Below are 211,002 nucleotides of genomic sequence, written 5' to 3'. Positions count from 1 at the left end.
ATGGTCAGAAAACCAAACAAACGCCCAGCCCTGGCTCTGTCCTGATTTCCTGAGAATTCAGTTCTGTTGGGAATGGCTGCTGCTTATACAGGTGTGTCCCCAGAAAGCCCTGGTCATAGACAGAATCCTGTTTACTCTCTCTGGTTTCCATTGACATCAGAGACGCTTATCTTCTTGTCTGGGTCCCTTCCAGAAAGACTAAATGAGGGATCTCAAGCCTGCGCCCCGGCCCCCACCATAACTCCTGTGGCGGTGTGGGGAGAAGAGAGAGGCAGCCTCACCTTCATCAATTCCAGCTGCATCATTCTGGCACAGCATTAGCTCTCTCTGAACCTCAGTTTTCTCAGCTGTGAAAGGGGGCTAATTCCAACCACTCGGCATTCTGGGAAGGCTGCATCTGGTGAAGAGCATGGCAGATAAGAGATGCTCACCAGCTGTCGGCTTTCTCTTCACCCTTCCCTTGGGAGACGACACTCGCTGCTGACGCACGTGATGGAGATCCGTGAGTTATTTCGTGGCGAGTTCTGAACTGGACGGGGAAGGTCCCCACCCACCCTGGAAACCTATGATATGCTCTGTCGAGAGCATTCACAGCTGTAACCTTACTGGTTCCTTCTGTCACCAACCAAGCAGGCAGAGTACAATGTTCCCACTTTGCAGGGGAGGAAATTTAAGCTCAGATGTGACTTGCCTGGGTGATCTCTGGCTGGTGGCAGAGCTGGGCTCAGTACCCAGGTGTCCTAACTTTTTTTGAGACTTCCATGGCTCCCACCCCTGCCTCTCCCTTCTCATTCCTACAGAGAAGAGCTGGAAACAGAGGTGAAACCTGGCTCCCCGGAGCTCTTCCTGTGGCTTCTTGGATGGGGACTGCCCAAATTGAGAAGGAAGGGGAGGGAAAGAGAGAGGTGGCCGAGAATCTTAGGGGTTGCAGTGGGAATGAGCCGGCCTGGGGGCTCCCTAAAGACAATCTGGGATCTTGGTGGGAGAAAAATTCAGCCCTCCAAGAATCAAAGGCCAAGGGAAGGACAGGAGAGCCCGGAAGCCTAACACAGTGAGTGGGTTTCTCATTTCCGGGAATGCTTAAGGGGATTAGTCCTTAAATAGGCACAGAGTGACTTCTGTGCCAGAGGTGGCTGCATCACTAAGTGATTATGTAATGACACGGGGTATTAAAGTACAGACATGGAACCATCATTCTGTAATTCATTCACTCGAGGAGCACGAGAGTGCAGTCTTCATCTTACAGATGGGGACGCTGAGGCTTCAGGAAGTCGAGTGACTGGGAATAAGGGCCTGGATATCCTGACCTCTGACCCTGTGCCCTTTTGATGGCCAGGATCTACCTGTGTGTTCACTGGGAGTGGGGAGAGAGTGGGGTTGACCCCTTCTTCCTGGCCTCTTGACTTTCTGTGCATCTGGCTTTCTGGAGATTCAGCCCCTGGTTCTTGGCTCTGTGGCTGCTGGCCCTGGGGAGGGTCTGCAAGAAGTGGGAGTGGAAGGCCCAGCCTCCAAAGCATCCAGTCAGCGAATGCCAGGGTACCCCCAGGAGAAACACTGGCATATTTGGGGCTAACCTTTGGCAGGTGACAGAATCGAGCGCCACTCTGAAGTCTGAATTCACCCAGCTGCCATGGGGTAGGGCCCCCTGGAGGGGGCAGAACTGGTGTTATCCAGACAGGTGTCTAGTTTCTAGAAAGAATCTGGGCAGGGGAGATAGGTAGATGGATTCAAAAGCAGTGCCTGAGACTTCCCTGGTGGTCCAGTGGTTAGGAATCCGCCTGCCAAGGAAGGGGACGTGGGTTCCATCCCTTGTCTGGGAGGATTCTGCTAAGCCCATGTGCCACAACTACTGAGCCTGCACTCCGTAACAACAGAAGCCATGACATGAGGAGACCACGCACCGCAAGGAAGAGTAGTCTCCACTCGCCGCAACTAGAGAAAGCCCACATGTGGCAACAAAGACCCAGCACAGCAAAAAATAAACAAAAGAGTCCCCCTGATTGTGTCTAATTTGGGGCAAGTTAGGGGGAACCACCTTGTGAGAAATGAAGGTGGGGCTGCAGATAAAGCGCTTAGCATGTAAGAGGCACTCAGAACATTGTCATTCTCTTCCCCCTGCCTTCCTGGTGCAAACCATAGTTGGATGTGCCTGCCTCAGTCTCTCTACCAGTGAAATGCAGTTAGCTGCCCTCTTTTCCAGTCTGCTGCCAGGACGAGATGAGGACGCTGGAAAAGTGCATTGAAAAGTGCAGGTACTTGGCAAGGTTGGGGCGCCGGCTGGCGTGTGTGGGGATCTTTAAACAGCTGGACGTGTCCAGACCCCATCAATCAGGTTGCCTTCCACTCCCCACGCAGGCAGGCAACTGGACTTGTCCTTGGCAAAATGAAGTGGGCAGAGTCACAGCCCTCAGGAATCCTGTACTCTTTTTTTTTTCCCCACACTGTGTGGATTGCTAAATCTTAGTTCCCTGACCAGGGATCACACCTGGGCCCCCTGCAGTGGAAGTGCGGAGCCTTAAACACTGGACCACCAGGGGAAGTCCATGGAATCGTGTACTCCTGATTCTCCACCACCTGCTTCTCCCAACAGGCTTCTGAGCTGCCCCCTCCCCTCTCTAATAGACTACAAAGGCCCCGGTCCAACTAGGTAGAAGTGGGTTCCTCAAAGGATGGATGCAGGGTACCTGCATCCCTGGGATGCTTGTTAATAATACAGATTCCTGGCCCTTGCCTCATACCCATGGACTCAGATTTATGTGCAAAGACTCAGGGTGCGTTTGAATAAGCACCCCTGGGTTATTTTTATGCACAATTATTTGTATGAGAATCGCTGGGTTAGAAGGTGCAAATGGTTTAATATTCTCACCTGTTTGCTGTCCCTGCACTGTTCAATGTGCCTCTCTTGGCAGGGAGGGTTGGAATTTCGCGAGCACTCTGGCAACGCCCCAATGTTGTTGCTATTTAGTCACTAAGTCGTGTCCGAATCTTTTGCAACTCCATGGACTGTAGCCCACCAGGCTCCTCTGTCCGTGGGATTTCCCAGGTAAGCATCCTGGAGTGGGTTGCCATTTCCTTCTCTAAAAGTCCCAATAGGGAGCCTGAAAATCCCACATCAGGCACTATGACTTCTTTCCTGGCTGAGAATGAACAATTAAAGCCTTTCCTTCCAGTAGGTGAGAGGCATTTGGAGGCAATGACCTCTACCCTGCACTTGGCTGGATGTCCTAGGTTGGCGTCTCTGCCTGGCATCGCTGTGCCCTGGGAGGAAGGGCCCTTCCTGCCCCTGGCCTCACTGTACCCCAGTCTCCCCATTCCCTGATCACTAAAGGAGCTCTGGGCATGCTGTGCTGATAGAAACTTGTCTGAATTGATAGGAAATTTTAACACAAAGGAGAAGCTGATGGAGCACTTCCAAGCACTTCCTGTTTAATGGAGAGGGGCCTTCCAGGGGCCCTTGTCCATTCATTTCTTTAGGAATCTGCACTTTAACAAATATTTATTGCACACCTACCCTATGACAAGCCCCAGGCTGCTTTCTGCAGTGGCCCGGCTGGTGAACAAGGCTCCACTTTTCTTGAGATTCCAGAGGACAGAGACTGAATCAGGAAGGGACATGGGAGCCGTCGGCTGTCCCTGGCCTCCTCCTCAGCCCCCGTTGGGGCCTCGGCCTGGGAATCGTGTGGAGAGCCAGCACAGTAAGTTGATGGAAGCCACTGCCATATAGCTGGTGGCTGCTGTGAGGCCAACTGGATGTATTAGGCAATATTAAAAATGCAGCTCTTTCTGATAATTTATTATTCACATTTCATAAACACATTATAGTCGTCACAGTACATTTACTAGCCCTGGGCCTGCCAGTGGGAAAAAGTTAACACTTACCTAATGATGTTATTTTGCAGATGTCAAATGCTCTTGGAGCTGTCATGATGGGCTAAATGGCTCAAAGAGATACTTGTCTCCTCTCCCTCCTGGGACACCTGTTCAGTGGTTTGCAGACCACAGGTCTGTGAGCACCATCCCCTGCCACTCCACCCACTTCCTGAGCCTAGAGATGGAGGACCTGGCTCAAGGTCACCCCAGGCCAACCCAGGACTCACCCCCAGGGGCTGAGCGGAGGGACTACGGGGCTCTCTGCTCGGTTCCATGCAGGCTGTGGTCTGGGCTGCCGGACTCAGAAGAGGCCAAGGTGAGACAGGCTCGCCTGGTAGGAGGGGCTTAGCCCAGGAACAGCCTGCCTCTGCCCGGAGATCAGAAGTCAGGGAGGGATAATGCTGAATCCGTAGCGGAAGATCCAGAAATAACCTGCAGGAGGACGGGGGTGGGGTGGAGTGTAACCTGTGACTCAGGTGACAGCAAAGATGAGGCAGTGCCACCGGCCCCCACCCTGTGAGGCCTGGGGACCTCTGGAGCCCAGGGGCTTGTTTGAGTGTATTCTGGAGTGGGCGGAACATTTCAGTGATATGAATGGGCAGGAGCTGTAACTGAGAGCCAACAGCCACAAATGTTCCCTCAAATAGCTCTGAATTATGATGCAGTTTAGAAGATACTAATGATGCAAATGGTGGCTTCCAATTTTAACTCATTCTACTCTTTTAGATTTATAAAATATTTCAGTCATACAGAAAAGGCCTAGAGTATTACATAAAGACCCACCAGCCTATAAACAAAAACCTTGCAGGTTTCTTGAAAAGCTAAACAGAGAACTACCATATGACCTAGCAATTCCACTCCTAGGCATGGGCCCAAAAGGACTGAAAGCAGAGTCTCCAGTAGATGCTCGCACACTAATGCTCATTGCAACATCATTCACAGCATCCAAAAGGGAGACAACCCCCTTGTCCATCCACAGATGAACAGAGATGGATGTGTGGCATATCCATACAATGGGATCTTAGTGAGTCGCTCAGTCTAAGTTTCCAACTCTTTGCGACCCCACGGACTGCCATGGAATTCTTCCCAACCCAGTGATCGAACCCAGGTCTCCCGCATTGCAGGCAGATTCTTTACCAACTGAACTATCAGGGAAGCCCTCAATGGGATCTTATTCAGCCCTAAAAATGAATGAGTTCTGATCTATGCTACAACCTGGATGAACTTTGAAAACATGTTAAGTGAAGTAAGAGAGACACAAGAGAGACACAAATATTGTAGGACTTTCCTTATAGGAAATGTGCAGAATAGGCAGATTTATAGACAGAAAGTAGGTTAGAGGTCACCAGGGTCTGGGGTGAGGGAAAAAGGGAGCTTAAGGGGCAAGAGTTTCTGCTTTGGGTGATGAAGATGAAACTTAAGAAATAGAGACTGGTGATGATTGCACAATATTGTAATTAATGCCACTGAATGGTATAACTAAAAGTGATTAAAACAGCAAAATTTTGTGTTATGTCTATCTCACCACCATTTTAAAAATTACAGATGCATTTGAAATCCCCTGATATTTCCTCATTCATCCCATTGTTCTTCCCAGGGGCAGTCACTGTCTTGAATTTGATAATTAACAATCTATGCATTCACCTTTACGTTACTATGTATGCATCCATAAATAAGTGATATTGTCTTATACATCTTAAAGCTTCATATAAATGGCATCATACTGTACACATCCTCAAACAATTGCTTTTTTTTCACTTACCATTGTTCGTGAGATTTATTCCTGCTGATGCATGTAACTAGAATTTGTTTTCATTGTGGTATAATACACCACCACAATTTATTTCTCCTTTTTCCTATCACTGGACATTTAGGATGATTCCCACACTTTATTATTCTGTATCTGTTGCCATGGATAGACCTGTCTCCTGGCCCACATGGGAGAGTTTCTTTGCAACCTCCTGGAGACAGAATCACTGGGCTGAAGGACATATGTATCTCTAGCTTGACCAGATAATGCCAAACAGTGGTTACGACCTCACAGTGGTTAGGACCACTTCCATTCCTATCAGCTGTGTCTGAGAGTTCCAGTTCTTCCACATCCGCGTCAACACTTGATGTCACCTGACTTGAGTTTTTGCTGTTCTAATTGGTGTGAAAGGGCATTTCATGATGTTTAATTTGTTCTTCCTGATAGGTGCTGTTGCATTTTTTTTTTCACTAAAAGTGGGCATAAGTGGACAATAGATAAATGTAACAAATTGAAAATTGAAGCATTTCTATTAAGGGGTAGGCTAAATGCAGTATGATTCACCTTTACAATGGAATATTATTATGTAACCATTAAGGAGAAGGGGGCAACAGAAGATGAGATGGTTGGATGGCATCATCGACTCAATGCAATATGAGTTTGAGCAAATTCTGGAAGATGGTGAAGGACAGGGAAGCCTGGCCTGCTGCAGTTCATGGGGTCGAAAAGAGTGGACATGACTGAACAACTGCACAGCAACTGCAACAAAAAAGACAAAGTGCTTCCCAGGTGGTGTGGTGGGAAAGAATCCGCCTGCCAGTGCAGGGGACTTGAGGGTTCGATCCCTGGGTCGGGAAGATCCCCTGGAGGAGGAGATGGCAACCCACTCCAGTACTCTTGCCTGGGAAATTCCATGGACAGAGGAGCCTGGAGTGCTTCCGTCCATGGGTTTGCAGAGTCAGACACGACAGAGCACACACATGTGCACACACACACATGTGTGCACACACACACAAAGGACAAGGCCGCTCTGTGTGCACCAATATGGAAGATATATTGATATCCTGATGCACTAAAAATCATTTCATTGCAGATATATTGTTTAATAAAAAAGAGGCATAAAACAGTATGTTCCCTTTGTATATAAATAAAAAGATATATATACATGCGAGTATTTATATAAGCATAAGATTCCTCTGAAAGAATAAACAGGAAATAGATAAAAATAAGTCATCTGTGAAGGGAACTAGGGGTCAGGGAAATTTTTCTGCTCTATGCATTTATACTGCATACATGAAAAACAGAAATTCATAGAGACAGAAGGTAGACTAGAAATTACCAGGGGCTTGGGGATGGAGCGTGGGGGCTATTATTTAAGGAGTAAAATTTCTCTTTGGGATGGTGAGAAAGGTCTGAGAATGCATAGTGGTGATGGTTGTACAACATTGTGAATGCACTTAACCCACTGAAATATATGCTTAAAAATGGTTAAAGTGGCAAGTTTTATACGTTATCTATATTTTACTACTATAAAAGAGTAGGAAAAGAATAAGCTTATGATGAAAACAAATTTAATTTTATCCTTTAAAAATAATAATTATTTAAAACTTTGCTGCTTTCTGAATTTCTGGCCCCTGAAAGATAAATCTTAATTCTGGCTCTACAGTGGGGATGGTGGGAGCTGGGAGCCTGGGTCCAGCGGGCAGGGGTCTTCATCAGAGGGGAACTGTGAGTCCCAAAGTCCCCTGAGAGGCAGAGATGCCAGCTCCTGAGGCCTCACCTTGACCGACTGAGGCCATCTCACTCCCCACCAAGACTCAGGTCCCGTCGACCTGGTGACCTGGGTGTCCCCTGAAGCTCTGAGGTTCCCCAGTCCCACGCATCCTTCTATTGCTTCTCTCAGCCCTCTCCCTGGGGCTCACAGATCCCTGCCTCTCTGTAAACATGACCTCTGATGACCTGGGACTCTCGCACCATGTTGCCCAGCTTGGCCCTCCGCTGTCCCTTGCCAGTGGAGTCCCTCCAAATCCCTGTGATGCTCTACCAACAGGCTGTGCTCCAGCCCTCACCGACACACCCACCATCCGCTCCGTGTCATTCTCACGGCTCCTGATGCCTTTGCCCACCAACACGACAGCCCTGGGCCGTATCGCTTCCCCAGCAACGACCTTCCCGGAGGCTTCAGGTCAGCCACCACTGCCCATGGCCACACTCGGCCCTGTGGCCATGCTACATCCGCGGTCACACTGCAGCCCAGGCTGGGTGGGGGGATCAGACACCAGAGAAGGAAGACTTACGGCAGCACCCTTCGGGCTCCCCTACTGCTGACACTCATCTGCTAGTCCCTGCATCTCCACCTGCCCTGGACCCTCTGAGGGTCCCAAGCCCCCAGCAAAAGCCCAAAACACAGCCAGAGAGGTGTCACCCCCTTACCTGGCATTCTCCAACCTCCATCACTTAGGAACCAGCTTCTCAACTGGGACCTGTGTTATTATTTACTTTAAATCAACTTGCAGGGACTTCTCTGGTGGTCCAGTGGTTGGGAACCTGCCTGCTAAAGCAAGGGACACAGGGTTGATCGTGGTCAGGGAAGACTCCACATGCCCGTGGAGCCCATTTGCCACAATTACCGAGTCCACGAGCCGCAACTACTGGAACCCACGCTGTAGAGCCAGTGCTCCACAACAAGAGAAGCCACCACAATGAGAAGCCCGTGTATCCTAACAGACTAGCCCCCTCTCGCCCCAGCTAGGGAAAGCCCTCGTGCGCCAATGAAGATCCAGTGCAACCAAAAATAAATTACATAAATAAATCAACTTGCATTAAAAATGCTTTAAAGACTCAGATTAGCTTTGTCCTAACCGTAATCACTGTGATGGGAACTGATGTGCTGGTTATATTTCTCTGTTGCATATTGAAATAATTATTACAATAAAATCGTTTTCATTAAGTAAATGAGGTTAAGTTAATTGTTCAGGGTCTCATAACCAGAAAGAGGCTCAGTAACACTTGAGCCCAGGCTGTTTGGCTCCATGTTTTCAGCCCTGTCACCCCTCAGGCTGTGAATTTACTGTCCCCCAACCCCCACAAAGAGGCCAAGTTTGCTGCACACGTTGACGCTGAAGATGGCAGAACTCGGCCCTGTGCAGGTGTGTTGGGGGCTGGAGCCTAGCTGAGGTTTGCCTGGCATTGCCAGCTCTGGGCTAGTTCACACCTCACAAGGCACCGACCTGACCAGGGGGCCACACTCCCCCAAGGGACACCTCCTGCCTCCTCAGAAAGCCCAGCATCTGAGTCAGGTTAGCAGCGAGGCAGACCCGTCTCCGCTGCTCCACGGCTGGGTCGTGAGCCCCCAGCTGTGGGTCCTTAGCGACCAACCAGCACAGGATGCAAGGCCTGGACCTCAGTCCTGAAACATGAAGAAGGCTGAGAGTTAGGTCAGAGCGGTGGAGGAAGGAGGAGGGGGTCCCGGCAGAATGGCTGGTGGCTGAGCCGGCTGGAACTTGGGTGCGAAGCCTCCTCCAGGGGCCGGGGAGGAGGCCCCCACAGCCTGGGGGCTCCTCACCTGCAGACACCCCTGCCTCCTGGGTGAGTATGTGAGCACCTGCGTTTAGAGTCAGACTCCCAGGCAGCGAAGGGTGCTCACAGCTCATCCAGCCTCCCGTCCCGCTGCCAGCCTGGTGCCCAAACACACCATCTGCTGCCGGGCAGCTCTCTCTCCGCCTGTCGCCCTCACCTCCCCGCCTCCAGGCACGGCACACACCTGTGCTGCCCACACGCTCAGGCGTGGTTCCTCCGAGCCCAGGTGTTCTTTCTGCGATGCCCCCTCGTGGCCGCGTCTGTGCCCATTCGAGTGCTCAGCTCACTCCCGTGTCTTTTGTTCCAGTTTCTTGAGGACCCGGAGGGATGGCTCTGTCTTTGTGGCCCTCAGCTGTGGGGTCACAGTTGATGAGCCCCCAGAGTCCCGCGGAGGTTCCTAGGACTCATCCCCCTGTGAGCCCAGGCTGCAGGCCCAGGGTGGGGCCTGGAATCACCCGCAGTTCTGGAGTTCTGAAGCGGGGGTAGGCGGCCTTCCACAACACAGCCAGTCTTTGTTAACGTGGAAACCTGTGCCCAGAGAGGTGAGCCCACCTGTCCAAGGTCACTCAGTAACGCTGAGGCAGAGCCTGAGGCTCTGTGCCTGCCTCTGTCTCGGGGACAAGGAGGGTGGTTCTACCCTCTCTGGCTATCTGGGGTCCTTTGGGTGCAACCTCTAGGTCAGGGCTTGAAGCGCATCCCAAATACGCCAGTGGGGATTTCCTGGGGCTGCTCCCCAGGTGGGTTCTGGTGGCCCTGATGACTGTACCCTTTCCCAGGCTGTGGCAGAGGGTACTTAGTCCTGAAGAGGAATCCATTTCCTCTCCTTCATCCTGCCCTCCCCTGCCCAGGCCCACTGATGCAAGCCTGGGTCTGCCTCAGGGCCTTTGCACTAGCCAGCAACGCCTCCAAAATACACTTGTACCACATCATCTCATGGTGGGGGCTCATGCTCACCTTTTAGATCTCAGCTCCAGGCCATCTCCTCAAGAGGACTGACAACCCGAACAAGACAGTTCAGGTTCTGCTTCTTGTTCATCGTCTGTGAGCTCCCTGGAGGCAGGGACCCAGCACAGTGCATGGCCCACGGCGGGTGGGCACTCATTTCTCAGTGACTGAAGGGAAAAATGAAGTGCATTGGCAGCCAGGCCAACCAGAAGCCCCCCGAGGCTGGGCTGTTGGGGAGAACCTTGGGGTTACAGGTGGAGCAGCTGTGGTAGGAGGGAGCTGAGGCCTTGCCAGCTGGCCCGGCCCCTCCCTGCCCGCACAAGCTCCCACCCTGGGCGGGCGGGGGCCTTGGAGACAGCCATGTCCAGAGGGAGGCAGGAGGGAGCCTGGAGGGTCATCCATCAGCCAGAGACGTGGAGAGCCTGGTAAATGAGGGACGCTGTCTGAGGCTCCTCCACCAACTGTCTGCCTGTGCTCTGGCCATCTGGGAGCCCAGGGAGCAGGTGAAGGGAGCTGCTTCAAGCCCAGCTGCTCCTATGGGGACTGGGGGCCGCCAAGGCAACGCCAGGGCCACCCTGATTGAGGAGGAAGGACAATGCCCCTCCACCTCCCTGTCCCCCAGGCACTTCAGTGTATGATCAAAATTATCTTATATAGCTTTCACCCCATCCTGCAAGGCAGGTCATTATTTCTTTGACTTATTTTGAATTTCAGTACACAAGGGTGTAGAGGTTGACACAGCCAACCCCAAAACACACCCATCAAAATGAACATTTTCATCCTTTTTCTAGAGAGGTCTTTTTTTTAGCTTCAAAAATCTGAACTGTAACATAGAAAACTGCACAAAATATAGATGCACAGCGTAATGAATAGCCATAAAGCAAACACCAGCATAATCGCCACCATTTCATCACAGAAGTCATGAAGCAGGAAGTTATGACCTGCCCCCCACCAATCCATGATGTGTGTCTCTCATTCCCAGCTTCCCCTGCCCCCTACATACTCTGAGTTTTATGACACCAGTGCCTAGGTTTCCCGGTCATTTAAATATATAAATACAATAAAACATTACAGATAAAAATTTCCCTTCCTGATTTGCATCCACCCAGCGAGCAAGCATAATTATGATACATCATTCCAGGCTCTGTTTGATATTTTTACTATGCATACTTATATTAGAAAAATACTGTTTTATATAGCTTAGAACTTTTCACAAGTGGTATCAATACTGCCTGTATTATTCTGCAACTTGCTTTTCCACTCAACTCTAAATACTTTACCCCAAAATAGCTTTATTGAGGTATAATTTATACACTATAAAATTCCACTGTTTCTAGCATACGATTTAATGGTTTTGAGTAAATTTACAGAGTTGTGCAACCATCCACACAATCCAATTGTGGAACATATTTCCATTCCTCCAAGAAAGTCTGAAATGTTTTCTTGTTTTTTCTCTTTTTCTCTAAATGCTTTTTGATGCATGTTTTAATATAAAGCTCCTACTACTTGCCACGCCACGTTGTGTTACCTATGTTACTCTTTGAACCCTCACAGAACCTCTGTAGGGCGAGTTCAGAGAGGGTGAGAAGCCACCCAAGGTCCCTCTGCTAGAAACTGATGGAAGAGGCTGGGAATCTAGCCGCTTGACCCAAGAGCTTGCAAGCAGCCCCGCTCCCCAGATGCCCTGAATCCCACTGGGATGCCCTGAATCTTTCCTGCTATCAGCTCTGTCGGGCGAACGCTTCCATCTCACAGATGAGACACTGCAGCTCAGAGGGCCTGAGTGACTTACTCCGCATCCTTGGCGTGGAGACCTGCACAGCTTGGGGTTCAGATCCAGGTCTCTGTGACTCCCAGCCCGCTCCCCTGTTCTGTTCCCCTCTGCTGCTTTTCTCTTTTCATTACGGAAAAGGGCAACAGGGAGGAAAGGGACGGGGAGGCTGGGTAGAAAAGGAGATATGTCAGAACTGTCTCCTAAATTCTTCCAGGCTCATGCCTGTACCTACAAACACACTGACACAGCCGCACACACCCATGGGTGCACATCTCCCTGGGTGTACATCCACCCAGGGGCACACCAGGGTCAGTGTTCAAAAGTTCCCTGTGCTCACTGTGCTAAGAATGAAGAGAATGTCAGTGTGTGTGTTGGGAGTGGGGGGATTCGGCCTTGCCGGGTCTCTCGGTGGCCCTTCTGCCAGGGTCCCGACCCAGGAAATGCTCCATCGGGGCAGGGCCCCTCCCTAGTGGGAGCGGGGCCTCCGTCCTGCTGAGGGCCTTTGCTAAATAAAGTCTCAGCTCCAGGGAAACCGAGCTGTGCGTGATCTCTGGGGACTTCACGGGGCTGTTGGAGCCACAGGGCCAGCCCTGCTCCTGTGTTGCCAGGAGCCCAATGTACCGTGTCTCTGCTCACTGGCCTGGACGCTTCCTGTCCCCAAGGACCATTCCCGTCCCTGGACTCACGTGAACCTACACAGACTGGCGAGGGGCGAGGACGTCCCATTCAAAACACAATGAATGAGCCTGTGCTGTGTGTCAGACCCATGGTCTCCATGCTCCACCAGGGGTGCACGGTGACCACTACCGCTTCACAGATGGGGAAACTGAGGCTCGGGGGCCTTCTGCAGGATCTGATCGCTAACAAATCCGGGCTGTGAGTCTGCTGCCCTTGGCACGGGGAAATACCCAGCCCCTGTCCAGAGTTCTAGCATCCAGCCCCTAAGCCCTGGGCCTACCTGGGGATTTGCAAAAGCTGGTAAGTGATGGGGATTTTTACCCAGATGCAGCCAAATGGGAAAAACAGAGGACAATCTAGTTACTTTTTCATAAAGTTAAATTCCCTTAATTCAAAAAAGGTGGGCTTTTTCTTGATCCTTTTTCCTTTCTTTTCTGAAATGAGAATGCTCTCATAGGATGGTTATGATTTTATACTCTTATTTGGCAAGACATAAATGTGAGCAGTTTAATGCCAGCCCCCACATCTGGGGGAGGTTTGGTTTCTGGACCCCCTAAAATTTGGGCCACTTGGGGTACCCACCACTTGGCCCACCTCAGCCCGAAGTTGGGACTTTTCCTCCTGTATGGGTCCCTTACAGCTTCATATTTGTATTTGCCAAAACAATCCAGTTGAGGAAGTCTTATCCAGGATGTTTGAAATCTTTATGATACCAGCTCAAACTCTGGATTGCGTTAACAAAATAGAGGAAAACCTTTTTTCTTCTTTAGTAGTCAAACTTCAAGGCAACTTCAACCTGGGACCTCAGCCAGTTTCTGGGAAGTGGAGGAATCAAAGGCCTCTGAACAGTAAAAAAAAAAAAAAAAGTCTTTAGAACAGAGCTTGGTTCGGAGTCCAAGCTTTGGCCTTAACGGAAATGAAGAACAACAGTTTGATAAAGTTTGTTTATCTACCTTCCACCGGCTAACACATTGCCCCCAGGGGAAGCAGGCAGGAGGTTGGAAGGGAGGCCAGGAGGGCTTCTGGGGGCAGGTCTGTTGACAATAACATTTAGGGCAGGGTATGCCAGAGCCTTTGACTGTGTGGATCACAATAAATTGTGGAAAATTCTGAAAGAGATGGGAATACCAGACCACCTGACCTGCCTCTTGAGAAACATGTATGCAGGTCAGGAAGCAACAGTTAGAACTGGACATGGAACAAGAGACTGGTTCCAAATAGGAAAAGGAGTACATCAAGGCTGTATATTGTCACCCTGCTTATTTAACGTCTATGCAGCGTACATCATGAGAAACGCTGGGCTGGAAGAAGCACAAGCTGGAATCAAGATTGCTGGGAGAAATATCAATAACCTTGGATATGCAGATGACACCACCCTTATGGTTGAAAGTGAAGAAGAACTAAAGAGCCTCTTGATGAAAGTGAAAGAGGAGAGTGAAAAAGTTGGCTTAAAGCTCAACATTCAGAACACTAAGATCATGGCATCTAGTCCCATCACTTCATGGCAAATAGATGGGGAAACAGTGGCTGACTTTATTTTTCTGGGCTCCAAAGTCACTGCAGATGGTGATTGCAGCCATGAAATTAAAAGATACTTACTCCTTGGAAGGAAAGTTATGACCAACCTAGACAGCATATTAAAAAGCAGAGACATTACTTTGTGAACAAAGGTCCATCTAGTCAAGGCTATGGTTTTTCCAGTAGTCATGTATGGATGTGAGAGTTGTACTATAAGAAAGCTGAGCCCCGAAGAATTGATGCTTTTGAACTGTGGTGTTGGAGAAGACTCTTGAGAGTCCCTTGGACTGCAAGGAGATCCAACCAGTCCATCCTAAAGGAGATCAGTCCTGGGTGTTCATTGGAAGGACTGATGTTGAAGCTGGAACTCCAATACTTTGGCCACCTGATATGAAAAACTGACTCATTTGAAAAGACCCTGATGCTGGGAAAGATTGAAAGCAGGAGAAGGGTATGACAGAGGATGAGATGGTTGGATGGCATCACCAACTCAATGGACATGAGTTTGAGTAAACTCTGGGAGTTGGTGATGGACAGGGAGGCCTGGCGTGCTGCAGTTCATGGGGCTGCAAAGAGTTGGACATGACTGAGCAACTGAACTGTACTGAACTCAGCTCAATATACACGGGGGCCATTTAGTGCTGGGGGTCCAGGGATCACCTCACATCCACAGCACCCTGAGTAGTCAAGCGAAGTTTACAAGATGCTTGCTGACATGTTGATCTGGAAACAAACGGATGCCCCTAATACACCTCAGAAAGATTCCTATAAAAATGGCTAAAGAGCAAGGCATACAACCAAAACAGAAAAACAGACAAAGGAGAGGATGAACATCAGTTGTCTGGAGGCTTCAGGGAGAGTGGAGGACACTGTAAGGTGAGTGCCTGGGCTGGGTGGGAGGTAAGGGTCAGAGGGCATCCCCCAACCCCCAGCCCCGGAATTAGCAGTGCTGGGCAGGGACTGGGGCTCCCCTTGGGCAGCTGCCTCCTGGAGGCATGGGCCTGGTACCCCAGATGGTCCCCGGGTGGTGTGTTCAACTGAAGTTCCTGGCCTCCCCTGCCGGAGCTTACACCTGAAGCCTGGGAGCTATTCTGCTTACCCACTGATCACATGGAGTGGGCACATCCAGAGAGAGGAGGGCAAGTCAGGGCATTTACCATCATTATCATGAGCAAGGCATCAATCAAGAGCAAGTGCCAGGCCTTACTTGTAATCCTTACTCATGTTATCTCCGGGAGACTGAGTCTCAGAGAGGTTAAGTTACTTGTCTAAGATCACACAGCAGATGCCAGAGCTGGAAAAAGAACCCAGCTCTGTCTGACTCCAGGGCCTGGGCTTCATGCCTTTGACTCTTCAGCCAGCTGGTGGCAAGTCCTGGAGCTTCCAGGGAGGACACGCCTGCTCTGGGCCAGCTGTGCTCCTGGCCTGGGATTAACCTCATACTCTTTCTCACCCCCGGGGGGCTGCGTGGACAGCAGCAAGCAGAATGCTTTCATTTTTCTTTCCCCAGACACCAGCTCTGACACCTCCAATTTCTACTGCGATCACACTGTTTTCTGAGTCAAGCAGGGTATAAGGAAAAATCGCTCTTTCCCTGGAATAATTTATCATCTTGTTATTTCCATTAGCTGACTCTGTTTGAGCCTATTCCACGCTGCGCTGTTTGAATTCCCAGCGTGGAAATCCCTGGGCTGGGTGGAAAATACTGCTTTCAGTCCTAGGAGTGGATGAGGGAGGTGCAGGGTATGGAACACAGTGCCGGGGGGTGGGGTTGATAAAATCCAGGGCAGGAAGGAGAGGACATTTTTGTTTCCTCTGATTTCAGAGGAGGCTGTGCGGTGAAGTCCCACGGGGCTCTGCTGGGCTGATGGGGAGTGTGGCAAAGGCCTGCTGGGACCCACAGCCAGGGGGCCCACGGAAAGCAAAGCCATTGGCAGGAAGTGGGCGGAGAGGGAGGGAGTGGTTCCAGAAACCAAGGGGACTTGACACCAGGGCACCGCCTAAGGCTACTTGAGGGTGCTGATTGCAGTTTTCAACAAGTTGAGCATCCTTAGGGGACCAGGTAGACAAGCACAGACTTAAGAACGAGGATTGGGCTTTAAGTCCTCATTCTGCCACTTGCTAGCTCTGTTATCTCATGTAGGTGGCTTAACCTCTCCCAGCCTCAGTTTCCTCATCTTCAAAGTGGAAGGAATGTGTCTGCCTCCCAGTGCTGTGAGAACTAACCGGGGGTGGGGGGGGGTGGGGGGAGTATGTGAGGGGCTGAGTCTAGCAGCATCCAGCATGGCCCAAGGGACCCAGATGTTTAAGGGGGAGCAACCCTTCCCAGTTTTCCCAGCACCTCTCCCAGCTTTAGTGCTGAAAGTCCTACATCCTCGACCTCCCTGGTGGTTCAATGTATAAGAATCCGCCTGCCAGTGAAGGGGACACGGGTTCGATCCCTGGTCCGAGAAGATTCCACATGCTGCAGAGCAACTAAGCCTGTGAGTCACAACTACTGATGAGCCTGCGCTCTAGAGCCTGAGAGCTGCAACTACTGAAGTCCCCACGGCCTAGGGCCTGTGCTCTGCAACAAGAGAAGCCATGGCAATGAGAAGCCTGTGAACCACAGTGAAGAGTAACCCTCACTCACCACAAATAGACAAAGCCTGCGGGCAACAATGAAGATCCAGCACAACCAAATCCAAATAAGTAGTTTTTTAAAAGTCCTGCACCCTGGGAAACTCCAGAGTTGTGGAGACATTGGGATGGGTGGTCACCTTGGTTGTAGTCTCCATGCTCCACAGAGCCAGAAGGGGAGACTTCAAAGTCCACTTAGGTGCCCTGGGAAAGGCTGAAGCCTTTGCCCAGGTTTCTGCAAAGCCTGGAGTGTTTGCATCACCTCTGGCTTGAGGATCTTACTTTGGCCGAGTAGAATTCACGCTGTGGGATAGTTATCATGTCCATACTAAGATTCTGAACCACAGAGATTCAGATGTGAAATTCAACCCTTTCTTCCTGCAAATCCATCTCCACAAGGTGTGTGGGTGTGCTGGGTGGGGTGGGAGTGGCTTATATCACCCCACAGCAAACAGCATTGCAGGAAACAAGACAGGCCAGTCCTTCTGCCCCCATGGAGGGGCATGTGGCCATGGAGAGGGGCAGTGGTGGCCTCACTCAGAGATCCCCAGCCTCACCCCATCTCTCTGGCATCACTCTCTGACCTCTCTCCCTTCTTCTAAATTCCTGTTCATTCCTATCTTTTTTGTGGCCGTGGGTCCTGGTTAGACTATGTTTTCAGGAACAGCCACCATCAGCCTTAAAAAGTATTTTCCTAAGCAAAGACAGTTCCTTCTCCCAAGAGGAACGGTGGGGCCAACCATTCAGATCACAGCAGGAGGTTGCATGTGGAACTGGGCTAATCGATCAGCGATCATCTTAGACTGGGAAGGGCTTCAGAGCGGGGAAAGGCCACGGTGGGGATCTCTCTTGGTTGTGCAGGGAGCCCCCCCCGGCTCTTTCAGAGACGGTGCTCCCACCTGCGCTCCAGCCCCTGCTGCAGAGCTGCTCCTGTTGAGGGCGGCCTCCCTCCCAGGTGACACCACTGAGAGGCTAGCTGGTTCAACCTTCAACAGGAAAACAGGCTCCCGCGGACAAGGCGACCCCGTCTCTACCCACACGCTCTGGAGGCAGCGGGGTCAGGACAGTGAGGACTTGCTACTCCTACCCCACCGCCAAGCCCCCTAGAGAGTAGCTACACTGGGACCTGGAGGCCGGGTGCCCAGGCAGGGTACTCATGGAGGCCCGGAAGACTGGGTCCTTAGCAGCCTGGGTTTGTCTCAACATCAGCTCTTCTCCTGGAGCCTAACAGCTGCTTTGAATTGGGTGAGCCCCTAGCAGGGACCCCACAGCTTGCAGAAAGTGTAGTTTCCTGATCTGCCGGCCTTTCCCTAAGGATAGGGAACAGATGGGCCCTGGACTTGGGAACATTTCCATCCATCCATCCATCCATCCATCCATCCATCCATCCTCCTTCAGTGGACAGCAGTCCATCCTTCTATCTTCAGTGTCTTTCAATACCCTGGTCCACACATAATAACCATTCACTTATCTTTCCATCCATCTGCCCAACACTCCTCCTGTCCACCCCCCTCCCTCCAGTCCTCCCTTCCTCTCTCTCTTCCTCCATCCATCCTTCCCTTTTTCCAGCCATCCTTCCCTTTCTCCCCTGCTCCCTCCACCCTGTCCGCCCACTTATCCACCTCCCCGTTTACCCATCTCTCCACCCAGCAATATTTCTTGACAGCTCACCAGGGACTCAAAGATGAATAAGACATGACCCTGCCTTTAAGGAGCTGGGGCGGGGGAGAGGGGAATGGACTCTAGGGAGCCCAGCTTGGCTGGGCTCTGATCAGAGCAGGCCCTGCCTGGAGTGGGTGGCGGGGGGGGTGCGGTGGCGGGCAGGGATGCCAAGCTCCAGCTTTTGGTCCCCTTTTTCCCCATTAAAGAGCTTGGGCAGAGAGGTGGAGGAGCCGGCAGTGGGGAGGGAGAGGCTTCACTTGTCAGCTGCTCAGCAGGTACAGTCAGATTTAAAATGTCCCCAAAGAGCGTCTGCTGAGAGGCAGGGGGTGAGCACGCTGAATTATTTCCCCGGTAATTGGCACTGAAGCGGCTGCAGACATCCTGCAGTCTGCATCAAAGAGCTCAGAGCCCCGCCTGTCTTCGTGAGGCCGAGGGGGCAGCTTGTCTGGGTCTCCCAGGGTTCTTCCAGCCCCCACCCGCCTCTCCCCTACCCCTGCCCGACCCGCCTCCCCCACTCTCTCCCTGGGTTCCAGCACAAGGCGGCCTGGGGGGTGGGGCTGGGCACTTGGGTCAGAGTCCTGGCCGGCTGCTGGGGAAGGGACAGAGACGAGGACACTAGAGCCTCGAGGCCCTTCTCTGCAGGCCACAGTCTTGCCGGGGGCCCTCCCAATGTCTGCCTGGCAGGGTCCTTCTCCCCAAATGGCCTGGGCAAGGCCAGTGTCAGGTTTTCCTTTAATCTCATCCCTCCCGTGTGCAGAAGAGCCTCGGCTGGCCCTTGAGATGAACAATTGAACCGACTGGTCACATGTGTTTTGTAAGCAGTTGGATCTTTCTGTGTTTGCATGGGTGTGTGTGTGTGTGTGTGTGTGTGTGTGGTGTCTATCTCCCTGGCAAGGGCCCCTCCTAGGGCTTTTCGAGCTGGTGCCTGGGATACCTCTCCCACCACGGGGCCTTCTACCTGGTCTCCTTATGCAGGAGGCTTCTTCTCCCTCCCTGGGGGCAGAGCGCAGGGCCGGGGTGGCCTGGGGTGGAGGGTCCAGACAGGTTGGTTGGTTTCCAGTGGCTTCCTTCCTGCCGCAGAACTAAATGGAGAGAACGGGTCCGAGGGAACCCCTAGGTTGGCAGTAGGGGTGGGGATGGGATGGGGCCCACTCCTGTCTCCTGGGACTTCCCATCTCTCCACCCCCACCCCAGGGACCTCTGGGGAACACAATTAGAAGACTTGTTGAGTCCAGGTCTCCCATCTCATACGTGGGCTGGCACCAAGGCCAGGAGGGTTGGTGTCCCCAGGCCGCCCCTCAGCAAAATGTGAGGATCCTCCCCATCAGGCCTTGACTGTGTATCTGGCCATATGTATGGGGTCTGCACCCAGAAACAGCAGCCAGGCCAGCCAGGACCCGCTATAGAATTCGTAGGGCCCAGTGCAAAATGAAAACGTACGGCTCCCTGTTCAACAATAATGAGAATTTTGAGACAGTGACAGCAGATCATGAAACTGAGCTTGGGGCCCTGGGTGACTGCACAGGTTTTGCATGTGCCCCCGAGACCAGCACCCAGGCCAGTGCGGTTCCAACCATTGAGGAAGCAGCTGAGGTCCCGGAGTGACTCCCACTCCCCGTGCCATGAGCCGCAGGGGACAGAGAGGTGAGGAGGACAGCAGAGCCTCATGCGCTGCTGGTGGGAGGGGAAGATGGTGCAGCCACTGTGGAAAAGTCATGAGTCAATAAAAATGACATGTAGATTGACTACACAATCCAGCAACCCCGCTTCTGGGTATACTCCCAAAAGAATGAAAAGCAGGGTCTTGAACAGATCCTTGTGTATCTATGTTCATGGCAGCCTTCCTCACAATAGTCAAAAGGTGGAAATAACGTAACTGTCCATCAACAGGTGAATCAGGTGAATGGATAAACCACGAGATCTATCTGCCCAGTGGAATATTATTCAATCACGAAATGAGACTAAATTCTCACACAGGCTACCCGACGGATGGATCCAGAAAACGCGAAGGGAAACAAACCAGACACAGAAGAACAGACACTGTATGATTGATTCCACTTACGTGAGGTACCTAGAGTTCAAGTTCATAGAGACAGAAGTAGAAAGAGGGTGCCAGCGGAGGAATGGGGAGTTAGCCTGTAACTGGCACAGAATTCTCCTCTGGGATGATGAAAAAGTTTTGGAGATGATGGTGGTGATGACTGTACAACCATGTGAATATACTTAAATGTCACTGAACTGCACACCTCAAAACGGTTAACATTCACGTGACGTGTATTTTACCACAATAACAAAAAATAAAGAGAAAAAAGGAGAGAGGTGGGTGGTGTGGAAAGACAAGACAGTTGTGGGGGGTTGACAGCTGAAATGGGCTGGGGGCTGTGGAACTGCAGCTCCTGGTCCTGGAGTTCAGGGGTCATGTTCAAGGTCTGGCTCCCACAGCCCCGGGGAGGAGTTGTAGGTCAGTCCAGATAGACAGGCTCTGACTCCAAAAGTGCTGAGAGGCTACTTGGTTGATGGAAGCTCCTGGAAACCCTCTCAGCTAAATGCACGGCCTGAAAAGACCGCTGCTTCACTGAACCTACTCAGGGTGTCCCGATGAGGGAAGACTGAGGACAGCATGGGGTATTCTCAACCTCGTTGGGCTGGGGGCACAAGATAGTGTCCAACATGGAGGCAAAAATCTCTGAGCAGCGACTGAGCTTCATTCTCATTTGTTAATTAGCAGGAAAATACCCCAGAGGGACAAGGGGCTGACTTTACCCTATTCATCTAGAAGTTTAAATCTGTGCCTTCCTTTCTCTGCCCTCATCTGGCTCCCTTCCCATCAGAATCCTGACTTGTTCTCACCAACACGCACCCTCCCCATCGCCATCCACCCCCCAACCCCCCAACCCCCCAGCATGGTCTTTGGCACCTGCCTGCCCTGCATTCAAATACAGGCATCTTAATGACCCTGGGCCTCAGTTTCCTCTTCTGAAAGATGGGAATATTAGAAGCATCTGCCGTATAGGTGGGTGAGGATCCCTAAAGCTTGCAGCAGGTGCCTGACTCAACAGATGGTGGCCATGATGGTTATTACACAGCAAAATTCATCTCTCCCGGGCCCTGGCTCAGTGGAATTGAGGGCTCTGTTTGTTGTCAGCAAACAAAGTGGTGTGAGAAGGCAGGGGCGGTGAGGGAAGAAAGGGAGGGCACTGCCTGCGGTACCTCCAGCCGGGCAACTTTCCTCTTTGCTGCCTGCTGCTCCCCAGCACTCAGCACTCCGAACATGCCAGAGACATTTCGCTGGAGAGGCAGAAAAAGAGACTGCAGGCTTCTGGCAGCACCAGAAAGTGGGCGTTTTCTCACTTGGGAAAGACGCCAGCCCTCACCTCTGTGGGTGGAAGTGACTCTCACCTGCTGAGCCGGTGGATGCTCTTTGCTCCAGGGCTGAGGAACAGCTAGGGGCGGAGCCTCTGCCTGGGGGTGGGACAAGGCAGCAGGACTCAGTTCCAGGCTTGTCTCCTCCCCCAACGGGGCTCTGAGTGTTGTCTGCCAAGCAGTCATCATCATCCACTCCCTGCTCCCTTGCCTGGGTCGGTCTAGGGGTATCAGTCCAAGGAGACACAGGTAAACGGGTTCCGCTAGATTCACGGGTCTCAAAGTTGGTCTCCCAGCAGGGAGCGTCAGCATCATCTGGGAACTTAAAAACACATGTTCTCAGCCCTTCCCTGGACCTCTGAGTGAAGCTCTGGGGTGCAATCCAGGGACCTATGTTCTAACAAGCCCACTGGGTGATTCTGATGCTGCAGGAGGGTGGGGCCATGTCTGTTTTGTCCACCACTGAACCTCAGCCTCTAACATTGCACTTCACAGCCCAGTAGCTGCCAGTCAATATTAGGTGGATGAACTCTTGTTCCCCAAGGGGAAGAACATGACCATCTGCTGGGCCTCAGGGTTGATGCAAGCACCGAACTTACCTTCTTACATCATCTAAACAACTCCCGAGGCAAGCACCACGTCTGAATCCTATGGGAGTCATGACTAACAGTAGTGATAGGAGTTTTACACGTGCTTTCAGGTTTTTAAGTTCTGCAACAATCCCATGAAGGAAGTATTATCCCCATTTTACAGATCAGGAAGTAGAGACAGAGCAGTACCCATAATTTCAGGAACTAAGTAGTAGGGCTGGGATTTGAAACCAGTGTTCAAAGTTCACAAACTTCCCACCTGTGGCCTCTTTAGGGTCTACTTGGGCTATCTGATATTTGGGACAAATCAAGTCATTTCTGCACTCTGTAATTTTTACAGATAGCATAGAGCCCCCTCCATCCCTAGCCACAAAAGTCTCATGTCCAAAGGTTAACTTGTGAGTTGGCTGCTTGAAGACTCAGAAAACAATCCTTTTTTTTTTTTTTATAAAGAAAGGATTTCTAGGTTCCCAAACAGCCCACAAAGAACCCTTGACTCCTGGCAGCTCCCAGACCCTGGTAGGGGGTTCGGCATCCATGTCTGCCCTAAAGCTGAGGGCTTCCGGGTTAATATGTGATGAAACTTCTTCAGGACCCTATCAGTCCTCTAGGAAACACATTTGGGATTCAGCCTGGAGGCTGCAGGGGTTGGGTCCCTCTCCTGGACTGGGTCTGGTCTGGGCACAGGGTTCTAGTGGGAGCTGAGTGTGGTGGCTTGTGCTAAATCAGCTCTGAGGGGTCTCAGGGGATTCCTGAGAGCTGAGGGGCAGAGGCACCAGCTCCTTGCAGACTGGATATTTGTACACAGGGACCTTTTGGGGCTGTATTTTCTCTGCCAAGCCGTCCTCATCACCTCCTTATTTACTTACCTGCTATGGACTGAGTGCTCTCACAGTGGGTTTATCCTATTTGATATGTATTTTTCCATTAAAAATTCCATTGTTAGAAATGTAACATCTAAGGGGACCAACATCCCCTTAGACCCCTCAGACCTGATGTAGCATAAGCTACCACACTCAGCTCCCACCAGAACCCCATGCCCAGACCAGGCCCAGTCCAGGAGAGGGACCCAACCCCTGCAGCCTCCATAATACACAATTTAAAAATTATCCTTGGGGACTTCCCTGGTGGTCCAGTGGCTAAGATTCTGTATTCCCAATGGGGAGGGAGGCCAGGTTCGATCCTTAGTCAGGGAACCAGATCCCACATGCTGCAACTAAGACCTAGCATAGCCAAATAAATATAAATTTAAAAAAAATTATCCTGCAAACTTTATAACATAGGGCAACAATCCCCTACCCCTACTCCCAAGTCCCTCTCTTGGTAACTCTTAGAGCTCTTAGCCATCTCCACTGGTGTTTACCTTTGTACTGAAATCTCCTGCTGATTATATTTCTTGATCTTTCAGCTTTGTATATTATATGTCATGATACAAACTATCATGATATTATTTTCAATCTAACACAGGGATGCTTCCTATCCTGTTTGTACATCCTTGTGTACCTTATCTGTCCTCACGCTCCAGTCTGGGCTGGCTTGGCACTAGCCCCTGACCCCAGCTGTTGCCAGTATCCTGGGGACTCTCTTTGCCCCTCTGCTGTGTCAGCTCGTTTCCCGCGTCTCCATATCCTCTTTCCTGGATTTTCTCCCTTGTTTGGTTGGAGCACATCCTGTAGTAGCTGCCTGAGAAAGAATGTATGGGAGGTAAATTAAAAAAAAAAAAAAGAATCCTCACAAGTCTGAAAATATTTTCATTCTATCGTCATTGAGATTTGGGTGGATATAAATCCAGATTAGAAATCAATTCCTGCCAGAATTCAGAAGATACTTCTTCACTGTGTTCTGGCTTCAAAATTTGATTTGAAAATTTCAAAGCCATTGTAATCCCTGGTTCTTGGTATATGACCTGTTAATTTTTTTTTTCCTCTTTGGAAGGTTTTAGGATTTTTTTCCTTTAGGATTTTTTTCCCTGGTGTCCTGAAATTTCATGATAAGGCTTGCTCTAGGGGGGCTTGCCCAGCAGTCCAGTGGTTAAGACTCTGTGTTCCAATGCAGGGTGCACAGGTTCAATTCCTGGTCAGGGAACTAAGAACCCACACACACTGCATGGTGAGCCAAAAAAAGAAAAAAGGCTTGCTAGAGTTCCCTAAAGTTTTTTTTTTTTCTTTTGCCACTCCTCACCACATGCAGGATCTTAGTTCCTCAATCAGAGAATGAATCTGCACCTCCTATAGTGATAGCATAGTATCCAAACCGCTGGACTTCTAGGGAATTCCCATGTTTCCTACATTTTTTATACAGAAAGACTTCAGACATATATAAATAACACAAATATAACATAAAATGAAATATTATAAATATTACAAACCCATCAATCTACCACTAAGATGAAGGAAACATTACCAGTAAAGTTGAAACCACTCCTTATGCCTCTTCCTCTCAAGATGTATCTTGAAATCTGTTGTTTATCCTTCCTATGCGTTTATTCTTCCACTGCATAAAATGTATGTTAATACATAACATTTTTGCATGTTTTAAAATCTCCACAGAGATGGTGTCATAACGTATTTATTTTTTTCTGCCATCTGTTTCTTTCCTCAGCATTGTTTGTGAGACTCCTCTCTACTGAGCGGGGCATGTTTGACTCTATCACAATTTATGGATCTTTTCTTCTGTGGATGGTATTGAGGTTGTTCCCAGTTTTTAGCTAGTAAAAAGGTACTGCTCTAAACATCCCATGGACATCTTTTGGAATTCACAGAGAAGAGTTTTGCTATAGGGCAATGATTCTCAGTTCTGCCGGCACACAGAGTCATCAGGGAAGCTTTACAAAATCCTGATATCAAGGCTGGGCCCCAAATTGATTAGACCAGAATCTCTGGGGGTATGTTCAGCGTGAGCGTGTGTCAAACTTATCAGGTGACTGCAATGAGCTGCCAGTGGTGACCACCACTGCCCTGGACCACATAGTGGTCCTCCAGCCAGCAGCATCGGCATCATAACAGAACTTGATGGACAAGCATGCTCAGCCCCTGACCCAGACCTGGTGGGTGAGAATCTGTTTTAGCAAGACTTCTGGTCACTGCACTGCAGGCCAGGAGCATCTTCATCTGCAGGTATTGCCACACGGTGGCTCATGAGGCTGGTGGCTGGCCACACGGCTGTGGTTTTAAGTCACTGTGCCCAGCACTTGGCAGGTTCTTGCTCTATGGAAGTTCTTTTTCTTCGGTTCTGGGAAATATTATGTATCATTTCTTCCACAATTTTCTCTCCTCTCTTTTCTATTTCTTGGCTTGCAATTCTTTTCAGTTGGAAATTAGACCTTCTGCATGGATCTGATCTTTTGATTGTCCAACTGTCTTGGATTTTTCTCCCTATTTTAACATCTCTTTGTTTCAGTGTTTTACTGTCTAGAAGGTTTTCTCCCATATTTCCATCCCTTATAATGCATTTAAAAATTTATGCTATATTTTTTTAATATTCAAGAGCTTTAACACTTCCTTTTAAAAAATGGCACTTTCTTCCTGTCTCATGGGCAAATACCTTCAGAGGAATGTCCTCTGACTCCTTTCTTCTGGGTATTGGAGTCTCTGTATCTTTGGCTGTTGGTTTTAGTCAATTGCTGGTGCCCCCGGCTGTTGTCACTACAACTGCAACACAGGAAAGCTAACAGGAAGCCCTGTGCATGTGGGCAGGGCTTGGGAAAGCGGGCCCCACAGTAGCACCTGGGTAGAGACCGGGGAATTGTCAATTTCAGGATCTGTCGATCTTTTCTCTTTACTTGGTTTCCCAGAGAGAAATTCAATAATGTCCTCTCTTGGGGGTGGCTGGATGGGGAACAGGCCCAGCTGTTGGCCAAGGAAGGGGGCTGATGGTCTCCCCATTAACTATTGCCTCGCCCCAGCCTTTGTCTGGGCTTAGGGTTCCCGAGCCAGAATCCTTCTAGCTCAGCCTTGGCCAGCTATAAACCGCCTTCTACCAGGGTCAGAGAAGGGTGGTCACATGCCATCTGGGCTTGGGTCCATCCACTTTTTCCAAACGACACTATTTTCATATCCATCCTGAAGTTCTGCTTTAGGAATACCTGGTCCCTCCATGTTCGAAGCATTTGGAGGATTCTGCAGAGCCAACTGGCTTGTGACTAGTTGGCTTTCTCCCTTGTAGACATTTCAGAGGGTGGGAGAAGCTGACACTAAACAAGTTTTACTCTTCTATCTTCCAAAGTTTTAGACCTCTCTTACGTACTGCTGCTGCCTTTGCTGTTGTTCAGTTGCTAAGTCATGTCCAACTCTTTGCGACCCCACATACTGTAGCATGCCAGGCTTCCCTGTCCTTCACCATATCCTGTTGCTTGATCTAACTCATGTCCATTGAGTCAGTGATGCCATCCAACCATCTCATTCTCTGCCGCTCCCTTCTCCTCCTGCCCTCAATCTTTCCCAGCATCAGGTGGCCAAAGGATTGGAGCTTCAGCATCAGCATCAGCCCTTCCAATGAATATTCAGGGTTGATTTCCTTTAGGATTGACTGGTTTGATCTCTTTGCTGTCCAAGGGACTTTCAAGAGTCTTCTCCAGCACCACAGTTCGAAAACATCAATTCTTCAGTGCTCAGTCTTCTTTATGATACAACTCTCACATCTGTACATGACTACTGGAAAAACCACAGCTTTGACTAAATGGCCTTTTGTCGGCAAAGTGACGTCTCTGCTTTTTAGTATGCTGTCTAGCTTTGTTAGAGCTTTCCTTCCAAGGAGTAAGTGTCTTTTAATTTTGTGGCTGCAGTCACTGTCCATAGTGATTTTGGAGCCCAAGAAAATAAAATCTGTCACTGTCTCTACCCTTTCCCCTTCTATGTGCCATGAAGTGGTAGGACTAGATGCCATGATCTTAGTTTATTGAATGTTGAGTTGTAAGCCAGTCTTTTCACTGTCCTCTTTCACCTTCTTCAAGAGGGTCTTTAATTCCTCTTCACTTTCTGCCATTAGAGTGATATAATCTGCATATCTGAGGTTGTTGACATTTCTCCCAGCAATCTTGATTCCAGCTTGTGATTCATCCAGCCCGTATTTCGCATAATGTACTGCATATAAGTTAAACAAACAGGATGACAATATACAGCCTGGACACACTCCTTTCCTGATTTTGAACCAGTCTGTTGTTCCATGTCTGATTCTAACCATTGCTTCTTGACCTGCATACAGGTTTCTCAGCAGACAGGTTTTTGTAGTTCATGCCATTTTCATTCCTTTAGGTCATTTTGGTGGGGTTCAAGAGGCAGAGAACATACAAATGTGTTCAGTCCACTGTGTTTAACTAGAAGTCCTTGTCCATTTTACAATTTTTATACATGTATGTATGTTAATATAACTCATTTTGATTATTTATACATATACTTAACTTTTTATTTTAATATCAATGACCTTGTTTTTCAACATTAGGTTTATGAGCCCTTCTAACCCACGCAGATCTAGCTTATTCCTTTTACTGCAGCTTAGCAAGTGTTCCAGCAACCGCTGTACCACATTTTTTCCCCATCCATTTCTCTACTTATGCATCTTAGACACACAAGTGATTGTGGCCTTTTGATCAACACAGTGGCTCAATGCAAATTCTAATATTTATTGTTTTTATTCTGAAGCATAACTTGTCACAGGGAAACAGGACTTTTATTTTTTTTAAACTGTCTGCCAGTGACAAGGGCAAAAGAGCTAATAGTGGGGGTCTGAGAGACTGGAGAGGAAGGCCCTTCAAGGACCAGGCACGGGGCAGGCAGGAAGGATGGGAGGGTGTGGGCAGCACACACACACACACGGGCACGTTCTCTCTCCTACAGGAAGAGTTTTCCAGAAGCATTGGCCTGCACTCTGAATTAAGTGTTTTTCTGCCAAATCGAGCCTACTGAAGAGGAGTGAATTAATGGCTTAGGGAGCTTCGCACCCCAGCAGGGAACTCAACTGAAGGCTGCTCCTCAGTGAATGAATTCAGTGTTCCCCAGAACACTTTCCAGCTCCACCAACCCCCGGGGAGGGCTTTCCAAGAGACCCAACAGAGAACCAAGTTCAAGAGCAGCTTCTGGGCCAGGAGGGAGGTGACTGTATCCACGTCTGGGGACTGCAACAAGAGGGGGAGGGGGGTGGACCTCTCCTCCCATCTCCGCTGGCCTCCTCTCTAGGGGCCACACTTCTCAGTGAAGGGTCACCCTCAGGCCTGGCTGTCTTCTTCCATGAATACAAATATGGAGAAAGCCCCACCTCTGAAATAGCAGTGCACGTGGGAAGGCCCTACGGGTGGGTCTGAAGACCCTTCCAGTCCAACCAAGACGATAGCAAACTTAAAATGAACACAGGAGTAGGCTGGGAAGTGGGGAGGGCAATAAATAAAGGTCAGGGTGGAGTGGAGTGGCTGGGGTTGGGGTGGGGGGTCTCCCAGGAAAGAAGGGGTGCAGAAAGGCACTGGGCGCAGGGGAGCAGACTCAGCCCCCCAAACACTGGTTTGTTGAGTTAGAGGTCACGTCCGACAGGGCTGGCGGCCAAGGGCTCCAGGACTTGTCAGGAAGGAACCAGGAGGGGTCTGACTCCAGCTGTCTCTCCCCCTCTCTCTCAAGCTCTTCCACTGGAAAGTCTGCCCCATGCACCAAGCGCACCCCTGTCCAGGGAAGGTGGAGGGGACCGTCGGAGGCCACATCAGCAGTGGGGGCTGGCCCAGGTGAGCCTTTTACCTTTGAGAGAGAGAGAAGAAAGGCCACAAAGAATGAGCAGAAGCAAAGTCCCACCCCAGGGACAGTGTGAACTTTGGGAATGAAATGCAGGGAAGGTGGACTCCTTGCTGGAGTGGCCTGAACCTGAAGCAGCCACCCCATCTGAAACTAAGTGGGGGACTGCTGGGGAGGGCTGGGGGCTGAGCCCTGGGCCCAGCCCTGCTCGACTGCGCTGAGACATTGCAGGCAAGTCGCCCACTCCCTGTGCTCCAGTGTGGCCATCTACACCGGGCTAATCAACACAGGTGATCCTGGGATGCCAGCAGGAGCAAATGGACACGAGAGGGACCTCCCTGGTTGTCCAGTGGTTAAGATTTTGCCTTCCAAAGCAGTAGGTGCAGGTTCGATCCTTGGTTGGGGAGCTAAGATCTCACCTGCCTTATGGCCAAAAACAAAAACCAAAACATAAACAACAGAAGCAATATTGTAACAAGTTCAATAAAGACTTTAAAAATGGCCCAGATTAAAAAAAAAAAAAAAACTTAATAAATATTAAAAAAAATGGATGTCAGAATGGAAAACCTTCCAGGCCAGTCCTGTCCAAGTAAACCTTAAGCCCTGGAACCCTGTCTATGTGCTGGGCCACCCGGCACATAGATCATCGGGTGGCCACTGGACATGTCCTGAAGAGCTATGCAGGTCTACCTATGCAGGTAGGTACCCCACGTGGACCCTGGAGCTTACCCTCCCCGCAACCTGGAAGGGACACGATGTGGTCCCCACTTTTAGTGATAATGCAATTGGGTACCGAGAGATCAACTATTAGATTGAACCCTATGCAACTGCCAATATTTAACTATTTTTGATCTACAAAAATGCAGTTGCATGTGGTTCAACCTGATAGTTTGCCCAGGTTCCCATGGGTGTGGATGGCAGAGGTGGGGCTAGAGCTCGGGCCTGCTGGATTCCAAACTGCCCTCTGTGGGGGACTGCTGGAGGCGAGGGTGATGGGAGAGGACCCAAACCATGCCCGCAGTGCCTCCCTCCCTGAGACCTGTCCGCCCCACTCCCCCATGTCACAGTCTGCTTCTCTGTCATGCTCATAATGAGGGAGAATGCGGGAAGGAGGGGGGTGAAGGAAGAGTGGATGAGGGCTCCCCTGGGGTTTCCTGGTGGGTGAGCCCACCCCACCAGGCTCCCACAGCCGTCCCCGTGCGCAGCAGGGGCATCAGCTGCTGTGTTGACCCACACAGCGTGTGCCTATGATCCTGTGGCTGTGGAGGCACTCGGTCCAGCTGGGGCTTCTTTCTGGAAGGAGACCAGGGGCCGATCCTGCACCTGCACACTTTTCTCCCACTTGAGAGCGAGGACCCCCTTGTCCCCCAACTGCCTGATGGTCCCAGGCTGGCCAGGGCAGGTGGGAGCTTGGATTCTTGCCCTTGGCTCCCACACCCATCAAATGGGGATAATAAACCCCCTGACTTCTTGGCCAAGAGAATGAAAGTTGCCCGTGGATGTGCAGGGCGGGCTGGGCTCCACAGGTCCCGATATCCCCCCTCTTAGGATCTGGTACTGCTCTGGCCTGGGCTCTGTTTGCGGCGAGCAGATTCGGCTTCTTCAGCTATGTGGTAAATTTCTGGAGGTCTCAGACTGTCCCCCACCACACCCGGCCCAGGCTGGGCACACCCTATGGTGGACAGTAGGTGTTCCCAGGGTGGAGTTACTGTGACTTTTATGGGGATGGTGAAATACTTGGAAAGGTTACATTTTATAAAACTGAGGATGCTAACCACCACTGAGAACAGACAGAGATGGTCGGCCTTGAGGACTGGGTCCCTCCCTTTGTTCACTGTGGGCGGGGATGGGTCTGGCTAGCCTGGGCTCCCCCAGCACCTGGCAAAACACTCAGCGAACGTGGAGAATTGAAAACATCCCCAGCGCTCTCCAGTGTTGGAGCACAGATGAGGACCAGGCAGGCTACGGGGAGGGGAGCAGGCTACGGGGAGGGGAGCAGGCCACAGGGGTGGGGGCAGACGGAGAGGAGGTGGGTGGGTTGGCAGATGGCTTGGTACTCACCGGGGCCCTTTGGGTCCGACCAGGGTGCGGGGCCCCCACTGTGGGTCAGCAGAGCCTGTCCCGGTCTCACTGGCCAGGCTGCTCTGGCTCCCCGAGAGGCAGCTGGCTGGGCGGGTGGGCCCCATCTTCAGTGACTCCACGCTGCCACCTGCAAGAAGACCCCGTGATTGGCTCCAGGTTGGGCACTTTAGACCTTGAATCGAGACAGGGAGGAACTCAGCCTGGACAAGGGAGCTGATCTAAAGTCTCCTCATTTGGAATTGTGACCTGTATCTATGGGACTGTCTGCCAGAGCCCCTCCCCCTGAGAACAGCCACCCCCTCCTCCCCTATTCACATGGTTGCCATGGTCTAGTGGGACCCCCACCCTTTGGCCGCTGCTGACTGGCCCACAATCTTACAGAGACAACCGAATGGGCCCTTGGGTCATTTAACTAAGAAACAAGTAGTTACCCACATGAAAATGGACAGTGCCCTTGGAGAAGGAGCATGTAGTGGGGGAAGTGTGTGTATATCTGTTAACACAACAAGAGGGACATTCATTGCTGCCTTTAGTAACTAAGGAATCCTCATTCAGATACAGTTGTTAGTCTCCGCCTGCTGAGAGAGCAGAGATGGGGTCTGCAAGACTCCACTCTGTCTTTCTGTCTCCTGGACCTGCTTGGTCAAAGCTGAGAGTTGCTATGAAGAGAAAGGGTGAAGGCTATGGTGGTGAGGGGAGGGACAGAAATATACAGCCTGCCCCAGAAACCAAGGCTGGCAGGTGAGTTTGCTCCACACTTTCCTAAGAATCTTCAGCTTAAAGGGGACTATGAGGTCATCTGGTCCAGGGACAGTTTAAAACCCATGCATCATCCCTGCCTACTGACACTAATCATTTGGAAAACTGCATGGAGCAGGATTCTACGGCCCATGTCAGGCTCTGTGGGAGAGAGTATCATGATCAACTAGTAATGTCTGCCATGGGCACAGGAGCGGAAGTAAAAGTATGTGTGCCAGGCATTTGGCATTTCTTACCAAGCGCAGACAGCCACCACTGCAGGAATGCCTTCCATATCAGTTCTGGCAGGAGATTATCCAGCTTTCCATTTCTTTTCAGCTTGAGGCAGTTATTGAAACACTTTCTTTTTATGTACTAAAAATCAGCCTCCTGAAACATCTTGCAAATATCCCAGTTCTAACCTCTCGAGTAACTGTGAATGAAGCTGGTCCTTTTCCTGGGAAGGCCCTTCATGTGTGGAAAGGAAAATGTGCTCCCAGGCCTTCTCTGCATGGACACCTGAGCCTCCCTTCCACCTGTTCGTGGTGGTTTTTTTATTTTTGGCTGCTCTGTGCGGCTTGCGGGATCTCAGTTCCCTGACCAGGGATTGAACCCACCACAGTGAAAGCCCAGAATCCTAACCACTAGGTCACCAGGAACTCCCTTTTCCATCTCTTCTTGAGGGGTGCCAACCCTGTAGCTCCCAGTCATCCCAGCCAAAGGCCCACTTTGCCTCCTGGCTCTAGAGCTGTTTCACCAACCCCCACCGAGGAGCTGCTGGGGAGCAGAGGCCACAGGAGGAGGAGAGCCACTGCCCTCGGGCTTGGGGAGCAAACTGCACTGCTCCCTGCACTTCCTGCCAGCTAAGTCAGTCACTTACCTGACTCCCCCCAGGGTCTGTTGCCTTTCGGGCCCCTGACCCCAGCAGGCAGGAGTCTGTCATCCAGGCTGGAGGAGCTGAGATCAGAGTCACTGTCACTGTCGCTGGAAACCACTGGAAAAGAGACATCAGCTCAGGTGGTCAGCCCCACTGGCCACTGCCAGCAGGTATGTCTGACATAGGGGACCAGGGCAGGTCTCCTCCTCCTGCTGAGACAAGATGGCATGGGACCTCCGCTGGCCCTGGTGTTTGGGGCACAGGGATGGCAGGGGACTCCTTTCTGCCAGGCGGAGAGGTGAGTGCCGGGGCAGCCCATCTCCACATGTCAGCCCCTCCCTGGGGCTGGATCAGAAACCTCTCGCTGGGAGGAGCCGATTATCCACTTTGGTGCAGGCCCAACCACTCTGAAGCGTGCACTTGGCAATGCTTAAAGGCATCCAGTGATGCCCTGCAGGAATAATTCCAGTCCTTGCTGACCTGACAGAGGGCTCCAGGCCCCTGACATACACTAACTAGCAGAAGCTTCAGAACAGCTCTGCAAGATAGGAAATAGCATTGTCCCCATTTCCCAGGCAAGGAAACTGAGGCCCTTGACCACAATGGGACGCTTACTCTGGTGGGCTGGCTCCACAGACTGTGTTTATAACCACTCTGATTCCACTGGGAGAACTGAACTCAGAGCCAGCAGGTCTGGGCTCTCATCCCAGCTCATCCAGCAACTCCCAGTGGGGTCTTGTGAATGCAGAAGGGAGCCAGGCTGGTGGGGCTGGAATCCCTGGAGAGGGGAGGGGAGGGGGACCTCCCACGGTGAACACCCACTGTGGTAGAAACCCTCTTTTCTGGACTAAATGGGACCATATTTGGCTGGTTAGTCAACAGTGGGAGTCATAATACAGGATCTATTCATACATTAAACACTCTATTTTCATTTTAAGCATAGAAATGTACATCCATTTGCCAATCTTTTGATGTAGGGCTTGGGTGCTTCTTTGAGATCAGCCCACATGGTCTTTCATGTCTAAACTGCATCTATATTGCATTGCCTGTGATTCGCAGATTCCTTTTCTTTAAACTGAAGCTGAGCTTAAGTGGTTCCGACAGTAAAGAATCTGCCTGTAATGCAATCCCTAGGTCAGGAAGATACCCTGGAGAAGGGAATGCAACCCACTCCAGTATTCTTGCCTGGAGAATCCCATGGACAGAGGAGCCTGGCGGGTTACAGTCCATGGGGTTGCAAAGAGTCAGACACGACTGAGCGACTGACACTTTCACTTTAAAGACACAGCAAAGCAAGAGCCCAAACTCCCACCCTCCTCTACTTCTTCAGCCTCATCCCCCACAACTGCACAACCGGCTCTCCTACCTGAGGCTCCTCTGGCCTCAGGCCACCTGGAGCTCCTGCGAAACTGTCAGCACCTCCTGCAGGGACTGGCTTTCCTCTCCCCAGAATTCCCTGCCCACTCCTCTCCTCCTGGCTTAGTTTGGGTACCCCCTCCTCCAGGAAGCCCTCTATGGTCTCCATCTGGTTGGCTGAACACGCTGTGTATTCTGCTACACCTGCAGCAATCACTTTCTGCTTTAAGTGTTGTGTGTGTGTTTTCCCCCAGCAGACCTGAAGGTTCCTGAAGGCAGGGGCCAAATCACACCATGACTGAGCCTGGCATGCTTTTCCCGCAGACCTGACCCTGGGGGTGGGGCAAGAGGGATGCTATCAGATTGTTTCCAGCTTTGACTTCCTCTGTCTGCTTAAGGATTTTGCTCTTTCTGCTGTGTTTCTTTCTCTCCTCGCCCTCAAGGCAGAGTTCTGGTTTGGCTTTTTGGGCTTTCCAGATCAAGAATCAAAAGGAGATGGAGACTGAAGGGGTTGGGATCCACATACCCGTCCCATTTGTTGTATTTGAGAAATGTAAGGAAAGGCCTGACTTATTTTGCAATTGCTTTTTAGGTCCCAGACTGGGTTTCTTTGATCAAGAGCCCACCGAGATCTGATTTTATGGGCGTTCGTTTTATAAGCATTTATGTGTTTTTTGACTCACGCACTGACTGACTAACCGCCAACCCTGTGGGTCCCCAGACTAAGAGAGTGTGAGGGGGCAGGAGTGAGCAAGCAGCTCTCCTTTGGGGCAGATGCAAAGGGATCTGGAATATTCTGCCCCTGCCCCCAGCAGGAGGGTGTCCAGTAGCCTGTTAGGCAGCGGGAAGTCCCCAAGGAGAACACGGTGACTGATCTCTGTGTTGGTTTTCTCATCTCTCTGGTAGAGATGCTTAAGGGCAATTTATTCCTTCTTCCTGACTTGGAATGTTCTGCCTGCTCCGTGCCGGATATGCTGGATCTTTGTAATTCTAGGGTGGGGTGGGAAATACGAGGTTGGGCCAGTAGGGGATAGCGGGACATGACATGGGGCTTCATGGTATGGAAATAATGCCTGGATCCTTTGGTGCTAATGAGCAGATGTGGCAGAGCACGACATACCAAGAGCTTGAAAGAGACGATGGGAAAGGACATCCCAAGACTCCGGGTTATGGTGGCCAGCCCATTCACCCCACTCCTTCACTCTGCTCCCTGTTATCTGTGGTACCTGCTCACAGTGTTGGGTTGAGAGTGGGCTTAAGTTGCAAGAATACTGCTGAGCTATGTTGCAAGAGCATGTTTTGCTGGGAGGGGTATGTCTTGGCCAAAGCCCCAACCCTGGAGGTGGGGCTCGGGCGCCATGTTGCCTGGTTCCCATACGGTGCCTATGCCGTGCAAGGGTTAGAAAAAGTAAACCTCCCCAAGTGACAGTCAGTGGGCTGGTTCTTTGTCTCCTTTTATAGAACCCCAAAGGCCATAGCCGTGGAAGGGGGGAACAGCCCTAGATGACGACTAAGCTCACAAAGGTGTCGCAGAGCAGAGGAGCAGCCAGCCGAGGCCTCATTCCTTTTGAATGCATCTCCTTTGGCTCAAGCATTGTTGTTCATTGTGTCTGGGATTTCAAGAAGGGGGCCAAGCCTCAGCTTAGAGGTCTCTGTGATGCAAACCCAATCCTGTTTCTAATCCACTCTAATAAACCTCACTCGAAAGGAATAAGCCCAAGGAAGTCAGCAGTGTTGACACCTGGCCTTGGCACTTACTGTCACTGGGAAAGAAAGATGCTGAAGAGACAATGTGGAGAACATCCCTGGACATTGCCCAATGCAAACGCCGTTTACCTCAATTCTCCTCCAGCAGCAAAGGAAGAAGTTTTTCTTCCTCCTCCCCCTCCAAATATTGCTGTAAAACCCAAACCTTGGTTAATTTGCCATTCGATTGCTGTTGCCACCTCTCTCTACACAGCAGCTGCAATCGTAAATCTTCCAGGTCTATTAACAAAGCTTTTAGACTCATAAATCTTTTGGCCCTTGCTCCTCCATCCTCAAAACACTCTGTGTGTCTGAAGGCTGATTTTTTACCTCTAATTCCCCAAAGGCTGAGTCTAGGATGGCCTGGTTGGTGACAAGTGCTTGTATTCTGCCCACGCTTGATTTTTCAGGTTGAAAATGGGAAAACACCAGGGAGAAGACTGTCTTGATAGCTTCCCCAAGAAGGAGGTGTCACCAAGTGGATTCAGTGGAACTCTGCCAGGAGGCAGGGAGGAGCAGGGAGGAGGCCCCCCTGCTGTAGTGTCCTGGGCCCCTGAACTACTTGCTTGGGGACCTGGCATCCCTGAGATTTTCCCATCATGCCCCAGCAGGGCTGCCCCACTCTGCCTGGCTCTCATCCTCAGCAGCGGACAGCACCAGCGCCAGCCACGCTCACTTCTCTGGGTGATTTTTTTCCCTCTTGGATGGATTTGCAATTTGATTGTCACCATGGAAACTCAAGAGTTTTGGTACATGAAGGTGGGGGGAAGTCTTCCCTTTTGGAAAGTCTTTTCCAACTGCTGCAAAGAACATGTGTGGCAGCTGCTGACTTGTGGAGAAACCTTGCCTGCAATGGTCCGGGGGACAGGGGGGATGCTGGCTACTTGACCTCACAGCCCTGCACTAGGATTTAGGGGAACTGTTTCCTGGCTCTGATCTGCCACCCTCTCTCTTTGTGACCCTGAGGGCACCTCTCAGGGCTTCACCACACACAAAAACAGGCCAATCTAGACAGCCTAGATACTCTGGGTCTTGAATCCTAGGATTTAACTTCTGGTCAGCTTTGTTCCATCAGTGGAGAGATCCCAGTGCCCCTCCCTGGCTGAGAGGTGGGGGGATGTGATTTCTGGGCCACACGACATCCGCCTGCCTGGCACAAGGACAACCAGCAGCCTGTGAGCTTGGGAGGCCCTTGTGAGTTGCTGCTGCTCTGCTTGGAGGCTCCCAAAGCCCCCAGAAATTATGGGAATTAGAGAGGAAGAGATATTTTCAGCAAACATTCTGCCAAGGCAAAGCAGATGGTGGAAAATTTTGCACACTAAAAACAAAAAAAAAAAACCCAACTTTTATTGTAAAGGAAAGATAAGGCCCCGGGGAATGCAGAGACATCCCCAATTAGCCTTACCCAGCCCACCAGGCTGGCGCGGCTGTGCAGAGAAGAGTCGAAAAGATGTCCCCACGGGGACAGGTGATGGCTGTGCCACCCGCAAGTGGGGCCAGGCTTGCAGCCCGAAACCCCACCAAGATGCCTCCCACGTCTGGGGCTCTGTTTGGCGGCAGCAGGAGGGAGGTGTGGGGGTGGTGAAGAGGCACTGGCTCTGAGTCAGAAAGACAGTGTCCTGGCTCTGCCACTTGCCAGCGGTGTGACTCTGGGCCAGTTCCTTCACCTCTCTGCTCGGCAGGCTCACCTATGAAAGGGCCAACGATAGATCCTTCCCTGAGTTGTTGTGAGCATTAGCAGAAATAACACAGGCAGTGTCTGGCACATGGCAGATGCTTGATAAATGAACTATTTTATTTGGGGGACATTCTCAACTCATGGCCCACACCATCTGGCATGGGGATGGCCTCTGGACTCAGCATGTTTGATGCCCAGGTCAACCTCAGGGGGTGGACACGCCTCTCCTAGGGGAACTCAGATTTCCAAGTTGTGCTTCATGAGACATTGAAGGCATTGGTACCTTCAGAGTCTGTTTGGAGGCTGAGCTGGATTGGAAACCAGGACTACCTGTGGCTGGAATCTCTGTTCTTTCCTCCGCACTCAGGATGAAGGGCATCCCTTGGTCTGGGCTTATCCCAAGGGCTCTGGGCCCCTGCAGACAAGCCAGGGCATCCTCAGTCCCTTCAACATGCCTTTTCCCATCGGGCAGGAGCTGCCACGTGGGTGAGAAAAACACCTAGTTCACTCCCAACATCTAGGGTTGAATACGAGCTCTGCTTTGGACACTTCTGGACAAATACCTTAGTCTCTCTGAACCTCAGTCTTCTCATCTGTACAGTGGAGACAATAACAACGATGACAGTAAAATAAGATCAAGTAGGACGTAATGCACTGCAAGTGTAAAAAGCTATTCGAGGGACTTCCCTGGTGGTCCAGTGGCTAAGACACCTTGCTCCCAGTGCAGGGAGTCTGGGTTCAACCCCTGGTCAGGGATCTAGATCTCACATGCCACAACCAAGAATTGGCAGGCCGCAACTAAGGCCTGGGGCAGCCAAATAAATAAATACATTGCTGTTGTCCATTCGCTCGGTCATGTCCGACTCTCTGCGACCCCATGGACAGCAGCACGCCAGGCTTCCCTGTCCTTCACCATCTCCCGGCGTTTGCTCCAAGATTCCATATACTGCAACTAACGATTCCAGTCCCGCAATTAAGACCCAGCACAGCCAAATAAATAAATATTAAAAAAAACCTATATGAGTCTATAGATATTTTTCAAAATGAGATTCCAATTCATCCTCTAGGAACCGACCCAAATCGTGCCTGTGTTGGGAAGTTTCTCCCGCCCAAGGTTGGAAGACAGCCTCCAACCCTGCTCTCCCTACACCTGCTGGTCCCTCTCACACACCCTCTGGCATTGCACTATTTTTCCTACAGATGCCTGCCTTTACTTGCCCAGCTCTACCAGAAACCTCTTCAGGGCAGGGCCACATCTTAATCAGCATCTGCCTCCTTTCCTCAGCCCCCAGTGCTGGGTCTTGGGCCAAGCCGGCACTCAGTAAGTACTTTTTGACTGCTTTCTGAAAAATCCTCCCCAGGAGAGGACACGGCACCTCATGGAAACGGCAGGATGGATGGAGGTCAGCGAGGTGGTGGCCAGCCAGCTGGGGCTGGGCGTTCAACCAAGCAGGTGCCTCCCCTCCCCGAAGGACACTTGGGTGGGACAAGCCAGGTGACAGGCGACAGTGGCCTCGGCGGGAGCCAGGGATGGACTAATGGAGGGGGGCTGTCGGAGGCCGGTTGCCATGGACACAGGATGAGTGGGCTCCGGGGAGGGAAGCGCACTGTTCACGCAAAACCTTCTCTTCTTCCAAACCCAAGACCCAAGGATAGGTTCTCCCTTTGCTTTGGAAACTTCCCCCAGGGCCTGAGAGAGTAGGGATCTGAAAGGAAGAAAGAAAAATAGCCTCAAGCCCAGGGGGCCTGTCCTAAGGATGGGCTGAGTGGAGCCAGAGAGCCTCAGAGTCAACCTCCATCCCTCCATCCTGGCCTGGAGTCTAGAGATCCAGATGACCCTCCTTTGCCAGCTGCTTGATCACCCTGGGCCTCATTTCCTCCCTGCTCAGAGGTGGGGATAGTTGCAGGACCATCACAGAGGGAGGGTGAGGCTGTGGGACCTGCTTCCTTGGTTCCCCTTTTAGGCTGCCCCCGGGACCTCAGCTGGGACGGCCCAGGCCAGGCCAGGAACTGAGAGTGGGGAGTGGAGGGTTTCTCGTGCTTGTTTATTCATTTGCCATTGATTTTAATTAACTCCCTCCTTGGGGCCTGCAGCCAGACAGGAGGCACCGGATAATGAAGAAGAATCCTCCAATCGATAGAGATGTGGTCGCCAGCATTGACATCCTGTGGTCTTGTCCTGGCTGGAGGCACTCCGGAGAGAAGGGGGAAATGGACAGATGGAAGATAAGAACAGATTCTACCAGAGAGAACACGATACCACTACTCTGGAGCAGGGGTGGAGAGTGTTCGGGGAAAGAAGAAGTCAGGGAGAGCTTCCTGGAAGAGGTGGAATTTAACGATGAGCATGATTTTGGTGGGTAGAGATGCTGGGACTGGGGTGTGCCAGGCATCCCTGACAGAGAACAGGAAAGGCAAAGGCCGGGTGGTGGGCTTCTCTGGGGCCAGGACAGGCTTAAAAGGAAGGTTCCAGACTCAGGCACTTAGGGGACGAGGGGCTGGTCTGGTTTGGGTGTGCTCTGCAGTATCCCCCTCTGGCAGGTTATTGCTTCTGATTTACGGCAGAGATGCAGCAAAGTGGGTGCGTACCTCCTGCCGGCTCCTCTGCCGGGATATAAAATGTGCCTCATCCACTCCATGACGTCAGTGCTCTCTGTCCTCCTTTATGTCTCTGTGTGTCTCTGACTTCATCTCTTTGTGCCTGTCTTGCTGATGGTTTTAAAGAAACCTCTCTTGGCCTCTCGTCTTTCCGTCTCTTGCGGGGCTCTGTGTCCCCACTGTTCTCAGTCCACTGCGTTGGTCTCGGTCCCACTTCCCATTTTGGTCGGTTGCTCTCACTCTCCCGTTACCCCACCTCTCTGTCCACCTGTCTCTGGCTCTCTGTCTGGCACATCCCCTGAGTCTGGCCTCAGGGTGTGTCCCTCAGGTCCCCTCATCCTAGAACCGCGGCCCCTGCGAGGCCCGTGGCATCTGACCTCATCCTGGGTGTGGGACGGGCTATCAGCTTTGCCCAGACTCCACGTGGACCCCAGGGGCAACTGAGGCAGGGGCAGTCCAGCCCCGCTTTGCTGTATGGAGATCACTAGGCAGACAGATGCTCCCTGCTTCTGCTGCTGAGGCTGGACTAGAAAGAAGAAATCAACCAGCCCCATTCGTGCGGCTGGCCTCCACCCCGTGATGGACAGGGGGCCTGGGGAGAGGGTGGCGGAGCCGAGCGCAGCCAGCCCTGTTATCTCCGAGGGCTTTATTGGAGTCAGATGAGGCAGGCGGGCCCAGATTTATTCTCTTCACCCAGGTCCCCAAAGGCCAAGAAAACGAGAGTGAGTAGAATTAAGCTGTAGGTTCACACGGCAAGACAGGTGAGCAGCTGGAGAGGGGAGCGCTGTACCGCACTTGGCAAGAATTGTGTGGTCATCCAGGGCTTCCCAGGTGGCTTAGCGGTAAAGAGTCTGCCTGCCAAGCAGGACACACGGGTTCGATCTCTGGGTTGGGAAGATCCCTGGAGAAAGAAATGGCAATCCACTCCAGTATTCTTGCCTGGAGAATCCCATGGACAGAGGAGCCTGGCGGGCTGCAGTCCATGGATTTGCAAAGGAGTCGGGCACGACTTAGTGACTACACAACAACAGCAGCAGCTGCTGAGGACATCTGCTCAGTTAGAGCCAGGCTGCCCGGGCTGGGGCTGGGCCCTGCTCTCCCAGTTCAGCTCAGACGGGGACTGTCGGCGGCAGGGGGAGGCGGGGGGGTGGGGGAGGGGGTGCGGCAAGGAGTCCCAAGGCCCCACCTTGCAGCTGGAGTCATCAAATCAGCTGAGGCTGTCATCGGGTTCGGACAAATTAGAAATGACACCCAGGCCCCTGACTTCTGCGGTGTGGCTAATGAGGGCCTCCTGCTCTTGGGAAATCAAGCCCCTGGCCAGCGAGGACATCCAGGGCAGCCCAGAGGGCAGCAGAGGCCGGGGCGGGGCGCAGCAGTGGGAACAATGGTGGCTCCTGGCTGCTCGGGGCTCCTGTTCTGGGGGTGGCCCCTGCACCGAGCTAGCGTTTGGCGTCACCGAGGACTCTGAAGGTCAAGACAAATTAGTAACACATAGGCTTATCTTTCAAAACACAGCCACGTAAGATGAGGCCAGGGCCTCTGTTACCCTGAGACTTAGGAAAAGGGCAGAGTTTCCTGAACACCATGGGGATTTCTTGTTCTGCCCATGCCAAGGTTACAAGGCTAGTTATCTGACCCCTCCAAGCCTTAATTTTCTCTTCTGTGAAATGGGACATTAGTAGTACCTCTAGTACACGTGTTGGTGGCAGGGTGGGGGGGCGGGTGGTGATCACACGAATACACAAAACCCAGCATGGTCTGCAGTCCACGGCAGCTGAGGCCTGAGACCTGCCTCTTTCGCCCACAAGCCCACGGCGCCCAGGCCTTCATCTGAGCCTTGAGGAACCATGGCCGCCCAGAACGCCAACTGCCCATGTTTGCCCCAGCGAGGTCCTCAGCGGGCTCAGGAGACCTAGCACCACACCCCGCTTCTCCTGCCCCCGATGGCATAGATGGTGTTCCTGTCCCAAAATGGCTAGTAGGAGCCACACACAGGACTGTCCAGCCAGGCCTTTTTAATTTATTTTCTGAACCCAAACCTCAGACCTATACCATGAAGACCTGGGTCAATAGCTTGTCCAGGGGGCCGGGCTGGACACACAGCACCCTTCTGAGATTATTCAAAGGCAGCCTCTCCCTTCTCTCCTCTCTGAACAGCCCTCTCTAGCTCATATCTGTCCGCGTATATCTGGTGGTTTCTATTATCTTCATACATGAAAAAATCCCCGGCACTTCCAACTCCCCAGAATGCTAGAACCCAGGCAGGGTGTCAAACGAAGGGAGACAGGGAAGGTGATGATGAAGCAGGAGAGACGATGCTGGGCACAGCACCGCGAGGAAGTTCGCAGGCATTTAGTGACTGTTTACCAGGAGCGTGGTGCGCGGGGAGGGGTGGCGGCAAGGCAGGGGGTGCTGGGTGAGTGTGATGGGATTTCACGGGCCGCACATAGCAGGGCTGTGTGTGTGGGCACGCACATGTGTGTATGCATGTGTGTGTGTGTGTATGTGTGTCCATGTGGCCACTGCTGAGATGGGGCTGGTCTTTCTGGGAGAGACAGCTTCAATATATAGTCTGAGAGATGGTGTACCACCTGCTGGAAATCTCTGCACAGAGTCTCATTCCCCTGGATTTAGGACAGTGACATAGGAAAGCTGGAAGAACACAAACTCTGTTCTGGCCCCCCCACCTTGCCCCATCCTACTCATAGGGAAACCAAGGCCTAGGGAGGAAGAAGGACTTCCAAGAAGTAAAGTTTTCTGACCCAGGGGGTCCGCATTAAGACACAGGAGCTTGGGACTTCCCTGGTGGTCCAGTGGTTAAGACTCTGTGCTCCCAATGCAGGGGGCCCGGCTTTGATCCCTGGTTGGGGAACTAGATTCCACGTGCTGGAATGAAGATTTCTCACGATGCAAGGAAGATCAGAGATCCGGTGCACCACAACTAAGACAAGATGCAGCCAAATTAAACAACAACATGATCCCTGGGTCTTGAAGATCCCCTGGAGAAGGGAATGGCGACCCACTCCAGTATTCTTGCCTGGAAAATCCCATGGACAGAGGAGCCTGGTGGGCTACAGTCCATGGGGTTGAAAAGGACTTGGACATGACTGAGCAGGGAAAACAAAAGAAACAACCTCACCGCCCCACCACCCCCCCCAAAAAAAAACCACAGGGGCTCTGCAACGCCTGACCTCTAAAGTTCTTATTGACGAGGCCCTGGGGGCGACAGTGGTGGGTCCACAGAAGCCACAGGACCACTGTGGGCAGGATTTGTGGAGTCCGATCAGAAGGAGGGACCCACAGATACGACCTGGTCAGGCTCCTGCCTTCCTCTGGTTGGGTGAAGGGGCAGCGAGTGAGGTGGGCTGGATATGAGAACGCTCCACTTCTACGGAGATGTGTGCCCGCTTTGTTTGGCCACAGGTCTAACTTCCATTCTCTCACTTTCACAGGGATATAGAAACAAGAACTATTTCACTTTCTTCGGATTAGCCCAGCAAGGGCGAGGATCAAAGAGCATGAGAGATGGACTTCACTGGTGGCACAGTGGATAAGAATCCGCCTGCCCATGCAGGGGACACAGGTTCGATCCCTGGTCCGGGAAGATCCCACATGCTGTGTAGCAACTAAGTCTGTGCACCACAACTACTGAGCTTGTGCTCTAGAGCCTGAGAGCTGTAACCACGAAGCCCGGGTACCACAGCTCCTGAAGCCCGCCCCCACCTGCCCTAGAACCAGCAAGACACAACTACCGAGCCCGCATGCCCAGAGCCTGTGCTCTGCAACAAAAGAAGCCCCACAGTGAGAAGCCCACGTATTCCTTCCTCTAATTAGAAAGCCCACATGCAGCAATGAAGACCCAGTGCAGCAATTAAAAAACAAAAGAACAGCACCAAATATCTTTAAAAAAAAAAAAAAAGCAAGAGAGACAATAGGGAGGGGTGGGGACTGCGGCAAACCAGAGACTGCAGGGTCTCTGTGAAGGGGAGGTTGCCACTTAGCCTGTCCAATTTATCCAGGGAGGGGCAGTATGGCCAGACCTTCTGATTGTCAAAAAAAGAAGCCAGAACCCTATATTCTTTTTAATGAGAATTCTCTACCTTTTAAAAAATGTTGTTAATGAATTTAAAGCAGTGAGTCAGGGGGAGTCACTGTTCCACCAGTTTGCGACCTACAACACCAGCAAATGTCCAAGCCTCCCAGGACAGATGGCACCTTGCCTCCGAGCACAGAAGCCCTCCTGCTCTGCTCTGCCTGCTTCTCTGAGCCTCGGCCAGCCTGCCTCCCCCACCCCCCTGCACACAACACGCATTCCCAGCTGCTCTGAAGGCTGCAGGGAGTCCATGCACCATGTCCAGGCTGATGTGACAGAAATGGCAAGTCCTGAATCTGCTGGGGAAACACTGGGGATGATTGGGGGGTTGGGAGAAGGCAGTTAAGAGCCCCCAAGGAGCTTCCAAAATGCTAATTTCTCAGGAACAGGGCTTCCAAAATGTTAATTTCTCAGGAACAGAGAAAGAAGGAAGGCAGCATAGCAACAACTGGCTCTGGGCAGTGAGCAATCCTGTCTGAAAATAAAACATTTTACAATCCACAACCGTGGCTCATTAAGAATGAATGGATCTACTGGTATAAATAGCATGCTGCGTTAAGAAGTCAGGAAACAGCATATGCGTTTGATGGAAAAACGGCCGCCACGAAACTGTTTATTAGCTCAGCCGGCTACAGCTCTGTGTTAACGAGACAGAGGTCTCAAGTTCAAAGCGGAGTGGCTGCCTTGATCTTGGGCCATAGACTGTGTCTCCATTCTCCCAGTCCCGGTTACAACATGGGGGCATAACTCTGCATACATAGTAACAAGCCTACAGTAAGCTTCTCCTAGTGTCTGAGTTATAGCGTCCCTAGTAAAATATCCAGCCTCTGTTTGAATGCTCCCAGTGACAAGGAGCTCACTATCCTGTAAGATATAAAACATACAACTCTGTGGTTCAATGGCTATTGAGCAACAGAGATAAATTTCCCCCTGCTCTGTTCCAGCTCTGCTTGTGGGGAAAACAGCCTCAAATTGGGCCTCACTGGCCACACCATCTATAATACCTGATGGGATACAGGCTAGATGCATAAACAGCAGCCTGAGCAGAAGGGAGCTGGGCCAACACATCCTCCCCAAGTGAGGACATGGGGTCCTGAGAGTGGGAACAGAGGCTGAGACTGAAGGGTGTGCAGACTTGCAGTTGTGTCCAACTGGGGCGAGCAGAGGCTGGGGAATGGAGCTGATCTCAGAGTTCCCTGAGAAGCAGAGGCAGCTGCTACTCTGAGCCCCAGCACCACAGGCCTGGAAAGGCCTTTCTGTCCACCCCTGCTTCTGGAAGACCTTCCTCAGCAGCCTGCCAGCAACCCCTGACTTGAGCTGTCCTTTGTTGTCTGTTCTTAGCAACCCAAAGCCCTTGAACCAAGTCCAAGAGGGGAAAGCCAGTGCATGTGGCAGGAGCGTGGGCCAGGACTTAGGAACCTGGAGCCCATGTGACCTTGGGCAGATGTCCCCCTCCTCATCCATCACTCAGAGTCAATTTCACGTCCATAACTGCCCCACAGGCTGTTCTGAGCATCAGAGGAGATAATGGCCGTGAGTCAAGGAGCCCTGGCTGAGGCCAACACAGCATTCATGACTCGGCTTCTCCAGGGGGCCAGGAGATGGTGGCGAGAGGGTGGAAAGATTGGCTGAGGGGTCATTCAGGAAGGGTGGCCCCAGGCAAAACATTTGTGGTTGAGCTGAATCAGACCACTCAACCCAAACAACCCCAAAGCTTGCTTTCACTGGACCGCAAACACAGAACACAGTTTAGAATCCCCAAAAAATTTGTTTCAAGTCTAGCAAACCAATGAAGTGATAAGGAAACTGATTTTTCTTAAAACTACCCAACTGGAACAAATCTGAAGCTCAATATACTTTTCCAGAACAGACCTTGAAGGGAACCCATGTGTTATTCTATTCAATTCCATCCAGGAAGCCTGTGCTCTGCTCAGGGGGATGATGGGGAGGGGGTGGGAAGGCTCTTGCGGAGGGTCCTGGGAGGGATTGTGACCCAGGCCTCAGCAGGGAGGGGAAAGTGAGTTTGCCTCGTGGCTACTGGGAGCTCAGGCACCTGCCTGTGCTCAGCTGGGGCTTTTCGGGGTTTAGGGAGGAGGGCAGAGTGGAAAGGCCACCCTGATCTGGCCAGGCCATAGAGAAGTGATAAAAGCGTTAGGTGATGGGACCCCAGCCCCAGGATCCCTAGGAGAGGTGAACACAGCAGAACCTCACTGATCCAGGGGTTGGTGCCCTAGGAACCTTGGCTCTCCAGCCCCCATCTTAGAAAAGCACACACATCCTAAAAAACCCTCAGAGCAAGCACTATATGGACCGGAGACTTGGCTTCCTTGGTGGCTCAAAGGGTAAAGAATCTGCCTCCAAAGCAAAAGACCCAGGTTCGATCCCTGGGTCAAGAAGATCCCCTGGAGGAGGGCATAGCAACCCACTCCAGTATTCTTGCCTAGAGAATCCTATGGACAGAGGAGCCTGGCAGGCTACAGTCCATGGGCTAGTGAAGAGTTAGACATGACTGAGCGACAAACGTTTACTTCCTTGGGGCTTCAGCCCAATCCCCACCCCATCTCAGGTGCGTACAGCCACTGCTGGCAAAGGTGGACAGACCAACCACAGAGCAGACCCAGGGCAATGCTGTCTCCCAGTCACACACTGGGGGATGAAGACAATAAGCCCCATCACATTAAGTATTCTAGCACTGGAGGTAGAGAGGTACAAAATCCTATCTGAGAAAAATGGCCACACTTAATGACTTGGGTCAGATCAATTCAGCTCTCCATCAATAGGGAATGAGGCTCCTCTAGCACAAGTACCAGCCTGCTTCTATTGTGATGCAAGGCTGCAGAAGCAAAAAGCTTAATTTTCTAGCCTCTTCTTTGAACTTTTTTCTTTTCTTTATAGTGATGGCTGGAACTGTAGCAACCATCTTACGACCATGAGGGAAAGAGCAAGAATGATAAAGACATCTGTCCTAACATAACTGAGCTGCTGAACCAAAGTCTCAGCTGCTTCCTCTAAGCTTTCCAGTATACAAGAAAAAAAGAAAATAACCCCTTATTTCCCAAATATGCCACATTAATATCCCCATTCCCAGCAAATATCTTTCCATATGTTGCCCAAAAGTGAGAATCCAGTTGAAAGGAAAGAAACCTTCAAAAGATGTGGCCCAACTCTAAAGGGATTAAGACCCAAGAGCCCACAGTACCATTTCTACCATTTATATATTATATTTCACAGAGGAACAGAGGGGCCTGGGATGCACAAAAACTGACTATATTTTATTGCCGCCATGAACTTGGAGCAACGACCTGCCAAGGGAAAGTAGCATGGTGCCCACATCCCAGCTGGACTGATTGGGTGGGAGGGTGGAGCCCTGCCCCCGGAGACAGCCAGGTTAGACCCAGGGCCAGTCAGAGGGGGAACTCAGGACACACTGTTTCCCATCCCCTCCTGGAGAAAGGATGAACGTCCTGCTATGAGTAAGCCTGTATGGGGCTTACCAAGGGGTTCTGCAGGCAGATCCTTGACCAAAAGCAATGCCCAGTGTCCAGAGGAGGGAGAGCATAGCGATCTCAGGGAGTCAGCTCACCTGTCCCTGAGGCACAGCGCTCTACCAGCTCTGAGTTTAACACAGAGGAAAGAAACACTTCATATCTTTCTCTGACACATCCTTTGTGTTATTTTTAACATTTAGACCTTTAATCTGTCTGCAGTGTGTTTCTGGGTACACACAGAATGGGATGGGAATCTAATTATGCTCACCCTGCTTGTTAAATAAACCAGTTATTTTTCCACTGAAGTGAAAAGCTACCTATCTTCAGCTTCCATACATCCTTAGCTCTATTATTTTTCTATTCTGATCCACTTATCTATATAAAATAGATATTCTATTTATTCTGGTAACAATACCATACTGTTTCTCTTGATTATAGTAATCTACCTTTTGGTTATAGTAACTCTTTAAAAAGTTGAAGTATAGTTGACTTACAATGTTTCAGGTGTATAGCAAAGTGATTATATATACTTTTTCAGATTCTTTTCCATTATAGGTTGTTACAACTGTGCTATATAGTAGGTCCTTGTTTATCTATTTATCCTGAAGGACTGGCCCCAGGTAGGAGACGAACACCAGTGCCAATCCAGTCCTACCTCTTGCTTCTCTCGCAAACCTTGTGATTATCCAAGGAGCTTATTTTATTTTCAGTAGCTCCCAGTGTTTGAGGGCGTGCCAAGACCTGTTAGTGCTCCAATGGAGAGGATTCGTGAGCACCAAGATTCCGGCTGATTGGAAGGCAGACCTCAGGTAGCAGCTTTTAAAGTATGCAAGTAAGTCCTGAGGGACTGCAAGCAAAAGGTCCTGTTGGCCACCAGACCCATGGGGGTGGAGGAGGTGGTGGAAGGTACCTGCTGGCTTTAGTAAGGCAGACAGAACACAGCAAAGTGTCTAGGTGGACCATGGAGATGGCACTTGGCCGGAAAAGGAGGTAAGAGATAGCAGTGTGTATTTGTTAAACCCAAATCCCCAAATGATCCCTCCCCACCTTTTCCCCTCTGGGAACCATAAGTTTGTTTTTTATGTCTGTTTCTGAGAGTCTAAGTTTGTTTTCTACGTCTGTGAGTCCATTTCTGTTTTGTAAATAAGTTTACTTGCACCATTTTTAGATTCTACATATAAGTGATGTTGTAAGATATTTGTCTGACTTCATTTAGAATGATAATCTCTAAGTCCATCCATTCTGCTGCAAATGTCATTATCTCATTCTTTTTTAAGGTTTAGTAATATTCCACTCTATGGCCTTCGATAAGATTCCGTAATTTTCTCTATGTTTGAGCTATAGTATTTAAAAATTTGTTTCTTGACATTTTACAATTTTTGTCCCAATTGTGAATGGATTTTTCCATTTTTACTTCTAATAAGTATAGGTTAAAATTGTTGATTTTTACAGCAAATAGTTTACACCTACAGTTGCACAATAGTTTGGTATAAACTTTGATTTACTTTCTATCCTGTCACTTTCCAGTTGTCTTATTAATGCTAGTGGGTTGTTTTTGTAGATTATCTTGGTTTTCTTGTATACAATTACATCATCTACAAATAAGATAATTTTTTCTCTTTTTTGGCTGCACCCTGTACCTGCAGGATCTTAGTTCCCCAACCAGGATCGAACCCATGCCCCCTGAAGTCGAACTGAGGAGTCCTAACCACTGAATCACCAGGGAATTCCCAAGAATGTTTTCTTTTCCAATAGTAACAAGTAATTTTATTTTCTTTAGTTAACCTTATTACTTTGGTTAAATACTACAAAATACTGTTGAATGAGGGTGATGATCGAGGTATTTTTGACTTGTTCTTTGATAGAACATGGCTTCAGTGCTTTATCAGTTAATTTGATACTTGGTGCTACATTTCTGCTTCTTGGGTAATTTTTGTCATATTTAAGTATATCTTTTTATTCTCACCTTATTTAAACTTTTTATTTAGCAATTTTTTTAACCTTAGAGAGAAAGACATTTAAGAATAAGATAGAAAACCTATGAGCCACAAAGAAAGAAAAAAAAGACATACTTGACTTTACAAAAATGAAAAGAAATTGGTTTTAAATGGTAAAATGCAATATATATGGAATCTAGAAAAATGGTACTGATGAACCTATTTGTAGGGCAGCAATAGAAATGCAGACATAGAGAGCAAACTTGTGGACTCAGCAGAGGAAGGGGAGGGTGGGATGAATTGAGACAGTAGTATTGAAACATCTACATTACCATATATAAAGACAGCCAGTGGGAATTTACTGTATGAGGAAGGGAGCTCGACCCAGTACTCTGTGACAACCTAGAGGGGTGGGATGGGGTGGGAGGTGGGAGGGATGCTGAAGAGGGAGGGGACACGGCTGATTCATGTCAATGTAAGGTAGGAACACTGTAAAGCAACTATCCTCCAATTAAAAAAAATTTTTTTTTAATTTAAAAAAATTAAAAAAATAAAAATAAATTTAAAAAAGAATGAAAAAAATGCAAAATGCTATAAGTAAAGACTAAAGCCAAACAAAATGTAAAGTCAAGGAGAAAAATATTTGCAACTCATTTAATATATAATTAATATCTATTAATACAAATCAGTAAGAGGAAATAAACAACATAATAAAAAATGAGTGATGAGTTTAAACAGCCAATTTTAAAAAAAGGCAGCCTAAATATCAATAAATAATAAAGCTATGAAGAGATAGTCAAATGTAGAAATTTTAAAAATGCAATATCATTTTTCATCTAGTATACTGGTCAAAATGATAAACACCAATAATATTTATGGCAGGCAAGGATGCAGGTATAAATGAGCACAAAAGGCTATCATCTTCAGAATATAGTTTGGTAATGTCTATCGAGAATTAAAACACACAATCTGTTTTGGGAAACCTGCCCCATGGAAATAGAAGCATCGTACACACATAAGAATGTTTCAGTATTGCTCGCAGAGGCAAAAAGCCAGAAATCATCTGAATGCCCATAAATAGGTGAATAATTAAATCACAATATATAATATGATGGGATTTTATTCAGCCATTAAAAAGGATGCAGTAAAATCTATATCTGTTGACCTGGAGGGATGCCCATGATATTCTTTTAAGTGACAAAAAAAAAAACCAATTTTCAGAGTTATGGGTAAGAGCCTATTTTTGTTGTTAAAAACAAAACAAAAAATAACCCTATAGCAAGTATATGCTGGTAGGGACAGGGAGAAAGGGGTTTGGAGATGATGGCAGGCAGAACAGATTTTAATTTTTCATTGACTTTTGAATTGTTTACACTTGTTAAAAATATATCAGGTCTGCTCATGTATTTAAAAATTAACAAAGAAAATTTGAAGGAGGAAGAAAAGGAACCTGCCTCAGAAACATCAATACATTTCACTTGACTGCTCTGTAGACTGCAAAGTTCATGGCTTCTGTCTATCGATTCCCCTTTCTCCTCCAAGTGAAGTGCACTGGGGTGGGGGAGACATAAGTGCACTAGTCCAAAAGCAGAGAGGCAGAGAGACAGACAGACAGACAGACAGACAGAAGAGAGTGTTAGGGAGGGAGGGTCAGAGAGAGGGAGCTGGTGTCACCATGAGCCTCCACATCAGGGAGCAGGGACTGTGGGGCGGGAGGGGATGCTGTCTTTGGGGACCCCAGAGACAAGAGCCCCGGAAGAGGGCTGCCTCAGCGGGGCAAGGTGGTTTTCACCGCCTCCAAGTGTCTCCAAAGAATTGATGCTTTCAAACTGTGGTGCTGGAGAAGACTCTTGAGAGTCCCTTAGACAGCAAGGAGATCAAACTAGTAATCCTCAAGGAAAGCAACCCTGAATATTCATTGGAAGGACTGATACTGAAGTTGAAGCTCCAATACTTTGGCCACCTGACGCAAGGAGCCAAAGACCCTGATGCTGGGAAAGTTTGAGGGCAAAAGGAGAAGGGATCGACAGAGGATGAGACAGTTGGATGGCATCATGGACTCAATGGACATGAATCTGAGCATACTCTGGGAGATGGTGAAGGACAGGGAAGCCTGGGTGCTACGAAGACCAGGCTTAGCAGACAGGCTCCAATCTGGACCACAGACTGCAGCTCTGGCCCCAGCCTGCTGCCTGGCACCCAGCATCACTGACGATGGGGTTGCAGGTGGCAAGCAGAAGCCACTTGCCTATGCCCTTATGGTCTGGGAGCCTGGGGGTTTTCTTACCTGGTCTGCAGAGGGAGACCAAGTTCATATTGGGGTAGAGGGGTGACCTCCACGTTGCCTGGCCTGGCTTCGCTGCAAACTCAGTTAATAAGGGATGCCAGATCCAAGTGTGTGGGCTGCTTGCCTCCTCGCCCACATAATTAAAAGGCCATCTGTGTGTCTGTGTGGCTGAGAAGATAAGAGAAGGCCTTGCCCTTCCCCAGGGATGTGTGTGTTTGTGTGTGCACGTATGTGCCACACCAGGGCTGGAGCAGAGAGGGCAGAGAGGCCCCTTTGGGGTAAGGTCTCAAGGCCTCTTCTCAAGCTATGGGAAGCAACATTCCAGGCCTGCACTCTCCACAGCCATGTCTCTTCCCTTGGTCTGAGGGACATAGACCGGCTGGGGCAGGAGAAAGCCCCAGTGCTGAGGGTGGGAAAGGAACGCCTCTCTGGCCACCCTCTGCCTGCCCAGGCTCCACCTACACTTGCCATGGTCCCCATCAAGACTCATCTGTGGCAGCAATGGGCAGTGATGGCAGGGAGGGCCAACTCATGGGAATTAAAAATGCAAACAGAGTCCAGGAGAATTAGCCAGGAGGGCGGGCTGCAAAAAACCAAGTGATGCCGATAAAAAAATGTCTGGAGAACAGAGGCTAAGCTGTTAATGCTGATTATGTCTGGAAGGGCTGACCTCCAGGGCACTTTTACCTTGTAAATTATACCATATGACAACTCTCAAAATTGTATAACAAACATGCCTTACTTTTGTAACAAGACAATCAAAGTCCAAACGATATGAAGATAAATGCCACGTCATAATCCAAAGACGGCGATGTTCGGGAGCCACTCAAAAGCAGCTGCCACGTCCACTAACTTGGGTCCATCGCCCCCCAGGGTCAGGATAAGCCCTCATCCCTCTGGGCCACCGTGTCTCCTGTAGGACCTCAGACCCTGAGTCTTGGGCTAGAACTCGGGCACTTCCAGGCACAAGGAGCCAGAGCCCCAAGGGCAGGACCTCACCTTTCGTTTCCAACTTGGCCACACTCATCTGAGAAAATCCCTCCCCTTCTCTGGGCTTCAGGCTACTCATCTATGAAATAGGGCTATAAAATAGCTGCCCTGTCCACTTCTGGAGCCTGTTGTGAGACCAAGAGCTTTGAAAATAAAATTGCAAACACTAAAACATCATGCAAGCAGTAGAGAGCCATCCACCATGCTTGGCACTGTTGTCATGACCCGTGATGGTAGCCATTTCCTCTTCTGACGGTGGCCACTTAGGGCACACCCGCTTCAGCTGGCCACCACGAACACCAAGGGGCCCTGGCACACTATCTGTTTGCTTGTCAGGACCAGGGAAGCCAAGGAGCCCCTTTTTCTGAGACATAAGACAAGTGATGAGAAGAGATGGTATACATCTGCCTTAGAAAGAGGCATTTTCATCCTTTGCAAGAAACCTCAATTGACATCACATTTCTTCACACATCCATAGCGCTGCTCACAGCAGCCCTGCCCCCAAATTTGTGCTTGGTTGTGACACGGCCCACAGGGGCCCCTCCCACTGGAAGCAAGCACCCTGCTGAGGTCCAGCCGCCCACGTGGTGCAGATAGAGCCGAGGGCACAGAGAGGGATGCAGACCAGTGTGGGCTGCGTGGGGGTGTGGCGGGCACTGGCCGGCGCCCGAGGCAGCGCCTGGCGGGTTGATGAGCCGAATGTTGGCTGCGGTCCCGGGAGGGGGGTGATGGGGACCTTACCTCTCCCTCGGGCCCAGGTATAGACGCGGCTGGTCTCAGTGCTTCTGGGCTCTTGCTCTGCCGGCTCCACAGGCAACGGTCGGAAGGAGGGGTGATCGGCCTGGCCGGGGGTCTTCAGGGGCAGGATGAACTTGGGGATCCCTTTGTAGAACCAGGCCCCTGACCTCTTCCAGACCTGGTGGGGGGAGACATCGGCTCAGAGCACAGGATACAGAGCAGCTCTCCCTGTGACATGAGCCCCCCGCCCCTGAGCCAGCCCTCCCTCCCAGATGGTGTGCAAGAAGCCATTGCCTCCCTCCTGCCCTCCCCCCCCGCTATCCCTCAAGATTCTGGGCAGAGACACAAGAGGCGGAAGGAAGAGCCGGGCTGGCCACAGCCTGGTATTGGCCGTGGTCTTGGAGAGCTTCTTGGGAGGCGGTCATCCCTATGCAGGGCACAGACAGGCCGGAGCTCAGAGTGAGCCACAGATTAGAATTCAGGGCAGAGACTGAGGTGAGGTCCCGGAACCCTTAACATCTGCTTCAGAAAACATCAAGTGCTCCGTAATCTCTTTCCTGATGAAGGAAATGCCTTCAGGGCATTTGTAAGAAGAGTAGGAGTGGGTAAAGGAAGGCCATGACCTTTTCCGAGAAGAGGAACCTTGGGGGTGGTCAGAGCAGCCATGCTGGGGTTGAATCCTAGATCTGTTGCCCTGCAGCCGGGAGATCTGGACGCATCGACCCCCCGCCCCCCCCACTCCCAGTTTCATCTTTGGTAGGTAGGAGGCAGGAGCAGCGCTGGCTCCTGGGGCGGCCAAGAGGATCAGGCTCACGTGTGAATATAAATCCCCACAACCTGGGCCCAGGCACGGAGCAGCCACTCGACAGACAAGGTGCCCACGACCCTCACGGTCACCCTCCTCGTCTCATCTGAGGGACGTGCAACCAGGGGACCAAGTCTCCTACTCAAGAGGGACAATTTCACAGCAGAAGACCAGGACTTCCCAGGTGGTCCAGAATCCGCCTGCCAATGCAGGGGACATGGGTTCAATCCCTGGTCCAAAAAGATCCCACATGTCAGGGGACAACTAAGCCCACGTGCCGTAACTACTGAGCCTGCCCACCTAGAGCCTGCGCTCTGCAAGAGAAGCCACCGCAGTGAGAAGCCCGAGCACTGCAATGAGGGAGGAGCCCCCGCTCGCCACAACTAGAGAAAGCCTGTTCACAGCATTGTTAACCCGGCGCAGTCAGAAATAAATAATAATAATTAAAAAAAATCAGAAGACCAGAGTCTGCCCTCATTCTCTAGAGGACAGTGTTTCCCACTCCATGACCCTCTGCACCACCCTGCTTCTGTGGGATGTTAGCAGGGGCTGGGCCAAAAAAAAAAAGGAAAAAAAGAACAAAATAAGGAAGAGTCCCTGATCATGTACCCCATACTGTACAGTGAGAAGCATTCAATTAAACCAAGCTGTTACCGCAGGACTTCTCAGAGCCTTTAACACACAAATGTGCATAATGATCTCCAATAGGGCAAAAGGAGATGCAGTGCTTCCCAGTGGAACCTACCCAGCAAGTTTTCCTACAGAAACTCAATCCTAGTGATGGGTCTACATAACCGTAACTGTGGCACTTCATGGTACAGCGCTTCCTGTTCACTTGTGGATTGACGTGTGCCTATTTTTCCAAACAGATGGCAGTCACCTCCTTATGCTCCAGAGTGACAGACTCAGGACCACGGAGTCCAAACCCTGTCCCAGACACGAGTCACTGAGCCCTCCCTTCCAGCTTCCCAGTGTAGAAGGGCCTGTGTTTGGGTGTGGCTCTTGAATAACATAATAAAGTTATGTTCTGTTCCCTGGTGGCTCAGATGGTAAAGAATCTGCCTGCAATGCAGGAGACTGGGGTTCAACCCCTGGGTCAGGAAGATCCCCAGGAGGAGGAAATGGCAACCCACTCCAGTATTTTTGTCTAGAAAATCCCATGGACGGAGGAGCCTGGTGGGCTACAGTCCATGGGGTCACAGAGAGTCAGACATAACTGAGTGACTAACACTACACTTGAATAACACAGAACCCATCTAGTGGGATGAATGCTTCATGGAGCCACCTTAGAAAACCCTTTCTGATCCTCTCGCAGCCCTCCTACAATATGTATTTATTTCTTTGAATCAGTAATGTATGCATAAGATCTAAAATTCACAAAGTGTGAAATCAAAATGTCTCCTCCCCCATTCCGAGAGGCATCCAGTGATAACGGTTCCTTGAGGACGCTCTATTATTATCCCCATTTTCCATATGGGAAAACTGAGGCTTGGACAAGTCAAGCAACTTGCCCAACACCAGTTCACCATTCTGTTGGCCTCTACATCACACCAGAGGTCCTACAGTCTCATCTCAACAGTCTAAAGATGTGCAGTGGGGGCTCTCTAAATTGTGGTTGTGAGTGCTAAATCCTCAGTAGGTCACTCATCAGCGCCATGGACACCAAGGGTCTGGATGCTTAGAGGGCAGAGAAGTGCCATAGAGAGAGAGGAGATAAACACAAACAGTCACTGGCAAGGCCACCCTGTTCCTGCAGAGCTGCTGCGTGGCTCCTGAGACCAGGTGCCCAAGCCCAAAATGCCATGGGGAAGCTGGCGAGGGGCTTACCTGGCCTCCCTCTGCTAAGCGGAGGCCTGGGTATCCAACAATGCTGGCATTGCCTGCCCTCCCCTGGTACCCAACCTACTGCCTCCACGTGTGTGAGCCTCAGGGAGACCGAGTGAGGCGACCCTCTGTGACTGGTGGGGTCTGGGCAGGTTTAGGACCTGCACTGCACTGCCTCCCTAAACAGCCATGGTTCTGCTTTGTCTTTTTTTATTTATATTATTCCTGAGAAATACATACAGAGCAAACAAAATTAGGGTCTTCCTTCATAGCTCAATTGGTAAAGAATCCCCCTGCAATGCAGGAGACCCCACTTTGACTTCTGGGACAGGAAGATCTGCTGCAGAAAGGATAGGCTACCCACTCCAGTATTCTTGGGCTTCCCTTGTGGCTCAGCTGATAAAGAATCCATCTGCAATGAGGGATACCTGGGTTCATCCCTGGATTGGGAAGGTCCCCTGGAGAAGGGAAAGGCTACCCACTCCAGTATTCTGGCCTGGAGAATTCCATGGACTGCACAGTCCATGAGGTTGCAGACTCAGACACGACTTTCACTCACTCACTCACTCACTGGTAGCTCAGCTGATAAAGAGTCTGCCTTCAATGAGGGAGACCTGGGTTCTATCCCTGGGTTGGGAAGATCCCTGGAAAAGGGCATGGCAACCCACTCCAGTATTCTTGCCCAGAGAATCCCCATGGATAGAGGAGCCTGGCAGGCTACAGTCCATGGGGTTGCAGAGAGTCGGACATGACTTAGCAACTAAACACAGCACAGCATGTGCAAAATTCAGGCAATAACAAGAGAGCATAATGAAGACAGCCACACAGACAGAGCCCTGCTTAACACTGGGCTGTGAATTCTCTTACACCCTTCCCTGGCATACACCCAATTCAGTCTCCTCCCCCTTCCTTCCTTCCTTCCTTCCTCTTTTGGAAGAATAAATCACATAGATGTATTCTATGGTACTTAACTATATATCATAGCAGTTGTTCTGTGTTAATAAATATTGTAATGGTCTCTATATCAAACTATGGTTTATATTTATTAAACTTAGTTAAATCACCCTCTGCCCCACTATTGATGAATGCTTAAATTGTTTCCTATTTTTCACGCTTCTGAACTGAGCTGCAACCAATGCCCTGACACACCCAAGAGACAGGCTTCGGCTACTGCCTTAGGAAGTATTCCCAGCAGTTGAACTGCTGGGTCAAAGGATGTGTGTTCATTAAGATGACACATATTGTCAGCCTGCCCTCCAGGAAGAAAAGTCAGTTCCCCAGTGGGGCAGGACCCCACACTATGCTGTAAATTTACCCTCTAAACCATTTCTAAGTATACAGTTCAATAAGTTAAGGACATTCACACTGTTGGGTAGCATATCTCCAAAACTCTTTCTATCTTGTAAAACTAAAACTATTTTTTAAAATTTATTTTAATTGGAGGCTAATTACTTTACAATATTGTGGCGGTTTTTGCCATACATTCACATGAATCAGCCATGGATTTACATGTGTTCCCCATCCTGAACCCCCCTTCCCCTCCCTCCCCATCCCATCCCTCAGGGTCATCCCAGTGCACCAGCCCCGACCACTTGTCTCATGCATCGAACCTGGACTGGCGATCTATTTCACATATGATAACATACATGTTTCAATGCTATTCTCTCAAATCATCCCACCCTCGCCTTCTCCCACAGAGTCCAACAGTCTGTTCTTTACATCTGTGTCTCTTTTGCTGTCTCGCATATAGGATCATCGTTTCTAAATTCCATATATATGCGTTAGTATACTGTATTGGTGTTTTTCTTTCTGACTTACTTTGCTCTGTATAATAGGCTCCAGTTTCATCCACCTCACTAGAACGGATTCAAATGTATTCTTTTTAATGGCTGAGTAATATTCCATTGTGTATATGTACCACAGCTTTCTTATCCATTCATCTGCTGATGGACATCTAGGTTGCTTCCATGTCCTGGCTATCATAAACAGTGCTGCGATGAACACTGGGGCACACGTGTCTCCAAAACTAAAAAACTTGACCCATGAAACAAGTCCCCACTCCCTTCTCCCTCTGGGCCTGGTGACCACTGTTCTACTTTCTAGGAATTAAGTGGAATCATACAGTAGTTGTCTTTTTGAAGTACATACAGTATTTGGTTTATTTCACTGAGCGTAATGTCCTTGGGGTTCATCAGTATGGGACTTCCTTCCTTTTTGAGGCTGAATAATATTGTTTTATGTATATATCACACTTTCTTTATCCACTCATCCATCATTGGACACTGGGTTGCTTCCACCTTCTGGAAAGTCCTTTGTTTATTTAACATTTTGTCTATACCATGAGGCATGTGGGAATCTTAGTTTGATCCCCAATCAGGGATCAAACCTGTGCCCCCTGCCCTGGAAGCACAGGGTCTTAACCACTGGACAGATAGGTAAGTCCCTTGGCTGGTCCTTTATTTTTATCTGTCTCTCCCACAAAAGTCTACCACTCAGGGGGGAGGCCCAGGGCCCCTCTGCTCACTATTGACCTTCAAGCTCCTAGAACACATCTGATACACTGGCTGAATGACTGAATTGGCAGGCACCGGTTGCTCGTTGGAGCTTGTCCTAATCCATAACGTCTGGCGCCTTCCTGGGGAAGTGGCCTGAGGGTTTCACCCAAGTTCTTGTAATTAATCAAGTGGATTTACCACTTCATATTTAAGAGGAATAAACAGGGAGTGCCTAGCAGGACGTGCCGTGCACCTTCCTGACTCGTGACCTCCAGGGCACAAGGCAGCCATGTGCTCCCAGTCTTTCCTCAAGTAGCAGGGAGACCCACAGCCCCAGCTGCCCCTGCCTGCCCTGGCACATCACAGCCAGCAGGCCCCGCACCATCAGCCTCACTTCCTGTTACAACGATCCACCCTACCACCCACTTAAAAAACGTTCATCAGTCAAATTCTTTTGGAAAACAGGATAAAGAGCATAGGATCCAAAATATTAGATTGAATTGCATGAAACTCTTGATATTCAACCTACTTTTTTTTATATGCAACCATTTTTGACCTATAAAAACCCTTGCAAATTTCATATAATTCACCCCAATATTTATGCTCAGCAGGGGCCATGGCCCTACCAGTCTGCCAGGCCTGCAGGGCCTCCCTGGGGTCTAGTGGGCAGGTGAGTTCAGTTCACTGTAACAGGGCTTCAGTCTGTCTGTTTCTCTCATGCTGGCGCTGCAGTCCCAGTGGAAGGCTGGTACTACTGAGATGGGCAGAGATCAGACAGACTGGCGGAGGATCCTGGACCAGCTAGAGGAGCAGCACTTCCTGATTCCTCCAGGCCGGAATGGGGGTGGTGGAGGTAGAGGGTCAGGTGAGAGCACACAGGTGCATCACCTTGTATGGGAGGCACAGGATGTACAGGTGCATTCAAGATGCTGTCCGGGTTTTGGAAAATGCCTTCTGCATGGGAGAGCTGGACTGGTAAGGGGTGGGGGATCCCAGTTCTGAGCAGCCATCTCCCCTCCCCCCAACATGGGCCCACGCCTGTCCTCACACCTTCTCTTTCCTCACTGCCCTGCCCCCACCAACCCTGCAAGATACACCGAAGTAGCTTTTCATCACATGATTTCTGCTCTGTGCATCCAAGCCCATCACCCACAGTCAAGCATCAACACTTGACCCCCTCCCCAAGAACAGTGCTGGGAAGAGCGCTCCATGGAAATTAACCCCCAACCACCAGGTCTCAGGCCACAAATGGGGCAAACATTTGCTTTCTAGAGAAGCCATGAGATTCTGCAGAGTCCTGCTCTGTTCCTCACGTGTTCCTCACTGTGATAAAGGCAGCAAAGCACCCAGCCTCGTAAATGCCATTTAAGGAGGAAAGACCCACACAGCCCCCATGGCACTTGCAGGAGGTAGGAGGTGGGGGGTGGGGGGTGGGTGGCCTCAGCCTTAAATCCTCCTCACGCACTGCTTGGCACTCTGAGCTCTGCTTCGAGGCGTTCATCCCGATTTCAGCTCACGGCCAAGCTGACTGCAGATACTGATGGATATTAGCCAAGCTGTTCCCAGGGAATTTTAATTACCATGATAACAATCACTCATCATCGGCATTTCCTAAAGGGCTCTGGCTGGAGAAGGTGGTAATTGACAGACCTTGTTGGACAGGAGGGCAGGCCTGGGGGAACAGCCTAGGGGAAGATGAGAAGGCGGGGTGGCCTAAGACCTCTGACCCTGTCCACTGCTCTGCCTTCCCTGTGTTACCGCCTCTCCGCTCCTCCCACAACTCAATAGTGCACCTATGTGAACTCAGGTGAGGTGTCCACACTCTCTGCCGTCACCCCATGGGTCGGAGCAGGGGGACTGTCTGTGGCCTTTGCACATGCTGTTCCTTCCACCTGGAGTGACCTTCATCCTCGGCTCCAAGAGGCGGGGACGCTTCGCCACGGGAGCCTTCTGGAACATTCTGTGCAGAATCAGGGCTCCTCTGCTTCCATAGGCCCTCATCCAGCTCAGGGGCCTGGGCTCTTCCAGAGCGGGCTGTGCTGGAACCATCACACCCCCACCCCATTCCCTGGACCCAGCAGGGAGCCTGAGGGACTGAACGAACAAACCAAGAAGGCAAAGCAAAGGAACTGTCCCCAGGGGACAGAGCGTGGGACTCTGCCTTCAGGGAGACCATTTTCTGTTTGCTTTACAAGCTCCAGTCTTGAAAAGCCACGTGAAATGGCCCATTATTGGATGGCTCTCAAAGGGTCAACCCACCCTGGCAGGGAGACAGCACAGCCCTCCCTACCCTATTACCCGAACAAAAACATGCACGCACACACACACGCACACATGTGCACACATATACACATTCTCCCTGCCTCATTGCCTAAACACACACACACACACATCTTCCCTATCCCATTACCTGAATGAACACACACACACACACCCCCACACACACCCTCCCTACCCCATCACCTAAACACACACACATACACCCTCCCCCATTACCTGCGTGTGCGCGCACACACATACATACACCCTCCCTATCCCATTACCTGAATGAACACACACACACACACACAGAGCGCTGACCTCTCACGAGCTCTAAAAGGCAACCGAGACTCTACAGCAAGGCCAGGAAGACCCCAGACCCCAGCCCCCCCACCTTCCTCCCCAGCCTCGTTTCCAGTCTCCTCTCTCTCCCACACTCGGGGTCAGCCGACATAGCCAGGCCCACTCCTGGACCACACTAAGCTGTCTCACGCTTCCAGACCTTTTAACAAGCAGATCCTTCCTCCTTCCCTGGGCTGGGATAATGAAATCCAGCCTTTAGGGAATTACTTTTATCCAGAAGCTTCCACAGCACTGTGCAGGTCTCTCACTGCAGTGCACACACACTGTTGGGAATGCCTATTTTCCTGTTTCTTGCACCAGATTGAAAATGCCCTGACGGCAGGTGCCCCCCAGGTCAGCCAGCACCTGCTATCACACGAAAGATGCCTAACAGATACACATCAGCTGAGACTCCTGAACATGTGTCCAAATTTCAAGGCTTTAAGTAACTCAGGTTACTTATGAGACACACGGAATCTTAGAGGGTGCTATGGGCTGAACTGTGCCCTATCCCCAAATTCACATGTTGAAGCCATAACCTCCAAAGTGATGATATTTAAAGATGAGGACCTTTGGGAGGTAATTGGGTTCAGATGAGGTCATAAAGGTGGGGCTCTCATGATGGAATTTTTTTTTAACTTTTTATTTTATATTGAAAGTGAAAGTTGCTCAGTCATGTCTGACTCTTTGCAACCCCATGGACTATGCAGTCCATGGCATTCTCCAGTCCAGAATACTGGAGTAGGTAGCCTTTCCCTTCTCCAGAGGATCTTCCCAACCCAGGGATCGAACCCAGGTCTCCCGCATTGCAGGTGGATTCTTTACCAGCTAAACCACAAGGGAAGACCATTTTATATTGGAGTACAGTCAATTAACAATGTTGTGATAATTTCAGGTGGGAAGCAAAGGAACTCAGTCATAGATAAACATGTATCCATTCTCCTCCCAAACTCCCCTCCCATCCAGGTTGCCACATAACGTCATGATTAATGCCCTAGAGAAGCCCGAACAATGAGAAGCCAGAGCACTACAACTAAAGAGTAGCCCCTGCTCTCTGCAACTAGAGAAAGCCTGTGGACAGCAATGAAGAGCCAGCATGGCTGAAAATAAATTAATTAATTTAAAAAATTTAAAAAGGTTTATAATTGAATATATGGCAGGAAAAAATGAAAAGTAAAATGGTCATGCATGCTAAGTCATTTCAGTCGTGTCCGACTCTTTGTGATCCTATGTAATGTAGCATGCCAGGCTCCTCTGCCCACATACTCATAAAATCATTTAGTTATAAATTTCAAATAAGATCACCAAAGCTTCCAGAAAGAAAAAAAAAAAGGTCTCCTTTAAGGAAACCAGAATTAGAATGGCATCAGACATCATCGGCAACACTAGATGCTTAAAGATCATGCATCTAGAACTCTACCAGTCAAATATCAATCAAACAAAAGAACAGGAGAGACATTGTTAGACTTGCGAGGACTCCAGTTTTCCTGTGCACACTCCCTTTTTAAGAAGTTACTTTGGGATGAAAGTGAAAGTCGCTCATTCGTGTCCGACTCTTTTCGACCCCATGGACCGTATAGTCCATGGAATTCTCCAGGCCAGAATACTGGAGTGGGTAGCCTTTCCCTTCTCCAGGGGATCTTCCCAACCCAGGGATTGAACCCAGGTCTCCTGCATTGCGGGCAGATTTTTTACCAGCTGAGCCACAAGGGAAGCCCAAGAATACTGCAGCGGGTAGCCTATCCCTTCTCCAGCAGATCTTCCCGACCCAGCAATCGAACCGGGGTACTTTGGGATGGGCTACAGCAAAAGACAAGGGAAAAACAAGAAAGAGGAAGATAAAATCCTGGAACAATGTCTTCAACTTAGGAAGTGAGTCAAAGGGAAATGCCATGAAGACAGCTTTCAGTAAGTAGTGCAGGCTGGAGCTAGAAAAGGGTCTGAAGGGGTTTCTGACAGGAAAAGGGAAGGTAAAATCAAGAAGCTGCATAAAAAGACACAGAGTTAAAAAAAAAAAGACACAGAGTTTTAAAAAAAAAAAAAAGACACAGAGTTTCATTATTCTTTTATGAGTGAGAAAAAAGATTAATAAAAAAACTCCAGGGAAAACTAAAAATCATACCAGAAAGTCATGGTCCAAATATTCAGTAACTCAAAATGTGACATGGTGTTAAGACATCAAGAGTTAAAAAGAAATCATTTGATCATGGTACTAGGAACATTTTCCTTTGGATGGTCCAGGGGTCAAGGTATCATAAATTATCAAAACGTGGGGACTTCCCTGATGGTCCAGACTCGGTGATCCCAATACAGAAGGCACTGGTTCGATCCCCTGGTTGGGGAAGATCCCACAAGCTGTGCGGCTCGGCCAAAAGAAAAATAAATAAATAAAAGGAGAATGTAAAAAAAAAAAATAAAAGAACAACAGTATTTTGTTTAAAAAGTCATGGCAGGAGCCAGCACGTGAACTAAAGCAAGTGGTCTGTATGTGATGGGTGAGGGAGGTGACTATCTGGCCCCTTCCTTTCTTCAGAATAAGCCCGTCAGCACAGCTGGATTTTTTAAAAAGCACATGCAGGTATTACTTTGATTTAAATTGAAGTGTAACAGATTGGTAATTGGATGTCAATGTTATTAAATCCCTGGGCTGCTTGGCGGGTGGACACATGGGGAGTGAGAACACTCTATGGCTGGTATATTGAATCTGGATGTGCTTAAGGGAGAAAAGCTGATAGAAAAGGAAAGCAGTAATTAAAATTTTTGTAGCGGAGCAAGATGGGAAGGCTTCGTCAAGTTATGGTTAGCTTGAAAATACCAGTATGAGTTCTCAACACTGACCTTTCTACCCCTGCAGAAAGACAAGCTCCCTCTCCAACGTCACTGCCCCCACTTCACCTCCAGGAGTCAGAATTCTGACAATGAGAAAACCCTGGACAGCGTTTTAAAGGGAACCAGGGCTTCCCTGATAGCTCAGTTGGTAAAGAATCTGCCTGCAATGCAGGAGACGCTGGTTAGATTCCTGCATCAGGAAGATCCCCTGGAGAAGGGATAGGCTACCCACTCCAGTATTCTGGCCTAGAGAATCCCATGGGCTGTAGAGTCCATAGGGTCACAAAGAGTTGGACACGACTGCGCGACTTTCACTTCACTTCAGGGCTTCCCAGCATAAAGGCAGGGAGAACTGGATTCCTTGGAAAAGAGAAGGGCCTCGGGCACCATGCTATGAGTTGGAAGAGATGCTGCTCTCAAGACTTCTGGGCAGCGCCCTCTGACCAGGTTTCCGTGGTGACAAGCTGATTTTGGAAAGCCACAGTTACTGCTGAGGGCGACAAGCTGATATGGAGCAAGGCACACAAGATGTGCTAAGGTAACGTGCGCGTGTGTTTTCAGGAATATTTTATGCCAGGAACACCACCCAGTCAAACCAGGGACCACCCGACTTTACAGCTGGCTTTGTTGTTTAGTTGTTAAGTTGTATCTGACTCTTTGTGACCCTGTGGATTGTAGCCTGCCACGCTCCTCTGTCCATGTGATTCTCCAGGCAAGAACGCTGGAGTGGGTTGCCAATTCCTTCTCCAGGGGATCTTCCCGACCCAGGGATTGAACCCATGTCTCCTGTGACTCCTGCATTGGCAGGTGGATACTTTACCACTGAGCCACTTGGGAAGCAGAAACAACTTCCTTTACTGCTACCCTAATCAAGTGGGATGGTGACTCAGCATTTATATGTCATGTGTGGACTGTAGCATGGATGTGACTATGCAGGTTTATTTAGGGTGAGGAGTGAGGGGCAGGATGAGGTTGCAAGCCCATGCTACACGTGTATAACCAGAGGCAGCCCATGGAAACGGCATCACTGCTATTCTATATGCCGAGGATGACATCTCCTCCTGCCTCTATAATCAGAAAAGGGCTATGCTTCTTACTCCACAAAGGTGTGTGAATCCTATTGGCAAAAATTGAAAACAGATGCATCCAATCTGCTTAAAAAATGGCTCAATAGTCTAGTTCATTTGACCAACAGATGAATTAAAATAAGCTCCAGGGACTTTCCTGGTGGTCCAATGGCTAAGACTCTGCACTCCCAATGCAGGGGCCCTGGGTTCGATGCCTGGTCAGGGAACTAGATCCCACATGCCACAACTAAGACCCGGTGCAGCCAAATAAAGTGTTAACTAACAACTGAGGTGTAGGGGAAAGTTAAGTGAGACCTCTCCCAGGAGTATTTGCATATTTGCAATTTAAAGATTAACACCTTAAAACATATCAGGGGTGTGTGTGTATATGTGTGTGTGTGTGTACGCGCCTATATGTGTGTGCTGGTGAGCCAGTGAGAAAGTCCCTACCATCCCCCCACCCACCCTAGGCCCCCAATCAGAGTGAACAAGCTCCTTCTGCCAGGAAAGTACAACCCCACCTTCCTGAATACTGTTAGTAGCCTTTCAGGCTCTGCCTATGGGGGCCAGGCCTGAGCATCACCCGGACAAATTAAGCTCCAGCAAAGCCAGAGAGCACACACCTGCCCCTTCTTCTACCTCCCCACCTACATGAGCAGCTCCTTGCTCAGCCCTGGAGTGGGAGCCTTCCCCAGGGCCTGAGCAAATTTCCCCTTCATTTCAAGTGGGTTTTTGAGCAACCAGGTCAGCCTGGGTGGCAGGCAATTGCTAGCCTAGTGGAAAAGAAAAAAAAAAAGAATGCAGCAAGAAGACATATTCTGAGGGTGCTATCTGTTTTCTTGACAGATAATTTAAACACCTTGGTTAGATTATTTCAGAACTGGAGGAAATGCTGTGGCTGCCATTAACCCCCGGTGACGGGTTCATGCAGGCGAGGTTTCCGCACAGTTACTGGTGAGGAGCATTTGCCAGCTCCAGAGGGAGGTGGCATCCAATAAAGGCTTGTGATGCTTGTGGAGTAAGTGCCCCAGAGTCAGAGAGAATGTCTGGGACAGGCAGGCCAACCTTCAGCGCTGGCCTCACTCTCTCCAGGGGTCCCCAGGGGCACCTTCTCTCCCCCTCCCCAGCCCTTGCATCTCCCAGATCATCTGCAACATGGAAGGGTCACTAGCAGTCACTGAGAACAGAGCCCCCTGTCTTCCTTTTCTTTCTGGTTCCAGAGAGACTGTGTTCTCCTTGGTCTAGGATGCTCTTGCAAGTTTAACAAATCCACAGAGAAGAATGACGCTTCCATTACTGCTTTGCTGTTGTTTTTGTTCAGCTGCTAAGTCGTGTCCGACTCTGCGACCCCTTTGACTGCAGTACGCCAGGCTCCCCTGTCCTTCACTATCTCCCAGAGTTTGCTCAAATTTATGTCCATTGAGCCAGTGATGCCATCCAATCATCGCATCCTTTGTCGCCCCCTTCTCCTCCTGCTCTCAATCTTCCCCAGCATCAGGATCTCTTCCAGTGAGTCTGGTTTTCATATCAGGTGGCCAAAGTATTGGAGCTTCAGCATCAGTCCTTCTAATGAATATTTGGGGTTGATTTCCTTTAGGTCTGACTAGTTTGATCTCCCCACAATCCAAGGGACTCTCAAGAGTTTTCTCCAGTGCCACAATTTGAAAACATCAATTCTTTAGTGCTCAGGGTTCTTTATGGTCCAGCTCTCACATCCATACATGACTACTGGAAAAACCATAGCTTTGACTAGATGGATCTCTGTTGGCAAAGTGACATCTCTGCTTTTTAATATGCTGTCTAGGCTTGGCATAGCTTTTCTTCCAAGTATCAAGCGTCTTTGAATTTCATGGCTGCAATCACTGTCCACAGTGATTTTGGAGCCCAAGGAAATAAAATCTGTCACTGCTTCCACTTTTTCCCCTTCTGATTGCCATGAAGTGATGGCACCAGATGCCATGATCTTAATATTTATTTGACTGCACCCGTCTTAGCTGCACCATGCGGGATCTTTCATTGTGGTGCACAGGCTTAGGTGCCCTGCAGCATGTGAAATCTTCCAGGACCAGGGATTGAACCTGAGGCCCCTGCATTGCAAGGTGGATTCTTAACCACTGGACCACCAGGGCAGTCCCTTCCACAACTGCTCTTAATTACTTGCTTTGCCAACATTGTCCACCCACCTCCTTTTACTCTTCATTTGCATGCAGCATGAAATCCCTTTGAATACCAAATATTGAACTATCTTCCCTGTTCCAGCACAGATCTGAGAGAGGGCAAGCGAGCCACGGTGGTGTCTGGCTCCGAAGCCAGTCTCTGTTCCCAGATGGAGTGGGCTGTGCATGGGAAATGAATAGGGCTGGCATCAGAAAATTGGACAGGCCAGTTATACTCAACCAGGTCTTTTCAGAGGAGCTCCGTGATTTTGATTCAATTCCCAGAACAACAAACATGCCTGTATGTAAACACAGTCTCAGAAACACATTCTGAAGCCAACATGAAACGGTTTCTGGGCTGACCGCTACACGGTAGGGCTCATGGGTCTTCACGGGTGTGTGGTCTGAAATCACAGACACCTTCCTTGGTTATGGATTTGATTACTGCTTCATTTCCAATCGGTCTTGTTCCTTCTTGGGGAAAACCTATCATTCTGAGGTTCCATCACCTGCTCTGTCTTCCAGATATTCCTGTTTCTGTTACTGTTTTTAGCTCTTTGTTTTTTTCACTTTATTCTCCCCCTGCATCCTGGGAGATTTTAAAGGCTTTTCTCCATGTCACTGATTCAAGCTGTTTTGGGTCTGATTTTTGGTGATCTCTCATTAGCTTTTGGGTGTGTGCCTGTGAAATCTAGCATACACACCAAAGTGTATGAAAACACAGTATGTTTCAAAGAGCCACATTCAAGTAAACACCTGTGAACTCATTAAGAAATTAAATATGACCGGACCTGAGAAAGCCCTGTAGGCCCTCCCTGCCTTCGTTCCAGAAGTAACCACCATCTGGAATCTTGTGTGAAGCAATCTTTTGCTTTTATATTTTGAAAAAACTGCTTATGTAAAAATTCTTTTTATTTATTTTTGGCTGCACTGGGTCTTCACTGCTATGAGCAGGCTCTCTCTAGGTGCTGCAAGCAGGGTCTGCTCTTCCGTGTGGCGTGCAGGCTTCTCACTGTGGTGGGTTCTCTAGTTGCAGAGCACAGGCTCTAGGCACACGGGCTTCAGTAGTTGCAGCAAGCGGGCTCAGTAGTTGTGCTGCATGGGCTTATTTGCTCTTCCTGCATGTGGAATCTTCCAGGACCAGGGGTTGAATCTGTGTTCCCTGCATTGGCAGGTGGATTCTTAACCACTGAACCACCAGGGAAGTCCTTAGTGTGCATTTATAAGTAACATATTTACTGTTACCTGTTTTTGAACAACATATTTTTGAGTCATTGTGTATTTATTCTTTAGTGACTTGTTTTTTTCTTTGCTCATCTCATTGGTTTTTTTCCTTTTTATATTTTTTATTTGGCTGTGCCAGGTCTTAGTTGCAGCATGCAGGATCTTTAATTGTGGGATGTGGGATCTTTTTTTTTTTTTAATTGTGGCATCCAAACTCTTCATTTCGGCATGTGGGATCTAGTTCTCTGACCAGGAATCGAACCTGGGCCCCCTGCGTTGGGAGCATGGAGTCTTAACCACTGGACCACCAGGGAAGTCCCAGCCTGTTGGGTTTTTAATTCATCCTTTGAAATATATCTATTCCACCATGAAAGGACATTGGGGTGGTTTCCAGTTTTTGGCTATTACAACAGATGCTGCAGTATGCATTCTTGGTCACATTTCCCTGGGAGTGGGTGTGAAGGTTTCTCCAGGCTGTACAGGTAGGGGTGGGGTGTGAGGCTGAGCATCACACGTAGACGACACGGAAGAGGTGCCAGGTGCAATGCTGAGAGGAACCAGCCAGGTCACCTACCAAACAGACCTCTCTGATTTAATTTGCAAACAGGGAACATCAGGAGTGGGTCTGTGACCACGACACAACACTCCAGTTGATGGTGAGGGGGATGGAGAGCAGCAGGCAAAGTTCAAGGGTCAAGAGAACAACCAGGTACTGGGACTCAAAACCAGGTTCAGGGATGTAAGTAGTTAGATAAGAGTCAGGGCCAGGCTGGGCTTCGGCTGTGGGTGTGTTAGCTCAGGCTGGGATGTAACGACTTACAAAGTCAGGGCAAGGAGGAGGAGGACAGGGACCCAGGGGTCCCCCAGACAGAGGGGATCACTGCGTTGGCCACTGAGGGGGAAACCTCTGTTCACCTGTCCTGTCTCCCTCCAGCCCATGGGCCATCCTGGAATAGAAAGGCTGACTCCAGAGGGCGGTAAAAATCAGGAGGAGGAAGCCCGTCCAGTGGCAGAAGCCTGTCAGCCCAGGCTCTGCACACTCTGCTCTGCCACCTTGGACAGTCATTTAAGGTGCCAGAGCTTCCATTTAGCTGGAAGAGTGAGGACACAGGGCCCCACGTCTGGCCCAGACAAGGTCCCCAACAAAGGCCGGTTCTCTTCGGCTTCTGCTTTTCACAGAAGAATTTTCTGGCACTGCAGGAGGACACGTGTCTTGAGTTATTTCCTCAGGAGAGGGAATGGGTGTGTATTTCATGGTTGGGCACTGCCTAGGAGCTTAATAAATAGCTCCTAAAGAATGGAGCCTCGTTCCCCGGGCTGCATCTAACCAGACAGCTGGCTGGGGAAATCGCGCCAGCCAACGTTGTTTGGCATCTGAAAAACGGGCCGGAAAATCTGATTATCCAAATTTCTATCCAGATCCATGCAAGAAAATGACCACATTCAGATTTCTCCCTAGCTTTTCACCTCCCTCCCTAGGGCCACGCAGAGGAGGGTGTCATAGCAGGGTAAGCCAGGTCATGCGGACCCAACAGAGGAGGAGAGGACAAGCAGGTTCAGGTGTCAGGATGGTGCCACACCAACTGAGGACGGGGACAATGAAGCTGGGCCACGCCTCCTTGTTCTCAAGCCTGGTCACACAGGCCACAGGGTTCGCACCCTTGTGGACCGCTGATCACAAGCATCAGTGGGTGGGGCATCAGTGGGAGGGGCATCCAGGGGTGGGACAGACAAATGCTAGGACCTGCGGGCGCTGCTCCTGATGGGCTGAAGGCTTCCTGTTGGACCCTGTCATCTCCCTTCTCCACTTCCCCTGGCCAAAGAGCCTCCGGGGACCAACCCCTCCCACACCTGCCTCAGGGGAACCCAGGACCCTCCATGTGGAAGGTGGGGAGCTGGCTCCGTGTTGCTCTGGGAACACACAGGCACCAGGGGTGGCCTCATCCTGGGCTGTTTCTTCCCCTGAGAGCCACCAGCCCCCCTGCTACACCTCCTTCATCTTTGCTCCCATCTCTCCTCCTCAAAGAAGCCCACCCTGGCCAGTCTCCCTCCCACTGTTTTTTCCCACAATATACAATAACATAAAATTTACCCTTCTGACCATTTTTCGGTGTACAGTCCGGGGGTACCACGTGTATCTGTACTGTTGTGTGTCCCCACTGTCCATCTCCAGACCTTTGTCATCTTCCCAAACTGAAACTCTGTGTCTGCTAAGCAATAATTCCTCCTTTCACCCCACCGTCCCTGGCAACCATCCTTCTACTTTCTATCTCTATGAGCGAGACTATTCTACAAACCTCAAATAAATGGAAATATTACCATATGTGTCCTATTGTGTCCAGCTTATTGCAATTAGCATAATATCTTCAAGGTTCTTCCATGCTGTAGCATGTATTAGGATTCCATTCCTTTCTAAGGCTGAATTATATGAATAATAATTGGCATAGGCCACACTTTGTTTATCTATCCATCCCATGGTAGATGCTTGGGTTGCTTCCACCTTTAGGCTACTGGGAGGCACAATTTCTGTTTGAATCTCTGCTTTCAATTCTTCAGGGTGTACATCTAGAAGCAGATTGCTTCTAGATTTTGAGGAGCCACCATACTGCTTTCCACCATGGCAGCGCTATTTTAATTTCCCACAATCAATGCACAAGGTTTCAAATTTCTCCACATCCTCGCCAACACTTATTATTTCCTGTTTTTAAACATTAGCTATCCTGGGACTTCCCTGGCGGTCGGGTGGCTAAGACTCTGCACTCTCAATGCAGGGGACCTGAGTTCAATCCCTGGTCAGGAAACTAGATCCTGCATGTTACAACTAAGATCTGACACAGCCAAATAAATAAGTAAATAAAATTTTAAAACACACACACACATATTAGTCATTTTAATGGGTGTGTCATGGTGGCTGGTTTACTTTCAACATAGCTACCTCTTCCCCTCCCTACATGCCACACTCCTGATCTCTTTGCCCTGTTCTACTCTTCTTCTCATGTAGCTTCTAACATACACACACACACACACACACACATATATGTAATTTGCTTAGCTATTACTTTGGCTATGTTTATCTTCTGTTCCTTCTCTCCTCCCCTGGTCTCTGCTAAAATGTAAACCCAAGGCAGAGATGTTTGGCTGATTTGTTCATCACTATTTTCCAAGGGTCTAAAACAGTGCCTGTGAAAAGTCACTCAGTCGTGTCCGACTCTTTGCAACCCCATGGACTACAGTCCATGGCCCCTACAGCCCACCTGGCTCCTCCATCCATGGAATTTTCCAGGCAAGAGTACTGGAGTGGGTTGCCATTTCCTTCTCCAGGGGTTCTTCCCAACCCAGGGATCGAACCCGGGTTTCCTGCATTGCGGGCAGATGCTTTACCGTCTGAGCCACCAGGGAATCCCCAAACAGTGCCTAGCAGATAGTAAATAGTCAATGACTACCGTATGAATGAATGAGTGAATGAATGGATAGACAGTAGAGTTGTTAGAAGGAGTTTTAGAGGCAGCCATGAAATTAAAAGACACTTGCTCCTCGGAAGAAAAGCTATGACAAACCTAGACAGCATGTTAAAAAGCAGGAGACGTCACTTTGCCAACAAAGATCTGTATAGTCAAAGCTATAGTTTTTCCAGTAGTCATGAATGGATGTGAGAGTTGAACCATAAAGAAGGCTGAGCACTGAAGAATTGATGCTTTCAAACTGTGGTGCTGGAGAAGACACTTGGGAGTCCCTCGGACCAAGGATATCAAACCAGTCAATCTTAAAGGAAATCAGTCCTGAATATTCATTGGAAGGACTGATGCTGAAGCTGAAGCTCCAATACTTTGGCCACCTGATTGGAAGAGCTGACTCACTGGATGCTGGGAAAGATTGAAGGCAGGAGGAGAAGGGGGTGACAGAGGATGCGATGGTTGGATGGCATCCTTGACTCAATGGACATGAGTTTGAGCAAACTCAGGGAGATAGTGAAGGACAGGGAAGTCTGGTGTGCTACAGTTCATGGGGTCGCAAAGAGTGGGCATGACTAACTGAACAACACCACCACTGGCTTCAAACCCTGGCTCCATCAATTACTACCTAGTGTCTTTGCGGAAGTGACCTCCTTTCTCTAAGCCTCAGTTTCCCCATCTGTCCCATGAGGACAACAGTCAATACATCAGGAATACATCTGTCCAGTGATCAGATGGAGTGAGATACTGGCCGGCCTGCAGTGGGTGCGGAGTTCATGTCGCTTGACTCAGAGCCAGATCAGACTCCCAGGTAGGACAGTGGGCTCAGCAGACTAGAGCGCGTTAGTGAGAAAGTGAGTTCCCTCTCGGATTAGACAGCATCTCAGAGCACTAAGTTCTTCCTCCAGTGCGTGGACACAGGCTCAGGGAGGCACCCTGAGAAGGACCAGGGAGAGGGTGGGAGACCACTCTGCCTCCCCAGAGGAGGAAGGCGAGACTGGGGGTCCCAGGACCCTCCTCCTCCTGCCGCTCCTGCTCACGTGGGAGGCCAGGGACCTGCAGTGACAGCAGGTCCGCTCGGCAGAGCCGAGGCATGTGGGCAGTGACCAATACACTGAGGAAGTGTGCCCATCGGGGTCCCCTGGGGCCACAGTGCCAGCGGCCCAGGGTCAGCCAGACAGAGATGGTGGGGCGCTCAGGCAGCCGCCCCTGCTCGCCCCAGCGCCAGCTACCCACGCATGAGCACACTCACGGGCCTCCCGAGGGGCCCTCTGGCAAAGTTGTTTGTAGCAAAAATCCAAACTGCAAGTAACAGCAGGGCCAGAAGAGAAGCGCGTGGGGAAGCAGATGGCAGCCTGTGGTGAGCACGGGCCGCCCGCCTGGGAGCCAGGTGCCACGAGGCTGCTGGGCTCGGCTGGCAGGGCTGCTTCCCACGGGTGCCGGTGGGGGGCCTGGGAGCCCCTGATCCTCCCAGTCTCCTGAAGGCTTGTGCCAAGACAGACCCTCCCCGCCGGGGCCTTAACTGTCTACTGGTCACCCTCCAGGCCGGGTGGGTTGAGATGATTGAAAATCACCATGTGAAGCCACGTTCCTCCTTCTAGTCAATCAACAAGCAGGAGAGAGGGGCCAGAGGATGAGATACAGACTTAGCATCAGGGGGCCCTGTGGGACCCCAGCCAGGGTCATCTGTGATAAGACTTCAGGGAAATCAAAAAACCCTGCTGGGGAAGGGTCCTAAGGTGCCCTAAACAAGGAGCCCTCTTTCCTCTTTTGCAAATGTCTTTCAATCAACAAACCTTCCCTGAGCACCTTTTATATGCAAAGCACAGCGGGGAAACACAGTGAGTGTTGCTGCAGCCCGGCCTCTGATGAGTTATAATCAGGATGCAGAATGAGACAGGGAAAGCACAGCGGACAGAGGGACGCTGAGTGGAGAGCAATGCTCTAATTGTACTAATCAGCTTCCCATTACTTATAAATTGCTCTTCTCCTCTTTCTAGCGCATCCCCCTCAGAGCATGCCTGCGTCCTCCTAGAAGCCTTCCGACTCCAAAGGTAGACATTTTAGAGGCTGGAGGAATGGTTTCTAGATTCCTGGGGAGTCTGGATTCCAATTAACTTTCCCCCTGATTACAGTACCATTTTGACTGAGTCACTTTTTTTAAATGAATCGGATTAGAGGCTAAACAATCAATGACATAAATTTCTGGCTTGCAACATCATGTTAGAAGCTCCCAGGCAGTCCTTCTCCAGCTTGCACTAACATACCCAGGAAAGTAAGTGAATCAAGGGCAAGCGGACACCAGCACAGAAGCGATCTGACGCTCAACCTACAGTCAGGCTCGCCTCTGGAGACAGGCAAGTGGGATGGATGAAACAGGTGTCACCGGCCCCCCCACGTGTCTGCTTGGCAGAGGGGCAGGGTGCAGTATCAGGGCTGCCCCTAGGCGGCCTTCCTGGTGTAGTATGTCTACGAGTTTCTGGTGCCCTCTCTCCTTCAATTCTGTCTTTATGGATGGGACACAGATTCCCAGAAAATAACTAGGTGGGAGTGGGAAGGAGCTGGCAATGGTGAGTTGCATCTGGGAAGGTATATTTTCTTCAAGTAAAGCTCAATTGTGGGAGGGTGGGGAGGGCCAAACCAACTGGCTGAAGTTTTCCAAGTCCTTTCTAGTTCTGAGGGCCAGAGGGCCAGGTCCCAGAGAGTCAAAGTGCCCCAGAGGAGGAGCAGAATTCCAGACAGAGGAGAGGGGCTGCGGGCGGCGCTTGCGCTGCCTCAGATAAACCCTGGGCCTGCAGAGCTCACAGCATCAGAAGGGGTGAAGGCACAGGTGCAGCCACCAAGGCCAAACGCAGGAAACCACCAAACTCAGACCAAAAACAAAGAATCAAGGACATGGAAAGCTTTATGGTTTTTCCGAATGAAGAGAAGAATAAAAAGAACTTGAAAATGATGAATACAGAAGACAGAGAATGGAAATGTACTCTTCAAATTAAAAGTGCTCCCAAGGGGACCTTCTGAAATCCCACATGCTGCAACTAAAGACCCTGCACGCAGCAATGAACATCCAGCAGGGCCAAATAAGTAAAAATAATAAATTTTTAAAAAATTTGCTCCCCAAAAGAAAGCAGAAGAGTTTCGGAACAAAGCAGTAAGCAAAAACATAATTGAAAAGCTTTCCTGAATCGAAGACCCAAATACGTTTGTCCTAGACAAAAATCAATGAAAATGACCTAGGCCTAGTCAGATAAAATTATTAATTTCCAAATATAGACATAAATAACATACCAGGTTATTAAAAAGGGAATAAAAGCATAAGCCTGGCTTCAGACTTCTCCCTCATGTCTCCGTTCTTGACTTTAAAACTACTTTATGCTGAGCATCAGATCTTGTCTGCCTGCCTTCTCCTGTTCTAGCTTTGACTTCAGGGCATGTGTCTGCCTGCACCTGGAAACTGTCTTCCCTGCATCCTGTCACGTACGCTGCATCCTGGAAACTGTCTTCTGGGTCACAAAGTCCCTCCTGGGGTTCCTCAGGGTGCCTGATGTGCTAGTTAACCGGTCTACTGGGGATGTCCCTGGTGGTCCAGTGGCTAAGACTGGACTGCTCCCAATACAGAAGCCTGGGTTTGGTCCCTGGTCAGGGAACTTCCCTGGGGCTCAGACAGTAAAGAATCTGCCTGCAATGCAGGAGACCTGGGTTTGATCCCTGGGTGGGGAAGATCCCCTGGAGAAGGGAAAGGCTACCCACTTTAGGATTTTTGCCTGGAAAATTCCATGGACAGAGGAGCCTAGTGGGCTGCAGTCCATGGGGTTGTGAAGGGTCGGACATGACTGAGTGACTAACACTGTCACTCACAAGGAACTAAACCCCACATTTTGCAACTAAAGATCCCTAATGCTACAATGAAGACTCCAAGTGCCGCAACCAAGACCTAGTATGGCCAAATATGAAAACAAACGAAACAGTCTATTCAGGGCTGTCTCAATCCCTTTTCTGTGTCTTTAAACCTTGAACATATGTCAGAGTTTATTCATTTACCAACAAGGAGACCAGGAAAGTGACCAAGGAACATGCCCGATTCACAGAGGGAATGGAAATGAGGTGGGACAGGCAGCTGCCAGGCTGAATGCTTATATAAGCAGCTGATTTAATTAGATAAAGACTGTAGTTTCATGTGGTCACAAAAACATCATCTTCATGGCAGTTAGTAGAGTGGAAATCAGGGGCCAGGGACTCCTAGCTGTTGGGAGTGCCAACCAGGGATCAAAAGTAAAAAAAACAATTAATAAGAAGCAAATGATAAGGAAACATCTGTGGCTGTTAATGGGAATGACAAGGTTTACTGGTCTAAAAAATTACCAAAGTATCATTTGATTGAGTTTTCAAGTTCATAAATAACATTTTTCATTTTTAGAAATGAAAATGGTTCATTTGGTTATTATTTTTTTCCAAATTTGCTCATTCATTTTTCAAATGTCCTATTTGTTCAATTTGATTTCTATTGCTTCTCTTATCTCTTTACTCAACTTAAAAACTTATTTGGACTTCCCTGGTGGTCCAGAGGTTAGGACTCTGCATTTCAACTGCAGGGGGCATAGGTTCAATCCCTGATTGGGGATTGAGATTCCATAAGCTGCATGGTGCAGTCAAAAAAATAAAAAGTAAATTAAAAATTCAAACATTTCTTTCACAGTCTCACTATAATTTCAAGTTCTTTGAGTACCAGTTCTCCTAGTTGTTACATTTGCCTCCTCTCCCTCATGGTGGCTCTTTGCTTGTGTGATTGGTTAGACAACAGACAGCAAACTCACAGAATTTTGAGTGGGAAAGATGATCATTAATTGCATTATCAGTCAAGTCATTGTCTTTTTTCATATAAAAGCAACAGCTACCATCAGACTAGCAAAAGACTCAGAAAATACACTGTCCACATGTCATTACTTTTGCATATACCAGCAAACTATAAATCAACAGCAATATCTCAAGGGTCTAGAAGAAAAGAGTGAGGACTTCCTGGGTGGTCCAGTGGTTAAGAATCTGCCTGCCAAGGCAGGGGACGTGAGTTTGATCCCTGGTCTGGGAAGATCCCACATGCCTTGGAGCAACTAAGGCTATGCACCACAACTCCTGAGCCCATGTGCTGCAACTCCTGAAGCCCACGAGCCTAGAGCCTGTGCCCCACGACAGGAGACGCCACTGCAACGAGAAGTCCGCATGGCGCAACAGAGAGCAGTCCCCACTCGCCCCAGCTAGAGAAACCCCATGCACAGCGACAAAGACCCAGCACAGCCCAAAATAAATAAATAAGATTTAAAAGAGGGACTGTGAGTACTGATGTTTATTTTTCCCTTCTAAGTATCCATTCTGAGGACAGAATCTCAAAGGCAAAGAGCTAAGTACACAGATATATAAAGCAATTAGCAATGAGAAGGAAAAAAGGAAATAACTCAGGCGGCCTAAATTAGCAGAATATCCATATGACAGAATGTTTACAAAGAATTATTGATTACACTGAGAAGCGCTTACGTTAAAATGTTAATTTTAAAACAGAGGTTCAACAATACAAAGAAAAAAACGACACAGAAAAAAGAAAGCAATTACGCCAAAACATTAACAGTGATTGCCTCTGGATGGTAAGATTATGAATTTTGGGGGTGCGTGTATTTCTTTATGCTTTCTACACATTGTGAGTGTCAATGATCCATATTAATCTTAAAATCAGAAAAGAGTAAAATGTATATATTTTTAAAAGTGAAAACTTCTAAGGGTCACAAGTCAAGAACTGAAATATCTGGGGTAATGTTAAATAAGAAAGATGAAATATCATGATACTAACTCTGACATTACAGTCTATAATTTATTCTCAACACAGCAGCCAGAGTACCCTTTAAAACTTGGGGGAGTACTCAGGTCATGCCTTTCCTTTACTCCAGACCTCCAAGGGCTTCCCATTTCACTCAGAGTAAAAGCCAAAGTCTTTCCAAGGGTCTCCAAGGACCAAAATGATCTGGGCCCCTGGCCACATCTCTGACTTCCTTTCCCGACTCTGACTCTGCGCCAGTCACACTGTTCTCCTAGCTGCTCTTCAAACCTACCAAGGACACACCTGCCTCAGGGCCTTTGCGCTTGCAGTCCTCTCTACTTGGAATGCTTTCTGTCCACACTGCCACATAGTGCGTTTCAGACCTCAGCTCAAAAGTCCATTTTATCAGTAAGCCCTTCCTCAACTCCTGCATATAACAGCAGCTACCCCCGTCGCCCCCTTCCCCTGAGTACATTTTCATCATCTGTGACATGGCAGAATTTACTGTATTGCGTGTGGGGTTTCCATCTCCCATGAGAAGAGCTCTTTTGCCTGGCACATAGAAGATGCTCAGTAAATATGCATTGAGTACCCAAAGGAATAAATGCATGAGACTGTAAACTCCTCCGGAGCAGAGGGGCCGAAGCTGACATCACCGCATCACTGAGGTGCACACAACGGGCAGCGGCGCCAACTGGACGGCCCCAGGGACATGTAACCAGCATTCAACTCACTCCAGAAAAAACACTTGCAATTGCAGACCAAGATGACAGAAGGGAAGAGTCAAATGGAAACAGAAGATAAGAGTGTTGGGGCTGAGCGGTAAGAGAGCTTCCAGCAAAAAATGCAAGTTCTTCCATTAGGATGTGTTTGTGTTTGTTTTTTTTTTTTTTTTTTCTGTAGCACAGAACTCCACATTTTTTATCACAGATTCAGAACCAGCTCTATGTGGCACTGAAAATGACATTTCAAATGCTCTATTTAGCTATCTCTTTGTTGTGATTAGATATTTTTCTGTGGAAAAAAAGCATTAGGAAACCAATTACTCTTGTCACTCTCCCACCCCAAAAGGAGGCAGGAAAATGCAGCATCTGGGTATGGTACTCACAGGCACCCAGACTCAGACACACGGACTTTTAGGGCCCATCCACACCTCCTAAACATCTAGTCTGCCTGGTCCCGCGGAGGGGGAATACAGCATCCTTGATCTTGCTCCATTTTATCGGCCTCTAGAAATTCAAGGGCAAACTGATAGCATAGTGCAGAGCCTCATATTCTTTGCCGTAGGAAAGATAAGAAAATTCATCCTAAGCTATTTTGGACTTTCCTGGGTGTTGGAGCGCTCTGGAGATTAGGACGGGCTGGTGGTGGACGCTGTCTGTGGGAGCTCAGGACTGTTAATGAGTTGAGGGGTACTCGTGATGGGGTTGGATGGGGGCAGCTGCTCCCCCACCAAGCCCTCCATGAAATTATTACATTTGCTGAATTCATCTTTTCTTTCATTCCTCCTCCCTTTCCTTGACAATTCTTTCATCTCTGTCCTCCCACACCTCAGTCGTGTCTTTTCATCCTGCTCAGGTATCTCCCACAAGATACTGTTTTAGGAAATTTTCCTACCTTGTGAATGCCTGCGTCTTTTTAAAACATTTTTTATTGGAGTATAGTTGCTTTACAATGTTGTGCTGGTTTCTACCATACAGAAAAATGAATCAGCTACATATGTATACTCACCTGTATCCCCTCTTTAGGGGGGATGCCTGCATCATAGAAGGGACCCCTTGAAGACCAGAAAGACCTCAAATTCAAAGGGGGGTTTTCCAGCTGGGTGAGAGAGGAGGGCCTCTAATATTGACAGAGTACCTATTCTAGGCTGGACATTCTGGATACTTGGTGTACTGTTAACGATGTTCCTGAATTCTCACAGTATCTCCAATGAAATAGGTATTATCGTCTCCATTTCAACAGGAGGAATCAAGGACTTCTGGGCAATAGAGTGTAGAATGTTAGTTCACACCTAGGGGTCCTGCCTGCTATCTTCCCTGTTTCAAAGATGCAACCAGTGATATATGAAGATTCCAACAAAGAAGCTCAACTGGGCTCAAACACAAGATCTACATCTTGATGGATCAGAAACTCCCAATATTTACGATTTTGAGGGGCTAAAGGCACAGCCTGCTGGGCTCAGGGTCCGGAGGCAGGTGGAAGCAGCTGGAAGACTGGTCTTTCAAGGGTATGGGGACTGAAAGTGTCCCGTGGGAGGTGGGGGACCAGAGCCAGAGTTCCTGAGAATGGAACTTTCCCACTTGGGATAGGAGGCTGAAAGAAGCAGAGGTACCACTCCACCCCTCTCCTAAGAGTAAAGCTGATCTACGGATGTGAACACTGATGGAGGCTGGAAGAAGTACACACATAGCCAGGACCTGGCCGGACTGCTTATGGCTTTGATGTTGGACTTCAGGGATAATCCCATTATTACTGCGGATACACAGCTCATCACTAACCCAAGAGAGCTGGCCCTGCACTGAGGGACCTAGGACCTAGGTGGAGGCAACTCGAAATCACTTGGCAAGGAGAGCTGGGTGGAGGTGATGAGCAGGGGCAGAGAGAGAGAGAAACTGACTCCCACTCAAGATGAGTGGACAAACCTCAATTCTAAAACACTCTATCGTGAGAGAGACAGCCAGCAAAGATTTAGTGAGCTGGAAGGCAGTTCTGAAGAATTTGCCAGCAAGTATCTCAGAAAAGATAAAGAGAGGACTTCCCTAGGTTCAGTGGTTAAGAGTCTGCACTTCCAGGGGGTATGAGTTCAATCCCTGGTCAGGGAACTAAGATCCGGCATGCTGCAAGGTGTGACCAGAAATTAAAAACAGAAAGATAAAGAAATAAATGAGAAAGCACAGTTGGGAGCTATGGAGGATGCACGGAGGGGCTCAGAAAAGTATCTTGCAGGGTTTCCAGGAGACTCAGATGGCAGGGCAACAAGATTCAAGGATGTCATGGCTGAGGACTTTCTGTAACTAAAGACATTTTACGGATCTTGGATGAAAGGCGCATATTAATCACCGAGCAGATAAGTAAAAAAGTAAATCCACATTTGGATAGCCTGGAGGATCCTCCTTCCACCTGACTCCTCCTGTTCCTGAAATTTCCAACCTGTGACCTTCCCCAGGAGCAGCCCGACAATGTCCTCCACTGTTCTGGCCCCACTTCCAATCCTGGTATGATGAGGAAAGTCCTGGGTGTGGGGGTTAGGAGACGTAGGTTCGAGCCTCCCCATCTGTTTTCACCTCAGAGTCCTCACTGAGCCTTGATTTCTTCCCTTAAAATGGGACCAGAACTAGAATGATGGAAACTTAGAACCAGAAGGGACTCTGGGGATAGGGTCATCGCAAGACTATGGTGTTAGACCCACTATCTATCTCGGTGACCACAAGATGCTTAACCTCCTGCATCCACATTTCCCTATCAATAAAAGGGGATGATAATAGCGCTCTTCTATGGGGTTGTATGGGGGCTTTCCAGGTGGCCCTGGGAACCTGCCTGCAAATGCAAGAGACTTGGGTTTGATCCCTGGGTTGGGAAGATCCCTTGGAGGAGGGCGTGGCAACCCACTCCAGTACTCTTGCCTGGAGAATCCCATGGATGAGGATCCTGGCGGGCTACAGTCCATAGTATCACAAAGACTCAGACACGACAAGCGACTCAGCACACATATGGGGTCGTCCAGGGATGAAATGAATTCCGACATGTAAAGAACTGCATGTGGTGCCAGGCCCAGAGTAAACCTTCAGCCCAGAGCAGCCATTTCTGTTATGATAAACACAGTCCCCCACAAAATGCCACCTGCACCTACACTCAGTGTGAGGGGCTCCCTGAGGAAACCGAGGACCCGAGGCAGAGCAGAACTCGGGCCCACTGCCGCTCTACGCTGGGGAACGCCAAGCCAGCAGACTGCCCCTCCCCACCTTCGCCCCTGGCTGCCCTGGGTAGGCTGCCCTCCTTGACCTCCTGCGAAGCCCCTCTAAGCAACCAGCCATGAACTTCCCCCAATGCCAGTGTGCCCCGCCCCGACCTGGCCGGTCCCTCCCCCCTCCCCACGGCCCGGGCACCCTACCTCTCTCTGCTCACTGCAGATCTTACACAACCACAGGGGCCGTTTCTGGCCGGGAGAGGCCTCGATCCCGCATTTGGTGCAGACTTTCTACAAGAGAGAGGACACAGGAATGTAAATACTCAGTCCCTTCCTCCCCAACTAAGGGGCTGGGAAAACTGTAACTCAGGAGCCCTTGTCATCTTCTGAGGGGATGGTTTTTGCCTCAGGCCCCAAGGGGAGATGACCCGAAGGACACAGATCATCTGAACCCAGCAGCTGGCTGTGGGGCACGAAGTATGTATACCCATCCTTGGATGGCCGTGATAGAAATCCACCCCCAACGAGTACATCTTGTTGGGATCACATCAAAGAAATAAGCTTGCTGCGAGTCACAGCTGCATCACGTTCAACAGCAAGGAACTGGAAATAACCCAAACGGCCAGTACCAGAGGCGGAGCAAACACAGCCGAGTGGGATACGGCCTTCACACAGCAGACTGCGTCGGCCCCCTGGGAATGCGGGCAGGAATGATGTTATTCAACAAAAAGAACATACACATGGATATAACCATGCAGAAAACTCACTTGTGTGCCTGACAAGGTGAAGAGATGATGCAGTGAGAAATACCAGTGCCCCGCTTAGGCACTTCCTTGATGCCAAGGCCCTTCATTTAACCATCCCAGCCAGCCACCCCAGTATACATAAGAATTGGGCCCATCTTGCAAGCAGTAGTTTGAGAAAGTCCTCACGTTCACACAGCAAGTAACAGACTCAGGTCTGCCTCTTGAGCTGTTATATAACAGCCTCCGGACACATAAGTAGCCAGAACCTAGTTTCTGCGGCGTTTTTCCTTCTACAGAATTGCTTAAGCTCATCACTTCTAAATACGTATTTTGCTTCCTCCAAATGCACAGCCACAAGCAGCAGTGGGAAAAGCCAGATGAAACGCACCAGGAGGCAGAGGGGGACTTGGTGGGGGCTGAGACCTCGTCCCGGCTAACCCGGCAGAGTCTGATTAGGGGACAGTGTGTCCTCCTTACAGAACAGTCACACCAGCTAATCAATCAATCTTTCTGCCGCCTGGAAGCTGCCCGGTCGCTGCAGGGTGGGGCGCTTCTTCCCTCCCCCTCCCCTCTCCCCCTAAGGGAAGGCTGGATCCCTGGCTTGGCCTTTTCTGCAGGCTGCCAACTGAGCAAGGAGCACACCTCTCTGCCGAGAGGGAAATGTCACCAGCTTGGCTTCCCCGAGCATGTTGTCACCACCTGATGGGGGTACTGAGCCTAAGGAGGCGGGGAGCCAGTTCGTGGCAGGAGGGAAGCTATGATACATAGCGAGGGGGGGTCTGCACTGGCCTCCATTCAATGCTCAGATACAAGAGACGTAACTTTTCTTTGATTTCTCCAAATACATTGTGACCTGCTCCAAGCTCAGGTCCCTCTGGGTTGGCAGGACAGTCCACCCCAGTCTGATTGGGCCTGGCTCTCACGAAGACCTCAGGCTTGGGGTTTTGGCAGTGCAGTGTGTCTGGGAAGGGTCCCCTGGGTGCTGTGGGGCCCAGCCACTCCTGTGCCAGGCCTGGGCTGGGATCTGTGCCAGGCTGGGGCTTGGCCTCTCTGGGGGCCCGCAGACTGTCTGCCTGGAGCTCCAAGTCATCAGCCCTGACCTGGCTTGGAGATCTCCCTCCCCACCTAGAGCCGCCTCTTGTTGCCATTCCCAAAGTTCGCCACAACCCTTCTACCTCGAGGACAGGGCCCCCATAAGCCCTTAAGTTGGGCCTCAGGAAACACACATGGGCCCCTCCTCCCTGGGGTAAAGAGAGGAACGAGGTGCTGAAGCCAATTGACTGTTTTTCTTGCTCATTCCCATGACCTTGTGTAGATGAGGGAGTGTGAGTCGGCTACCACTTCAACTTAGGGCAAAGGGAACACTGCACAGTCATGTCCAGGTCAGCCAGGCCTGGGGGAGGCCACTAGCTTCCCTGCCGAGTGGGCTTCCACTGAGCGGAATTGCCCCGGTGAGTGAGTGCGGCTTCTAAGGGTTGACTGTCTCATGCTTCCTGCAGCCTGAAACCCTGTCTGAGCATTAGACGAACCAAGTCTCGCTTCTGGGCCTAACTCAGACGCTCCATGTTTTCCTTCTGCAAAGGTGCATCCCGGCCCAGAACGTGCTCAGGAGAAGGGGGGTGGCTCAGGGTGCGGCCACCGGATACAGGCTCTGCGGCAGGAGAGCACAGAGTCTGCCATGTAGAGGCACCCTTAGCCTTGTCACTAACCTCCTCTGGGCTTTGTTTCCTTGTCCTGAAAACGGTGGTAACAAGCAGGTGCATGCCACCACTGGGAGGATCAAGGGAGCTGATTCACAAAAGTGCTCATTAGCACAGTACATGCTAAGAAGCCAGGCAGTAACCAGAGTCCTGCATGGCGGTCTCAGTAAAGGATACCACACCCATCAATCATATAGGCCAAAACCCAGGATCATCCTTGATCCTCACTCTCCCTCATACCCACCTCAACAATCCATCTCCGAGAACTCTAAATCCCACTCAAACTGTCTGCTCCCCTCCACCACCCTCCCCATCCACACCTACCTCCCTGTGGCCTCAGCTTGCACCCCTCTCCCCCTGCTCCACCGTCTGGCCCTCCACTCTCGAGCCCCAGCCATGCTGACCTGACTTCAGGCCCTGGTCCTCTATCTGCTTTTCCTGCCCTGGACTGTGGCACGTGCTGCTTGCTCCATCTGAGATGTACTTGGTCACACTTTCTCCTTATCAGCCTACGCATCCTTCAGACCTCAGCAAAGGCACAGCTCCTTCAAGGAAGCCTCCTCTGACTTCTTACCCAGTTGGAGCTTCCCTCCCAGGGTCTTGCCTCTTCTCCTCCACCGAGATCTTATCCTCATCCTCGTGGCTACGTAACTACAGTCACTTCCCCTACCTGGCTGTGAGCTCCTGGAGGACAGGGGCCATGCCTGTTTCTGTTCACCCCCCTGGTTCCAGTATCCGGCATCATGAATGGTTGTAGAATAAATGAATGAGCAAAAAAGAGCTACTAAAAAAAAAAAAAATCTAATGAATACATTTATTTGGCTGTACTGGGTTTTAGTTTTGGCATGTGGGATTTTGTTCTCTGACTAGGAATTGAACCCACGCTCCTGCATAGGGGAGTACAGAGTCTTAGCCACTGGACCACCAGAGAAGTCCCCCAAGAAGAGCTACTTTTAATATCACACCTCAGAAGGCAAGACGGGGTCCCTCCTGGAATGTGCTGACCAGCTTGGGGGAAGAGACACACAGAGACAGGAAATACTCACTTGGCAGCTGGGGGCAAGGAATGCCTGGTCCATACCAAGTGATGCTGATTGGTGGGGCTATGGGAGACCAGACCAGGAGGAGCCTTGTTCGGGGAGGAGTGTTGGGGTGGAGGGTGGGGGTATCCTGCCGGTTGGCTTCACTCTAAGTGTAGAGCAAGAAGCCAGGCTGGCCCGCTCACAGAGGAAACGACACCACTGGTCCTTTACTAAGAGTAGGGGGCAGGAATGTGTGCCCTGCCCTCCACATGACCACTCCTGATTGCCCCCCTCCCCCAGGAATATCCTGCAGGCCACCTGTGAATGCAGACTGGGTCCAAGGTCTGTGGGGCACCCTCCTCAGCATCGTCATAATCCAGGCTACTTCGGTTACCCCAAGACTCCCTGGAACCCTGCCCTCCATCCAACATCATCACCCTCGCCTTCCCACACTGCCGGCCAGAGTCAAAAATGCGACAAGGTCTGGGGGACCACAGAGCTCGGGCACCTCACTTTCAGGCCAGCCTTCACGTCCTCACTGGGAGCCCCCGGCTCATTCCACGCAGAGGCACCCTTCTTCACGGTGGGTCCCCAAGTGAGAAGTGAACGTGAAAGTCATTCAGTTGTGTCCGACTCTTTGCGACCCCATGGGCTATACAGTCCATGGAATTCTCCAGGCCAGAATACTGGAGTGGGTAGCCTTTCCCTTCTCCAGGGGATCTTCCCAACCCAGGGATCGAACCTAGGTCTCCTGCGTTGCAGGCAGATTCTTTACCAGCTGAGCCACAAGGGAAGCCCAAGAATACTGGAGTGGGTAGCCTATCCCTTCTCCTGGGGATCTTCCCGACCCAGGAACTGAATCAGGGATCTCCTGCATTGCAGGTGGATTCTTTACTAACTGAGCTATGAGGGAAGCCCAAGGAGGGTCCCCAAGCTGCCACCAACTAGAAGGGAATAGGTGCCTAATTTTGCACGGCAGGAATAGAGATGCGGACATAGAGAACAGATTTGTGGACCCAGTGGGGGAAGGAGAGGGTGGGATGAATTGAAAGAGTAGCATCAGTACATATATATTGTTGTACTGTTGTTTAGTCCCTGAGTTGTGTCCAATTCTTTTGTGATTGCCAGGCTCCTCTGTCCACATATAAAATAGATAGCTAATGGGAAGACACAGCAAGCTCTACCCAGTACTCTGTGACAACCTAGAGGGGTTGGATAGGGTGAGAGAGTGGTTCAAGAGGGAGGGGACATATGTAAAAATAAATTAATTAATTAAAAAAAAAAAGAAGGGAGCGGGCACGGTGCCTGCGTGTAGGAGGGAATGAAAAGGCTTGCACCCTTCCAAGAGCACTTGGTACCCAGCAGTGAGCCTCTCGACAGGCCCTGAAGGCTTCACCACGACATCAACATCCATCACAGAGAGAGCGGTGTTCCTGACGCTCAGCCAACCAGAGAAAGACGAAATTGCGCTCAAATGTTCCATACAAGGAGGCTGGAAAAACGCACACTGTGCAGAAATTAATAATGAAGGTGGTTAATTTGAAACTATTTGGTGCTTCAATTCAAGAAGCATTGACTCAACAACTGGATGGAAGGCAATGTTCTAGGAATGAGGAGGATGAACAAGGCACGGCCCTTTGTCTCCACTGAGGGTCCCATTAAGCGGAGGACTTAATGAATGAACCAAATTCATCTGGAAAAGGACTTGCTTGAGTTTCAGCCAACTGAAGTTTGTCACTGAGATGGTCTCCCTCTAGGAACCAGGCAGCAATGATGTTCCCAGAGTGGTCGCTCCCCCATTCCCCACCCCAGGAAAGCAGGGGAAAGAAATGGCTACATCCAGACAACCATCACAGCACAGGCAGGAACAATGCGAAGAAGTCAGCCCACACGCGTGCACTTCATGTCACCCAGCGTGTCCCCAGTGCTAGAATTTGAATCTTCAACAGCAAGAAAAATCCGATTGTGTTTTGGAGAAAGGTACTCTGGAATAAAAATGATGATATAAATGAAAGAAGTGAAAATGGTCACGATGGAACTGTGTATTTACTGACACAGAAAAACGTTCACAATAAATGAAGTTTTGAAAGCAAGTTATAAACAGAAAGTCTAGTGTGTTTCTCTACCACATACATGTATATGTGTTTGTTGCTGTCTAGAAGTCCATACGTGCACAGAAAAATACCTGGAATAGGCCAAAATGTACATTGAATTGTGCTACATCAAAATCTATTTTAAACGGGTAAGCAGAATTCCTATTTAAAGGAAGCTTATACTAAATGCTTTCAGAAATCACTTGCCCCAACTTCAGTTTTTGACCAGATCTGGATTTTTGTGGGTCAGGATGGATTAAAGAAGCTGAAATCACATGCACAGCTGCCTCCAATGCCCAGACCTTGCAGCTGGGGCCAATGGGTCAGCGACCCCTCTGATCACAGCCTCAGCCCTGCTCAACCCCGAGACATCGGCCAGGCTTTGAGGTACATCACCAGCCCTGGAGGGCTGGGAGTGTAGGGGCTACACGTGGCCTCCTAGCCGCAGAGAGACTTGGTATCTGAAACCTGGGGCCTGTTGCCAAATGACTTTAACTAGATACTGATGTATTGGGTTGGCCAAAAAGTTTGTTTGGGTTTTTCTGTAAGATTTATAGACAAATCTGAGTGAACCTTTTGGCCAACCCAATACATCTTATAAATACTTATATACTTTATTGAGCCCGGTTGCTACACCAAGCATCAAGGTAGGTGTTTTATGTAGAATCTCATTTCATTTTCACAACCACACTAGAAAGTGGGTATCACTGTCCCTGTTTTATTAACTTGGGATCTGAGGCTTGGGGCTAAGTAACTTGACCACAGGGAACTGGGATGTGAACCCCATGCTGTTTGAGTCCCAGGTCTCTGCCCAGACAAGACTTATCCAAGGCTTCCTTCCCCACTGGCAGCTCAAATGTAGGCAAGGCTGGTTCCCTGGGCCCTGGCCCCTCCTGCAGAACTCCAGATTCAGTCAAGCCTCAAGTGGCAGAGGGCATAGCGCCCTCTGGTCACTGGGACACAGCCTGGGGGCCAGTGGAGCAGAGGGAATGCTGACCCAAACCCTGACCGCTACAAATACTGAGTCACCAGGGCCCTAAGATGCACAGTCTTAAGAATGTCAGGTACCTGCTGCTTGGCCTGAGGCAGAAGCGAGGAGGCGATCAGAGAGGAGTTTCAGAAGGAAGGCAAGTCTCTGTGCTGGGGATAACCAGCCGTCCTGCATCCTGGCTGCGGGTGGCAGGTGCCTAACCCACGCGGGGCCGGGCCTCCTCTCTGTGCTGCCTGCTCTGAGTGGGCCCTCCCCCGCTCAACACCAGGTGAGCCATTGAAGCTCCTTGGGGACCACCTGCTAACCCCAACCCTGGGCAGCCCCCAGCCGCCAGCCACCCCTCCCAGCTGAAAGGCAGCACTGCAGATTTCAGGACTCGCTTCCAAAATACCACCTTCCGCCCGCCTGCCACTTGCTACCGTCAGCACCGCATCCTGAGCGGAGAGGAGGTTTTAAAAGGAGATGCAAGGAGCTGGAGATGAACACTCATGAGCGCAGACTGAGAAATCACACCTAATACGTGCTTTTAGATCGTGCCCCGCTGCGTGGCTGATGGGGGCTGGGGTACCTCAGGCAGGATGAAGCTGCCAGGAAATGGGGGGACCACGGCCTCTCCACCCCCACCTGCCCCCAGTAGTTCTTCCTGGTCCTGGTTGTCCTCAGCATCCCCTCTCAAAACGGAGACTCCATGCGTGATTTTTGCCTCTTTTCCAGGCAAACATGGGAAGCAAGGATTTGAGCTGTTTTGGCGGGCCCCAGCGTGCACCCCAGGCATGCAGGGTGGGTGACAGGAGGGCAAGCAGAGGCAGCCCTGGCTGCAAACAACAGTTTGGGCAAAGGAGTGGAGACAGTTATTCACTCTGAAACCGAGAGGGAGGTTTTAAAAACCAGCAGATCTAATAACATATGATCAAAGGGAGACTGCGTGAGACATGGGTCTCAAGGAATTCATTCCTTCCTTCAGCAGGCATCTCGCAGGACACGTGGGCACACAGCCCCTTCCGGGGAAGAGACATACAAAGGCTGGCCTGCATGGACAGAGCAGATCTGAGTCCTGCCGGGACTGAAGCCGGCTGATGCAGGCACACAGAGTGGAAATGAATTACGCACAACATGTGGAAAGGACGAACGGCTGGAGGGGACGGCCAGGGGTGGTTCCCAGAGCTGGCCTGTCTCAGGCAGGGGTCAATGTAGACCCCCCCAGGCTGGGGTGCGCCCCTCACTGCGTGTTTCCAAGAGCGTCCTGCTCACTTTTTTCAAACATAAAATGCTTTGAAATTCCAAACAGCATTTAAAAAGGTAGAAGGTTTCCACATAAAGAGAGCCCTGGGTTTTGAAAGGCTGAACGAAGGTGCTCCAAAGACCCTGGTCAGGCGGCTGGGTGGGGACTCCACACTTGTCCCTCTCGACCTCGGGTCTCACGGGGTCTTCTTGGGGACAGATGACAGCACTGACTCTCCCCAGGGGTGTGTGATGATGGAAATCACTGTGCGTCGGACACAGAAAACAAACTTCAGGTTACCAGAGAGGAAGGGGGCGGGGAGGGATACGTTAGGAGTCTGGGATTAACACACACGCTACTACAAATAAAATAGATAGGGACTTCCCTGGTGGTCCAGTGACTAAGACTCCTTGCTCGAAAGGCAGCGGGCCTGGGTTCAACCTGTGGTCAGGGAACTAAGATCTCATACGCTGCAACTAAGACCTGGCACAGCCAAATACATAAATAAAATAAAATAAAAAAAATAACAAGGACCTACTGTATAGCACAGGGAACTAGACTCAACATCTTATAATAACCTGTAATAGAAAAGAATCTGAAAAAGAATAAGGATATATATGCAGGTATAACTGTATTAGTTTGTTGTACACCTGAAACATTGCAAATTGACAATACTTCAATAAAAAAAAAAAAACAGAAAAGGAATCAGTGAACGGTTCTATCAGGAGTTCTCAGACACAACCCTCATAAAATCTCCCAGGCTTGGTGTGCACCCCAGGGCCCCGTTCCTGGGCCAACCTGCTGAAGGCGGAAGCTCTAGGGTGGATGAAGCTCATTGCACCCGGAGGGCTCCCTAAGCCGCATCGAGCTTTCCTTAAGCTCTGAACACAGCACAGCTCCTCCCCACTGGGCTCCCACAAGTCCTTCAAGGACTAGGCTCCTGGCCCCCTGGTTAGCTCCTTCCAGCCCTAAAGAATCCCCTTGCTCCTGGAACTGACCCAGGCCCCCACTGAGCTTGTCGAATCCTCCAGCCTCTCAGCCACAGGACCACTGCATCACACCAGTGGCCTGCAGCTCTCCGACCCCATGCTGGCCGGGAGGGAGTCAGCGCAGGAGGGCCCAGGTGGTGGAGGAAGCGGGCTCACATCCCGTTGCTCCCCACTGGGTGGTTACTTAGAGTTACGGCTCATAATAATGATAATAGTCGCCGTTTATTGAGCACTTACTCCATGCCTGGCCCCCGGCTCAGTGCTCAACACCCATTATCATTATCACATTTAATCTCGTTTATGTTCACAACAGCCCTGCGAGGAAGGTTTTATGATCTGGATGTCTTAGATGATGAATCGGAGGCCCAGAACTCTTGGGTGGCTTGGCTAAGTTCATGTCACCAGGAGGTGGCAGGGCTGGGATGGGTACCCAGGTCCATAATCATAAAAGCAGGAGCTTATATAATATGGACTGTGTGCTGGGCACAGTGGGAGTGCTTCGTAGAACTAGTCTCTCAATACTGACAGCCCAGGTAAGCTGTCCGGGGTCACACAAGTGGAGTAAGTAGAAGGCTGGGCTGGGATCTTACTCCCAATCACTGACAGAGGAAGTGGATGGAGTTCTCCTATGGACAGTGGTGGTCTGAAGACACATGGCTGAGACAGACACTGGCCATCCTGGGAACACAAACTCATTGCATTAAAGACCCCAGACACCTCCAGCTCCAGCCTCCGCCAGCCCGGCCCTGGTTGCATAATCAACCTTTGTTTTCCTGAAGCTTTGGGCTGGGGCCTCCCACAGACAATTCCTCACCCAGAGGCGTGCCTGCCACCTGGTAGCCACCTGGCCAGGCTCTGTTACGGGAGCCACAGCCAAGGGAGAGGCCTGATCATTTTGGTTTTCCGCCCTCATATCCAGTGTCCTGAAAATGCCCCGTTCCTCTCGCAGCCCCCCAGCTAAGGCTATAGGTAAGCCTAGCTCCTCTGCGGCTGCCTCAAAGATGCACCTTGGAGGGAGGGCCAGGCAGGGAGCCCCTGGCCAGGTGTGCCAAGCAGATCCTAGCTCCCAAATTCTGTAGCCCTAGGACCTGTGACCAGCCAGTGGGAGCGGTCTCCAAAGACACGGAAGTCTTAGCCCTGCTTTTGGAATGCTTGTAATATCCACGAGAAGGCAGGCAGGGGCCTCCACTGAACCTTCACCATCCCTCCCTCTAGAATTCGGTGGGCAGCCACTCTAGCTGCAGGCTGAGTCAATGATGTCAAGAGCATGCAGCAAATACTCCCTAAAGTCCTGCTCCTGGACTAGGTGGAGAACACGGGGCTCACAGGCTGGAGGCAGAGAGACACAAGGATGGATGCACACATATGCGAGAGCCTTCCTCCCTGACCCCCGCCTAACTTTCTAGCCTCACCAAGCCCACCACACCAGTCCCCAATGCCTCACTGCTTGTTCCTGACACTCTAGGTACTTCCTTGCCGTTATGCTTTCCCCCAGGCTCTGCCTCATGGCTAGTGAACTCCTATGCATCCTTCAGGAACAACTCAAATGTCTCCTCCTCCATGACTCCTTCCTTGATTTTTCCCCAGGGGGAGTACAAGTTACTCTCTCCTGTGCACTCCTAACATGGGTTGGCATTTCTAGAGGAGGGTTAACTGCATCACACTGAAATTGTCTCTCCCGTGACTGCCCCCTTTAGAAATAGGACATTGTTGTTCATGCTTAAATCCCCAGGTTTAGCAGGCACCTGGCTTGTAGCTGGCTAGGAAGGGAAGGAGGGTCTGATTGATAAGCACCACATGCTGTGGGAACTGAGATTCTGCAGACATCTGGGGGCTGATATTGGCTTTTAAGGAGGTGAGGGATTTGATCAGATCTGAGTTTCAGAAAAAGGGCCTTGGCTAAAAATACAGATTCAGTCACTCATGGTCAATTTGTCCTCCATATTCTCAGCAGAGGCTCTTTTTCCAGAACATTCCCAGATGCCTATGGAACTTCCAATCCTAGCTGGGTTTGGAAGGTGAGAAAAAGGAAGGACGCTGGCTCATCCAAGGCTGCCAGTCGGCCAACAGGATGGATGGTGGTGATGTCAGCAGAATGGGGACCAGCGGCTGCCACAATATTTAGCTTTGGACACATTGATACTTGCAGTGTGAGGGGACTCCTTGGAAGAGCTGTCTGGCCCCAGTTGACACCCAAGACCAGAGCTTGGGAGGAAGGCAGGGGACAGAGACAAGGGCAGGACAGCACATGGCATTGGCTGAAGCTGGGGCACTTGAAGGAAGTGAGAGGCCGTGCAGACCACTGATCTCTCAATGTTAATCCGAGTGTGTCTACTCTTGGTTTTGCCATCCCTATGACCAGTCTTTCAGGAGAGCCGAGGCTTGGCCTGACCCCTGAGGTCACTCTGAAACCTGGATTGCTGCTTGGCACACTGTAGGTGCTCAATAAATGTTTGTTTAGACTAAAGGAGATGTGAATGTTTGAGTTCTGATGGAGCTAGAAGAGGGGCAGAGCATAAGGAGGAAGGGTCTTTGTGGGGGCCAGGACCTGGGGAGCAGGAGGGGCCCCAGAGCAGAACCACAGGGCCAGGCCGGATGCAGACAGCCAGCCAGACAACACACTTGAGCTGCTGGGCCAAAGAGAACAGAGTGGGGAGTGGGGAAGTCTTAGGGAGGCTGGAGAAGGCCAATCCAGGGACCGCTGGAAGCCAAGTTAGCATAGATGCCCCAAGCTAAAGTCAGGAGGTTCCCTGGCTCTGCAACAACCCTGCGTGGACATTCAGCCCCTCGGCAACTCCACCTGTCCCAGGGGTCAGCACCGTCTTCTCTGGCTCTCCGGAATCATCATAACTCTCAAAAGGTTAGGTTTCAGACCTCCCTGGCAGTCCAGTGGTTAGGACATCACCACCAGGGGGTGTGGGTTCAATTCCTGGTCAGGGACTAAGATCCCACAGGCCAAAAAACCAAAACATAAAACAGAAGCAGTATTGTAACAAATTCAATGAAGACTTTAAAAATGGTTCATATAAAAAAAAAATCTTTATCAAAAGATGGGTTTATGTGAAAATATCCTCTCCCTTCTCTGTGTACCTCCAGGGCCTGGGACACATTAAATATCTTCGAAGCCAGTCTTTGGAACTGTCATTGGAAGCCTGTCACTGGAACTGGTGTGTGTGTGTGTGTGTGTGTGTGTGTGTGTGTAAAATTGAAAACTAGAGCAGCGTCAACAAATACCCTAGGGCTTCTTAACATTCCAGGAGCAACAGCACTAATGATCAATTAAGGACACTGGTGATGCATAGGAGCAGAGCTCCAGGGAGCGTGGTGACAGGTCTGGGCCAGGTAGAGTTAGGTCTGACCCTCAGGTCTTGGAACTCCCAGCCTGGGTGGGTTGCTTATGCTGCTGAAGTGGGCAGCTTGTGCTCAGGGAATGAATGGACTGAGGGCCCTGGATACCACGTGGAGGTGGTTAGACTTTATTCTAAAGGTACTAGGGAGCCACCGAAGACTTTGGGGTGGGGGGACCCACACTTGAGCAAGACCGAGAAGGAGCTAGAAAACAGGTGAGACTCCACTGTAGGCGGTCAGGAAACTGGGTGGGGAGGCCCCGCAAGGGCACCCTGGTGATCAGGCCTCATGCCCTGCGGCGGGGAGGGCCCAGGCTACACTCCTGTCTGCGCCTGGAAACTCAGCAAGGCAGATGTGGTTCTCGGGCAGAACTACACCTCTGAAAGGCTTGGCAAGTCACGACCCCTCCCAGCCTCAGTTCCTCCATCTGTAACCTGGAGGAGCCATTACTCCTGTGGAAGGCATGATGACAAGGGTGAGGAAAGGGTTTGGAAGAAGGAGCTTAAAGGCCTTCTGACAAAGGCTGGGCTCTTTCCAGGTTTGGACGCCCAGCCTAACCGGCACCCTGGGTGAGGAGCCAGCTCCCCCGTGCCCCGCCATCTGCAGGAGCCGTGGTCTGGTGTTCCCGGGGGAAACAGGAGAACAGGCTAAGTCCACCTCCAGTTAAGGTCAGTGAACAGCAAACAGCTGTGCAGGAAACGACGCAGCAGGAAGAAACAGGGGCAATTTAGGAGCGATGAAGAATCGCTGGCCCCGTGAAGGGTGGCAGCTTGCGGGGCACAGCCGGCGAGGTGAGGGCCACGTGGGCGGCGCCGGCCACAGCTCGGACTGGAAATGTCATTATCTGTTATTTACCGCAACAGAGGACGGGAGGCTGCACCAGATTACTGTTCCTGGTAACAGCCACTAAACAGATTTCCCAGGACGGCTTCCTGCTGCCGGTGCGCTCTTGATGGACGACACACTGACCAGACCCGGGCAGAAGGGCCACTGAGGGAGGTGGCGAGGGTGTCAGGGGCTGCCGGACAGAGGTCTCAGGGGGGAAGCCTGGTGGGTGTCGTCTACCCTCACCACAGAGACTCTGCCCACTCAGTGAGGCGCTGGCCTCACCCTAACCAGTTTATGACTCAACGACCTCAAACATCTCACATGTGTCTAGCTGCTGCTCAGCCATCTCAGGGTGTCCAGGGGGCGCTTGGGATACCACACTCGACAGTGAATGGTGAGCCTCAGTGTTGGGGGTACCATCCCTGCCCCAGTGTGGGGGGCACTTAGCCAATGACCTCCACACTCCATGGGCAAGCACCAGATAGCACCTTCTCTCTCTCTCTCCTTAGTTCTCTGACCAAGGCTCGAACCCATACCCCCTGCATTGGGAGTGCAGAGTCTTAACCACTGGACACTGGGGAAGTCCCTACCTCTCTTTACTTCCTAAAGGGCATGTGGGCAAAGTTCTAAAGCAAGAGGTAGGAGGAACTGTGAGGCTCTGGCTGTGCCAACAGGAGCAAGTTATCCCTCTGAGCCTCAGTTTCTCCATCTGGAAAATGGGTATAATCACTGCCTTTTTTTTTTTTTTTGCCTACGGACCTTCAGGGGGTTGTGAGGGGCTTATGGCATCATCAGAGGCAGAGGGAGCTCTGAGGAGCACACACCCAGCCCCACCCTGGCTTCCTCCTACTGAGAGGACACGGGCTCCATCACAGCCTGAGCCAAAGTGAATTGGGAAGCAAACCCGCCTGGGCTTTAAAATAAAAACAAATTGAGCTGTGTTCTGGAGAGAGATGAGCTTCCAAATCACAGCTGCGGCTGCTGCTGCTCCTTGATCGGGGGGCGGGGTGAGGGGGAGGATCCCAGGGGAGCAGGTTTGGGGGTAGTGCCCCTGCAAGGACTGGGATGACCTGAGCTTCCTGGGAGGACAATGGTGGATGGCCCTGAAGACCCCTGCTTCTAATCCCTCCAACTGCTTCCTTTCACAGGGAGCACAAGAGAGGCGCAGAGCAGGAAGGGATTTTGACCCAAGGTCACGGGGGAGCCCAGAGCTGAGCTCTCCTGCGCTCCTAACTTCTGGGCCTCTCACTCGGGGGAGGGTGCAGCAGGCAGGTATGAGTTTAGGTAACACTGCGCCCCCCACCCCACCAGCTATGTTTGACCTCTGATGTACACAGGGACCCATGCCCTCAACTGGACTTCAGACACGGGTGGGATACGTGTGTCTGGGGGGAGTGCTGAACAAAGGGAGACAGCTGAAGCCAAAGGCAGAGGCTACGGCCCTGGGAGAGATGCAGATGAGGGGAGAAGCCAGGTCTAACAGGATGAGGGGGTGTCTGCAGCAAGAGAAGGTGGGCCCAGGCCCAGGGCCCCCACCCCAGTCCTGCCCCCTGAAGTGTGTGAAGAGCCTGATAAGAAGGCAGCTACAGCAAAGGGCAAAAACTCCCTAACATCACCCAGCCAAGAATGGAATTAGATTTCCATATATAGATCTGGAGAGGATGTCTTTGATATGTTATTAAGTAAAAAAAGATGAAAAAAGAGAATTAAAGAGTAAGGAGTATATTATGGTCCAATTAACAAATATGTATAATACACATACCTGTGTACATTTGCCGCATGTGGAGAGAGATACAGAAGGACAAATGTGCAAGCTGCTAAGGTCAGAGGTAGGGCAGGGGGTTAATGTTTTATATGCTCTGTATTATTCGATTTTTATAATTACTGTGCAGTTACTTGGTGCCAGCCACTGTTGCTAAGAGCTTACCATGTATTTCACTCAATTCAATCCATACCACCTTATGATGTAGGTGAGAAAACTAAGGCAGAGAGGTGAGGGGGCTTGCCCAAGCCAGGAGGGGAACCCAGGCACCCAGGATCCAGGGCTCTTAATCTCTATGCAATAGTATAAATTACTTTTCAAAGTTCCAGAAAAAGGAAGTCAATAAGAAAATAAAGGATGCCACCTCACTAAGTCCATCAGTACTCTGGAACCCAAGTAACTGACCCTGGATCCTCCCACCTGGCAAACTCAACAGGTAATGAATGGGTGGGGGCTAATGGACCAGGTCAGGGTGGGCACGTTTTTTTGTAAAGGGCCAGAAAGTGCAGGATCGTGACCTGTTAGGGCCTGGCCCAGAGTGAACTCTCAGTCACTGGCAGTGTTTGTTATTTCTAACGCTTGACTGTCTTTTTCTTTTCCTTATTTATTTATTTGGCTGTGTTGGGCCTTAGTTGCAGGATCTTTCATTGTGGCACACAACTAGATTCTCTAGCTGAGGCGCGGAGGCTCAGTAGTGCGTGCGGGCTTAGTTGCTCTGCGGCATGTGGGATCTTAGTTCCCCAACCAGGGATCGAACCTCCATCCCCTGCAATGCAAGGCAGATTTTTAACCACTGGACCACCAGGGAAGTCCTTCTTAACTGTCCTTTGAGTCCCCATCTTAGTCATTCCTGCCTCCATTCAGGGCTTTATTATTGCTAATTGGATAATTCCATGTCTGACAGGCTCTTTCCAACCCAGGACACATTCCCACCTCCAAATCCGCGTCTGGACGTAAGCTCCCCAGAGACCTACCCGGCGGCTGTCACTTTCTACTCAGCAGTGTTTGATGCTCTGCGGCCAAAAACCTGGCACACAGGGCCCCTTGGTGACCCTCACTTCATTCTCTCCCTCCCCCAGGCTGCATCTCGCCATCACCCCCTCCATCTTCCCCCCTTCTCCACAACCACCAGCTCTGCCAAACGCCCACCAGCCCCTGTATGTCCTCCTGAAATGTGCCCCCCACCCCCGCCCCCAGGACCTGGGTAGCCACCCTCCAGGCTCAGCTCAAAGTGAGTTCCACTTTGCAGCCCCTTGTACCTCTCAGGTGCCAGCATCCCCCACAGCCCTCCACTCTGGGATCCCCAACAACATCTGTGTCTACGGTACTTGTCATGCCGAGCTGCGTTATCTGCCATCAGCGGTGAGCTCCTGAGGGCCTGGCTAGAAGGTGAGCTCAGTGAGCAGGGTCCCCCACTGGTCTCTCTCCAGGACACTCTGGGCCTTGCCACTGAGAGCCTAGCCTGGCTTTCAGCAACTCCCCCATTGCTCAGCTAAAGAAAGCTGAGCACTGAAGAAGTGATGCTTTTGAACTGTGGTGTTGGAGAAGACTCTTGAGAGTCCCTTGGACTGCAAGGAGGTCCAACCAGTCAATTCTAAAGGAAATCAGTCCTGAATATTCATTGGAAGGACTGATGCTGAAAATGAAATTCCAATACTTTGGCCACCTGATGCAAAGAACTGACTCATTGGAAAAGACCCTGACGCTGAGAAAGATTGAAGGAAGGAAGAGAAGGGGACAATACAGGTTGAGATGGTTGGATGGCATCACCGACTCCATGGACATGAGTTTGAGTAAGCTCCGGGAGTTGGTGATGGACAGAGAAGCCTGGCGTGCTGAGGTCCATGGGGTCGCACAGAGTCGGACACAACTGAGCAACTGAACTGAACTGAACCACTGCCTTTGTTCTGACGACCCTGAGCTGAAGGTCTGCATCAAACCCGGCTGACCTTTGATATTCATGCTGATAATGGGCTCTGAGCTGCACAAAGTGGCAAAAAAGAAGCTATGTTTGGGGAGGAAAGGCCAGGGCGTGGGCCCCAGAGCAGGGAGAAAGAAGTGTGCCTTGATGGAGACATTCTGTTCGTCAGATTCCTGGGTGAGCAGATGTTCCATGATGCCGTGTGGTGTCTGGTCCAAGCCTCCGATCCCTGCAACGGCAGCCAAGTCAATTCTTGCCAAGCAGCCAGAGCGGGCCCTCGGGGCAGACGAATTAAGTGACTTTTTCTGGGAATTTAGGAAACATCAGTGGCTGAATGAAAAATCCATCTTTGTAACGAGGCACAAACACGCGTCTCCTAACATCTGAATCAGGTCGAGGAGGAGAAAGGACACGGCGGGGCCAATCTGCAGGCAGCTCAGATGAAGTGGCTCAAGGAGGCTGCTGCCTCCGGGGCCGCACCTGAGGGACAGAGGTGCCGAGGACAGGAAACAGAGCAGGGGACAGGGGGCTCGGATGACTTCCACTGCACCCTCACACGGGAGGGAGGCCCTGGGAAAACTGCCCCCTCCCAACCCTCGTGCACTGTCGGTGCCATTGTAAAACGATGTACCCGCCAGTTGAAAACAGTGTGACGGGTCCTCAGAAAATTAAACAGAATTATCCCACGATCCAGCAATCCCACTTACGGATATACACCCATAAGAATTGAAAGTAGAGTCTCATAAAGAGAATTTGCATACCCATATTCACAGGAGGGAAGGAGAAGGGGGCGACAGAGGATGAGATGATTGGATGGCATCACTGACTCAATGGACATGAGTTGGAGAAAACACTGGGAGACAGGGAAGGACAGGGAAGCCTGGCGTGCTGCAGCCCGTGGGGTCGCAAAGAGTCGGACATGACTGAGCGACTCAACAGCAGCAACAAATTCACAGGAGCACCATTCACTAGAGCTAAAATGTGGAAGCAACCCAAGTGTCTGTTGACGATGAATGGATCAGCTAAATGTGTTACAAATACAATATTATTATTTAACCTTAAAAAGGAAGTTCTCACATGTGCTACCAAGTGGATGGACCTTGGAGACATTGTGCTAAGTGACAGAAGCCGGTCACAAAAAGACAAACACTGCACAGTCAGTTTATATGAGGTATCTAGAATTGTCAAGCACACAGAACAGAAAGAATTGGGGTGCCAGGGGCTGGGGTGGGTGGGAATGGGGAGTTATCACTTAATGGTGTATAGGGTTTCAGTTTTTCAAGATGAGAAAGTTCTGGGGATGATGGTGGTGATGGTCACACAACAATGTGAATGTACTTGATGTCTCTGAACTATATGTTTAAAAATGATTAAAATGGTAAATTTTAATGTTTGTCTCAACACAAATCAAAAAATAAATAATTTTTAGGGACTCCCCTGGTGGTCCAGTGTCTAAGACTCTGCGCTCCCAGCACGGGGGGCCCAGATTTGATCCCTGCTCAGAGAACTAGGTCCCACGTGCCACAAGTAAAGATCCCACGTGCTGCAACTAAGACCTGGCGCAGTCAAATAAATATTTTTAAAAAAACAAATACATTTCCCAAGGCTATAGCTGCCATCAATATCAATTCCTCTGGTGGATCTGGGCAAGACCAATAGAAAACTTTCTGTAAAGGATTCAGTGTTCGAGATGTCACTAAGAACATTCATGATTCATGGGAAGAGGTCAGAGTTTCAACATTAACAGGAGTTTGCAATAAGCTGATTCCAGTCCTCATGGGTGACTCTGAGGGGTTCAAGACTTCAGTGCAGGAAGTAACTGCAGATGTGGTGGAAAGAGCAAGAGAACTAGAAGTGGAGCCTGAAGATGGGCCTGAATTGCTGCAGTCTCATGATAAAACTTGAACAGATAAGGAGTTGTTTCTCACAGCTGAGCAAAGAAAGTGGTTTCTTGAGATGGAGTCTACTCCGGTGAAGATGCTGTAAAGACTACTGAAATGACAACAAAGGATTTAGGATATAACATAAACTTAGTTGATGAAGCAGTGGCAGGGTTTGAAAGGATTGACTCCAATTTTAGAAGAAGTTCTATGATGGGTAAAATACTATCAAACAGCATTCCATACTACAGAGCAAGTGTTCATGAAAGGAAGAATCAATCGTTGTGGCAAAATCCACCGTTGTCTTATTTCAGGGAATTGTTGCAGCTCCCCCAAAGTTCAGAAACCACCATCCTGATCACAGTCAGCATGGGGAGGACAAGGGGAGCAAGACTGAGGCAAGACGCCACCAGCAAAAAGATTGCCATTGGATGAAAGGCTCAGGTGAGGGTCAGCCTTTTTCAGAAATAAAGCGTTTTAAAATTAAAGTGAAAGGATTAGTCGCTCAGCCATGTCTGACTCTTTGTGACCCCATGGACTGTAGCCCCCCAGGCTCCACTGTCCGTGGGATTCTCCAAGGAAGAATACTGGAGTGGGTTGCCATTCCCTTCTCCAGGGGATCTTCTGCATTGTGGGTGGATTCTTTACCATCTAAGCCACCTGGGAAGCCCTGAAATTAAGGTATGTACTCTTTTTTTTTTAAGACATAATGTTATTGCACACAGTTAGACTACATAATAGACTAATAATAGACACATAATAGACTACAGTAGGCATTTCCCTGGTGGCCCAGCAGCTGAGACTCTGTGCTCCCAGTGCAGGAGGCCCGGGTTCAAGCCCTGGTCAGGGAACCAGATCCCACATGCCACAACTAAAGATTCTACATGCTGCAACAAAGATCGAAGATCCCACATGTGACTAAGACCCAGTGCAGCCAAATGAATAAATATTAAAAATAACATACCCAAGTAAAGTGTAAATATGACTTTTATATGAACTATGACACCAAAAATTTGTTGCTTTATTGCAATATTTGCTTTACTGCAGTGGTCTGGAACCAAACCCACAGTATCTCTGAAGTATGCCTGTACAGACTTTTTTGTATATATATTAAACTTGATACAACCACATGTTAAATTCACCAATGTCAACCTTTTGTATTTAGAGTTTTCAGATTTTCTTGTTACATGATCATGCTTTCATGATAACGACAATCCTAGCTATTCTCCAGTCCTTACATCACACACTTCTTTTTCTTGCATGATAGCCCTGCTTTGGCCTCCTCCACAATGTTGAACAGAAGTGGTGATAAATATACACAGAACTTGTCTTATTCCTGACTTTATGAGAAAAGTTTTCAATATTTAACTATCGCATATGATGTTTCTTCTCCTCTTGTGTTCTGCTTCTCCAAGGAAGGGAAAACGTGACATGTGAAGGCTTCCATCTGAAAGAATGGAGAGGCAGCACGGCAGAACAACTCACCCCAGGGGACCCAGCTCCCCATGACCTCGCCAGGGGGCCCAAGCAGGCTACACCACTGAACTGATCTCCTGTTCTCCATCTGTGACCTGGAACAGCCTCATCTCCCCTGCCTCCCTACGGCTTTGTCTCAAGGACCAAAAAGGATGACTTCTGTGAAAGAGCTTTATAAACTCCAAAGAACATCACGTGGTGAGACAGTCGTCTCCGTGGTCACTGTTTGCAAGAGCAAGGACGGTCTGAGGGAGGGTGCAGGAGACTCTTAAGTCGAGGGTGGAGCGGTGTGGTGCAGGGGAGGGTGTGGGGAGCAAGACGAGCAGAGAGAAGGTGGTCGGTGGAGGTCCTTCACCACTGCCCTAAGCCAGGCCTGGGGCTGGGACCTCAGAGCAGGGGTTTCCCAACTCAAGGAGGATCAGAAACCCCAGGAGTGCTGCTTGTTAAACACACTGCCTCCACGGGCAGCATTTCTATTCAGCAGGTGCTATGGACTAAGTGCTTGTGTCCCCTCAAAATTCGTGTACTGGGGGCTTCCCTAGTGGTCCAGCAGTTAAGAATCTGCCTGCCAATGCTGGGAACGTGGGTTTGATCCCTGTTCCAGAAAGATCCCACATGCCAAGGGGCAGCTAAGCCCATGCAACACAACTACTGAGCCTGTGCACCAAAATTAGTGAAGTCTGTGAACCCTGAAGCCCATGCTCCAAACAAGAGAAGCCACTGCAATGAGAAGCCTGTGCACTGTAGCTGGAGAGTAGCCCCCCTTTGTGGCAACTGGAGAAAGCCCGAAGGCAGCACCAAAGACCTAGCAGAGCCAAAATAAACAAACTAATTTTAAAAATTCACATATTAAAGTTCTAACCCTCAGTGTGATGGTATTTGGAAGTGGGCCTTTGGGAGGTGATGAGAGTTCAAAGAGAGTTCAATGAAAGTTCATGAGGGTGCGGCCCTCATGATAGGATTAGCGGCCCCAGGGTTACTGCCTGTGAGGGGATCTGCCCTGACCTCAGGAGGATACCCCTCCTCAGAGCCTTAAGCAGGGTGGGGGCAGGGATCAAGTTCTGGCCTGGCCCCTTTCCTCCAGCACTCCCCATCCTGAGCAGGGATCGCCTGCTCCCCACCCCAAACTGGGTGTCCCCTAAAGACTTTGAACAAAGCACGGGACTGCCTCATTCTTTTCCCCCAGAACTCAGCACATGTTACTGAGACCATCATTTCATGCGCAGGCTCCTCAGCTCCCACACCGTGGAACACATTTTAGCTGAGACCAGAGAAAAATCTGACTGCTTTCCCTGCACAGTGACAATGCCATCCTGGGCTCGGGCGGGCTATCTGGCAGCCCTGCCCAGCCTCCCCATCACTGGTGAAGCCAGACTCTCAATTAAACTGAAAGCCGGAGGGCTCAGATCCTAAGCAATTAGGAGTGCCAGTCCTCTAATTAACCAGCTGCCCCTCTCCCTTCAGACCACAGCCTTCTGATAATGAGAGCAAGCAGCCTGGGCACGCAAGCCCAATTAGGGGGGACGCTGCTCTGAGGACCAGCATCGTGGGTTCCATCTACACGCTTGTTAGCTTGAGGCCAGGGCTCTTGCTGGGGAAGGCTCTGTGTGGCCAGGAGTGAAGAGACATGGATCTGGACACTTTCCATGACAGAGATCTCCCCAGCATCCCTCTGGAGCCTGCCCACCTGGGAGGCTACAGGCCATTGCAAAAGGTGTGGAGGGGAGAGAGAGAAATAAATAGGGAGGCACCCCAGAAATCAGTGAACTCTAACCAGAGGGCTCCTGACACCCCTAATTAGGGCAGTACCTTATTAGAGCTCTCTCAGCACCCCCAGGGCTGCCTCTGTAACCCTAAGCCCAACTGTAATTAATTACCCATAATTATTTAATACTTCCAGTCCAGAGGGCAAGCATCTGTGTGTCTTTACACTGTATCCCCAATGCCTGCACCAGTATATATCTATATGACAATAAATATTTGTTGCAAGAGTGAAGAGTTGACATTGTCTTCCCCTCCCAGACACTAGAGAACCCCTGTACAAGGACCGTGTGGCTAAGTCTGGGCCTCCCTCTTCATTCTCCAGGGACTCAGCTCCTCAGGGACCACCACCTGGCAACATGGCCCAGGGTGTCCTGCCTGCCCTAAAGGCCCGCATCCTCATGGTTGGGTATTTGCCTGGCCCATTTCCAGCTAGGTTCCTCTGCTATGCTATTCTCCATTCCCTGGAATGCCCTTTGTTCTGCTTTCAGCCTCTCAGAGGCCTGCCCAACCTTCAGAAGCCAGCTCCTCTAGGCAGCCTTCCTGATTGTTCTCAGGCCTAGAATCCCTGGTCCTAGCCATTGTCAGCATCATTCTAGAGAGTACTGTCTGCCCACCTTGACCACGAGGACCCGAGGGAAGTGGCCATTCTTGACCCTTTTCGTTTTGGATTCCCCTAACCCAGAATTAGCCCAGAATAGGCTGAATAAGTGACTGAGTGTTAGGTTCATCTGAGGAACTTGCACAGAAATTGGGGAGTTTGTTTTCCCTGTTTAAGACATCCAATGCTGGAGAGCTATGAAGGCTTCCAGAAAGAAGTTTTTATATAAATTACAAAAAACATGGGACTAACTGTGGGAGTTCCAATTTTCAGTTCAAGAAAATATGAATTCAAAAAGAACATAGGTTGCTATGGGCTGAATTGTGTCCCATCAAAATTCTCATGCTGAAGCCCCAATGCCCAATGTGACTGTGTTTGGAGACAGGGTCTTTAGTTGGTGATTAAGGTTATGTAAGGTCATAATGGTGGGGCCCTGATCCGATAGGACTGGTGTCCTTATATGAAATAGGAGAGAGACTGCAGCTCTCTCTCCACCACGTGTGGACACAGTGAGAAGGTGGCCATCTGCAAGCCAGGAGGAGAGTCCTTACAAGAAACCAAACTGGTCAGCACATTGATCTTGGACTTCCCAGCTTCTAGACTATGAGAAATCAGTTTCTGTTGTTGAAGCCACCCAGTCTGTGGTCTTCAGTGATGGCAGCCTGGGCTGACTGATCCATGGGAAATCATTAAACCTCTCCCAAGGTATACGAGGTCATTTCCATTTTTAGTAACAGCTGGGCAGTCTGAACAGCTAGCCTCAAGGTGAATTAATCATAACAGTGGTACAGGACTTCCCTGGTGGTCCCAGTGCAGGGGGTCTGGGTTCGATCCCTGATTGGGGAACTAGATCACACATGCTGCAACTAAGAGTTCAAGAACCGCAAACAAACTTATTGCATGCCACAGCTAAAAGAGTTTCCACATGCCGCAACTAAGACCCAGCACGGGCAAATAAATAAATATTTAAAAATAATAATAGTGATGATCACAAAAACGGGGACCCTTTATTGAGTGTTTTCAGTGGACCTGACATTAAGGACTTCCCCTGCATTAGCTCATCTACTTCTCACACTCACCCATGCTCAGTGGTGATGTAGTTCTATCACCCCATTTACAGATGAAGAAACGAAGGTTAAGTGACTTGTACAATGCCACGCCCTGTGGCCGAGCTGGGACCACAACTCAGGTCCATCTACCGGGGAAGAGCACTTACTGCCAGTCCCGGAAGTCCCGCAAGACCCGTGACCCCTCACCGTGCAGGGCCAAGTGACATCTCACCCTGACCCACTTGCATAATCTAGGACCCTCTTTCCTTCCTAAGACCCTTAATCACTCCCTCTTTGAGTAAACTCCGGGATTTGGTGATGGACAGGGAGGCCTGGCGTGCTGCGATTCATAGGGTTGCAAAGAGTCGGACACGACTGAGCGACTGAACTGAACTAATCCCTCCCCATTTGCTTACAACACCAACTGAAGAGGCTGGTTCTCTTAGCACATGGCCCCCATCCCTATGTTACCTTGTCCCCAACCTCAGCATCTCCCAACGACAGCCACTGCCACCGAACTCATCTCCTGTTTTCACTCCACGTCCCCCTGCAATGCATTCACCAGACAGCAGCTGGTGAATTTCTTAAACACACAAAACAGGGACTGTCCTGGTGGTCCCGTGGCTAACACTTCTCGTTCTCAGTGGAGGGGGCTCAGGTTCAGTTCCTGGTTGGGGAACTAGATCCCACATGCCACAACTAAAGATCCTGCATGCAGCAACTAAGACCTAGTGCAACCAAATAAATAAAATACTTTTTCTTAAAAAAAAAAACAAAACACAAAACAGATCATGTTACATCCTTGCTTAAAACGTTCCACTGGCATCCCATGAAAGTTATAGTCAAACCTCAACTCCTGACCTTGACTTACAAAGCTCTGTGTGATCAACTGTGGCCAGCTCTCCCTCCTTCTGCCCCAGATGCCTTCATTAGTTCACTGAACATGCCCGGCTGGTTTCTGCCTCAGGGCCTTTGTGCTTGCTGATCCCTCTGCCTGCAACACCCTTCTACCTGGGTCTTTGTGGGGCTGGCTCCTGCTCGTGGTAAGGTCTGAGCTCACAGAGAGGCTTTCCCTGAGCACCCAGGCATGCTCTATAGCATCGCCTTGTTTTAACTGACTACAGAGTCCTCAGTCTACCTGACGATATATATGTTTGTTTATTGTCTGTCTTCTCCCACCCCTGGCAAACAAGCTCCATGACAGCATGGACTTTATCTTGCTCATGGCACTTCTAGCACCTAAAACAGGGCCTGCACACAGCAGGCCCTCTACTATTTGCATAGAGGGAAAATGAATGACTGAATGAATGACACAGCCTCCTCATGGATGGTTAAAGATCATCCCCCAAATGCCCATCATTCAGCAGTGGCCCCAGCTGCCACCCTCTCCTCCTACTGTCATCCAAGAACAAGTCCCCCTAGAAGCTCAGCAGACTCTTCCTCTCGCCACCCAAGCCAGGACCAAGTCCTCAGACTGCCGCAAATAAGAACGACTTCAACTGGAAACATCCTCTGGACCAGCCCGGCGCTCCAGGGTACCCTGGGGTGGGGATGGTGACGGTATCCCTGAAAGAGCATCTCCCACCCCTTCATCCACTGAGGTCCTCCCCTGGGATCCCTGCTGTTACCAAGGCAATGGCTCTGCAGGGAGCAGCTGGCATTAACCTGTCAGCAACCAGGGGTAGTGACTCGCCTTCGGGGGAGAGGCCCCAGACTTTTCCAGGGGATGGAGACAAGGCTCTGACCCCCTCTTCATGGTCCCGCAAATCCAGACATTTATAGCAATTGTGGGGTTGAGGGGCAGAAGAAGGAAACAGGTGGAAGTCTCATAACAGAACCTGCCCAGGTGCTGGGAGTAAGATGCTCCCGAGTCCCTGTGTCCATTACCTCGTTGGTATTTATCTGGTCCAGACCTATGGAGGCTTATGGAAGAGCAGTGCCCACCCTTCCCAACACTCAGGCCCCTGACGCTTCTCCAGTGTTCTTGGACCTCTCACCAGTTAATCCACATTCCTCAGCCCAGTTCACCACATGTGACAGGACAGGGGAAAAGAGGTTTAGCTGAAATTCTGGCTTTCCCACCCATTCATTTGGTACATTAACTTCTTTGCACCTTGGTTCTCTCATCCAGCTTTTAAACATCACTGAAAATGCCCTTGTCAAGATTGCCAATGGCCTCTGTGTTGCCAAGTCCCTGTTCACTTCTTTGATGTCGCCATATTTCACAGTCCTTTCAACTGTTAATGCCCTGTTGCACCCCCAATCTTCTCTGCCCTGTTACTTCTTCCCAGAATTTATTTCTTCCTGAAATCTTATCTATTTGATCATGACTTGTTTTTGGTTCCCTCACCCATGTACTCTCAAGAGAGAAGGTTCTTTATCTGTCTTGTTTACCAAAATAACTCCAGGCTTAAAATAATATCTAGCACATGCAAGTTACTTGAGGATGGGTTCCAGTAAAACTGGAGTGAAAAACGAAAAAAGAAAAATTCATGGTATCTTGGGACCGGTGCTTCTAACCTAGGAGGGCAGTAAAGCAAGGTCCCATGATGACGACTATGCAATAACGACTAAAGGCTAGAGCAGGAATAAGAGTCTAGAAGAGATTCTGGCAGGGGAGAAAAAATGTAGGCTTCATGCAATAGAGAGTAAAATTCAGATGTTGAGAAACCTTGAGGATTAGAAGGCACATTATTCTTTGGTCAATAAGAAAAGAAAGGCAATTAGAAATGCCACGAGAAACATAAAGTTATGTTAAGGTGCTTCCCTGGAGGCTCAGTGGAAAAGAATCTGCCTGCCAATGCAGGAGACTCTTGTTCTATCCCTGGTTGGGAAGATCCCACATGTTACAGAACAACTAAACCCATACACCACAACTACTGAGCCTGTGTTCTAGAGCCGGGAAGCCGCAACTGCTGAGCCCATGTGCCACAACTACTGAAGCTCCAGTGCCCTAGAGCCCCTGCTCCACAGCAAGAGAAGCCACCACAAAGAGAAGCCACAATTGGACAGCAGTCCCTGCTTGCCGCAACTAAAGAAAGCCCATGTAGCAACGAAGACCCAGCACAGCTAAAAATAAACACATAACATTTTTAAAAAGCTATTTCAAGAAGTCTCGGATTCAATAGGAAACAATTGTATATATGGCATAGTTTAGAACGATCAGTGGAGTACAAGAAGAGGAGAAAATCCACTTGGCCTTGCTACTCATTTGAGTTGCCAGGGATCAAGAGAGCTGACCAACAGGATAGGAAGCGTAATCTTAGCAAACTGTTTGGCCCCAAGGAAAACTGCATTTATTTAAAACAACTAATAACATTTACCGAGTACTTATGTGCCAAACAAGGTTTTAAGAACTTGGCATATACTATCTGATCCTCACAACTCTCTAAGGTATATATTATCATTGTCCCTATTGTATAAGTGAGGCTTGACATAGTAAATAAGCTTTCTGGAGTCACACAGCTACTAGAAGAGCTGAATTCATACACTACTCCCCAGAGCTGGCACTAGAAGCCTAGCCATTTGACCTTCAGGCCCCACTCCTTCTTGCCATGAAGGGTAGGATACCATGTGTGTGCACACATCTATCGTTTAGTCGCTAAGTCAAGTCTGACTCTGTGACCCCATGGACTGTAGCCCGTCAGGCACCCTGTCCATGGGGCTTCCCAGGCAAGACTACTGGAGTGGGTGGCCATCTCCTTCTCCAGGGGATCTTCCTGACCCAGGGATTGAACCTGCGTCTCCCGCACAGGCAGGCGGGTTCTTTCCTGCTGAGCACCAGGGAGGCCTGCACACACGTATGCACAAACACATATACACTCTCCTGGGAGTCAGGACGCAAAGCCACAAAGCGGCAGGGCAAGCCAGAGCAGGGCCTTACCTTCCTGCAGTCTTGGCAGAACACGGAGGAGCTGCCGAGGAAGCCCAGCACCTCCCCGCAGAGCAGACACTGGGAGAGGCCATTCCCCATCACGTGGCGCCTCATGGTCTCCAGCCGCTCCACCAGCCGCCTGCGGCATAGGACACAGGGTCAGACGGTGTGGGCTTCGTCTCCAACCTGACCGCTGCCTTCCCCGGGCCCCCACACCATACCATGTCCCAGGGCCATTCCCTCACCTTCGGTGTTTTCCCTGCCCACTCCTTCCCCTGGCTAATTCCTAATCAATCATTCACTCACCCACCATTGAACTGGGTGCTTACAGTATGCCAGACACTAGGAATGTTGTAGCAAATAAGACAGAGAGGGACACAGTCTCTGCTCTCGTGGAGTTTATGCTTCATAATGATAGAGTCTATAAACAAGCAAAGTGAAGGACTTCCGTGGCAGTCCACTGGCTAAGACTTCTCACTCCCCATGTAGGGGGCCTGGGTTCGACCCCTGGTCAGGCAACTAGAGCCCACATGCCGCAACAAAGACCTAGCACAGCCAAATGAACAAGAAAATATAAAAAACAAGCAAAGGGGCCTCAGAGAGGGGGAGGGATTATGAAATAGAATAAGCCGGGGTGGGAGGGGGCAGGACCTGTTGGATGGTGGTCAGTGAAGGCCTCTCTGAGGACATCTGAACTGAGAGGGGAAGGACGACAAGGACCGAATGTGTGAAGAGCTGGTGGAGCATCCGAGACAGCGGGGCAGGGAAGACAAGAGCAAAGCCCTGGAGCGCTGGAGCAGTAAGGCAGCTGGGGGCACTATACTGCCTGGGACAAAGGAGGCGGGAGGGGGCCAGGAGGGTCCAGATTACACAGCCCCTCAGCCCACTGTGACCCCTGTTTTGTGACAACCTGTCATACAATACTGTCACGCCCACAATATGTGGCCACTTCTTTTCCATTGGCCGCTGTGTCTCCAGTGTCCAGTGGATTCTCAGCAAAAAATTATTATTTTTTTTGGCTGCTTCATGCAGGATCTTAGTTCCCAACCAGGGATCGAACCCTGGCCTCCTGCAGTGGAAACTCAGAGTCTTAACCAGGGACCACCAGGGAATTCCCTCAGTGAAAATTCTTAAACACATGGAGGATAGTGTGTGGGTACACTGTCTCCTGTAACCCTCACAATCCTCCATCAAGGAGGATGCTGTCCCCCTCCCCCCATTTTAAAGATGAGACGACTGAGGCTCCGAGGTGTGATGTCACTTGCCAGGATGGCACACCTCCTCAGAGGTAGAGCTGAGGCCACACCCAGGGCCCCCATCTCATGGCAACTCCACTCTCTCCCCTGGGGTGATCAAGCCCTGCCTGGGGGCCAAGGGAGGGCAGAGTGGGCACTGAGGCTGCTTCTGCCCCCATGCCCTCAGCAGACACTCCTGACTTCCACAGTGGTCACTGTCCCTCCTCCAGGGACCTACAGGGTCCTAGGAATAAACTCAGCTTCAACCCTGGCCTGACCTGCTTGTTCTCGGGGCACCCCCGACCAGTGCAGCCCTGTGACTCCCACTCATGGAAACACATAGGACACACCTCCTCTTTCTGAGATGATTTCCTGCCTCCTGGGTCATTCCTGCCCCAGCCAAACCCAGTGCTTATGACACAGCCAGACAATGTGAGCAGCCTGGGGAAAGTCCAGATGGATGAGGGTGGGGAGGTGGGGTGCAAATGCTTCTCGCAGCTTAGGGGAGCCCACGGGAAACACCCCCCACTGGCTCCCGCACGCCCTCCTGGGGGAGCCCAAAGGATGTGATGCTGGCCTGTCTGAGACATTCCGAGCCTTGCAGGACCCTCGGGCTAGGTCTGAGAGGCAGTGGGGCCCCAGCCAGGGGTGGAAGGGGAAAAGAGCACCAGACGTCTGCTACAAACCCTTTCTGTAGTGAAACAGTAGTAATATGTCTGTATTAAGCGAGGCACACATGATAAACTGGGCAGCAGTGGTCTCTGGGCTGGCGCTTTCACTTCCTAGAACTCTGCATTTCTACAATGTCTGATTTTTCAAAATGATCGTATATTTCATAGAAGAAGATAAAGAGAAAAAGAACAAGGAGACCAGAATCAAATTAATTCCTGTCAGTGCCCTGCATTTATGTCTTCCTGCTTGCGCCGGCCTGTGTTTTTCAGACTGTCTAGGAAATATGAATTGCTTTTGCAATTAAACAAATAAAAAGACACAACAAAAACTGAAGGCTGTGTAGGAGTCGGCTCCGGATGCCAGAGGCCAAGAGAGCTTAGACAAGCTGGAGAGCGGCTCCTAATGGTCTCTGATGGGAGAACCCACGGTTCAGCCTCTGCTAAATCCTTGCCCTGGCTGAACCACAGTGACCCTCCTATGCGCAGAGCTGAACAGACCCTAGTGTATCTTGCTGCACTCACTCATCCTCCCCATAGCCTGGGGCCCAGGCTGCCATCCCCATCTTACAGAGGGGTATACTGAGGCTCGGACAGGCTGGGCTATGAATCTACTACAGTCCCGGGGTGTTCAGGACGAGTTGACTCATTCCCAGTGACAAGCCGGCATGAGGACCCAGCGTGCCAGACTCCCAGCCCGCCGATCTGGCACTGACTGCCCCGCCTCCCTCTCCAGGCCCCACTTCTGCCCCTTTCAGGAGCAGCCCTTACCCGACCCTCTGCTGCTCCAGGATGTCGAGGCGCTCGGCCCTCTGGATGACCTGCAGGATGGCCTCCACCTCGGCCGGGCTGAGGCTCTGGCTCCTCCTCTGCTTCTCTGTCTGGTAGGTGTGCACAGACCAGCCGGTGTGCAGCCTGGAGAGAGCATAGCACACAAGTCCAGCCCTGATGCAAACCGGCGCCCCCACCACACCCACCAAGGCCCGAGCACAGTCTGCATGTCGGGCGCCCGCCAGTCTCCAAACGCTGCCTCGGCCACCCACCAGCTCCTGGGCCCCATGAGGACGGCAGCACGCCCTCAGCATCTGGTGGGGAGCGGGGCATGGAACGTACAAAAGGCCACAGCACAAGAGGTTTCGAGGGAAGACAATCAGGAGAAGACCGAGCACCTGGATCTGAGTCTTGTAAGAAAGCAAGATGGACAGGAAAGATCATCGATTGGGTTACACACACACTGAGGGCTTCCGTGGTGTCTCAGTGGTAAAGAATCTGCCTGTCAATTCAGGAGACACGGGCTCCATCCTGGTCTGGGAAGACCCCACCTGCCATGGAGCGACTAAGCCCCCACGCCACAACTACTGAGTCTGTGCTCCAGAGCCCGGGAGCCGCAATTCCTGAAGCCTGCATGCTCGAGAGCCTGTCCTCTGCAACAAGAAAAGCCACTGCAATGAAAAGGCCTGTGCTCCACAACTAGAGTGGCCTCTCCTCGCCAAAACCAGAGAAAAGCCCACACAGCAACCAAGACCACGCAGAGCCACAAATAAAAACAGATAAATAAAATTACATATAGATAAAAAAAAAAAGATGCTGAGGATAAAAGGAGATTCATGCAGCGTTTTGAAAACTAGAGGGACTCAGGGCAGGAGGGTCACAGCTGCTCAGGAGAAGCGGCGGTGAGGCCTGGCCCAGGGCTCTGCAGACCGTCTCCCCACCGGACCCCTGGCATCCTGCAAGGCAGGCCTCCCCATCTCTCAGAGCAGGGAAGCGGCAGGTGCAGTTAGACGCCTTGCAAAGGCAGAAGGCTTCCTGGCCTAGGTAGTTCATATCTGGTAGCTGCCGAGAGCCATGCCAGGCTCCCCCAGGGCACCCCACTGTAGCACCCCTCCACACAGACAAAGGAGGCTGTGTACTATCTCCAGGCCTTTGCTCAAGCTGTACCCTCCTCCTGGGATGCCTGCCCCTCTCCCTAAGCCTCATTTCCACTGGTTCACTCCCTTTCTTTTTTAGGACGTCTTTTAGACATGGTCTTTATAGGAGGCTTTTCCTTGATCCTCTCCAAAATGGGTTAAGGAGAGTGCATTCTCGGAGTTCCCTAAGGCCTGGGCACAGCTCCAACATGAGGCTTAAACATTACAAGGCAAGGTAGGTCCTTCTGTCTCCCCGTTAGAATTGGAGTCCTGAGGGCTGCGCCCGGCCCCATCTGGCCCCTGCCCACCTCTCCATCTTCCCTGCATGCCATTCAGCCCCTCACTCTGCATTCCAGCCACCCTGACCTCCTGCCAGGTCTCTGCAGGCCATGTTCCTTCTACCTCAGGACCTTTGCACTTGCTGTTCCTTCTGCCTAGATGTGCTTCCCCCATATTTTCAGCTAGTATTTACCTCTCCTCCAGGATTCAACATAAGCATCACACTCTCAGGGAGACCTCCCCCAAACCCTGGATTATTAGCACCACGCTTCACCTGACTGCCTATTTCTACCGACAAAGCAGCTGCACACGAGTAACTGTGTGGATCATGCTCACTGCTCCCCATTAGTGCCTAAAGACAAGGGCCCCTATTGGTCTTGTTCACTGCAGTCCAATAGTCCTGGCACATAGTAGGGGTTTAGAAAATGCGTGATGGCAGCTGGGAGAACAGATCTTAATCTGGAGCCAAAGAAGATAACTTCCCCCAGCCTCCCAGAGACACAGTACCTGGCTGCAGGGGTTTGTAACACTATCCTTTAAGGAGCCCAGCATTACAAGGAGCCTGGCATTACAAGGCAGCACACCCTGGAGAGAGATGAAAGCATTTGCTCTTCTAAAAGGTGCCACGACAACTTCTGGCTGCTGCTGAGCGCAAGACAAGGTCAGGGAGAACTGAAGGGGAGGCTGGCAGGATCACCAGGAGTCATGCCGGCCCCTCCTACAAGAGCGCGGCTCTCCCCAGCTCCTCACATCTAGCCGTGGAGGACACATCATCTCGCCAGGTGTCAGAAGAGAGAGGAAGAGAGGATGGTTTCATCCCTGGTCTCTCCACTGCAGGGGCCACGTGGGGGCTAAAAGAGCTGAGCCACCCTGGTGAGAGGGACAAATTAACTGTGGTGCAAAGAGTCCTGCAAATCATGCAGGACTCCACTCGTCTTGGGCATTCTGGATTAATTTTTCTATCCTTTGATGTTTCAGCTCTGTCCCCTGCAGGCTCACAATATCTAATTGCAAATGTCTTGAACTTGGTCCCAGTTGGGGAAATGCAGGCTCCTGTATTCAGCATGGATTTGACAGATGGAGCAGTATTCTTGGGTTTATCTGATCCCTGGGACCTCCGACTCCCCTGGAGGGACAGGAGGAGACTGGAAGGCCGAAGAGGCATCTGGGGGCCCCTGGTCTCCAGCCATGGGGCAGTGGGGACAGTGTGGGGAGACGGGCTGATTTAAGTGCAGCCGAGGGGGTCACCAGGTTGACAGGTAACAGGAGAACGGGGCAAACCACGGGCAGAGAAACCCTGACCTAGGCAGGGCCGACAGCTGGGACGCTTTGCGGCTGGCTGTGTGCTTCAGTCCAGAGGGCAGCTCTTCATAAATTTGACAAGCCTTTCTCTGGTCTGTCCTGTCTGCTGGGGCCAGGCGCTCAACTATGAAGCAGGCATCCGGACATCAAAGGCTCCCCGCTGCCTGGGACTCAGGGTCTGAAGCTCAGTGACAGGGGATTTCTACTCTTCACAGAGAAGGCAAAGGAAATGGTCTGGCTCCCAGAAGTCTACTGTGGTCCAAAGAACATAGGCACGAGAGTCAGGTGGACCCAGGGGAGGCCCAGCCCCGCCACTCACAAGGTAGGCGATGCCAGTGAGGACCTCAGTCTCATGTCCTCATCTGAGAAACAGGAATCCGTTCCATATGATGGAATGAGTGAATGGTGCCCAGCTCAAGGCCAGGAGTGTGGTGTGCATTAGACAGGCATTTTTTGTTTGTTGTTTAGTCACTCAGTCATATCCGACTCTTTGCAATCCCTGGACTGTAATCCACCAGGCTCCTCTGTCCATAGGATTTCCCAGGCAAGAGTACTGGCCTGGGTTGCCATTTCCTTCTCCAGGGGGTCTTCTTGACCCAGGGATTGAACCCGTGTCTCCTGTACTGCAGGCAGATTCTTTACTGCTGCGCTAAACGGGCACTTGTCTTCAAATTGCTCCTTGTGAAGCCTGGGCACTGAATCTTGTCAAAGAAAGGAGGGGAGTTGGGAAGAGGAGGGAAGGGAGGGCCCGGCCAAGCCTGAGAAGTACTTACTTGGCTCGCAGAGCAAGCTGCCGGTCATTGGGGCAAACCCACTGATCACAGCCACTGCCGAAGATGGTGTCAGCCATGGTTTAGAGTGGCCAGCCAGGGTGGGGAGTCACATCTGAAATAAGAAAGAGGGAAAAAGAAAGAGCACGTCATTGGCTGGGGTGCACATGGCAGATGGGGTCCCTCAGACACCAAACACGGGTACTTCCAACCTATCCCCCTCCGCTGCCCCTACCCCGTCTCCAGTGATGTTTGGACTCTCACCAGCAGAATCACCCCTCCAATTAAATGCTAATCCCTCAAGGTTCCTCTTTCAAAGACTCCTGATTCTGGGGTGGGGGCTAGCTAGGTGGCTCATGCAGCTAAGTGACAAGGTTGGACTTGACCGACAGGACATCAAAGGGACAGAATCAGAAAGGAAAGAAGAGGCACACGTCTGAGGTTTTCAACTTGGCAGGCAAGCCCCGAGGGCGTTTGCACCCTCCAGGTACCACCCCTGTTTTACTGCCCCGTGACCACAATGAACATGGCCCCTCGGAAATCCTGAAGGAAGGGGGCCCTGCTGCAGAGCTTGCTGGTGGTTTCACTTGTGCAGTTGAGCTGAGCTGCCTTTCTCCTTACCACCGAGGATATGTGTTGTGGGGGGACTTCCCTGGTGGTTCAGTGGCTGAGACTCTGTGCTCCCAAAGCAGGGGGCCCGGGTTCGATCCCTGGTCCTACATGCCTCCACTAAAGATCTCACATGCCAAAAGGAAGACTGAAGATCCCATATGCCCCACCTAAGACCCGGCTCAGCCAAATAAATAAATAATTTTTAAAAAGGATATGTGTTGGGGAGATAGTAAGGAGGGGAAGAGAGAGAGAGCTGAGTTTGAGGGAATCCTAATTCCAGAGCAAAGATGAGGGGCAGTACTGAGTTCTCCACACTCCCCTAGTCTCATTCCCTCCAGACCAGTGATTCTCAAACACATGACTCCTTTACACTTTTGAAAATTATTTCGGCAGTTCTTTAAGTGTTACATACAGTTATTACCATATGACCCAGAAAGGGCTTTGAGGTATAAACCCAAGAAGACTGAAAACGTATGTCCATACACAAACTTTTACATGAATATTCACAGCAGCCCTATACATAATTGCCAAAAAGTAGAAACAATTCAAATGTCCGTCAACTGATGGAAGGATAAAACATGGCATGTCTGTATAATGGAATGTTTGGCCATAAAAGGGACCAGAGAACTGACACAGGCTACAACACGGATGAACCTTGAAAACATGCTAAGTGAAAGGAGCCAGTTACAAAAGACCACATATCGTATGGTTCTATTTATGTGAAATGTCCAGAACAGGCCAATCCATAAAGACAGAAGGTAGATTAGTGGTTGCCAGGGGCTGGGGGTGGCGGGGAGGGAGGACTGGGAGTGACTGCTAATGCCCTCAGGGTCCTTTTTCGGATGATGGAAATGTTCTGGAATTAGACAGCGGTGATGGTTGTATGGGCTTCCCAAGTGGCTGTAGAGGTTAAGATCTTGCCTGCCAACGCAGGAGACGTTAAGAGATGCAGGTTCAATCCCTGGATCAGGAAGATCCCCTGGAGGAGGGTATGGCAACCCAGTCTAGTATACTTGCCTGGAGAATCCCATGGACAGAGGAGCCTGGTGGGATACAGTCCATGGGGTCACAAAGAGTCGGACATGACTGAAGTGTCCATGCATGCATGGATGCTTGCATGCATGCAGGATGCTTGCACAGATTGTGAATTCACTAAAACCACTATCTTGTATAATTTAAATGTCTGAAATTTACAGTATGTGAACTACATCTCACTAAACTGATTAAAAAAATTCTTGAGAACTCCAAATGATATGGGCTATATTTATTACTATTTACCAGATTAGAAATGAACACTGAGAAAAAATTTAAATTGTTAAGTCATCGAAAAATAATAAACCCACGAGGTGCTCACATATTTAAAAACTGTATTTTCAAAACAAAAGCAATTAGTGAGAATAATGGGATTGTTTTGCATTTTAACAAATCTATGTAATGTTTGGCTTAACAAAGGACAGTTTCATGTCTGACATTTCAATCAATGTTTTGTGATACGTAGTTTTGTTAAAGTACATGAAGGACATCCAGATTCTCACAGATACGTCCTATAGTTGGAACAGGGGGGAGTGTATTTAGCCTTCCTAGATAATTGTGGACGTTCTTCTTTCATTCTGCACCCAAACTCAACAGATGACAGTTATCTTTAAAGATTAGTTCCAATGTGGTGTTTGAACTCAGGTCAATGAACTTTTCATCTGTATATTTGAGAGAATTTGACCAAGTATATTGTGATGATGGTGAAGAAGAAAGTATTTTTGACCTTGCGGACCCCCTGAAAGGCACTGGGAGCCCCCCGAAATCACTGCACGGCGGTTTGAGAGCCATTGCTCCACACCAACGTCACCCATTTCTGTGATGACCAGCAGGGGGCGCCATGCAGGCTGCTGCTAACTGACCCCCACAGGGACCAAGCCCAGACCTTGACCACAGCGGTCTCTCTGTCCCACTGGGGTGGTCCAGGCACCCACTCCCCACTGCCAGCCACCTTGAGAGAGAGAGACCCCGAAGAGCTGTTTGGGGAGCTCCCTGGGGAGACCCCAGGGCCAGATCCAGTGCTGGGAGGGCTGTCGATACCACCCCCCAAGTCTTGACCTTCTCCCAAATGAGGCTCACATCCAGTCCAGGAAAACACAGGCGGAGTCTAAAACGACATGCTCATCAAACAGCTTTAAACCGGCCCCACTTCCAGCTATGGTTTGTTTTCTTGTTGTTGTTTTAAAGTTCTGTTATCTTGTGAATAGCGCAGTCACACTGCTGCATGGGTGTGAAACGCCTTACTCTGTTCCAAGTAAATATTAGAAAACATACTATAACTCAGTAGCCCTGTTTCCTTATTATTATTTTTTAAAAAATATTCTGGGAGCGTCAAGAAATGGAAGTGATGGGGTCTCCCTGATGGGGACAGGCTGAGCCCGTGGCTAACTGGCAGTCCATCTCCTCACAGATTCTGCCTACAATGCAGGAGACCCGGGTTTGATCTCTGGGTCAGGAAGATCCCCTGGAGAAGGGAAATGGCTACCCACTCCAGTATTCTTGCCTGGAGAATCCCACGGACGGGGGAGCCCGGCTGGCTACAGTTCAGCCGGGACTGAAGGACCACACTACTACCACCACCTCACAGGTACTGCCATTCTTGCCAAGGCCTGCAGGGGGCACCACATGTCCCAGGCCACTGCTTTCAGGACTAGCTGGCCGGGCTAAGACTTCCTGCCCACTGCTGCAGCTAGGAACAGTGAGTATGGAGGCGGCCCCTCTGCTCTGCCAGGCACCCCCACGAAAGCAGGGACGTACCAGTGGTGATCCCAGAGGGAGGAACAAGTCAGAGAACCTCGAGGTAGGAATTATTCCATCTTCTGCAGTCACTTCTGAATCAAAAGGGAGTGGAGCTGAGCAGGGGGAGGAGGCAGGAAGGGATCCTGCGTTCTCATGCTTGCAATGCCACTTTCTTTATGGCGGGACAGGTGAGGACTTCCAGGAGACAGCAGCTCCTCACAGCCCCAAACACATCAGCTCTAAATGAGCCTCTAGGGAATAAATCTCTTTTGTCCCCTTTGGGTCACTTCCTAGGGCACTAGAGTTTGAGGATCACTGGCAAGAGAACCCCCAAACTAACATCTCTCTGTCCAAAGAAAAGCTATGACCAACCTAGACAGCATATTAAAAAGCAGAGATGTTACTTTGCCGACAAAGGTCTGTCTAGTCAAAGCTATGTTTTTTCCAGTAGTCACGTATGGATGTGAGAGCTAGACCATAAAGAAGGCTAAGCATCGAAGAATTGATGCTTTTGAACTGTGGTGTTGGAGAAGACTCTCGAGAGACCCTTGGATTGCAAGGAGATCAAACCAATCAACCCTAAAGGAAATCAGTCCTGAATATTCATTGGAAGGACTGATACTGAAGCAAAAACTCCAACACTTTGCCACCTGATGAGAACAGCTGACTCATTGGAAAAGACCCTGATGCTGGGAAAGATTGAAGGCAGGAGGGTAAGGGGACAACAGAGGATGAGACCGTTGGATGGCATCACCGACTCAATGGACGTGAGTTTGAGCAAGCTCTGAGAGATGGTGAAGGACAGGGAAGCCTCGCTTGCTGCAGTCCATGGGGTTGCAAAGAGCTGGCCATGACTGAGCGACTGAACAACAACTGACCCATCTGACATCTAATTCCTTTTCTTTGCTTTTTTTTTTTTAACTTGAGCCAAAATAACTCTGCAACCACCCACAGGCTACTGTTTTATTCTTTCTCAATCTAATCATTATTTCTTCTGTTTGGCAAAAGAGAAAAGAACCAGGCTGAGAGACTGAGAAAAGGTCACACCCATGTGGGTCTGCTAACCCTTAATTAATATACCTTCTCTACCTAGTCACCTTGTGCAGTAAGTATGAAGGGAAGGGTTTGGTGGCAGTGAGGATGACCCAACTAGGAGAGAAAAGACCCGAGAAAGTCTGACTTCTATGCAAACTTACTGCAAGACCAGGAACAATTGGTTATTTCTCCCCAGGCCTCAGTTTCCCCATCTTTTCCCCAGCGGGAACTGAGACCGACAGGCTGGAGGGAGCGCTCTGGGTGGTCCAGTACATTCTCACCTGCCAAGGGGCAGGTAGGGGACTGGAGAAGGGCCCTGGGGTGGGAGGTTGGTCACTGCTTCAGTCTGGTGGGGGGATCTGGGCCCCCACCACAGTCTGGTTCCTAAGCCAGGAAGGAGGAGGCGTCCTGGGTCCCCCACCCTTCCTGCTCCTGGAGCTTTGAGGAAGATGAGCCCACTGAGCCAAACACTACAGACAGGTCCACCTCCAGGGAGATGGGGGATGTCCCTCCCAGGGCCTGGGCCGTGGGCACTGGCTGGTGGTAAGTTCGTGGCTGAGCGTGTCCACAGCAGTGGCTCCGAGTGAGAGCTGAGGCCCTGTCCAGGGACTGCGGGGCCTGCCCTGGGCTGTGGCTGGTACCTCGGAAGGCACAGCTGTCCCTGGCCCATATGGAACAATCTCAGCACAGGTGGTGGGAGAGGAGGGCAGCGCGTGGAAACACAGCTTAGGAAACTGCCAACAGAGTCAGCATAGGTTCTCTGAATCTAAGCATCCCGAGCCTGCTGCCAGCTCCCTGCCCGCCAGCCGGCCCATGTCCCCCCGCTTCCTGCACCCCCTTGACCCGGGGGCTCTTCTGCCAAGCTGTGTGCTCGCCATCATCCAATACACTCTTGGGCTCACTGCCCCTCCAGCAGGGGCCCCAAGGAGGAGGAGGAGTAGGAGGGTGGGAGGGCATGCATTGCAACGAAGACCCAGCATAGCCAAAAATAAATTAATTTTTAAAAAGTTGCAAGCTCCCCTGGTCTCTCCTGGGCACTGTAGAATATGCACCCTAAACACACTCATCACCCACCCCTAGATGAAGACTTACTGTCTCCATGTAAGATCATCCCATGTCTTCCTAGACAGCTGTGCATAGATTTTTAAATAAAATAGGGTTCTTACTACCTATGCTGTTTGCTTTCTTATCACACTGTGCTTCTTACATTATTAAAAGTCCTCAGAAACATGATTCTTAATGGTAACTTAGTATTCTGGATTTATTTTTCCCATTTTCCTGTTGGGGGAGGCACATGGATTGTTTCCAGTTTTGCCCTATTGTATTCAGCCTTAAATGGATATCCTGGGAGATAAATTTTCGTGCCCATTTCTGATTATTTTCTTAGGATGAATTATTCCCCAAGGGGAAAAGATGTGTACATTTTTTTTGAAATGTATCACCAAAGCGCATCACCAGAGTCATTCACACAAAAAAATTCCGCTGTGAGCAGTTGTGTCCTGGCGGTCTCATGTGGATTTTGTATTTTCAAGCTCAGAACTCAGAGATGGAAGAATCTGTCTGTAAATCTCCAAAAAACTTAATCACGTGTTCAGGGACTTCCCTGGGGCTCTGGCGGCTGAGACTTCACCTTCCGATTCGGGGGGTATGGGTTCAACCCCTGGTTGAGGAGATGGGGTCCTGCAGGTCTTATGGCCAAAGGACCAAAAATCTCGGAGCAAAAGCAACACTGTAGCAAGTTCAATATAGCCTTTGAAAATGGTCCACATCAAAAAAATTGAAAAAAGAATAAAGTGTATAGTACAATCACTATAAACAAAAACCTCTTCTCTGCAAACATTTAGGGTTACTTAAAAGGCAGCTTCTCCCTCTTAATGGACTTTGTGGGCTTAGAATCTGGTGAAGCGGCACCAGCCTGCAAGCCCGGGTGACCTGGTGATCTGGTGATGCCTCACTAGCTGGGTTTTTTCTACAAAGAGCCAGGGTCTCCGCCTCCACACAGGCACACAGTGAGGATGAAATGAAAACGCACGCCTGTAACTCCAGAGAGCAGCCCACATCATTATTAACCCAGGGAAACGCTGCTCTTCGACCCAACCTTCCAAATCTTACAGCCTCTTTAATACAGCGCTGAAAACCTTTCCAGCCTGCAGCTGTCTCTGAGATGCTCCGGATTCTGAAAAAGACACTGGAGGGCAAAACCACCTGCCCCTCGGGAAGCATCACACCCACCCACCGGGGCTCTGCCCCTCCCAGGGGGCCACAGAAACAGAAGCAACTACAGAACAGCGCCTCATTGCCCACGGCTTCTCCTGGCGGGGCTCTCTCCCACCTTCAGAGCCCGGCGTTTTTGCCTCCTTGGTTTATTTCAGGGAAACTTTCGCTAATACAACTGAGCCCTGTCTGACGCCCCAGGCTGGGAAGTGAATGGATAAGCTTTCATGGAGCTCTAGGGTCCGATCTCATGGGAGGAACAGACATGATATAGGGAAAAGAAGGGGAAAGAGATAGGAGGGGTGAAACAGCTGGAAAGGGGCCGCAGGGTCTAGGTGGGGGCACCACGTGTAAAGGTAAACACGAGTCACCAGCAAGGGCAGGATGCCGGGGCCAAACAGCCACTGAGACAACAGAAGTGCATCTTTACACCCAGACGCAGGGGCTTCTGGGGGCAGCTGAACCACGAGAAAGGAGACATGAGGCCCAGCCAAGAGCAGCAGACAACCCATAGACTCGGAAGCAATAAAGAAATGTTGCAGGAATTTCCCTAATGGTCCATGGCTAAGACACTGTGCTCCCAATGCAGGTGGCCCGAGTTCGATCTCTGGTCAGGGAATCCTAGATCCTACATGCCACAATTAAAGATCTCGAATGCCACAATGAAGATCAAAGCTCCCGAGTACCTCGTGCAGCCAAATAAGTAGATATTTTTTTAAATGGAGTAAACTATTCTATCAGGGGATGGATGTTACGTAGCATTACCACGGCAATAGATAACTGACACAATGGCATTTGGTAAACAAAATCCCAACCCTGACCTCAATATCCTAAGGAGCCCAACCTCCCAGAGCTGTTTGGAGTTGGACTTGCAAACTGTGAGCAGCAGAAAGGTCAAAGGGCCAGATGAGAGAAGCAAGACAGGAGGCAAAAGAAGCAAATAAAACCCATTCTGCCCCCTCCCATGTGCCAGAGGAGGGGGTGCTGGGGGAGGGGCCTGGAGCCTTCTCAGGTAGCCTGTGCAGGGCTGGAAGAGGGGGAGGGGGTCACCCCAGGGCCAAATCTGAGCTGATGCCTAGACAGCTGCCAGGGGAAGGATCGGGAGCCCGCATTCAATCTCCTGCCGTGATCCTTCAGTCATGCCTGCCCTGGGTGCGGGAGGGGAGGGTGGCTGCCTATTCACGGCCGCTGCTGAGTCTGCCATGTAGACAACTAGCTGGGCCTGGGTCGGGGGGTCGGGGGAGGAGATGAGGGCTTGAGGAGGGGAAAAAAAGCAGGGATGAATATAAAAGAATACTTGCCACCCAGCCGCTGCTTCCCGAGGCCTCAAAGACACTGCCTAAGAGCCTGCAGTTCTACACCCAAGTATTAATATTCCAGGGAACCCTTAGCAACAGGCCCTGACATCTGCTCTGTTACTATGATACGGGAAACATGATAATAGAAGCAAGATAAGGTGAGCCGAGACATCAACATTTCCTCCACCTGTCACACGGCACTCGGAGGATGAAAGACGCAGACAGGGAGCCTCAAAGGCCTGTCTGAAACCCGAGGGAAGCTCTCTGTGGGCTGATTATGGACGAGGCAAGGCTGGAGAGGATGCGGGAAATGAGAGAGGAGCCCTGGGGAAGCTACTGCCCGACAAAGGCCCCCAGGACTCACCCTGTCATCGCGTACCCCGCCAGCTCTGCTTCCTTGGGTGACTTCACTCCCACCCCACCCCTTCATTGATTCTCCCCCTGTCCTTGCCCAGACTCTGGCAGAAGCTTCCCAGTCGGCCTTTGGACCTCCAGGGGCTCACTACGCCCCCTTCACTTGCAGTCAGAGAGGTCATCCTTAAAGCATAGGTCAGACCATGCAAGTCCCTTGCTCTTAAAACCTTCAGTGGCTCCCCTTTGTTCAAGAGAAAAACCCAAGCTTCGTCAAGGCCACCCACGAACTGGCCCAAATGACCCTCCCAGTATCACCTGCCACCTCATCTCTCCCACAAGGCCCACACTCATGTCACTAGGAACCGGGACGTGTCCTGGCTACTCAGCTTTGTTTCTGGAACTTGTCCCATGACCCACCTTCCCTGTGCACACTGGCAACCTGCAGAAGCCCCGCACCGATCCTCGGGGAATTCGGAACCGACCCCATTTGCCTCCCCTCAGCATTGCAGTCCACTCTGTCCTGGGTGGGGGGGTCTTTACTTCTGGTGGGGTCTTTAGATTCCTGCAGCCTTTCCTGTCTGTGCTCTGTGCCCTGCAAGGAGTAGTCCAGCTTAGATGCCCCAGGGCACATCCCCACATCCCCCATGAGCCACAAGACTGAGCATGCTGTTGGCCTCAGACAGACAAGCAGCACTGCTTCTGTCTTCACCGCCCTCATTCATTCATTCAACAAACAAGCTCTGAGTGTTGACTCTGCGCCAGACACGTGACACATCTCAGCTGACTGCAGGGTGAGCAGGGGGCAGCTCCCCGTACCCGCCGCCCCCCCCCAGAAGGCCCCACTTATTGCTGCAGGGGTCTTCTCCCCAGGGAAGTAAAACACCCAAAACGTCCACTCCAGTGGCCCCAAATCCCTGCTCGTCTCTTTGTCTCCCCGATTTCTCACTCCCAGGCTAAGACGATACCTGCAGCCTCCAACCAAAATGAGATGCAAAATGCCCTGCTCCTTCCCCCTCTCACTTCAGGCACCAGCCCTTTTTAACAGCCACAAGCTCTGCCTACCTGTCCCCAGAGGCATAGCTCACTTCTCTTGTTTCTAAAATGCCTGAAACAGAGCAGGTGGAGGTCCTAGCTGAAGACGATCACAGAGCTGATGGCAGCCGACTCCAGGGCAACCAGACTCCTGGGGCAGGACTCATCCTCGAATACACAGGAAGGAGGGAAGCCTCACAGGGCCCAAAGCAGTGCTCTGGTCCTCAGGGGACCAGGCAGAATTACTTCTGAGGGCTGCTATAACTGAGTACCACGAGTTGGGAGCCTTACAACAGTCGTAGAGCCTGGAAGTCCAAAACCAAGATGTTGGCAAGGCCAGGCCCCCTCTGAAGGACCCAGAGGAGAATGTCTATGAAGCATCTGCTATAGTTTCTGCTGTTTGCTGGTGATGCAGGGTGCCCCTTGGTTTGCTGCTGCATCACTCCAACCGCTGTCTTCATCCTCACACGGCATTCCTCCCTCTGTGTCTCCATGCGGCCATCTCCCTGCGTTTCTTTTCATGTTGAATTAAGCCCAGGAATTTCCTGATGGTCCTGTGGTTGGGACTCTCACTGCCAAGTGCCCAGGTTCAACCCCTAGTCAGGGAACTAAAACCTCATAAGCCGTGTGGCAAGGCCAAAAAATAAAAAGACCATAGGAGATTCCAATATCACCTCATCTTAATTAATTACATCAGCAAAGCCCCATTTTCAAATTAGTTCACCTTCTGAGGTTCTGAGCATTAGGAATTCTTCATGCCCCCTTAAAAAAAAATTCCGTGTCGGGTTTTGGTTGTGGCACATGGGCCTCTCTCTAGTTGCAGCAAATGGGGTCCAGGGTTCACAGGCTCAGTAGCTGCAGCTTAGCTGCCCTGCGGCATGTGGAATCCTAGTTCCCCGACCTGGGATCAGACCTGTACCCCCTGCACTGGAGCTCAAATTCTCAATCACTGGACCCCCAGGGAAGTTCCTCAATATGTCCCCCTGGGGACACAATTCAACCCATAACACTTAGGGAAGAGAAAGGCCAGAGTCCTACTTTGAGAGTGGGGACAGCAGAGATAGTGGACCCTATGAATGTACAGATGTTCAAAATAGTCTTTACCCCCCACCCTGGGGGTCCTGGGGTGCTCAGGACTGGGAGAGGGATCTATTAATACATCTAAGACAGGGAGTTATCACGTGCACGCCTGCATGCGTGCTAAGTCCCCTCAGTCATGTCTGACTTTTTGTGACCCCATGGACTGTAGCCCGTCAGGCTCCTCTGTCCATGGGATTCTCCAGGCAAGAATACTGGAGTGGGTTGCTACGTCCTCCTCCAGGGGATCTTCCCGAACCAGGGATTGACCCATGTCTCTTATGTCTCCTGCACTGGCAAATGGGTTCTTTACCACTAGTACCACCTGGGAAGCCCCGGGAGTTGTGATGGTTGCTACGAAAAGTGGATTTGGGAAAACAATCTCCTCTGGTCACTGCTTGTCTTGGGAGTTCTTAACAGGGGACCAGTGAACTTGGATGGTAATAAACTGCATCTTCATTAACCTGTAACTGAAATGACCTATTCATTATGAACCCAGGCAATGCACCATAGTCATACGAGAAGTTCCAGTGTCTTGGTCATCAATAGAATCACAGATACTTTCATATCACAATACAAAGCTGCAGATACCTCAGTGTTATTTATGCTCATCACTACTTTAAAATTATGAGTTATCACATTCAGATGTACATTATACTAGAGACAATAGACTAATATATAAAAACTAAATTTTTATAATCCTGAAATTGGCATGAATGTTTTTTTTAACATCTTATAACCAGAATTAGAAAATAATTAACTTGAGATAAGAAAATCGGCTTCTCATTGGTTTAGATTTTCTCAATAAAAGAAAGCCATTTCAAATAAAAAACTATTGTTACCAGTTCTTCTGATAATCTTGCTGTCTCCTAATAGATTTAGCAATTAATAAAAGCAAATAAAAATATCATATATTGTGGTGATTTAAAAAATTACAATAGTTATTAGACCTATGGCAAGCCTGTTTACCTGCAGAAGGGCATGGCAATCCACTCCAGTGTTCTTGCCTGGGAAATCCCATGGACAGAGGAGCCTGGCAGGCTACAGTCCACGGGGTCGCAAAGAGTCCGACATGACTTAGTAACTAAACAACAACAAGGCTGTTTACTTAATGATTCAAAAAAAGAAGCACATAGGTTACTATATCAGAAGCTTGTTTTGTTAAAAAAAAATTATTCTGATAATAATGTCAATATAATTGGCTTCCTCTGTAACACTGTTCGTGCATTGAGAGCCGTTATTTTGAGAAACATTCCATAGGATTCACCAGATGGCCAAAAAAGAAATCAATGGCACAAAAGCAAAGAACAGGAGATGAAACTGAAACTTAGCTCAAAGGTTACCAGGATAAAATCAAGCCTTCAGGGTAAGCAGCTGTCTGTGGCTCGGGAGACTCTGCTCAGAAAATGCCTAAGTTGTCTGTACCAGGTGTCGCCAGGCACCTGGCTTGGGGTGCATGGTGAAGAGTGTAAATGCTATTCATTTTTTAATGCAGAAAAACAAGTCTGCTTCCATCTATTCAATTTGTGTGGAAAATCTCAGGCAAACAGAATTTCTGCAAAGGAAATCTGATTTTAGCTTGCACCCAAAGGTGCTTGTTGGAAGAGCCCAAGAGAAACCTCTCCATGAGGCAGAGACGCCTCTGGAAGGAAAAGAGGCCCACCCCTTCTCACCCCAGCCTCAGGTGTGCCAACAGGGTGGTCCTCTGTGCACTCAGGTCCCAGGAGCAGCGGCCTCGGACAGCCCTGCCAGGACCCCGGCTCTCAGTGACTCTCCTCAGGGCTCCGCTAGGTCCTTCAGTCTTCTTCCACCCACTTTCCCAGAGCTGGGGAAGGGACCCTGGCCCTGGCTGTTTGCTTAAAGCCAGCAGCCAAGGCAACCCCGCTGACCCAGCTGCTATCTGTGGCCAGCTGTCCCCTCTCGTTCATGGAAAGACAAATAGTTGGTTCCCTGTTCCAGCTCCAAGGTTAAGTATGCACTGCCCAGGTGCCAGCTATTAATTTCTCTGCACACTCCTCAGTTCCCCTGGTGGAGGCTAAGACCACAAAGAAGTGGGGGTGTCCATCACAAAAGACCCTGTCGAGGACTGCTGAAGACGCAGGCAAGGCGGGGGGTAGGCATCTGAGGGTCAGAAAGGGGACCACTGCCAGCAGGTGGCTAGGGACAGAGAAGATGAGCAGGAAAGAGGCCAAACAGAAGCACCAACATTTTGCCAGTAGTTTTGGAGGCTTTAAGGAGGAGCCCACAAATCAAAATGTCCCTGCTTGTGCTCAGTCTGGCCCTGAGCTACCAAACTGGAATGGAAAGCATCAGACTGCACAGGGCGCTGCCCACTTGCCAGGTGCTGGCCACCGGCTGGCCAAGTGAAATTCATCACAGTCCCAAAGGGATGGCGTGTCCTTGTCCACTTTCAGAGAAGAGGTTTGACTGATGATTGAAAGGTGCGGCCACTTGCTCAAGGCCATGCAGCTGGCTCCTGGCACTTTCTGTCACCCTCTCTGCCCTCAAGGAGTCCCGGCTGCAGCGTGTGGCACCTAATGAAGGCAATAAGGCACTCTCCAAGCCTCTTCTGTGCTCCCAGCCCTTAGGAGCGTGACAGGAGTTCATGGAAACTGAGACCTGTAGGACTTGGCCAACAGGAGAAGGCTCTGGGTTTCCTGGAGCAGAGCTGCAAGTACTGCAGAGGAGGCAGGCTGGTGTGAACTTCCTGGAGCAGGCAGCCAGCAGCTGGGACTAGAGGTGTGAGGCCCAGGAAATGGGCAGCAGGGTCTCCAGGGCTGCTATGCCTCCTCCTCTGCACACAGGTCAGAGTGACATGAAGCCACAGGTCTCAGACAGGAGCCCTTGTTCCCCACCATTTTCACTGCCTGACCCAGGAGCTCGCCCAGACCTCAGTCACCCTAGGATCCTTAGTGGTTCCCCTGCCTCCTGGCTCACTCACCTGACTCAGCCTACCTGCCACCAGAAGGGCCCTGCAAAAGCCCGGCTCTGCTCAGACACTTGCAAATCAAGCCTATTGTCCCCACTTGGGAGTGCTAGGCCATCCACAGGCTCTATGCCACCTTGCCAAGTCTGTCTCCAGACAAACCGAAACACTTGGCATCATTCCCTGTTAGATGCTTAAGCCCAGGCCTCTTCCAAACAGCCCCCTGCTGCTCCCCAATCCACATCTATTGCCCTGGCCTGAAGCACTGGTTCCCTCCTCAGCATCTCCACATTTTTTACCTCTTTCAGCACTTCCCAGTTTCTGGTGGCTTGTGAAAGCATCTGACCTCTCCTACTGTACAAAACGCTCCCGAAGAGCAGGACAAACCGTGTGCCCAGATGACACTCAAAGCACGTGTGCCAGAATAGAACTGGGAGTCCACAAATAAACCCGTACATCTGCGATCAACTGATTATTTGACAAGAGTGTCAAGACCACTCAGTCGGGGAAGAAGAGTCTTTTCAGTAAACAGTGCGATGACAACCGAACAGTCACATGCAAAAGAATGAAGTTGGACCATTACATCATACCATTTAAAAATGTTACTCTAAATGGATCAAAGACCTAAATGTAAGAGCTAAAAGTTTTAAAGCACTGAGAAGATAATACAGGGGCAAAACTTCATGACCTCAGATTTGGCAGTGGTTTCTTAGATATTAGAATGTAAATCCAGGGACCTCCATGGTGGTCCAGGGGCTAAGACTCCACGCTCCGAATACAGAGGGCCTGGGTTTGATCCCTGACCAGGGAACTAGATCCCAAGTGCCACACTAGATATCCCACATGTCACACAAGATTGAAGATCCTGTGTGCTATAACTAAGACTCTGGGCAAATAAATAAATATAAAAGAATTCAAACCCAAACCACAATGAGATATCACTTCATACCAAAAGCATAAGCAACACAAGAAAAAAAAAATAAAGGAGATTGACATTAAATTGACATTAAAAAACTCTGTGCACCAAAGAACTAACCCTAATCCCAGATGCAATATTTTCATGGTATATTTATAGAAAAAATATTAAAAGAACAAATGCTTACCATACAAACCTTTTATTAAATTTCATAAATGCAGAATTACTATTGCTTTCCATGTATAACCTCCCTGATTTTTATGGCTCAGGTCTACCTTGAGTGTTTGAGAGAAAAAGAAAAAATGTCTATTAATAAACACTGCCTTTCAAGATTTTGAATAAAATGGGCGGCTTCAATGCCTGTACCTTGAGACCGAGGCCCACACACAGCCAGCACAACCCATCTTATTCTCATGGGTGCAAATCTTTAAAGCTGAACACGTGACAATATAATTTTGGAAGGCAAGGATGCTAAAAAAGTTGCCACCCTGGTCTTGGAACTATCTTCTCCCTCAAAAATGGGTTCACTTGTACAATAAAAGATAGGTACAAGTATGTTTATTGTTAAACTATCTTAATGCATGCAAACAAGAAATAGTTTCAAATGTCCATGTAGAGTGAAATATATACATAAATGATTCATAAAATGTGAAAATAGAAGATGAAAAGGTAACTCACAGAATGGAAAAAAAAATTTGCATATCCCATATCTGATAAGGGTCTAGTATCCAGAAAAGATAAAGAACGCCTATGACTCAACAATAAAAAGACAACTCAACTAATAAATGGGTAAAAGACTTGAATGGGGCCTCCCTTGTGGCTCAACAGTGAAGAATCTGCTTGCCAATGCAGGAGATGTGGATTTGATCCCTGACCCAGGAAGATCCCCTGGAGAAGGAAATGGCAACCCACTCCAGTACTCTTGCCTGGGAAATACCACGGATGAAGGAGCCTGGCTGGCTCTGTCCATGGGGCTGCAAAGTGTCAAACACGACTTAGTGACTGAACAGCAACAAAGGATCTGAAAAGACATTTCTCCAAAGGAGAAGCACACACGCCTAAAAGCACAGGGAAAGACACTCCACATCATCAGGCATCAGAGAAATGCAAACCCAAACCACAGTGAGATACCTCTTCACGCCCTCCAGGATGGCTATAATTTTAAGAACAGAAATTAATGGGTGTTAGCAAGGATGCAGAGAAATGGAAACCCTAATTCATTGATGGTACAAACGTAAAATGGTGCCACCACTGTGGAAAACAGTTCAGTAGTTCCTCAAAAAAAATAAATACAGAATTACAATCCTAATCCAAAAGATTAGAAATGATTAGAAAATACAAAATGATTAGAAAATACATTTCAAAAATGATTAGAAAATACAAAATGATTAGAAAATACATTTCGAAGCAAAAACTTGTACACAGATGTTCATAGAAGAACTATTCACGTCAGCCAAAACGTAGAAACCACCCAAATGTCCATCAACTGGTAAACAAGATGTGGTGTAACTGTATAACAGTCCAACAGTGGACTATTACATGGCCATAAAAAAGAACAAAATGCTGATTCATGCAACAACATGGATGAGCCTTGAAAAGAAATCCAGGCCACAAAAGACAGCATAGCATATGACTCCTTTTATATGAAATGTCCAGAACAGACACATCTAGAAGTGAAGTCACTCAGTCGTTTCTGACTCTGCGACCCTGTGGACTATAGCCTACCAGGCTCCTCCATCTGTGGGACTCTCCAGGCAAGAATACTTGAGTGGGTTGCCATTTCCTTCTCCAGGGGATCTTCCCGATCCAGGGATCGAACCCAGGTCTCCCGCATTGCAGGCAGATACTTTACCCTCTGAGCCACCTCTATAGAGACTCTAAATAGATTTAGTGGTTGTCTAGGGCTGGGGTTTCTTCAGTGGTCCAGTGGTTAAGACTCTGTACTTCCACTGCAGGGGACATGGGTTCGATCCCTGGTTGGGGAACTAAGATCTCACATGCTGTGTAGCACAGCCAAAGTAATAATAGTAGCTGCCTAGAGCTTACTGGGGAGGAAGACAGGTAATAGCTAAAGGATATGGAGTCTCTCTTTGGGGAGATGAAAATGCTCTAAAACTGGCTGTGGTGATGGCTGCGTCTATCTGTGAATATACCAAACCCCACAGAATTGTATACTTTTTATGGGTGACCTCTACCGTATATGAATTACATCTCAATAACGCTGTTACAAAATAAAGCATGGAGCACAGTGAAGCACAGACTGGGGGGTCTGGACAGGACAACCAGGCACACGGTCTCCAGGGGACAAAGAACTGGCCACTTACACTTACCATCACCCCCTGATGGCCTGGGGACAGATTAACTACAAATTAACCTCGATATGAAAATAACAGATGGTGCATTTGTGAAAACACTGTGGGAGAGGGGCAGGGAAGAGAAAGAGAGAGAAAGCAAACATGGTCGAATGCTAAGAATGACTGAATCTAAGTGGAGGGGCTTCTTTGTCCTGTTTGTCCAGCTTTTCTGTACGCGTTGAAAACTTTCACAAGAAAACTTCCATGATGAACTCTCAACGGCTAAAGCTGGAACTGTTGTTTTTTTAAATTTTTTTTATGTGGACCATTTTGAAAGTCTTTATTAAATTTGTTACAATATTGCTTCTGTTTTATGATTTGTTTTTTGGCCAGGGGCATGTGGGTTCTTAGCTCCCAACCAGGGATTAAACCCACACCCTCTGAATCAGAAGGCCAAGTCTTTTTTTTTTTTTTTTTTTAAGAAGGCCAAGTCTTAACCACTGGATTGCCAGGGAAGTCCCAAAAGCTGGAACACTTTTTCCAACAATAAAAATAACAATAGTACTGGATTATAACCCATAAAATAAATATGATATAAAAATTGAATAAATAGGCGAGGTAGACAACTCTCTCTTACAGAAGGGCACTGGTTAACAAATACAGGCACACCACATTTAATTGTGCTTTGCAGATAATTATGTTTTTCAGCAAATTGAAGGTCTGTGGCAAACTTTCACTGAGCATCTACTGGGGCCATTTTTCTAACAGCATTTGCTCACTTTTTGTGTCTCTGTGTTACATTTTGGTGATTCTTGCACTATTTCAAAATGTTCATTACTTTTATCATTGTTACGTGATCTATAATCAGTGATCTTTGATGTTATTATTGCCAAAAGATTACAACTTACTGAAGGCTCAGATGATAGTTTGCATCTTTTAGCAATAGAGTATTTTTTTATTTGAGGCATGTATGTTGTTACGAGCTTCCCTAGTGGCTCAGACAGTAAAGAATCTGCCTGCAATGCAGGAGACCTGGGTTCATTCCCTGGGTTAGGAAGATCCCCTGGAGAAGTGAATGGCAACATATTCCAGTATTCTTGCCTGGAGAATTCCATGGACACAGGAGCCTGGTGGGCTACAGTCCATGGGGTCGCAAAAAGTCGGACACAACTGAGTGACTTTAATTTACTCAGGTTGTTACATTGTTTTTTAGACACAATGCTACTGCACACTTAATAACTACAGTACTATGTGAACATAACTTTTACAAGCACTGGGAAACCAAAAAATGTGTGACTCTCTTTGACATTCGCTTTATCCCAGTGGTCTGGAACTGAACCTGAAATATATGTGCAGTCTGCCTGCTACAGAAGGAATGAAGGAAACAGAAGAATCAGCATTAAAGCAGCCTAGTAATAACTGTTGCAGGCCAGATTCATGGACGGATACTAAAATTACAAAGTTAAAAGAATAGTAACTTTCCAGGGGAGACACCTTGCAGATAACTACCTTATCCAAGTCATCAAGACTAGTATCACCAGTGATAAGACACATGGACATCAAGGCCCTCCTGATACCATGCACTGAGAAAGATACATCATCATTCTAGTGGTATTCCTGCCCAAAACACACAACTGCAATGTAAACATGAGAAAATATCAGATGAATCCAAACGGAGAGATGCTCTCCATAACAACTGACCAGAACTCTTCTGAAATGTGAAGGTCATAAATGATAAGGAAAAACTGAGAGGACTTCCCAGGTGGTCCCGTGGCTAAGACTCCACGCTCCCAATGCAGGGGGCCTGGGTTTGACCCCTGGTCAGGGAACTAGATCCCACATGCTACAGCTAAGACCAGTACACCAAATATATTTTAAAAATTTAAAAAAACAAACTGAGGAGCAGTTACATTGTTATATAAGATATTAACAAGGCAAGCAGGGTTGGGGGTAGGCAGGAACTCTGTGAACCATTCTTTCTGACTAAATGGAAACCTAAATAATTTCAAAATAAAAAGCTTTAATTTGTTTCACAATTATAAAACAACAAGTTCAGGACTTCCCTGGTGGTCCAGTGATTAAAAAATCTGTGCTTCCAATGTAGGGGACATGGGTTCAATCCCTGGTCAGGGAACTAAGATCCCACATCCTGTGTGGCCAAATAAATATATAAAATAAAAACAAGGTTGATTAAAGGTATCTGTTATTCAGAATCATATATACCAAGGGATACGTGACATGCTGTGGCCTCAAAGGACGGTGCCCACATCCGCCCCACAGCCCAAAGCCCAGCTGGGGAAGGTGAGAAGGGACTCAAGGGGTGACTGTGAGGGTCCCCACTTCCCCGCATGAGGTGTGGGCTGGAGGGAGCAGGAGTTAGAGGAGGAAGGGGTTAGATGTCTGCCAAGGTCTTTGTTATTTCTGAGACAAAGGACGACTCCACAAAAGGAAAAGAAGACATAATCCAGAATTTCACACATGTGGACTTCTTCGTGTCAGGCAGTTTGTATGACGTCTATTGCTTGAAATTATTGCACTTGGGGACTTCCTGGCGGCCCAGTGGTTAGGACTGAGTGCTTTTACTGCCGAGGGCCCGGGTTCAATCCCTGGTCAGGGAACTAAGATCCTGCATCTTGCAGGTCACAGCCAAAAAAATAAAAATAAAAGAAACTGTTGAACCTGTATTATTTCTATACCTTAAGATGGCATGGACTAAATACTAGATGACATTTTTTTTTTCTATTTATTTTTTTTATTAGTTGGAGGCTAATTACTTCACAACATTTCAGTGGGTTTTGTCATACATTGATATGAATCAGCCATAGACATTTTTAACTAAGTAACTTTCCAACCTACTTAGTGCCTTTTTTCATTACTTTTGCTTTATTTATTTTTAAACATTTTATCTTTTTTAAAATTAATTTTTATTGGAGTATAGTTGTAGTTTTGCTTTAACAATGAGTTGAGTCATCCATGACACTTGACCTCCCCCATTAACCTGGGGAGCATTTTGTCTCATTACCACTGTATGTTATCAGTGTATTCTCCTCAGGGAGAATTTACAGTGTGTTCACATACCCACCAGTCAGAGATGACGCTGACCTAGGGAACAAGTGCAGTACAATATTAATAGTAGAATCTAAAGCAGTGGGCCTACAAAGGTGGACACCACAAACTTCTTTCAACTCTGATATATATTTTTAATATTTCATGATAAACTATTATTAAATAAAATTACAAAAGAATACTTTGGGCATGCAAACCATAAACCAGATTCACAGCCTCAGTGGAAGAATGCGCCTAGGAGGCCCGTCTGCAGAAAAATACACCCACGCCTGTTCCTTCTCCCCACGGGTGTCCGCAGGAGACAGGGCTCTGTCTGGAGGAAGGAGAAACAGTGTCGTGGCCAAGGCCAGGGACCTGCAGAGTCTCCACATAAATACATTCAGTCTTTGGTTTCAAACCAAGTCAGAAAATGGGCAGCAGCCACAGGTTTTATTAGCTCCAAATGAATCTGGCAATGGACACCCAGGCTGACCAAGCAGGCCCCAACCTGGTCATGTACCCCAGGTGGCCCGGCCAATGGCTGATGAATTCTCTTCTTCTGCCAAAACATAAAGGGCAGACTCCTTCTGAGTCTGTTTTTTGGGGCAGGTATCTGGGATCCGCCTTCTGGCTCTGTGTGAATTATTAGCTCAGTGACCTTGGCAGCTTCCTTCATCTCTCTAGGCCTTAGTTGCCTCATCAGTAAAATGAGTAGCTGCTTCCTGGCCCGTGGGGAAGAGTAAATTAGATCAGTGGTTCTGAATCAGGGTGATTTTGTTCCCCCAGGAAGTACCTGGGGGCCAGATGGGTAGTGGGGAGAGGTCAGGATACTGCGAAACACCTTACAGTGCATAGCAGAGCACCCCACCCTGAAACAACATAAGATTAGCCAGACGAAAATGTCAAAGCGCCAGTTAGAAAAACTCTGATTTAAATGGTATAGGTAACACATATAGATAGGACCCATAATACTGTGCAGTCTCAGTGAAGGGCTGCTGCCTCTACCATCATCATCACTATCACCATCACCACAGTTACCATCATCACCATCACCACTGTTATCATCACCACCACCATCATCAGTATTATTCGCCTGAAATTCTCAATACCCAGGTAGGAAGCATCAGTGAACACTGCTGTACTGAACTGAATAAACAGGACATTCCCAAATGTCCCTTCAATCCCCTAAGCTCACCTGAGGGAACTGAAGCAGGTAGTAGCTATGAGATGGGTAAGGGGAGTGGGAGGGGGGAGCCTTGGAGAAAGGGTCTGAGCAGACGATGGCAGTATCAGCCAACACCCTCATTTTACACTGAATGTGGGCGTTCTGTTCTGAGCATTTGACATGTATTAATTCATTTTACTCTCTCAATGGCCCAGGAGGTCAGTTTATAATAGAATAATATATTATAATCATATTCTATTATTACTCCCCACCATGAGCATAAACGCTGAACTGCAGCTTCCCCAGTGGGAGGGAGCAGCAGCTTTGCAGAACTCACCCTCTGCTTGTCGTCAGTCCTGGTACTTACCTGCCTGCTCTACAAAGGACCTTAGAAGGCGTGGCCCTGTCTCCCAGTAGCCTGCGTGTGTGTGGATGGTTCTGTGCCTTTCATTCAGTACTGCGGGAAACGCCCAGAGGAGAGCATTTCTGGGCAGGGCAGATGCCTGGTGAGCAAAGTGTATATCAACAGGGAAGAGAAGCCAGCAAGAGGGAAAAGGGCATGTGGCTTTCCTGAGAAGGGTGGGGACCATGTTGGTGAGGCCAGAAACCGATCCTAGGGCCCATCTCCAAAGGAGCCAGGAGTGGGCCAGTCTAGAATCACTGCTGGGAGGACCCCACCAACCTGGTCACTTTCCTGCCTCTCTGCCTTTTCCTCAATGCCACCAGCAGGATCTCCCTCAAAAAAAAAAAAAAAAAAAACAAGAAAAAAAACAGGCCTAGAATCCATCCTCAGAGAAGTCAGGACGGGGAGTAGCTGGGGTGCTGATATACACAGCCAGGCTATAGAAACCGAGCCCAGGGGACATGGTGGGTGGAAGGAATGACCAAGAAGAGGTGAGCGGGATGAGTCCGGAGCTCCCAGTGGGGAAGGGAGAGGAGGATGGGAAGGGCTGGGGCTGAGAAGTGGCTACCTGCGGGGACATGGCTGGCTCCCCACATGCAGGTACATCCCAACTGTGCACTTTAAGTGCAAGTGGAATTCTACTGGTTCTGAGGTCTTGAAAATGAGGACACAAGGGAAACCCAAAATGTCACACAGGAGAAGCAAAAGGTATTTCTGCTCAGTATCTATGGGAAGACCCACCACTTATTGAGAATTTACTATTTCTCAAGCTGGGTGCCAAGTACTTTATAGAATCATCATCTCTATTTCACAGCAGGTTTTAACACCTGCATTTTACAGGTGAGCAAACCAAGGCTCAGGGAAGTACATGATGTACCCAAAGTCACACAGCGTGTGAGTGACAAAGCCCAGGGTTTGAACTTCAAGCTCAGGCTCTTGATCTCAAGGGTATCCCAAGTTCTTAGCACTTAACAGAAGTATGTGTGCTTTGGGGCCTGAAGACAGTGAAGAATCTGCTGGCAATTTGGGAGACCTGGCTTCAATCCCTGGGTTAGGAAGTTCCCCTGGAGAAGGAAATGGTAACCCACTTCTGTATTCTTGCCTGAGAAATCCCAGGGACAGAAGAGCCTGGCAAGCAACAACCCACAGGGTTGCAAAGAATCTGATATGACTGAGTGACTAACACTCTCACTTTCCCATGCCAGTCACCCTCACCCACACACAATCTTTCATTATCCTTTCAAGTAGAGACAATGAATAATATTCTAAATAGGGAAAACAATGTTAAAAAAAAATAAGAAGGCAAACAACCCAGTTAAAAATAGGCAAGAAACCTAAACAGATACCTCACCGAAGAAGATATACAAGATGGCAAATAAGCATAAAGATGCTCAATGTGATAGGTCATTGAGGAACTGCAAATTAAAACAACGCAATATACCACTGCACACCTATTAAATGGCCAAAATTCAGAACACTGACAATACCAAATCTGACAAGGATGCTGTGCAATAGGAACTCTCATTCACTGCAAAATGGTCCAGCCACTTTGAAAAGCAGTATCTTACAAAACCAAATGTACTCTTATTATATGATCCAACAGTTACATTCCTTGGTGTTTACCCAAAGAATTGGAAACCTACATCTTCACACATATAAATATGGCATACTAAGGTTTATACCAGATTTATTCATTATTGTCAAAACATGAAAGCAACCAAGATGTCCTTCAATAGGTGAATGAATATGTAAACTGTGCTATATCCAAACAATGGAATAAAACTCAGCAATAAAAATTTTAAAAAAAATTTAATAAATAAAAAAATTAAAAAGCTACCATGCAATGAAAAGACATGGAAGAAGCTTAAATGCATATTGCTAAATGAAAGGAGCCAGTCTGAAAGGTATGATATTCTGAAAAAGATAAAACTACAGTGGCAGTAAGGAGATCAGAAGTTCAGGGGGAGCAAGTGACAGATGAATAGGTGGGACACAGGGGATTTTTAGGACTGTGAAACTATAATTCTGTAATAATATGGTCATGGTGGATACATGTCCTTATACATTTATCATAACTCATAGAATATACACCAGGAGTGACCCCCTAAAGAAAACTATGGGCTTTACTTTACAATAATGTATCACTATCATGCGTGTATTGGTGGTTCAGTGGTAGAATTCTCGCCTGCCACTCGGGAGGCCCAGGTTCGATTCCCAGCCATTGCACTGCACTCTGTGTTTGGGGCTTCCCTGGTAGCTTAAACAGTAAAGACTGCCTGCAATGTGGGAGACCCGGGTTAGATCCCTGGGTTGGGAAGACACCCTGGAGAAGGGAATGGCAACCTACTTCAGTATTCTTGCCTGGAGAATTCCATGGACAGAGGAGTCTGGCAGGCTACAGTCCATGGGGTCACAAAGCAGACCCGACTGAGTGACTAACACTATTACCATCAGCTCATCATTTGTAACAAATGTACTGCATTGATGTAAGGTGTTAATAATGGGACTTCCCTGGTGGTACAGTGGTTAAAGATCCACTTGCCAATGCAGGGGACACGGGTTCTGGAAGATTCCATGTCCCATGGGGCAACTAAGCCTGTGCTATGCAACTACTGAGCCTGGGCACCCGAGAGCCTGTGCTCCATGAAAGAAGCCACCCCAGTGAGAAGCCTGGGTACTGGAACTGGAGAGTAGCCCAGTGCGATCAGAAATAAATATGCGTGGGAGTCCCTGACCACGGCAATTCTATACCACTGAACCACCAATGCAAGCGTGATAGTGATACATTATTGTAAACTAAAGCCCATAGTTTTCATTAGGTGGTCACTCTTGGTGTACACTCTGTGAGTTATGACAAACGTATGACACGTTAAAAAAGTTAATAATGGGAAACTGGGGTAAGGGAGAATGTGGGAACTCTACACTTCACTCAATTTTTTTCTATAAACTTAACCGTATGCGTGTTGTCAGGCCCGAGAGCCTCTTCCATCCTTGTCAAGGGGAGTGCTAACCTTCTCTCCTTTCATACAACACGTTTCTATAAACTTTAAAAAAAAATTTAAGTCAAATGCTACCAGTGAGATAGGGGGAAGTTTTTTCTCTTTTTTTTGGGAAATTTTTTCTTAATTTTCTTCTATAGACAAAAAATATATTGCCCTCATCTTCACCAATGAGAAAGAATCTTGTGACACTCTATAATTATAATTAGATGTGTATAAGGTGTCATACTTTTTAAATTGTTTTCGCATTGATTAACAATTTGATCTCCTCCTATCTGCAAACGAGGAGAGTGCGTACTGTTTGTGCCTTTATTCCACAAACATCTCCATCCATATCTCATGGCTCACATGGCTGGGAGACACAGCCTAGCACTGAAGAGGGAAAGGTCTTCATTGGATGCGTCACAATTTGAATGCATGCATTTCTTTCTTTACTTGTTAATCTCTGTAAGGTCTGTAGGGAGAGAGGTCACCTCTGTTTTGTTGGCTTTGAATACCCAGTGCAAACTGTATACGAGTGGGAGGAATCCTGAATGAATCAGACAATATCTCTAATAAATGCTGGGACTGTACCAAGAAGAGTGGGAGCAAAGAGCAGGCTCATTAGGCATTCTCTCTACAGCAATCGCAGAGGACTTCCAAGTGGAAGAAGGTCTAGCAGAGAGCTGAAAGAGAGAAGTAGGGCTGTGGCAGGCATTCCAGGAAGAGAGTTGTCCTGGTAGAATTGCCAGAAAGGCAGAGGGCTCTCTGAAAGCTAGACTGGAAAGTAGCTCAGAGAATGGCTGGTTAAGGCCATAGGCAATTAGGACACAGCTCCTGGGCAATAATTTATGGCAGGTTGAGATCAGAGACCTGGGGCTTCCTGGTAAGTCGTGAAAACAGCCACGTGCATGCTTAGATGCTCAGTCGTGTCCGACTCTTTGTGACCCCATGGACTGTAGCCCACCAGGTTCCTCTGTCCATGGGATTTTCCAGGCAAGAATACTGGAGTGAGTTGCCATTCCCTTCTCCAGGGGATCTTCCCAACCCAGGGATCAAACCTGCGTTTCCTGCATTGTAGGCGGATCCTTTACAGCCTGAGCCACCAAGGAAGCCCAATTTTGTTCTCAGACTTTCACCTGAGTGAGGTCAATAACAGCGGAAAGCGAACACAGATTCCCCTCCTCCCTACATGCACCTCCCCCGGCATCTAGGGAAGGGGAGTGTGGCCAGAAACAGCCAGGCCAAAGGCAGCGTCTCCAAGTTTAAGATTTCCCATTCTACACCATGTGAATTAATTCTTTTAAAATTAAAACAACCCTTCTGGACTTCCCTGGTATTCCCGTGGTTAAGAATACACCTGTCGAGGCAGGGGACACAGGTTCGATCCCTGGTCCGGGAAGATCCCAGGAGCCGTGGCTCAACTAAGCCCAAGAGCGGCAACTAGCCGCACTCTAGAGCCCAGGCTCTGCAACCAGAAAAGCCCCTGCAATGAGAAGCCCAAGCACAACAAAGACTCAGCACAGCCAACATTAATTAAACAAACAATGCTTCTCCCCCACCCTAAGTAATACCCTCCCAAAAAATGAGTCCTGATAAAACTAATGTTCAGAATTGCAAGTCTAGTTTTATATCACAACAGCACTAAGAGCGGTGAACACTTACATGGCACCGTGGCTGTATCATAACTCACGCATTCCCTGAAGCCACGCTGGGGGTACCCAGCACCCCCATTTTGCACCCCAGCACACTACAGGGAGTGGCCCCACGCCAGACAGGGAAGCACGGACGGTGAGCTCTTTCTCCCAGGTGACATAGCTGGTGACAGTCTTACTCCCACAGACAGTCCCAGCGTGTGAGTTTGGAATCAGGCTCTGCAGTGAACCTACTATGTAATTTGGGAGTAGCCACATTTCCCCACCCTTTGTTTCATCCTCTGTACAATGCAGGTCATGACACTGTCCCCAGCAGGTCTTGTCCAGGGTGAACGGAGTAAAAGTTCTAGACACAGTGCTTGGCCCAGAGTTGGCCCTCAAAGGGAAGAAAAACCTTGTTTTTAAATCAAACCTGCTTCTGAACTCCTGGGGATAGTCTCTGAACTAGAAGGAAAAAAATGGAACAATTAAACAACAACAACGAAAATCTGTGACCCTGACGACCACAGGCTCAGCTGATGAATGAAATCTTAGCCCAGGGCTGTTAGCCAGGCTGTCCTGACCAAACTGCAGGGCAGGAAACCGAGTGCTTCCTCTTTCTGCAGGAATCGGTTCTCTGACCCAGAGAGGAGCTTCCTGCAGCAGACCCCACCCGCTTCCCCCAGAACATTCCACACTCAGCGAGGAGATCCCAGGAATGGGCCACTGGGCCCAGCTGGGGGAGACAGGCACCTCCCTTTCGGGCCTCCACACACAACTTCTGATCCACACCCCTGCCCAGCTCCCACCACCTCCCCTCAGTTCAGTTCAGGGCTCAGTCGTGTCCGACTCTTTGCGACCTCATGGACTGCAGCACGCCAGGCTTCCCTGTCCATCACCAGCTCACAGAGCTTACTCAAACTCATGTCCAATTGAGTCGGTGATACCATCCAACCATCTCATCCTCTGTCATCCCCTTCTCCTCCCGCCTTCAATCATTCCCAGCATCAGGGTCTTTTTAAATGAGTCAGTTCTTCCCATCAGGTGGCCAAAGTATTGGAGTTTCAGCTTCAGCATCAGTCCTTTCAATGAATATTCAGGACTGATTTCCTTTAGGATGGACTGGTTGGATCTCCTTGCTGTCCAAGGGACTCTCAAGAGAGAGACCCAGAGTTGGCTCATCAACCCAGAGCTGCCTCTCTCCAATGTCTCTAGGCTGCCAGCCAGCGCCAGCCAGCAGGAGATGGGCCAGTGGCTGAGCTTCTGGTCCTCAGCCATGACTCTAGTTTGGCTTCTTACACACTTTTTCCTTAGGCCCCTGGCTGGTCATCCTGCCTCATTACAAACAATGGGTACCAGGACTCTGTCTCTTCAAGGACAGTCATGAATCACCGCCCCCACTCCAGCACCTTCAATGGCTCCCACTGCTCAAGTTTGGAGTCCATATCCTGGGATTCAAGATCCTCCACAATGCAGTCCAAGCCCAAAGTCCAGTCCCTACAGGACTCATGTGCTCTGTGCTGTGGTCAGTAGCTCAGTCGTGTCTGATACTCTGCCACCCTTTGGACTGTAGCCTGCCAGGCTCCTCTATCCATGGGATTTTTCAGGCAAGAATACTGGAGTGGGTTGCCATTTCCTTCTCCATATGTTGCAACTAAAATGGATACCAAGATTTGCACACACTGGGGATTGGAGGGAGATTCAGGAGGGAGGGGATATATGTATACTTTGAGTGGATTCATGTTGTTGTATAGCAGAAACTAACAACACTATAAAGCAATTATCCTCCAATTAAAAAATTTAAAAAAAAGATTTTCACACACACATTTGCACACCCGCTGGTAAGATACACCCTCTCCCACCTCCATCTTGCTAGATCCTACCCCTCCCCGACACCAGCTGACTCTTCCAGGAGCCCTTTCCTTTCTGAGCCTCTGAATTCCTCCAGCACACTGTTCCCAAACCTCAGGCATCCCCATGCCACCTGCCATCCATACTACTCTTTACTTAATATTTCTCTTTAAGTCAACTCACTCTTTTACTTAAGTTTATTTTTTAAAGGAAACTCCACCACAAAGAGAAAACCGTATCTTTTGCTATAAATAGAAGGGAACTTTAAAACAAAAAGTCATGGTCTAATGCACACTAAAATAAATACCTAATCATTACAATGTTTAAAGTGCTCATCTGTATAAAATACTTACTATTACTGTATGCATGCGTGCTCAGTCTTGACCCAACTCTTTTGTGACTCCATGGACTTTAGCCCGCCAGGCTCCTCTGTCCATAGGATTTCCCCAGGCAAGAATACTGGAGTGGATTGCCATTTCCTTCTCCAGGGATCGAACCCACATCTCTTACATCTCCTGCATGGCTCTTGGTTTTCCTGGTCCTGTCTCACAGTCATCTGGAGACCAGACACAATTTAGCCCCCCTTCCAGTGCCTTCACATGCAATAAAAAATATTTAACAAACAGAAAGTTCCAATTTGTTCAGTTGTAGTAATGGGGCCCTTTTCTCCCCCTGGCTCTGGGCCCATTTCTTCCAAAGCACACATCCCCTCCTCCATCCACCCCTAACCTATCCTGGCCTACAGGATGGTGCAGAAAGTATAGCAACTGTCAAGGGGGTGCAGGGGTGCTCCTCCCTTCTCCAATCCCTGCCCCCTCTCCCTGGGAAGCCACAGGCCTTGGAGTAACCCAGAAAAAAGCAAGTCAACCATTAACACTGCTCTCCCAGCAGACACACCCTTCCCGGGAGTTAGCAAAGTTCTAGGAAAAGCCTTGGCTCCAGAAAAAATGAAATCTTCCCATCCCCTCACTGCCAAAGACCCCCAAAACACCTACCAGGAGCCGAGGGGTCTTGGCCTGGGCCTGGGCCTGCTGGCGTCTAGAAAGAGGCGGGTCCCCTCTCCCCCGCCACGCGTTGTCAGGGGCGACCCTGATGAAGATCTGAATCACTGGGACTTAAGTCAATAAGTGGCAGCCGCGGGAAGGCCCAGCTGGAGCCAAACCAAGGCCTGGATTCTCTGGGTGGACTGACGCCCAGCTGAAGCCAATCCATGGGTGACCAAGTTCCTCCTAATGACATTTTCTAAAGCTGAACAGAGGAGGCTGGGGGGGCTACAGTCCATGGAGTGGCAAAAGAGTTGGGCACGACTTAGCAACTAAACAACAACAAAGTCAAACAGATGAAGGACACCTTCAATTAGAGGGAGGCCTCTCTTGGGAATGTTTGCATTCTTTTTTTTTTATTGTTTAAAGTCTCGCCACTTTTACAAGTTTTAAGGACTTTGTTGTTGTTTTTTAAAAGGGCACATTTTACGGAAAGGTATCCAAACTATTCATTCCAGGCAGTGGACGTCAGCACCTCATGACTTCCTGAAACTGCTGGGGGTGGGACATCCATCTGGGTGTAGCTCCCTACGAAGAAGGTAAGCTGAGGCCTAGATAACATGACCAATGACTCAAACGCCACAGCCTCCCACGTGCATCTCGAGGAGGGCAAAGGTCATGCAGGGAGGAGCTGACACCTGCCTGAAGGGCCAAGGAAGGTGACAAGGATCCCATTGTTGACTTTTCAGAGTGCAAACAAGCTAATGACAGGAAGAAAGGTGGTGAGAAGAAGAACACCACATCTAGCACCTAATCCCCAGTGGGGAACAAAAGCAGGTGCTGCTAAGCGGGAGGGATGGACATCATCACGAAGAGGTTCTCAAAATGGGTTTCATGGTTCCAGCCATGCCTGAATCAGTCCTTTGATCCCCAACTTGCCAGGTCCACCGAGTCCACTTTTCAGTGAAACTAGTTTGAGTTGGGTCTTTGCCATTTGTAATCAAGAGTCCTGAGTAAGCCACCCACCCAGGGGCAGGAAGGAGTAAGAATGCACCACAGGTACTAACCACACACACTCAGCACCCATCATCACCTTGACGGGTCCCTCTGACGGACACCTAGACACGGTTTACGGCAAACACACCTCCAGTGGACAACAGGACATGGTGTCCACCCCTGCAGAGGTGCTTGCCACAACTTCCCGTGGCTCTCCATCCAGAATTGCTCAATGACTCCTGATACCACCATCACCCCCAGAGCTGGAACAGCACGTGGTTTCATCCTGCACACCAGCTCCACATCGCTGGTAATGCCTGCCTGGAACACCATGCTTGAAGGACTGCAAGGCTCTCTCTGGCCTCAGTGGGAAAGGGTGCTGATTAGTGACGGCTGGCACGAGGGGAGGAACAGAGAGTATCAGTACATGTGCCACGTATTTCGCTTGCCCCTCAGGATCTCATAGATGACCACCCAGGCAAGAAATTTCCTTCAAATCTAATTGCCTGGAAAAGCCCTCAGCGTCTGGTCCCCTGCTCCTTATGGACCTCACGAACTGTGTAAATAATACATTTCCCCCCCCTGCTTTGATCACTCATTAGCTCAGAGTTAAATCTGTGGCTCAACCACAGTAAACCATGCACAGCTCAATGGCCTGAATATATAGCCTAACTCTTGCCCTGGTTGTGACTTTCCAGTAAATTTAGGTTTCTCCTGACCTTATTTTTATGGGTTCCTATTAATTACATGGGCTTCCCAGGACACAGTGGTAAAGAATCCACCTGCAAATGCAGAATATGCAAGAGACGTGGGTTTGATCCCTGGGTCGGGAAGATCCCCTGGAAAAGGAAATGGCAGCTACTCCAGTATTCTTGCCTGGAGAATCCCATGGACAGAGGAGCCTGGTGGGGTTAGAATCCAGGGGCTCACAAAAGAGTCAGACACAACTTAGCGACTAAACAACAAAAATACATATACAAACAAATATTTAAAAAATCTACACATAGCTGTGGCATTAAGTATCTACTTTAGCTCTAGTTTCTTATATATTCAAGGGGTATAGAGAAATATATGTTCTTATTAGTATCTCAATTCCTTTATAGAAAAAGATGGAGGCATAACTGGAGAGATGGATGGATGACAGACAGGAAAACCAGGAAGAATAAGCCACTGTCTGTGCCTGAGAGAATTCAGAAGATCATTCCACTCTGTTGTGAACAGAGTCCAGGATCCAAGATGGGAAGACAGGCTTTCAATCCCAGCTCTGACCAAATGTGTGGCTGTGAGGGGGAAAAATTCCTCACATACCCACTTCATCCCATGCCCAGCCAACCTGAAGGTTTATCAGCTATTAAATGCATATAAAACAATCTGTCCTACTTCCCTCACTAGATTATAACAGAAATTAAACGTGGAGGTTAGTGGCTGCTAATCGGAGGTAAGGCACCAGCCTCCAGCATCATTATCAGCATTGATAACAACATGCCAGGCACCCAGCGCACGGCCTAAGTCAGAAGATGGCCAGCCGCAGAGCTCCTAGAAGTGCTGCAAGGAATTCAAAGAGAAATGAGCCTTTGGAACTCACATCTGCAGGCAGGATCCTTCCCTGCCTCCCACTCTGATGTCTGAGAGAGCTCCCGAGTAAAGGACTTCAATTCCCTGCTCCTCACAGCAAAAGAAAAAGCCCCATCCAGGATCAACCCCCTTCTTAGCCCTGGAAATGGCCCCAGGCATGAAGGGCCTGGGGCGCCCAGTGCCCCCTCCCTCTCCCGACCACAGCATCCCTGCCACAAAGGGCAGATGGCACAGCACACATTACCTGCAGGCCTGCTGAAAGCAGTGAGCTGAGGCTGGTAGCCATGGGGTTGGGGACGTGATTGGCAGCTGACCCTCACACCTGCCTCCCGCCGGACCTCACCATTTCCTGACCCCTCTTGTCCCCAATCAGAGGCCCATTTATTCCACAATCACCAGGGTTTCCAGGCACCTGAATCAGCACCGATGAGTTTCAAACAGCAGGTGAAAATGAGACAATGATAATAAATGGGGTCCTTTTCAGTGAGCTTTTCAGCAGGGCGTGAGCTAGACCTTGCTTTTCAGGAGAAGCAGACAAAATTCACAAAGGTAGGAAGACTAATTCTAAATTCTGGAATGTTCCCTGCCTGGCGAAGAGTTGAAAGTGAAGGCCCGGGGGTGGGGGAGGTGGACAGTCAGAGGGCTGTTTCCAAATAAATTCAAGAGACAAAATAAGGTCTCGTGCAGTTTAAAAGCAGATCCATCCTCGGCAGAGCATTCTCCAAGGTGGGGGTGGAGGGACCCTTGCCATAGGCCACTTGCATTCCATCAGATGCCCCTTCTTCCCCCTGGCTTCATTGTGGACTCCAGAATCCCTGAGTTTACACAAGGACTAGTGACTCTTCCAGGGGTGCACTCAGTCCAAGCTGGCATATTAGAGGTCCCTTCCTTGAGAATCAAGGACAGTGGCTGAGAGACTGAAGTCTCAACTGCTCTCTGGAACAATAAGATGCAAATGAATGGGGCTAATGGAGGGGTCATGTTCCCCAGGTGGAAATGCCTGGGAAAGAGAAAGGTGGTCTGCAGTTGAGAGCCAGGAGAGGAGAGCCGAAATAGCGCTGAGCAAACGCAAGTCAGAGAGAGGGCTCCTGGGCCTTCCTCTGATCCGTGTGCTTGATCCAGCCCTTCCTGGGGCCTGAGCTTCTGTGAGATACTCTAGTGTCCTGGCAACAAATGCCCATTTCCACTGTCTGCAGCGAGGCCAGCCCTAGTGAGCCACAAGTTCTATTTAGCCTGATTAATACGATGTCCATTTCCCTTCCCCCAGCTCGTTAAGCATGGACATCTCAGCCACTCTCTGGGCTGATTAAGAATATATGCAAGTGAAAGTGTGGTTGTTTAGTTGTGTCCGACTCTTTGCCATCCCATGGGCTGTTGCATGCCAGGCTCTTCTGTCCATGAAATTCTCCAGGCAAGGATATGGGAATAGGTTGCCATGCCCTCCTCCAGGGAATCTTCCAGACCCAGGAATTGAACCCGGGTCTCCTGCATTGCAGGCAGATTCTTTCCAGTCTGAGCCACCAGGGAAGCCCTTAAGACTACCTGGGGGGATGCAAATCAGTGGCCGGTGGAGAGAAGAGGTTACAGTGCCAGAGGGACTCAGGTCTGGCTCCATCTAGTGGGGTGACCTTGAACTATAACCTCCCTGACGGGCAGGTTCTTCTCAATTGGGCTGCCGCAGGTGCCTCTTAAATCCACTCCTGGCCCTCTCCAATCTGTCTGCATCACATATTCACAAAGAGCTCTTCGAAATGCCAGCCATTTGTAACCATTAGGGAAACCATCAGCTGAGTCTTCTAGAGATGCCCTTAGCCCAAACTGGCATATTGAGGTCCCTCCTTTGAGAAGCTAGGAAATTGGCTAAGAGAGTGAAGTCTCAACTCAACTGCTCTCTGGAATTATAAGATGCAAATTTAGGAGTTAACGGAGAGGACATTTTCCCCAGGTGGAAATGCCCAGGGAAGAGAAAGCACCTATGAAACCATCCATGGAAACCCCCCAGCGACTTTCTACTAATGATAAAATTGAAGACTGCCCACGAAAGCCCAGCCTACCCGGGGCCTCCGTAACACACTACACTCTTTCCCCTTGGGGTTGCGGACACCATGATACTCCTCCCGGAGAATGCTTCCCTTAATTCTTCCTCTTCCCAACCCCCTTTTACCCAGTTACCTCTGTTTTGATTTTTTTTATTAACATCAATATTGAACCTTAACTTATGTACTATAAACTTCACCCTATTAAAATGTACAATTCAGAGGTTTTAGTATATTCACAGTTTTACAACCATTACCACCATCTCATTCTAGAACGTTTTCATCACCCCCAAAAGAAACCCTGTACCCATTAGCAGTCACTCCCCATCCTTCCCTCTCCTCAGCCCTGGGAAACCACGAATCTACTTTCTGTCTCTATAGGTTTGCATATTCTAGACATTTCATATAAATGCAATCACACAATATGTAGTCTTTTCTCTATTTCCTTATTTTGGGCTCTAATCTTTATTACTTCTTTCCTTCTGCTTGCTTTAGATTTAGTTTGCTCTTTTTATCCCCTAGTTTCTTAAAGTGGAAGAAGGCTATTGGTTTTAAGTCTTCATCTTAAAAAAATTATATATATTTATATATATATATATATATATATATATATACATATACATATATTTGGCTGTGCTGGGTCTTGGTTGCAGCATGTGGGATCTAGGTCCCTGACCAGGGATGGAACCCGGGCCCCCTGCTTTGGGAGTGCAGAGCCTTAGCCACTGGACCACCAGGGAAGACCCTGTATAGGCATCTTAGATTCCATACAGGGACCTCTCACTCTCGAGTTTCCCCCTTCGCTAAGTTACCCCTCATCACCCTTTCAGGAGTGACCCAGTTTACCACATGACACCCAAACCTGCATCCCAGCCCACAAGGTCCTTTTTCGGGAAGCAAGAAGAGGTTCCCCGTGGTGGAGGAGCGTCTCTTCCACCTGTTGGAAAATGGTTATCATGAATTGAAAACCCTAAAATAAGACGCTACACGGCCATGTGTGAGAAAGTCGCCATCATAAAACCACAAACGGAAACCCTATTCCGTGCGGTGCCCTCATAAGGTTCTCAAACCGCAAAAATGACTTTGGCAGAGCCACCACGATGTCCACAGTCACCTGCAGCTCTGGCCAAGCAAGATGCTCAAAGCAGCTAGTAACCCGCTCCGCAGAACTCTGCCAATGCGGAGATCACGTGGTCAAGAACTGTGTCCACTTTCTGCCATGCTCAAGTCGAAGGTGGAAGGTCCTAACAAGCCCAGGAAGTAGGAGAAAGGTCTTCGAGTCCAGCTTGGGGTCATCAGCCCCTAAGCAGTGACTTCTGCAAATGAGGAAAACCACCAGCAGGATTAGGACGGCAGGTAGAGGTCACCGCAGGAACAGACTCTCAAGAGAAGCAAAGGAATGAAATCTGGGAAACACGGACAGCAGCTCGGTGGCTGATCTAAGATGTGGCCTGGGCTGATATCCACCATTTGGAGTTAGAATTTTGCATTCATCTCTGACCTTTTCTTGGCGAATCTAACTCATGGCACCGTCCCCTGATCAAACACCTGCCCAGACCCTGACATTAACAAGGACAAGCGCTGACAATGCTTAGACCAGTTGAAATTGGGTCGTTTCCTGTCACTAATCCATGTGATTTGATGACATTAAAAAAAAGAAACCAGAAGAGAATTCATTTCTTTTCTCCTTGTAAATGAGGCTCCACTTAAAGCAGAACAATTTCAAAGTTGAGCTTTCTTAGGTGAAGGGTCCCTGAGGGATGGTGCAAAAGAACTCGGGGTCTAGCCCTTGTTGTCTGATTATAGTACCGAATACTCCCTCATCTAACCCCCCTCAACCTGCCCTCTACATTGAAGAGAAATAAACTGGTTTCCAAAAATGAAGTTCGGAAAATAATAGACACTCCTATATTTCACCTAAATTAAGCCAGCATTCTCTATTAACTTTCCACTGGGGACCAAGAGAAAATTGTTTCAAAACTGGGAACTAAATTTAAGGTTATGGGGTTAAAAAAAAACAACCTTCGCTAAGCCCAAAGGTTTGAAGTAGATTTGCCTCACACTTTTAAAAGTTAGAGGTAAAGTGACTACTTGTTTGAGAGGTCACCTTGTCATGTCAGCCCAGGAATTATGGGTTCAAATGGGGTCATGGAAAAATTCAAGGATCGGGCTTCCCACGTGGCTCAGTATAAAGAATCCCCCTGCCACTTCAAGAGACACAGGCTTGATCCCTGGCCTGGGAAGATTCCACGTGCCTTGGAGCAACTAAGCCCATGCACCAGAGTCCGGGAGCCATAACTACTGAGTCCACGTGTAGCAAATGCTGAAGTCCACGTACCCTACAGCCCGTGCTCTGCAACAAGAGAAGCCACCACAATGAGCAGTCCGCGCACTGAAGCTAGAGTAGCCCTCGCTCTCTGCACCTAGAGAAAAGCCCTCACAGCTACAAAGACCCAGCCCAGCCAATAAATAAATAAATACAATTCTTTTTAAAATTTAAGTATTGGTTAAAGACAGCTTCTACTCTGAGTTTTAGCAATAGGACACATTCCACCAAACTTTTGGTGCTATCCGTGGGGCACGTGGCAATGAACAGGATTCTTGGATTGCAAGCACCAGAAACCAGCTGTGGCTGACTTAAGGAGAAAGGGATTTACTGACGGGATACCTCATAGCCGGGAAATAATGGGAAGGCTAAAGATCCTAACATGGAAGAAGACAAGAACCCTGGCAGCTACAGGGTCTGAACCTCATGGTCTAATCAGCTGCTACCACGAGAATAAGAGGCTCCAATATCCTTTCCCTTCCTGCTTCACTCTGCTTAGATTTCAGATCCCAGAAAAAATGATCAAGCAGAGTAGCCTAACTTGGGTCAGCATCCCACCTCTTGACCTGAGTGATGGCTACCTAGCTGTGTTTGCTTTGTAAAAAATTAGGCAAGCAAAATATTTAGAGTTTATGCTGTTTTCTGAACGGATCTTAAGATTTTTTTTTTTTTTATTGTGGACCATTTTTAAAGTCTTTAGTGAACTTGTTACAATACTGTTTCTGTTTCATGTGTTGGTTTTTTGTCCGAGAGGCATGTTGGATTTCAGCTCCCCAACCAGGGATTGAACTAGTACCCTCTGCATTGGAAGGCAAAGTCTTAACTACTGGACCACCAGGGAGGTCCCCTGTATGGATCTTACACATCAATAAAGCACAGAGTTACACCTAACCAGCAACTCCACCCCTAATACAAGTAAAACATGGGAGAGAAATAATACATAAAATTGAAAACATAAATCAACAAGAATACTTACGGCCACTCCATTTATAATAGCCTAAAACTAAAAACAGTCCAAGGCTCTATAAACAGGTAAATGGATAAGCAAATAGCACATATTAAGACAGTGGAATACTGCTCAGCAAGAAAAAGGAAGCAACTAAAATTAAAAAAAAAAAAAAAAGGAAGCAACTACTGATACACACAGGGCCAGCTCATTGGGAAAGACCCTGACGCTGGGAAAGAATGAAGGCAAAAAGAGAAGGGGGCAGCAGAGGATGAGATGGTTAGATAGCATCACTGACTCAATGAACATGAGTATGAGCAAAATCTGGGAGAGAGTGGAGGGTAGAGGAGCCTGGCAGGCTGCGGTCCATGGGATCAGAGTCAGACATGACTTAGCAAGTGAACAACTGATACACATACAACAACAGGGAAGAATCCTAAAACATTATGTCAAGTCAGAGTGAAAGAAGCCTTTTACAAAAGAGTACATACATGTGATTCCATTTATATGAAGTCCTAGCATGGGCAAAACTGATCTGGGAAAAAAATCAGAATGGTTGATTCTAGGGAAGCTGGGAAAGGATTGCCTGGGAAGAGGCATGAGGGAACTTTCTAGGGTGATGGTCATGTTCTCTGTCTTGAAAGGGGTCTGGGTTGCACAGGGATATGCTTTTATCTGAGCTCTTCTGATGAAACATATGAGATTTGTGTATTTCATTGTTATGCACACTTTACCACAAAAGAAAAGACACATAAACAAATACTGAAATCCAGTTAATGATAAGCTTGCTGAAGTATTTGACAGTTTTATCCATCAAAAGATGCTATTAAGATGGTGAATAAGCCAGCCACACACCAAGACAAGTATTTGCACCACATAATAAACAAAGGATTAGTATCAGAATTGGCAATAACCTAATAGGAAAAAAATGGGTAAAGAAAAGTATGGGTGTGTAAATGAGTCAACACATAGCCCGTAAACACATTCCATCTGAGCAGTAATCATCAAAATAACAATTTAAACCACAGTGAGATACTGGCTCACTCTTAACAGAGTGACAAGAGCTAAAAGTGTGGATGATACCAAATACGATGAGGATGTAGAGCAACAAGCCCTCTGGTCCAGAGCTGGAGAGAGAACCAAGAAAGGAGAAGATAACATACAGCCTACGACCTGATGATTCTGCTCTATACATCCTAGAGAAACACACTGAAAAGGATCGTGGTAACAGCAAGGAAAAGTGCAAGCAACCCAAACGTCCATCAGTAAGTGGAGGGGGATAAAAACTGGATCACTTTACAACAGCAGTTAAAAAAAAGGAAAAAGGAATGAACCGTAACTGCATATAACAGCATGAATCTCAAGAACACACACACGGATCAATTAAAAAACGGAATACAGCATGATTCCATTTATAAAAGGCAAAAGCATGCAAACTTTAAAAACATACTGTTTAAAGACATAAACCTACATGCTAAAGCAATAGAGAATAGCAAGCTAATAATGATAAAAGAGAATTCAGGTTAGTGTATCCCCTGAGGATGAGGAGAGCGGAGGTCACATGTAAAGAAGGGAATTTCTAAAGGGCTGTTGATACTGTTTCTTCCATTAGCTGGGCACATACCTGCTTTACTGTTGTTGACTCCTTGTGACCCCGTGGACTGCAGTCCACCAGGCTCCTCTGTCTATGGGATTTCCCAGGCTAGAATACTGGAGTGAGTTGCCATTTCCTTCTCCAGGAGATCTTCCTGACCTAGGGATCAGACCCACGGCTCATGAATTGGCAGGCAGATTCTTCACCACTGAGCCAACTGGGAAGCTGCCTGCTTTATTATTCTTCTTTAAACTGTATATGTATGTTCTATATGCAAATAGATCTATTTCACAATGATTTTTCAATCAAACACTTTCTTATAGTCCAACAATTTCCAGTTAAAGATAAGACTGGGGAGGAAATGATCCTATTCCCTAGCAACAAGAAACATAAAACTCCTAGGAACAAACTTCACAAGAAATGTTCACAACCCTCATAAAAGATCTATGAAACTTTAGTGAGTGCTATAAAAAAGAGAGAATGACAGGAAGACATCAATCAATATGGGGCAGACTATATTTCTAGAGAAGAAAACTCACTATCATTATTATTTTATAAATTTAATATCATTCTAAATCAGATTCCAATGGTATGTGCAGAAGAGCAATACAATGATTATAAATTTCATAGAAAAGAATGAACAAATGGGCAAATATAACCAAGGAAATGTTAAAAAAGAACCTGTACTGCCAGGGGCTAACTATATAAAGTCATAATTTTAAAAATATGATAGTGGAACTTCCCTGGTGGTGCAGTGGTTAACACTCTGAGTTTCAAATGCAAGGGGTACAAGTTCAATTCTTGGTCAGGGAACTAAGATCCTACATGCCATGAGGCACATCCCCCCAAAAAAACAATGATAGTGGAAGAAAAAGAGGTCAGTTAATGAAAAAAGAGAAAACCTAGAAGAGTTCCTATTTTGTGCATGATAATAAAGCTAACATTTAGAGTCAGTTGGGGGAAGGAGGGAGGAAATCTAGCATCCAAGACCAAAATCTACTAACCTAGTAACACAGGTTCTTGGACCTGGGAGGCTAAGGGAAAAGAGGGGAGGGAGACACTCATGTTTTGCCTTTTTGAATTTTGAATAACATGGTTATAATGTACAGTTGACCTTGAATATAGCGGAGGGTGGTATCAGGGGCATCAACCCCCATGCTTTTGAAAATTCCCATATAACTTACAGTCAGTCAGCCCTTGATATCCACAGTTCTGCATCCACAGATTGAACCAACCATGGGTTATGTAGTATGATAGTACTTCTTTGGTGAAAAAAAAAAAAAAATCCATGCATAAGTAGACCCACAGAGTTCAAACACATGTTCAGGGGTCAACTGAATAGTCCAAAGAAATAAAAAAAAAAAATTTTTTTAGCAGTGCCACACAGCACGTGGGATCTTAGTTCCCTGACTAGGGATTGAACCCATGCCCTCTGCATTGAAAGCATGGAGTCTTAACCACTGGACCATCAGGGAAGTCCCTTAAGTTTAAATTTCAAATGCAAGTGGTAGGAAAAGCAATTGAACCAAAAGAACTGGTGCACAATTTGGGAAGAAATAAAATCAGGCTTTTATACCTAAACCAAAATAAATTTTGGTAGAATTAGAGTTGAATGTAAAAGAAAGAGCTAAATGGAAAAGTTGACATCATATAAAGAACTAGAAGAAAATATAGGTGAATATTTATCTGAGCTTGGGGTCGGGGAGACATTTCAAATCCAAAAGCAAGGGAAGAAATCATAAAACAAAAGGACTAACCATATGGATCAATCTGCTGGGGCTGCAAAAACAAAATGTCATAAACTGGGCAGCTTACAGAACAGATCTTTTTTTCTCACAGTTCTGGAGGCTGGAAGTTCAAGGTCAAGGTGCCAGGCAATTCAGTTCCTGGTGAGGGTTCTCTTCCTGGCCTGGAGACAGCTGCCTTCCTGCTGTGTGTCCACATGGCCTTTCCTCAGTACATGTGTGAGGACAGAGACAGAAAGAGAGAGCAAGCCCTCGGCCATCTCTTCTTATAAGGGCACTAATTCCATCATGAGGGGCCCACCCTCATGGCCTTATCTAACCCTAAATGCCTCCCAAACACCCCATCCCCAGTACTATCACATTGGAATTAGGGCCTCAACATATGCATTTCAGGAGAACACAAACATTCAGTCCACAATACCACATAAACATCAGAAACTCTCTATGTTTAATAGTAATAATAGAAAAACAAACACTGGATTGAGAAGAAAATGTGTTATGTATATGACAGTCACTATTCATATGGGTAAGTAAATATTAAATAAAACATAGGTTAGAAAATCATTGATACAGAATGATCTCAATTTTTAAACATTAAATGTGTTTATGTCTGGAGGCTGAGAATCACAGATGTTTATATTCTTCTTTGTGCTTTTGTATGCTTTCTAAATTTTCTATAAGGAATATGAATTACTTCTAAGATTCAACAAAATGACTGTTGTTTTTAAAAAGTGTCACATCATGGTCAAGTAATATCTAAGACAGAGAATCCAGTTCTGCAAAATGTTAGGAGGATGGTTGGTGAGCAGGTGTCCTGCACAGCCTAGAGGGTGATCCGTATGACCAGGAACCCCAGACAGAGGCAAGTCCTTCTCCCCAGAGGAGGCAGGCATGGTGGGAATCTGGCACCAGTGAAAATTCTGCCCCATGGAAAAGGGTTGAAGCTCCAATACTTTTGTTATCTGATGCGAAGAGCCGACTCATTGGAAAAGACCCTGATGCAGGGAAAGATTGAGGGCAAAAGGAGAAGGGGGCGACAGAGGATGAGATGGTTGGATGGCATCACCGACTCAATGGACATGAGTTGACCAAGCTCTGGGAGATGGTGAAGGACAGGGAAGCCTCATGCGCTGCAGTCCACGGGGTCGCAAAGAGTCAGACACAACTTAGCAACTGAACAACAATGGAAGAGGGAAGATTTATTGGAGATGGCTCCAAAGAGACAGACCCAGACCCAGAATGACAAACAGGCAGATCTCAGCTCAAAAAGAGGGAAGAATTTCTATCTCTATGAGCTGCCCCAAAATGCAAAACACCAAACAGTGAACTTTGTGTCATGGTCCACCCAGGACTCAGAGATGAATGGAGGAAGACTTCTTAGATCAGGAAGGGGAGGTAAATTAGACATTAATTTTTAATCATATAATTACTTTTCCTTTAAAAAATTTAAAACAGATTGTATACTTAAAATGAATGACATCAGGTATATAAATTATACATGAAATTATTTTTAATTTAATCATTATCAATGAAATTATTTTTAAAAGTTTAAATATCACAGAGAAGGTGAACTTTCTCTTTGATCATCCCCCCAACACACACACACACACAATGCTGGTGCCCTTCCCTGTGGATAATAGCTACTGTAAGTTTGGAAGGCCTTTTTCTAGACCTTTTAATATGCTTTTACATGTAGGTATATGTTACATATATTTACTTGTGATACTCATGTGTGCTCAGTCCAGTCCGACTCTTTGTGACCCAATGGACTATAGAGCCCACCAGGCTCCTCTGTCCATGGAATCTTCCAGGCAAGAATACTGGAATAGGTTGCCATTTCCTCCTCCAGGCAATCTTCCCCACCCAGGGATGGAACTCATATCTCCTGTGTCTCCTGCATTACAGGCAGATTCTTTACCTGCTGTGCCATCAGGATTTGTATTCATATAAAGTACGGTGGACTATGTGAAAACATTTCTATAAGAGGCATCATAATGTACTTATCACTTTGAAATTTGCTTTCTTCACCTTATAATCTTAGAGAGTCATCATTATTGTTATAGGAAGACCCAACTAATTCTTTCTCAAAGCTGCATAAGACTCCCAGGTATGAAAATGTGAGCTGACGTAGCTGAAGCTATTCCACCACCAGCAAACATTCAAACATGTACAGTTTTCCACCACAGACTGCAAACTGCCACAAAGGCCATCCCAGAACTTTCCACCTGTGCACACATGCTAGGCTTCTTTTAGGGCAGATCCTGAGAAGGAAAATCCCAGTGATGTAGAGCAGATGCTGTTTTACGCTAACAGGTCATGCCTAATTGCTGCCCAAGCCTTAGATCCCAAGGTTTTAAAAACCTGATCCCCGTGAAAAGTCTTGTCAGTTTCAGCTCAGTGTTTCCGCCTACCTGGCATATTCTGCACTTGATTTTGCTCCACTGATCCTCTTTAACTATTCGAATCCGAATCACTACCCAACCATGAGATGGGCTGCCATGGTCGTTGGCAGTGAAGCCAATGGCCACCTTCCTGGCTTCTCAAGGAGAGGACTCTCAAAAGTGGAAGAGGCCCTTCCAAGCTTCTGTGAATCAAAGGGTGCTCTACCAGTAAATGAAAGGGGATGAGGGCTGAGCAAGAAGAAACTATACAAACCCTGGTATCAACTCAACTGCTTGGATGTTGCTGTTCGGTCACTAAGTCGTGTCTGACTCTCTTGTGACTCCATGGACTGCAGTACACCAGGCTTCCTTGTCCTCCACTATTGCCCTAGAGTTTGCTCAAACTCATGTCCGTTCAGTCGGTGATGTTATCCAACCATCTCATCCTCTGTTGCTCTCTTCCCCTTCCTCTTGGATGGGCCAAGCCCAAGGATGAAAATGCATCAAGATGTTTAAAAAAAATAAAAAAGCACCAACATATAAATTAGGTGTGAGTGCAGCTGAGTGAGTCAGGCAGGAGTGAGTCAGGCAGGCCTGGGTATTGACAATCGTTTACCCTCCTCACCAGGCAAGCCAACCACCAACTCCGTGATGACCCCCACCATGGTCACCACAACACCTGACTGATTCATTGTCCATGACAGACTAAGTGCTTTACATAAGGTGCTAACTCCGTGACTGCGGTCTTATATAAGGTGCTCCAGTATTTTTAGCAGCATATAACTGCCATGTGGAAGGAGGAGCTCATTGCCCAGTGAATGCCGCTCACTTTCCAGGCTGGCGCAGTCCTTGAAATGCTGATGTTCTGCAAGCAGTGCGTGGCTGTGAGAGCAGTGAGGATGTCCATGCAGAGGGCTGTGGCACCAGTCGGATTCTGCTGTTTCTTCAGGCCAAACGGACAGACCCCGGCCTGCAGGGGATTCACTTCACCTCCCTTACCGCCGGGCCACTTCATGAACTTGGCAAGAACCGAACGAGCCACCTCCTGGCTTAGCAAGCCCTCCCCAAACCCAGTGAAAGAGAGGGGGACAGGAGAAAGCCAGAGCAGGCCCTGGCCCTGCTCCCACATCCCCAGAACCTGGGTGCCCATCCTCGCATCACCTCCCACCCTCTCACTAGAAATCCAAGATTCCAGGCCCAGTGTCAAGGGTATGGCCCCTAGGACGGACTGGAGGGTCAGTATTTCTGTCTTGGGTTGAGGGTCACGGCCACCTTTTTCTGTTTTGGTAAATTTTATTGAAGTATCCTAGACACATGCAAACACACACAACAAATTGGTGAATCTTGAAAAGATGAACATGGAGGGATGGGATGGAGAGGAAGGCGGGAGCGGGGAGCGGGATGGGGAACACATGTAAATCCATGGCTGATTCATGTCAATGTATGGCAAAAACCACTACAATATTGTAAAGTAATTAGCCTCCAACTAATAAAAATAAATGGAAAAAAAAAAGAAAAGATGAACATGGTATGTGACCAACACCCAGACATAGAAACAGAACATCACCAGCCTCTAAGCCTTCCTTGTGCCCCTGGGAACTACCAGCCTGACTTATATAAGGTTTGACTTATACCAAACCTTATACTCATCCTGCTTTCTCTGCCCATGGTGTAAATGGGATCCTACCTACGGGCTGTGTTCTTTTTCTGTTTGGCGCCTTTGCACAACAGTGTCTGCATGACTCTTCCATGCTGTTTTGTGTGGCTGTGGCCTGTTCTGTGGTACAGTGTTCTATTATCTGTATTCACCCCCACTGTATTTGTCCATGCTACTGCCAATGGACACTGGGTGATTGCCAATTTTGTGGCAATTACAAATAGAGTTGCTGGGAACATTCTGCTGCTAAGTCACTTCAGTCGTGTCTGACTCTGTGTGACCCCATAGATGGCAGCCCACCAGGCTCCCCCGTCCCTGGGATTCTCTAGTCAAGAACACTGGAGTGGGTTGCCATTTCCTTCTCCAATGCGTGAAAGTGAAGTTGCTCAGTCGTGTCCGACTCTTAGCGACCCCATGGATTGCAGCCTACCAGGCTCCTCCATCCATGGGATTTTCCAGGCAAGAGTACTGGAGTGGGGTGCCATTGCCTTCTCTGATGAACATTCTAGTACATGCCTTTTCACTGCAGCCTTCAGCCTCTCACAAGATGTAAGAAGTTGAAAATGACTGCTTTAAATCAAATCTTGAGAAAGCCAACGTGCTCTGCCTCTCCAATTCACCCTTTCATTCTTTAAACGCAGTCTGTCCACCATCAGCATGGCACCAAGTGAAGGGGTTTGGCCACAGGTGTCAGACTTCCTAGCACTAAAGCCCAGCTCTGTCACCAACTTGCTGTGCATCCTTGGGCAAGCACTTAACCTCTCTGTGCATTTTTCTTACCTGTGCAATGGGGGGAAACGATAGTACTTCTACCTTCATTTGGTTGAAGATCAAATAAAGGAACAAGGTCTGCACAAAATAAGCACCCATCAAAGGTAGTAGCTATGATTACAGTCAAAGGCATCCTTTCTTTCTTGGCACCCCAAGGTACCCTAATGTGGGTGGCCCCCTGCCAGGGTAGCTGAGCAGCTCTTACATAAGAGGAGACACTAACTAAAGACAAACAACTTCACCACCTCCAACTGGAACGGAGTTGTACCAAAAAGCCCTCACTAATCCCCTGGCGGTCGAGAGGTTAGGACTAAATTCCCCATGCAGGGGGCATAAGTTCTATCCCTGGTCAGGGAACTAAGATCCTGCATGCCGTGCGAGACACAAAAAATAAAAATAAAAACTGCTCTAAAAAGCCCTTCCGACATCAGATCATGCTCCTTCCCTCTGCCTCTCCAGCCATCAAGGATGCGTGCAGGCCACAGTCACTGTCCTTTTACCCACAAGGCACTGAATTTCATCCAAAATGTGACCTAAACCAGAGGCACCATTTGGGGTCACTATTAATGGTGTGCCAAGCAGCCTGGTGACAAGCTGCTGGGGCATTAAAGGTGCCCAGAAATCACTGTCTGAAAAAAAAAATGTTCTAAATGTCCACACAAAAGGAGAGTCAAGTGGAATATTTCATTATTTTAGATGACAAAGATGGAAAAAGCCCCTAGAAGCATAAGGAGCAGAGACCTAGGAGCAAGAGACTCGGGGCCTCCCATTACTGGTTGCCATGGCAACTGTATTTCACATCAGGAACTCATTTTCATATGACAGTGACCTGTGGAGGAAAAGGAAGGACAGCTCCTAAGGAAACTTAGTTGAAGGTGGTTCTGTTGGGGGTGGGGTTGATTTCTGTTTACCAAATAAAAAAAGCACTTAAAGGTGTCCTAAGGAACAGAAATGACCTGAGGGCTCCTTGGGGTTCTGGGTTCCACAACTCTTACTTAAGACACACAGACAAGACACACATTCACAAATATACACAGTCTGTTTCGAAGGCCTCTGGGGGCAGTTGTCACAGCCCCCTTTAGCACTGGTCCCACCATCAGGCATCTGTTCTATTACAAAGTCCTTTCCCGGAATCCAGCAAAGTCCCAAGCAACCAGCAGACCACACCATCATTATGTCCTAGGCCAGGTGCCATGAGGACCTGTAACACGCTCCCTGGCCTGAAGCATATGCTTTCCTAGACAAACAGCAAACCCCAGGATCAAATGGTCTTGCAAGTCAGACTTGAGCTCCAACCTCTGTTCTGCCCACCTTCAAGTGTGTGGTTTGGGCCGGTCCCTGGACCTCACTGGGTTTGTGTCCTCATGGGCAGAATGAAAACCAGAATCTTAGCGCCTACCCCTCTGGGGGCTGTACAGATAACATACTCGAGGAATCTCTTGGAAAGATCAGCACACATCTGGCATGTACTGACCACTCAACAAACAGCTGCTATGAATAAAGCGCTGGAAAAGCATCTCTCACACCCATGATACAATTGGAGGCCAATAGCAGAGAACAAAGTGTTAAATGGGGTGGCACAAACTGTCATGAATCCATCTATAAGACCAGTGGGAGTGCAGCTCAGTGGGAATCCAGAAGACTCGAACAGTCCAGGAGAGAGGGGGGATTTGAATCAGTGGCTCAGTGGTAAAGAATCCACCTGCAATGCAGGAGACTCAGGTTCCATCCCTGGAGAAGGAAATGGCAACCTACTCCAGTATTCTTGCCTGGAAAATCCCATGGACAAAGGAGCCTGGCGGGCTACATTCCATGGGGTTGCAAAGAAGTTGGACACGATATAGTGACTAAACAACAACTGAAGGATGGCTGGAGATGTTCTTGGAGATTAAGGGGAGGAACTCCTTTATTGAGTCAACTGGATACACAGTCCTGGGGATCCTGGAGGAAGGCAACATGCGTCAGGGACACAAAGGGACCTGTGATCAGCAGACAGACAGCTGTGGTCCCATGGGCATGGTGGAGTGGGAAGGCCGGGACAGAAGCCCCTGGCGGGGTTGAGAGAGGCAAAACTTTCCCAGGAAAATAGCTTCTGAGCTGCGTCCTCCAGACTAAGGCCGAGAGGGCTGACCATGGTAGGGAGGGAAGCAGTCTGGGGACTGGAAATTGGTTTGAGGGGGTGAAGCCACATGGCTGGGAACCACAGGGGGTGAAAGAGCCGAGCTCTGTGCGGAGGAGGCTGGAAACCTCTGAAGACTTCCCAAGGGGGAATGCAGACAGGGTAAGGCAGCAGTCACCCAGGAGCCATCAGGCTACAGGTGACATGCCAGATGGACAGTGGGGGCTGGAAAGGATTCTGGCATCAGATCAGCCAAAGGGGCCTCTGAACTCTGGCCTGAGACTTTCGAGGCCTGGAGCAGAAGCCTGGTCACAAAAGGGCAGGAGAGGCGAGACACTTGAGGGAAAAAAGAGCATGAAAGAGGGGCAGGAAACCCACTGCTGGGGAGTCAGGAGGACATGGTGATCTTCGGGAGTCACTGGGCATTCCAGGAGCTAGGCCAAGGGCTAGAATCTGGGGGTGAAGGGAATTCCCTGACAGCTTCCAAACTGAGTTCTCTGAGAAGATAAGCATGGGCCTCTCAAAACATCCCAGCAAAGAGGGAAGGGGCCTCAGAAGAGAAGGAATGATGGAGAAAGAAGAACAAAACCAGGACAGAAATGACAGCAGAGAAGACTGCAAACAGGGCACGTGCACACAGCAACCCCCCTCCCGGGCAGAAGGACTGGCAGCGGGATGAGGCCGAGAGGGGGAAAAAAAAAAAAAATCAGTGTTTGGAAACAAGCTGGCTTCCAAGGAAGCAGCTTTAGCAACGTGGTGGGGCCAGCATCGGGCAGCAGGATTAAGAGGGGAGGCGTAGCGCCAAGAGGCAGGCAGCAGGTGCAGAGTGCTTGTCGGGAAAATGTGACTGTGAGAGAAACGAGAAACCAAGCTTACGGCTCTGGTGCATGTGTTCCCTCCCTCCCCGCACAAGAGATGGGAGGCCAAGTGAACATCAGAAGTAGGAGGATGGAGGGGCACGTGCAGACGGGCACAGTCTCTCCAGGTGTGTTTGGGTGGGGGGGAGTGGGCATGTGGAGAGGCAGACACTAGACTGTAGCCCTGGGCCCTCCAATGCTCCTACCAGGGTGTCCAGGGACACTCTGACAGTCCCAGAGTCCAAATGCTGGGGGATCGAGGGTTCCCACTATACAGATGAAGCCTGATTGTACCCCAACCCCTTCACCCCCTGGGCCCCTGAACTCACAAAGGATGCATGTCCACCTCCCACCTCACACCTCTCCCCAGGGCCACCTCCAGGGGTGGGAGTGTCACAGACGGCACACCGGGGATAATCAGGTTCTCAGCCTTCTGAGCAGCGGGCAGGGGACAAAATTCCAGACTTCTCAGAGGGGTCCTGGCTGCAGCCCACAAAAGGGGGCTTCTACCCCAACAGCGCAGATATCACAGGGCATCCCTGTAAGTCCAGAGCCTTCATCCTGAAGGCAGGGAGGCCCCCAGATGGATTTCTACTCTTCCTCCAAACCTTAACCCTGAGAAAATCAGAGGTGGGCCCGACTGCTGGGAGCAGGCTTTTGGGGAGACCGGAAAAAAACACTGGACAGGATTTTCAGGCTGAAAGGCGCGCAGGGTGAGAAATCTTGTCTGGCCAGTGACAGCTACCTCCATCCCACCCTCCTGGGCACCAAGTGCCATCCGATCCCCACTTCTGACCACCTAACCGAGGGTGATGGCGCCAATGTCCAGGGCCCAGGCCCACCCGGGTGCCCACGCCCATCATCGGGAGCGTGGGACCCTCACCAAAGGCGAGGCCGAGAGCAGAGGGGTGGTGCGTGTCGTCCCCGCTAGGTCGGGAGGTGCCGGCGACCCCAGGGCCCCTCCCGCCCACGTGCGCGCCCCGCAGGCGCTCGGTAAACACGGCACTTGTTGACGCGCTCGCCCGGAGCGCTAGCCCCAGCGCCGCCTGCTGTCCGCCGCCGCCCTCGACCGCCCACTTGCTCGCTCCCCGGAGCTCGGCCGCCCCGCCCCGCCCCGTCAGGCGCCCCCACCCACCCACGAGCGCGGGCGCTACGGGACCCTCGAGGGCCCCAGGCAGGCTGTGGGCAGGTGGCCGAGCACCAGGCGCTCCGGGGACCGGGCCGGGCCCAGGCCCAGGCACTGACCCGAGCCGCTCGAGACCAGCCCTGGGCTCCGGGCCAGGCAGGCGGGAGGGAGGGTGGGAAGGAGCGCGGCTCGGGCCCTGCGCGCGCCCCTGGCCCGCGCGCCACAGCTCCCGGGGCCCGCCTGCCGCTCCGGGGCCGCCCCGCGCGTCCCCGCGGTCCCCGCCACCGAGACACACACACGCCCCGGCGCTCCCAAACCGGGCCCCGAAAGAGGGGCGGCCCCCCGAGAGCCAGACTTACCCCGGGTCCGGCCGGCCTCCGGCGCGCTCCCAGGCTGCCCTCTGGCGGCGGCCGCGGGAAGCCGGCCCCGGTCCCATTCCGCCCCGCCCCGCCCCGGCCCGGGACCCGAGGCCGCAGGAGGGAGGACCCGCCTGAGATCACCCCTTAGGCCAGGGCCCCTCTGGGTGGCTGTCCTCGCCATGGAACCCGTCTCGACCGCCCTTTGCTGTTTCTGTGTAGTAAACATCATTGTCTGTTTCCTAAGCAGCTCCAAGTCCCCAGATCCCCGCAAAGATCCATTCTAACCACCCCAGGAGGCAAAAGGAGGGCAGGTAAGACTTCTGGGGCCTGAAACAGCACCCGACACCTGCTGTGGCTCATCGTGTATTTGGTGAATGAATGAACGCTCCACCGATGGACAAAGGACAGGCTGAGGCAACCCGCCACCGTCATTAAAGGAAACGGCCACAAACCCATCAGCCTTGTGTCACAGCTGCCACGTTCTCCACTTCCACCCCCTCCGAGCCCAGGTGCCTGGCTTCCTACGCAGGTGGGGCGAGAGTGAGAAGCGGTGCAGAACAGTGTTAAAAGCCCTGTTACTGTTCATTCTCTACCAGGAATACAGTTCGACCAGAAAAACTGTTTATGAACTGATTTCCTGAGATAACTGCAGAACTGGTAGCTGAGTGATAACCAGATCTGGAAGCCCTGGTTTCTGGACTCACACAGCACCCCCCACCAGTAGCTGGGTCAGACCTCTGTTTGGGTTCTGGATCGTGCCCATGGGAGAAGTGATCTTTTGTAAGTGAGCAAATCTCTCTAAGCTAGCACTGTCCAGTAAACTTCCTGCCACTATGGACATGCCATCTGGCCATGCTGTCCCCTAGCCACTGGTCACAGAGAATGGACTTTTTAATTTCATTTTACTTCATTTAAATTTATACCAATGCAGCTAGTAGCTAAGCCTCAATTTCTTGTTTTTTTTTTAATAGTTTTATTTATTTATTTATTGGCTGTGCTTAGATCTTTGTTGCTGCTCGGGCTTGTCTCTAGTTGAGGAGAGCCAGGGTTACTCTCTAGCTGCAGCGTGAGGGCTTCTCATTGCCGTGGCTTCTCTTGTCACAGAGCACGGACTCCAGGGTGCGAGCCTCAGTTGTTGTGGCACGTGGGCTCCGTAATTGCTTAGTTGTCCTGCAGCATGTGGGATCCTCCCAGACCAGGGATTGAACCCATGTCTCCTGCATTGGCAGGTGGATTCTTTATCACTGAGCCACCAGGGAAGCCCACTTTATTTTTTAAAAAAAATATTTATTTATTTAGGCTGCACCAGGTCTTAATTGTGGCACGTGGGATCTTCATTACAGCCTGCAGGATCGTTAGTTGTGACATGTGGAATCTAGTTCCCTGATCAGGGATCGAACCCAGGCTCCTTGCATTGGGAACTCAGAGTCTTAGCCACTGGACCACCAGGGTAGTCCTCCTAAGCGTCCAGTTTCTTTATGTGTAAAAGGAAGGTGATAGTCCCATTCTGAGGATTGAAGGAGATCATGTAAGGGAAGCCTCTGATGGTAGGCCTGGCTTACTCGAAGAGCTCACTTGAGTTGTTAGCATAATTCTCACTACCATCAGGGCTTCCCTGGTGGCTCAGATAGTAAAGAATCTCCCTGCAATGCAGAAGACCCGGGTTTGATCCCTGAGGACCCCCTGGAAAAGTGAATGGCTACCCACTTCAGTATTCTTAACTGGAGAAGTCCATGGACAGAGGAGCCTGGCAGGCTACAGTCCATGGGGTTGCAAAGAGTCGGACATGACTGAGTGACTAACGCTTCCACTGTTTCACCACCACCATTACCTCGCTAACACTAAAACCGCAAGGATGTAGGGACTCTATAGGCTCTAGCCCACTGACCCACACCTCACAACCCCCTCCAGGCAAGAGTCACCCACACCACTCCTTACGTAGCCTGGGAGAGAGCCCTCATCATCTCTGGGTTGACCTAACCTCTCTTTGGACTGCTGGCCATGGGAAAAAGATTTCTACACTGACCTGAAGTGGCCGCCCTGTAGCATCTCTTCCTGGCCCAACTTGTACCTCTCTGGGGTTCAAACAAATTGAGTCCCCCGCTAGCCTTTCTTCTTTCAATGTCAGAGCTTTCAGCAAAGCACTCCTTGTCCTCTGCTCTGTGCTGGGCCCTGGCCAAACTGGGGATCTGCACTCGTCTCATTTAACTGTTGTTTCCCCAGGCCTTCCCACCCTGTCCCAGTGAGTGTAACAAACAGCATGTGTCTGGCTGTGCCCCATGCCCCGGGGGCAGCTCACGTGGGAGCGAAGGCACAGCCTCCCAGCTCACCTAGAAAGCCATTTCCTCCTCTCCTGGCCCGGTGTTTATTCCTCTGGCCCACAAGGCAGTACACTGGGCCCGACCCATTGCTCCCCCCTCCCACATCCCCCACCATAACCTCATCCTCTTGGTGGTGGGCCCCGTCATGTTCACTGCAGAGGGACACATACTTCCATGCATGTATATATGCCAACATACACAGGTACACACCACCCTTGACCAGCCGGAGCTGCAGGACAGCCTCTTCTCCAATGTCACAGCCAGACTCTGTTGATGAGATGTTGGTTCTTTATTGGACCGGAACCTGGTGGTCCGGAGTCAACGATGAGAGAATGAAAGAAGGAAAGAGGCTAATATTCCCTGGGTTACGCAGCCGGCTTTCACGCTCCAGGGAATCAGCCAGAAAGAGAGAGAGAGACAGAGAAAGACAGACACGGGGACCAAAGCTCTGATGGAGCAAAGGTACTTTAATCAACATGGTGTGGGCATATATACTGTCTTACCAGGTAGTTATTCTCAGCAAAGATAAAGATTAAAATTCCAGACTTACAAAACATAAGGCGATCCTTATCAAAGAGAGAGAGTCATAAACAATCACTTTTACCGTATGGTTCATAAGAAGGAAGAGGGTACTTATCACTGTATTGAAAAACTAACAAAGGACATGCCTAGATTCCTCAGCCTCAGCCTGGATTCCTCAGAATATTCAGGAGTTAATTAAGGACCAGAGGATTCCTGACAGATCCAAAACAGCACACAGGAAGCCTCCTGTTAAATGCTTCCTGACAATGAGGCCCTTCCTTTTGACTGGCATCTCTTCTCATAGGTGGGAAAGAGCATCCCGCCCCCAGCATCTCCATACCCAAATTCAGAATGGCCTCCTCTCCTTTTTTTTCACCTTGGTCCAAATAAGCTCATGTCTTCTTTTTCTTCAAATGGATTCACAGGGTGACAGAACAACAAAAACAGGAAACCCCTTCAATAAATCGAGGGTGCCTGTGAGGGGGACATCTCAGTGCCCAGAAGGATGCTGGCTGAGCATCTCCGTGGCTCCAGGAGCAGAGAATGGTGAGAGAAGTTTAAGGGGGCTGACTCTGCCTCCTAGAGTTTTGGGGCTGACATGAACCAAGAACAGGGTCACTTGACCATAGCTCTGTTGACATTTGAGCCAGTTAATCCTATGTCAGGGGAGTTTTCTAAAGGCCAAGAAGAAACTATGGAAGAGAGCTGCGTTCTGTCTTAAAGAAGTTCCTCTCTAAGAAGGTGGGACAAGGCAACCCCGCTGTCAGAGGCTGAAGGATGTTGCTCTGGAGGCAGGATCAAAGAGGGAAGCAAGAGACTGAATCACATAGGACCTCCTGGAGAAGCCCTCATCTAGAGGAGATCAAAGCAGGAAAAAGATAAGGGGAGAGAAGACAGCTCTCCTCCTTCCACCCTCAAAAAAAGAAGGCTATTTCCTGGTTCGACATCATCAGGTTGAATTTGCTGAACAAATTCATTACACAATCAAAAAAGAATGTTTTTATGCAGACTTCTGCTTCATTCAAGATGGAGTAACAGGGACCAGAGTCAGCTTCTTGCCTGAAGCCACAGAAATATCAGATCAAACATATGAAACACCAGCACTCAAGACTTTGGAACATCAGGCAACAAAGGAAAGTGACCCCTGAGAGAGAGAGGAAAGAGCAAGGTGAGCCCTGCACTGCTCGGCTTACTGCCTGGAGAGTTTCCAGACTGGGGTTCAGAGAAGGAGAAAGCTAGCTGAAGGCAACAGACAGAGCTGGATTCTGGGGAAATGAAACCAGTTAAGAGCTCTCAGGGCAGAGGACTAGAGAGGAGAGAGATGCAGAGAGAGAGAAACCTAGAGATCTACAGAAAATGCCCCACAAGTCTAGTGAGTACTGCTCAGCATAGGTGTATGAGAAGATGATGTGAGGGTTGGGGGGATGAACCACCCAAAAGGATTAGTGGGAACAGCGCCTGGTGCCCACACAGGGCTGAAATAATGTCTGTTTTCAACAGCCAGAGTGGAAAACATCACATTCAGGGACCACTAGTTAGAATACTAGGAAAGGGACTTACTTCCCCGATGGTCCAGTGGTTAAGAGTTCATGTTCCAATTGTGGGTTCAATCCCTGGTTTGGGAGCTAAGATCCCACATGTCTCAATGCCAAAAAAACAAAACACAGAACAGAAGCAATATTGTATCAAATTCAATAAAGCCTTTAAAAATGGTCCACATTAAAAAAAAAAAAAAGAATACTAAGAAAGGCCTTACTTTGATACTAGAAAAAAATTCACCTTAGACTGGATCCAGAAATCCAGTTCTGGTCCCACTTAAGCAAGCTTAAATTCAAGATTGGAAAGGATCAAGCTCTTTCCAAACAAATTTCAAAAACATTTATAGGAATTCAAAACTATCCTGTACCCAACAAGGTAAAATTCACAATGTCTGGCATCCAAGAAAAAATGACTAGGCACAAAAAGAAACTGGAAAATGCAGCTCATAATGAAGAGCAAACTCCATTAATTGAAACTGACTCAGGCATGACACAGACAGCAGAATTAGTAGGCAAGGGCATCAAAATAGTTATCAAGACCATATTCTGTAATTTCAAGAAGCTAGAGGAAAGTTTGAATATGTTATGTATAGATATGGAAGCTAAAAAAAATTACCCAAATTGGACTTCTAGACATAAAAACTACAATATCTGAGATGAAAAATACACTGAATGGGATTAATGGCAGATTAGACATTGCAGAAGGAAAAATGGTTAGCTCCCCTAAAAAGTCCTCAGTAAAGCCTACTAATCTTTCTGACACTTCCTTGTGAGTTGATTTTTGTGGACAACTCAAAGTATGAGTTGTTTAAGGCTTTTTAAAAATTAATTAATTTTTGTCTGTGCTGGGTCTTCACTGCAGTGCTCAGGCTTCTTCTCACTGTGGTGGATTCTCTTGTCATGGAGCACAGACTCTAGGGTGTGTGGGCTTCAGTAGTTGTAGCACATGGGTTTAGTTGCCCCTCGACATGTGGAATCTTCCAGGACCAAGGGTGGAACCTGTGTCCCCTGCATTGGCAGGCGAATTCTTAGCCACTGAACCACCAGGGAAGTCCAAGTATTGAGTGTTGAGAGTGCAGAATAGGAAGAATAGGTCCCAAGGCAAGGAGCCTTAGGAGACTAAGTGCTTCCTATCATGGATGGGTCCTGCTTTGATTTCCAGGCTTGGGGGAGCCCCAACTGACATCACAGATATTAAGAGTTCTTCCCCAAATTTTCTTTAGCTGCTTTGTTCCACCCCTGCCATGTGCTGCCAAACAGGCTTGGTGTTCCTGAGACCACAGCAGGTATGTGACTTGGAGGGGCATTGAAATCTGCTACTTGAGGAAAATGGGAAAAATGCCTGGTCTTCAAGAACCTCATAGTTCAGTGAGAAAAACAGAAATGTAAAGAAATCATCTCTGGACAATGGTGTGCAAGCTGTAACATGCTGCCTACTGTGTAGTGATTTCACGGGAGACAGGTGCCATGGAAGTAGGACATTGTTTACCTCCAATTTACTGCTAGGAACAACTTTAAGGGATTTTCCCAAGGTCATAGAGCCAGCTAATAGCAGGGCCATTATGCTACCCAACCCCCGTGGCTGCAAAAGATACAAAAGAAAAGCAGAGGCGTGAACTACAGTGTGGCAGGGCTCAGATGGGGCTTTTCAGAGGAAACCCTTGTCCAGAGACTCAGAAGAGTAGGAGTTTGCCAGACGGGCCAGATGGAGAAGGACACTGCAGGTAGAAGGAACAGAGAAGGCAAGAAAGGGGGTGTTGAAAGGTTGGGAGTGGTGGATGGGGAGGCAGAGAAGAAAATGAGCCCAGAGTGGTGGGTTGGGACTGGCGTGAGAAGGGTCCCAGACCCCCTGCCCAGGATGCAGATTACAGCTGGCCAATCACTGCCAGTCTCAGATCCTTGAGTTCTAAGGCACCATTAAGGAGTAGGGCTTCCCCGATGGCTCAGCAGGTGAAGAGTCTGCCTGCAATGCAGGAAATTTGGGTTCGATTCCCAGATTGAGAAGATCCTCTGTAGGAGGAAATGGCAACCACCCCAGTATCCTTGCCTGGAGAATCTCATGAACAGAGGAGCCCCGAGGGCTACAGTCCATGGGGGTCTCAGAGAGTTGGACATGATTGAGCACACATGTACACACATCAAGCAGTAAAGAGAGGGACTTCCCTGATGGTCCAGTGGTTAAGATTCCATGCTTCCAACAGGGCGCATGGGTTTGATCCCTGGTGGGGGAACATGCCCTGTGGTGCAGCAAAAAAAAAAAAAAAAAAAAGAAGTAGTAGAAAGAATCAGCAATCTATGTGCGTGTGAGTGAAGACGACATGCCCCTTTTCTACTGAGTCTGAAGAGGAAAAGGTAAATAGATATTGGCTTATATGGATTTACTCCCACAGATGGGACTGCTTGCTAAAGGAAGACTTTATGAATAAAAGGCGTAGATATTTGCAAGCACCACTGATTGATATAATAATCTGTGGCACAATATTCCTGTCTTCGGGTTATAGGTGTGTTCATTTATGTGCCCAGAGACACATTGACACAAATCAGTGATTAAAGCTCTTCTTACTTCAAGGCAAGTGATGTTTCTTTTAGTTCAAAAAGCCATAGCTGCTTCTGTATGTTTCCTATGACATTTTCAGAAGACTGGAAATTGGGGGTAGGGGGACAGGCATCTCTGTGGACAACTTAGGTGGCAAGACACCCCCAAGAGCCCAAGGATTTCTGAGTGTCCTTAGTGATCCAGGACCACATTGGCCGGCACCCTCTGACTACCTTAATCAGGTGGAAGACCCAGAAACCCTCACTCTTGGCTTCCCAAACTCTCAAACTGCAAAGATGACCTTGCTGATTTCCACTTTCTTTTCTTTTTTAGCCACACTGCATGGCATGCAGGAATTTAGCTCCCCAGTGGAAACGCGGAGTCTTAACCACTGGACCACCAGAGACGTCCCCACCTTCCTTTTGAAAAAGGCTCTTCCTTTGACCAAGAGCTTCCTTGGTGTCTCAGGCAGTAACGGGAAGATCCCCTGGAGAAGGAAATGGCAACCCACTCCAGTACTCTTGCCTGGAAAATTCCATGGATGGAGCATCCTGGTAGGCTACAGTCCATGGGGTTGCACAGGGTCAGACACAACTGAGCAACTTCACTTTGACCAAACTTTCATCAGGCTTCTCTAAGCCTGCTTCTCAACAAGACCTCAACTGTGACCTGTAAGAACTGCATCTCTCAACACAAATGATTTTGTCCACCCTCCCACACACAGAGACCTAAAAAAATAATCTAGCCTGGCATCTAGCAGCCTAAGACCATGGTGTCCCTGCCATGACCCAGCCCACCCCATCCCCACTTGAGTTTCTGTCTGAGAAAGCCCAAGTCTACCAAGGGAATTTACTGTTTGTTCCAGCCAACACCTCAGATAGGATCCTGGCCTCCATTTTCTTAGAGCATTTATTTTGAACACTTGTTGTAAATCCTTTCTCTATGCCTTTGAGATGTATGTGTATCTCCTGGAACCCAGGAGTGTCTTTCCTCAAGGACCTGGGAGCCATTCCTTTGAAATATAACCATCAGGAAGGATGGGGCCCCTGTGTCTCCATCTGTAAGTAGGTATCTTGTTAAGGGCCAGTCACCGGGCTAAGATGGCCTGATCATACTGACACTGACTACTCATCTTGTGGTTCACTCGCTCAGTCATCTCAGACTATTTGTGACCCCATGAACTGGAGCAAGCTAAGCTTCCTTGTCCTTCACTATCTCCCTGAGTCTGCTCAAACTCATGTCCCTTGAATCGGTGATGCCATGCAATCACCTCATCCACTGCTGCCCCCTTCTCCTCCTGCCCTGTCTTTCCCAGCAAAAGGCTTTTCCAATGAGTTGGCTCTTTGCATCAGGTGGCCAAAGTATTGGAGCGTCAGCATCAGTCCTTCCAGTGAACATTCAGGGCTGACCACTCATCTGCTTTTTTTTAATTTTTCACTGTCTTGACTCTGCTTTAGTCCTCACTCACTCTCCTTCCCTATTCCCTGGTTCTCCCTTTAAAGAGGCCAGGTCCCCTCTGTATAGATCAGAGCCAAGCTCATTTCTAGACTAAAGAAGTCTCTTTCCCCTGCTGCAGGAGTACTCAATAAAATCTGTCTTTACCACCACTTCCTATTACCCAGATTTGTTTTTCTTTAGCGCTTTCTAGAAATGTTCCTGGGGAGTTGGAATCTTGGGGCTCCCCCATAACCTCAGAACCAACAGGCCTCCAGGATTTGGAATTTAATAGCAGTCCACAGAAGTGAGCACGGGGGTCAGCTATTCAGCAGGCAGCCAACGAGGCCTGGACCTAGATGCACAAAAGGATCTTCCTTCGCTTAGGCAGGGAAGCCCTTGAGAGGCTTCCTATAGAAACAGCAGCATAAATCAACCACAGCTAAATACAGGAAGAAATTTTGATCTTTGAGTTCCGGGAATAGCCTGGGGGCCAAGGTGTGGACACCAAGGTGTGGACACCAATGTTCTGAAGGAAACTAAAGTCTCAAGAGAGGGACTTCCCTGGTGGTCCAGTGGTCCAGTGGCTAAGACTCCACGCTGCCAGTTCACAGGGCCCAGGGTTTCAGCCCTAGTCAGGGAACTAGATCCCACATGCCACAGCTAAGAGTTCACATGCTGCAACTAAAGATACCACAGGCCACCATGAAGATCAAAGATCCCATGTGCCACAACTAAGACCCAGTGCAGTAAAAAAAAAAAAAAAAAAAGTCCCAAGAGAGGCTTCAGCATCCTCAACTGCACAGCACCTAACCATGGATGGTGTGGGGAAGGGGATGTAGATAGAACTGACTGTGTACTATGGCTGATTCATGTTGATGTATGCCAGAAACCATCACTATATTGTAAGGTAATTATCCTCCAATTAAAAACAAAATAAATTTGTAAAAAGAATTGCCTATGTAGATCTCAGTTTCCTGGGATTTGTCATAAGAACTGACAAGCAGAAATGGCCCAGACTTGAGGAACAGACAATCACATCCAAAAAGCACCCAGACCCTGTGTCAAGAGGCATGTTTGGGGGTGACATATTCTGGTACCCTTCAGGATGAAGGCAGGACGTCTAGAGCAAGAGTGTTCAGGAGGAGGGAGCAGGAATTCAAAGACTTGAGACATCTGGACATGCAAGAGAAATAGCAAGGTGGTGAGTGAGTCAGTAGGGCCGGTGGGGCTGCAGGGGAGTGAGGAGAGGGTGGCAGGGGTTAGCAACCCCTTCACATCGCTCTGCTTCTTCTCCACACACATGCTCTTGGCCTTTGTCCTGAATCAACCTGAACCAGCGTACCTCATTTTGTTTTAGAAGCTTCCAAGTAGTCTGCCATCTGGATACAATGCGATTTACTTAATATGTTATAGGATTTTTCCTTTCCTTTCTTTAAGATACCATGAGGAATGAGGCGGAAATCAGGAAGCAGTTGGAGTGGCTGATAAAAGGAGGAAAAATAGAGCAAGCATGCTCTTAACAGTTGCAAAGCCCAGGGCAAAAGTAGATGGAAGCCTACATACCGTATGGCTAAGTATTAAAAGTGATAAAATAAATTAACATACTGTTAAATAACATAAATACTGTCTTCCTGGGACTTCCCTGGTGGTCCAGTGGCTACCAATCTGCCTTCTGATACAGGGGATGCAGGTTGGATCCATGGTGGGACACTAAGATCCTGCACACTGCAGGGCAACTAAGCTTACATGCTCTCGGTCCCGCACCACAACTAGAGAAGTCCACGCTCCACAATGACGAGACTACATGCAACTAAGACACATTAGAGGCAAAAATAAATAGAAAATCAGGGCTTCTCTGGTGGCTCACACAGTAAAGGATCTGCCTGCGATGCAGGAGACCCAGGTTCGACCCCTGGGTTGGGAAAGAAAAAGAAAAAGAAATACTGTCTTCTTACCTTGACAAGTAGCCTTCATACCAGTCTGGAAGGCCAGATTTAAATTTAGAATTTTCAGCTCTTTGAGGTTCTGCACCCAGCCCACGGCCTGCCACCACCTCTTCCAACTCCTAGCTCCTATCCTGCCCTGAGAAGGCCCTTGAATGCACAGGTCTGGACATCTCAGCCTGCCTGCTGAGGTTCCACCTACTCTGCCCTTGGCCTAGGGCTACTCAAGAGGATGGACCCAGGACTGGGACCCAATTGTGCCGTATAAGCAGGCAGGCGTCATTTAGGCAAGAAATGCCGAGGTGCCAGATATTCAGACTGTGGGCTACCTGTGGAGGGAGGAATGGGAGGTGCTGGGTAGGCAGGATTCCTTGATTCCACAGACTTCCTGTCCCTTGGGGAGGGATATAGCTGCAGGTGGGAGGAGGAGGTGGGGGAGAGTCAGAGTGGCGTCCTGTGAAGCCTGAGGCCCAGGGCAGAGACCCCACTTGCCCACGTCTCAGGCTGGTGCTGCTTAAAAGTGGACATTGCCTGTTTACCTTGGGGAAGGAACTGGCAGCATGGAGAAAGCGGGCAGGAAAGAGCAGAGAGTTGGAACCAGCAGCCCAGCCAGCTGGGGGGACCCACGCTGAAAAGTCAGCCAGAAGGAAAAAGCTGCTAGTCCTACCCAAGCATCCTATGTCGGCACTGGCCAAAGGGGAGAACATGATCCTTACAGAGACAGAAACCTTAGCTCTTATCTGCTCATAACAATAACAGCCACAGAAACCACAAAGAGAAAGTACAAACAAGGAAGCTGAAACAAATAATGAAAACACCATATCGTCTCTTCTGTTGGTCAGTGAACATCATTGTGAAGTCAGCTGTTTTCCCGTAAGATGCTGGATGTAAAACTGGGAATGTGGATTTCAGGCCCAACTTGGGGGCTAATTAGCATTGAGTGGTGAACAAGTCACTTTGCATCTGTTTGTCTCTTCATCTACTAAACAGGAGCATGCTTGCCCTGTCTCTATCTGCAAGGGATTTTTATAAGTATTCCCCAAACTGTATTCCTTTGCTGGAGGTGAATTTTCTGTCTCGAAGCTGACTGGCTGGCTCATCATGACCTTGATGCAACCTTCAGGAAAATCAGGAAGAGAAGTAGTCCAATTGCCTCCTGCCAGATAAGCATCCAGGCAAAGAGGACCAGGGCTTCCCTAGTGGCTCAGATGGTAAAGAATCTGCCCGCAATGCAGGAGCCCTGGGTTTGATCCCTGGGTTGGGAAGATCCCCTGGAGAAGGGCATGGTAACCCACTCCAGTATTCTTGCCTGGAGAATCCCCATGACAGAGGAGCCTGGTGGGCTACTGTCCACGGGGTCACAGAGAATTGGACATGACCGAGTGACTAAGCACAGCACAGCACAAAGAGGACCAGCTGAAAGGGAAGACAGATCAGCCTTTCTCAGAAAAGGAGGGCAGCTGGTCTTTGTAAGCACCTGTCTGCCAGCACCAGGGTCAGCACGTGGGGTGTCTGGAAAGCAAACCCCAGACATCTCCACTAGCAGGCAGTCATCTGCACAAAAGACCTCTGTCGTTTACATTTCACTTAGCTCCTGGGGACAAAAGCAGACAGTCAAGGGGCAGGTTCCAAGCACTCACTGTGTGCACAGCTGTATGGGATACATTAGGGAGCCCGAGAGCGGACGAGAGACAGAATAAAGATTCTAGAAGAGCCTGAGGAATGAGAGGTGTTACTGCAGCCATTTTGGGGAAACACAAACTGTGGTGGGTAAATCTGGAAAGGAAAGGTGACAGATTGCATCTTGTAAGCTACACTGAAGTTCAATTTTGATCTGATTTGCAACAGGGCACCCCTGGAGAGTTTTAAGCCAGAAAGTGAAATTGTCCATGGTCTTTAAAAGTTCTTTCTAGCCCCTGCGTGGATAAAGAATGTGTGGGAAGGGTTTGGAAGCAGAGACTATTTAGGAAAGAGGTCCAGAAGTTCAAGTCCCAGGCATGGTGGTCAGTCCTAGCCTAGCTGAGGATACAGGGAGAGAGTGGGGCCAAGGAAGACAGCCATGGCTCTGGCCTGCCCAATTGTTCCTGTTCCCTGAGATCAAGACTGATAAAGAAACGAGTTTCTTTGGACACGAGGGGGTTGAAAGGCCAAGGCAGACGCATGAAATTGAACTGGGCAGATAAAAATGTAGCAGAGAACACAAAGCATTTAAAAAGGCACAGGAATGGAAGACGTATGTCCACCCAAGCGTTTCGAATCTTCCCTTTAGCGCCGACCAAGTCAAGCACAAAGGCTGAGCTACACACGCGCGCATCTGCAGTCTGCTGGCGGCTCCTGGGCCGCAGCCTCTGGGTTGCGCATGCGCTGCAGTTGCCATGGAGACGCGTGGCCCTTCCCGGGCGCTAGGCGCCGCCGGAAGCCACTGGCTCGGCGGCCGCGGGTCTCCAGCTGCCGGAGGTGCGGGGGAGCGGTCCCGCGGGTGGATGGACGGCGGCGGTGGGGCCCGGGCGTTGGAGGACGACGAGGACGAGGAGGAGGAGGAGCGACAGGGCTGCATGGCGGCCTCGCAAGTCTCCAGATTGCCCCCCATCGCGGGTTGCACCTCAGAACTGACCAAACGGAAGGTGAAGAAGAAAAAAAAGAAGAAAAAGACCAAGAGGTCGGGCAAAGGGGACGGTAAGAGGAGCAGCTAGCGCGGCAGCCTCAGCTCCCACACCTGAAATTCTTCTCCGAGGACACCCACTCTACCCCTGAGAACCCTATCTACAAGTGCAGCCCAGAAACAGAAACTCGTGGGTACTAATCAGAGGTCCCCTGGCTCCCCGCACGATGAGGCTCCAGCCCTTCCCATAGAAACCATCCATGTCCACAGAGACCCCAAATCCTGTGTCAAGTTCTCAGCACCTATGGAGACCTTCAACCCCACATAGAAACACCCCACAGAGCCTCCCAGCCCCACAGTGACTCCTAGCTTTATACACACACTCATCATTCTAATCCCTCAGTCCAAACTCAAAATCCTGATCATCCTTACCTTCCCCACAAAAACCTCAAGCCCTCCTACAGCGATGCCTTTATCCTCATACACAGACTTTCCCCTCCACAGGTAGTGAGGCACTAGTGACCTGTTCTGTCAGGCACACACAGAAGCACAGGCTCTTGCCTTCCAGCTGAGGACCCTCCTTACACCCTCATTCCTTAGGGGCCCCTGCCTCTGGGTGCCGCGTAGACACCCCGATGCTGTGTGTGCTTAGTCGCTTAGTCGCTCAGTCGAGTCTGACTCTTTGCAACCTGACGGGCTGTAGCCCTCCAGGCTCCTCTCTCCATGGGGATTCTCCAGGCAAGAACACTGGAGCCGGTTGCCACACCCTCCTCCAGAGACACCCAGGAAGTGCATATAATACAGAGTATACACCTTGTACAGACTGCCCTTCCACTTCCCTCACCTGCCAAGGCCAACCTTCGACTGCACACAAACACCATCACACCAGGCATTGCTATGCACTTTATCATCCTCAGCACCCTCAACAACACCCCCTTCTATCAGTATTATCACCAAATAAAGGTAAAGCATAGATAGCCAGCAGGCACACACATTCACAGGCTGCACACTCACCTGCCTAGACCCCTCCCCACCCCCATTCACATACAACTATACACTTGGGATTCTCACTCCTGGTTTCCCTGTGGACATATCACAGAAACACACCCACCAGCAGCTGCCACAAACCCACAGGCTTACCGTGCTCCTCTCAGAGAATTCCCTAGGGACTCCACAAAGGCCCTGAGCACTCACTTGTGGAAAGAGTGCAACAGTGATGTAGAATATGCCTGTCTGTGGGTGCTGTCTCTCTTGTCAGTTGTGTGGTCCACTGTGGGGGCTCTTGCTATCAGGGAGGTGGATCAGCGCCCCTTACCTCTAGCATAGTTAGTCCTGGGTTCAAGTCTCTGGGCCCTGGCCTTTGTACAAAGCTGGCTCCCCTGTCAAGCTGGAGGCCAAGATGTAGCAGCCTTCCCTTGTAGTTTGGAGAAGTGGGGGATGGGCAGATTACAATTACTTCTCCAGGTGGAATCATCATAAAAAGGCAAGAAAACAGTTCTGGAGTTTAAGTCAATAAGCTCCAGGTGTACCTGCCAAACAGATTAGGAAATTTATTATCTTTTTCAGCTTAGCCTCTGACTCTAAAAATTACAGTGGCATGTACTTCATACTGTCATCAGGGGACACCAAATAGTTTTGGGGAAGTGGGAAGGTATAGGAATGCCGAGAGGATTTTTTTACCCCCCTTCTCTCCTTTTCTCTCTCTCTTTCTTTTTTTGGTGGGGGGAGGGAGATTCCTCTCTCTCTGCCCCCAAAATAGGATGAGCTGAAGAATCACAACATGTAGTATTTTATATGCACGTTATATAATTCAGAAGTGCTATTAATATTTCAAAAGAATCAGTATACGCCACACAGCAGAAGTATTTCCTGGCTTGACAGAATGCTTTCCATAGTCAGATTTAGGAAGTTTTTCTGTTATTCTCCATTTCTTCCATCATAAAGTGTCTAGACTAGGGGTAAGTCACAGGCTCCCAGAACTGGGCAGTACCTTGGCGAGCAATGGAGAGGTGAGGTGGGGATGTGTGGAAAGAACCCAGCGCTGGGAGTCAGGCCTGCGTTCAGATCCAAGCTCTGCCACCTGCTATGTGACATTGGAAACTGACGGAGGCTTTTGGAGTCTGTTTCCTCACCTGGAAAACAGGGCAGATAGCCTCTCCCCAAGGGGATCTAGCTCATAGTATATGCTCAGTAAATGGTTCCTCCCTGCCCGACATGACAGCCCAAAGTCTATAGGCAGTGGGTGTGTACGGGGCTGGTGGGCTTGCCCACCTGAGCCCTAGGTAAGGAGGGGCCTTCAGTACCCTCCCCACTTCATCTTTGGTGGTTTGGGCATCACCCCTGAGCGGGCTCAGGGCAAGTATCACAGAGGCTAACGCCGCCCATCTGCTCAGCAGATAAACATCAAAGTCAAGGCATGAAGACTCAGCAGCTGTCTCCAACCTTCCATGACATATTAGGTCCCGGCAAAGATCACGGCCCAGGGCCAGAGCACAGACAGAACAAGGATGAAAGCAAGCTCTTCTCCTACTCCACCACTGTAAGCCTCCCCCGCTTTGTCGAAATAGAAGAGACCCTTTCCAACCAGGTCAATGAAAGTCTGCGCTGGGATGGCATTCTCGCTGACCCAGAGGCTGAGAAGGAAAGGATTCGCATTTACAAGCTGAACCGTAGAAAGCGGTACCGAATTTGGGCCCTGAAGGGCTTCCACTCTGACCCTGGTGCTGCAGAGACCCCCGAGGACCCAGCCTACCTCTCGGATCAGGACAGTGGCAGCAGCAGGCAGCTGATGGCCAAGGGCCCCAACCACTGCTCAGAAGGAAACCTCGTGTCTACGGACATACCACCTTGAATGTGCCCAATCTCATCTGATCTCGGAAGCTAAGTGGGGTCGGGCCTGGTTAATACTTGGATGGGAGAAGGAAACCTTATCCCGAAGCTCCTCCACTCCGACTTCCCTGCTGCTCTGCTGGAGCCAAAGCCCACCCATGACCTGGATAAGCTTATGATTTATCCTTCCCACCAGTCTATGTGTTAAAACTATGTCTATACATAAATAAAGGGAAATCAGACTTAGCTCTGAAGGAAGCAGGTGTCTGGTGGGTTGATGAGCTCAGTTCGCCTTCCACCAAGATGTCTTTCAAAGGCCCAGGAAAGCCACAGCTCCTTAAGAGTGTAAGCAGGTCGATGAACAAAATTCTCTTCTGAATGTCCTTTTTTTCTCAAATAAGCTGGCATTGCTTTGTTATTTAATTTCCCGTCACAATTAGCTATCTATAGTCTCCCCCACCCACAAAAAAAGAGAAAGTGGGTAGATGGTATCAATTCTAAATCTGTTTTAAAAAATATTTATTTGGCTGCCATCGGGTCTTAGTTATGGCACTCAGATCTTTCATTGTGGTGCTCAGGCTCCTCTCTAGTTGTGACTTCCGGGTTGAGTTTCCTGCCTTGAGCCTGTGCAATCTTAGTTCCCCAACCAGGAATCAAACCCAGGTCCCTTGCACTGGAAGGTGGATTCTTACCCACTGGACCACCAGCAAAGTCCCTAAATTCTAGTGTTAATCGCTCAGTCGTGTCCAACTCTTTGTGACCTTATGAACTGTAGCCCGCCAGGCTCCTCTGTCCATGGGATCCTCCAGGTAAGAATACAGGAATGGGTTGCCATTTCCTCCTCCAGGGGATCTTCGCAACCCAAGGAGCAAACCTGGGTCTCCTGCATTGCAGGCAGATCCTTTACAGTCTGAGCCACCAGGGAAGTTCCTCAATTCCAAATCTTAAACTAATTTCATGGGTAAAATTCCTCCCTTACACAGCATGTTTTCAGAAGCCCAAGGAAAATGCCCTGAATAGCCTGGAGACTTTTCTTTTTTAGATATACTCACTGCGCTTTTGTGGCCTTCAGAATAAGGGAGTTCCAGAGAATCCCCTAAGGGAGGTTATCACGCGAGGTCTCAAAAGGAATATTGCTTCTCTTATCAATATGGTCCTCCTCTAATCCCCCAAGACAGTATTTCAAGCAAACTTATGGAGCATTCAAAGGCTCTGCAGTACTATTTGTTCAAAGTTAATGTTCTTGTCTACAAATACTGGGTGAGGGCCATGTGCTGCCTTCGTCTGGGTTCTTCCAGAAGCAGACAAAGACTCCACCACAAGTAGACGATCTGGGAGGCGAAGGGGGGACCAGTGGAGAGGATGCAGAGGAGGGGAAATGGCCAATCCAGGGAATCTAGTAAACCAGCTTCCACACCGGGCAACTGGGCCTCAACCCCACAGAAAAACTCCGTCAGGATGACCCGGCCCGAGGGTGAGGGAGCTGGGGTGTCACTCTCCCCAGAGGCATAGGCGGAGGGGCCCTGGGGGGGTGTTGGTTTCTGGGAGTTTCCAGCCTGCCACATGAGGGCTAGAGGCCAGTCTCACCTGTGGGGCAACCGCCCTCTGGCACAAAGATGCAGCTGGAAGGTTCTGAGAGATCGAGGTGGTCTCGGGTAGCACTGGACACCTCTGTCAGCACAGTGCAGGCCCCAAGAGGGACACAGTGGACGTGAGGCTCCAGCCTTCCAAGGAGGTGAAGGCGTGCAGGGTACTCGGGAGAAGTCGAAATCCAACACAAAACATCACAGGCAGCTTCTTTAAAACTTAAGAGAAAGTGGTATGAGCCAAGCACATAGGCACATTCTAGCCACCTGACCAGCCCTGAAGGTTGGAAACCCACCGCCTCGGTACTGACCAAGGCAGGTGCAAATCATAAACCCAATTATTTCTGAGCTGTGCTGATCAGCTGATGCATTCTGCTGCAGAATAGCTCACGGACCCACGGGTACGCAGCCTTGTTCATCTTAGTGAATAGATTCATCGTGTAGTTCTGGAGATGAGTATTCAGGCCCCCGGCAGACAGAGCAGCCCCTTAAGAGGTCCAGTGTCAGGGTTTTCATGTCTTGGCCACCAGACCTTATAAGATATACTGAAGAGGCTTTCAGAAGAGCCCTTCCTACCCTGGAGATGAGGTTAGCAGCCTGGCCTGGCACAGGCCATCCCTATGCCAAGGCCAGGCCGGTCCTGTGCTATCAGGTTGTGGGGCACCCATAGAATCAAGCAAAGGGGACCCTGGGCTCGGGCGCGGCTCCATGGTTAGGAGGAGATGGAAGTGTGCTAGACCCAGCCTTAGACCTCGCCCGGTGCCCCGGGTTCAATGTAAGGACAGCAGAGGGTGGGGCAACTGAGTTGGCATTTCCTGTGCCTTCTGGCTCCACCAAGGTGGGGGGAAGTGCATGGAGGAAGCCGAGGGCACATCCGCCTCAGGATGTCTTGGTCGCTTTGCACTGTCTTCCATGCAGGGTGGGGGTTGGGGTGGCCTGTGGTTGCCTTTCTGCCTGAGGTGTTCTGAGATAGTGGGGAAAATGATAGGCTTTGACCTCAGAGCTGCATTTTTCTCTGTCTTACCTCGCACTACCTATCTGACCTCAGACAAATTGCTCAACCTCTCTGAGCCTTAGTTACCACATCTGGAAGCAGGGATGAAAAATTCCTACTTCTGTGTTGTAAGAATCAAATGCAGTAATTACACAAAGCATTCAGCATAGTGCCTGGGCCCTAGGAAGCACTCATTCTATATTAAAGTTCTGAGCAATGATATTTTAGGAAAGGGTAGCCGCACAGCCACTGGAAAGACTATTCTGGGGATGGTGTAGAACTCACCTCATCAAAGAGTGACCTTCACAAAAAAAAAAAAAAAAAATGACTTCAGTGACTGGCTGATAGAATTCAAACAAACCGCAAAACAAATTACAGGGAATGTAAGAGGAAAAAATTGAGAGTCTCACAGTCCAGCATTCAGGGGAGGGGTCTTTAGGCCAAACAAGAATGTGCCTCCTTGTAGCCTGGAACTAAATGGGAGTCTGTGCTCAAGATATGAACTGAAGAAGCTGGTGAGAATTAATGAGAATTAATGCTCCTACAAGCATGGAAATGACTCCAACTCAAACCACAATGGGTTAGAAGTTTTAAGTGTCTTTCTGATACCCAGCCTGTTTCAGTGAGGACTTTTCCAGTAGCAAGGAATAAAACTTGAAAACCAATGAAAACTGGTTTGCAGACAAAAGGGAGTGATTGACTTATAAGGCCAACAGTCCAGGGTTGGTTATGGATGGCTTCAGGCACGGCTGGATCTAGGAGGTCATGCTGTGTCATCAAAATTTGTCTCTTTCTCCACATCTTGCCTCTGCCTGCCTGATTAGCTTCATGTTCAGAAGCAGGTTCGCATAACAGGGTTGCAAAGATGGCCACTGACATCCTTATAGTTCATCCAAGATGAACTCCTGTGTTCATATCACTCCCAGAGAAGACCTCTGGCCTGGCACAGGTCATACTATATGTCCATCATGGACAAATCACAGTGGCCACGGAAAGGGAGTGGACTTCCCTATAGCTCAGATGGTAAAGAGTCTGCCTGCAATGCAGGAGACCCGGGTTCAATCCCTGGTCAGGAAGATTCCCTGTGGAAATGGCAGTCCACTCCAGTATTCTTGCCTGGAGAATCCCATGGACAGAGGAGCCTGGTAGGCTACAGCCCATGGGGTCGCAAAGAGTCAGACACGACTAAGTGAATAACACATAAAGAAAGGGAGTGTTTGCTGCAGAGACCTAGGGTGTGGTGGGGACATGGCAGGAGGAGACAACCCTAAGGAACACGTGTACTAAACAGACTGTCATAGAAGCTATATAAAACCTACACAGAATAGGGTGACTCCCTAAAGAGATGCCAAGTAGATTTTTTCATTACCCTCTAAATTAAGAATGATTCATTTTTTAAAGACCTTGACCAAGGGTCATAGGGGTGGATTACATAGCAATAATCTCAACGACCTGGATTGACTGCATACTTATCTCCAGAACCACTGACCCTTGCCCAACACTATGGAATCTATTAACTCAAGAATGAACAAGGCTGTGTAACGGTGGGTCTGTGAGCTGTTTTGGAGCAGAATGTATGAGCTGGTCAACACAGCTTAGTAATAATCGGGTTTATGATTTGCACCTGCTTTGGGTGGTACCGAAGAGGTGGGTTCCAACCTTTAAGGTTGGTCATGTGGCTAGCGTGTGCTACGTGCTCAGCTCACTCTAAGACACTCCCACCATGAGTAGCCTCTGGGTTTCTACACCAGGAGTGGTTGGAGCCTTGTGAATATCCACCATAGAGACTGCAGGAAGGCAGTTCAAGGAAGGTAACAACTTCGGTGTGGATTGGTGCGATGGATGCCTCTGTGATCTCTGCCTCCAGGTGCTCATGCAGCCAGCACCCCCCCACACACACACATCCCCTCTCCCGCATCAAGGGCCTGTTGATTCTAACGACTGAAATACAGCAAAAGTGGTGGAGTGTCTCTTCCAAGATGAGGTTACAGAAAGAGAATGTGTTGGGGGAAGGAAAGAAGGAAGGATGAAGGGCTATAGAAACTGCCATGGCACATACATGTCATTACACATTTGTCCAAACCCATATACAGTCTAACATCAAGGGTGATTCCTCAACTGTGGACTTAGGTTAATAATGTATCAATGTGGGTTCATCAATTGTAACACATGTACCAAGTCATGAAAGATGTTAACAACTGGGGAGACTCCAGTGACAAGGAATCCATGGCTCCTGCCAACAGCCGCGAGAAAACTCTGAAGCAGGTTCTACCCCCATTAAGCCTTGTGGTGACCATGCCCCAGTGACACCTTGATTACAGCCTGTGAGACCAGAAACCAGATGCATCCAACTGAACGACACCCAGCTTCCCGACCCACAGAAACTGGGAGGTGATGAAGCTGTTTGAAGACACAAAATCTGGGGATAATTTTGTTACTAATACAGTTGGCTTCACCCTCACCATTAGCTGTGCTCCTCAGCTAGCTGCTGCTCCTCCCCCTTGACCTGAGGGTGGAAAATCCAAAACCCCACCTTCTCCTAAGGAGCCGTGTGTTATTCAGCTCCACAGACTCTCACTGCCAGTACTCAAGGGATGCTTAAGTTGATAACTTATCCCAAAGTGATGCTGTGTCCTGCAGGGTTGAGGGGACTGCTGGGTGAGTGGGAAGTGATAGGGAGGATTAAGTGTTTTCTACCTATTATGCTCACATATGGAGCTGTCGGTAGCTATTTAGATTACATTTTCATGGTCTGTGTCTTGCATCCTGCCCCCTACCTTGTCATTATAACATTTTAGGTCATTTTCTAGTCTGTAGGTTCTTTTGTCTCATTTGTTCCTCAGTCAAAATGTCCCCTGAGTGGGTAGGAATCATCACCTCCAGGTTACGGTTTAGACTTAAAGAGAAGTGACAACCCATTTGTAAGAGATGGGCTCCAAGGTCTCCAATGGTCTTTTTCAAAAGTGCTTCTCAAGCCATTGCTCAGTGTGCAGTTCTCTGGTAACTGCTGCCAGGATGCTGGGAATACCCATTTGCATGGGCCAGGCTCCTCTTTGCCCTGGTGTGGCATAGACATTACACACCCAACCTAACACAATTCTACCTCCATCTGAGATGCGAGGTGTTACAACCCCAATTACACATGGGGAAATGGACACAGATAGGGAAAGTGACCTGTACAGAGTCACTCAGGGGAGGAGCTAGGATTTCACACCAAGTCTAGCTGCTTCCAAAGGTCCAGTTCTTAATAGCTGTGCTGTGGTGCCTCCGATAGGCTCCCAAAGCCAGGGGAGCCAAACTACACACCCTCCTGGAGTTTGGCCACCCAGGAAAGAGGCAGATGAAGACAGAATGGGGACCCATCGGCAGGGCCGGTGGCTGAAGCCGGCTAGGGTGTATATAAATGGAAGGAGGGGGGTCTTTCCTGGGAACTGTGGCTGGCAGGGAAGCTTCCTGGGGAGAAGGGACCTGGAGAGGCAGATAGCCCCACCCACTGAGCCCCAGAGGGCCCCAGGGCGATGAGAAAACATACTTTCGGGCCTCCCGGCCCTACTGCGTACTTGTTCATGGTCAAGTCTGGTCTTTGAAACTCTTGACACACACCACCCCACTTCTGACTGTCCCTGGGAAGGGATTAGGAAGGGTCCTTCCTCCCCCCTCCCACCCCAGGCAGGCACGCCTATCTACAGCTACTCACCACTCATGGCTTGCCACTGATGATGGTGCCAAGGCCTCGAAACTTGGCCTGGGACCCGGTAACAGCGACCCGGGACCAGCAGCACCTACAGGACCTAGAGCTTGTTAGAAACTCTCGGGCCAAGCCCAGACCTTCCGAACCTGCAGCTTAACAAGCTCCCCAGGTGACTCACATGCACGCTGATGTTTGAGCAGCTTGTTCTCTCTCGTGTCTGCAAATCTGAGGGGTCACTTACTGGTATTTCATTGTACAGACTATTTATTCAATGCCTATTTGTGGCCATTTACTTGGTTTCCTGTTTTTTGGCTATTCTGAACAACTCTACGAGGAACATCCTTAAATGCACATTTTACTGCAAGTGTCCGGTGCTTTGGGTACAAACTTGGAAGTGAAATTGCAAGCCAAAAGATAATTAAAACAAGAAACACTGGTATAGCCTTTGAGCCCTGGAAGGTACTGTTCTAAGCACTTTGTGTGTATGAACTCATTTCATCTTCATAAGCTCTCTACAGGCTTCCCAGGTGGCGCTAGGGGTAAAGAGCCCGCTTGCCAGTGCAGGAGGTAAGACACGCGGGTTTGATCCCTGGGTTGGGAAGATCCCCTGGAGGAGGGCATGGCAACCCACTCCAGTATTCTTGCCTGGAGAATCCCGTGGACAGAGGAGCCTAGTGGGCTATAGTCCATGGGGTTGTACAGAGTCAGACTCGACTGAAGCGCCTTAGCATGCACAGCTGTCTATGAGAAAAGAACTCTTCTCATCCTCATTTCACAGGAAGTTTAAGGGACTCGCTAAGATCACACAGATAATAGATGATGGAACTGGGATCTGAATCCTGATGGTCTGGTGAAGGCATCTGGGATATGCCACTTCAAAATATGCCACCTTGGTATAAGGACTATTTTGATTATTTTGGTATAAGGATTATAATTGAGAATCGACAGATGTAAGAGAAGTTCTTTGCTCTCCCCTCATGTGCCTAAAAGCAGGGCGTCAGTTTCCTTTTGTGAGGGTGGCACAGATTGTCCTCCACCTCCTGTTCCGTGATGAGGACAGAAACTCTTGTCACTGGAGACAGAGAGTCCCCAAGATGAGTCTGCATAAACAGAACTTGTTAAACAATCCTTATCTGCCAAATGAATCCTTAATTTCCCCAATTATTTCCTAGTCTCTTTCCCATAGTTTATTGGCTCCAGAAACCCAAATTCCCATTCCTTCTTCTAGTCACTTCTCAATTTATCACCTTTTGTTAAAACAGTATAAGTTCCTGAGTCTAACTTCTTTGGCTTTTCACTTCTGTGAAAGCCCTGTGTATGTAAAAAATATTAACATCAATGACATTGTATACCTGGGAATCCTCTGGTGGTCCAGTTGTTAGGGCTCTGTGCTTCCAATGCAGGGTGCATGGGTTCGATCCCTGGTCGGGGAACTAAGATCCTGCATGCTGCAGGGTGCCGCCAAATAAATAAAACCACCAACAAAAAAACATTGTATTCCTTTTCTCCTGCAAATCTGTCTTTTGTCACTTTAATTTTCAGGCACTGTTCAATAAACCTAACAAGGTAGAGGAAAAGTTTTTTCCTCCACTTCCCTGGCTTCAGAATCTTTGTGTGCCCTTACCGTTATGTTTAAGTGCACGTTTTAAATACCCTCCTTGCTTTTCCTAAGAGTCCAATAGGAAATGGTATTGGAAGAATACATGGATCTTTATTTTTATGCCCCTTATATATGCAGGTGGTGCTAAAGTGCTCTTCGAGCTTAGTACCAGGAAAGAGCCCTGCCTCTAGGGATCCACTTCCTTATACTAGATACAGTCACACAGTCTTCTTTCCTTTTTGGCCCTGCTTGCAAGGAAACTCAAGACTAGGTTTTGTCCTCAATTACAGCAGCTCTTTGTCCTCTGGATTCTGGTGAAGTCCCTTTCTACTGCCACCCCCCCTCCCTACTTCACTATCTGGCCTTTATCCTTTTACCCTGGTTTTAATGCCTGTATCACATAGGGGGTGTTTTTTATTGTAGTCGTCCCTATTTCATTTTGAAAATAGGTGGATACAAATAAATATTTGAAGAAATGAATAAAAGAACTCATTTAAATGAACTTTTTGGACCCTTACTGCTCTGTAAGAACTTCTCCAGGTTGGCAACAGTGGTGCTAGTATTCGAAACATCCTGTTATTTGTGCTTGCCAGCTTAATTACCTGCCCCAGGGCTTTTGCAGAAAAACAGTAATTTATAATTTACCAGCAATGGGTTTCACACACCCTACACCCCTGTGTTCTCATTCTGAAAAAGGGACCAGCAAATGAATAGAAACCTCCTGGGAATTCACTAGTGGACCAGTAGTTAGGACTCTGAGCTTCCACTGCTGGGGGCCTGGATTCTATCCCTAACTGGGGAACTAAGATCATGCAAGATGTAGGGTGGAGCCAAAAAAAAAAAAAAAAAGCCCCTTCTTATGCTCTGAGGTTGAAAATAGTGTTTACAGTTTTGTTGTTTAGTTAGTAAGTCATGTCCAATTTTTTTTGCAACCCCATGGACTACAGCCCACCAGGCTCCTCTGTCCATGGGATTTCCAAGGCAAGAATACTAAACTAGGTTGCCATTTTCTTCTCCAGGGATCTTCCCGACTAAAGGATCGAACCTGCATCTCCTGCATGGACAAGTGGGTTATTTACCATCTGAGCCACGAGGGAAGCCCAGTGCCACCATCTAAAAGCAATGCTCTCTCTTAGATTGGTCCATTCAAACAACCATCTGAAGCTGCTGGTCTCCAAAAACCAGTAACAGTTTCTCTCTCAGGGATATAGAAGTGATTTTTATTTTTGCTAATATGCATTTTTTGATTTCTTTAAAAAACAAGTTTTCATCAGTAGTGTCATAGATACAAAGATACTTTTTCCAATTTTTTGGTATGGAACATTTCAAGTATTGTATGGAAAATTTCAAGTATATACAAAGTATATAGACGTAGCATAATGAAACCCCATGTACATAGCAATTGCACGCTGGGTTTCAAGAAGACTGCAATAACCATATTAAGCCATTGTTCAACTTATGATTTCCCAAAACTTATTTGATCACAGAACCTTATTTTATTCCATAGAAAGCACTTTGGGAATACAGTAATATATACAAACCACTTGATAATGACTATATTCCAAAATAAAATTATTAGAATTTAATTTTGAAAAGAGGCATTCCATGTAATAGGAGTCATTACTTGAGTTATTAATTTCTTAAATTTCTGGGAAGTATACCAAATTTCTAAGATTTATCATATTAATTATACCTACTGCTGTTTCTCTTAAGGGCACCAGCTTAATCTGATACACTTAGAAAGGTTGGAAAATTGAAACAGTATTAGCTTCAACACACTTTGGCCTTCTCTCTTTCTCTCTCCCCCCCCAAATTATAGCTTTAATCTTACATGCTTTAAATATTTTTCCATCAAAACCTTGGAGCTGATTAGCTCATTCATTTTATAGAAAACTTACACCACATAACCTAAATGGCAAAATTAGCCCTCATTGTCATTCCCATCAGCCAAGTGAGACTTAATTTCTATTAACAAGAGATTGGCATTTGTTATTTGGCTATACCCAAATACAAAATATAAAGTTTTAAAAATAAAATAAAATAAATAAATAAAAATAAAATAAAAAGAGATGAGCTTTCAAAAAATCTTTCAGCTGCAATACATGGCATTCAGGGATCCCCAGTCAGGGGTAAAACTCGTACCCCCTGCAATGGCAGCCTAGAGTCTTAACCACTGGACCACCAGGGAAGTCCTGAGACTGGCTTTTAAAACGTGTTTGTAAGAATGATAATATGCATTCCTGGGACATGTTTATTTCCGAGTTGCAACTCCAAGGCAGAGCCTCACCATGAAATGAAGGCTGGAGTGAAATAAGACACCGTCACTTTCAATAGCCCTTACTGACCTCTTTGCTTTACCCAGAGGGACTTTTCCTCAGGGAAGACCACAGTCTGAGATTGAAGAGATGTGCGTGGTCATGTGGGATGTCGTCACTCTGACGGCCTCATTTTACAAGATGTTGGAAGTGAGGACCTCCCAGTGCAGGCGCACTTTGCTCCCACCACCGTGACCATCTACGTGCAGGACCCCGAGGCACACACAACACCCACGGGATCCTGGTGCCCAGATGCCGTGTTTCTAGCTGTCCCTTTGCCCTGCCTACAGGTTTTTCCAGCCCAGAGCAGCGTATCACAATAATAATCGGGCTGGGTTGGACTGAGGCATGCATTTCTTCTCCAAAATGGGAGGAAGGCAATTTGAAAGGGTAAGTGGGAAGGGACTGGCCTAACACTGACACTCACAGGTGCATCTCGGGGCAGATCCGTTTGGGGAAAGAGTACGCATTGAACCTGGAAACAAATTCCTTAAAATTCCAGAGCCCAGGAACCCCTTGGAAAATCTTCCAGGAGAACACATACCCCAGTCAGAAGTATTATATTATTAATTCACAATCGCATCTCAAAATTTCTCAAGAGGAAGAACCATTGTTCTCACTTTTCTTAACCCGACATTATGACTTTTTTTTAAAAAAAGAGCAGTGTCTCTGAGTTTTTTAAAGATAATTTATTATTAAATGAAGAAGTCATAAAGCAAAATGGAGGGGGACAGATGTCAAACATAAATTTAAAATGTCGTTTTCATCAAATACTATTCCTAAGGTTAGAAACAGGAAATGTATCAAATGAAGAGGTACTTAATCTTTTTCAAATGTCTGTGATTTCAAAAGAAAACCTTTCTCTGAATATATAAATCCTTATTACACAAAAGATTAAATTTAAAAGTCTGAGAAAAGAGACTTTTTAACTCATAAGTAAACGGTATTTCCCAGACACCCTTTGGAATGTTTGTTTTTAATCAGTGGGTTTTAAAAATCATTGCTTCCACCTTGAGAACTAATATGAATCCACCACTGATCGACGACATTCAATCTACATCTTCACCTCCTTCCTTTTCTGCAACTTTCAGCAAAGCAGATTTGGAGAAAAAGAAAGGATTCCAGAAAATTGCAGTTGGGTCCCTGGTGGATAACAAAATCAAAATCTGCTTTTCCATTCACATGACACATCCACAGGCACTCACTTCTACTTACTTTACTGACATATTTCATATCAAAAAATCTCACATGTGCATCTCAACACAGGGCCGAGTTCAAAGATGATGTTCCCTCCCACTGGTCTTTCCAGCCATGCTGCCCACGACATTATCCTGAGCTCGTCATGTGTCTCCATTGGGCCAGAGCAAAACCTTTGGAATTTTCTTTCTCGTTGTTTTAGTTGCTAACTCATGTCAGGTTCTTTTGCCACTGTACCCTGCCAGGCTCCTTTGTCAGTGGGATTTCCCAGGCAAGAATACTGGAGTGGGTTGCCATTTCCTTCTCCAGGGGATCTTCCTGAGCCAGGCTGAACCCACATCTCCTACACTGGCAGGCAGATTCTTTACCACTGAGCCACCAAGGAAGCCATCGGAATTCTCTTACCATAGTTTAAAACTTACATTTATCACTTGTCTTAAATGACAGGCTTATGAAATCAGAGAGAAAAACCCATTTTTTATCCATAAATGCTGCGTCACTCTTCCAAAAGCAGGAGGCATTTGCTGCTCTGCATGATGACAGGAGACTATGGGGTCCTGGGGTGCCCCCCAAGGGACCCCTGCTGAGCGTCATGCTGGCAAACTTGGGACCATGGAGCTGATTGCATGCTCCACAGAAGGGATGCTTCTAATCAGGCGCACAATGGACATACTACTATCAAATTTGAGAAAGACTGCAGACCATTTAGCCCTCTAGGCCTCTGATGACTTCAAATGACAGTGATTATCGTCACACCTGCTCTCCTCTGAACAGAAGTCCCGCTGTGGCTCCAGGGTACCCACCGAGCCCTCAATTCCGCTTTCAGGACAGATGGAAGCCATCAGCACAAACCCGGAGATACAGCGGGAGTGCGGGCTTCCAGGACTCTGCAAGCACCTGACATCGTCTGGATGCAAAGGAAATACCCACGCTTTTGTTCTCTCCAATATCAGATGAGCAAAAGCCATCTGCCACCGTCTTTACTCAAAATCCACAGGGAACAGCAGCAGGAAGAAGTCAGGGCCGGGTGAGGCAGGGCGGGGTGGGGTGTGAAGCAGGGCAGGCAAGAGGCTGAAGGCCAGAGGCAGCCTGGCCTCCGCGCCCTCCTGGTCTGGCCCAGCCTGTGTCCCTACTTCTGTGGGGCCCCATCAGCTAAATTCACAGTTTCTTCCATTCACACTCAATGCCATGACTGTCACATTGAAAGGAACGCTTGAACGTGTACAGTCACCACGGCGCCCAGGCTTTGGAGTTTGACTTGTAACATCACTCCCGATGCTCAGTTCACCTTTACTTCACTTGGGCTGGGGGCAAGGGGGCAGATTTCCTTGCTCTGTCGTTTAGAGCTCAGGCACCAGCAAAATTCCTCTGCAATACGGACCCAAGGTCGCTGGAAAGGACACGCACCCTGATGAACCAGATCATTAGAAACATCTATGTCCACCTCCTCCCAGGGGGATCAAGTCTTAGGTATGGCTGTTGGCTCCCACTGTGAGTAAAGTCCCCCTCGTGGACTCCCCCAAAAGTGTTTTCCCTAAGCATTCTCTCAAAATGCCGTTTCTCTCCAAAGGGGCCTCTGCTGTTTTGCCTTGTGAAAAAATTAGGAAAGTATTTGGAAATCCCAAAACACAGATCAGGAAGAGTTAAACAAGCTTGTGAAGACATCATTGTTGTTTAGCTGCTAAGTCATGTCCGACTCTTTTGTGACCCCACGGACTACAGCCCATCAGTCCTCTGTCCATGGGATTTCCCAGGCAAGAATTGTGGAGTAGGTTGCCATTTCCTTCTCCAAGGGTCTTCCTGACCCAGGGATCAAACCTGAGTCTTCTACATTGGCAGGTGGATTCTTTACCACTGAACCACCAGGGAAGCCCCAGAGAAGACACTGTCAGATGCCAAAGGTACAAGGCACTTTGCTTGGAACCAAGCTTGGAACCCACAGTGGAAGGAACTGGAACCAACCTGTTGCCCCCAAACTCAGCCACCAGTTGACCTGACCCCACTGTAGAGGCAAGAATAGGATGAACCTTTTCTTTCCTTCTTTCTTTCTTTTTTGAAAGGCATCTTATATTGCGGTTTTGGGTTTTTTTTTCCATATCACAAAAAAGATTTAGAGAATTCCAAAGAGTTTTAGTTAACAGGAAATACAAATAGAAATAAAAAGAATAAACAGAATGGAACGCAACTCTCCACAGATTGAACCCATGTGGGTGTCACAGCTCACTGAATTAGCACCACTTTTGTATCAGTGAAGACACCCGGGGCTGAAATTTCTTCAAACTCACTTTTTCCATCTCAGGGAGATTTTTCCACGCTCTTCCTCAAACAAACTGACCAATGGAGGAAGCGCTCCCCTTCCTCCCTATTTGAAAGTGTGGGGCATTTTCCTTTCGCTCTAAGCCATTCTTTGATTTTCTCATCAAATTGAGACTTCGGGGAAGCTATGTAGCAGCAAACTAGGAAATACACTCCCTTTAAACACAGTTGGAAAAAAAAAACTGTAAAAACCAAATTCACTGGATAATTAGAAGCTATTGTGACATTTTCTTTTCTTCCCCAGACTGGGCTTAGAGGTATCTCTGCGTTAGACTGTTCTGGGGCTAGAAGGACACGCGAGGGCAGCCTGGCCCAACCAGACCTGCCAGGGAAAGCGGGGCCGGCCCCCCTGGAGCCCGCCCCAGTCAGTTCTCCTCCAACAGGTAATCACCGCCCGCGAACTCCGTGGCTTCGAGCTCCACGCTGGACAGGAACCTCCTCAGTGTCTTGCGGCAGTTGTAATCCAGGGTAGTGGTGTAGACGGTCTTGGGGTACTTGGGGTAGACGATGGTGGTGCTGAGGAAGCGGGTGGGTTTGTGGCGGGGCTCGAAGCGCACCTCCGCCTTGTAGTTGCGCCATGTGCAACTGGGAATGCAGGTGATGGTCTGGCTGCAGGAGGCCACCGCCAGGCCCAGGGGCAGCTGGATGTCGTCAATGAAGTGCCGCTCCGAGTCGTACCTGACCGAGGACGTGTACCTGGGCAGGAGACACAAGGCGCGTGAAGCCGCTCCTCGGAGCTGGGGGCACGGGGGTCCCTATTGTGACCTCAGACCCTGAGATGGGGTGACTCTGGGGAGAAGCCGCATGGAGTTTATGATGTGCTTAGCGTGTGGTCCTTTCTGTTCTAAGCACTTTAATTCCAGGATCAAATTAACCTTCCCAACAACGCCGGGAGAAGGAATCGGGAGTGCAGAGGTTAAGGTCACAGTGAGAGGGAGCCATGGAGCTGGGGTCTCCATGCAGGTATGCAGGATTCCCAAGTTCACCTGCATTTCTCTTCCCCACCGAACGGAGTTGGCTCCCACTGACTTAACTTTTCAGACTTTGGCCAAATTACTTCCAAGCCTCAGTTTCCTCTTTTATATATATATATAAATTATATATAAATATATATATTATTGGGTCTTAGTTGCAGCTGCACTGGGTCTTAAATGCAGCTTGTGGCATCTTAGTTCCCCAACCAGGGGTCAAACCTACACTCCTTGCATTGGAAGCATGGAGCCTTAACACCAGGAAAATCATTCCTTTCTGAAAAAGGTGCCCAGCATAAGGGGGAAGAGTGTTTAAACAGCAACTGCTATTGATGGGAATGATTATATAACAAGGCAGATTCTCCTGTCCACAAGGGGTGAGTCATTTCTCTGTCCCCTGAATGAATAATCATCTCTTTAATAAGAGGAGAAGGGAACCCAGACATCCTGAATGCTGGTTCTGAAAGCTCTCTGATAACCAAATTCTGGTACTGGGGCCACCTCTGCCTTCAATTTGGAGATCCCTCAGGCTCAGGGAACTGAGACCTGACCTTATCCATCAAAGCCAATTAACACTCTTGATTTCCATAAAATAATTAACATCCACATTCCTCAGCAGCTACTTTATAATTATTTGTTAAGTCCTTCTTGGGCAATTTGGGAGGCTTTTTTTGGAAGCAAAGCATGAATTCATTTGACTTCCTAATTATTGCGTCTTCGCAGTTACTGAAACATGTACAAGCATCACACATAGGCACAGAGAACGGCACTGCCCCTTGCCATCCCCTACCCACTGGTCAGGGAGTGAGAATCAGCAGTCTTTTCAAAATGAGTCTGACGGGAACATCTCTTCTCCTTGGGCAAGTAGGTTAAGGGGCTGGGGAAGCTCATGTCATGAAGTCATGTCCCCATTTGGTTCAAAATACAAGCTCTCCAGGAATAAAAGGCTGAACCGCTCACCTCCAAACTGCTGAGCCGCCTTTGCCCTGTGTCAAAGGGCTCTTTGTGTTCATGCAACGAAACTCCTGCTATAAAACCACTAGTTACCCAAAGTAAAATTCCTTTCTTTAAAAGGATGTGTCTTTTAATGGGGCCTTTCAAAGGCTCTCTGACCCCAGATGAGCCTGGGTAAGATAAATTCCCCGAGGAAGAATTGCTCAGTGAAATCAGAACCCGAGACAAGGTAATAGCACCTTGATGCTGGGGTCGGGTGGGAGAAAGATGTGGAAAGCAGCTTCTAGAAAGAGGAATTCAGTTCAGTGGCTCAGTTGTGTCCAACTCTTTGTGACGCCATGAACCACAGCACGCCAGGCCTCCCTGTCCATCACCAACTCCCGGAGTTTACCCAAACTCATGTCCATTGAGTCGGTGATGCCAGAAAGAGGAATTACTTTATTACAAATGCTTAAACATCTGATGGCCATGATAAGTGAAGCATAAAAAGCAAGTTGCAGTATAACACAATCTCATTTTCATTTTAATAAGTATATCTACATTCAAAAGGTTAGAATACAGAAAGAACACCCCAAAGAGAACCCACCAAACTGTAAGAGTTTAGCGCACTTCTGTCATTGACTATTTTTTTAAAAAAATAACAAGCATTAATTACTGGAATCAAAAACAGAAGTGAAATGAAATCAGTGCCTACTGTATTTACCTTACTTCTGTTGGTGGTAAGGGGTCAAGCTCCACTCCTTCGCCAAAGGACAGGGGGCATAACCTTGGTGAGTATCCGGAGCCCAGGGGGTTGGGGAGAGAAGCTGGATTCTGCAATGATGGAGAATGCAGTCAGACCACAGGCCCATCTGATGCTTTCCCCACAGAATTCCTGATTCTAGCCTCCCGCTGATGGGCCCAGCTGTGATTCTGTGGCCCCCACTGGGAAATGATGCCAGAGAAGGACTGATCCACAGCAGCAGAAGAGCATGGACAGGTGTGTTCAAATCTCGGGTCTACCATGAAGGTACTGGGTGCCCTCAACAGAGTCACAGCAAATGCCCCGTGACCTTCTCTGCACACCCGGAGCGGGGGTGGTGTCCCCTTCCACTGATGAGGTTTCGTGGAAGGATGAATAGAGGAAGCAAATCTGAGCTCAGCATTGTGACCGCGACCAGTCCCCAGGCCTACCGCATCATCCCTCAGAAAGAAAACCGCCACGAACGGGGGCTTTGCTAAACAGAACCTTCAATTACGCACCCCCAGCCCTATCACTGTCTCAGCAACTCTTCAGAAAAGGCCAAAACCAACAAAAAGAAACGCTACCAGGGATTTTTTTTTTTTTTTTTTGACACTGAAGATTCAGTCCAACTTCCCCCACATCCTCTGCCTCTGGGGCCATCAGATCGACACCCAGCCAAGATGGAGGAATCTGCAAACTCACTGGAAAAGCAGACACCACAAAGTTCTCTATGGCACCTTCCACTGTCCAGAAAACTCCAGAACCAGAGCACGGCATCCCAGGGGTTCACCCTCTTGCAGGCTGGTCAAGGCATCAGGCTTTCTGATTCACCAAATAGCCTGAGTCACAGATAGGGCCATCCTCCACGGAGGTGCTCGCTTTTCTTCGCCTGCTCTGACTTGAGTCAGGGCTTCTGTGTTAAGCCAGCCAAAGGGAGCAGCCCTCCTGGGATAACTGAGAACTGTCATTTTCTTTGCTTGATTTGAGAGAAGAACCTACACTTGGGCCATGACATGGTGGTGACAGCCCCATCCCTGGGGCTTCCAGGAAGCAGACTTTTCTAGAAGGCGGACTTTAAGACTCTTAGGTTACCAGGACAAGGTGTCAAGTAGGGGGGCATAAGGTGGACAGACAAAAGCCAAAGGGGACCAGGTAGGTCAGGGAGAGGTGGGGGTCCCCAGGGTCCAGCCCTGAACCCAGGGTGGGTGGAGGAGGAGTTTAATAAGCCCTCACTGGGGCTTGAGAACTCAGGTCTGAGCGTGCGGGAGGGGGTGGGCACTGGCTGCAGCAGAGCTTCAGGAAGCAGCCCCCAGCAGTGACAGGGGTGTCTGCTCTGCCCACAGACACTCCCCAACCTAGGGGTGCCTTCCCAGCAGTCCTGGGGGCTGCAGGACGACACAGCCACCAAGAGGAGGCAGGCGACTCTCAACACTCACACGGCAGCCTTCTTCCAGGTGTCCACACAGACACTGGTCCTCTTGCCCTGACGCCTCGCCTCCTCATGCCTGCCGCCAGCACTCTCTGAGCACACGCGTGCCCCAGTGCAGGCTGGGGGTGGGGCGGGGCAGCAGGAGTCAGACTCCCAAACCAGGTACCCACCAGGGGAAAGGGACGAAGTCACAGTCCCTGGCATGGCTCTGGGAGGCATCCAGGAAGACTTCCCAGAGGAGGTGACAAGTTGGGTCCCAAAGGGCAGCCGGCAGGGGTTTGATGGACTGGGTGTTGGAGAGGTAGAAGGGGAGAAGCATGCCAGAGGGAGGGAGCAGCCTCGGGGGCACAGGTGTGTCTATCTGCCTGTGGTCAGGGGATGTGGAAGATGAGGCTACAAAGGGCCAGGCGGCCAGGGTTCTGAAGGCCAAGATGGAGCCAGTGCTGCCTTCTAATGGAAACGAGAGAACACAGTGATGTTCATGAGAGACAGGATCAAGAATTCCACGCACCAAAGCGGGTGGGTCCCTAAGAAGCAGCAGCTGAACTGACTATAGTCAGTAGCAACTGACTACTTCACACAGGGGAGAGGGCTGCAAACATTCATCCCCAAGGCAGAGGGGCCGGCTCAGAGCTCTGAGCTTGACTGTAGGCAGGATGTGGGTCCCTTGAACTCTAGGTAAATGCAATAAACACCACCATTTGAGCGATTCCTAAGGTACTTGCATTTTCTCTTTAAATAAAAGTTTTAAAGTAAAGTAAAAGGACTCATCCTTGAAAGTTTCCACCCACCTAAAGGCCTCCCACCCATCATGCGCCAGATACAGGTTAGGTGATGGGCCAAGAGGGGCCACTGATCTCAAAAGGTCCTCTCCAAGGCTGCTAACAGTGCCCTAAAGCTGGCCCTCTTTGCTCAATGAATCCGGGAGTGGAGCAGATCCCTCTTCCCAAGACCTACCGGGAGTGGGAAAGGCCCGTCGGAACCACCGAGGGAGGGGGCAAAGCCCGGAGAAGCCTGGGGTTCCCTCTTGGTGTCCCGGGACCCCTCTGGCCCGGCCAGGTCAGGATGTGGTCAAGCCGCAGCCTGACAGCCCCGGGGGCCGCCACCCCGAAGGGAGGAGACGGCGGCCCGCCTCTCCCGGGGCTCCCGCGCCTCCCAGGCGATGACAATTTTCCAGCCACCGGCTCCAGCTGGCCAGGCTCTCGCCGCGCTCCCGCCCCGGGCTCCCGGCGCTGGCCACGCCGTCCCGACGGGCGGGCGGCGGCGCCCACATCGCGCCCCGGGAGGGCGGGCAGACCGCCTGGGGGTCCGGCACGGGGTGGGGGGATAGAGAGGATGGGGGGAAGGGGCCGGGGCGGGGTCACTTACCGGGGCCGCGCGGGTGGCCGCTGCGTCTGGCTCCAGCGCCCCCGGGGCCGGCGTGCGCTCCCCGCCGCCGCCCCCGGCCGCCGCGAGCGCCCAGTGGCTGGGGCTGGGGCTGGGGGGCAGCCCCGAGTCCGGACTGTCCAGGACGCCGTCGCCCTTCTTCTTCGTGTCCACGAGCTCGGGCACATCCTGCAGGCTCAGCCGGCCCACCATGGCGGTGCGCGCGGCGGGGCCGGGGCCGCTGCCCGCCGGCCGCCCTCCCTGCCAGCCGCCCGCGCGCCGTCCGGGTCCGCCGGCCGCCGCGCTCCCGGGCCCGCCCCCAGCCCCGCCCCGCCTCGCCCGGGCCCGACCCGCCCGCGGTGGCGGAGCCGCCAAGCCGGGCGCCAGGGGCCGCTGCGCTTCTGCCGTGCGCCGCCTGCGCTGCCCTCCGCCTGGCCGTTCAGCCCGCCGCGAGCGGCCGATCCCAGGCTCTGGGGGCGCCGGCCCGGGACCCCCGCCCCACCGGCCGTCCGTCCCGCCGCAGGCGGACACGAGACCCGGCTCGCACCAGGCCCGGGGGCGCTTTGTCCCCTTGGCCTGGGCCAGCCGGGCCGGCGGACGCTAGAATCTCGAGCCCTAGGCGTCGAGGGGAAGGCAGAGGAGCGCTCCGGCTCGCAGAGGCCTGGGGAGCCGGCCGAACCCAGCGAGCAAACAACTGGAAATTATTAATAGTTAATGCGCTTCGTATGGTTCCAGCCGCCTCTTGGCTCAGCCGGGCGGCCTCTCAGGCTGTCTCTGGCTCTCATTTCTGCCCCGGGGGGAAAAGAGCGCCTACTCCGTTTATCCTCAAGGGGACTCGGGGTGGGCGGGGGAACGCATCACGCCCCGGCCTGGGTGCTCAGCGTAACAAGTCGTGGCCACAGCGAGCAGGGAAATTCAGCGTGGGTGCAGAGCAGCCCTCGAACCAGATGAGAGGCTCAACCCGCTCTCCATCAGCTGTCTGAAGGGCTCCCTCCATGGGACGGGGAGGGGCGGGGGATGGTGGTGGTCACAGCTTTTCAGACCGGCTACTTGCCCTTCCTCCTTAGTTTGACAGAGAAGCCCTACCTGAGTGGGAACTCATTGCAACAGCTGCCCAACTGTAGAACTGGGCTGTTCTCATATCTAAAAGCACTAGAAAATTCGAGTACTGTTTCTCACAGAGACCACCCTGATTATTGGTAAGTACAGGAAGTACCCCCACCACCACCACCAGCCACCCTCCCCTGGGGGTTTTTGATGGGTGCTCCGCTAGGGCCTCAAGCTGGAGCTGTGACCAGACCTAGCTGGCAGGGGCCAGCTCTAAAGAGGAGCAATACCCTGGGCTAGGGACTTCCCTGGCTCCATGAGAGGTGGGCGCCGTGCACAGCTCTCCATGGCAGCTCAGTCTGTGTCCTTGCAAAAGCAGACAGAGGATCCTTGTCCTGCTTGGGACCTGGTGAAGTCCAAGTTCAGAGCAGGCAGATGTTTGTGATCTGCTGGAAATGGTTCAAACCTCCTATTCTCACCCATCACTTTCAGGTTAGGAAACAGAGAAGGAACTTGACTTTCCCCAAGTCACAGAGCTGGTACAAAGCAGCTTGCTGTGACCAGGAAGCCCAGGAGGAGCCCTTCCGCAGAGAACAAAACCTGGTGCATGCCTGAGTGCTGGGAGGTTGCTCTTGTAGGACCTGTGGGAATAGATTACAAAATCAAGGGCCAATGGTTTGTGCCAGGATATACTGTAAGCAGTGGGTCTTAGAGGTTGGGCCAACTGTGTGGCTACACTTCTCTACCCCTGTTGACCTCACTGTCTGCATATCCCAGGCTGCCGCCCAACCTGGGGCATCACAGGAGGAATCTAAGAGCTTCCCGGGGGTGTGGAAAGGTGGGTGGTCTGCTGGAGTGGGAGGACTAGCACCCTAGAGGGAGTTTGTCCACCAGTGTGCCCAGGTATTAATAGATCCTGAGAACTCTTCCCTAAATCTGACCAGGTGGGAGAAAGTGTCCAGAAAGATGGCAACTGTTCCAAGCTGGTGGTGGCCTTCAAGATAATCAGTGTGGAAGAAGAGGATGAGACCTAGCAAGGTCAGCGTGCTCAGCCAGTGTAGCCTCTGACTCCATCAAAGCCTGAATCGTTGTGGGTTGTCTTGGGAGGGATCTCAACCTGGACCTACTAAAACCTGGAGTCTAGGGGAAGCCCCACATCACCACCTTCAGAGCGGAATTGTGAAGGGCTTAGATTACTCACATTCTGACAATGATCCAGAGACATCAAAGATGCCAAAGTGAGGAAGGGAATGTGAAGTTGTGAGCTTCAGAGGGTCCTGGCAGATCAAGGAGACACACTGGAGGCAACCCTTCTTCCTTGGCATTTGAGTCATCAAGCAGGTGGCCCAGGACTTCACATGGGCATCTCGGCCATCGGGCTGGACCCAGGAAGCATCTATGTCTTATGTTCCAGCCTAGGAGAGTTCTGTCTGATCCCTAAAACAAGCTCTCCCCAACTCCAGGGGGGCATCTTGGCTTTCAGAGAGGTCAGGACATCCTCACTTGGATGTCCTCACAGGACACTTGCCAAGATGCTCCCAAAGTGTAAGATGATTGCATACCCTGGACTCCTTTCCTATAGAGGAGCTCAGCACTGATGCACACACAGGAAACCAGAAGGGCTTGAAGAGGAATTCGGCCCGCAGACCTGACACTGATGGAGAAACAGAGGTGGAGCTCTGGTCCTGTTACAGATTCCCCTGGACCACTCAGGTGCCCATCCCCCAGTAAGATCCACTGAAGTCTTCCCCTCCATGGCTCCCAGAACTCTGTTGAACCAACTAAAAGACAGCTGGGACCCCGGGTTTGTCCTCCCCTGTCCAGACTGTCTTCTGAGAGCTCAAAGATAAGCTGGATCTGGCTGAAAACTGCTTGGGCACAGAGGAGAACGTGGAGGGCACAAGCCTGGCTGGGCCCAGGCATCCTGCCTGCACCCTCCTCTGTGTGAACTCACAGCAATCCTGGTGGATGAGCAGAGCGGGTCTTACAACAGGAACCATCCGAGTTCAACCTGCCCATGAGTCCCCCTGGGTGGGAGAGCAGGGAGGGAGCTTGTTTTGTAACCTCGTGGGAGCCATGTAGTGCAGACCCTGTAAGCTGGCTATGCTTCCTGAACCAGGAGTCCACACTGCAATCTGCTGTAGTCCTCTGGAAGAGCCCCAAGCCCTGGGCTCATCACTGGCCTCCATCTTATGCCAGATTATTTTCCAAAGGATGTTTCTTAAACAGAACAAAACTCTAATCAACCAGGGGGGAAGGGATAGTTAGGCAGTTTGGGATCGACATGTACACACGGCTATATTTTAAATGGATAACCAATGGGGACCTACTGTATGGCACAAGGAACTCTGCTCAATGTTATGTGGCAGCCTGGATGGGAAGGGAGTTTGGGGGAGAATCCGTTCAGTTCAGTCACTCAGTTGTGTCTGACTCTTTGTGACTCCATGGACTGCAGCACACCAGGCTTCCTTGTCCTTCACCAATTCCCAGAGCTTGCTCAAACTCATGTCCATCGAGTTGGTGACACCATCAAACCATCTCATCCTCTGTTGTCCCCTTCTCCTCTTGCCTTCAATCTTTCCCAGCATCAGGGTCTTTTCCAATGAATCAGTTCTTTGCATCAGGTGGCCAAAGTATTGGAGTTTCAGCTTTAGCATCAGTCCTTCCAATGAACATTCAGGACTGATTTCCTTTAGGATGGACTGGTTTGATCTCCATGCAGTCCAAAGGACTCTCAAGAGTCTTTGCCAGCACCACAGTTCATGTATATGTATGGCTGAGTCCCTTTTCTGTGCCCCTGAAATTATCACAACATTGTTAACCAGCCATATTCTGACATATGATATATAATAAAAAGTTAAAAAAAAAATCTCTAATCAAAGCTTGGGAAAGACAACAGATTCCACTTTACCCCCTTCTGGTCCAGTTTCAAAGACAGGCCTTCTTTTGAGAAGCATCTGGGCTGCACCTAGAAATCAGGGGTCAGTTTTACAAAATGACAGCATGGACCCTGCTTCAAGAGTGGCCTCTTCTCAAAGCTGTCCTTTCAGAGCGGCCGTCGCCCCCGCCTGGATCACACAGACCGGTGTCCTCGTAGGACTTGGCTCCTGGCCTGGCGCCTCTCCCTGCAGGGTCTGAGGAACAAAGCCAAGTCACAGTGAATGCCAGTCCTGCATTTTCCCTTTTTCTCCACCAAAGTAAGCTAATGCCCGAATGGGAGTTGAGTCAGACAAGAGCGGGACCCCCACAACGGCTGCTGCTTATTGTTTTTGGAACAGCTTGTCTTCAGTAAACCCAGCCAGACAGCAGATTAAAAAACACTGCGGGCTCCAGCATGCTGGCACAGGCTTCGGAGCCCAGGCACCTTGCAGGCCCAGCCCCCTGGGTCTCTGGGCTCCAGGATTCATGCTGTAATGGCTTTGCCTTAGTACTGAACCCGGTCTCCCCTTGCCTTCATATGTACCCATGTCAACCAAAACACTTAAAAAATCGGACTTTATTTTGTTTCCTTAAGTATTTTAAGATTAAGGTTTGGGGGGACTTCCCTGGTGGTCCAGTGGTTAAGACTCCACACTTCCACTTCAGGAGACACGGGTTCGATCCCTGGTCAGGGAAGTTCTGCCTGCAGCCAAAAAAAAAAAAAACCTACCAATAATAAAGAACATTTAAAAAAAAATTAAGATTACTGGTTTCAGAGAGCATTGACAGGGACCTGCCATACTCAATAAAGAAAGGAACTGAATTAAAAAGATGTACTGACACAACCCAAACCCATAGGCATCTGTGCACACACATTGGTGAGGTCGGTTCATTCCTCTGTGCCCCTGGGACTCACAAAGGTGGCCTGAACCAGACAGAGGTCAAGGGTGCCAGAGCTTGGCAACTGCAGAGAGAAGTGTGCCTGCGGAAACAGGCTGGCTCCTTTTCTGACCTCTCACCTGTGAGACCACCAGGTCAGGTGGGGAGGTGGTGCCTGGCCCAGCCCACGTGGCAATGCTCACCCAGACAACCAAATGCAGCTTGGGGCAGAGTCAGGCCAGTGACCCCTGAGTGGGGGACCTGGGGACCCCAGTCAAATACAGGCTCCACCCTCGAGGCCTCCTATTTGTAAGCTGAGAGCTAGTCTCCCAAATGCTCCCTAGTTACACAGAAAAAGGGCTGTGGCCTCTGCAAAATAAAACCCAGATGGGATTAAAAAAAAAAAAACTCAGATGGAATTTTGAAAAGAGCTGGGGCACATGGCCTTGTTGGAATGGCATCAATACACTTGCACTCTTGGCTCTGTTCTGCTTATTCACACCGGACAAGGACTCGCAGTCCAGAAAAATAGCCCTTCGTTGAGCCACTGAAGTTAAGACCCTTGGTTCCTCAACTGAAGGGCGCTATAGAAGGGTGTGCAGGCCACAAATGGCCAGTCTGCTCGGCCACTCTCCAAAGGCAGCCTCCAGACTCCGGGGTGTTCAGGACCTCTGGGGGATTAGGATCTGCAGGGCTACGTGGGGAAGGATGGTGAGTGGGAGCCCCAGGAAGGGGGTGCAATTGGCTCCCCTGAGCCGGTGCCCCTAAGCGCATTCCTCTCCACCCCCTAGACTCAAAGCAGAATACACAGCCGTGAAGGCAGCTGTGGTTTGCAGCTCTGTACTGCTGGGAACTCCTGAGACTCACCAAAGGCAATTACATGCCTTTGAAGAAATGTTTTTCAGTTTCGAGTCTCTACTGAAAATTCGCCAGGGGTAAAGAAAGAACTTGGACAAGGCAATGGCACCCCACTCCAGTACTCTTGCCTGCAAAATCCCATGGACGGAGCAGCCTAGTAGGTAGGCTGCAGTCCATGGGTCAGGAAGAGTCGGACATGACTGAACGACTTCACTTTCACTTTTCATTTTCATGCACTGGAGAAGGAAATGGCAACCCACTCCAGTATTCTTGCCTGGAGAATCCCAGGGACGGGGGAGCCTGGTGGGCTGCCATCTATGGGGTCGCACAGAGTCGGACACGGACACGACTGAAGTGACTTAGCAGCAGCAGCAAATAAAGAACTTGAGGTGAGCGGAGAAGCACCAAAGAAAAATTTCATGCATCTCATGTTTTCCAGGTTGTATCAGTTGATGATTAACTGGATTTTTATCAACTCTTGCCTTGTACTTCTGCAGGATGACTCCAACCGGTAATAAGCCTTTCTGGAAATCTCTGAAGGTGTCTCTCATATGATGCTAAATAAATCTGGTCATACACACAGGATGCCTGCTATTAATTTTCTTTTTCTTTTCCCGAACCCACTGCCCCAGCCTCTGGTTCTGCTAATTTGGGTGACAGTGCCCTCCAACAGGACTATCATCAGCTCCACCAGGTACTTAGAGGCTGCGGCCAAGCCATCACTGCTGTGGGTACCAAAGCCCTGGGCGATGCTGCCTATGCTGGTGGTGGGGGAGGGCTCCGTGGCTCGGAGGTGCTGGAGCTGTGCTGTGATCTGCAGCTAAGTGCCTCCCGCTTCTTCTAGTTATGTTTATAGGGTGGTCCTGATACAGCACGGCTTCCTTTATGTCTGCCTCCAGCCCCAGGTCTCAGCTTGAACCATGCAGGGGCTGCACCAAGAGACAAATAGTAAAACAAGCCAGCAAACAAAAACCCAGTTTGGATCCAAATCCCTCTCCCCTGAGCTTGGCTTACCCTTCTGGCCCCTTCGGATTTCTCTAAGAGACTCCCTGGTTCCACATGCAAAGAGAGCATCTGGACCTGAGAATGATGGGGCTACTCGACTTCAGTCCCAGCCAGCGCCCTGCCCCACCAGATGCCCATCAAACATCACCTGACCCCCATCTCAACACCTTGCTTCTCAAAGACTGAAAGGTTAGACTGTTACTTCCAGGGATGCCTATTTTTAGCATCAAGGCTGTCTGCCATCTGAGAAAGGACCTTCTGCTTTAGAAGGCTGTGTTAGAAGCAGAAGTCTCTATAATGTCAGGCATTAACATCTTATAAACCCTAAGACAGGTCACAATCCCTATCTGTTCTACACGCTTGTAATAAAAAGAGCGGTTAATACGAGCTTTGCGTGGGCCTTCCATCACACACGAATATTAAGGAATCTGGCTTTTGTGTTCCTCACTGGAAGATTGTTTATCAGCAGATACCCTAGTCTTGCCCCACAGAAACTGTTTCACCTCTACTCCCAAGGCTGAGAGCTCTTAGCAAAATCTGCTCTGGGTAAGAGTTTTGGGGTTTGTGTGTGCACTCCCACTAGACCCATTCATTCAACTAGCATCTGCCAAGGGCCTACTGTGTGTGAGGCAGAGTGTGGGAGCACAAGGAGGGCATCACCAGCCTGGGGGAGAGAGAGAGGAGAGGCTTGGGGGAGGAAGTCTGGAGGGAGTGACACCTATGCTGATACAAAAGCATCAGATAAGGACCAGGCAGGCAAAGAAAGAAGGAGATGAGCACCAAGGCCCTGTTGTGAGGTCTCTGAGGACCTGGACATCTTTCTCCCTGGCTTCCATTCACTGAGAGGAGATTACTGCAGACTTGACAAGGGCCCTGAGTTCAATCCCTTCTGGAGCCAATTAGCTCCAATCCTGGACATGCATCCTGTAAAGATGTCACACTGGTGACAAAGGGAAGTGAGGGTTAGGGTGGCTCGTTTAGTCCAGCTGTGCTCCCGGCTGGAAATGAGTGTCAAACACGCGGCGACAAGCTGTTTCTTCTCCTTCCGCACTTGTCATGGATATCGTTTTGTGATGACACCCTGGCATACAGAAGGTGAATGCTCTGTGCTCTATTTAACTCCTAAGGCCCCAGTTTCTCTCAAGCCTGGAAAAGTGTCTTGCTCACAGTATAGTTCTTATCTCCGGGGAAATGACCAGTGGCTCTTGGGTAATTACTACTTTCTCTCTTCCCTTTTGCCTGGTGGCATCTGGGGAGGCTTTCATAACATCATAGCAGGAAGGATGGGGTTGCTGGTGGTGAGAGCCTGGTTCACGGTAATCTTCCTACCTCTCTGGCCTCTACTGAGGAGAAATTGGTTCTGCTTGGCCATGGACTGCCACCCTCTGCTTTTCGTGTTCGTGAATCTACACCCTAGGTGTCCCAGCCTGAAGTTTCTTCCAGCCAGCTGGCCTTTCATTACTTCTGAGGGCTCAGGGAGTTTGGAAGCCATCACCACCGCCACCGTGATGGGGTGTGAGGGACTCTAAGACGTGTTGCCCTTGGGTCCATCTGGCTGGACAACACTCTCAGATATTATTTCTCCTCCTCAGGTGTCTTGTTGAATACTTACGTCTCTATGGGGACTGTAGTCTCCCAGGTTAATAGCTGGAAGCCAGGCAAGGGCTTCTACATCAGGATTTCCCTCAGACTTAGGGGGGTTTCTCTTATCCTGGGGCTCAGTCCAGAGTGGTGAGATTCTATATTTCTTCTCCAGGACCTTCCAGCTTTGAAACCAAGTCATATCCCTCTAGTTTGTCCTTTCCTATTGATACCTGCTGGTCAAAAATCCCCCCACTTCTTTTTTCTTTTTAATGAAAAAAAGAATGTTTACATCAAGATGCACTGTCCCTATGCTGATGGTGTGGACTGTATGCAAAGTCCTCCAGCATTTTGGCTCTCAAAATGTTAAAGGTCCACTTTCAGGATAAAGATCAGAAACAAAGCAAAACACCATTCCAACAATTCTTGTTACTCGTGACTTCCAAGACTTTCTCCTCTACTGACAAAGTTTCTACAGGAGTTCAGAAGCTAAGAATTTAAGCTATTATCTCTATAGCATCAGGGCCAGAAAACAGCGCATATAGGGAGCCCTGATGGAGCCTGGGGAAAGGGCAGAGATGAAGAATAGAAAGGACTCTCAATTGCATATCAAACTATCACCTCTGTACATATACAAAGGATGACCACTGCTTCCGAAAGCAAACTGACAAAGCGTGTCCTCCCTGACCAGGAGGGAAGGTGCGGCGCTTTTGCTCAATCAGCAAGTTCTCTTGCAGCAAGACACAGCACTGGTTGGCTCACATTTGGTTTTGTGCAATGAAAACCAAAGGGGAACTCAGGCTTGCTGGGTTTCTACAGATAGAGCTGCAACTACATCCTCTAGATCAAGAAGCAGGAAAAAACACCTAGGGCGCGTGAGGATGTAGAGATTACACACGTACACGTGGTCTATGAGAGTGTGCAGCAAAACCGTCTTTGTAGAGGGCATTGTGGCAAGAGCTAGCAATGCTTCAAATGTGTGTGCCCTTTCGTTTTCTAAAATGGGAATTGAACGATTTTAGGACAGTAGCCTACAAAAAGGCGAGCACATGTAAGCAAAGATACTTACAGATAGATTTTCACTGGTGATGTGCTTCTCACTGCCAAACAACAGAAACCTCTTTGTATATTGATAGGAGAATGGCTAAGGAATGATGATGTATCTCAACTATAAAACACCATGTAGCCTTAAAAAGAATGAGTAGCTCTATACATGCTGAGGGAAAAGATGGCCAAGATTCCTTGTTTAGCTGTAGAAAAATATGCATATATGGTTCATATTAATTTTGTTTGCAAAGTGCCCTTCCCCCATGGTATAAACATAGAAAAAGTCTGGAAGGAGGGTAGGATCTTTGATATATATATTTCTATACTGTTTAAACTTATTAACATGAATACTCATATTGTGTACTTTAAAAATAAATATTACTATTGCAATATTTTACAAGGTGAAGAAACCTATGCTGTTTCTTTAAGCTATTATTTCTATAGCATCAGTATAGAAACTGGGAGCATAGGAACACCGAGAATCATCAGGGTTAGTGGTCATGAATGAGAGGAGGCCCAGGGGAGTGAACCAGCTCCTTCTCAGACTCTCAGAACAAACAGGAACTTGGTGAGCCTGGCCAGGAGACCACGGAGAAGGGCTTCTCTGTGCAGAAACCTGCCAGGCCTGACAGGGACTGAGAGGCTTGATTTGCTGGGGCAACTGAGATTTCTCTTGGTTTCCTGGACTGGAGTTTGTATAATCATTTAGAAAAACAAATTTTTTCAGATTAACTAACCATATTGATTGACAAAGAGTTGTCAAGGCAGGAGGAGAAGGAGGAGACAGAGGATGAGACCGTTGGATGGTATCACCAACTCAGTGGACATGAGATTTGAGCAAACTCTGGGAGATGATGAAGGACAGGAAAGTCTGGCGTGCTGCAGTCCATGGGGTCACAAAGAGTTGGACATGACTTAGTGCCACTGAATAATAAAAGGGTGCCTGACTCTAAGGCCTTGAGATTGAGGAACTGGGAAGGGAAGGTGGTCCCCGTTAGAGATGGGGAATTGCAGGAAGGGAGGCGAGTGGACCTGGAGATGCTCCCCAGAACTGATGGTGGGAACTGCAAGTGGAATGGGGTCAGCTGAGGAGGGAGTGGCAGACAAAGGCTAAAAATCTCAGACATCTCAGAAGGCATAGCTGGTGTTTATGCCTGTGATGGGCAGGAAAGTTCTCTGAAGGAGTCTGGAGTGAAAACCACAGAGGGCCTAAGACCTTGGGGCTTGACACAGGCGGTCAAGGTTTGGAAGGAGAGAAGAGTCAGTGATGGAGACCGAGATGTTTGATGGGAGCCAGGAAAGCCAGGTGTGGAAGGAGGGAGGGGAGGACCCCAGGGGTGGGGAGGACTCACCAAATCAACCGAGGGGGCAAAGAGGATGAAAGTGCGACAAGAAGATTGTCCTTCCAGAGAAGTTTCTGGAAAGTAGTTGAGATGGATGCTGAATAAGAGGCATGCCTATAGGGGATGGAGGTGGTGGCTGTAACCTCTTGCTGGAAATGGTAACAAAGACCACAAGAGAAGCAGCATGGGGGTGCTTAGGGGGTGGCGGGATCAAGGAAAGCATGATACCTCTGTTCACTTCTGCAGGCAGAATGGAAACGAGGACAAGCTGTGAGGAAGCTGGTGGGAGTTGGGGTGGGGTGGAAGGGACGGGGGTGGGGCCTCCAGGGAAGGATGACCAGGCGGAGAGGAGCAGCCAATGGAAAGTGGGTACAACAAGGGTGGCTTGCATGTTGCCAGCCCTCTTGCATAGTGGGGCCCAAGTTTCTGACTGGAACTCCTGAGGCCTCAGATTCCCAACTGTCACATGAGGAGATCTGACCGAAGTTCTAAAAGCAGATAAACCTACATACCACCCAACCCTGAAGCCCATCGATCCGGCCCCAAGAGCCCCTGGTGAGGCCAGGGGAGTCCCACGTGTCACCGTTTCTGTATTTCAAGTCCTGAGAGGGTGGGGAACCACTGTATGCACAGACGTGCAAGGCCTCAGGTGTGAGATCTGGGGCTGTGGGCGTTTCCCGAGAAGGACAGGCTTCCTTTGAAGTGTTGCCCAAGCCCCCTCCCCCCAGTTCCGGTTGCACAGCTTTCTTCTCAGAACACAGCTGCCTTGCACCAGGGGTGCCTTGCTCTCTGATGTCCGATTTCTAAGGGCAGCAAGGCTCAATCCAGGTGGTGGCCTCCAGCGAGACTCAAACAGGATCTGGGTGACAGTTCAGGGGTGTTGCTGAGTGGGTGGCGGACTTCAGGTGAAAGGTACTCTTTCCTGTAGAAAGGTGAGCCCGTCAAGCGGCCCCTCCCCTTCGCACGGCAGCCCTGATGAGGGCCTGCAGCTCATCCTGGAATTCTTGAGACATTTTGAGGGGCCAAGGAGTTCCACACGAAGCTTTGATTCTAACTTCCCTTTAGAAATTCATACTTGAAGCCTATTCTAATGACAAAACATTCTACACTGTAA

At 49.4% G+C, this 211,002-nt stretch overlaps 3 protein-coding genes and 1 pseudogene across 7 annotated transcripts; 1 reads left to right on the top strand and 3 right to left on the bottom strand.

Annotated features, from left to right (window-relative positions):
- Positions 1–27,948: 27,948 nt before the first annotated feature.
- RPH3AL (rabphilin 3A like (without C2 domains)) lies at positions 27,949–164,469 on the bottom strand. 5 transcript variants are annotated; one of them, XM_043903320.1, is made up of 9 exons: positions 164,340–164,469; positions 115,266–115,377; positions 111,776–111,919; positions 109,111–109,240; positions 82,043–82,129; positions 53,673–53,847; positions 32,762–32,875; positions 31,123–31,270; positions 27,949–29,067 (listed from the first exon to the last, which is right to left on the bottom strand). In XM_043903320.1, exons 2-9 carry the CDS (start codon positions 115,340–115,342, stop codon positions 29,064–29,066), a joined length of 879 nt encoding a protein of 292 aa, XP_043759255.1. In that variant the 5' UTR covers positions 115,343–115,377; positions 164,340–164,469; the 3' UTR covers positions 27,949–29,063. The 5 variants fall into 5 exon arrangements, with proteins under 5 accessions (XP_043759255.1, XP_043759254.1, XP_043759256.1 ...); XM_043903319.1 differs by lacking the exon at positions 164,340–164,469 and adding an exon at positions 143,864–144,003; XM_043903321.1 differs by lacking the exon at positions 164,340–164,469 and adding an exon at positions 141,049–141,203.
- On the bottom strand, positions 139,348–139,438 carry LOC122695940 (annotated as a pseudogene).
- Positions 164,470–177,011: 12,542 nt separating the features above from the next.
- Positions 177,012–180,347, top strand: C5H17orf97 (chromosome 5 C17orf97 homolog). The gene is made up of 2 exons (XM_043900767.1): positions 177,012–177,312; positions 179,632–180,347. The coding sequence occupies exons 1-2, from the start codon at positions 177,012–177,014 to the stop codon at positions 180,087–180,089; spliced, it is 759 nt and encodes a 252-aa protein (XP_043756702.1). The 3' UTR covers positions 180,090–180,347.
- Positions 180,348–190,934: 10,587 nt separating this feature from the next.
- Positions 190,935–199,517, bottom strand: RFLNB (refilin B). The gene is made up of 3 exons (XM_043903325.1): positions 199,213–199,517; positions 196,395–196,504; positions 190,935–194,462 (listed from the first exon to the last, which is right to left on the bottom strand). The coding sequence occupies exons 1-3, from the start codon at positions 199,420–199,422 to the stop codon at positions 194,132–194,134; spliced, it is 651 nt and encodes a 216-aa protein (XP_043759260.1). The 5' UTR covers positions 199,423–199,517; the 3' UTR covers positions 190,935–194,131.
- Between the last annotated feature and the right edge of the window lie 11,485 nt (positions 199,518–211,002).

Source organism: Cervus elaphus, chromosome 5 (genome assembly GCF_910594005.1).
Source record: "Cervus elaphus chromosome 5, mCerEla1.1, whole genome shotgun sequence".
NCBI classification, from domain to species: Eukaryota; Metazoa; Chordata; class Mammalia; order Artiodactyla; family Cervidae; genus Cervus; species Cervus elaphus.
Note: the sequence above shows the minus strand (reverse complement) of the source record. Positions and strands in the feature narration are given on the sequence as shown.

Bases quoted from the DNA above. Each gene is read 5' to 3' on its own strand.
- RFLNB (XM_043903325.1), bottom strand. From the start codon at position 199,422: ATGGTGGGCCGGCTGAGCCTGCAGGATGTGCCCGAGCTCGTGGACACG. The intron at 196,505-199,212 runs GTAAGTGACCCC...CCATCATTGCAG, and splicing joins CGGCCACCCGCGCGGCCCCG to AATCCAGCTTCTCTCCCCAA. The intron at 194,463-196,394 runs GTAAATACAGTA...TCTCCTGCCCAG, and splicing joins TTACCACCAACAGAAGTAAG to GTACACGTCCTCGGTCAGGT.
- C5H17orf97 (XM_043900767.1), top strand. From the start codon at position 177,012: ATGGAGACGCGTGGCCCTTCCCGGGCGCTAGGCGCCGCCGGAAGCCAC. The intron at 177,313-179,631 runs GTAAGAGGAGCA...CCATCTGCTCAG, and splicing joins GAGGTCGGGCAAAGGGGACG to CAGATAAACATCAAAGTCAA.
- RPH3AL (XM_043903320.1), bottom strand. From the start codon at position 115,342: ATGGCTGACACCATCTTCGGCAGTGGCTGTGATCAGTGGGTTTGCCCC. The intron at 111,920-115,265 runs GTAAGTACTTCT...TGCTCTCTCCAG, and splicing joins CAGCTTGCTCTGCGAGCCAA to GCTGCACACCGGCTGGTCTG. The intron at 31,271-32,761 runs GTAAGTGACTGA...GTCTTCTTGCAG, and splicing joins CAGACCCTGGGGGGAGTCAG to GTGGCAGCGTGGAGTCACTG.